The 229190-nt window shown below is 50.2% G+C and overlaps 17 protein-coding genes, 1 non-coding gene and 1 pseudogene across 36 annotated transcripts; 12 read left to right on the top strand and 7 right to left on the bottom strand.

Annotated features, from left to right (window-relative positions):
- Positions 1-3821: 3821 nt before the first annotated feature.
- PHAF1 (phagosome assembly factor 1) lies at positions 3822-25954 on the top strand. Of its 3 annotated transcripts, none has more exons than XM_045818916.1 (17): positions 3822-3882; positions 4010-4130; positions 8096-8178; positions 10159-10242; positions 14309-14352; positions 15733-15812; positions 16090-16184; positions 16831-16928; positions 17010-17122; positions 20901-21034; positions 21392-21475; positions 23002-23084; positions 23429-23472; positions 23964-24007; positions 24158-24216; positions 24782-24854; positions 25855-25954. In XM_045818916.1, exons 2-17 carry the CDS (start codon positions 4067-4069, stop codon positions 25945-25947), a joined length of 1275 nt encoding a protein of 424 aa, XP_045674872.1. In that variant the 5' UTR covers positions 3822-3882; positions 4010-4066; the 3' UTR covers positions 25948-25954. The 3 variants fall into 3 exon arrangements, with proteins under 3 accessions (XP_045674872.1, XP_045674874.1, XP_045674873.1); XM_045818918.1 differs by lacking the exon at positions 25855-25954 and adding an exon at positions 25572-25708; XM_045818917.1 differs by having other exon boundaries at positions 3869-3902.
- Positions 17715-18285, top strand: LOC123806097 (annotated as a pseudogene).
- A 1937-nt stretch (positions 25955-27891) lies between the features above and the next one.
- Positions 27892-29614, bottom strand: B3GNT9 (UDP-GlcNAc:betaGal beta-1,3-N-acetylglucosaminyltransferase 9). The gene is made up of 2 exons (XM_045818919.1): positions 29486-29614; positions 27892-29132 (listed from the first exon to the last, which is right to left on the bottom strand). The coding sequence occupies exon 2, from the start codon at positions 29104-29106 to the stop codon at positions 27892-27894; it is 1215 nt and encodes a 404-aa protein (XP_045674875.1). The 5' UTR covers positions 29107-29132; positions 29486-29614.
- A 2441-nt stretch (positions 29615-32055) lies between these two features.
- Positions 32056-37572, bottom strand: TRADD (TNFRSF1A associated via death domain). Of its 2 annotated transcripts, none has more exons than XM_045819092.1 (5): positions 37493-37572; positions 34351-34509; positions 33238-33512; positions 32960-33155; positions 32056-32840 (listed from the first exon to the last, which is right to left on the bottom strand). In XM_045819092.1, the coding sequence occupies exons 2-5, from the start codon at positions 34499-34501 to the stop codon at positions 32530-32532; spliced, it is 933 nt and encodes a 310-aa protein (XP_045675048.1). In that variant the 5' UTR covers positions 34502-34509; positions 37493-37572; the 3' UTR covers positions 32056-32529. The 2 variants fall into 2 exon arrangements, with proteins under 2 accessions (XP_045675048.1, XP_045675047.1); XM_045819091.1 differs by having other exon boundaries at positions 37314-37512.
- On the top strand, positions 37573-41401 carry FBXL8 (F-box and leucine rich repeat protein 8). 3 transcript variants are annotated; one of them, XM_045819088.1, is made up of 3 exons: positions 37573-37711; positions 39315-39510; positions 40087-41401. In XM_045819088.1, the coding sequence occupies exons 2-3, from the start codon at positions 39359-39361 to the stop codon at positions 41057-41059; spliced, it is 1125 nt and encodes a 374-aa protein (XP_045675044.1). In that variant the 5' UTR covers positions 37573-37711; positions 39315-39358; the 3' UTR covers positions 41060-41401. The 3 variants fall into 3 exon arrangements, with proteins under 3 accessions (XP_045675044.1, XP_045675045.1, XP_045675046.1); XM_045819089.1 differs by having other exon boundaries at positions 37625-37711; positions 39319-39510; XM_045819090.1 differs by lacking the exon at positions 37573-37711 and adding an exon at positions 37718-37946.
- Positions 41402-41948: 547 nt separating this feature from the next.
- HSF4 (heat shock transcription factor 4) lies at positions 41949-46895 on the top strand. 3 transcript variants are annotated; one of them, XM_045818869.1, is made up of 13 exons: positions 41949-42131; positions 42736-42844; positions 42923-43050; positions 43149-43273; positions 43527-43602; positions 43740-43804; positions 44295-44397; positions 44869-44996; positions 45122-45349; positions 45859-45964; positions 46056-46121; positions 46253-46322; positions 46611-46895. In XM_045818869.1, exons 1-13 carry the CDS (start codon positions 42009-42011, stop codon positions 46760-46762), a joined length of 1479 nt encoding a protein of 492 aa, XP_045674825.1. In that variant the 5' UTR covers positions 41949-42008; the 3' UTR covers positions 46763-46895. The 3 variants fall into 3 exon arrangements, with proteins under 3 accessions (XP_045674825.1, XP_045674824.1, XP_045674826.1); XM_045818868.1 differs by having other exon boundaries at positions 46199-46322; XM_045818870.1 differs by lacking the exon at positions 45122-45349.
- Positions 46896-47518: 623 nt separating this feature from the next.
- On the top strand, positions 47519-51296 carry NOL3 (nucleolar protein 3). Of its 3 annotated transcripts, XM_045819122.1 has the most exons (5): positions 47519-47562; positions 47798-47929; positions 50192-50498; positions 50640-50981; positions 51085-51296. In XM_045819122.1, exons 3-5 carry the CDS (start codon positions 50204-50206, stop codon positions 51090-51092), a joined length of 645 nt encoding a protein of 214 aa, XP_045675078.1. In that variant the 5' UTR covers positions 47519-47562; positions 47798-47929; positions 50192-50203; the 3' UTR covers positions 51093-51296. The 3 variants fall into 3 exon arrangements, with proteins under 3 accessions (XP_045675078.1, XP_045675079.1, XP_045675076.1); XM_045819123.1 differs by lacking the exon at positions 47798-47929 and having other exon boundaries at positions 47523-47562; XM_045819120.1 differs by lacking the exon at positions 47519-47562 and having other exon boundaries at positions 47569-47929.
- A 143-nt stretch (positions 51297-51439) lies between these two features.
- On the bottom strand, positions 51440-59532 carry KIAA0895L (KIAA0895 like). 3 transcript variants are annotated; one of them, XM_045819117.1, is made up of 7 exons: positions 59396-59532; positions 56113-56738; positions 55887-56030; positions 55474-55606; positions 54321-54626; positions 54134-54231; positions 51440-52950 (listed from the first exon to the last, which is right to left on the bottom strand). In XM_045819117.1, the coding sequence occupies exons 2-7, from the start codon at positions 56680-56682 to the stop codon at positions 52786-52788; spliced, it is 1416 nt and encodes a 471-aa protein (XP_045675073.1). In that variant the 5' UTR covers positions 56683-56738; positions 59396-59532; the 3' UTR covers positions 51440-52785. The 3 variants fall into 3 exon arrangements, with proteins under 3 accessions (XP_045675073.1, XP_045675075.1, XP_045675074.1); XM_045819119.1 differs by having other exon boundaries at positions 55513-55606; XM_045819118.1 differs by lacking the exon at positions 59396-59532 and adding an exon at positions 58950-59039.
- A 696-nt stretch (positions 59533-60228) lies between these two features.
- EXOC3L1 (exocyst complex component 3 like 1) lies at positions 60229-65498 on the bottom strand. Of its 3 annotated transcripts, none has more exons than XM_045818814.1 (14): positions 65336-65498; positions 64982-65246; positions 64599-64774; positions 64300-64519; positions 63103-63715; positions 62906-63023; positions 62636-62761; positions 62424-62524; positions 62105-62215; positions 61236-61365; positions 60997-61119; positions 60762-60929; positions 60546-60670; positions 60229-60464 (listed from the first exon to the last, which is right to left on the bottom strand). In XM_045818814.1, the coding sequence occupies exons 2-14, from the start codon at positions 65001-65003 to the stop codon at positions 60275-60277; spliced, it is 2223 nt and encodes a 740-aa protein (XP_045674770.1). In that variant the 5' UTR covers positions 65004-65246; positions 65336-65498; the 3' UTR covers positions 60229-60274. The 3 variants fall into 3 exon arrangements, with proteins under 3 accessions (XP_045674770.1, XP_045674772.1, XP_045674771.1); XM_045818816.1 differs by having other exon boundaries at positions 60762-60917; XM_045818815.1 differs by having other exon boundaries at positions 64982-65168.
- Positions 65499-67167: 1669 nt separating this feature from the next.
- E2F4 (E2F transcription factor 4) lies at positions 67168-73691 on the top strand. The gene is made up of 10 exons (XM_045818589.1): positions 67168-67372; positions 67801-67910; positions 68051-68212; positions 68523-68566; positions 69273-69334; positions 69552-69849; positions 70349-70564; positions 72373-72420; positions 72626-72670; positions 72769-73691. Exons 1-10 carry the CDS (start codon positions 67238-67240, stop codon positions 72882-72884), a joined length of 1236 nt encoding a protein of 411 aa, XP_045674545.1. The 5' UTR covers positions 67168-67237; the 3' UTR covers positions 72885-73691.
- A 223-nt stretch (positions 73692-73914) lies between these two features.
- On the top strand, positions 73915-79304 carry ELMO3 (engulfment and cell motility 3). 2 transcript variants are annotated; one of them, XM_045818587.1, is made up of 20 exons: positions 73915-74187; positions 74330-74370; positions 74463-74535; positions 74720-74770; positions 74982-75151; positions 75238-75337; positions 75440-75591; positions 75673-75751; positions 75879-75929; positions 76020-76142; positions 76235-76366; positions 76474-76575; positions 76679-76787; positions 76894-77030; positions 77129-77292; positions 77395-77507; positions 77596-77700; positions 77801-77883; positions 77968-78054; positions 78142-79304. In XM_045818587.1, exons 1-20 carry the CDS (start codon positions 74110-74112, stop codon positions 78352-78354), a joined length of 2163 nt encoding a protein of 720 aa, XP_045674543.1. In that variant the 5' UTR covers positions 73915-74109; the 3' UTR covers positions 78355-79304. The 2 variants fall into 2 exon arrangements, with proteins under 2 accessions (XP_045674543.1, XP_045674544.1); XM_045818588.1 differs by having other exon boundaries at positions 78158-78299.
- A 1331-nt stretch (positions 79305-80635) lies between these two features.
- Positions 80636-95324, bottom strand: LOC123805823 (F-box/LRR-repeat protein 20-like). The gene is made up of 7 exons (XM_045818590.1): positions 95268-95324; positions 91896-91997; positions 83387-83674; positions 82028-82243; positions 81739-81885; positions 81321-81538; positions 80636-81234 (listed from the first exon to the last, which is right to left on the bottom strand). Exons 1-7 carry the CDS (start codon positions 95289-95291, stop codon positions 81066-81068), a joined length of 1164 nt encoding a protein of 387 aa, XP_045674546.1. The 5' UTR covers positions 95292-95324; the 3' UTR covers positions 80636-81065.
- An 82-nt stretch (positions 95325-95406) lies between these two features.
- TMEM208 (transmembrane protein 208) lies at positions 95407-97571 on the top strand. Its single transcript, XM_045819034.1, has 6 exons — positions 95407-95516; positions 96130-96225; positions 96654-96713; positions 96795-96931; positions 97094-97178; positions 97278-97571. Exons 1-6 carry the CDS (start codon positions 95511-95513, stop codon positions 97413-97415), a joined length of 522 nt encoding a protein of 173 aa, XP_045674990.1. The 5' UTR covers positions 95407-95510; the 3' UTR covers positions 97416-97571.
- A 107-nt stretch (positions 97572-97678) lies between these two features.
- On the bottom strand, positions 97679-112460 carry FHOD1 (formin homology 2 domain containing 1). Of its 2 annotated transcripts, XM_045819032.1 has the most exons (24): positions 112201-112460; positions 105510-105616; positions 105094-105158; positions 104694-104761; positions 104518-104623; positions 104342-104436; positions 103962-104073; positions 103781-103875; positions 103524-103667; positions 103268-103410; positions 103022-103186; positions 102870-102893; positions 102431-102484; positions 101468-101583; positions 100776-101380; positions 100306-100461; positions 99899-100081; positions 99699-99818; positions 99461-99622; positions 98862-99052; positions 98581-98773; positions 98337-98499; positions 98056-98256; positions 97679-97983 (listed from the first exon to the last, which is right to left on the bottom strand). In XM_045819032.1, exons 1-24 carry the CDS (start codon positions 112399-112401, stop codon positions 97901-97903), a joined length of 3552 nt encoding a protein of 1183 aa, XP_045674988.1. In that variant the 5' UTR covers positions 112402-112460; the 3' UTR covers positions 97679-97900. The 2 variants fall into 2 exon arrangements, with proteins under 2 accessions (XP_045674988.1, XP_045674989.1); XM_045819033.1 differs by lacking the exons at positions 102431-102484; positions 102870-102893.
- Positions 112461-114340: 1880 nt separating this feature from the next.
- Positions 114341-134089, top strand: SLC9A5 (solute carrier family 9 member A5). Of its 3 annotated transcripts, none has more exons than XM_045818823.1 (16): positions 114341-114768; positions 117551-117853; positions 119330-119493; positions 119685-119763; positions 120064-120241; positions 120806-121026; positions 121242-121378; positions 121668-121757; positions 121851-121921; positions 122628-122757; positions 123281-123369; positions 123531-123657; positions 127650-127820; positions 128338-128407; positions 129055-129186; positions 132676-134089. In XM_045818823.1, the coding sequence occupies exons 1-16, from the start codon at positions 114576-114578 to the stop codon at positions 133146-133148; spliced, it is 2628 nt and encodes an 875-aa protein (XP_045674779.1). In that variant the 5' UTR covers positions 114341-114575; the 3' UTR covers positions 133149-134089. The 3 variants fall into 3 exon arrangements, with proteins under 3 accessions (XP_045674779.1, XP_045674778.1, XP_045674780.1); XM_045818822.1 differs by having other exon boundaries at positions 121242-121444; XM_045818824.1 differs by lacking the exons at positions 114341-114768; positions 117551-117853; positions 119330-119493 and having other exon boundaries at positions 119721-119763; positions 120150-120241; positions 121242-121444.
- Positions 134090-139277: 5188 nt separating this feature from the next.
- On the top strand, positions 139278-147696 carry PLEKHG4 (pleckstrin homology and RhoGEF domain containing G4). The gene is made up of 21 exons (XM_045819004.1): positions 139278-139788; positions 139954-140049; positions 140124-140247; positions 140333-140426; positions 140500-140574; positions 140655-140771; positions 140941-141039; positions 141128-141276; positions 141429-141567; positions 141663-141779; positions 143487-143669; positions 143920-144422; positions 144498-144744; positions 145420-145509; positions 145593-145814; positions 145908-146078; positions 146157-146334; positions 146721-146837; positions 146973-147209; positions 147297-147412; positions 147578-147696. Exons 1-21 carry the CDS (start codon positions 139278-139280, stop codon positions 147581-147583), a joined length of 3591 nt encoding a protein of 1196 aa, XP_045674960.1. The 3' UTR covers positions 147584-147696.
- Positions 147697-148223: 527 nt separating this feature from the next.
- On the bottom strand, positions 148224-166255 carry KCTD19 (potassium channel tetramerization domain containing 19). Of its 2 annotated transcripts, none has more exons than XM_045818851.1 (15): positions 166166-166255; positions 160933-161083; positions 159983-160174; positions 158617-158748; positions 156525-156735; positions 155342-155502; positions 154000-154103; positions 153158-153300; positions 152882-152965; positions 152493-152607; positions 151481-152078; positions 150076-150267; positions 149762-149916; positions 149322-149423; positions 148224-148477 (listed from the first exon to the last, which is right to left on the bottom strand). In XM_045818851.1, the coding sequence occupies exons 1-15, from the start codon at positions 166178-166180 to the stop codon at positions 148364-148366; spliced, it is 2469 nt and encodes an 822-aa protein (XP_045674807.1). In that variant the 5' UTR covers positions 166181-166255; the 3' UTR covers positions 148224-148363. The 2 variants fall into 2 exon arrangements, with proteins under 2 accessions (XP_045674807.1, XP_045674808.1); XM_045818852.1 differs by having other exon boundaries at positions 149789-149916.
- Positions 166256-169433: 3178 nt separating this feature from the next.
- LOC123806211 lies at positions 169434-169540 on the top strand. The gene has a single exon (XR_006783446.1). It is a non-coding gene; the product is annotated as a U6 spliceosomal RNA (small nuclear RNA).
- A 1943-nt stretch (positions 169541-171483) lies between these two features.
- On the top strand, positions 171484-228823 carry LRRC36 (leucine rich repeat containing 36). The gene is made up of 14 exons (XM_045818874.1): positions 171484-171577; positions 188702-188829; positions 191512-191704; positions 192478-192574; positions 200040-200128; positions 209769-209896; positions 211474-211525; positions 215089-215517; positions 218212-218501; positions 221915-222080; positions 223000-223145; positions 223963-224086; positions 226230-226344; positions 228493-228823. The coding sequence occupies exons 1-14, from the start codon at positions 171508-171510 to the stop codon at positions 228716-228718; spliced, it is 2253 nt and encodes a 750-aa protein (XP_045674830.1). The 5' UTR covers positions 171484-171507; the 3' UTR covers positions 228719-228823.
- Positions 228824-229190: the final 367 nt, after the last annotated feature.

Raw genomic sequence — 229190 nt, 5'->3', positions numbered from 1 at the left:
GGGTGGCAGACACTATGCCAGCAAAGAGAAGGTGACAAGTATTATAAGTAGGCAGGCCAAGAGCATGGCCATGTTTGAGAAACTAAGCAGTTGAATGTGCCTGGAACATGGAATGGAGTGGGCTGCAGCGGTTAGATGAATCTTAAAGGGTGTACAGAGGTCAGGGTGAGGGTTGCAAGCAGAGCTGTGTGGGCTCTTCCAGTCATGTTAAAATGTTTGGACTATTTTCCAAGGGCAAACTTGAAGCCATTGATAGGTTGTGAGTTTGAGGGAATGGGATCTTGATAAAGCTCCTTTGAGTTGATAGGAAAGAACAAAACTAGCAGAATGTCAGTCCCGCTAATCATACGGTTACAAAGATTAAGGATGGTTTAGTGAGCATTGGAGACATTTCTGACCGGAGAAGCAAGTACAGGAGGCATAACTGATAATTTTCCCAGTTTTTCTTACCATGATTGGCTGGTGGCATTGCCTTAAAACCCCCAAATTTTTATTGGCTTAAAGACATCTCTTATTTGCTAAATACTCATCAGTGGTTGACCTAAGCTGACAGCAGTCACTGGAACATTGCCAGCCATGTGACAAAGCCAAGAAGACAGTTTAATGAAAAGGGCATGGATTTTAAAACCCACCTGCAATTGACACACATGACTTCTGTTTACATTTTATTGGAAGTACAAAATGACAGGCCCACATCCAACTTCACCTGGGTAGGGAACTGCAGTCCTACCTTTTGCCCAGGAAAGAGTCAAAATATTTATGAATAGCTCTAACCGATTAGAGCTACAGCCACCCTCCTTTTTTCCTCTGTGTCTGGGGGTGGGGTCAAAGATTCTGTGTTTTAATGTGTATCCTATCCATGGATGCAGTTAACCTTTTACTTTCAAAGTGTTTTGTTGTTTTTGTTTTTTTACCCTGACAAATGCAACCAATAGTAACCATAGTACTAAGACTCTGTTTTCTAAGCTTTTTACCTGGGGCTTCTCACCTAGGACTTCTAACTTAGTACATTCCTGCCTTCTAAGTTATCACGTGACACTTTTGTTTTAAATCCTCAGCCAAGGACAAGCTTATTGAGGGAAAGAGAGGGAGGATGGGAGGGAGGGAGAAAGAAATACCAGATTTGTTGCCTCTTGCACATGCCCCAACCAGGAACCAAACCTGCAACCCAGGCAGGTATGTTCTTGGGAATTGAACCTGAGACCTTTTGGTTTATGGGATGATGCTCTGAGTCACACAGGCTAGGGCACATGTGAGCTTTCACAGAAGTATTAGCATCCTCCCGGTCTCTAATGTTAGTTCCCCCAGGCTCTTTCCTGTCTGAGTGACATCACCATCCATCAGCTACCCAAGCTGGAAACTTGTGTTTTGATTCTTGACTCCTTTTCTCCCTCATATCCTACATCCAACCTGTAGATTCTGCCAGTGAACTCCATCATTTCTGTCACTGTTAGAATTTTTAAAAATTTGTTACAAAGCATTTACCTGTAAGTCAGACACTCCTGTAAGTGAAGTCCTCCTAACACATTTTTGAGGTATGATCATTTTGTTTCTGTTTTTTTAAAGATTTTATTTATCTTTTTTTTAAGATTTAATTTATTTATTTTTAGAGAGGGAAGGGAAGGAGAAAGAGAGAGAGAGAGAAACATCAATGTGTGGTTGCTGGGGGTCATGGCCTGCAACCCAGGCATGTACCCTGACTGGGAATCGAACCTGCAACACTGGTTCGCAGCCCATGCTCAATCCACTGAGCTACGCCAGCCAGGGCAATTTTATTTATCTTTAGAGAGAAGTGAAGGGAGAGAAACACTGGTGTGCGAGAGAAACATAAATTGGCTGCCTCTTGCACTACCCCCTACTGGGGACATGGCCTAAAACCCAGGCATGTGCCCTGACTGGGAATCGAACCAGTGACTTTTCAGTGTGCAGGCTGGTTGGTACTCAATCCATGAGCCACACCAGCCAGGGCTGAGGTATGATCATTTTACAGATGAGGAAGCAAAAGCATGGAGAAGTGAAGCATTTTGCTCAAGGCACAAAACTATTAAATGGCAGGACTGGGATTCAAATTCCTAATCCATGTGCTTCACCACTATCTGGCCTGAGTCTGTCCATCCAATTTTTTTGGCTTAGACCGCCTTGATGACTGCCTGTGCTCTCTAAATACACTCTTTTATCAGTCCACCAGCGAGTTCAATATTTCTGAACGTCCCCACCCTCCATCTGGAGGAGGGGCTCTGACATTCTCCCAAATTGGCCTTCTTCCCTGAGGCACTTCCTGCTTCTACTCTGTACACCAAACTTTGGCCTCTGGCCTCCTCTCAGACCACCATCCCAAAGCTGTCACGTGACTCCTGACAAAAACCCCGGGTGGATCACAATCAAGCCAAAGGTTTGGGGATAGCACATCGAGCAAAGACAACCGTTTGTTGACTGACATTGTTCACAGAAACCTACCTGCCTATTAACCCAACAGAGGCCTCTCCAACCTTGTTCTTCCTGTTTCTTGAGTTTTCCAAACTAAAAATCTATCTAACATAGTTATTTAGAGTGTATGGCTTTCTTTCTTTGTCTTTCCTCTGCCATACCCCACCTGACCTGTCCCACCTGACTTTGTTTTCCAGAAATAAGTTTCTCCAAATGTTTTTTGAATAGAACAATTCCTTGTCCAATTGGATTTGAGTTCAATTCAGACATTTTGACTAAAATTACTCCTAAACAACCTTTTTCTCCCGCCACCGCCCCCCCCCAAGGTCTTCTTACCACACCATGTAGGCCAGCTGCCCAACTAACTTTTCCTAAACGCAAAAACCCTACTAAAAACCTTCAAGGGGCAATGCAAAAGAAAGAACTTGGGTTCTACCACCTAGGACCACAAGACCTCTTTAACCTGTCTGCCCCGCATTTTTTCGCCTGTAAATGAGGTACAGACTTACGTCTCTGGGAGGTTGTAAAGGCTGAAGTCCAGAAGAGACCTGGTTGCCTTTTATGTTTGGCCTGGGCCAAAAGCTCAGGCTGAACAGGTTAAATGAGTCCCCTCTCCGACTTGTAGATGGAGAAACTGAGGCACAAAGAGCACTAGAAGTTTGGTCTAGACCACACAGTGTTGGCGGCAAAGCTAGTTCTGGCTTGAGTCTGAGCTACAGCCGGCGACCTCGGGTCCCAGCCCCTAGGGTAGGGGAGTTGGAGAGGAATTGCGCACATCTATTTGTGGTCAGCCGGGGGGCCCAGACTAGCTCACCCCCCTTTTATCTATTCCTCTCCCCCAACTCCCGCCCCCCGAAATTGAACACATAGAATAGAACACTCCGCACTCGCTTCGAGTTCTAACCGAGCCCCAGGAGAGGCCGGGTAGAGAAGGAGCCATTCCTGGACAAAATAGAGGCAGCTGCAGCTGGCGTCAGTCTCGGCCCAAACCCGGGATGGGTGTGCGCCCGCGGGCCCTGGTGCTCCGCGTCCTCCCTCCTTACTGGGCCTCAGACGGTGCGCCTCCGAAACTCGCTCTTTCTCCCATTGAACGTGTGGGACGTGCGTGTAGACGGCAGAGGGGGGTTGTATAACCATATCACATGTTGTGTTGCGCGGTGGACACATCCCTGTTTAGATGTGTGAAGCGCGTGCGGCGGTGTGCAGATGTGGGGATTCACGGAGTACAGGATTCCTCATCCCGGCTCTCCCGGAGGAGACTGCCGGGCCTCGGACTGTCAGAGCAGCCCGATCCGCAGTGTGCGCGTGCGCCACTCCGCCTTAGGCTCCTCCCCTGCGACTGAAATCCCGCCTTCGCCCCCGCCCTCGCCATACTTTACGGCCCGGCACGCCACTTTTGCCGCAGACGCTGCCGCTGCTGCCCCTACCCTTAGTACCGCGGCTGCTGCCGGTGAGGTGAGCTGAAGGGAGCTGAGGTGTGGTATGGTGTCGGGCCGGCTTCTGGCGATCGGGGAGGAGTTGGGGAGCAGGACCCCCGAGGGACGGCGGGGGCCACGGGTCAGCTGCCGCTTTGTCTCCTCAGCTCCGGTCCCGTCTGCGCTGCCGCAGGGAGGCCGCCCCGGCCCGGCGAGCCGAACCAATGCTGGATCTGGAGGTGGTCCCCGAACGCTCTCTGGGGAACGAGCAATGGGAGTTCACGCTGGGTGAGTGTGGGGTCTCCCCTCAGGACCCTACTCGCGGGTCCCTACTTCCCTCCGGGCCCTTCCCACCTTTGGCCTCTGACCCCTCACTCTCCTGCGCTTGCGGCTCTTCGCCTCTTCCGTCGTTCTGGCTTTTGGGGCTCCGGGCACTCGGTACCCGCGCGCACTGGCCGGACCCGCCGGTCTCTCTCCGCTCTCGCCTCGGGTCTCGACAGGGCCTCTCCCCGGGCGGCGGCACCGTAGTAATAATAATAATGACTGGCACTCCCCAAACACTTCGGCCGAGCGCGGCTCTCCGGTGCGTAATTCTCTCTAGTCGGCCTTCTTGGGTTTTAAGGGTGGGTACTGTTGTTATTTGTATTCTCGTTTCACAGAAAATAGAGCGAGAAGTGACGCTCTCAAACGCCACAGCAGTCTGTCTGTCTGTCTGTCTCGGTTGTCCCGTCGGAATGGGAAACCTAGGTTCCCGTCCCTTAGTGAGATGTTGGGGATCTGGTCAGAGGAGTTGAGGAAAGTCTTGTGTGTTCAAGGAACTTCTGACTTGTTTCCTTCTCTTTTTTAATGTGGTTGGTGCGTGGCGTAATCCTAAACCCAGACCTTAGCTGAGAATGAAATAGGAGTTCAGGGAAAGTAACATCTAGTTTGTAGAAAGCACAGTTTGGTAATTTTTTGTCTGGGGGGGCCCAGTTTTCCTCATCCCCAATGTCACTACCTTTCTGTGGACAAATGTTTGCGTTCAGTAACCCTGGTGTGTGTTTACTTCGATGTTCCAGCACTAGGGAAGGGGGTTGGGGAGCCAGTGTTAGTGTTGTTTGTGCAGGCCTGCACTTTTGTCACACTAAATGGGGCTACTGGACTGAGTCAGCTGCTCAATTGGGCTATAATTTATCTTTGAATCAGGAAGACTAATATCCACGGAGAAAGGGTAGGTGAGAAACTGGGTGGGACAGATGGTTGGTTGGGCCCTGCAGGTGCTCAGTTGAGCTAGAAACTTCCTCTGGGTTGTAGGAGCAACTTTCATCATTTACACCACTCCCGTGGAGTTTTTCCTAAACTTTTAGCTGGTGTGAAACACCCCAGCCTCTTGGGAAGCAACAAGAGCTTGATTTGGGAGGCTAGTGATATCTTTGCCTCCAGACCCATTCATCATGCTGGTGCTGTTTGACTTCTAGTTAGGAAAGAACTTCCCCATCCACAGCTTCTGCTCATACCAGGACTTAACAGAGCAGAATGAGAACCACAACCATAGCTTCAAAGTGTGCTCCATGCTGCGACTAAGTTGTGGTACAGTCTTCTTGGCCAAAAGGAGTGATTAGGATGTCAGTTGAGACCAAGATTTCCAAAAAACTAGGTGGGAGAGCAAGGCTGCTTCTGTTCTTTTGATAATTTCACTCCCACTACTGACTTTTGCCAGTTTCTAGGAGTCAAGGGTTTGGGTAGTTCTTTCAAACTGTCTAAATAGCAACCAAAAACAGTGAAAAGGGCATTTCTGTACAGTGGGTCCAGAATTGAACTTCGGTGAAAAGCTCATAAGGGGGGCCTGAGCCTTGATGTTTCCTTTGTGGGTCTTAAAAAAACACATTTTAGCCCTGGCTAGTGTGACTCAGTGGATTGAGTGCTGCCCTGTGAACCAAAGGGTTGCTGGTTCAATTCCCAATCAGGGCACATGCCTGGGTTGTGGGTCAGGGCCGCAGTAGGGGGTGTGCGAGAGGCAACCACGCATTGATGTTTCTCTCCCTCTCTTTCTCCCTCCCTTCCCCGCTGTCTAAAAATAAATAAATTCAATATATTTTTTAAAAATCCTGTCTGCCTAAGAGATGGTGGTTGTTTAACTTCCCCAGGCTTAATTTTTCCCCCTCTTAATCTTCTCCCCAATCCTCATATATCTAAACTACAATTGGGGCTGATAGGTAGGGCTAGGTCTAAGAAGTGGATCTGTGCTTTAGAATTATATTCCTAGGCTAGAAAACCAGGTTAAGTCACCACAACCAGTGTAACATAATCTCCGTTTGCCAGATGTGGCTCAGAATGGCAGAAATGATAAAAAGTAATGGAGAAGGATTTCTTGCTTCCCACTATTCTACCCCTCAGAGGATGGGCTCAGCTTTATCTCCAGGTTTCTTTTTGGAATCTGTGCTAATGCAAATGTATCTAGATCTTGCCTGGCATCATAATGGGAAGCTGCATCCAACTTCTTGGCTGCTTTCCTGGCCTTTGTTTGATGATGGGAGATTAGAGAAATGCCAGCAACACAGGGACAGAAAAACATAGGCCAAGAGGAATCTCTGAGAATACCACCAATGGCTTGATCAGTGGTGGAGTAAAGGCAGTGCAAATTTAAAATGTTTTCAATGAGATTTGCAAAATGCATTGGTGTGGAGGCATGTCTTGGAATTTTTTTTCCCCTTAAATTAGTGTTAAATGCCCAAAGAGGATAGATTTAAAGGGTCATTGGAAAATAGTACTCTTCTGAGATTACCTTGTTTCAGAGAGACCGAAAGCTCACTTTACTGAAGGCAGCACGTACCTCTGTGAACTCTGCTTACCAACAATGATAAGTGAATAGTCAGTCATTTCCTGAAGAGCTTAGTCTAGTGGGAAGGAAGGATTACAGTAATGAGGTAGAGGTAGTATAGGGTGCTATGGAAGGGGAGAAGAGACTTGACCTAGAGGGTTCAGGGAAGGCTTCTTATCAGCCTACAGGGGCCAGTACCATTCCTGGAACTAGTAAACACCAGGAAGGCCCTATCGGAAGGCTACTGCCAGATTTCTCATCCAAACTGTTTTTATCTAGTAAAAACCAAAACAATGGGACAGAAAGATGATATGTAGGAAACTGTAAACAATTGGGTATTATAATTAGAGCATGATGTACTAATGGAACAAGAAAATAGGTTCCCTAGATTTCCAGTTCTCTTCTGTAGTGGCTGCCAAGGACACTATCAAGGATTCTCTGGGTTCACTGGAAAAGAGGATATCTGTAGTCAAGTGTGTTATAGACATAGGTTTAGGAAGAAAGTTTGGAGACTATTAGATTTGGAGAGATGGGGACGGAGGAGGAATCTAGCTAGAGGTTTCTGGCTTGAGTGACTGGGTAGATGTTAGAGGTCAGAATACAGAGAAGCTAGATTGAAGAGAGTAGTGAATAAATAACACATACACTGTTTTTGGATTGCCTGGGACTTTATTTTAAATTGTGTCTTTGTATGTGTCTTCTTCTTTGAAATATAATGGACTCTGAAAACATACTTTTTGGTGTTATCTGTGAGCTCCTGGAAATTTTGAGAGGCTGTTGAGATTCGGATTTTTTAAACAGGGCATACATAAATCTATTTATAATGGGCCATGGGTTTAAAAGTCAAGTGTTAAGATTTAGAAGATATTTGTGAGTAGAAAAATAAGGATAAGTAGATAAGTTGGTGGAAATCCTTGGTAAAATAAGCTGATTCTGGTAGATGTGTGATTTTTAACTCTTTTAATGAGCCCTTATAAGTCATGTGTTTCTACAGACTCTCATTTGAGCGATGAGGAGACAGATGCCACAAGGGAAGAGAGGAAGGAACTATCCTAGGATATATGTAGTTCATGGCAGAGTGTGAGCCAGAACCTTGGTCTCAAGAGTCATGCAGTCAGTGTTTTCTCATTCTGTTTTTTGGTTCATGCTGACTTTGCCATTTCAAAGTTCTTTGCCTACTTAGGAACAATATGAAAGTCCCCATTTTCAGAAACCTTTTTTTTGTGTATTAACTCCCTTCCTTTACACAATTTAGCTGTAAAGTGATTGCTGCTAACGTTGTTCTGGCTCTTACTGCTTATTGAACTTTGATTTACTCTTATGTCTGTAGACCTTACTGTACCCCCTATCTCCATCCCAGGTTTTACTGCAAGGACTGGTGCCTAGCACAGTGATAGATATTAGTAAATGGACAGCCCAGGTAACCCATACCGATGCCCTTGCTTTATTTCAGGAATGCCTCTGGCTCAAGCGGTAGCCATTCTTCAGAAGCACTGTCGCATCATCAAAAATGTCCAGGTTCTCTACAGTGAACAGGTGAGTGGTAGCTGATTTGTTTACTGAAATAGCATCCCTAATCAGTGAGTCACTTCCAGAGGTTGGTGATCTGGGAGAGGCTGACTGGCAGGGATTGTTGGATCAATGTGTTTGAATGGGAGAATTTTCAGGACTAGTCAGTTACCAAGCACTTTTAAATGTTTGACTTACATACTGGCCCTTTGACAAAGACTTTTAAGTGGGAGGTCATCTCAGGGACTATTGGGTCTTCTAGGGTGCTTACTTTCCATTTTTGAGTTTAAAATACTCTTCTCTGCTTTGTTGGTTGTTTTGGTTTGTGTTCAGGATTGTTGTGGTGCAGATCTAGCTAGGAAAGCATCCCATGCTTGAAGTGGGTATACCTTACCCCTTTAGTGAGGATTATCTGATACAGAGAAATTGGAAAATATTGGCTCCCAATTAATGGACATACTTTATTATTTTTATTTTTGTCTAACTTATAGCAGTCTCTATTAGATGTTGGTCAGTTGTGCCAGGAATTAACCACTATAGTATAATATTACATATACCTGCAAAGACCTTTTCAGTTTCCAGAAGACCTTCCTGAACATCAGAATTTTTAAAATAATATTTGTTTTTTTTAAGTACATAAAGTTAGAAACTATTTTTTATAGGCCTTTAGAAATATGATTCTTCTATCTCTCTAAAATTGCAATCTCCTTTCCACTGAACTTTCTGAAACCTGTGCTTCTTCTATGACACAGACCACATGCAGCCATGAGACCTAGTGGTTTAGACATTCATATGACTTTTAGTGTTTGCCAGGTGTGATGGTGCCACCATGGCCTGTTACCTTGTGGAGATCAATGGGGTAGAGGGAAGCACATAGTCTAAACTAATCCCAGAAGGTTCTTTGGAGAGGATTTTTCCAGTGAGGCTGACACTGGCAGTGGTGCAGTCTTTGTCTCTGACATCCACACCTTCGTCATTCACTCCCTACTTTAAGAAGCTCTATGAAGAAACTTCTCTAAGTCCTTTTGAGAGCTATGTGCCAATTTCAAGAAAGGGCAACCTGGTTAGAGCTATGAAGAGTCTTCAGGTGTTGAGTCCTTGAATTGATTGCATTGAACCAGAAGCAGGCAGGTGCAGCCAACACAAGGAATGAGTGCAGTGTGCTGTGACTGGTGCTTTCTGACCTACTACCTATCCTTACGACAACCCTGGAGGGAAGGGATGATGGCATTCCCATGAAGAAACTAGAGCTCAGAGAATTGAGAGTCACTTAAGGTCACTAGCTCACCTGGACTCAAGGCCGCTCTGTCCACTACTCTGTGCTGCTTCTCCCCTCCTCCTAGGACTCAGAAGGGGCAAATGTAGAAATATGAGTCCTTAGATCTTAGACTTCGGCCCTTCAGAAAGAAGCACATGTGATATGGGATCGTTGGGGGAGGGAAGGAAAGAAGTAAGAGTGTCATCTCATATATAACCCTGGGATATGGCCTAAAAAAGTCAAAGAAGAAAATGTGTTCTCTGTGGATGTACAACCTGGGAGTCAACAAGCATAGGTGGTTCAGCCCACATGTACTGAGTATTATCTGCTAAGTTTGGATCCTCTTGAGGCTTTTTCGCCTGGCCTGCATTCCTCATCAAATGCTCTGAGGTTTGACAACTATAAACCTGTGCTACAGATGTGGACCCTGGACCCTCAAAAGAAGGTGGCCTATATACTCACATAATTTTGGCCCTTTTTCCCCAGATATTACTCAAAGCCTGGACAAGAGAAGTTCTTTTCAGCCAGTATTTTAAAGTAGCAGCTGTAGGCTGGAAATAGAGCACACTGTGCATTTATGCAATAGTTTGTTTCTGGCTTCCAAACCTTGTTAGTTGGGGGAGGGAGTGACTGTCTGCACTTAGATATTCCCTGTGTATTGCCTTTATATTGTAAGGCTTTTAGTTGGTGCTAGAAAGTAAATTAATTGCTCAAGAGTGTTTGTTTTGTTTTGTTTTGTTTTTTCATAGTCTCCTCTAAGCCATGACCTCATCCTTAATCTGACTCAGGACGGGATCAAACTACTGTTTGATGCTTTCAATCAGAGACTTAAGGTAACTAAAGTTTCATGTCAGGCTAATTAATATGTGCTATTGTGAGATATTTTTTGAAATTCCTAAATGGCAGTAAATATTTGTGGTTCAGAGACCACCAAGATGTAGAGGACTGAAGCCATGCCTATTTCTCTAAAAAAAGAGAAACTAGGTCTGGTAGTTGGAAAGATTCTGGGAATCTTTCTAGGACACTCTTAGTGTCCTAGGCTCAAGAGATGAAGGGGAAAGAATATTGAGGATCAGGGGAACATGTTAGGGGGAGGGGGCTTTTATGTTGAATTGAAAATGGGAGGAGGTAAGTATATAGCATAGATTACCCTGAGTCTTTAAAAGCGGGTCCTGACTGCAGAAAAGGGCCAAAAGATTTTAGTTAGGTTTTTGTGTCTTGTTTTACTTCATTCTTGGGTCAAACAGTGTGACTTAGAAGGTGAAAATTGGAAATGATCTTTCTAAAATGCTGTGGTTTAACACCACCAGCAATGAGTTTATTCTTTAACTCCATTGAGGAAATGTAAACAAACAACTTGCTGTCATGTAGGGTTGTCTCAATTGGTGTTCAAGTGCTATTTACTAACACCTGTTTCAGTCCAGGATGTTTATAATAAACGATTTACAAATGCCTGGGTTTCACAGGTTAGTCATGTGACAAGACTCATGCCTCAGAGTCACAAGGTTGAATGTGGCTCTGGGCAGTGGCATGCCAGGGCCGTCATTCCTGTTAGGTTATGGAATTACCTTTCCAAAAGACTTGGATAGTTCCTTGTTCTCAACATGCCATCACAGGCAGGCGGCTGAGGAGACAAGATAGAACATGGGAAAAGAATCTGTATATGAAATAAGAATTTCTCATTTATGATGGTTTTCAAAAGCAGGGTTTTTGAAACCCTGTGAGGGTTTTCCTCACTGACCCGAAGTTTCACGTTAGGAAAAAGTAGAGGGTGGCCTTCAATCTGGCTTCATCACAAATTGGGGGAAATAAATCTTGAAACACCTTTAGAAAGAGCCATTTGCCATTGACTTGGTAAATCTACTTTAGGAAACATAACTTTACAAGGTTATGGGGAAGTTAATGTTGCCAGATGTTTATAGCAGGGCTTTTCATAGTAATGAAAAGCTTAGTAACCTGAGTGGACCACAAAAGGGGGATGGCTAGGCAACCCAACATAGAATCACAGCATGGTGAGGACAAAGTCATTTACTTAGTGAGCACCTGGTACATGGCTGAGAGCTTCCCGTGCATTTCCTAATTTAATGCTTAAAGGGCTTGTGAGTGGTGCTATTTATTAGTGAGACAGTTGAGGGAAAGAGGATAAGTGATCTGCCTGATCATGCTTTTTTTTTTTTTTGCTTTTGCTTTTTTAAAAAAGATTTTATTTATTTTTATCTTTAGAGAGTGGGGAGGGGAAGGAGAAAGAGGGAGAGATACATAAATGTGTGGTTGCCTCTCACATGCTCCCAACTGGGGACCTGGTCTGCAACCCAGTCATGTGCCCTGACTGGGAATCAAACCAGCAACTCTTTGGTTCACAGGCCAGCACTCAATCCACGGAGCCACACCAGCCAGGGCTAATCAAGGTTTTAACTGTATATTACCAGTGTATGGTGACTAGCCACTGAGAATTGGAATGGCTTAAGTTCTGTTGTTGTTTGTGGGAAATAAATGTGATAAAAGCTAAAGAAAATAGTGTGCATACATTATGCACAAATGTGAGGAATGGGAAGTACATCAGAATGGGAAAGGAGGTCAGAAAGTCTCTACTTTCCCTCCCTGACTGATGTGGCTGGGTGGGTTGGACATCATCCCACAAACTGAAAAGTCTTGGATTTAATTCCCCATTAGGGAGAGGCAACCAGTGATGTGTTTTGTTTTTGTTTTTTTTTTCCCCATCTCTTTCTCCCTTCCTACCCCTCTCTCTAAAAATAAATAAATAAAATCTTTTTTTAAAAGTCTGTACCTCTGTGTGGACCTTAGTGAAAAAGGAGGGGCTAGAGCCCTGCCTGAGCCTCTGGAAACTAAGGAAGTGATCCATCAGTCCTTTGCTTGGTACCAGGTCTGATCTGACCCATCTGCCTGCTCCTCCATCCAAGGGCTTCAGAATCTACCTCTCCCCATGCTGTCTCCTGCAGTTTTCCCATCCCTTCACTCACTGCCTGTGAGTGAACTCTGTGGAATGAGACTTCACAAGTCACCTTTACAGCCACCTGTCTTCTCCTTTCTGCTCTCAGTTGGTGCCATGTCTTCTCCTCTCTGGCAAAATCAAGGCCTTTTTTAGCCCAGAGAATAGAAAATCATGGACTCTAGACTTCCCCAGCCTCTTGTTCTTGGATCCAGCAAACTCCATGGACTAAAATCTGTTCATAGATTCTCCTAGTAACACAAAGGACTCCCAGATGGTAAGCACTGTGGGTCCCTTGCCACAAGTGCCACCCTGTCATTAACTCTGGTCCACTGGGAAGACAGGGCCAAAGCACCTATAAATGTTGGCCTGAGCTGCAGCAGGTTGGGCAACAATGACATAGGAGGAACATGTCACTGGGTGAGTGGTAGGAAGCCCTTGAAGGTGCAGTTGGCCATCTCTAATGGTAGTAATCAGAGAGGCAGAGTGCCTGCCTCTGCTGTATGAGCAGGGTTCTGGCCAAAGGTTGAGGTCCTCTTCTAACATGGGGTCCTGCCTCAGTGAAATGGCATACCAGTTTGGCATGATAGACTGCCATGCTCAGGCTTTCTGAAGGGGACACTAGGTGTCTTGTGAATCACAGCTATTTCCCTGCCCTTTTCTTGCATGGCTGTTCTTGGCATCTCTTGCTTTCGAGCTCATGTTGCCCTCAGCTAGCTTCATACCAGGCCAACTCACCTGACATGTTGCGTACCTCCTCTTTGTAAACTAATAAGCCAGACCTCAGGGGCCTTAACTCACTGGAACCAGTGGACAGCATACACAAGCAGTGTAGGAAAAGGTTGATTCAAGTGCTGTGATGGCCCAGCAGAGGGAGTGATTTTTAGTAGCAGGTAGGATCAGAATAGCTACATTATAGTTAATAGATGTCTGCCCAACTTGTAAATTCAGTGTTGTGATCTGTAGAAGAAGTTAGAGACAAGGACTGACCACGAGTGAATTAACTATTATGTCTCAGTCTCTATTACAAAGCCAGATGTTCCTATACCCAATTTCCCACCGCCCCTTCCAGGGTCAGACCCAGATTTTCATGGCAAACAGACATTGAACCAACCCTGCCTGGCCTCTAAAATGAGGCCTGAGACCTCCCAGCTGGAGGATGGTGGATGGTACGCCAGGCCCCAGCCATCCATCCTGCTAGCTGCCAAGCCCTTGATACCACTGGCATAGAGGACTTCACAGTGCTTATTACTTGGTACTGTGGTTGAGTATTCAGTGACTTTTCCTTTTGCCTCTGTTCTGAGTTCTGGGCATTTCATTTGAGGCCAAACCCATTGAAACTTCACCAGGGCCCTGAGGTTCTCCAGGTTTAACCAGATGCCCTTCATTAAAGCTATATCTGAATATTGTCACAGTTGTTCTAAGATAATGTGTTATGGCTTGTTTTCTAGCAGGATAGACCTCTCCCTCCATCCTTGTGCTTTGTAAACCACAGTATTTTAAAGCTGTTTTTTGAAATTGACTTGATCTAGGTCTTTATAACGCAGCAAAGTATTGAATCCAAAGTAAAGAAGGGGGCTCGGTGTCCAAGGTTACAGGTTTAACAGACTGCATGAATTTGTTTTTGTGAAGGGTTCCACTGTCCTGTAGGGATGGTATATGCAGTTTTCTCTGTGACCCAACAGTGGATTAGGTACGAGAACTTTGACCCTGAGTGTCCACGGGCATCTATTGAACAATCAATCCACTGGAAGCAGGGGGATGAAGAGGTTATGCTGTGTGTGTGTGGTATGGGTTTTTCTTTCAGATTTAAAGAATTAAAGGTAATGTGCAGTGATTCAGAAAAATTTCAGCTATTGATAGATTTTTTCTTTACTATTCTATAAATGTTGTCTTAATTAATTTTCTTCAACTACAGAGCAGTAACAACCCTTATAATTTTCTTTTAGGTGATTGAAGTATATGACTTGACTAAAGTAAAGTTAAAATATTGGTGAGTTTTCTCCGTTGCTGATTTATGTCACAGGCTTGATACAAGTGGGCTTTATCTATAGTCATTACATCAGTAGAGGAATGCCATCCATAGCAATCCTGAGATTAGAGCCTGGTGCCATGACTTCCTCAGGCAGCCTTCAAGCTTACTCAGTTTCCAGAAAAAGAAAAGCAAACCTTATTTAGAACATGCTGTGTGTACAGTACTTTACATATATGTCAACTTATTTAATCCTCACAACAAAGCAGGACCTCAGCTCAGAGGTGATATGACTGCGTCCTGAGTCACAGCTGTCCTCCCCTAAACAGTGTCTTTTGGCACCTTTTTATGCTTTTATTAGCAGCAGAATTGGGACAGTCCAGACAGATCTGACTCCGAAACCTTTGCTAAAGAAAATGCCAAAAAGGTTGCTGTTTGGAGTCCAAAATCTGCTTTTTAGGATGATGCCTGTATGGTGCACAAATGATTGTCCTTTGTGATGGCAGGCACTGTTTTAGCATCTAGAGTGCTCTGTCCAGTGTTTCCAAGGTCTGGCTGCCCTAGGCTTGAGTTACGCATTCATAGGTTTATTAACCTTTGTAACCTTGGGCAAGTCACTTAACCTCTTTGAGCTTATTTTCTAACCTCTTTGAGCATGTTTTCTCATCAAAGAAATGAAACCAATAATGTGGCACTGGGTTAGGAAGATTGCATGAGATAATGGTGGTAAATAAAGCACACAGCACAGTGCCTGGTTAAAAAAGAGGTGTTGCATAAAGGATTTTAATTTTTTGAAAAAAGTATTCTTAACCCTGAAGCATTCTCCTTAGAGTCATAAATGCCTTATCTTCATGTTTATCATCTGAAATCACATGCCCCTCTTTACGCCCAAGCCCCAGGTGCTTTTCATTTGCATGAGACCCATCCCTCCCCATTTATCTACCCAGTCACCCATTTCATCTGCCTGTTAACAAGCTGCTTTGCTTGTCTACACCCTTCTTTTAAGATGTTCACTTCCTTTTAAGGAAGTTCCTTTTTCAAGCCAACTACTAGTGGGCACCCTGGGAAAAACATTAACACTATTCCTGAGGCCACTGTTTATCTAAGTTTGAATGCCATGGGGCTGAGAGTGAATATATCTCCTTCTGAACTGTACCTGGTGATCACAAATGTCTTGGGAGGCCCTAGAGGACCAATATTGTATATAAGCCTCAGGAGAATTGACTTGTTCTAACCTCATAATTGTCTCTTATTTAAAACTTCTTTAATTAAACTTTTATTTTGATATAATTGTAGACTCACCCACCTGTGTTTTAAGAATAACTCTTCCAGCCACCATCTCCAATGATCTGGGAGCCCATCCTGGGAAGCGTGGTATTAAAAAGTATCTTTGTTTTTCAGTGGAGTACATTTTAACTCTCAGGCCATAGCTCCCACCATTGAGCAGATTGACCAGTCTTTTGGTGCAACCCATCCTGGAGGTAAGCCAAGCCCATCTGATTCCTCTGGTCATCTGTGACAGCCCATAATGATAGACTTGGCACATGGTACCATCCCAGGTTCAAGCCCATAAAGCCCAGTTCCTATAGTATGTGGGGGTTGGTACTTGGGTATGAAAGAAAGCTCTTCCCCTGGCAGCTCTGTTCAAAATGAGACACAAGGAAGGTGTTGCCAGTCAGTACTCCCTGCCAGGCGGGTTTGTGTTTACAACTTCCGATGCCATTCAGCCATGCCATTTTCTTCTCCCCACTCTCACAGTGTACAACTCCGCTGAGCAGCTCTTCCACCTCAACTTCAGAGGACTGTCTTTCTCTTTTCAGTTAGACTCGTGGACTGAGGCTCCCAAGTACGAGGTTAGTCCTTCTCTTTCCCTGGTATTTGTTGCCCAGTGCCCAGATTATATGGGTCAGCAGACAGTGCTATTAAGGGAGAGTAGATAGGTACCCTTCCTTTGGTTTCCTTGTCTCTGAGGTCTTCCGGGGCCAAGAAGGTAGAGTGGGTAGGGTTGACAGGAAGAACAAAGCCCAAGCTGGCATTCCCAGGAAGTGGACACTTCCAATGCAGAGTGAGGTTAAGCTCACTTTTCAAAGTTTAATCCAGTCACGCCTTGCTTTAAAATGCATAATGACTAGGCCACTTTTCTCAGTGACCTGAAGTTTGAAAGTTTATCCTAGATTTTTAGTTACCTGTTGTTTTTAGAAAAAATGTTTCATCCTTAGGCAACAGCATCCTTAGGGTTATGAAATGATAGCTTTTCATAAGACTTACATTTTATTAAAGATGGCATTCTTGCATTTTCTCCCTGATGAAAGAAAGAAAAGAAAAAATAAAATTATAGATGAACTTGCATGGTTGGGGTGAGTTTATTGAGCCAAAGCCAGATTTAACTATGTGTGTTGACCTGGCCAGTTCATGAAGACTAAGCGCTGGGGAGATGCCAGAGCCTGAGTCACATGGCCTGCAGTATGCCTTTAATAAAACTTTGTTCTGCATTTGCAGCCCAATTTTGCCCATGGTCTAGCTTCTCTCCAGATACCCCACGGAGCAACTGTGAAACGAATGTACATCTACAGTGGAAACAGCCTACAGGATACTAAGTATGTGTCAGGAGCCACAAGCTTCATGCTAAGGTTTGGGAGGTAAGGCAAAGCCTGTGCTCATTCTTTGCCTGTCTCCAGGGCTCCTGTGATGCCCCTGAGCTGTTTCCTGGGCAATGTGTATGCTGAGAGTGTAGATGTTCTTCGAGATGGAACAGGACCCTCAGGTTTACGACTTCGCCTACTTGCTGCAGGTCAGTTACTGGCTTCGGGGTCGTGGATTCCCTCTTGTGTCCATATCAAAACAGTCTAAAATCCCATGTGCTTAGGGATAGTTGGTAGAAGACAAATGATGCAGATGTTTGTGGTTAACACTTCCATTTAAATTTGTGAAGGGACAAAACATAGTCCTATCATTAGCATGTTTTAATAAACAACAGTAGCACTATTTCCCTCAGCATGTACATAAGCTTATTGTCAGCTTATGTAGCTTTGCCTTGGTTCCCAAGCTATTTCCTGGAGATGTATGTTGTTGTCTCTTCTCCACCCATTAAGGCCAGTTCTCAGAGTAGGCTGGCAGGAAGGACTTGTTAATTGTGGTTTGGTCACACCCTGCTGAGATTTTGCTGTCCTTGAACAAATAAAAATCATTGCTGCCTTTAGTAGCTTGTCTCTCCAGGATCCATGTCTCATCTTGTGGTTTCTTATGCCTGGCCAATCTCAGGTACTTTGGACCTTGGATTGGGTTTAGTAAGGTAGGGATCTCCACTGTAGAGCTTGCTTCTGTAAACACAGCCTGGGAGCCAACATAAAGGCTGTACCTTCACAGAACTCATAGTCCAACCAATGTTTGTTCACATAAATTGGGGTCTTGGCATCAGTCTCTGGGCATTGGTTCTCAGCTGTTTAGAACCTAGTATATACCCGGCTGCCAGAGCCATAAAGGTGGAGCTGTGCAGTTTCAGTGGGTACAAAATCTATCCCGGACATGAGAGGCACTACGCCAGGACCGAAAGGAAGGTTTTCCAATTTCTTAATGCAAAATGCGAGTTGGCGTTCCTTTCCAAGAGGAATCCTCGATGGATAAACTGGACTGTCCTCTACAGAAGAAAACACAGAAAGGGACAGTCAGAAGAAATTCAAAAGAAGAAAACCCGCGCTGTGCAGTCAAATTCCAGAGGGCCATCACTGGTGCATCTCGTGCTGATATAATGGCGAAGAGGAATCAGAAACCTGAAGTTAGGAAAGCTCAGTGAGAACAAGCTATCAGGGATGCCAAGAAAGCAAAAAGGCTAAGCAAGCATCTAAAAAGACAGTGATGTGATGGCTGCTGCTAAGGTTCCCACAAAGACAGCACCTAAGCAAAAGATTATGAAGCTTGTGAAAGTTTGTTTCTCGTGTTGGTGGAAAACGCTAAGTTGGCCAATCAGATTTTTAAATAAAGACTTACAAAGTTAAAAAAAAATCTGGTGTATAGCCCTGGCTGATGTAGCTCAGTGGATTGAGCGTGGGCTGCAAACAAAAGGGTCACCAGTTCGATTCCCAGTTGGGGCATATGCCGGCGTTGCAGGCCAGGTCCCTAGTATAGGTCACGTGAGAGGCAACCACACACTGATGTTTCTCTCCCTCTCTTTCTCCCTCCCTTCCCCTCTCTCTAAAAATAAATAAATAACAAAGAAAATATTTATTTTAAAAAAATCGGATATATAACCCTGGCTGGTGTGGCTCAGTGGGTTGAGCACAGGCCTGCAAGCTGAAGGGTCACCAGTTTGATTCCCAGTCAGGGCACATGCCCAGGTTGCGGGCCAGGTACCCGGCCAGGGACATTCAGGAGGTGGCCTATCGACCTGTCTCTCACACACTGATATTTCCCTCTGTTTCTCTTTCCCTTCCCCTCTCTCCAAAAGAATAAATAAATCAAATCTTTAAAAAAAAGAATCTGATATATAAACTGAATTTACTGCCCTGAATAATTAAATAGTTCACAACCTCCAGGTTAGAAATTTCTTAAAATGTGATTTTTTAAGCTAAAGCAGAACACCAGCTACCTAAAGGAATGTTGCAATAGTTTTTGAGAGAATTGAGATGTGACAGCATAGTCAAATGACTTAGGGCCAGTCTTCTCCAGAGGATTGCTGCTTGAAACAGCAGCATAGTCAAGGGTGGTGCAGTTATCCCAGATGACAGCAAGAGGAGCCTGTTGGGAGTTGGAGAGGGGAGTGTTGTCTCAGCTAATTCTGACTGCCACTCTTTACAGCACACTCTTAGCAGTTACATCTCACTGCTTACAGGGTCAGTGAGGAAAACACTTTGTTAAGTTCAATCCAGCGCTCGTTGAGAGGGTTTGTTTTGTTTTGGTTTTTTGGTTTTTTGGCAAGTGTAAGAGTAGCTTGTCTCAATGGACCCGTTTCTCCCATCTTTGTCCTTATGGCTACAGTGATTTTTCTTTCTTTAGAGAGAGAGAAATATCAGTTTGTTGTACTTATTTATGCATTCATTGGTTGATTCTTGTATGTGCCCTGACCTGGGATGAAACCTGCAACCTTGGCATATCTAGGACACTGCTCTAACTGACTGAATGACCTAATCAGGGCCTACGGTGATGCTTTTAACAGGGAAAGTCAGTTCAACTGTTTTGATCCCTGCAATAATTTATAGGAAGACTCACTCTGAAGAAACAGAAACTAAAATACTCTCCTAAACTCAGGGTAATTTTATCTGGCTAGGCTTCAGGCAGAAAAGAGAGAAAGCTCACCTGTGAAGAGTGTCTTCCCAATAACTCCATTCAACATCACAGGTATTTGGTACCTGGAGACTTGGGACATACAGTGCAGCTTGACGGGACTTTTGGTGGGTTCCAGATTTGCCTAAGATATAAGATTTGTAAACAGAGGTTATTATAGACTGTTCTTTGCTCAGGACCTAGTTAATTTAAACACGGCTTTATTTGCCATTCAGTGTATATGTGCTATGAATAAAGACTTGGGTTAATTGGAGAGCTCAGCACCTAATTATTTTATATTCTGGATCCCTGAAATTTTCTGTATTTAACAAATGGATTATTATCCATGAAAGAGCTTTGTCAACTCTAAAGCCCTGTGCAGAGTAAGGTGATGTGGGTGGTTATTACAGTGCCAGGAATTGCAGTCCTCAAATTCTTGGCTTTCCCCCCTTTTTTGAAGGGGTGGAGGGTATAAAACGCTTTGTCTTTCCAGCCACTGAATGAGGGAAATTTTACTATTGGTGTGCTTGTTGCTATTTCACAACTACTTCTCTGTGTGTGTTTAATTGGAGCCATTTCTGAAATGTATTAGACAAAGTCCGGGTTTAAACGTTCTTCCCAGAGAAGAAACTTTTGACAAATCAGAAGATTTTTTTCATTTTCCCACTTTTTTGGCTTGTCTCTTGAAGTATTAGGGTGTCTGTGAGATGTTTGTGGAATTAGGGAGTGAGTTAATGGGTGTTTTACTCTTGGCTCTTTAATAGAGTGATATTTAGGTCCAAGCTCTTGTTGGGTATTACCACTGAGAAGTACCTCCTAACATTAAGTACCCTTTACCTCGTCAGGACCTGCAAAGTAGCAAGAAATAGTAGTACGTTATTATATACTTCTGTAGCACTTATGCTGCTGTTCATTCACCTCAGTTGTATGGTGATTTGAGGGAGGTCTTCATCATACCACAAACTCCCATGAGGGCAGAGACTGCACCTGTTTTGCTCACCATTGTTTCCTTGACATCTAGTGAAGTGTTCTAGCTCACGACGATCAATAGTAAATATTTGTTGAGTGAGTGATGTTTCCAGAACTTTGTGTCTTTTTGGTGGAATTGAGTGAATCTGGCAATATTTTGAGGAGATAGTGATCTAATCAGCATCTCAGGCACTGGTGACCTGGTATTTTCTGCTGGCATGCAGTCTTGCCCCTCATGTGGCGTGCAGCCAGTGTCTTCTCTGGGGCCCTCAAGGCCCAGGGATGCAGGGTCTCAGGGCTCTGGCCAGGAAGCTGACTACCTCTCCCTTATTTTCTGGCAGGTTGTGGACCTGGCCTATTAGCAGATGCCAAGATGCGGGTATTTGAACGTTCAGTGTATTTTGGCGATTCTTGTCAAGATGTTCTTAGCATGCTTGGTTCTCCACACAAGATCTTCTATAAGTCAGAAGACAAGGTGAGGGAAATGTGTTTATCAAGTGATGGGAAGTCTCTTAAATTTTTAAAATCATTGACTTAATATTGAGTAAATGTAAACTGTTTGCTATTTTCTCATAGAACCAATTCTGTTGAGGCAGATGGAGAAGTAAATTTAAAGTTCATTTCTGACCCTTGTTGGTCGGATCGTCCTGCTTTTCCTTGGAGACCAGCCTGTAGTCACCCACAGCTGGCTGGGTTGGTTGGCACCAACAGCTGGGACTCCAGTCTTGCCTACCCAACAGCTTAATGTCATAGAAAAAATATAGTTTGTACACTTTCATTTAATCCAAGAGTTGTGTTAATGCATTTTGATTCATTATTTTTTCCCCAACAGATGAAAATTCATTCTCCTTCCCCTCATAAGCAAGTTCCTTCCAAGTGCAATGACTACTTTTTTAACTACTTCACTCTTGGAGTGGTAAGTTATGATTCCTTAGAGCAGCATTTAATTTCTGTGGGGGTGGGCAGTGCACCTGGGCACACCTGTGTGTGCATATGCAGCTGTAACTGTGCCTGGCAACTGGGAACCTAGTCTCAGCTGGCTTTGCCCAGTGTTGTCTTGTATGGCAGGCCTTTCCTGCCACCAAGATTGCTGAGACACCAGGTCCCCTAGTATGTCTTTTCTGACAGCAGTTCCACATCACTGCTCCACAGGTGGAGGTTGTGGGAATCTTTCAGGTTAAGATGTTTTGGGAACTGCCCTTTTGTAGAGCATAAGACCCTCTTCTGGAGACACAAAACTGAGAATTAAAAAGGCTCAATCAAAAACTTCCTTGCTGGTATGGCTCAGCAGATTGAATGCTGGCCTGCAAACCAAAGGGTTGCCTGTTTGATTCCTGGTCAGGGCACAGGCCTGGGTTGCGGGTCAGGTCCCCGGTATGGAGTGTGTAAGAGGCAACTACACATTGATGTTTCACTCTTTCTCCATCCCTTCTTCTCTCTCTAAAAACAAACAAAAATAAATAAATAAATAAATAAATTTGTTAAAGGCTCAAAAACAGTGAGGGTGTGCTTATGTATGTAGGGGATCACTCCAGAGGCATTAGTGTAGCCCTGTACTCTGGACCGAAGGTGCTGAATGGCACTGATGCCACCATCAGTGCTGACAGTCCACCTGATAGATGGATTTTGTGTGTCAGAAAAGATGGTGGAATCTCTGCATCAGCAGGATACATCTCAGAGAGCAGGGCTAACCTGGACCTGGGTCTTCTAACCTCTGAGGTTTGTAGGGCCTGAGTTCCTGAGGCAGCAAAAAAAAGGGTAGATTCCAGAGAGGAAGAAGGGAGACTGGATCTGCCTATTTGGGAGAAATCAAACAGTAGTAATGGAGAAGTAGTTGGTGGGATCATAAACTCTTGGGGGTAGGATGGCACCAGGAGGGAATGATCCTGTTATAAGCTGAACCTCATTTGAGTTCTAGAGCCAGTGATGATAGGTGGTAGGGAAGATGGAGTGAATGGGTTGGCCCTAATAGGACTTAGTTTAGCGATTGATGGAGGGGTAGAGTCAGGGGTAATCTTGGGGGTCGCAGGTCTGCGCAGCTGGGAAGGGTGTGAGGGATAGCAGGAAGTGTTCAATGGGCAGCATCAGATCTAGGTGTGAATCCTGGCGGGAGGCTGGAACTTTGGTTCCAGGGGTTGCTGATTCCCATGGAGTGGAAGCTAGAGGGTCTGACAGGTCGTGGCATTCAGAATAACCAGGTGCCTTGCCTGCTAGCACAGGTTTGAAATGGGAAGGCCTATAGTCAGTTGGGTGCCCCCCATCACTGCAGATGTCCAGTTTACTTGACCTCCATTGTCCCCTTGGTTGTTGCTTGGAGAAAGCTCTTGCCTACAGGCATCCCTATTGTGGAATGGGTGTCTCTGAGTTGGACATGCCCTTGGAAAGACCCCTGTCCTGTCTCAGTAACTTTCCCTACTTGGGCATTCTTGTTTTCTCTCTTAGGACATCCTCTTTGATGCAAATACTCACAAAGTAAAGAAGTTTGTCCTTCACACCAATTACCCTGGGCATTATAATTTTAACATGTGAGTATACTTGTACCTGCCCCTCTGAGAAATGAACTTTTGACTAACAATCCCCAGGAAAGAGAGCTTATAGCTGTAGAGTTCACCAATTTATTTACACCCGAATCCTTGCTGTTTCATGGGAAGTGAACATTTACTTAAGTATTTGCTCTCTTCCTAACGTATGTCTAATACCTTCCATCTCTCAATCTGTACTCATTCTACAAATATGGAAATGGATTCAGAGAGCTTGGTGAACTGGTGTGCTTGATTCTGTTTCTCCTGGGATGCAAGGTTGAGATGTGGGGGTGGCTAGGCTTCCCTGGGGGGCCCAGCCTTTACTAAACCTGCCTTCTCTTTCTTAGTTATCATCGTTGTGAGTTCAAGATCCCACTAGCCATAAAGAAAGGTGAGTAGTGAGTGTCCTTAGAGTAAGAACAGGCTTTTGGGGTCAGTCACTCGTGATGAGAAGAGACAAGTGATCCAAGTAGAGAGGATGGCAGTCAGTGGGTTTGTGGAGTCTTGCCCACTTGCTTCTGTATAGTCTCAGCTTCTCTGGGCTGAGCTTCTTGTTCTAGGAGGCTGCATTGTTCTTTGTCTGTAGTCTCGTCGAAGCCTTCCAGGTCTTTTCCTGTGACCATAGATTGCTTGTCTCTTAAAGGGAGAGTTTCAGGTAATGGTCCAGGTACTTCCAGCCCAGCCTTGTGACTGTTGTCCACTGATGGTGGTTGTAGTTCATACCTGACTGACCTCCCTTTACCCTCCACTCTCATCCATTTTAGGAACTCTAAAACAGTCTGTCTATCCTCCCTCCGCACTCCAGCCCCAGTACAAAGGGTGGCCAGGTCTGGATTCTTCCTAGCGCTGGGCCAGGTACCAACCACTCTGTTTTCTTTTCAGAAAATGCAGATGGTCAGACAGAAACATGCACAACCTATAGCAAGGTGAGCTCCTATTTTCCTACCTGACATAGCCTGAAAATGAGGTGGGCATGAGCCTGCCAGCAGTCTGGGGCCCATGTCCTCTGGACCAGCCATTGGTCACAGGTGTGGTCAGGCCCTGCTGACCCCCTGCCACCTCCATCCCTCTTGCAGTGGGACAACATCCAGGAGCTCCTGGGTCACCCTGTGGAGAAGCCTGTTGTCCTACACAGGTGAGTGTGGGAGGTTGCTGGCTCAGACCACCCTGTCAGAAGTCTCAGGGAAGCTTAGCGGTGGATATTGCTTAGAAATGATAGATACACACATACTTTCTGCCCCCACCCTGTGCATTAGTACTAGGCCTGTGATTCTCCGTGTTTACCTGTACTAGAGAGATTGCCTGCTGGAGATAGCTTTCTACCTACCACCAGGTCTGAGGGCCTTTTCACCCCTAGTTATTCAGAAAGGGAGGCTGACTATTCTGGGGTTTTTTTTTTCCCATGAGAGCTGCTACCTGCTCATAGCCCAGTATCCAACACTTGGTTGCCACGTTGCCCGCAGCTCTCTCCCTCCTGATTTGTCACAACCCCAGTCCAATTTCATAGTAACTTTCTGTGCCCTATTGGGCTGTGTAGGATTCAGAGCTGAGTGAGGTCTGTTGCTGTCTCTAGGACCTCAAGGGCCTGTGTAGAACTTAAGTATCACTTCCCCAATAGCCCCCATCCCATAGAGCCCGGTTTCCTGGCCTGGCCTTGACCTCTTGTCTGCCCCCTCTAATTCTGGCTTCCCTGGCCTCAGGTCCTCCTCCCCAAACAACACCAACCCTTTTGGCTCCACATTCTGCTTTGGTCTTCAGCGGATGATCTTTGAGGTAAGCCCTGGGGATTGGGGCTGGTGTTCATGGCAGGGACAGACAAGTCATTGAGAGAGATCAGGGAGGACGTAATGGCCCTGCTGGGCAGAGTAATCCTCCAATAACTATCTGCTGAGAACCTAGCCTACCCAATTTAACAGTGAAGGTTCAGAATTACGTTGGGGAAAATACAGACTAAAGCAGTAGTCTGTATTCATTAAGATGAGAGGTAATGGGGATCCCACGCTTATATCTAAAAATAGTAGAGCAAGGAAGGGAACCACAGGGCAGTGGGGCTCATCCCAGGGGGTTGGGGGACCTTGGAATGCCACGTAAATGAATGTGCTCTGGATGAGTTGCTGTAGAGGCCCTGTTGGCGTGGGGAAAATATGGGCCGCCCCTGTTTTCCCTTCTGGATGCAATAACCTTCATCAGGCCCCTAAAGAGTTCCAGAGGAACTGGACAAATGGGTGTGGTGAAGTGTATGTATCCCATGAGGCACAGGCAGACACTGGGGCAGAGATGACCCCTCGAGTGAGATAAGGGATGTTGAGCGGCTGGCCTAGTCCTGTGTGCAGTTGTGTTGTACACGCAACCTACATGCCCATGTTCAGGATCTTCTTTGGGTCCTTCTCTGCAGTCACAGCCCCAGTGCTGATCCCACTGGTGGTTTTTGTGGGTCTGATTGCTTGCTCTGCTCTGCCCCTTTGACCTGCTGTCCTCTTCTCACACCAGGTTATGCAGAATAACCACATTGCCTCGGTGACCCTGTATGGCCCCCCCAGGCCTGGTGCCCATCTGAAAACAGCAGAGCTCCCCTAGGGACATCACCACCCATGCCCCTCTCCCCCGTGGAACTGTGCATCGCATCTCCTCAGCGGGCCTTCATGTGCCACCTGTGGGTTTTCTTGGACACCTTGCCAGTGTTGAAGGGCTGTTGTGATGTTCTGAGATGGGGCTCAGGCTGGGTGCTCTGCCATGGGGTGAGAGACCCAGGTATTCTTCTGTCCGTCCTCAGCCTGCTGGTGCCAACAGGGGACACAGACTGCAAAGAGAAGCACAAACTCTGAGCCTTGATACCTGGAGCCAGGAGCTTTCGAGTAACACGTAAGGAGGCAGGGATCTGTCTCTCCTGTCCCACACACGTTGGAAAACTTGGGACTCTGTGGCTGAGAACACAGGCACCCAGGATGAGGACAAGGTCCTGCCTTTGGCCCAACATTGCCACATGATCCTTAAGGCAAGCAGGTAGCATGTTCATAGTACTTGGTTGCGACTTTTGCACTACATCCACTTTAGTTACTTGATGAGCTGGCTGTGGCCAAGGTGGCCCACCTGCCCTTCCTCGTTCCTTTCTTGCACGCGCTCCCTGCCAGGCCCAGCAGGCACACCCAGCTGGTTGAAACATAGCTTTCTACCATCCAGGTACATGCCCAGGCCTGGTTCCCACCCTTCTTGAAGCCAGTTTTCAAGGTTGCCTGTGCCCTGCTCTGCCCCAGTCTGGCTGGCAGGGCTGCATGTTTCCATCCTATTTGCCTCTTTTATTTAATGCCAAAGTTTTAGCCAAAGACATCTTTTTGTTGTGTTTCAGCATTCTGTTCTGCACTGTGGGCTGGCTCCCCTGTCCCAACCATGGGCAGTGTCCCTTGGCTGGGCCCGTTCATGGCTCAACGCCTCTGGGGACTCAAGGAGGGCTGGGCTACTCAGTCTCTTCATGGGTCTTGCTAAGGAAAGTAGCATATGTGCTTTAAAAATATTAACCTTTTGAAAAGAATTGAGAAAAGAAATGTATAATTTTATCCCATTTTTAATATTTTGGTCTAGCAACTTGTGATACATAGATGACAATTTTGTGAGTTTTTCAAATGTGTGTACAGATTTTTGTAAATATGACTCTTTTGTAATTAACTCATGTACAGCCTCATCCTGTATAGTTTAACGATGAATGTGCAGGGGACCTGCCCCAGGCTTCTATGTGATTCCTGGGCCTACAGCCAGGCTTGTGTGGCGCTTTCATTGATTTGTGACTGACTGGTGTCTTCCCATTTGGACTGTGGCCTGGCCAGAGACACCCCCGACCCTACCCCCGCATATCCCACTATTGGGGCAGCCAGGACTGATCTCATCCTCCTGAAACGGGGGAATCTTCCTCATGTCCTGCCCACACCTCTCCTCCAATAAAGACCTATGCCCTCAGCAGCAGCTCACCGTGTGCTGTTGCTGGGACGTTTGTACTAAAATAAGCGTATGGACATTGATTGTTTTAAAAAATACAGGAAAATGTATAGTGGAGTCATCTCAGGAGAAGAGGTGCCTTGGCTCCTCCGAAGGGGCAATAGAGCCTCCAGTAGGAGATTGTCATAGTTGTGTGGGCATACGTCCTCGTGCCCAGGGTAGCTGGAAGTGGAGAAAGACGTTAGGTAGGACCATGCACTTGGTCATCCCTGTATGCCTGGGTCCCTGGTGTTGCAGCCAAACCAGGGCCCAGGAAGGGGTGGCCCCTCAAAAGGAGATCTGAAGATCTTGACAAGACTGAAAATCCAATTTGGAGGGATAGGTGGGAAGCAAAATGCCTACTTTCAGACTGAGTTTTAACAGCATGTCTACTAGTCCCATGAACACTGAAGGTCTCCATACGTCCCCGTGGGGTCTAGCCATGAGAAAGACCTCCATGCCTGCATCAACCGTGGGACAGCAAACCTAGGAATGCAGTCAGATTCCATGAGCCCCTGCCAATCCTTCCCCCCATCTACTTGGTACTAAGAGGACTGGACTTGTCCCCCTGTGTGACAAAGAGCTTGGTGTTCACCTCAGCCCTGGCTATTTCAGAGGGTTATCATTAGATCAGCTCCCAGTAGGGAGACAGTAGCCAAACTCAATCTTCATTCCCTGGGACCCTGAGGAAGCACATACCTGACACTCGGGGCTGGTTCCTGAACTCTTCTGCCCCTTTTGGGGGAAGAGCCACAAACAACGCAATCTGCCTGGGAAACCCTCTCAAACTCACACTACACCTTGGAACTGAATGAAGGGAGCTTGGGGCTTTGACAGGTTACTAGCGACTCCACTGGAAGGAGCTAGCAGCAGCAGGCCATGGGTGCGCACAGGCTGGCCCACGTGGGCCGTGCAACAAGTGCCACATTAACCAGATGTCGGTGGCCGATAGTCCGTGCACTACAACCAGCTCACGGTAAAAGCAGGGATCGAAGGTGCGCAGGTGTGGTGCTGCGGAAGGCTGGGGTATGCCAAAGGTGCGGAAAGCAGGGTGAGGCTCAGGTGTGAGCCGCAGGCGCTGCAGACACATGCCCAGAAAGACGTCGTCTATGGGGAAGAGCTCAACCTGTGCGCAGGCGCCAGCCAAGCGGCGCAGCGTGGCCCCAGAAAACACGAAGCCGCCGCCACCAGCGTAGGCCGGGTAGGCGGGCAGGCCATACACAGCTTCGGGAATGTAGTACTTGCTGGCTCGTAACCGTATGGGCCGAGCCTGTACAATCACGTCACCCGCAAGCAGGTCCTGTGCCGGATCTCGCGCTGCCAGAAAGTCCAGCAGGTTTTCCACGTGCACGAACACATCGGCGTCACCCTTAAAAACGAAGCGCGCGTCTGGGCAGTAGGCTGAGGCCCAGGCCAGAAAGTGGATCTCCTTGAGCGTTAGGTTGAAGAAAGTGTCTTCGAAGGCCCAGAGCAGAATGTCTGCGTAGGCGCGACTCTCAGCACGCAGTAGGGCGTGCCAGTGAGTTTGCGTGCCTGCCCCCTCCGCTTCTGCTTGGTCTGAGCCTGCGCCCCTGGGCAAGCCCAGCAAGAACACGCGGCGCACGAGCGCCCCCTGCACGCGCCCTTCAGCCCCCCATGTCTGGCGCACAGCTTGGCGTCGCTCAAAGTCCGCCGCCACTGATTTGACTGCAATGAGCAGGTCGGGTCCCGCGCCAAATACGCCATCGCGTCGGCACTTGTGTGGCTGGTTAATGAGCAGGGGGAAGTGTCGCTGGTCCTTAGCACGTAGGTATCGACCAAAGTCAAAGGGTCCCGGGGGCGTGGGCTTGGGCGGCTCCGGTGTATCCTCTTCATAGGCCTGCAGGGCTGGGCCCGCGTCAGGTCCCTGGAATACACGGAGCCGGGGGCTGGGCCCCGGCGCTGCCCGGTCTTGAGCTCGTGGTGCACTAGTTGTAGGGGCTGTGCTATCACGCTGTGCATAGAGCAAGAGGCCAAGGGCGGCGCCCAGGAGCAGCGTGATCCACGCGTCCCCTCTTAGGCGCAATCTCCGCCTCATGTTTGCGTGTCCGGCGCCTGCGCCCCCTGCGGAGAGATTCTGTCAGGCCTCTGGGCTCCGCCCTCCATGAAGGTAGGGGGCAGGAGACCACCCGCTGGGGGTCTCCAACTATCGGTGGTACTTTCCCCTCCGGTGTCCTACTCAGGGGTCTCTGTCACCCCTCCCCCCATCGGGATGAGTACAATGAAAGGGCAAGAAGTCTTCTAAGCTGCCAACGCCCACCCCCTCAGCTTTGGCCCAGGACTGTGTTCCAAGGCCGGGGCAGGGAGATGCCAAGCCTCAACCCCACTCCCCGCCCGCCTTCCCAGCGCTGATCAGGGCTGAAAACCTTCTACTCCTCTCTACCCACCACCTCGATCCTAGGGATCCCAACACTCACACGATCAGCCCTTGGGAGCGGCGCGGCCCCGGACGCCAGGACCTCCGGGGCTTAGCGCAGGGTCCCAAGGGCGGCCATGGACCGGCCTGGGCCAAATGCAGCGTTGGCAGGAAGGGGGACTGGGGCCGCTGCCACGTGACCCTCCAGCTGTGCGCGCCCGGACAGCTGGAGCTCAGCTCCACCCCTGCGCCGTGTGCTGTCTCCGAATGGGAACTAACCTCTGAGAGGGATCCTAACGGGCAACTCTTTCTAGGAATGCCTGGAGAGGTGGGTTCTGGTCTCAAACTCTCCAAATCCCCTTTTCTAGGAGCAGGAAAAAGTAGCCTCTCTGTTAATTGCACCAACACCCCCTCCTCCCGCCCCAACCCCTACCGGATTCTCTGGGAGGGGGCAGGGCCTGAGCTGGCAGGAGAGGGATGGGGGCAAAGGGCAGTCTGGTCCCAAATCACTGGGCCCAGTTCCTAGTCATCAACCTGGCCATTATCCTAGTGCATTTTTGGAAGTGTCTTTCATCAGCTCAGGAGGAACCCTGGGTCCAGTAGTCAGGGCCCATGTACTGCCCCTGGGACACATGGCGGCATCCATACTCCTGGTTCTGCCACGACCCCTAGCAGACACACACGTGCCAACAAGCAGCTCATTTTATTCCCGTGACAACCCTAACAGTAGTTCTTATTGTTCATGCCCAGATGGGGACACTGCCGCTCAGGGAGCTAAATGACTTGCCCAGGATCATACAAGCACAAGCTGAGAGCACTGCCCCAGATCTTTTGGAGTTCAATCCAGGATTCTTTCCTCTGTTGTCTCTTGCTGCTCTCCCCATCCATCCACTGGAACACAGGATGGGGCCAGCCCTGTGTTTTCTCACCTGCTAATTTCATAGGTGAGCACTTCAGTCTGTCTCTCCAGAGGCAGTTCTGAGTCCCCTGGTCCCCAGCACCCCAGGCCAGCATAGCCTCCTGTAGGTAGAAATAACCAAGCCTGGGTGACTACGGGCCAGACTGGGGAACTCCTGAAGTAGACCAGTGAGCAAAGGGTTTGTTCTGGGACCCAGGTGGGCAGAGAGGAACTGTGGAGACCGAGGGCCCAGTCTTTGCCTCGCTCTGCTGCCAACTCCCTCTTCCTGGAACTCAGAGCCTCCTGGTTTCAACCCATGCAGTGGAGCCTGGAGTAGACACCACCCCCACCCATCCTGCCCCAGAGTTTGAGGACAGGCTGTGGGAACTGGCACTGCTACCCAATGCCATCCTCTTTCCAATGGCTGTGCCTGCGCCTCCTGACAACTTCCCACCAATGTTAGCCCTCCTGCCTCCTGAGCCTCACTCTCCTGTTCACAGACCCCTCCGGAGTCTGCTATTCTGGTTTTCTTTACTGCCTTACCTCCCACTCCTCCTTTGGTCTGGCTTCCGGCTGTACCCACTATGTCCCAGAAATACCCTCCACCTAGTAGCCTTCTACCTGAGTCCAGCAAACACTCCTTGGCCTTGACCAATCTGCAGTCTCTGTCACTGCAGGTGGGTATTCCCCGGGCTTCCAAATCTCCTGGTGGTCCTCCTTCCTCTTTGGTCTGCTCCTTTTCCAATTAGTGTCCTTCAGGACTTCCCCCTGGGCCACCCGACCCACTCCACCTACCCATTTGTGAATCTTTAGCTTCAACCCTCTGCTGAACTCAAAACTATAGACCCAGCTGTCTTCAGACTCTCCCTGGATGTTCTACGGGAACATCATGCCCAACTTGTTCTGGACAGAGGGAGCACTTTACCTCCTCCAGGCCAGCATCTCAGCAGGAAGTCTCGCCTTTCATCCAACTGGCAAAAGGCAGAAACTCTGGGGCTCTCTCTCACCTAACTCCTTATCCAGTGTCACCAGGCCTGTTATCCTTGGTCTGAAAGAGCCCTTGGTGTCCAGCCCTTTCCTTCATCTCTTCTGCACCTGCCCCAGCCTGGGCCTCAGTCCTCTCTCTCTCTCTCCCCCCCTCTCTCTGCATCCTCACCAGCCGCCCCTGACTGCCCCCCCCCCGCCACAGCCTCCATTCCTGAAACCCTTTAAAGGCTTCTCACTGGTCTCAGGATAAAATTCAAACTCTGTAAAGTGGCTGACCAGACCCCATGCTGTCTCCCTCCCCTACTCACCAACTGGTCTCTGCAAATCCACCCACCCCCACACCCAGCCACTCAAACTTTCTATTCTTCTAATATCCCTTCCTCTCACCTCCCTCAAGACTTCACCTGAGACTGGCTATGCCCAGGACACTGCTCTTTTCTCAGCCCTACCACCACCACCCTCCCCTGTTCACACTCATACCTCTCCCAGGAAGCCTAACCCCTAACCTGGGCTAGGCCCCTCCTTAGTGCTCCCATAATTCCTTGTATTTTTCATATCAAGAAACAGGTAACATGCTCTGGCAGGTAGTTCAGTTGATCAGAGCATCATCCCCATACAACAAAGTTGCAGATTCAAACCCTAGACAGGGTACATGCAAGAATCAATTAATGCATCAATAAATGGAACAACAAATTGACGTTTCTCTTTCTTCCTCCCCCTCTCTCTCTAAAATCAATAAATAAAAATAAAGAGGTAATGTTTTATTGCTGTTGCTTAATATTCAGAGTCCCACATTGAGTGTGAACTGGGGGCAGGCAGGATTTGTTTATCTTGCTCATCACAGTATTTGCAGTACCCAGGATGAAGCCTAAAATACAGGAGGTGCCTGCTGAGTGTTCAATGGGAGAAGAGGTAAGGGCTGGCTGGAAGCCCCTCTTCTGGGGTGGGTGAGGTGAGGCCGACCTCTGCAGGTCACCCGTGTTCTGTCTCTATGGTAGTTTCTGGGGCAGGACCCCCAGTGGCACTTCAGCAGGCATGGTGGGTGCTTGTCTGACTCCTTGAGAAAACAGTCAACTCTGCCCAGCAGCTCGACTAAGTAGGGTTGTAAGTCCTGTGGATGGACAGGTCAGCAATAGCAGCAGAAGGGATCTTAGGGTCATCGAGGTGCTCCAAACTCTGGCTGGGCAACCAGCTGACCACCCTTTTGTCTGGTACCCAGCCTAGGCCAGGCTGCCATCTGGATTGGTCAGGCCAAGCAAGTCCTCTGCCAGGCTGGTGAGCTCGTTCTCCTCCAGCGCCTCCACCAGGCGCTGCAGTGTGGCTCGGCGGCCCTCGGCCTGAATGAAACGTCGGAGCAGCTGGAAGGCCTGCTCATACAGCCCCTCGCGCTCATATTCATAGGCCAGGGAGTCGAGGACAGGGTCCCGTAGTGCGCGACAGCTTCGCTGCAGGGAGCGCCCAACCTTGCGCCATTTGAGGCCCACTGAACGTGCAAAAGTCTGTTGGTCCTGCAGGCTTAATGGTCGGTTCACTGCAATGGAGTGGGAAGCAGAGTGAGCTTGGGGGCGGGGGTGGGGTGCAGACCAATACCCTTGCATTCCCGCCAATTTCCCAGAACACACTGCCTTTGCATCTCCAAGCACGCCTCACCTATGGGCTGACCCTGGAACAGAAAAGTCTGGCCAGATGGCGGTGGTGACGGCTTCTCCACCGATGGAGAGGAAGCCAGGGACTGCAAAGGGACTGGAGCTACCTCCACGTTGCTACTTTGGCCTCCAGAGCCGCATGTCAGATTCTGGAGCGCATCCTCCAACTCAGCAAGTTCCTCATCCCGGAGCCTGTCAGGCTAGGGAGGAGGGTGCAATGTCAGTGGGGGGCTTAGCCTCGGAACCCTGCCCCATCCGTCACTGTCCCCAGCCCTACCGCACCTTCTGGGCAAAGATGCAACTCAAACAACGCTCCTCATCTGTCATCAAGGCGTCCAGCAGCTCTCCGCCGGCACGTAGCTCCAGTTGCAAAGGCAAGGAGCGCAGGGTCAGCGCCCCAGCCAAGCAGCCCTCCAGCGTGGTGCGCAGCGCCCCCTCGCGGTAGGCTTGGAGGAAGCGGGCGCAGGGCTGGCGTCCGCAGAATCGCAGCTGCACTATCAGCTGCTGGTCGCTGCGGTGGATCTTGAGCATCTGCAACACCTCTGGGCTCCCGCTCTCTGCGGGGGCAGGCAATCAGGCGCCTGGCGGTCGCCATGCCAGGCCGTCCTCCAAGCCGTTAGAGGAGGGGTGAAGCCTGCAGTCAGTCTCCCTCCCTACTCCCAGACCTAGGGGGCGCGCGTGGTAACCCCAGAGCTCCCAACCGGAAAATGAAACTGGGATACCAGAATGAAGACCAGGGCTTATCACGGGGAGTGGGTGACATCCTAGCCCCATCCCTGGGGCCCCAAATTAAGGTAGGCAAAAGGGACATGGAAAGAAGATTTGCAGCGAATACCCTGGGCAGCCAAGCTATTTGGGTAGGCGGCCAACCGGGCAGGAAAGGGTCAGGAGGTCTCAGATCTTCAGCCTCCACCAAGTGGGGCTCCAGATGCCCCTGAAGCAGAGGGGCTCACTGGTCTGGGGCCAGAGTGGGATCCCCCAAATGGCTTCAATCCCCTGTCACCTTTGCCCTGACATGGGAAAGGGGCACCCGGGAGGTAGTTTCTGGGAGGGGGTCTTGGACAAAGAATGCTGCAGTGAGAGAGGAAAAGAGAAGAGAGATGTGTGATTAGTAGAAGAAAGCAGTGAGCTGGCTGGACTGGGGGGTAGCAGACATCAAGCAGGGGGATATTAGTGCACACATAGGTAGATCGTACACAGGCAGGAGGGCACATGAGTAATAAGGAAGACAGCCTAAGCAACCCGTCCACCTCCTCTCCTTCCCATCAAATCCTTTCCCTAACACAGTGGTTAAGCACATGTCCACAGAGCTGAAGAGGGGGTGGTCTCAGCCCTTGGTCCCACCCACAAAAGGCCCAGGCCACCCCTTTCTCTCCAAGTGACCCAACCACACACCTGCCAATCCAGTCCGCAGAGCCCTGTACACTGCCACCTTCTGCTGGGGGTGACTGTAGACATCTGATAGGACCACCTTGTCCAGCGAGGACTCCACAAACAGGTATGCACTGCCCACCCACTCCTGGAGCCCATTTGTCCCAGCTGCCATCTTGTGTCCTGGAGGTGCAGACAAGCATCCAGATCAACCCCAACCCAGCCCCGGAGACAACTGTCCAGTGTCACGTGGCCTAGCTGTCCTCACCCAGTTGGCACACTTGTGAGGGGAAGTTCATCATCCCACAGGCAGCCCCATGTGTGTCTGGCTCTGCACAGCGCAGCCCAGCTCAGCCCAAACTTACAGTGAGGGCTCTCCCTCCACTGTTGTCTCAGAGAAAGAGCCCAGGGTCACAGTGGCAAGAGAGGAGAGGCACTATCCTGCGGTGAAGGCAGAGAAGTCATGTCCCCCTCCTCAGGCCAAGTCGTCTGTCTTACCAAAGCTGACAGAAGACATCATCTTCCTGGACGATGCACATACCCCACAGCCAAACGAACACACCTGCCACATACCCACATCCTGGTATGCCCTTAGCTTACACTTGAACCCTCAGGATCCCTTAGGACCACAGTTCCCCTGTCCCACCACAACAGTTTTCTCATTTGCATTCCTACTAGACATTCTGACTTCACTTCAAAGGATACCTGTAGTTGGTGCCTGCCCAGATTCTTTTCCCTGATCTTGACTGACCTGGGGGGCCTTCTTCTCTCTTCCCTCTTCTCAGTCCATGTGCCTGTTGGGAGGGTTAGCCCCACTCCCTAGCTCCAGGTGTGGGCATGTGAAACAGGTCTGGCCAATCTGCATATTCCATTCACCTTTCTAAAATGATTAGTTTTAGAGTTGGGTAGATTCAAGTTGGAACAAGCAACCTACAACTTTGGCTGAACCAGCAGGGAAGAAGCACTGGTTTCCCTTCCCTTGGGGCGGAGCTGGAAGGAAGGGGAGGTCTCCCTCCTTTGCCACAGCTTGGGAAGAGAGCCTGACTGACACGGAAACTGACACAGAAGGAAACAGAGCCCAGACACAGGGAGGTGCACTCCTAACCAGCTATGTCCCTTGCTCTAGCTGCACGCTGGACTTTTCAGTTATGTGAGCTAAATCATGCCTTTTTGATTCAGCTCTAAATTTAAATTCCTTTTTGATGTATTTCTAAAGTATAAATACTTGGAGCTGGGCTCTTGTCTTCTGTAACTCAAATTGTTCTAGTACAGATTCCTTCCCAGTTCAGAGACAGCCAGGGCCCCTTGGTTCTAGTATCTCCTCCATCCACTAAGAAAATCCTAGCTCTAGACCTGGGGGCGGGGTGGGGGCAGGTGGAATTCCCAGCCAGGGAGCCTCTGTGCTGATCTTCATTTCAGTGGCTTACCAGTTACTGCTCCAGGAGGCCTGCCTCTGCCTCCCCACCTCACCTCAGGCAACGTCCCACACTTACCCTACAAACATGGTCTCAAGACCCCGCCTCCCACCCCATCAGCCATACTTCTTTATTCTCTCTTCTCTGGCACTTATATATGGTGGGCTAGGAGCACTGCTGAGCCCCAGTGGTGAGCACCCTGGATGGACTCATTGCTCTGGGCAGACAGATGGGGTGGCCCCCAGTTGGCATCCATTTATTTACATGAGGGACAAGGAACCTCAGAAGAGGGATACTGGGAGGAGCCAGGACGAGCCAGGACCACAGCGTTGGACACTGTTGGGGAGGCTGCATTTCAGATCTGCCCCAGACCTTAACCAAAGAGTCAAGGCAGGGACAGTAACTGGGCAGGGGCCATGCAGCGTCGCCCAGACCTGGCAAGAAAAAAAATGCTGGGTGATGGTCCTACCCTGGGTCTGAGGACAGAGGACAAGCCCTTTGAGCCTCCCTCCCCTGCGCCAATATCCTGTTGGTAGAAAACATATTAATACTTGTGTATTTACCCAAAACAATGGTCTGTGGGGGTGGGAGATTTGGAGGATTTTAATTTTCATTGTATTTAGCAATATTCTACTTCATGTAAAATAGATACATTTCCTTTGTGTTAAAAAGGCGAAATATTTTTTTTAGAAAGCAAAAAAATGAAATAAAGAAACAAAAACGGGGTGAGACCCTGTAGACGACAAAGGAGGCCAGGTAGGAAGACAAGTGGGGAGCCCTGGGGAGCGGTGGGAGGGGGGCGGATAGGGGAGTGTAAAACCCTGCCCTGGAAACACTCGTTTTTTCATGTATTCTTAGTCCCCTGACTTGGGGGTGCTGACCCGATGGATGGATGTGGTTTCCCCCCAAAGAGTGGATGCGGGTGGTGGGGCAGGACAGAGCCACAGTCTGCCCAGCAGGCCTTCCAGGAGGGCACTGGAAACCTGGAGTGGGGGGCGGGGGGCGCTCCATAACAGTAACTAGGACTGGACAAATGGGGGAAGTCAAACAGGCCTGCCAGGGGCCTTGGCTCCCATGTTCGCTTGGGAACTCCTTCCTACGCTCCCCGCACAGAAGCCCCTCCTCGGGAAGCCCCGCGCCTCACCCTCTTGGAGTCCGCCTCTCTTTGGGCCAGGCCAGGCTGGGCCCTGGAAACGTTTAGCTGGGCTAAGACTGAGGACACGTGGGTACCAACTCAAGAAAATACGCCCCTGCCACCAGGGGCCAGCGCCCCGTTAACACACCCTAACAGTCCCGAGGCAGCCCCACCTCCCGCAAGGTGGGCGGCGGCGGCCCGCGGACGCGCCCCCCTTGAGGGCTGAAACCCTGGGACTCCCAGAGCCCAGGCAGGGGCGCCCGGTACTCAGCTGCGCCGCTTCAGAGCTCTGGAGGGGAGCTCCCAAGCCTCTGGCTGGCCCACCCCCACGCAGGGATTTCGCTCGCGCCACTGCCAAAGGCGGGCAAGAGGTCTCTGCTTACCAGCCCCGCCCCCTACCTGCGGCCTCTCGAAAGTCCCCAGCTGGGGCAACATACCTGCGGGGACCAAGGTCCGCACCCTCTTTCCCGCCTCGCACGGAAACAGCCCCTTAGGCCGCGGCTACCACCTGGCCTGGGCAGCCGCAGATGACAACGGCGCCGCGCCCACGCTCCTGAACCAGCATCCGCCTCTGTTCCTGCCAGTGCCGGGACGCTCACCCACCCTCTGCACTAACCTGGCCGCCTCGGCCCGGCCCGGATTCCCGAGCCCGCCCGGCTCCGCTGGATTCGCGCCGCTTCCGGGTGTGCGCGGAGCCCCGGGGCGGCTCCCCAGCCCGCGCCGCCCCGTCCGCCCGGCGTCCCGCCCCCCGGGCCTCCCGCGGCTCCATCCAGACCACTGTCCCCCACAGCGAGCCCTCAGCCTCTGGGCAAAGCCCACCTGGTCCGCTGAGCAGGTAAGACACTGAGGTTAGACGACAGGGAAAACTGCCCGCGGCAAGGGGCTGCGGGGACTTGCGCTCATAAGGCCGCAGGGCTTCGGGTGAGGGCTGCCCCGCTTTCTCCAGCGGGAAACGGACGGATCACCATGGGGACGTTTCCTGGGGACCAGAATTTTCCGATGTCTTCGGGGGGATTGAGCTCGATGACGTCTAATCTCTGCTACTCCCTGACACTCGGGACGCAGGGCGGGTGAGTCCCAGGTTCAAGCCTGACCGAGAGGGTACGGGATCTTCCAGGATACACAACCGGCAGAGACCATCAGCCTGGAAAAATGTGGGAAAGTAGAAAACTGGCAAGTGGTGTGAAACGTGTACGAACCCCCTCAAACACTTTAAAGTAAAATTGGCAACTTAAAAGAGGGCGCACACTTTCCAACAAAGCCTGCAGAGGAAAGTCCGCTCTCCCGCGGGGATCTGCGGAATCCCGGCTGACTCTAAACCAGCCAATGGGAGCCCGGGTAGCAGGGGTCAAGCTCGGAACTTGAACCCAGAGACTCTCGGGCCTCAGAACCTCAAGCTTTTCTCGCACCGGTGTTTCATTGGAAGTACTCAGGGCGGCTTCCCTTGAGAGGTGGAGGAAAGGAAGGAACCACGGCTCTCAGAAGGATTCAGCGGTGCCCCACCCGCTCCCCCGCTTCCTGATTGGCTTATGGTCCCTGCCAATGAGAAGTCTGTTCTAATGCTCCGCCGTATTAACCCTATTGTCACTCCAGTGACAGGCCGGGCTAGTTGAGTTTCTCAACTTGGGGCCTGTGGAGTCGACGAGCGCTTGCTGAAATTCATATTCCTGGGGCCTTCCTCTTTCCTCAGAGCTTGATTTAGTAGGTGGGGCCGCGGGTTCTGTACTGCGGATAAGTGTCCGTGTGATTCTAAGGTCCCTTGCGGTCTGAGAAGCCCTCACTTCAGTGGCCCTCCAGGGGGGACTGGGGCCCATCCTTCCCTAGGACTCAAGGTGGACGCAGGGAGGGAAGCAGTTCAGCTGGAAGACTAATCTGGGTGTCTCTGAGTGTGTGTACACCCGGGCAAGGGGAAGTGAGGTGGGCTCTCTGAGTGGAAGGGAGGACCTGGTCGTTCAAGTCAGGGCCTGTGGGCCAGCCATGCTCTGACTTCCCTAAGGAAGACTTTAGTAACTAGGGGGAAAAGCCGATAGTGCTGCCCAAAATCAGGGTATTGGGCTTTACCAACTTCTGGCATAGGTCGTGGTTGCGTTCCTTCTAATACTGCATAAAATGGTGATTTTTATGCAACAAATGATAACAGACTGTTAAAGCAGAATCAGAAATCCCTGCGGCACCCAGAGCCCGACTTCATGGATCTCAGACCTGTGTAGTAGCACAGGGTCCCACACTTGGTTTAATAACTTGGTTAAATGCTCTGCTGCCACTGACTTGAAATTCCTAACAACGTTTTGAACAAAGGGTTCAGCGTTTTCATTTTTCACTGGGCCCCATAAATTATGTAGCAGCTCCTGGGCCACAGGCATTTCCATACATAGGCTCTGGTGTTCCCCTAAACACTCTGGCCTTCCTGAACCCAGGGATGTCCCTTTCTCTCCAAGCCAGAGCTTCTGGTAACAGTGGAGCCCCCACCCCATGCCAGCCAATGGCTGAGCCTGGAGAGCGACTGCCGGAGGAGGTGCTGGCGCTCATCTTCCGCCACCTGCCCCTGAGGGACCGCGCTGCTGCTGCCAGGGTATGCAGAGCCTGGGCTTCTGCTGCCACCTGCAGTGCTGTGTGGCATGACACGATCGTCAGGTAAGCCCCTTCCCCATCTCCTTCCTCCTGCTGCCTTCCAGTGGAGTCGGAGGTTGGGGAGATTCAAGTGAGTCTCCCCACATTAAAAATCATAATCATTACTAACATTTTTGATTGCCTACTATGTATGTACCAACCATTGTTCTAAGTGCCTTGCATATATTAATAGACAGTATTACTGTCTCCACTGCACAGATAGGAAATTGAGGCAGAGAGAGTTCATCGCTCTTCAAATCACCCGGCTAGGGAGTGGCAAAGGCAGAATGTTAACCTGGCCATGCCCGTTTCCTTAGAGACCTCTGAGAAAGCCCAGCTCCTAAAACCCTGGCCCCTCCTTGCCAGGGTTTCAACTTGGAGCAGGCACACCTGAAGTCCTCTGAAGGGATAGGGTGGGAGTTCCCACCTAGCTTAGAGGCTAGCTTGGGGTTACCAGACCTGGTTGGAACTGGGAGGTGTGTGGGCAGGGAGCAGAAAGTGTGGGTGGCTGCTGGAACCCCAGCTGAGGGCTAGGTAGAGGCTTCTCTTCTGCTAAAGAGGACACAGCCGATGCCTTTTCTCCACCTCTCTGACCCCAAGTTGCGACTGTGAGGGAGAAGGCATGCTGCCACCATATCTGTCCTCTTGCCTGGACTACGTTCACAACCTGTGGCTAGAATTTGAGCCGTCGAGGGAGCGGAGCCGCCGGGTGGCCACGGAGCTGCTGACCGCACTGGCGGGCCGTACCCCGGGGCTTCGAGGCCTGCATTTGGAGTGCCGCGGAGAGAAGCCACTCTTCGACGCAGGGCGAGATGTTCTGGACGCTGTGCACGCCATCTGCCGGGCCGCTCCAGCGCTGCGCCATCTTGACCTGCGGCGCTTGCCCTTCACTCTTGATGATGCACTGGTGTTGCAGGTGGCACGCGGCTGCCCCGAGCTCCGCAGCCTTTTCCTGAACAACAGTACTCTGGTGGGCAGCGTGGGGCCGGGCTCCGTGCTCGAGCTACTGGAGGCCTGCCCGCGCCTGTGCACCCTCGGCCTGCACCTAGCCAGCTTGTCACACCCCGCCCTCGAGGTGCTGGCGGCACCACACCGTGCACCTTTGGAGCTCCTGGCTTTGCGGTGCGCCTGCCCAGAGGACGCACGCGCCCCGCCTCTGCCCAATGAAGCATGGGCCGCGTTGCGCCACCGCCACCCTGGACTGATTGTGGAAGTGGAATTAGAGCCAGCACTCTCTGATGAGAGCGTGACTCGTGTCTTGCAGCCTGCAATGCCAGTGGCTGCGCTGTCTCTCTGCCTCTCTGGAGACACCGTAGGTCCCGTGCGCTTTGCAGCGCTACACTACGCGGCAACCTTGTGTGTGCTCGAGGTGCGCGCCGCCACCTCTGCGGAGCTAGACGCTGCTCTGGAGTTGCTCGCGGCCCGCTGCCCTGGCCTTCGGGAAGTGCACTGCTTCTGCGTGGTGCGACCCTCCGTCTTGCACGCCTTCCGTGCGCACTGCCCGCGCCTGCGCAGCTACACGCTCAAACTAAAGCGGGAGCCACATCCCTGGAGGCCCACGCTTGTGGAGTGAAGGGGCAAGCCCTCTCCCGCCCCTGCCTGCCCCCAGCAGGTGTGTGGCCTCTGAGATGCTACGTGCGTTTGGCCCAGCATGCCCCAACTGCTAACCTGGTCCTTCAGGACTCTGGCTTCTTGTGCTTCTTGGAGATAGCGAGAGGGTGGGGGGCGTTGCCCTGAGTCCACTTGATGCTCTCAACTTCTGCAGACTCCGGATGTCTCTTGATACCCTCCTCCAACCTCCCTCCTCTGTGAACGCTGTGCTAGCTCCCGAGGCCCCAGCGTGGGGTGGGATAAGAGGGCACGGGCGCAGGCCGGGGGTGAGTGTGAAATAAATCCTGCAGTATCTCAGCGTCCAGTGAAAGACCAGGTCGGCTCTGAAGGGGGGTGGCAGGGATCCTAGAAGTCCGGAAGAGCCATCCAGACAGGAGTGGGAGAGATCCAGACTGGAAGGTCCCTTGCGCTGATGCAGCTGCGGGAGTCAGGGGCGGGACACTCCACTTCCTAGGAATGACCACGCCCCAGGGTTCGGTGGGAGCGTGGGCGCTTCTCCTCCTCCCTCCCTCCACCGCTCCTCTCTGGCCGTTCTGCCCCAGGCTTCACTGTGTCCGTGGCCACAGCCTCCTAGGACTTTTCCCAGCCCACCCCAGGCTGCGCACAGGCTATTTCTCCCGAAGAACAATGGGAGAAACAGCGGGTCTGAGAAGGGTGAAACTCGAACTGTGGTATCCCGCTACCCCGCACCCCTGTACACATGTCCTATCCAAGCCTGCCCTTTCTGTTTGCTGCGGCTGTGGCCGGGGCTGAGCCCCGCCCCCCACCCCCCGTGGGTTTGCACATGGCCCCCACCTGACCTAGTGCCGAGAGGCGGAGTAGGGTGAGGCGGGCGGCAAACACAGCGCTTTCTGTGGCTTTGACAAGCCCCCCGCGGCCCGGGCCAAGCGGTCAGCCTCTGAGACTGCACTATGCAGGAAGCGCCAGCCACACTGCCCGCAGAGCCGGGCCCCAGCCCCGTGCCCGCCTTCCTCGGCAAGCTATGGGCGCTGGTGGGCGACCCGAGCACCGACCACCTGATCCGCTGGAGCCCGGTGAGGGCTGGGGCCCCTCGACTTCCCCAGTGGTACCCAGCATCCCTCCACGTCACTGAACACCCACTTCCGCCCAACCCCCTCCTGGGACGGGCCGTGGGTCCCTCAGTTCAGCGGTCCGGGGTGGTTCATCTCGGAGGGGGTGTGCGCAATGGAGATGAGGCGACTTCGTTGGGGCCAAGGGAAGAGCAGGAGCCTTCTGGAGAACTAAACCTGAAGGATTTTTTGTGGTGATGTAGTTCCCACGCCACCCCCATCAGGCCGTTCAGAAAACAGAGGCCAGAAAAGAAGGGCTGGGTCTGGTCTTAGCTCCGGGTCACATCGCGGGTCTGGAGCCTGTCCCAGGCTCCAGGCCTGGCCTTTGCATCTCTTTTCTGAGGACAGAGAGCGAGTCTGGGTCGGGCTGGAGGAGGGATTCATTGCGATCCCCCAGGCTAGACCTCAGAATTGCTTCTAGCCTGGCTTCCTCCCGTGTCCCCGTGAGCGACAGGCTGGGTCCCTAGGGCGTGTGAGTGTGCGTGCCAGAGCACGGACCAGGCCGTGGGCTGACGGTGTCGTCCGGTCTCCGCCCGCACGGTGGGTGGGAGGGCTGTGTTCTCGGCAGAGCGGGACCAGTTTCCTCGTAAGTGACCAGAGCCGCTTCGCCAAGGAAGTGCTGCCGCAATACTTCAAGCACAGCAACATGGCGAGCTTTGTTCGGCAACTCAACATGTGTGAGTCCCTAAGGCCGGGGGTGGGTGACTCGGTGCTTGGGGATGGGGAGATTCACGGCTGCACGCCCCACTCCCTAGATGGTTTTCGGAAGGTGGTGAGCATCGAACAGGGCGGCTTACTCAGGCCCGAGCGCGACCACGTCGAGTTCCAGCACCCGAGCTTCTTGCGTGGCCGCGAGCAACTACTGGAGCGCGTGCGGCGCAAGGTGGGGCGGATTGCAGGAACCAGCAAACTCAGGTGCGGGTTTGGGGACGGCTGACCATGTTTTATGTGACTCAGGCCAGACGGTGCCTCCCACGGCAGGTGCCTGCGCTGCGCTGCGACGACGGCCGCTGGCGCCCGGAGGACCTGGGCCGGCTGCTGGGCGAGGTGCAGGCTTTGCGGGGAGCGCAAGAGAGCACGGAGGAGCGGCTGCGCGAGCTCAGGCAGTGCGGGAGTGGCGGGGGCGGGGCGGGGAGGCGGAGGAGGGTAGAGAAGGGGCGAGAGGACACTGTGGTTCTGGGCAGCTCCTTCCTCTCTCGTGCCTTGGCGCCCTGGTCCAGACAAAACGCACCAAGGCGTGGGACTTTGTGGATAGATGATCATGGGGGGGGGGGTCGCAGGTTGGGGCCTGCCATTCAGTGGAGAGTGGCGACTGGGCAACTCGCAGATGCCTCAGCACCCTCCCACACCTTCCCGCAGGCAAAATGAGATACTGTGGAGAGAGGTGGTGACGCTGCGGCAGAGCCACGGGCAGCAGCACCGCGTCATTGGCAAGGTGTTCCTCTCCCCGACCCCACGTCCCTCTCCCACTGCTGAACACCCCCCTCTCCCAGTCCTCTAGCCCATCTGGAACTGCCTGCGAAGGATGCGGGAAGGTCCAAAGGATGACTTAACCCTTCGCTTCCTCTTCAGCTGATCCAGTGTCTCTTTGGGCCGCATCAGACTGGGTCCAGCAGTGCGGGACCTAAGAGAAAGCTGTGAGTGAGAAAGCTAGGACACTCACCTGCCCCTCCCCCACCCAGCACCATCCCTGCCTGAGGCCTGGTACAGGCACCCATTCATCAGGGATCCTCATCACCCCATGGCCATCTCCCCAGAAGCCCCCTTCCAGGACTTTCCCTCTCTCCCCCCAACTTCACCACCAAAATCTCCACTCTTCAATCCCTCAGTCCCAGGGCCTTATCCCCAAATTCCTACCCCAGCAGCCTCTCCCCCCTCACCCCAAAGCATCCCAACATCAGAGGGCCTGGGGCTCAAGCCATACTCCCTTGCCCTCCTCTCCACCCCCAAAGGGCCCCCATCTCCGGGGGGAGCCCTTTCTGCCTTCAGCATGTGACTGATGCCCCGGCAACAGGCCTCAGCTCTGCTGACTCTGCGGCTGGGGCCTGGGAGGGAGGTGGTGCAGCCTGAGGGCCACGGGAGATGAGTCTGCCTGGCCCCCGTCTGTGACCCCGCCCCTCTGCACAGGTCCCTGATGCTGGACGAGGGGCGCTCCTGCCCATCCCCGGCCACACTGGGTGCCTGCCCCCTCTCTGGCGCCCTCTTGCAGGACCCCTACTTTATCCAGTCGGTAAGTTTTGCTTCTCCTCCCTTCCCTAGGGCACGGCTGGGCTTATGGAAAGCCTATTCCTTTTCCCCATTCCCCTCCCCGCAAAAAAAGAGGAGATGGGCCCTGGCTGGTGTGGCTTAGTGGTTGAGCACTGGCCTGTGAATCAAAGGGTCACTGGTTTGATTCCCAGTCAGGGCACATGCCTGGGTTGCAGGCAGGGTCCCTGGTGGGGGGCATGTGAGAGGCAACCACACATTGATGTTTCTCTCTTTATCCCTCCTTTTCCCTCTCTCTAAAAATAAATAATTTATTTTTTTTAAAGAGAGATGGAAGGCAGCCTTACCCCCACTCCCCTCCCCCCACACATCAGACCAGGCTGCCCCACATGGGCTACAAAACTTCCCCCCTAGACTTGGTCCATGTGGGCACTGGTTGGGTTCTGGCTCACTCTGCGGCTGAGGTGAAGGGTTGGGCTTAATCTTCTACTTCTAGCCCCTCCCAGAGACCACCTTGGGCGTCAGCAGTCCTCCCAGGGCCAGGGGCCCCATCATCTCTGACATCCCGGAAGACTCGCCATCCCCTGAAGGGCCCAGGCTTTCTCCCTGCACTGGTGACAGGAGGTAAGAGGGGCAGGCAGGCGCTGTCCTCTGGGGAGTCTGTCAGGGATAGCCTGGCGTCCCAGAGGGCTGTGGGGGTACGGGACAGGTCAGTGTCGGGGTCTGGTTGAAGCTTTTCTCTGGCACAGGGAGAAGGGCCTGGCATTGCTCAAGGAAGAGCCAGCCAGCTCCGGGGGGGAAGGCCAGGCCAGGCTGGCCCTGGCCCCAAACGAGTGTGACTTCTGCATGACAGCCCCCCCACTGCTGCCTGTGGCTGTGGTGCAGGCCATCCTGGAAGGGAAAGGGAGCTTCAGCCCCGAGGGGCCCAGGAATGCCCAACAGCCTGAACCAAGGGGTCCCAGGGAGGTACCTGACAGGTGAGCAGAGAGCCCATTCTTGGCTGTGGTCCACTTTGGCAGTTAGACCAGCACCAACTAGACCCCAAAACTTGCCTGCCCCATGGTGGGGAGGGGGATGTTGGATACTATGATATGACCTGATTTCTCAGCGTTGCTCTAAGGAGGGCCAGCATCAGAGGCCCTGGAGAGTGGAAACGTCTCTGTGGCCGGGCTCAGAAATCTGCATTTTAAACAAGTCCAGTGGGGTGGTTGTAAAGATGGTAAACTACACAACAGTTTAAGAGCCACTGGCATTGACAACTGCAGAGGGAGGGGGCCCAGCTCTACAACTCCAACCTCAGGCCAGAGGCAGGAGGCAGAGGCACTCTCATTAGCCCCTCTGTGTGTGTGTGTGTTGGCGGGGGTCCTGTCCTAGCATTTTCTAGATATTGTCAGATTCATTCGGGTCCTGATGCATCCGGGCTCCTTGGGAACCTGACTGGGGCGGGGAGAGTTGCTGCAGGCCAACAGCAGCCCTCTGTGCACAGGGGGCCTCTGGGCCCGGAGAAGGAGGGGCAGTGCCCAGGGAGTCTCCAGCCTCCGATGCTACTTCGGGCCCCACCTGAAAGTGTGGAGCCTGCAGGACCCCTGGATGTGAGTAAACCTTCCGCAGGGCATGGGGCTTGATGGGGTCCGGCTGTCTGTGCAGCCTGGGAAAGGCACCATTGACCCGGAGTTCCCCCAGGTGCTGGGCCCCAGCCTCCAAGGGCAGGAATGGACCCTGATGGACTTGGACATGGAGCTGTCCCTGGTAAAATGGGGGTGGGGAAGGCAGGGGGTTAGGGGGTGCTGGGACAAGCCCTTTGATCCATGGTTGTTCTCTTTCAGTCAAAGCCCCAGCAGCTCCCTTCCCCAGCTTCTCCATGGGGTTCTCCCATGCAGATGCAGCCCTTGGTTCCACAGAAGAGTGACACTGAGCTGGCAGTCAAGGGGTTAAATTCTCCAGGCCCAGGTAAATGGTCAGGTCACAGTGACTCAGGACCTGGGGGAAGGCCCTGTTTGGCCAGAGCTACCCTGATTAGGGGGCCTGGGCAGCTTGTGTGTTGGGGGACATCTCTTGAATTCAGGCTGCCCTGCAATGAGCTGCTGAAGCCACCCTTCCCTTCACAACTGGGTCAGAGTGGGAAGGTTGAGAATGGATGTTTCATCCTAGCTGATTAGAAGGCAAGGAGGGTGGGCTCTTTTTCCCTGAAGAAAGTGGGATGTTTCTCCCTGCTGAGCACAGCTCCACTCCTCCTAGGGAAGGCCTCGACTCTTGGGGCACCACTCCTGCTGGACGTCCAAGCTGCTTTGGGAGGCTCAGCTCTCAGCCTGCCTGGAGCTTTAACCATTTACAGCACTCCTGAGAGCCGGGCCTCCTCGCTGGGCCCGGGGGCTGACTCCGCCCCCTGACCCCTCTCCGTTCCGAAGCCGGCCTGGCTGAAGGCTGGCCTGCAGCCCTCGCCCTTCTCTGTCTCCTAGCGCCCCCTGGCGGGGGCTGAGCGAAGACCCTGCTACCCCTTTCCACTACCAAGTTATGCACATAAACCGCATTTTTTCCTGTGTCTGGTCTCTTTTCTCTACCGGCCGAAGAGCACAGAAGTCACGGGGGAGAAGGGGCGATTTTGCATTCGTAGAAGCGTTCAGGTCCTAGGGCTTTAATGGGGAACCCCCTGGAGAGTGGAATGCTTGAGGAGCCTGATCCTAGTTCTCCTGCTTAGGCCCGGATCCTCCCGCGGGATCCAGGGCTGGTGCCTGGCCACGGCACCCTCCCGGAAGTGGGGGCTTTGGGGGTCACCCAGCTCCGCAATGAATCTTCTCTGTGGTCCTGGGTAAGCTGGTCCCCTTCTCTGAGCCTTATCAATGGCAGATAAAGAGGGGTCGACGAGAAGATAGGAGTAAAGCGCCTGGAAATTGCCAGGCCCAGAGTGGGCATCGGTACGCGAGCCCGCGGACCACACTGCCTCCTCGCTGACTTACAGTCCTCGCTGGAGTTGGGAGGGATAGCGGACTACGTGGACGAGCCCAGGCAATGCGCGGCCTCGGCTGTCGGCCTTCCCGGGTGAGGAACAGAACTCCCTCTCTCCCCTACCTCCTCCCGGTTCCCGGCAGCCCTGGCTGCCCCGCCCCCTCCCCCGCGGCAGCTGCCGCTCCCATCCACCCCGCCCAGCCCTTTCTGCCTTGTCATCTCCTACCCCGCCACGGCTCGACCGGTGAGTGGGGCCCTCCGAGCGCACCAGACCCGGAGCCCCACCCCGCCTGGCTGGGGGAGGGGGAAAAACTGAGATTGGGCGGAATCTGCGCCCCCACCAGCAGCGCTCCAAGTCCTGCGAGCCCCACCCCTCCGCAGGACTCTAACTCTGGGACGGGCTGAAGGGGCGATCAGGGGAGGCTGCGGTCGCACCTGGGCAAAGGTTCCCGCAGTTTCTCATACCTCTCGCTCCCTAGCAAAAGACTTCGCAGAAGCCAGGTAGGGAGGGGGGCCGAGACCCCCCTCCACGCCTCGAACTGGGAGCTGCCTGGTGCCCCGGGAAGGATCTGGCCCGTGACCCTTGAAGGACTGGCTGGGACATAACTTGGGTACAGTATTGACCTCTGAGTATTGGGTCTTGGAGGGCCCAGACTCGCTGGCGTTTCCGTGCTCACGAGGCCAGCATAAAAATAGCCCGGTTAGGGGTGAGGGAGAACCAGGGGGCCGACCCGTTCTGCCCCCTCACTCTCTGCACCTGTACACAAGTCGGTTCTGTCCCCTCTCCTTGCACCTGTGATTGGAGGACAGCCTTCGGGAGCCTCAGCTGAAGAGGGCACAGGGTCCGCGTGTACACGGTCAGCAGCGCCAGTCCGTGCAGTGCTGGGGCGTGTACCACTCACCGGGGCACGCAGGAGATGAGACAGAGCCAGTCTGCCTAGGGCACCCTCAGGCACTGGCGTGGACAGGGGACATTTATTTGAGTCTTGGAGAATGGGTCCACATCTTGAGAGAAGGGGAAGGGTATTTTCAGGCTTAAGGAACAGCATCTGCTGAGGTTCGGAAATGCCAGGGGCTTGTGAGTTCTCCTGGCACCGAGGGTTGGGGAAAGTACGGGAAGCCCTGGATGCCCAGGAGGTGTGGGAGAGCAGCCAGGCAAGGCAGGATGAATTCTCTCCGATGCGCAGGGAGGAGAGGCGGACGGGCACTTGGGTCTGACATTCTGCTTGGCAGGGGGCCTCTTCATAGCTCGGGTTGGAGCAAGTCAGGTCCTGGGTCCAGCACTTGGTCTTGCCAAGACTGTCTTCTCATGTGCAAGATGGGGACAATCAGTCCTGCCCCAGAGTTGTCAAAAAACGACCGTGCCGTGGGGGTGATGAGAAGGGAGGGAGAGGTATTCAGAGGGACTGCCAGAGGAGATGAGGTGAGGATGGTGTGGTTGGGGGGCTGCTGACGGAGCCTCGAAAGCTGGAGGAGCAGCATGTGCCACAGGTGGGACATGAACGGAGGAGGAGGAGGGGCAAGGGGCGATCCTGGTCTCGATCAGCAACCTGCCTGGGGGGAGAGTCGATGCTTCACTGTGGCCAGGAGGGTGAAATGACCAGGGAGGCATAGCATGATACCAGGCGGCAATAAAGGACCTGGAAGGCAGGAGGGTGTTAGGACCAAAGCTGCTGTCCCAAACCCAGAGCCGGGTAAGGAGGTAGAGGAGAGATCCCAAAGGCAGGACAGGACCAGAAGGGTGCCATGTGGACAAAGCTAAGGCCTGAGGAAAGGGACTCAGAGAGGGTGTGGTCCAGGGCCTGGCCTCTTTGCTGCTTGATGCAGGGGCCTGGCTGCCTGGGTCAGGACATCCAAGAGGGGATGAGCCATTGTCCTTAGAGGTCAATAAATGGGCAGAGCAGGTTAATTCCTGTCTAACACCTGCTGATTGGTTCAGGCAGTCTCTCAAAATGGAAGTCACCATGGAGGAAACAGTAGCAATTCAGCGAGCATTTGAAAATACGTTGTTGGGAGCTGTTTTGAGTCAGGCCCTGGGTACTGCAAGTGGAAGCAAGAGACGGCTGTGAGTCATTCTCAGGGCAGCAGGGAGATGGTTGGTTCTCAGGTCATGCCGGGAGCACTTGGTCAGGGCTAGGACTAAGGAGAATTCAGGTAACCCTGGTCAGGCATTAGGGGACCAGGACGGCCTCAAGACCACTCAGGGGTTGCAACATGGAGGTGGCACTGGTGAGGGATGCAGCAGTGGGTCCTGTCCTGGAAAGATGTATCTCGGGTCAGGATAAGGGGTGTGGTCACTCCCCGTGGGTGTGAGCAGCAGGGAAGCGTCTCCGAGCTTCGTGCTCTGGCTTTGGAGGGGATTCAGGGCTCTGCAGGGTCTAAGCGGGAGGCGAAAGCCTGGACCCCGAAAGTAGTGAGGGTGACAGAGAAGTATTCAGCAGACAGACTGGAAAGGACCGGACTGCAAGCCGGGCGTGGGGTCTTTGCCTGTTAAGGCAGGAAGCAGGTTTGGGAAAGAAAAGTTAGTTTGGATAAACTGGGTCTGAACAATCGCAGAATCTGCAGGCAGCTAGGATTCAGGATGGGGCCTAGCTGGGGAAAGGGGTCAGGGAGTAGATAAGGGCCCTGAGAGAGCAGAGGAGAGGAGAGGGGAGGAGAGGGGAGAAGGGCCGCAGCTGGTGTTTAGGGCACCAAGCAGAAGCCTGAGGAGGAGGAGACAGGACAGAACCGATGGGAGAGGCGGGAGTAGAGTCCGGTGCTGCGGAGCTGTCCTGCCCCCGGGGTTGAGGTGAACTTAGACCCCAGCCACGGGTGTTCACTGGAGCCCTGGGAGAGAGGCCCCAGCCCCCAGTACCTGTGTCCCCCTCCCCCAGGCACCCCCCACAATGGGAAACGCGCAGGAGAGACCGTCGGAAACTATCGACCGGGAGCGGAAACGCCTGGTAGAGACGCTGCAGGCAGACTCTGGGCTGCTGCTGGATGCGCTACTGGCACGGGGCGTGCTCACCGGGCCCGAGTACGAGGCGTTGGATGCGCTGCCGGATGCCGAGCGCAGGGTGCGCCGCTTGCTGCTGGTGGTGCAGAGCAAGGGCGAGGCCGCCTGCCAGGAGCTGCTGCTCTGCGCCCAGCGCACTGCGCGCGCACCCGACCCTGCCTGGGACTGGCAGCACGTGGGCACTGGTGAGCGCGGACCGGACGGAGCCTAGGTCAGAGTAGGGGGCGTGATGGGGGCGGAGTTCTAGCCTCCCCTGGAGGTTGGAGTGTGCAGAGGAAACGGCAAAAGGGTTATTTGAGCTTGAGACACTCCCACCCCCTCCCCAGGATACCGGGAACGCAGCTACGATCCTCCGTGCCCAGGTCACTGGACACCTGAGGCAGCAGGCTCAGGGACCCTATGCCCTGGGCTGCCCAGAGCTTCACACTGCGATGAGGCCGGGGGTCCAGAGAGCTCTGAGGCAGTGCAATCCGGAACCCCCGAGGAGCCCCAGACAGACCTAGAAGCTGAGGCTTCTGAAGGGGCAGAGCCGGAGTTGGAACTGCAAGTGGATCCGGAACCAGAGGCGGAACCAGAGACTGAACCAGAGCCCGAGCCCGAACCGGAGGTGGACCCGGATCCAGAGCCGGAGCCCGAGCCGGACTACGAGGGAGGAGATGAGTCTGAAGGTGGCCGGCTGCCCAAACCTGGTGACAGGTTGGTGGGAGGTTGTGGCCCAGAAGGCAGAGGGCAAGCCCCAGCTGACCACCCACTTTCCCCCTCCATCTCTAGATTCCTGAAGGCCAGAGCGCTGACAGGCCACGTGCCATGAAGGCTGAACAGGACCTGGGACCCTGCCAGGGCGGAGCTGGATCACCACCAAGGCTCCACCTGGCCGGTATTCACTGGAAGTGAATGAACTTTGGAGGGTCGGCCTGGGTTCTCTGTGACTCTGGCTCTTGGCCCAGAAATAAAGGTGACCTGGGCAGCCCTGTGCCCCATCACCCAGCCCCGTTTTGTCAACAGCTCCAGCTGCAGCCCTGGAGATCCAAGACCCAGGCACCCAGTGCCATAGGGTCTGACTCAGGCCCTTTTATCTTCCTAAACCATTTGAGGGCATGTGTTGTCACCAGCGCTATTCCCCGGGAGCCCCTGGGCTGGCGCAGAAAGCCAGGGAAGGGGAATCTCTTTCCGCTTAGGGGAGGCCAGAGCTGACAGCCTTGGGGAATGAAGCCAGGAGAGAGGAAGAAGAAAGGATCTCGGATAGATAAAGACCACACACCTTATTGTAATGGTTTTAATCGTCTGGCTTCTCGTGGGACCAGGAGCCCAGTGAGGGCTTGCCCAGTAACGGGCACACAGACGGCGATCTGTGCGTATTCACTAACTAGATGAATAAGGACTTTCCGGCTGCATTTCCGAATTTTATAGATGGGAAAACTAAGGCCAAGGGTGGGAGTGGGACTGGGTCAACCTCGCACAGCTGAGTCGGAGGTGGAGCTGGAAGCGACAACCATCTCTGTACCTCTCCCAGTCCAGAAGAGCTCAGGACTTGGGACAACCAGGGCCCCGCCCCTCAGGCTGGATCGTGGCTGCTGCCAGGCTGTGGCAGCCTCTGTCAGACCTGCTGTGAGGGTGTGGGCAAACACGGGGACAGCAGAGGTCCCCGGAGGGGGTCGGGGGAGGCAGGGTCAGAGGAGCTCCACTCAGGGCTCAACTCACAAGGCCAAGGAGTGTGTGTGAGAGTGTGTGTGAGTGTGTGTGTGTGTGTGTGAGAGAGAGAGAGAGAGAGAGAGAGGGAGATGCAGCCGGAGCTAGGAGCATGGGCGCCTTCCAAAGGACCCCTGTTCCCTCCCCTGAAACTTCGGACACTACTGCCTCCCGGCCTCAGGAAGTACAGCATTTAAACAGGGAATAAATACTTGAGCAGCGGGACAGGCAAAATCCTGGAAAGCACATCCCAGCCCAGCTGGGTTTCTAACTAACTGTCAGGACCCTCGCCCCTTGAGCATGGGTGAAAGCAAGGACCCCAGGCTCAGGTGATGGCCTGAGGAGAAGGGAGACGCCCACCAGGACCCAGTGAGAGGTAGACAGCATAGAAGCTGAAGGAGCACCGAGGGGCCAGGTGGGGGGAGGGAGGCTGGAGTGTGCAGACGCCCAGAGCCATCTCATGCAAGAACAAGTTTCTGCTCCCGAGCCACCCCACCCGCCAATCCCATCTGCCAATCCCATCCGTGCTCAACTTCTCTGCTGCCCCCAGGCTTCCCCTCCGCTCCACAGACAGAGGCTCCTAGGAGGGCAGACGGAGTTCGTCCAACGTGCTGGTCTCCAGGTCCCAGGGAGGCCAGCAAGGGACATAAACCCACTGGTGTTGCCGCTCCTCCCTCCTGAGATGCTCTGCCCTCCCAGCTTCCCCAAGAAACACCCAGGCCGTGGAAGCACAGAGCAGCCATCTTTGTGTTCGGGGGGATGACTCGGAACCCTCACCCGAGGTCAGTCAGGCAGCAGGCGGCCCAGCTCTGCCTCGTCCAGCCGGTTGGTGGCCATAATGTGCTCCAGCTGCTGCCGGTAGCGCGCCAGGTCCTGCATGAAGTGCGGCACCCGCGTATTGTCCAGTACCCCATGGGGACGCAGGTGGTCTACATCTTCATAGGACACCTGCAGGGGGGAAGCTGGGCCTGAGGGGCAGGCAGGGGCCCTGGCTTTCACACGGCTGACCCCAGCTCTCTACCGGTCACCACTCAGCGCCCTGTGCTCCTGGCACTTCCCCCTCCCCCTCCTGACCCACTCCCACTGTTGTGAGCCCTGAGGCTCAGTCCTGGCTGTTTGCTCTTTCTCTCAACGCCTTCTTTTATCAGTTGTGCCCTACCTGTCTCCAGCCCGGCTCCCCCACATCCAAACCTGGGTATCCAATCGCCTTCTGAACACCTGCTCCCGGATAGCTCGCAGGCACCTCGGACTCCCCGTGTCCGGCACCGAGCTCCTGGGTGTCAGACTGTGCCAGCCACTCTCCCAACTGTTCTCCAGGCCAGATTCCAGGGAGAGCACCGGAATCTGTCACCCTCCTGCCCAAGGCGGCCACTGAACTCGAGGGATTCCACTCTCCGACGAGCGCTCCAGCCTACCCCTCCTTCTCAAACCCCATGGCCACTGCTCAGATAGGCCGCACTACCACCAGCTCTGCGGGAGTGGTTAGACAGACCTCCTCCTGCCCTGGCCGGTGCGGCTCAGTGGACTGAGCACCGGCCAGCAAACAAAAGGTGGCGGGCTCAAGTCTCATCCAGGGCACATGCCTGGGTTGTGGGCCAGGGCCGCAGTTGGCGGTGTGGGAGAGGCAGTGGATCGATGTGTCTCTCCTTCTCTTTCTCCCTCCCTTTCCCTCTCTCTAAACATAAATAAATAAATATTTGTTTAAAAGGCCTCCTCCTCTTCTCCCTGCACTCCCTTCCCTAGGCCTCTCTCCCCCGATCCAGAGGGCGCCTCCTAAAGGAAACCTCTGTGCCACTCCTCTGCTTCAGGCTCCTCTGATTCCCCATTGCTTCGGACGTTTACCTCTCCCAGCCTGGCACAGGTACCCGGTGCCAAGGACTTGGCCCCTGGCCATCTTCCAGCCTCCGTCTCTAAGCCGCCCTGACCGCTCCTTTGGTCTGGAACGATCAGCTCCTTTGAGATGCAGTACCTTGCACACGCGCATGCGCAGGCTGGGTCCAGCACCTGCCCGCCTTCCACTTCACCTGTGCTCACCTCCCCCCGCCAGAGGCGCCTGGCACCCTGCAGCCTCAGGGAATACTGCAAGGAAGAGAAGAGCTGGCTGGGACCTCTGAAGGCCGTGGCCACTCACCTTGCCCAGCGAGGTAAGCAGCGGGAAATCAATGGTCTGGCGGTGCCGCAGAATGCGCACGATGCCATCCAGATACACCTGGTCCTTGCTGAAGCAGCCTGTGGGCACAGGAGGGCCGTGAGCCCCTACACCCGAAGCCACCCTTGCCCCTGCCCCAGTTCAGGGTACTTCTCACGCAGGTACCCACCCGGCAGCGAGGTGTCAGTCTGACCCCGCTTGGCGCGCACGCAGTACTCCCAGCGCACGTCGGCGTCCTGCACGTAGCGCGCCAGGTCCTGGAAGAGCTGGCGGAAAGACATTTGCGCCGCTCGGTAGATGGTGTAGTAGAGCAGTGCTGCGCGCCACAGGAAGGGCTGCTTGCGGAACAGCACGCTGTGCAGGCTGGCCAGGCCCTCCTCGGTGGGATTCGCCGGCCGCAGCCCATACTGCAGCCGGCCCTCGGCGCTGTGCCAGGGCTGCCGCGCATTGTTCACGCCTCGCAGGTAGTGGGTGCCTGTGGGAGGACCAGGGAGGCAGTGATGGGTGGGTCATCCGGGGGCCAGACCTGTAACCCATACTCACGCATGTATCCTCGTGCCCCTAAACTCCGGCTCTCACATAAGCTTTCCCCGCCACCCCTACCCCAACCTCAAGTGAGCCTGCACTCAAGGACCCAAAGAGCCTCACACACAAGAATCCCCCCCCTCACCCATCCAGGGCTAAACACACACACACACACACACACACACACCCCTCCCAGACTCACACTGCTCCCCAGCCCCCTGGAGAAGAGCAGAAACTCACACCACCCCACCTCCATACCTTGCAGGCCCACATCATTTTGACAGTCACGCCTATGACCCTAGCAACAAACCACCTTTGCCCAGAGCAACAGGATCCTTGATGAGGAGGGCCAGACAGAAAAGAATAGTAACAACGTGCTCTCCTTTCCGGCCTGACCTATCCCCTCCTATCCCCAGCTCCGGGTGTCCTCAGCCAATTCCATTCCTGCCCTGGAGGACCTGCATGTTGGCTGGGCTAGTGGGACCCTCAGGGTTCTCCCTCCGGCCTGTCCAGGCCTCAGCACCCTGTCCCAACCGTCAAGGGAAATCAGAGAGGAAGTGGAGGGAGGAAAAGACCCCGAAGAGGAGTGAGAGATGAGGGTGAGCCCAGAGAGCGGGCGGGCATGTTGGGGCTACCTCTGTGAGCCAGAGGGAGCGGGGGACTGGTCATGAAGGGAAAGGGCCGGTCCTCGGAGGGAAGTGGGAGAGAGGGGTGGGGTTACTGGGGCCCCTCACTGTCCCCTCACATCCCAGCCCCCTCGCACCCCTACCCACCCGCCCACCTCCCTACACCCTGACCTATCTCGTGCCGCAGCATGCCCTCCAGCCAATACTGACGGGCTCCGGTCAGGTTGATGGCCAGCGTCGGTCGGCTGTTCTCCACCATCATCACTGCCTGGGACAGCAGGTCTTCACTCAGCTGCACCACCACCTGCGGCAGGAGCAGTGCCCTGAGCCGTGGCCACCAGCCCTGGGGCCTGTGTGCAGGTGTACCCTCTAATGATGCCGCAGGGCACCCAGGCCGAACCCTTGGCCAGGATTCCCACCCTTCACCATCTCGGCTCAGAGCCAGCTCCCACCTTACTAGGGCAGGGACAGGGCTGGCCAGGGGTCACTAGCTGGCCAGGTGTGGGGCTGGGCCTGGCACCACCCACTGGGCAGCCCAGTCTGGGTCATGGAGAACAGAGTCCTCGCAGGCAGGGCCAGCTCACCTCCCCAACGCAGCCCTCCTTCTGCATGTATTTGCGCACGACGGACCAGATCTGGCACTTGGTCAGCAGCTGGCCCCCAGTCACAGCCTCAAAGTGTTCATAGGTACCGAACTTCTCCAGGACAGCCTCAATGATGCCGACTGCCTGCACACAGGGCCGCGGCGGTTGGTCAGGCCGGGCTTCTCGGGTGGCCGGGGCCAGGGAGAGATGGGTGGGCTGGACTGACCTGATGGATGAACTGGCCTGAGGCCTCACAGTACTTCTCCAGCACAGCCGTGGGCATGGGCTCCTGGTATTCGAACTGCGGGTTGTAGGTGTAATGGGACTGGAAGAACTTGTCCCGCTCACGGTCCATGTTGGTTGGCCGCAGGGCCACCAACATGCAGGGGCTCCTGCCGGCACCGTTGCCTCCATCCTTTCGAGTCTTAGCAATGTGAGGCAGGGAGGCCGCAGACTTCAGGGTGCCCCCACCTGGATCCCGTCCTCGTCCAGGTGGGGCCCGACCCTGGGTGCCACCCCTGCACCGGCCGGTGCTGTTTACGGTGTAGGTGCTCTCACTGCGGCGCATGTGGCCACGGTGACCCAAGTGCAGCTCTGAGAAGGACTGCAGCTCAGGCCGGGGCTGCAGGGCTGAGACGGACAGCGCCAGGGGCAAGGCCAGGGACTGAGGCCAGGGGTACAGTGGTGATGTCCCATCTCGGTCTGAGGGCTTCAGTCTATGGCCCAAGGGTGAGCGACTGGCTGGTGGGCTGGGGGGTGGCTGCTCATACACCTGAGCCCCTGAGTCCAGCACCATTCTGTTCTGGGGGTCACATCCAGCAGGGCCACTGCAACTCCCCACACTGTCGACTTCTGGGGATACAGAAGGGTACAGGGAGGCCAGCATGAGTGGTGTGGCCCGAGGACCAGCAGGGTCCCCAGGGGTCTGGGTAGTTGCCCCTTCAACCCACCCACCCCAGTGTCCATTCCCTCAGCAAGCTGGGCTGGGAGAAATCAGGAGGAAGAGTCTTATACCCTCTCCTAGATGGTGGTTCCTGGAACACCCTTAGCCTGTGAGCTCCAGGCATCAGGCCTGGGCCCTACTCATTATTTTAATCCCTGTGCTCAGCACCCACCTAGGCCAGAAGCTGGTATAATGTAGCCTCAGCTGCCAGATGGATGGGTGAGGGGGCCTCACTACCTTCTCCCTGCCTTCCACCTCTGGTATTTTTTCAGCTCCACCCCTCCCCTCCCCCAGCCCCACCCACCTCTCTAGCCCATGTGGCCCCAGTAAGTTGGAGTGCCTGCATACTCCTTGCTTATGCTAGTCCCTCCACTGGGAATGCTCTCTGTCCACTGGGCCATCTGTTCAAACCCAATTTAGAATCAGATTTTGGGGATCAGAGGGAAACTTTAGCAAATCCGAGCCAACCTCTGGTCTGTCCCCTATCAGAGGCATCTTCCTAGTTGTCATCCAAGGCTGGTGCTGGGGCACTCACCCCTCACTCTGAGCCAGGGCTCAGTCCAATGCCGTCTTTCTCCAGACAGTGACTGAAAGCTCCAGCCTCCAAACTCCCTCGCCTGCTCAGGGACACAATTTCAGTGTTTCTCCCCTCTTCTCCATCTCCTACATCACCAATATCTCCCTCTCTGCTGGATCCATGCCATCAGAATACACACATTCTGCTATTTCTCCATCTTCAAACCAAACCAAACCCAACCCTCACTTGACCCCAACCCCTCCGGCACCAGCACGGCTCCCGCTAGCTGCCCCTCACCGCAGTGCAACACGTTAAGAGTCATCTACACTCAGCCTCCATTTCTGTCTTTCCTGTTCCCTCTTAAATTTCACTCCAATTAGGCTCCCCCGCCTCCCGCAATTTCTATTGAAACCAATCTGACCAAGGTCATTGATGATCTTCACATTGATTAGCAGCACTTGACATAGTTCTCCACTTGGCTCCCCCAGTCCACCTCACTGGCTGTTTGTTCTCGATCTTCCTTGCTGGTCATCCCTGTCTTCCTAACCTCTTACCACTGTAATGCATTTGGAAACTTCTTTCTATTTGTGCTCACTCCCTAGGGAATCTCATCCACTCTCCTGGGTTTAAAATCATCAGCCCAGACTTCCATAAACTTCCGACCAGTGTTGCCAGTTCTCGATTCAACATCTTTACTGGAATGTATAAAAGGCATCTCCAACTGAACACACCCCCTGTCTGAAATGGCTGCCCTCTGACCACATGTAACTGCAGGGGTCACTCTCTCACATGCTTTGGATTTCTGCACAAATACGTTATTAGAAAAGCCTCCCCGCCCCGCCCCCCCCACCCCCAGCCATGACTGGGTAGCTCAGTTGGCTTGAGCGTAGTCCTGTCACAGCAAGGTTGCGCGCGCATTAGAGCTCCGGTCAGGACACATAGTGGAACAACAAACAGATGTTTTGTTTCATTTTGTTTCTTTCTCTCTCAGAACCAATTGAAACGGAAAAGAAAAGCTTCCCTAAAACACACCCCATCAAAGAGTAGACATCCTCTCCCTACTCCACCACAATTCCTCATCCCCTTCTTCACTTTATTGTTCTCTGTAGCAGATATCAGTATTTGAATTAAGCATATTTAATTGTTATCCATTTTCTCCTTTCGAGTGCTCATAGCGTGTCCCCTGGGCCCAGAACAGTACCCAGAACAGCTGCTCAGTAAATAACTGAACCCAAAGGACCTTCTTTTCATAACTGGACTCATTCCTTTCTTGTACTTTATTTCCCCATCTGGATCCGGTCCCCTCCCCCCACCCCACACACACACATTCCTTTCACCCTGCCTAGAGTCCAGCTGCTTGAAAAGATTTCAGGCCTCAGGCTACACTCCCCTCAAGTAACTGAACACTCTCCTGGATGCCTCACTGGTCTCCTCCCCTCTACCTGGACCAGTTCCCCTTCATCTTTCCTTCCACCTACCTCTTTGCAATTATCAAAATACGTCTGTTTCTTTTATGTCTCAGGTCCTTCTGCCAAGAATGCTTGCCCAATATCTCCCTTAAGCAAACTTCTACCCATTTTTCAGGGCTCAGTTTAGGCCTCACCTCCTCCGGGAAGCCTTCCAGGCGTCTTAGAGGCTCCTAGTGCCTAGGCGGCCTCTTTACCGCCCCAGGCTGTCACTGTCGTTGCGTAGGTCCGTGTGCCCTTACCATCTCTTGAACTCCCAAAAAGGTGGGACGGGTCTGATTTACCCCCATGCCCCAAGCACCCAGCACTAGATGCAGAATGAATGAAAGATGGCTGGGGGAGGAACCCAGGCTGAAGGCGGAGTCTGGTGACAAATAAGAGGGTGTGGCCTGCGCCAATAGGAAACTCTGGGAGAGGATAACGTGGAAGAACAACCAATAGGGATGGAGATTCGAGGAGGGGCGTAACATGCAGCCAATAAACGGTGGGGGACGGGGCAAATAGCGTGCTCAATGGAGGGCGGGGCCAGAGGACAATAGAGAGGGGATTCCTGGATAAGTGAGGTGGGGTTCGCATCGCGCACCTTCTCAGCCCCTCCGGGTAAAAGGGTTCCATCCTGGTGCCTCACCCCGACCTGTTCGCAGTTCTTTTCGTCTCCGCCATTCCGCTCCGAAACAACAATCGCCGGCAGACCCGCCCTCGGGAGTTGACGCCGGGGACGCCACACTCGCGTGCGCGCACGCTCACGGGAAAGCGCGCGACCTCGCGTCAAGCTCCGCGTTGGAGGGTGCAGGAGAACACAGCTGAGGGGTGGGGCCTGTCAGGTCAGAGGGGGAGGAGCCCTCCAACTGGTCAGGTCTCTGGGCATTCCCTGGACAGGGCATTGTCTTTTAAAAAAATATATATATTTTATGTATTTATTTATTTTTAGAGAGAGGGGAAGGGAGGAAGAAAGGGAGAGAACATCAATGTGTGGTTGCCTCTCCCGCGCCCCCTACTGGAGACCTGGCTCGTAACCCAGACACGTGACCTGACTGGGAATTGAACCAACGATCCTTTGGTTCGCAGGCGGGCCCTCAATCCACTGATCTGGGCGGCCGGCATTGCCTTGAGTCCGCTCCCTCCACCAGGGCCGGGCAGGTTTCAAGGTTTCAGGTAGTAAGTACCTGGCCCTGCGAGGCAGGGCCAGGGAGACACGAGATCACTGCCTCAGCGCCCATACGTGGGGATGTAGTCCGTGCGGAACTACACGGTGGTGGAAGCCCAGATACTTGGGAACTGATGCCGGGATAGGTGGTGTGCAGCCAGTATTTCAGGACTACAGACCGGACGCCTTAGGCGTCTCCCTATCTGTACACCCTCTAACGTTCGCAGACACTTTTATTTCATCCCCTCCCCCTTCCCCAACACACACAATTCGGGGGTAAGGAGGGCGTAGCTTTATTCTGCGGGTAGTTGGGAGTCAGACGCAGATCCCCGAGAAGATGCAGTTGGATGGAGCTGGCGTAGGTGCTGGCACAAGGCTGAAAAGTGCGCGGCGACCCGCGGGGGGCGAGGGCTGCGAGCCGTCCTGCAGGGAGCTGAGTGCAGCGAGGCGTTGCTCTTGGGAAACGTCCCCACGCAGGTCCAGGAGGGCGGAGACGTGATCCTCGCTATGGGGGGAGCCAGGGAGATGCGTCAGCCCCGCTCCGTCCCTCTCAAGTCCCTTCTCTCTTTCCGCCCCATTTGCGTACCTCACGTCGGGAAATTGTTGCCGGAGGCTTGCCACCTCGAGGCCAAGCATCGTGGGGTCTCGGAGGTTCAGCAGCTTCCGCAGGGTGAGCAGCACCGGAGCGCACTGAACGCTCTCTTCCAGGCCCTGAACATGTTGGGGTAGCTCTTGAGCTGGCCCTTGGCTCCCACCTAACCACCGCGATCCCCGCCTGTCTACTCGCCCAACAAACTCTCACCAAATGTAAGAAAAGATCCCGAAGCTGGGCGGCATCATGTTGTAGGCGTTCGGCTGCCAGGTTGCGCTCGTCAGCACCGCGGCAGACCAGGCGGCCTTGCATCAGCGCACACAGGTACTGTAGCACCACCGTGCGCTCTGCCTCGGCCAGGAGCACCTGCGAAGAGGGCTATCAGGTGGGTCCAGGACGCCTTTCCCATCGGTGCTCCACCCTCACCTGCCTTGCCCCAACACACCTGGAACGCGGGGTTCCGAACACGGCAGAAGTTCCGGCAGAAGCGCTTTGTTCGCTCGCACACGTCCTCCAGCATCTCGGGGCTCGACAGCCAACGGCGCGAGGGCAGAGTCGCGAACGGGGGCTGGGGGCGCGGGGACAGAGACCGGGCTGGAAGGGCGATCCAGACCCGGCATTTCCCGCAGACTTGCATCCGTGCGCCTGATCTCCTCCTACCCCCATCCCCACTTGAAGCCTTACCTGGAGCTCCACCAGCAGCGCCTCCAACACCAGTCGGCAGATCCTCCTCTGCAGCTCGTCCAGCGCCGCCTGCACCGCTGTCAAGGCCCCTGAAGCCACCCCGTCGGGCTGCAAGACGGACACGGAGGAGCTGGACCAACCAAAAGTACGGTTTCAGGACCAAGGCCAAGGCCCTCACAGTCCTTCCTTCGTCCGGCCGCTTTTGGGGCGCCGCCTAGTGGCGGGTGTGTGCGTGGCGGGAGGAGACAAGAAATGCAATTCCCCGCACTTCTGAAGGTCTGGGGTTGTGGAGTGGTGGGCTCAGGAAGTTAGAAGGGACACAGCCCAGCCGGACCTCCCTCTAATTCGCGATGCGACCTTGAGCAAGTCATGTTTTTCGGTTTCTGTTCCCTCATTGGTAAGGGGAGTGAGTTCATCCCAGTCAGGAGGGAGTAAAGATCAACTTATTTGGGAGGGAGTAAAGCAACTTATTTGTTTGTCCTCTCTGCCCTCACCCCAAAGAATATAAGACCCAAGGGGATGGGAATATTTTTCCACAGCTGTAACCCCAGACATTACCTGGCCTAGAGTAGGACTCTGTAAGTGTATGTTGAACGAATAAATACATGAGACTATGTGTTAGGCACTGTGGTAGGTACCTCACATCTAACGCGATTTTCATAATGTATCATTATTACCCATATAACACCAATGAGAAAAGAGAGATTAGGCAACTTTCCCAGGGTCACACAGCTAGTAATTTGTAGATTGGAACCATGGAGCTATGTGAGTTCAGAGTTCCTAATAGTCTAGTGAAGGCTGGGTCCATACTTGATTGGTGTCCAGTCAGGGGTCAGTGAAGGTGGGGTTCTGTGGGGGCTTTCTGTTACCTGAGTGCTGATTGGTGGTTGAGGGCTGCCAGTAGGTAGGACACATAATGAGGGACCATTGCTTCCCTTCTCAGATGGTCCCGGGAGAATCGGATCAGAGCATCAATGAAGCTGCAAAGGGCAGAGGTGGCTCCTGCACTTGCTGTCACTTTGGTCCCCCAACAATCCCTGTCCCCCGAGTACTCTGGCCCCACCTCCAAGATACCCAAGACACTGTTTGGAGGAGCCTTTCCCACTGATATGCCTTATTCACTCAGAGCCCGCCTGGGCTGTCCCAGGAGCAGGGCGAGGTGGGGGGTGGGCCAGTGCCTTGGCAGACCTCCTCAAGAATGTTTCCAGTTCTGACAGTGCCATGCCATGCACCCGCCGCTGCAGTGACTCACTGACCAGGCTGGCCACTCGAATGTTCTCTTCCAGGATCTGCAGGCAGGGATGGGCAGCCATCAGTAGAGTCCTAGTCCTGCCCTCCACTCCACGCCCACCCCCCATTTTTTAAAAGGGCAGCCCACCTGGCTGCCACCTCCCACTCACCTGCAGCACGATGGCTGGCATTGGTGAGTAGTAGAAGCCAGACAGGTCTGTGTCAGGCTCCTGCTCCCGCCCCCACTCAGCTATCTCCCCCTCCAGGGCCTTCTGCAGCCACTGCACCACATTTGCCTGGGGGAAGAGATGAGGGGTGGCAAAGTGTAGCAGGGCATAGCAGGTCACCGGCCCTGTTAGAGGCAGGTAAACATATGACTGTACAGATGCAGTCACACAGCGGTGGCAGAGCTCCTCTGGACCTGGACCCCAACTACTCACCCGGACTTTGGATACAAATGTTGCCTCTAGCTGCTCAATATTCTCCAGGGTCAGTAGGGGTTCCAGCTGAGACACATCAGCCTCAGGCCCCAGTTCCAGACTCCCCATCATTTCTGGCCTGGCGATGAGTAGTCCAATGTCACACTGAGCCCCCAGCTTCTGATCCACCCACTTCCCATTGCCCCAAAGGCACTGACCCCGGGTACACATGCAGTGCCCAGTGCAGCAAGGTGAAGGCATCATTGGCTCCCAGCTCAGGCCCTTCCAGGAACTGCTGCAGGCAGCGACGCAGGCCACTGTGCAGCGTATGGGCCCACAGCTGTACCACCTTGTAGTGTGGTGGGCAGCAGGGTGCTATCAGTGCCTCGGCTGTGGCCAGTTCAGCTGGTAGAGCCACCTGCAGAGCCTCCAGCCACCCTGCTAGGGCCCCTGGTTCAGGCAGCAGAGGTGTCCCAAAGTGGACCTGCTCTAGGCCCTTTTCTAGTGCCCGCAGACAGCGCTGTCGCCAGTCCCGGGGGGCCTGCTCAAGGGAGGTTGTACGGCTGGCCTCCACCTCCGCCACACGCACAGCAGCCACCAACAGGGTTGGATCCTCCCGTGCCAGCTGCCCTGCGGCCCCTACAGCCATCTCCACAGCCTGGCCCAGTGCCTCAGCCAGGGGGCCCAGTCCCTCGAAGACCGGCAACTCCAGGCCCCCCAGAGATGCCCACGTCTCCTCTTGCAGCTGCTCCAGCTCCCGAAGGCTCACGTATGCCTCCAAGAGCTGATGGGCATCAATCAGGGTCTGTGTGTGGACCACTGCAGCCGGCACTAAGGAGGGAGCAGAGATGACAGCCCTGGATCTCAGCCTTCCCACCTGTCCAATAGGTACAGGATCAGATCTGAGCCCTGGGGCTGCGGTGATGTAAAGTATTTAATAGCCAGCACAGTAGACTTCCAGTAGGTTATTTAGTCTTAGATTAAAAAGAATTAAAAAATAACCAATACAGTAGAGCGGTGGCTGATCTGAAAGCAGCAGGAAAGGTCCTAGTGTAAACCCTTGAGTGGATGGAGCATAAGGAAGTCAGGGATCCTGGAGGGAAGGCAGGGAGGAACTTGAGGGCCATCCTAGTGGCTATTCACGCTCCCTGTTAGGAAAATATTTCAATTTAACAACCAGGGTAGCAGCCAGAGGCACTTGATTGGGTGTCAGTCCTGGCCCAGACATTCCTTGCTCAGGAACCCCAGAGTGAGCTAATCTGCACCCTGCTTTTTATGCCATCGGAAGCCTGAGTTACTCTCTGGGAGGTCCTGGTGTGTCCCTCCGTGTAATCTCTCCTAGTGCCGCAGCCCCTTGACGAGCGTTTATTGACTAACCGCCGAAGGGCCGAAGCCCAGGGCCCCTGCACACTCACCTGCTCGCAGCCGGGGCAGCAGCTGAGACAGAGCCTGCAGTTGCCTGTGCTGGGCAAACTGCTCCCGCAAGGGCTCTAGAGTCTGTGCAGCCTCGGCCATAACCTGGAACAGCCCATGAGTCTGACCCAGGGCCTCACGTGCTCCTTGCAGGGCCTCAAGGGCCTGGGCCAGTTGACACACACCAGTCTTCACACCTTCCAGGTATGACTGCACCACTGACTACGGAAGGGAGGGAGATAGTGAGCTCTGGCCTGTTCTGCCACCCACCCCAGTACTCCTGCCCCAGCCTGAGGCCCACCTTGATGCGCGTTTCCAGGGAGCAGGTACGCTGAACCTCACGTCTGCGGTACTGGCCCAGCCTGGCCAGCTGCTCTGGCCGGTAGAAGATTCCTGAGGCCCATTTGAGTGCTGCACCTCGGGCCAGCCTCTCTGCCCTCTCCTGCTCTGGCCACTCGGGCCCTGGGCAGGAAGAGCCTGGGCAGCCATGTCAGTTGGGCAGGGCCTGAGGGAAGCGGCTGCTGACCCCGCTCCCCTTCCTGCTCCTCAGTCTGGCCCCCAGGGCAGTCTACCTCTCTTGCTGACTGATAGAACTCCAGCCAGACCTGGCAGGGAGGACCCAACCCCACCGTCCCCATCTTTCTGGTCACATCCCTCCCCTAACCCACCCAGAAGGGCTCATACCAGGAGGAAGGGCCGGCTGCATTTTGTCCTTAGCTGTGGAGTCCACTTTAGGCCCTGGAGGAGCCAGAGCCAAGATGAGGGTCTGGGCAAGGGTCTGGGTTACAGCAGGTAGAGTGGATCCTCCTTTGAGCTGCAGGCTCTGTCTAGGCCTCTGTGAGAAGGAGGTGGGAGGCTCCTGCCCAGGATCCTCAGGAAATGAGAGGGACGTGGGTGTGATGGGGAGGCACCTGGGAAGCCTCCCTTGCTGGGTTTCTCAGTTTCGCCCCTGAAGTCAAGTGAGGAAGGTAGGCACAGGTCTCCACTGGACCCCTCTTTTGCTCTTAGTTGCAGAAGACAGTTTGGTATGGAACTCACCAGGCTTGACCAGGCATCCAGTTCTCCCTCCTCCGCAAACAGCGCTGGCCTTGAGGATGGCACTCTCCCCCGGAGCTCACAGCAGAGCTGGGCACTCCCTCCGCTGGCTCACAGGGCTTGGGTGGCTCTGGCCCACACCTCAGCATGCAGCAGAATTCCTCTTCCCAAGGAAGCTTCTGTCCCACCTCCCTGCCCAGGGGCCCCCTCCTCCCTCCAAGGTCCCTCCCCGCCCAAGGCCACGTGCAGGAAGGAAGGAAGCTGAGTCTCCTGCATTTTATTCCCAACAGGAAAGAGCATCTGCACTGTGGGAAGGGGCAGGGAGGGCTGGGCCCCACTTCCTTGGGGGAAGGAGGATCTGTACTCCCTGTGATTGTTAAGTCTTGGCCATTCTACCCAGGACGTCTTAGCGCTCAGAACAGACATGAACTAGATGGTCCCAACCTGCTGTGGGGAGTGGGGTGTGCAAATATGGATGCAGACAACGTCACAGCATGAAAACTGACAGGCCCCTCAGAGAAGGGTGTGTGCCTTGCAGAGCAGTGAGGGATCACAGGCTGCTGCAAAGACTCTTGTGTGTGGTGGGTGATGGCAGGAGAGGTTCAAGGGCTATGAAAGAAGTTTATCTTGAGAGTTAAAGGGGGCCATGGAAGGCAATACCAGGTAGTTACCACCCAAATCATGTCAAAGACACTTGCTCCCCTAGCTACCACGTGTGTGGGCTGCTGAGGTCTCACAACTGTCTCTCAGTCAGTATTGAGTTGCAAAGGCCCAGCACCCTTTCCTGGATGTGGAATATCTCAGAAGGGCCACCCTAGTTTCACAACTCCTAGTAGGATGGGCTGGGTTCTGGCTTCTCTGGGCCCTAAAGTAGACTCCACAGTCAAGGACAAAGCGCAGCCAGCACTTCCTCCTGGTATGAGCCTTCTGGGTGGGATGAGGGAGGGATGTGGCCAGAAGGATGGGGATGGTGGGGTTGGGTCCTCCCTGGCAAGTCTGGCTGGAGTTCCACTGGCCAGCGAGAGGCCTCTATTATAACTGCATTGCAGTTTAAACCCTTCTCTGTCCAATTCTGCTTGTCTTACAAGTGTGGATTTTTCAATAAACTTCCTGCAGGCAGATCCCTGTGTCAAAGTCTGTTTCCCAGAGAACTTGACCAAAAATCAACAATGATAACAAAAATGTTAAAAATAACAAAATGATACCAGCAAAGACATATTATTTCCTACACACTAAGAACTGCTCTAAGTGCTTTACATATATTTGTGCATCGGTGAACATGTTTGCATTGGCTGAAAAGTGGTTCTAATTCCATGGCCCCTGAGCACTGCAGTGTGGAGACAAGAGAAAGACTAGGCTGGGGAAAGACTAGGCCGAGGTTGCAGACCAGAGGACAAGCTAGATGTAGTTAGTGCTTACTGTTTGGCTGAAAGTGAAGTGCGATAATAGGGTAGGTGACCTCAAGACAGCGGGGTAGCTTATAGGAGCAGGATTGGGGAAACACAAGGGCTTCATCTGGCAGTGTGGTCCCCTCTCCCGACAGGGGGGCTAGGGCAGAGTTAGTGGTGTTGGGGCAGGCTGGCCATCCAGGAAGGTTTCAGTGACTCCCGTTTCTCTACTGCCGGGCTGGCATCGACTTCCTCCACAATATTTGCATCATGTTCCGTCTCTCGGGATCCCTGAGTTGTTTTCGTCCTTTTTGGCGGTTGAACATTTGCTGATAGTCCCCGAAGTTTTGCGGCCATGTCCGCAGAGAGGAATTGTTCCGGGTTCCCTAGGAGAGAGCGGGGAGGAAGCGGAAGCAGCGACGCTGGCGCCGGCGGCTGGCGGTGAGGAACGGAAGCGGAAGTGGCGGCGGCGCCGGCCTGGCCTGGCCTGGCAGAGGGGAGGCGGCGGGCGGGCGCGATGGCGGAGGCCGGGCCACAGGCGCCGCCGCCCCCGGGCACCCCAAGCCGGCACGAGAAGAGTTTGGGACTTCTCACAACCAAGTTCGTGTCGCTTCTGCAGGAGGCCAAGGACGGCGTGCTTGACCTCAAGCTGGTGCGCCCCGGGCTAAGGGGCAATAGGGGGGATGGTGGAACAGGCCTGGGCAGGTAGCGGGAACCCCCGGGGCGGCCCAGCGAAGCCCTCAGAGAATAGGCCGCCATCCGTGTGCTTTCTCACAAATGGGAGGCCGGGAGCAGTTTAATCCATTCAGCTGAGGAAATTGGGTGTCAGCTGTGTGCCAGTGTCGGAGCTGCAGGTGCAGATCCTCGTGGCCCTCCCTGCCCGGGGAAAAGAGCAACAGAACATCAGTTCAGCCTGAGCCAGACCTTTTTCCGCCCTGGGGTCCTGCGCTATTGTAATGGCTGGGAGGAGCGTTGGGACTGTCCATCGCCTTTTCAGACTCCTGCAGACCAAGTCTCAGGGTATCTGAGGGTACACCTGAGAGTGGGACTGAGCAACCTGTTCTCTGTTCTCTCTGCCAGGCAGCTGACACCCTAGCTGTGCGCCAGAAACGGCGGATTTACGACATTACCAACGTGCTGGAAGGTATTGGGCTGATCGAGAAAAAATCCAAGAATAGCATCCAGTGGAAGTGAGTGAGGGCACCTGGGAGGGTAATGGGATCCCTTCCCCAGAAGTGTGGGGTGGGGGGGTGGGGGGTGCAGGAGAGAGCAGGGACCATGAGACGCAGAGTTTCTGGCAGCCCCTCTCAGCCCCACTCCCTGGGTTCAGGGGCGTGGGGCCTGGCTGCAATACCCGGGAGATTGCGGACAAGCTGATTGAGCTCAAGGCAGAGATCGAGGAGCTGCAGCAGCGAGAGCAAGAACTGGACCAGCACAAGGTGTGGGTGCAGCAGAGCATCCGGAATGTCACTGAGGACGTGCAGAACAGCTGATATCCTCCTGGCAGTCCCTGCTCCTGGGGTGTGGGCGAGGGGCCCTCTGGTCCATCTGGGTTTGCTGTGTGGTGCTCTGGGCCCTGTCCCTCTTGAGAGGCTGGTCCTGCAGCTCTTGGCCAGGTCCCAGCTTCCTGCTTCTCTTTAGAGCCCCTCCCCTACCTGTGATCCCTCTCCATCTGGACCCCCATCCCAGGACCTTCTCTGAGCGTTTGTGTGTTAGATATCTGTTAAAGAGCTTGGTCTTCTCTGTGATCTACCGTCTGTCGCTGTAGGCAGGGCATCAGTCGTTCTCCTTAACCCCCACACCTTGGCCTACGTGACTCATGAGGACATCTGCAGATGCTTTGCTGGTGAGCAGAGCCTGAGTGGGGGGAGATGGGGAGGGGCTGGGCTGAGCCACAGTCCTGAGCAGTGGGTTCGGTATCCAAAGAGAGTTCCATCTCTTAAGAGAGTTCCTGAGGCCTTTGTAAAGAGGAATCAGGCAGGGTAAGTTCTGGATCTGAGGGTCCCCGGGACCCTGTGGAGACTAAACATACTGAGAGGATATAAGAATCTTGGACTGAGTTCCTGGGTCGGTCCCTTCCCTGCCTACCCTTGGGTTTGGCCTCTGCATCCTCGTTCATGCGTTCGTGCGTGCTTGTATCCAGGGGGCAACGATGCCCACTTCCAACCTGTAGTTAGTTTAGTTGCATTATGGATACAGGAACAGTCCGTTTTCCATCTTTCATCCCTCAGACCCGTCCTGGGGAAGGGATGTTGGCCTTGGCCAGAACACCTACACCTAGGGAGCAGCCCTCAGCTGAGGATGTGTGATGCCCATGGCCAGCAACTTTTTGTTCCACATGTTTGAATCCGGATTTTCTGGTTACAGACCCTTGGGTCCTTGGAAGGAGAAAGGCTCTAGTTCTCTGTTCAAGCCATTGTGGGGGATGGGTGAGGCCTACTGTCTGGGCCCTCAAAGACCGTAATGTCCTTCCTTGCTCCAAGGGACAGGAACCCCCATTCTCAGCTCAGATTGAGCCCCTGGGCCCTGACCCATCCTCCTTGATATTCTAGGAGACACCCTCCTGGCCATCCGGGCTCCGTCTGGCACCAGCCTGGAGGTGCCCATCCCAGAGGTGGGTGCTCATCTCAGGCAGGCAGAGTTGGTTGAGGGTGGATGCTGGCTGTGGAGCCTGATAAGTCCAGGGTGGGGCGGGTAGGGGGAGGCCTGAGCTTTTGGGTTATCTAGGAGGATGGGCAGCCTGGAGTGGGAGAGGACACTGGCTCATGTGAGGCAGGAGGCAAACCTGCTTCCAGTTCCACCTGCCCTCCGTCCTCTGTCCCACACCCCAGGGCCTCAATGGGCAGAAGAAGTACCAGATTCATTTGAAGAGTGTGAGTGGGCCCATCGAGGTGCTGCTGGTGAACAAGGAGGCATGGAGCTCACCGCCTGTGGCGGTGCCTGTGCCGCCGCCTGAAGATCTGCTCCAGAGCCCACCTGCTGTCTCTACTCCTCCGCCTCTGCCCAAACCTGCGGTGGCCCTGCCCCAGGATGCCTCACACCCAAGCAGTCCCCAGGTGACCACCAGCACCTGTGTCCCTGGCAGCACTGAAGCCCAGGAGATGGCCAGTCCGGCAGCTGAGATCACAGGTGAGACATGATGAGCATCTGGTGACAGAGTGATCTCTGGGACCCAAGGGGCAATATCCCTGGGTTGTGGGATGCTATGTACTCGGAGCTGGCAGAGACCCTGTGGGGATTGTCCTTTTTCTGGCCCCCAGCTGACCTCCCCTCGCTGTGACAAGGGAGCCCTCTTTAACAGGGAATCTCTGACTGAGTGGAGGGGCATTAGTGGTGGCAGTTTTCCCCCCAGACCCACCTATGTCTCACTTGCCCCAACAGCCCTTCTGGAAGGGTGGTCACAGCTTCCATGTTGTCCGTGAGTGCCCCGCTCTTACAGGCCTGGTGCCCCTGTCTCCTTCGGTGCCTCATTTCCAGGCCACCTCTTCAGGGGGAACTGGCAGTGCCTAACTGTCCTAGGGCCTGGGAGCCAGGGCTGTAGGCATCCTGGCCATGTGTCCTGTCACAGCCAGCTATGATATCCCACTTCCTGCCCCCAAGTGACTGGGTTTGGGGCATGTGGTTGCAGTGAGTGGCGGCCCTGAAACCGATAGCAAGGACAGTGGTGAGCTCAGCTCACTCCCACTGGGCCCGACAGCACTGGACACCCGGCCACTGCAGTCGTCTGCCCTGCTGGACAGCAGCAGTAGCAGCAGCAGCAGCAGCAGTAGCAGCAGCAATAGCAGTTCATCTGGACCCAACCCTTCTACCTCCTTTGAGCCCATCAAGGCAGACCCCACAGGCGGTGAGTACTTGTCCCACTGGGAAAACCCAGCCTTAGCCAGTCTGAGGTCAGAAACAGAACTGGGTCTGGGAACTCAGCTGTCCTAAGTCCTCAGCCAGAGCTGGCCAGCATGAGGGCCAGCCCTTGCTGTCCACCTTGCCTAGACCAGAGCTCGGCCAGCCGGAACGGGGAGCTCAGCCTCCAGATTCAGTGCTGGCGCCTGTTTGTCCCCCTTACTGGTCTGTCACAAGATTCCCTGGCCCTGCCTCAGACCCTGCCTGCCACCCTTCGACTCGGGTCTCAGGAAGGTGAAAGCACTCTCTCGGGGAAGGGGCTGTGGTGTAGCCCTCAGGCCCCAAAGACAGCAGCCCTTCCCGGGAGAGGCGGCATTTTCTCGCTGGAGTCCCGTCTCTATCTGGCAACTCGAGTGTTCCTTTCCCAGGACTCCTCCTCCCCAGCCTATAGGCACTGCTCTCTCGCTAAACGATGCTTTGTCCCCTCTGTCTCCCTCTCTTACTTTCCCTGTCTCCTCTCTTTCTGGACTCTGAGAAAGTCATCTCCACTCCACTTCATATCTTGATCTCCTAGTCACCCCCTGCTTGCAGCAGTCAGGACCCCTGCACCCCTCCCCACCCCCCCATGCTCTTGGGAAGTTGCCCAACCCTGACTGTCAGCCCCAGCGGGTTTCGAGGCTGCTGTGCTCTGACGGCCTCTTGCTCCGTACTGATGCTTTTTTCTCTTTTGGCTCTAACAATGCCAGCTCTTGGCCCTTCTCTCACTGGCTTCCCTTTTGACCTCTTCCTGGCGCTTCCTTAAACATAGACACTTCCCAGGTCTCTGTCCCATGCCACACCTGCAGAGGGCTAGATGAACCCCTAGGCTCCATCTTGCTCAGGTATTTCTCCTGGACCCCACACTTAATGTCCACGTGCCTTCTTCCGCACATCCAGTGGGCTCTCCATTCCCACGTGTTCTCAACCGCACTTGCTTTTCCAGTCCCAGCTCCTCCCTCCTTCTTCTCCTCCCACATCACATCTGCTGAGTGAGTTCTGTTCCAGACATCTGTCATATCCTCACACTCGGGATCTGCCGGCCACCTCTGGCATAAATTCTTCAGCATCCTCGTTACCTCAGTCGATAATGTCCGAAGCACAGCCTGCCTGGCATTTCTGTTTACAAAAGTACCTTTCCTGGCTTCCTAAGGCCTGCTGGGTAAAACCAGAGCCTTGTAGCCCAGCATAGGACATCCCTTGTGATCCAGCCCCAGCACAGCACTCCTCTCCAGCTTCCTTTTGTCCTGCTTTACATGTACATCCTCCCAGTCAGACCTTTGTGGCAGGGCTGTCACTCTGTAGCACTAGCCCCTGTTGAAGTGTCTGCCTCCTCCCCTGCTAGGTAACCCTGCTCAGATGTGGTGTCTGAGCCTGCCACCGAGGAAGTGCCCAGTAAGGGTGGGGGTGGACGGGGTATTCTTCAGGCAGGGCATCCTGCATCACTCAGGGCATCCTGCATCAGGCAGGGCATCCTCCATCACTCAGGGTATGCATGCTGAGCTCATAAAGGAAGGGTTCTGCTTGCCCTTCTGCAGCACTTCTGAGTTAGAAAGGCTGTACCATCTGCAATGAGCCTTTGGTACCTTGGGCTCGACACAGGCATTTGGGTCAGCAAGGGTGATTGACAGACAGTGCCAATTTGGCTTGGGGCAGGGCCTCCATCTCTTCAGCCTGTGAAACCCCCGAGTGGGTATTATAGGATCTGAAGAGGCTGGGGACTCCAGTGGGGCCGAGCTGAACCTCTGTGCCCTTGAGCATGATTTTCTTGTCTTTCAGTTTTGGAACTCCCCAAAGAGCTGTCCGAAATCTTTGATCCCACACGAGGTAGGGCTATGTTTCTCCTTAGGGCTAGGGTATGGGCACAGTTTGCTGGGTCTTACAGCAGTTTTCTTGCCCTTCTGGGACCTATGGTTGTGGTCGGTACCTGGACAAAGTGTAAAGGTTCCTGATTGGGGGGTTCCCTTCATGGGCCCTAGTGGGTGGAGAAGCAGGAGCCAGAAATGTAACCGAGCTCTTTCTCCTTCTGCAGAGTGCATGAGCTCAGAGCTGCTGGAGGAGCTGATGACCTCGGAAGGTGGGTGGCCGAGGGAGGTGGGGCGTGGGTGTGGACAGGGGGTTGGGCAGCTGTTGGGTAGGGCCTTGGCCCCAGCCTCAGTCTGGTACTCTCCGCAGTGTTTGCCCCCCTTCTCCGCCTTTCTCCACCCCCCGGAGACCATGATTACATCTACAACCTGGATGAGAGTGAAGGTGTCTGTGACCTCTTTGACGTGCCTGTTCTCAACCTCTGACTGATGGGGACGCCCTGTGTGGCTGGGACACAGACTGTCTAACCTGAGGGCTGCTTGGGGACCTCCACACCTCACCCCTCCACAGCTTGAGAGCCACAGACTCCTGGCCCCCCCAGCCTTCCCTCACTGCAGTTCCGGCCACGGCTCCCACTCCTGCACCGGCACCTGTGTTGTGCTGGGAGAGCGGGAGAAAGGGCCTCAGCTCCCTCCATGGTGGCGCCAAAATATTTGCCTGTCCTTTTCTGGAGCCTTCCCCCACCTTGTGTCCTCCCTGTCCCCTCCCTGAGCCCAGGCTCTGCTGCCACCCAGTGTCACAGAATGAGGACCCAGTAAACTCCATAGAGCAGCTTGTCCAACCCCCACTGCCCTGTTCCTGCTAGCTCCTCCCCCTCCCAGGAGGGAAGCTGGGGTGGAGTCTGCCACTTGCCAGCACCACTTCTAGGCTCCTTCACTTCTCCCCACCCCTTTCTTGACCCTAAAGCTCCTGGTCTTCTGTCCCCCTTCTGCCTGACCCTTAGCCCTGACAACCTGTAGGTGGTGGTAGGGGGTGCAAACAGGAAGAAACAGAGGTCTCTAGCTAGGAGTCTGGGCAGGTGAGTCCCCGAGGATTGGCCCAACCTCCTGCTGCCCCATAGTCCTTCTCTTGTTTATTCATTTACCCTCATTTAGAGCCATTTGCGGAGATTTAGAAAGATTTGCCGTAATGAATGGATTCCTATATAAAGATTATTTTTATACTTTTTGCAGCAAAAGGAAGTTGTAATATTTGTACAGTGTCCAAGTGAATAAAGATCATGCCTAAGGCTATCTCTGGTCTGGTTCTTTGCGGGAGGGGTGCCTCCCTGGGACTGCTGGATTGGTGGTGGGATTGGGTGGGTCATCTTTGCTGGAGTCAGAGGTGTGGCAGCGCGGCAGCCCTCCCTTCCCTTCCCGCCCCCACCTGCCTCACCTTTGGGTGGGGCGGGGCCTCTGCGGGGCGGGGCGGGGCGGGGCGGGGGAGGTGCCATTCTCCTATCTCCGGGACGCCAACCCGGAACTGGCCTCGGCTCCCTCGGGAAGGACGGAGCGCCTCGCCAGGTGTGGGAGCCTGGGCAGTGAGTGCGGGCCACCGGCGTCAGGTTACGGACAGAGGGACACCCTCATTGTCCCCAGGGGCCCAGAGCAGGTGCCCCTCCCCAGGAGGTTGCTCGGTTTAGAAGGCAAAGGCGCCCGCCCCAGCTTGACCATGGCGCCCCCAAGGGACGTGGTGAAGATCGCCGTTCAGAAGCGTGATGCCATCCCTCAGCTCATCCAGCTGGACCAGGTCACCCGGCCAGTCCGGCCAACATCCACCCTAGCCCACCTCTGGGTCGCCCCCTTCCCCTTACAACAGCCCACCCTACCCCTTCCCAGGTTCTTCCCCAACTCTTTCCTCCTGGCCTCGTGAGTGACCTCTTCACTTGCAGGCAAAGCCCCTGGCCGCTGTGCTGAAGGAGGTGTGCGACGCGTGAGTGCCGGCCTGTCAGGCCAGGGGGTGGGGGAAAGGCGGGCGGGAGGGGGCGCGCCCTACCTGCCTCACCGAGCCTCCTCTGCCTACAGGTGGAGCCTGGCTCACTCTGAACGCTACGCCCTGCAGTTTGCCGATGGCAGCAGGAGATACATCACTGAGAATGTGAGTGCCCACTGCTCTTTAGACCCTTCCAATTTCTGATTCCGGCCGCGATTCCTCCCACTCCTCACCCTACTGGAATGTGATCTTTCACCGTGTTCCCAATCCTCCCTCGTTTACAACCCCAGTTCACCAACCCTCAGGGCCCTTCCTGATTTCTCTCTCCCTCTTCTGCTGTCTTCTCCAGAACCGCTCAGAGATCAAGAATGGCAGCATCCTGTGCCTCAGCACTGCCCCAGTAAAGCCTCTCCTGGCCCACCCTCATTCCCTGCCCCACTGCCCTTGCCTCCTTTCTGTCCCCCTAAGCCTGTGCCCCAGGTCTGGAGGCTCCAGTCACATCCCTGCAGTGCTCCACCTGGTGGACACCATGGTCCCCACACCTCAGTCCTCACTCCTTGCCTCCGCCCATCCTCCTCACTCACCTTTGCTTCTGCTCCTGCCCCTGCCAGGACCTTGAGGCTGAGCAGCTCTTGGGTAGGCTGCAGAGCGGGAGTCATGAAGGGCGCCGGGAAGCCCTGCAGCACCTCGCCCTACTGGCCTCCGACATGACCTTTGCCCAGGAGGTCATCAGCCGTGATGGGCTAAAGAGGCTAGGCACCATCATTGAGGAAGGGGACGAGTGAGCATTGGGCTGTGGTTGGTGGTGGATGTGGTGGGGCTGGGGGTCCTGATCCGGGCCCTGCTCAGCCCCAGATGTCCCCCCAGCCTAGGGGAGGTGCTGGCCCTCGCACTGCAGGCCTTCTTGGAGCTCATGGAGCACGGCGTGGTGTCCTGGGAGACGCTCACTATCCCCTTTGTTAGGAAGGTGGGTGGGCTTTCCTAGGGACAGCAGGTCGGGGCAGTGGGGTGGTGTTAGGATCTGGCCACCCATGCCGGTCAGGTGGTGACGACCCTTGCCCCCCTACAGGTGGTGTGCTATGTGAACATGAACCTGATGGATGCATCTGTGCAGCCGCTGGCCCTCAGGTTGCTGGAGAGTGTGACCTTGAGCAGCCCTGTCCTGGGCCAGCTGGTCAAAAATGAGGTTACACTGGACAGGCTGCTGGTGCACCTACAGGTGTAAGTCTCCCGGGGTGGGGTGCAGACGAAGGGAGCACAGCCAGATCCTGGATGGCCCGTTGAGCCCTCTTCTCATCCCAGGATGAACCAGCAGCTGCAAACCAAGGCCATGGCACTGCTGACGGCCTTGCTGCAGGGGGCCAGCCCCACTGACCGTAAGGTGGGTGTCCATCTGGGAGGTGGACGAGGGGCAGGAGCCGGTGAGCACTATGTTCCGCCCTGGGCCTACAGGGTTGGTGCTCGTGGTAGGGTCACATTATCTAAGCCCCCTTCCCACCCACCCTCAGCAAATGCTTGACAAACTGTGGCAGAGAAACCTTCGCCCGTTCATCTACAAGGTACGAGGCACTGGGCCAGGTGGACCCCACCCCCCATTTCTCCTCTCCTGGTGAGCCCGAGCTCACACTCGTGGGCTGGCTGTCCTCCAGAACATCATCCACAGCGCAGTGCCAATGGGCGACGAGATGGCTCACCACTTGTACGTGCTGCAGTCCCTTACACTGGGGCTGCTGGAGCCGCGCATGCGGACACCACTGGACCCCTACAGCCAGGTGGGTGCCTTTGGGGTACACAGGCTGGGGGCAGCTGGACCTTGGCCTTGAATCTGATGTGACTCCTCCCCTCCCCCAAATGGTGACCCCAGGATCAGCGGGACCAGCTGCAGGCCCTGCGCCAGGCTGCCTTTGAACTGGAAGGGGAGTCCCCCAGTGCTGGGCTGAGTGCCGACCGTCGCCGTTCCCTCTGTGCCCGCGAGTTCCGCAAACTGGGCTTCTCCGTGAGTGACCCTCCCCGAGCTCCCCACCCATCCCTACCTCAACCCAGGACTGCTGTTGTTCCGGAGGGCGGGGCCCCCGCCTCAGCTGCCTGTCCCCCTTCCTCTAGAATAGCAACCCCGCGCAAGACCTAGAGCGCGTGCCCCCCGGCCTGCTGGCCCTGGACAACATGCTCTACTTCTCCAGACACGCACCCAATGCCTACAGCCGGGTCAGTGTTGGGGAGGGGTGGGCAGAGCAGGACGCCTGCCTGTGAGGGTTCCCATGGGCCGAGCTGTGACGCCCCACTCTGCTCTCCGCTGCCGCCACCCCAGTTTGTGTTGGAGAACAGCAGCCGCGAGGACAAGCACGAGTGCCCCTTTGCCCGGAGCAGTATCCAGCTGACCGTGCTGCTGTGTGAGCTGCTCCACGTTGGGGAGCCCTGTGAGTGGGACTGGGCAGTGTGTCTGGGAACAGGGGACGGAAGGGCAGAGAGGGCCAGGGGCTTTACATACTTTCTCCCTGAGCCCCTCCTGCCCCCCTGCTCCAGGCTCCGAAACGGCCCAGGACTTTTCACCCATGTTCTTCGGCCAAGACCAGAGCTTCCATGAGCTCTTCTGTGTGAGCATCCAGCTGCTGAATAAGACCTGGAAGGAGATGCGGGCCACACAGGAGGACTTTGACAAGGTGGGTGGGTGGGAGCCGGGAGCCCTCGGCCACGGCAGGGGGCTGTGCCAGGAGGGGCCCAGAGCTCAGACCCTGAACTGAGCCCGGGGTGGCCCCAGGTCATGCAAGTGGTCCGGGAGCAGCTGGCCCGCACGCTGGCCCTGAAGCCCAGCTCCCTGGAGCTCTTCCGAACCAAGGTGAACGCGCTCAACTACGGGGAGGTGCTGCGACTGAGGCAGACGGAGCGCCTGCATCAGGAGGGCACGCTGGCCCCTCCCATACTGTGAGTGGCGGCGATGGGTCCAGCCCCAGACCCTGCTTTCCCTGGTGACCCATGGGCCTTGCCCCAGGTCAGTCCTGTCAGCAACCCTCCCCTGCCAACCAGGGAGCTTCGGGAGAAGCTGAAGCCGGAGCTCCTGGGCCTGATCCGCCAGCAGCGTCTGCTCCGCCTCTGCGAGGGGACACTCTTCCGCAAGATCAGCAGCCGGAGGCGCCAGGGTTGTTCAGTGGGCAGGGGGACAGAGGGCGGCTGGCTTGGGGTCAGGGCCCCTCTCATCTTTCCTTCCCTCTTCCCCTTGCTGCCCAGACAAGCTGTGGTTCTGCTGCCTGTCCCCCAACCACAAGGTGCTGCAGTACGGGGACGTGGAGGACGGTGCCAGTCCGCCTGCCCCGGAGAGCCTCTCAGAGCAGCGTAAGGAGGGCAGGGGCAGGGGTCGGACACCTGCTTTCCCAGACCACCCATGCCCTGGGATACCCGGGGCCCCCGTGGTCAGCCCAGCTTCTTCCTGCAGTCCCTGTGGCTGACATCAGGGCACTACTGACCGGCAGGGACTGCCCGCACATCCGGGACAAGGGCTCCATGAAGCAGAACAAGGTGAGGCCAGTAGGGACCTGGGCTCCTTCCCCCCTGCCCTGCCCGGCCTCCTGCTCAGTGCTCCTGGTTCCCTTGCCTCCCCAGGACCTCTACGAGTTAGCTTTCTCAGTCTGCTACGACCATGGGGAGGAGGAGGCGTACCTCAACTTCATTGCCCCCTCCAAACGGGAGGTGAGTGTCTGGGCAGACAGAGCTGATGTGGGCAGACGGGCAGGGGAAGGGACCGGCAGCCTCTCATGGTGCTGGCTGCATCCCCAGTTCCACCTGTGGACAGATGGGCTGAGCACCCTGCTGGGCAGTCCCATGGGCAGTGAGCAGACACGGCTAGACCTGGAGCAGCTGCTGACCATGGAGACCAAGCTGCGCTTGCTGGAGCTGGAGAACGTGCCCATCCCTGAGCAGCCACCCCCTATCCCCCCGCCCCCCACCAACTTCAACTTCTGCTATGACTGCAGCATCGCTGAACCTTGACAGGTTGGCTAAGGGCCACAGCTGCTGCCACTGTGGTGGCTGTGAAGGGTGAAGGGTGGAGAAGTGCAGATACCCTGATCAGCAGAGGCTGCGGCAGAAATAAATCTGCTTGGCTCTTGGGTACGTGTCCAGCCAGCTGTGCACACAGTAGGCCACGCCGCCTTCACACTTAGCTGGCAAATGAGATGTGGGGCGTCAGGCCAGGGCCACAGCTCAGGGCCACAAACCTGAGCAGCTACAGCTGAGGGGCTGGTGTTCTGGAGGGGGGCCCCGTTGTCCTTCCTCAGGGTGAGTCCTCAGCTCCCCTCAGTGCTGGGTCTGCAGAGAGGGGTGGCCTGTGTTTGGGGGGCACCAACCAAGGGAGGGAGGGCTGGTGCTACCAGCCAGGTGAGGGAGAAGCCGCAGGGCAGGAGGCATTGCCCCGAGTGGATGCCCTCCTGGGCAGTGTTGACAGGGGTCTAGTTGGGGGGCTGTGTTTCCAGAGGCTCCTGACAGCCTGAGCTCAGTCTCGAACGCTGCTTGGCCCACCCTGTGTCCTTTGCGAGACTTGGAGGCCCTCCGGTGAGAGGCCGGGTGGGAGAGGTATGGAGCTGGGCCTGCTTTGTGCTGAAGGGCAGACTTAAAATTCCAGAAGACATCCTTAGGTGGTGGGAGGGTATTCTGAGAAGAGGGAATTTGGTGAAGGAAACCTGAATTCTAATTAAAACCCACTGCAGGAGGGTGGGATGGGGGCCACAGGCAGGCCAGGGCCCCTGGGGTCAGAACTGGCTAGGGGTATCGGGCCGGGCTGGAGGTCACACTCACAGGTCATGGACCCTAAGCCTCTGGGGCAAAGAGGAGCAGACCCACCCACAGGACCCACAGGACAGGCTGAGCGCTGCCACCACTCTCTGACCCCCTTTTCCATGTCTCTCGCTACCTCCTTCCCATCGCCTCCTCAAATATCTTTTATAACAAATTCAATCGTCAACATGTTACCTTGAAAAGTGATGCAATGACATTTCCTTTGGAGAAACGCTGAGCTTGCCCTCCCCCAGCTGTGCTTCTGACTCAGGTACCCAGAGACTCCCCCCACACTTGGAATAGTCTGCAGTTGAGTTCAAGGTGAAAATGGGGGTGGGGATCCCAGATGCAGTTAAGCCCCCCAATATTCCTTCTCAGTGGTCCAGGCTCTTGTGCAGGCCACCGTCCTCTCGACAGGAACCTCCGGACCTCCTGCCTCCAGTCCTTTCAACAACCAGCTACCGCAGCAGCTTTCTCAAACGTGGAGCTGATCTGGTCACACATACCACCCCCGCCCTGCATTTTTCAGCGTTTCCCTATTGTCCAGGGGGCAATGGTCACGGTGCCATGATGGACAGAGTTGAGATGGACTGCAGATGTAGTTTACGTCTTCCAACAGAGTGCCTGTGGCTTGCAGGATTCCCGGCGCCTGGTCCATGCTGGCACCCTCCCTCACTGTGCTGGGGCCTGGACCCTCCCACCTGCAGCACCAGCTCTGGCCTGCCACATGCACCTTCCAGTCCCTTCTGCCTGACTGCCCTCTTCTCTCTCTTCTGCCCATTTTTTCCCGGCTTCCAGTCCCTCCTTGACCTCCCAGGCTAAGTTCATTGCTCCCCTGGGCCCCCAGTCCCAGGTGCCTGTTACTCATTTGTGCACACCTGCACACTGGGCTGGCCCTGCCTGCTGGCCGATCTGCCTCCCCAGCTGGCCCGGAGGTTGGGCAGGCTTCGTCCCCTCTGAATCCCCACATGAAGCAGGCAATCAGGCAGCCCGGCTGGCTGCTCCTAGAACTGATGGACAGATGGACAAAGTGTAGGTGGACGTACGGAGGGCCAGAGACATTCTCAGAGCTGCTATTGAAAATGCACTGGTACTGTGTAAGAGGTTGGACTAGATGACCTCTAATGCCCCTTCCTACCCAGAGATGCCATTCGCTGTCCTCTTTTTTCTGAAGACAGCCTTGCGGACCCTGGCATCATCAATCAGTACGTTCCTGGGGTCTGGCTGGGCAAGTGCACACAGATGTCCCTTTGCTACGGGACCTGCCCGGGAGCTCATGCTGGGGGAGACTTTTGGAGTCTCCCACTCTGGGAGGGTTTCGGCCATGCCTGAGGAAGAAGTTGTCTCGGTGTTTCTCCCATCGTCCCAGGGTTGGTCTGGGCTGCTTCAACTGAGGTGGGGGGAGGGGAAGGGAGGGGCTCTTCAGTCTGAGAACTTCAGATAAGGAGGTAAAATCTGGAATTTTTAATCTCGTTTGGGTTTACAACAAAGGCTGGCTTGGCTGCTAAAGTTCAGTGCTGGTGGGGGACTAGAGGAGCTCCTATAGGGAGCAAGGTGGGGCACAGGCTTCAGGTGGGAGAAGTGGGCGGGGCAAAGGGCAGGTGGTCTGCTCCTCCCCAGCACCGGGCCCTGCCACCTACAGGCCTGGTGCTTCCGGACCCGGGCTTGGCCAGCAGAGCGGGAACGGGCACTTGCAGGTGCCTGTGGCAGCCACACAGAGCTGGAAAGAAGCCCTCGCCAGGCTGTGGGGTAGACCAGGGTAGGAAGCACCCTGGGCTTCCTTGGACTAGTCCCACCTCCGGGTCTAGCAAAGGTATTTACAGCTGGGGGAAGGGGCTCTTGCACATAGCAGAGGGAAACCCCAGGTCCAAAAGCCAGGGCTAGGGACTGTGGAGGCTGAGCAACAGGGGCTGCTTACCCACCTGGTCTCAGAGTGTAAGGGTCAGGTCAGCCCCTCCCACGAAGCGTGACTGGATGCAGGTCACCTGGGGCAGTTGGGCTTGGAATCGCCTGACAGCAGCCATGCTAATACCAGGGCACATGGCGACATCTAACATCTGGATCTGCTTGCATGCCTGCCCAATGGAATCCAGTGTCCTGCAGGGAGGTCACCGTGTGGGTGCCTGGCCCAGCGTGGGGCCCCCGCCCGGCCCTTGCGCTGTGGCATCATCGGCCACACTCACTGCTCTGTGAGCTGACTGCAGCTGGACAGGTTGAGGTGCTGCAGCCTCGGCCAGGAGCTGGCCGCCTGGGCCCAGCCCTCATCGCTGAGGAGGCCGCAGTGACTCAGCGCCAAGCGCTCCAGGCTAGGGCAGCCTCTGGCCACCGCCACCAAGCCCTCGTCTGTGAGTGCTGGCAACAGGCTCAGTGACAAGTGCCTCAGCCTGGGGAACCGGAGCACCTGCAAGGATGGGGGTGTCGGGATGGGGTGTTGTATGGTACTGGAGCCCAGGGCTCTTCTAGGTTCCCCCACCCACAGCTAAAGGAGAGGCCACAGGCGGCAGAAGCCAGTGAGAAACTTTTCCAAGCAAGTAGTGGGTCAGCCCAGGCCCCGGCTCCAGCCCCAGGCCCCTCAGCCTCCCCACACCCCCAGCCCCACACCTTTGCCAAGCTGGCGTCTGTCAGCTTGCTGCAGGCTGTGAGGTCCAACTCCTGCAGGGCCCGCAGCATGAGCAAGGAGGGGCCCTGAGGCTGGGGAGAAGGGGCTGCTGCGGGGCCTGAGGCCTGATGTTCCAGCTCTGGGTGTGGCTGTGGGGAGAGGCCCCTGCTTCTCAGGTTCCTCCCTCCTGAGTTTGGCCCTCAAGTGTTCCGAGAAAGAGACTCAGGAGGGGCAGGAGGTCAGGTGAACCCAGGGACCGCCCCACCCTCCATGACCTCGAGGGTCCCACACCTGGGATCCCTGTGCTGGCTCCTCACTTGGTTCCCCCAGTCCCAGAAGCCCCCAGTCACGGAGCTCCTTGCACCAGGCCAGGCGCAGGACCGAGAGGGGAGTGAGGTAGGTGCAGATGGCCTGCAGGCTCCGGTTGGTGAGGGCCACGCAAGAGGATAAGTCTAGCACCCTGAGACTTGGGCCCAGCGCTCGGATCAGGGAGAACACTGAGGTGTCCTAGGAGGAAAGTGGAGAAGGGAGATCAGAGGGCAGTGGAGAGGTGGCTTGTCACCAGGCTTGGCAAGGGTCACTAGGAAGGTTCTGCCCAAGGTTCTGGCCCCACAGGCAACAGGGAGGTCCCAGAGGGTCCCCAGAGGGAAGCAACGATGTCTTGTGCTGTGAACGGGCAGAGTGGACAGAGTGGGCCGTGGCGGGTAGGATACTAGAAAGAGTCTGCTGGAGGATAAAGGCCTAGGCTGGCCAGGGTAGGAAAGATGCAGGTGGAAATTTCTATGGTGTCTGCCCAGATCGTGCGCCCAGTCCCCACTGAAAGGCTGGGCTGAAGTTGCCCTCTGCCCACAGCTTGCTGGACTGGTGGTAGCCATCTGGCCCAACTGACACAATCAGAACGCTCCCTGTGGCTTTGATGCGCAACTGTGGGGTCATGGCGGGCGGAGGGCTGCCACCCAGCAGGAGCAGTCGTGGCGCGGGGAGCAGAGCTCAGGGCCGAGGACAGGAGACTGGTGTGCAGAGAGATGGAGACCAGAGTATGAGGCTCCAGAGGGGTCAGCTGAGAGACACACAGAGGGGCAAGTAGGAGTGGGTAGGGCCTAGGGAGGGAGGAGCTTGTGGGGGAAAAGTTAGAGACGGTCTTCAGGTTGGGAACCCCCTGGTCTCACTGGTAGACTAGAGGAAAACCCACTAAAGAAGACCCACACTGCCAAGGCGGGGGTGCCACCCAGAGAGACCGGCTTCAGCCAAAAAGTGACCCTGCAGCTCCCACATCACATTAGTTCCTTCAGGCCCTGCCGGAGAGACCTCTTTTGGGTAACCTCGGTGTCCCTTCCCCACAGGGCTCCGTCCTGTCACCTCCTTCCACCCAGCTTCCTTGCCCACAGCACCCTCTGCAGCCTGCAGTAAGCTGGGCCACCCTGGTCTCTCGGACCTCCCCTCGCCTGAGCCCACAGTGGGGGGCTGCCAGGAGTGCTGGGGGCCGTGCTGTCTTGGTCTAGGCTCCTTCCCCGTCCCAGACTGGGTCCCAAGTTCAGTTCTAACTACTATTCCTTGGACACAAACACCGGGCAGCTCCCTGCTGGTGCTGCACACCCAGCCCCCCCAGCTTCCGGCCCTGGTGAGGAAGGAAGGGGATGGTAGGCTCACCTTGAGTGAGGAGCAGTAGGCCAGGCTGAGGGAGGCCAGGGGGGGTGGAGCTCCGCGCACCGAGCCCAGGGCCTGGGCCAGTTCCCGCCCGCTCACCAGACAGCACTCGGCCATGTCGAGGCTCTGTAGCTCGTGCAGGCCCCCCAGGGCTGTACACCCTGCATCTGTCAGCCGCTGCAGCTTCCTCAGCCTCAGGCGCTGCAGGTGCCGCAGACCCCGGCTCACAGCCAAAAGCGCCCCGTCGGCCAGTTCTGAGCAGCCGCTGAGGTCCAGGGAGGTAAGGCCCGGCTGCAAGAGGCAAAGGGCGGCCACAGCCTCTGTGGAGAGGTCCCGGCAGCTCTGCAGGCTCAGCTCCTGAAGCCGTAGCCCGGCCACCTGGCCCAGGGCCTGCAGGGCCTCAGGCGGCAAGCCGGTGCCACTCAGGTCCAGGGCGTACAGCCTACCAGCCCGCTCCTTCAAGAATCGAAGCAGGTTGCAGAAGGAGAGTTGGGAGGGGGAGGAGTCCCGGGGGCCAATGGAGCCCCGGGCTGGGCCTACCTCGAAGGCGAGGTGACAATAGGCCAAGGAGAGGCGCTCCAGGCTGGGGGCACAACTGCTGAGCCGATTGAAGCTGAGATCTGCCAGGTCTCGCAGGCCAGCCAGGTTGAGCTCACGGAGATTGCTCAGTGCCTGGTGGACCCGCTGTGCCATTTCAGGCTGAGCTAGCAGCATGCCTGATGCAAAGAGGCTGTTGCAGCCACTGAGGTCAAGGCTACGCAGAGCTGGGCAGCTCAGGATCAGGGTCACAAAGGAGGCCTCTGTGGGGCTGCCCCCACTGAGGCACAAGCTCTGCAGGTGCGGGCCCAGGTGGTAGGCAACAGACTGCAGCACCTGTTGTGAGGCTGGCGAGCCATCCAGGTTGGTCAGGCCGATGCAGGAGATGCCCCTGAGGCCCAGGCTCTCGATGGCTGGGAGGGAGGCCGAGGACACGGGGATGTTGTACCGCACGTTTGTCTAAAGGGCAGCAGCAGGCCTGGGTTAGCTCTCTGGTCTCAGAGGGTGATGGGCATCAGGTCTGGGGGCAAGTTGCTGATTAGAGGTTGAGGGCAGGTCAGGGAAGGGCCCTTCTACAAGGGGACCCCTGTAGTATGTGACGTCATGTGTGGTTGAGAGGCACTGGTGGAAATTGGGAGCTGGGAGGACAAGTCACACTGGGGCTCAAGGGGATGGATGACTTAGGAGGGCAGGGCAATTAGTGCTGGATGGGTCTGGATGCCTATGGAGTCCTGTGGTGAGCTGGCGTGCTGGGTACAGGAGGGTTGGGGGGCCCAGAGGAGACCCAGCAAAACCTCTAGGAAGCAGGACAAATTATGTTAGACCCCAACCTTTGGGACTTTGAGAAGGTGGCCCTGAGACCCATGGACTCAGCCCTTGGCCTGAGCTAAGCAACCAGCCTCCCTTACTTTCTCGAAAGCATATAAATAGCCCTCAGAACAGGAAGAAGTGAGGCAGGTGTCATTGACTACAACCTTCTGTGGCCCAGATGCCAGAGGTCCAGGGCAGGCAGAGGCCCAGGTCCCCTGGTGGCTTTGGTGTCTCGGCCACACAAACACTTGCAAAAATGGGTTTTGTAAGTGAAAATATGTGCATGCATGCAAATGTGTGTGCACATGCTAACACGGGTGAGCTCCACGGGCTCCAGAGTTCAGGGTGTGCTTGTGACCCCTGAGGCTCATTTCTGGAGGGTCCGTCTTATCCCAGTAAGGAAAGAGAAGCCTCCATTTCTGGGGGCAGGAACTAAGAGAATGAGTATCAGAGAAGCCGAGCTGGCCTTGCTGTAGAGGAACAGGGGCGAGAGAGGAGACGACACGGCTGTGGCAGGGGTGGAGGGTGGGGGGTAGCTCAGGGCTAAGTCATTGCAGGAGTACACTGGCTTGTGCAGGAGTTTAGGGCTGCCCCAGCTAAGGGGATTTTTCACAAAACTTTCCCTGACCTCGTGCCAGAGGGAGCCAAAGGGCAGTTGGTACAGGTCTTGGCTGAACAGGTCTGTGGCAGAGGGGAGAGGAGGGCTTGGCTTCTAAGATCCTAGCGCTGTTTCTCTACCTGAGGGTGCCCAGGTTGCAGGCAGTGGGACCAAGCCAGGCTCTCGTTTCGGCCTATCGACACGGTCCTGATGCAGGAGAGTGAGCTCCCTGAAAAACCCGCCTTGTTGGCAGCAGTAAGAACAGGCTCTGGTTCCCTGCTGTACCCCACAGCACAGCTTCAAAGGGACGCAGAAAGCTAGAGATGACACATAATAGGCATCCCTGCAAGATGCTTAACAACAGGATCCTCCCAGAGACACACGGAGCTCATCGCCAGGTGTGGGGAAACCAGCCCGGCCTCCGCCAGAAGGAAGCAGCCACCTAGGGCCCCATTGCTGTCAGCACGGGAGGGAGCACATGGTAAGTGATGGGGACCAGCTCCTGGCCGCTTCCACAGGAACCAGGAGTCAAACCAAGCTCCCTTCCCGCACCCTACTCCCCGAACATGGTCATTAGGGTGAGAGCAGCACCGCTCCCCGCCCCCGAAATCCCCTCATGGACACAGGGACACAGTGGGGTAGGGGTACTCCCAAGGACCTGGGCCCCCCTTTCAGAGTTAGGAGAGCTGGGGAAGATCCCAGTGTGAGGGTGGGGAGGGCGATGAAAAGGTCAGGGAGAAGAGGTTTTAGAAAGGAAAGGTAAAGCCGGCCTCCAACCGTGTCAGAGCCCTGCGTGCCAGATGCTGCATGGAGTGAACCGTGCTGGGGGAGTGCAGAGCCTGCTGGTTGCCAGGGCAGCACCCCCACCCCCTCAGTCACGTGCTACACTATAGGCCCCAGCTCCCTGTGCCTTCAGTCTTTCTTCTTCCCTTCCTCCCCAGGCCTAGAGGGTCAGGGATGTTCCCCCTCTCCCGCTGCCTCCCTGGGAACAAGGTAGACAAACAGCTGCGGGAGGGCACTGGCAGTCAGCCCAGGGTCCAAGTCCAGGGCTGGCTGGGAGCAGCAGCAAGAGCCACTGGACAAAGGGACGGGGCCTGGCCTAAAGGCCTTCCAGCTCGCCCACCTCCCTGCTCCCCACCATTTTTCTTGGTGGGAAGGGGGCAGCCTATGAGTCACCACCCCGGTGGCCTGGACTCCAAGTGCAGGAGCCCAGGAACAGCCTTTTGGGGACGTGTGTCATCTGTTGGGAGCAGAGCAGCAGGCGGAAGGAACAGGCTCCTGGGCCCTTGTCTTTGGCCCTGGTATAGCAAAGCCCCTCCCCCAGCCCTTGGAAGATGCTTCCGGAGGAGGCTCGAGGAAGGGTACCTATTCCAGTCTTAGCAGCCCTGTCCACTGAGGGGCCAATTGCCTCTGGTCTCCTCTTTTCCCAATGCCGGTATCTTAAGAGGAAATGCAGTCATTTGGGAAATGCCCTGCACCTGCCCAAAGTGACACATCCTTTGTCACAGGGGCCAGCAGCATTTCATTGCACCTACTGAAGCCGGAGCTGAGGCCGCAGGCCTGGGTGCAGGCTTGGAGGGCCATCTGCTAGAGAAATGGCCCTCTGTCTGCTGGTACAGGGATCCAAAGCTAGCATACCTGTCTTCAAGAAGGCCTCTGAGAAAACACAGGCCCTGGGGCTTTGGTCTCTAGAGAGGAGCCAGACCTCCAGGTCTTCATAAACACCTCAGGCAACAGGAGGCAGAGGAGGGCAGAAGCTGAGGTGTCATGATTCTCCCCAGTGACTAACCCAGCAGCCGGCAACCAGCCCCCACCACCCCACCCCTGGGAGACACCCCTGGGTGTATGTGGGGGTGCTGCCTTTGTCTACCTTCTTACTTGGGAAAATTGGGATTAAGTAGGGCAGGTCAGGGAGAATAAGAAGTCACCAAGTCCAGTATCCCAGCCTGGCCTGGCGAGCCAGAATCTTCCATAGCTCCTGCTGGCTGGGGCACTACCTGCTTATCACCCTGCGCACGCCGGGCCCTGGAAGATGGTTCCTGCCTGCAGGTTCTGCAGATTGCTCTCTGGGACGTGGTGGTGGTGTCAGCAGGGCCCTAGATACCCTGGTACCTGGGGCCTGGCCTCCCAGTGCTGCCAGCCCAGGGGGGCTGGGTTTTGCAGAAGCACCAAACTGTTCTCTGTCGATGTTCTATCTGGAGCAGCCCCAGCTCTAAGATCCCCAACTCTGACCCCGCCTCTTCTTCACCTCACTCCCTTAACTCCTATTCCAATCTCACCTACAGCCCAGGGCCTGACTGCCCACTTTGCTTCTTCTGCCCTCTTCTTTGCTGGGCTCCAAGAGGTCTCTCCCCTGATTACATCTCCTCAGGGTCCTCGTGGCCCCAGCCAGCACGCTGTTGTACCCATCCTCTTTGCCCGCTGCCTCCCCTGGGTGTGTGCTGCGGATACAGAATTCTGCAGGAGTTCTGGGGGATTCTATGTGGAGAAAGCCATGGTCTCCCCTCGGGCTTGCACCGTCAGCAATGGCCACTCCTGGCCCCCATCCCCAGCTCTTCTCATCCCCCTTGAGAATTCTCTCCAGGCCCCCTGTCCTCCAGCCACCGAGGCTAATCTGAGGCACCCTCCCTCGCTCCAGCCTTCTCAGAGGTGACCTACTCTGTTTCTAGAAGAAGCCAAAGCCATCAGTGGAAAGGCCTTCTCCTCACCACACCCACCAGCCCACTCCTGGCAGAGCCCACCCCCCCCCTCCTCCCCTCTCTTGCTGTCTAGTTCAACACAACGCCCTTCCTGGTCTGCTGAGCCCCCCCCCCCCCCCCGCCTTCCCCAGAGTCCACAGATGCCCCAGGGTCTTAAACAACAAAAAACCTCCCTTGACCCTGCACCCCCTTCTCACCTCTCCTCTCCCCTTCCCTCCACAGCCACGCTTCTTGGAAGCACGTGGGCACACCCTCCGCCCACTGCCACCACAGAGCCGCTTGTTCCTGGCAACAGCCCCCCTCCGGGAGGGCCATCAACCTCTGCCGTGCCCCCTGTGTGGGTGGCCGGTCTCCCCCTGGAGCTGTCTCCCACTGTGGGTTCTCAGACTCTGCCCTCTTGGCTTCCCTCCGACCTTCTGGTTTCCTCCCCGTAGGCCTCTTTTGGGGTCACCAAAAAAGAGAAAGACCGAGTCTGTAGGCAAGAGGGTTCCCCGAGGTTTCTTCCACTTTCTCCCTCTCACCTTTCCTTCCCCTGCCACTCACTCCCCACTGGGGCAGGCTGCACTTCATCCCATTAGGGCTACTTTGTGGTCGGCGTCATTTTCCAGGACAGCAGACCCTGCAAGCCGGTTACCCGATGGACCTCTCTCCGGATACACTGGAGCCGCAGATCTGAATTCACTGTCTTACCCCCAACTCTGCCCTTCTTCTAGACCCTCAGCGCCCTCCAGCAGGTTACCCCAGCTGGAAGTCTGGGCGTCATCCTGACTCCTCCCTCACCTCCAATGGCCAAAGTCCCTCCCATGCCCTCTCCTTGATATACTGCCATACGCCCCTCTGCTCGCACCTCACTGCTTCTGCCTCAGTGTCTGTCAAACATATATTACAGCAGCTTCCTGCTGGAGACCGGGGTCCTGGCCTCCAGTCTCTCTGGCTCTACTTATCCTCGCTGTTGTCACCAGTGATCCTCGAAAAAGGCAAATGGACCCTGATTGACCCTCTGATGGTTCTTCACTTCCCAGGACAGAGGCTGAGCTTCCTGGCCGACACTGGAGCCCTTCTATGTCAGACCCCCATCTACTCCCCGGCCTCAGCCTCCCCACGCCAGCACCCCCTTCCTCCCCACCCCCAGCTCTGGGGATGCCAACCTCTGACTGTTGTCTCCTGCTGCCAGCCTCTGCTCAGCTGCTTGTTCTGTCTTGGGGGGGGGGGGTGTGTGTGGGGGGCCGTGTCCTACCCCTCACCTATTCCTGTTTGTCTACTCAGCACATTTTAATTCTTTCAGGACTCAGCCCAAGCATTCCCCACTCCATGGAATCTTCTCTGAATCTCTCCTCTGCGCCCCTGCTGTGCTTCACAAGACTCCGAGGGCAGCACCCCAGCCCCTCAATTGGACTCTGCTGTCTCCCTCTCCCTCCCAACTCCCGAGCTCTGCGCCCTCCGCAGCCCCCAGGCCCCCGCACAGGGCTAGGCCCGGTGGGCAGCACGGACTCCGAGTGACCGAGGCCCTCCGGTGTGCCTCTGGGGACTCTCCATCGTCCCCCTGCCCTGTGAGACTCCCAACCCTCTCTGCTGCGGCCCCCGGCTCCTCCTTCCCTTCTCGCTCCCCTCACACCATTTGGCTGCCACATGCATTAAGCGAGGAGGCCACCAGCCTCCGAGGAACTTCCACAGCAAATGGCCCCATATTGCTACCCCCACGCCTCTAGCTCCTGAGCAGCAGCGGGGGCAATCTCTCTGGCTCATCAGAGACCCAGCCTGGCTCGCTGAAGCCGCCTCTCCCGCCACCCCAGGGGCGCCCACCATTCCCGGCCCCTGTCCGCCCGGCACGCCCCCTCCTCTAGTGCTTCCCTTCGGCAGGCAGGGAAGCACACCGAGGTTCCTCCCAACGGAGCTCCTTTTGCTAAGCCCCCCTCAGCCTCTCATCACTGCCCGAGTTACTCCTTTCCTTTTGTGGGGAAATTTCTCGCAAGCGAGGTCACTCTCTGCACTTCCTTTCTTCCCTCACGCACCCCTCAATCCATCTGTTTATTTTTCCCCAGCCGCCAAAAGTTGCTGAAGCTGTGGGTGACCTTCCCGGGTGGCAAGAGTTACGGATATGATCTGTTCTTGATTTCCAGGCTCCTCCTGGGATTTGCCAGTTCGTCCTCCACGTTGCGTCCTCTCTGCCTTTGACCTCGGGGCCCTCCTCCTGCTGGGGTCTCCTGCCCCCGCCCCCAGGGCTCCTGCTCCCTTCCACGCCCGTGGACTCTCGCTCTCTGTGGTCTGCTGTTTCTGGGGCTCCCCATGCTCCCCCTGAGGGAATTTACTGACGTCCACGGCTTCAACTGCCACGCATTTTTAAACGACACCCAAATGGATATTTCTTATCCAGACCCTTCTCTTGGGTTCCTCACCCAGAAATCCAACTACCAACTAGATTTTACCATTTAGATGTCTCACACTTCAAGTTTTAAAGAAGTCCAAATCAAATTCCTTCAGAGAGTAAGCTCAGTGACAGAGGAGGACAACTCGACAAACAGACCCTCCACGTTTCATGTGTGGCAGAGGAGGGTTCTAATCCAGCAGGGAAGGGGAAGGGAAGATTAAACATAAATGGTGTTTGGGCTAATTGAAAACTAATCAGCTTAGCTTCTTTCTATCTCATAGCATAAATCAAAATAATTTCACCAGTACAACAATTAATATAAAGATTCACACTGTAAAACAGAAGAAACATTTTTTTTTTTTTTGCTGTGAGCCTAAAACTGCTCTACAAAAGTAAAGCTGAATAATAAAAAAACCCAGAAGACAAACATGAGGGTGTATTTATCAAACCTCTGAAGCGGCAAGGGATCTCTAACTTTAAAACTCAATGGAAGAAACAAGAAAGAAAAGGATGGACAAAATCAACACCATAGAAATTTAGCCTCTATCTCACAAGTAAACACATCTATAAACCAAATGAAAAGGCAAACATACTAGGACTATATTTCAATAAATATGTAAAAGATGAATCTCTTTAATGTATAAAAATTTCATACAAACAGATAAGAAAAACACCAAGACCCCAACAGTTAAATGGATAAAGAGCATGAACAAACAAAAGAGGGAAATATAAACGGCCAGCTAATGAGAGACCTGTTTGCACTCAGTAATCATCAGATAAGTGAAAAATAAAACAAAGAGTTACCGCTGCCTGCCCTTCCGGCTGGGACAGATGTCTGCATCCGCCTCCTAGCTGGGCGGTCTCCCTCACCGCCTCGCCCTCTCCGGCCCACTCTGCACTGCAGATTTCTAGGACACCAATCACCCCGTGTCACTCCCCAGCCTGAACGTTCCTTTAAAGGCTTCTGGATGGGAACCAGGGAAAGCCCCGGCAATGCCGCCTGGCACATGCGCCCGCTTGTCGTCTGACCTTTCCAGACTGACCTCCTGCCACTTCTCCCACATACACCTAGGTCCCAGCCCTAGGGAACATGTGTGGTCGTTTCCAGAACTATCTCACACCTTGGTGCCTTCACCTGTGCTGCTACCAGTCCTGGAAGGCCGACCTTCCTCCTCCTCCTGTTCTTCCAGGAAGCCCTCCCTGATGCTGCTGGTCTCCTCTGGCTGTCCTTCCTCATGTTCCCAGCTGCACCCTTCATCCCAGTGCCACGGCCCCAAGCACACGATATTACGATCACTTGTCTTTCTCCTCCACAGGACTCTGGGCTCTTCAGGGGGACTGTACCTCAGTATCCTCAGCATGGTACCCAGAGCCATGTATGAAAGTGATGTATGTACGGATACATATGATGGTTGGATGGGTGGATGATGTATGAGCGCAGCCATGAGCAAGCTGACATGAGACAACTGAGAACGGGCCGGGTGAGGGTGGGCACCTTACCTCCCGAAGGGCATTCTGGGCTGCATAGTACCAAGCCCGACTCACGAGAGAGGCCTCTTTCTGATCTGACAGAGGCAGGAAGCTCAGAATATATGTGAGTATCTGAGGGAAAAAGACAGGCGTTGGGGGCTGTTAGAGCCGGGGGCCTTCGGAACTTTCTCTGGCTGATAGCGCGCTAGGCCGGAGGGGACTCCAGCACTGGTTTCTAGTGCATTTGGCTCTTCGCGTCCCCTCTTCACCTCCCAAGTACCTTCACTGTGAGCAAACCCTGCCTAAGCACTGTCTGGACGCAGGCTTGTACAGACGGATACAAACCAAGCTTCCTGCCCCGTTTGGTAAAAAGATCCTGGGCATTGAGACCAGATAAACCTAATTTAAATCATTACCTATCAACTGACCTCTCTGAGCCTGTTTTCCTTGTCTGTAAAATGGCAACTGTAGTGAGATTGAAGTGGGTTATTCTGAGAGTTAATTAACAGTAACATGTCTTGTGTAGGATCTAGAACCCAGCAAGTTAGGGGCTCCTTCCTGATTTTCAGGAAGCTACATTCCTTTCTCCTGCCCTCACAGGCCAAGATCTCGGAAACCACTCTTTTCCCATCTTCCCCACTGCCTCTGACCTCATCATACCCTCATCATACCCTCCAACCTCATCATACCCTCCAGCCTGCCTTCTCAGCTGGAGGGTATGATCCTAGCAAGGCCCAGGTTGGGAGGCTCAGGCCTTCGCTCCACTGATGTTCTATGAGGCTGGGGGGATGAGGCTGGAGGCCCTACTACAGGGAACTGGGAAGGGAGTCATTTGTGAGGCCAGGAATGACCTAATATCAACTCTTCTTTTCTTCTGAAATCTTCCTTCCTTGACTCTTGTGACACTGTGTTTTCTAGGGCTCCACTCATCACTCCAACTGCCGTTTCTGGATTCTTCTGTGGTTCCCAGGGCTTGGACCTGGGTCTTTCAGCCTGTTTCCTTTCTAGGATAATAAATGCACTTGCATGGCTTCAACAGTTACTGCTATAGGAATAACAATCAATATCCACATGATGTCCTATTCATGTGCTAGTCCAGTGCTGCCAGCTGCCCACAGGAGCTTTCATCCAAACATTTTACCATCACCTTTGTCCCATCCAGAATTCATATTCTGCCCTCAGTCCAAAGCACCCCACCTCCCACCTTTCTAGCACCTGAGCTTCAATGCTGGCAGTGCACCTCCTCTGAAGAGTCTGACAATACTTTGTACCCGTCTGCTGGTCTGTCCCTTGCTCTCAGACACAGGTGTAACACATAGGCTCTAGGCCAGGCTAACATAGCCTCACTCAAATCCCAGCTTCACTGCTTTCTCACTGTGTAACTTATGTGACCTCAGGCAAGGTACTTGACCTCTCTGAGCCTCAGTTTCCACACCTACAAAACGGGGATATTAGAAAATCTAGGTCATAGTCTTATGGGGATTAAATTATATATAATCCACTCTGGTTGGTGTGGCTCAGTGGACTGAGTGCCAGGCTGAGAACCGAAAGGTCACTGGTTCGAGTCCTGTTTTCACACAAAAAAGTTATATATATGTCTATACTTTATATATATAAACTGGATATGATGTGCTTGACACCTACTAGGCAGTCCATAAGTGGTCACTGGATTGCTGTTACTAACACTTCTACTCTTGAAACTTTACTTCGTAGCCAGATTTTCATCATTCAAACCTGGATTCCCTCCACTATTTTCCAGCTGACCTTCCCGCCTCCAGGCTCACCCTTGCTAATCATCCTGCGCACTGCAGCAAGGTTAACGCTTCTAAGACGCACCTTTCAGTCTCAACACACCCCTGATGAAAACCTCCGGGGCATCCCAGTACCAGAGGGGCAGAATCTCCACTCTTGGGCCCGCACTGCCATGCCTCCCTGCCCACCCGGACCCCTGATCCCAGAGCTTCCCCAACCCAGTCTCTCCTCTGTCCTACAAACACAGCATGTCTATCTGTGTTCTTTGCCCATGTGGGTCTCTCTCCTGGAATGCCCTTCTTTAAGCTTCATCTCATCAGCCCATTCTGATCTCCTCTTCTCTCATCCCCAGCTCACAGAGGGTGCTCAGCCCATACTTATTGGATTGAGGTAAGGATGGATAGTCCTCTACCTCTACTTTCATTGGAGGTTCGTTGGGATGGGGAGATAAAGCAGATCAATTACTGAGGGAATGACTAGGGAGAAGAGCCTTCTGGGTGAGGAATGCTAGACATGAGGAAGAGAACACTGATGGGGACTGGGAATGAACAAGTCCCCAACCCCAGGGGGAGGCAGGGAAGCCTGTCTAAGCTGAGATAAGACAGTGCCCATCCTATCTTCTGGGGCTCAGCAGCCAACCCAAGGATCAAAGGTGGAGGGCAGAAAACCCATCCTCACTCAGGGGATTCTTTGAGCTAAGAAAGGGAATAGCCTTTCTAGAGGGACCAGAGGAGACAGTGATAAAGATGGAGTGCCATCCCATGAACCCCATCCCAAGGGGTTACTAGAGGTATGATTGGCCGTTCCTGGGATCTTTAAGGATGAAGTAGATAACCTCTGGGACCAAAGGGGTAAAGGATGTCATGATGGGGGGTTCAACAGGGTGGGAGCAGTCCTATTTTTGCTAAGGGGAAGGAGAGCCTTTCCCGGGTTGATGGGGAAAGGATGCCCTGTCCCCTGTGGGCAGCGGGAAGGGGCGGCCAACTCTCAGAAAAGTATGGAGAGGACATCCCAAGAGTCCAGTGGGGACCAAACCTGTCATCCTCTCTGAACAACGGCAGCAGAGAAGTCTTGCTTCAGGCTAAGAAAGAGCAAACATCCCTAGGGGCCAAGGAGGTAGGACGGCCATCACTGGGGGCGGAAGGAATGGGGAGCAGGCCTGTCCTCGGTGACAGAACTCTGTGACCATCCCCGGGGTTGATGGGAGGGGCAGTTTGTCTCCCACCGCCAGAGGTAGGAGATAGCCATCTCTCAGGGTGGAGGGAATGGAACGATCATCCCAAGGGGCCAATGGCGGTAAGATCGGTTACCCTTCGGGGACGACGGGATGGAGCAGACATCTTCTAGAAATGAGGGGGAGGGGAGGCCCTCTCAAGAGAAGATGGGCAGGCAGAGGCCCTATCTTCTCTGAGGTAACAGAACAGCCATCCTGGGCCCGATGGGGAAGAAAAGGATGCCCCTCTACTAAGGAGACGGAGTGGCCCAAGGCGGAGCCGTTACCCATAGCTTGCATGTCCTATGATCTCCCGGACCGGTCGTTTCCGCCGGGCAGGCGGGACCCGGCGAGCAGCCTGACAGCCCCTCCCCACAGCCCGGGACCCCGAGGGCGGGGCCTGTCCCGAGCTAGGCCTGAGGGAGGCCTCCTCTCACCTCCAGGGGCAGCGACTCCGCCATAGCATCCCTGCCGCCTCCGCCCCCGCGCAAGGCATCTGGGGAGTGTAGTCTCGCAGGCTCTGGGGGCGGGACTATGGAAGGAAGTGGACCACTCACTTCCGTCCCAGCTGTGACGATTTGGGTCTGCACCGGAAGTGCCTGTGCTGCCGATGTGGTACCTAGTGACTGCGGTTTCTTTCGCTCTCCCTTGTCTCCCCGGCTGGGTATTTGCGTCGCACCATGGCGGTAAGGAGGGCGAGTAGGGCGGGGTCCGCACCGGCAAAGCTCTCCCAGGGCTGGGAGACTGAAAACAGAGGAAGGATATCAAGAGAAGTGGGTCGGCCAGAGGGAGGTGTTATTCAGTGACCTGACTGTACTGGAGCGAAGTGGGTGGAAGGGAGCGGCGCAGGACCGAACCGGAACTGGTGCGGGAGTAGGGGTGGGCGTCGGTGTAACAGTACCAGAGTAGGCCAAAGATCTGAGGGGCCTGAAGGGTGTGGGCGTCAGCCGAGATCTGGTCTGCTCCAGCGGAGGCCATAGAGGGGCACTGTTCAACGCTACTCAGGAGTTCCCCTTGATCGTAAGCCCAAAGCTGGACCTTACCAGGGAAACCCGCCGATATCAGCCTGGTGTTGGATTCGAGGGTGTGCAGGAGGCGATCATCTCTAGGGCTGTTGGAAAGATGCTCTCAGCCTTAACCAGGATTGACTGGAGGAGGGGTGGGCATCCCAAGGATTTTGCGAGGTTTGAGCACTGGCCGAAGTGCAACCGGAACTCGGTAGCTAACCAGGCTCGTGGGGAGGATGAGGAGGACCTTGCTGAGGAGGGCTCTGACAAGCATCTCATTATCCTTCTGCAGCCCAAGGGCAAAGTGGGGACAAGAGGGAAGAAGCAGATATTTGAAGAGAACAAAGAGACCCTGAAGTTCTACCTGCGGATCATACTGGGGGCCAATGTAAGTGCCTGGCTCCTTGTTGCTGTGCCTACCCAAGGTCCCACAATCCTCTGCTCTGCTGGGGCTGTGGCGGCGGTGATGTATGTGAGAGTCAAGCCTCCAGAAGAAAACTAATTGAGAGAGAGAGAGAGAGAGAGAGAGAGAATAGATCCTGTACGGGGAAAATATTGAGTATTCAAAACAAAACAACAAAACGAGGATGGACTGGAGAGCCCTTAGGACCCCAAATATGGAGGCTGCTTTCCTAGGCTGATGTGTCAGAGCAGTCTGTGCACTCAGGGGAGTACTGGGGGAGTAGACCCCTGCTTCCCCAACCCTATAAGAAATAACCTGCCTCCTTACACAGCCTGGTCTCATGGTCAGAGTCAAGGGAGGTCCATGGTTAAGGGTAGCTTTGGATCCTAGCCTGATTCTATGTCTACTTACAGGCCATTTACTGTTCTGTGACCTTGTTCTTCTTCTACTCATCTGCCTCATTTTGGGCCTGGGTAAGTGTTCCCCATTCTGGGAAGTGGGTGAGCACATAGGGTTGGGGGCTGGCCTTTGATACCCCCGTTCTTGTTCTGTAGATGGCCCTGGGCTTTAGTCTGGCAGTATATGGGGCCAGCTACCACTCTATGAGGTCAATGGCACAGGCGGCCTTCTCTGAGGATGGGGCCCTGATGGATGGTGGAATGGACCTCAACATGGAACAGGGCATGGCAGAGTGAGTGTCCCCCGCTGCCAGCCCAGGTGAGCGGCCCCAGGGCTGTGGTGCTGGGGCCCAGATAGCCCAAGACCCACAGCTGCCTGCAACTTAAAGAGGGTGGGAGCTGAATGGGGGCCCATCTACTATTTTTGGCTCTTGAAGTCTCCCTTCTATCCGCAGGCACCTTAAGGATGTGATCCTGTTGACGGCCATTGTGCAGGTGCTCAGCTGCTTTTCCCTCTACATCTGGTCCTTCTGGCTTCTGGTACGTGGCTTGTTAGGCTCCCAAGGAGGGGCTGGGGCACCTAACCCTACCCTTCCTTCATTTCCTGACCCTGGCTTCAAGTGACCTTTTCTCTCCTAGGCTCCAGGCCGGGCCCTTTACCTGCTGTGGGTGAATGTACTGGGCCCTTGGTTCACGGCAGATAATGGTGCCCCAGCGCCAGAGCACAACGAGAAAAGGCAGCGCCGACAGGAACGGCGGCAGATGAAACGATTATAGCCATTGAACAGTTATAACATTGTGACCACAGGCTGTTGGGCTCTAGGGGGGCTCTATCAGGCTGCATGGCCCCATGCCAGGAATAATGAGGGCCTAGTCCAGGAGCCAAAAGCAGTCTAAGGCATAGGATTGTTGAATAAAATGCTCAGAATGTGACTAATGGCTGTGTGGGTGATGATGAGGCAAGAGCTTATGCTTTTGGTATTTCCCTTTTGCTATAGAATTAACGTGGTCTGTTCCTTAAAAGAAGATGAAGGCTTTTGGATTGGCTAAGAAAACTTTATTATGCTCCACATGTTCAGGGAGCTCGCTCGCACACACACGCACACACACACAGCTAATACTGTTCAAGGCATTGGCCATAGGCACAGAGTCACCCCGGGGTTGAGGAGATGCCCAGAATTCTGCTCTGAACCCTCCTTTCTCTATAGTCTTTTGCATGCAGGCTGTGGCCCAGACAGATATCCATCCTGGAGGCAGCGCCTTCACACCTCCAGGCCAGGTCCCTTGCCAAGTCCCAGTGCCTGCACTAGGTCGTCTCCGAGTCCACTCTTCAATGTCCGTCTCACTGCAGGGACAGAGCAGGGTTGGAGGGGATTGATGGGGATAAAGCGGGCGTGGGCGTGTGGGGAGTACTCACAAGATTTGCGGTTGCCACGGGAACGCTTGCGTTCCCTAGCAGCTAAGGCACGAGGACTGCTCTTGGTCACTGATTGCACCAGCAGGTCCATGATCTCATCCGAAGTGTCACTGGGTAAACTGGAGCCTGGGGGTTCTTCTGGCGGTGCAGTGGAGGGCCCCACTGCTGTGGGCATGACTGGGGAGCTGCTCGGGACCAGGCCTGAGGGAGGCCAGAGACGGAGGTCAGGCTAAGGTGGCCCCAAAGCAAAACCCTTTCCCTCTAGTGGCCACAGGTCCCACCTCTGCTACGGCGGCTGTGTGTGGTGTCCTCAGGCTTGATGGTCAGCAGACTTTTCATGCTGGCGTGAGTGTCTGCATCACCCCGGCCTGGCCCACTACCCACAGCCACTGGTACAGATGGGTTGTTGGGGACTTCTCCAGCCACACCTGAGAACTTCTCTGTCTGGAGAAGGGAGAAGAATGAGCCGGGACCCGGGGAGGGAAACCATGGGGGTGGTGGTCAAAACCTGGAAGGGGCTCCCACCTCGGTGATCATGCGTCCCCGGGTCTTGTTGCGCTCACGGTAGGTGGCCCGCTTCTGCTGCTGCTGCAGCACCCGCTCTCGGCAAGTCCGGTACTCCAGCGCAAACTCCCGCAGCGTGTGGCAGAACTGCATGATGCGCACGTCACGGGCTGTCTGTGCCGTGTACCCCAGGTACAGCAGGAAGGCATGGAACCTGGGCAGGACAGGATAGGAAGGGATGGTGAGCCTTGCTTGGGTGTGAGGGACAGCGGTGGCAGTCCTGCCTCTCGGGCTGATGTCACCTGTTGCAGACACGGCGGTGTACTACTCGCAGCATAGCAACACGTCGGGCACAGTGGGCCAGAAAGTGGGTGAGGCGGGCACGCAGGGCTGGGGCCAGCTCGTGCTTGGTCAGGCTCCGCAGACTCTCCTCGGCTGCCCGGCTTCGGTGCTCCAGCTGCCCCAGGTTCTCGGTCAGCTGCTCAAAGTCCACCTGGAAAAGCAGGAGTCCACAGGCTGTCCCCCAATAAGAAGGCACTGCCTGAGGCTGCCTCTGCCAGGCTGGTCAGCCTGGGCCATAGGAACACAGACAAGATCCAGCCCCTGCCCTCCGAAGGTTCGCAGTCTGCTGCGGGAGACAGACAAGTCCACTTGACCCAGTGGGGAATAGAGATTCCTGGGGGAAATGGCAGCTAAACTGAGACCCGAAGACTGAGTAGGTGTAGCCAGGCCAATAGAGGAAAGCATTTCTGAAAGAGGACACAGCCCTGACGAACACCTGCAGCCGAGCAAGCCCTGGCACAACAGCTGAAGTTGGTGGGGGGGGGGGGGGGAAGCCAGCCCCAGCAGCAGCATTCCCTCGCCGTGCCCAGTCTTATTTGAGCCTCTGGCTGGTGCTAACCTTGGCACAGCGGGTCAGGGCGGGGATTTCTGAGTAGAGGTCGGAGGAATCTGGCCGCGTCTGGAGCACCAAGGAGCAGAGATGGTACAGCAGTGACTGCCTGCGCACTGTGTCCTTCACCTCTGACACCTTCTCCAGGTAGCTCAGCTCAAAGCCACTGCTCTGAAAGGACCTTGTTTGAGCTTGGGCCTGGGTGGTTCCAGAGCCTGGCCCCCAGCCCCCATGTGCCATCACTCACCTGGGAGCCATTGAGGAAGTTGCCCACAGCCAGCAGGGTGGCTAGGATGCAGCGGAAGGTGGCATTTTGCACCAGCTGTCCCATGCCCACTTTCAGGTCATACAGTGGCTCCGCAATTTCCTGGTGTGGGAAGCCAGGGACTCTTAGACTACATGGTTTTCATGTTCACCACTGCCTGTCCCATCCCATGACCCAGGTACCCGTTCCATGCTGTCATAGTCCAGCTTGAAGGCCCAGAGTTGTAGGCGGGCAGCCAGGCCCCCGATGGAAGCAAGAGTCATCAGGAAAGTCTCAGCTGGGCCCAGAGGAATGTCAGGATTGGCCAACTGGGCCTCCTCGATCTTCTGCCGCTCCTCCTCTGTGGGCATCATGGTCAGTAGTTTCTGAGGACACAGCCACCACCCCAACAGGCCACTCAGTGCTGGCCTGAGTCCTCAAGCGTTGGTCTTGACTCCTCCCCTAGACTTTCTGGGGTGGGGGCCGCAGGGTCCGGGGACTGCTCTGCCGAGCCCGTGCCCACCACTGGAGGGACAGGAAATACCCACTGACCAAAGAAGAGGGCTAGACCCCCCGTCTCCCTGTGACACCCCCAGCTGGGTATCCCTACCTCAATGCCATCCTTGCTGACGGCAAACTCATCGAAGTTGAGCAGGGCGGCCTTAATGACGTGCACAGGTGGCAGAGTGGTTAGGCCGATGTTGATAGCGTTGCTGCGCTTGGGGTCCAGCACCGTGGTCATTGTCCGGCGGCCCTCGCCGGCTTTCTTTGAGGTTGGGGAAAGGGCAGTGTGAGACTGGGAAAGGGACTGGCTGGGGCAACAAGCTAAGAGGGCACTCTAAGACCCCCATCTAAATGGCCAAAGGGAGGGGTCACCCTACAACCAGGGACCTGGGATGAACTCAGATGTTGGTTAGAACTCTGCTGATCCCTTGCTGAGACCTCAGACAAATCCCCACTCCTTCTTTGCCTCAGTTTCCCCATGTGGGAAATGAGTGGCCGCCCCAGCCGTTAGGACCCTCGAGCTCTGATTCCCTCCCCTCTCCACTGGGGTTACCTTGCAGATGGGGGTGCGTTTACCTTGGAAGGCAGCACGTCCTTGGCACGGGACTCAAACAGGTGCTCCAGCCGGGTGGTGTCCACGGAGACAGGCTCCAGGGAGGCCCACAGGGTGGAGCAGGGCCCGAAGCGGCTCCCGGAGCCTCCGTGGCCCCCAGCCAGCTTAAGTTCCCGCCAGAAGAGTTTTACTGTCTTCCTCTTGGTGGGGAGGGCCAGGCTGTCGGGCGCTGACGGGGGCAGAGGGGCAGCTGGGGGTGGAGGTGGCGGGCAGGGGCCTTTGATGGGTGGGGGAGGTGGGGGTGGAGGAGGTGGGGGAGCTCCTGACAACAGGGGCGGTGGGGGTGGTGGGGGTGGGACCCCTTTTCCGGTGTCTGTAGACTCCATGTTCAGCATGTCCTGGTCTTCATCCTCCCCCAGATCTGAGAAGTCCAGGTCCCCAATGCAGAGCTTGGGGACATGGGTAGGGAGCTCCTGGGTGGGCTCGGCTTTGGGACTTGGTGGGGCCAGTGGCTTCTTGGGCTCTGGCTCAAAGCTCTGTTGGGCCCGGAGCAGGACTCGGGGGGCAGGGCTCTGGAGTGTTCTGGGTACAGGGACTGGTTCGGGGGAACCCCAGAGTTCCCGGGTATCTAAAAAAAGAGAAGCCGCTACCAGTGTCATGCCCTCTGTGGAGCAACAGGGAGACATGGGTCAATTCTGCCCACACACCGACTCACCTGGGCGCCCATCGGCCTCGTCGGGCACTGCCCCAGCCAGTGCCTCTGCCCGGCCCTGAGCCAGTGCAGCCTGCTTCTCTGATTCTGCCGCTGCCACATTCTCCAGGAACCGGGCTCTGGGGGGAGGCACCCGTCAGTGAGCTTGTCCGACACACCCCAGCCCAGGGTGGTACACATGCTGGGCCCCTGGGCGTTGCCTCCAGTTGCAGGCGCACACAGACGCACACCAACAGACCATGCACGCTGAGCAGACCCAGGACCCGAACGCCCGAGGCCAGCCCACGATCAGTCCTCCACATCGGGGGAGGGTCATTGCCAGCCCAGCATTCCCAGGTCGGCATCCAGAGAGAAAGAAGTTCTACTTAGTGTCCAACTAGCAACTCTGCTGCTCATGTTCATTGTTCTGATTCTAGGCAAGGATCCTGGGAGCGTAGGAAGGGGACAGCTGTCCCAGTGGACCATCCCTCCCTGGGCCAGTCTGCCGTTTCCGAGAGCTCTGACCTGTGCCCAGAACGGGGCCTGGTAGATGACCTGCACTCAGTTTATGTTGAAATAATGAATGTGATCCAGTCTCTTTTTGGCCCCTCCAGCTTCCGGTGGCCCTGAGTCCCTGCTCCTACCTTAGCCCTAAGCTGCCCCTCCATCGCCACAACACACAGCACCCCAGATCCCCCCCTGCTCTATTCCCGGCCCGAGGGCCCGGGAGAATAGGTTGCAGGTTGGGAGTCCACGTCCTCATCTCTGGTCAAAGCTGCGAGGTTGTCACTATTGAAGCACAGGGACCACTGCGACACCAGGGAGCTAACCCCAGTGTTTAGTCCTTAGGTCGGGATAAGTATGGGGGGGAAGGGGCCTGAGACTCCCCCAGCTCTGGCTGCACAGGCAGGCGGAACCCCCGCTGCGGGAAGCAATGCTGAAGCCATGAGCGCCTGGCAGGCCTGGGAGGCTAGCTTCTGTACTTACTCCAGCCTGGCCTGCCCAGCCGGGGGCTGGGGGGCAGGGGGGCTCTCAGGGGCCCTGGGCAGGGGGGATGAGAGAAGAGATAGTAACTGTGGTGCCAGCTCCACCCCGAAGCCCAGCTGCTCACACCCACACAGAGCTGGGCAGTGCTATCAGGGATCCTTTCCCGGCCACGGTGGGAAGAGGAGGGGGTTGGGGAAGGCATGACAAGAGGAAACTATAAATGGAGGGCAGAGACTGACATGAAGCCCGACAGGGTGCAGTAAGAGACAAAGACAGAGCAGCACAGGAGTCCGAGGCAGTGACGGAAAGACAGTAGGGGGGAGGGAGACAGATGACATTGGCCAAGGCAGGTGGAATGCCAGAAAGAAATGAAGAGGAGCCTCAGGAGGAGGAGGTCCAGTTAGAGCCGAACCTCCCCCACCGCCCAGCAGTCACTTACCAAACAGGAGCAGTTTGGTGAAGTCTGGAAAGAGAGAGAGAGAAAGCACGCGTTTGGGAAGAGGAGGCGGAAGGGCCATGGAAGGGAGCAGAGCAGAGGGACAGGTCAGGGAGAGGATTCCAGGCGGGGGCAGCCTCTATCCCCCTGCTTACTTGTAGACGCTCCTCTCACAGGAACTGTCAGCTGCTGCGGGCACCACGGAGAGGGCAGGGAAGAGGTTCACGGAGGTACAAAGGCCAGAGGCAGGGCCCACCTGGCTGGGTGCGGGGCTTGTAGGTGTAACAGGGCTGCTGGTGGAGGAGGAGGGGCCTGTGGGGCTGGAGGCGGGGTCTGTCAGGAGACAGGGCTACCCCTGGCCCATCCATCCTATCTCCCCAGCTGCTGAGGCCGGCTCTTACCCAGGCTCCGTGGTGCGCACAGGGCAGCCCCCGCCTTCTAGAGATCGGCGGCTCCTCTTGCCTTCCTCAGAAGAGGGCTTTCTCCGCTCCCGCCGTCCACCTATGGCTTCCTCGATGTCTCCATCCTCCAAACGCAGGGCGCTCTAGCAGATGTGGGCCCAGATATGAGCCGCTGAGGTAGAGCAGGGCGCTGGGGAACTGCGCCCCCTCCCTCCCCTCCTCTTGCTTCCAGTTGGGCCCTGGTGGCCCTGCCCACCTCGTAGAGCACAAGTTGAGCTCGCAGGTCGATGTCAGTGCCCGCATTGCCCAGGTGGTACTGGACCAGTGACTCCATGCCCTGCTGCTCCAGTGCATCCGTCACATCGTAGAAGGAGTCCTGATCCGGGAGGGCTGCCAGAGTCTAGAGGGTGGAGGGAGGAGGGCAAGGCTAAGGCTGGTGGGGGCCCCCGGAGTCAGGAGTCTGAGGAGCTCAGAACTGGCATCTGGTTGCCATGTGTTTGGTTCAACACGCACCTTGTTAATGAGGGTGACTGTGTACACCAGCAACTCAGGGTCTGCACCGTTCTTCTCCTCTAGGATGGACACCAGGTTGGCCCACGGAAGAGCACCTGCCACACAGAAGGGGGAGCAGTCATGGGGAGAAAGGTAGGACAGAGGGCTCTGAGTGGCAGGGGAGGGAGGGGCAGTCTCTGACCCGTGGTGCTGGCCACAGAGTTGACAGCATAGATGAAGAGCGGCGCGTTGCTCTCCGAGTATTCCACAAACACCAGCAGCAGCTTCAGAGCGGTCTTCACCACCAAGCGGGACTAGGGGGAGGGGTCACCACGTATGAGTGGGGCTTGGGCCAGACCTGTGCCAATGCCTGGTGTGGAGGGGGCGGGGCTCCTGGGGCTAGTCCCAGAGAGGAAAGTCTTGGCAAAAAGACCCTGGCTGTAGGCCCAGGCATTGAAGTGCTTTCTAGGGTTAGAGGGGCCACAGACTAACTCCATTCTAGCCCATCTTGCAGAAGAGGAAACTGAGGCCCAGGCAGAGGCAGTGGGAAGAGGGTTCGTGACTGGGGGGAGGCCCACTCACCTGGCTGGCACATAGTGTGTACAGCCACTGCACGGTCTCATTGTGGGCCACCACCCCCAGCATCCCATCCACAAAAAGCATCAGCTGGCCTATTGCTGGGGACACAGAAACAAGAAGAGGTCAGTAAGGGGTCACTGAGGGCCAGGATCACGGGGGTGGGTCGGTGCAGGGCTAACCTCGGAGGATGTAGCTCTGGTAGTTGTGGTCAGCGGCAGCACCCACTCGGGTCAAGCAGCTCAGTCCCTCTGAGTGCACGAATTCAGGCACCAGGTCCTTGTCCTCCTGGGGGTGCCACGGGGAGTTTACGGGGGCTCAGGCTGGATGCCCACCCCCGCCCACCTCTGGGCCTCACCTGGAAGATCTGCTTTAGTGAGAAGAGGGAGCGGCGGAGCTCAGGGCCACTGCAGCCATACAATTTTTCTGCAAGGGGTAGGTGGGCATAGTAACCTTGAGTGGACACTGACACCCTCTTCTGTTGAGACACAACCACCGCCCCCAGCAAAGAATATTCTAGTTCTCTTGAACCCCCTGCCTCCTCCTCTACTCACTCCCTGACTCTGGGCAGCCCCCACCCCAGTAGAGCTGTGGCATCAGCCCTGGCCCCGGAAGGAGAGGTCAGGATAGGAAGGGGAGGGGCCACATATCCCGTCTCTGATCCCTCCTGCTCACTGTCCAGCCCAGGCCTGAAAGAAACTGGGCCGGCTGGCCTGGGTGGGGGTGGTTCCTGGACACCGATACTCTCACACACTCACCTAAGATGGCATTGACCCTCACGGAGAGCTGGGTCCGAAGGATCAGCGTAGGCTTCCGCCCTTTGCTGGAATCAAGCAGCCTAGTCAGCAGCTCCCAGCCTATTCCCTGGGGTCCCTTCCCCCACACCAGGGCTGCCAAAGACCTCCCCAAATGTTCCCCCAAGCCCAAGGGTTGGCCAGACAAAAGTGTTTATGCAAACACAGGTATCTCAGGTATGTGGGACAGTCCCCCACTCCCATCCTGGGCAGCAGGTAATACTGGCCAGGGATTCCCCTGGCATAGTTCCCTGGGGCAACAGGATGTGACCCAGAGCCCAGGGCAGAGACCAGGTGTCTCGGCTGTGGACACCTGAGCCAGCCCCTGGTGGGAGCGAGGCTGGGGCCAGCCTAGTCTTCCTGGCTTCATCAGCTCTGACCTGATCTCTTCATAGAAGCCCTCCAGCATCTCCCGCTGCTCTTCCAGGGACAGCTCAGGGTCCAGGTAGAATCCAGAGGGAGACACTTGCAGGGCACAGTCCTCTAGCTAGGGGGAAAGAGAATAGCCATCAGGGCTGGGGTGTGTATGGAGACCCCCATGACCTCCCACCTCCTCCTCAGGGTGCTGGCAGGGGTCCAGCACGGGCTCTGCACTGTGGCCACACGTTTCTTCAGCAGTGCTCATGCACCATCCCTCTCAGGTGCCAGACTCCCTTGCCCTTTGTATGTGCTGTCTTCTTGGCTAACAGCTACTCATTCTTTAGGTTTCAGATTAGATAAGGCTCTTTAAAAAAAGACTTTCTGGACTCCTCTAGCCAATGCTATGCAGCCCACTCCACGCCCCGTGTGCACCCCGCTCTGAGGCCTTCCCCAGAGCAGGGTGATATCCTGGGCGTCAGTGTCCTTCCCTGTCACCATGTGTTCGCTGGGTGCAGGAGCCTCTTGCAGCACCTGACACACAGTAACTGCTCGCCAAGCACGTGCTGAGCTGAGGAACATGAATGAGGAAGGAGAATGGAGAGAAGATGGGAGGAAGTTCCTGCCTTCGAGGAAGTTCACAGCCCTGTGGGGTGATAAGCTGCAGCCACAAAGCATTCAAGCCCAGGGGGGAAAGTGTTAAGAATGCTGGGAGGCAGAGCATTCTCTGTCTCAGGAGCACAGGCCTTTCCCATTACCTCTGCCGTTCTCTCTCCGGGGGCTCCGAGGGCCCTTCTTTTGCTTCTGTGACTTGTTTCCTGAGTCTACGCAGCCCAGCTGGCTCATTTATAGTACTTCTGTAACTTTCCAAATAAACTTTCTCTTATAATTTGGAAAAAAAATGCTGGGAGGTGAAAACCCAGCTAGGAGAGATGTGTGTGACTCTCCCTGAGATAAGACAGTGAGGAGCAGGGCCCAACCCACAGGCTCCCAGTCCCTCCAGGTCTCCCAGTGGCCTATTGAAAACCAGATTTTAGGGTCTGACTCAGTCAGTCTCCAGTGAGTTCCCGAAACCTGTACTGTAACAAGAAGGCACATGCTCCATCCACGTATCTGCTTCTCATGCCTTTCTCCCCGCTGAGCCTGGCTCCCCTCCACCACTGGGCAGGACACTTGGCCCCTTGAGAATACCTGTAGAAGAGCCTAGTAAGGTGACTGTGGAGAGTCTGCTGTGATGGCAGCACCGTGCCTCTCCCGCACACCTCCTCCATAGCAAAGTCCCCTTGACTTGAGTGGCCCCACTCCTTGAGGTGCCGTGACCCAGGGAGAGCCTCCCTCTGCAGAGTCAGGGGGCCTCTGGCCTCCATCTTACTGGGAAAGTCAACCCCACATTTGCCCTGGTGTTCTGTCAGCCCTGCCTAGTTTGGGACCGAGCCCGGGGGCTTCCAGCTGCCCTAGGTTCCCTGGGTGGAAAGGAAGTCCGCTCCTGCCCCCGGCCCTGCCTCTGTTTGGCACCCCTGCTATGCCTGAGAGGCTGACCCAGCTCCTTCCTGGCAGTTCAGGCCCTTCCTATGAGGCCCCTGGGTAACCACCTCCCCCCACTGCATGGGACATGGGACACAGGACAAATACTTCAGCCTGTTTTCTGTCCCACTTCCTGTCTGGCTGCCTGCCCTCCTCTTGGGCTAGCTTGGCCTCTCTCCCGTCCCTAGGAGCAGAGTAATCTTCTCCAGGGCCTTCTGGGGACAGAACTGAGATGGGGGCAAGGCCCCAGGGCTGGGGTACTTTATCCAGAGCCAGCTCAGTCAAGGGCAGCCCCACAGTCCCCCTGAGCCCTCTTCCCACAGCATGACTCAGCAGCCTACCCTCCCCACCCCCACCCAGGAGCAGCTGCAACTCCTTCTGGGACCTTAGAGAAACATATCTCCCCCAGGGCCACAGCCTCCCTCAGGGATCCCCCAAATCACACACGTATAGAACAGCTCATTCACTGAAACATTCATGAACTGGGCTGGTTTTAGGTGCTGAGGATGTAGCAGGGAATGAGACACTGCCTCTGCCTTCCCTGCTTTCCAGTTGGGTTGGGCAGGCAGGCAGGCTTGACTCAGAGAAAGGCCGCAAATGAATGCAGAAGCACAAGGGTGCCAAGGGTGCCAAGCCAGGGGAGCAGTGGAGTGGTGTAAAGATAAACACTGGAGGGGTGATCAGATTATACCCGGTAACTGCTTACATACCCAGGTGTACGGTCAGGTATACATACGCTCACTGGCCAGCCACAGGCCCAAGAAGCACACCCACAGAAAGCTCAGGCCCAGCCTGCTCCCCTCCCCTCCTGCACGCTCTCATCCCGGGTGGGCAGGATACCTGGATGCCTGCCTCCAGGTGGGGGCAGGATCCTGAAGACTTAAGCGCTCATCACCCCCAGCCTCCTCAGATGAGCAGGTCTAAACCCTCGTGGTAGCAGCTGCTCCCCTAAGCATGTCACCTGTTCAGTCCTGTCAGGGCCCCATTTCTGGAGAGGAGGTCCAGGGGTCACAGGCAGCCCGGGGCCTGCAGGACAACGTTCCCCTCCTCCAGCCATTTGTCTTGGGGAGAGCTTTGTCCCGGCAAGCGGCAAAGAGCAGAGACTTCCTGCCAGCTGAGTGGTGCTTGTCCCTCGCAGCCCTGGCCCCTTCCTGGGGTCACCCTTCTGAGAGCCAAACCTCTGGGCCTTGTTTCTCACACCCTGGGGTTGCGCCAGGCTTGAGTAAGCCCGAACCCTGGTCCCTGCTGACAGCGCTTAGGGTCAGCACAGGGTCAGAGTGGGTCTGCATCCTTGACTCCCTCCTGGCTCTCGTCTTCCACACTTCCCTTCTGGGGTGGTGTCCCTCCCCCATTCTTCCCAGGCCCAGCCCCTCACTTCAGTCTCCAGAACCCTATCCTTTTGATTCTCTGGGCTCAGGTTTTTCTGGCAGCCCCAAGCAACTCGTTACATATGATTTGATGTGCAGGGCTAAGCTTAGGGGGCCCTGATGTCTACTCCCCCATGTTTCCATAGCAGTGTAATTGGATGAGCATGAACAGGCCAGGGGCAGAGTACAAGGAGGACGGCGGAGAGGACACAAGGATATGCTGAAGGACCCTTGTTTAAGGAAATAATTTGCAAACTGCCTTTATCTTCTCCTCCAAACACAAGACCCTGTGCTCTGATGCCCCTCCTTTCCTGTTACCTTGGGTCTCCAACTAGACCTTGACTTCCTGGATGAGACATGGATGGCCCCTGAGGAGGGACACCCACTTTTGTCATGCCTCCTCTGTGTCATGCACCGGGCTGCCTAGTTTCCAGTTCCTTTGATCCCGATAACCATTTTGTAGGTGAGGAGACCAAGGTACAGAATTTGCACCAGGTTGCACAACCAGGAATGGTGCCAGGGCTAACTGACCTACATCTTAAGTAGATGTTCTCTGGAACCGCTCCAGGGAACCCTGCAAGGGAGGTGGGGTGAAGGCTGGAGCCTGTAGGGTTGCCAAGAGCTGAAGGTGGCCCCTCAGCTTTCCGGAATCTGCAAATACCCCAAACTGGTCCTCCCAGTTGCAGCGAGGGAGGGCTAACGAACACACACACACACCATACATGCTGGGGTAATAGTGCCTGCCTCTGCCGGGACTTAGGTCCTGGGGTCCCTCACCAGGCTGCAGCCCCAGCTCCCCAGTCCACAGTGACCGGCAAATCGGATGTGCCAGAGCACTCCATCTTGCCCTTAAGAATCCTCTGGGACCCTTCCAGTTGTCCCCTTCCAGTTGACCCTGTCCTAGCAGGTCAAGTTCACACATAAGCGCCCTTGCCATAATTGTTTCTGAAGGCTAAACTGAGGCTGGAGCAAGGAGGGGGCAAAGTTAGGAAACATTCCAAGACAGTGCAACTCCTGTCCTACCGTGATCTTTAACCATACTGGGGAAACAAAGTTTGCTGGTAATGGACAGATTTCTAGGGCTATCTCCGCTGCTAGGGGTAGGGGGCTCCTCTGGCCTTTGCTTCAGGGTCAGAGCAGCACCCAGGTCCCTCTGCCCTGAGCCCAGGGAGAGGTCAGCGCTATCCCAGACATGGCAGGGCCATTGCGTGTAAGGGAAGAGCTCTTGAGGTAGCACCCAGGAGGGCAAATTGTAGCAGGCATTGTGGGACAGGCAGGCTCTGGGTAAGGAGAAGAGCCACAGAGTGGGAGAGGCAGGTTCTCCCCTGGGGCAAGAGCAAGACCCTGAGCTGACTGAGGTTCTGGCAATAGAGGGAAGATAGATATTTCTGAGTTCCCCTGGGGACATCAGGCATGGTCCAAGGCACTGCCAGAGCCCTGCCTACCCCCCACCCAGGGCCAGGAGATGAGTCAGAGGCTGTGGCCAGGAGCTTCCTCCTAGACTGGGAGGAAATGAGCAAGGCCCTCACAGATCTGAAAGTTCCATGTCCTTTATAAAGGAAACCCCAGGGGAACTCAAGAGGCAGGCCTAGCCCAATGGGCTGTGTGGGGTGGAGCCCCAGAGAGAAAGAAGGCTGGGCCTCTGCACATCCCCAGGGAGGAGGCAGGGTCTGCAGGGATGATGGGGGTCAGTGCCCAGAGCAGGAGGGCAGAGATGGCTGTATCCTGTTCCTCTGCTGGACAACTCTGCAGAGGATGAAGCCGGGAGTACAAAACCCCTTCCTCGTATTCCTGCTCTACAGCCCTGCACAGGGGCTCTCAAGGCAGGCCTGAGTCATGTCTGTGCCCCTGGGGCACCCACTTATAGGACGAGGGGAGGAACCAGCTGTTGACATTTCCTGCAAGGAGGGGCCCTGCTCCCCCTCTCTCAGCTCTCTGATGTCTCTGCCCCTACCCTATTCTCAGCCTTCTTCCTCCAGCCTTCTATTCTGGGGCTGTGGTCACAGTTTATATTTGGGATGAGCACATCACAGTGCATCTGACCATTGCTGGCAGAGCTGCCAGCCCCAGGGAGTCCTGGCCCGGAGCACTATGGTAACCCAGTGTGTCCACCCCCATACCCTGCCTGTGGGGCATAGGGCAGTCTTTAGGTATACCAGGTGGGAGATCCCGAAAGGGAGGAAAGCAGAAGGACTGAGTTGGCAGGGTTCAGTAGTGTCCTTCGCTAGAAGCAGAGAAGAGGGCAGGGCACTTGGTAGGGTAAGGAGATGGGTCCTTAAGTGGGGGGTGGGGGTGTTCTGAGCCTCCTTCCTGTAGCTGACCTCTCAAACCTGCCCCTAATCAGAAAGAGGGATGCCAGGGTTAAGTCCCATCCTAGAGTGGGGGTGGGGTGAAAGGAATACTGTGTTCTCTTTAGTGCTCCAGGCTTATTTCAGCACCAGGAGTTCCAGGACCCTGGCCTCACTTCAGCACCCTTCTCTCTCCAGCACCCAACCTGCATAGGAGGTGGCCTCAGGCTGGACGTGCTTCTTTCAGGCCCACCTCAGTTTACCCCTTCCACCAGGGCAGGGCAGGGCAGGGAGCGGGGTGGGTTGTTGCATCAAAACTGGAGTGAGCAGGGTACCGCCACTTTCAAGTCGTGGTCTTGAATCCCGGGCTTTGCCGGAACGTGCACCACTCCCCACGCCAATAGTCACCACTTCTCCCTCCCGAGCTCGGAGGCGGGGCTGGCCCTTAGCGTGAGGAATGTAGGCTGGGGGCCGGCGCCCGGGGCACATTCCAAGGGAGACCCCGGGCCTTGTGGCGGGGGGAGGCAAGTTTGCGCAACCCGGCGACCCAGCTAAGGCTGGGAGCAGGGGAGGGCACCCTCACCGAATCCCTCTCCTTTCCCGCACCACTTAGTGCAGACTGGCTGACTGGGAAGCCTAGGAAGTGGTAGTGCACTTCCCCGAGTCCTAGCCCGGAAACCCGGCGCGCCGGAAAGGGCTGCCTGCGGGGGGTCGAGTGCAGCGAGCCGGAGGAGAGTTAGGGCCCGCCATCTGGAAAAGGGCCTTTCCTGGTACTGTGCACGAGTCGGTTCCGGGGTGCAGGCAAACTAGGGCAGGACAGCGGTTTAAAATTAGCCTGGCCCGCCTCCTCCCTTCCAGCTGCCCGCCCGCGGTGGCGCGAGTAAGAGATGGTGGGGGCGGTGACTCAAAGGGCTTTTCCACCAGTGGAACCTCCCGCGCCTGGCGTGTCCCAGGCCGGGACGCTTCTCGAGGACTCCCCTCACTCTGTAAAGTCTGTTCGCCTCCGGCACTCCCAAGCCAGACCCCCAACCTGCAGTGGCAACATTCTACACAGCAGGATTCAACTCAACCTCTAGACGTCCCTCCAAACCTTCGCCACCTTTAGTGGCCCGCCCCGGGTCCGCCCCTCCTCGTAGTTCCGCCCCTGCTTCAGGTGAGGTGGAAGCTGGTCCACACGCTCCCAGCTCCGCCTCCTGGGTCCCCTACCACCCAAATATCTACCGTCATCCAATCCAGAGCAGTTACCCAGGCAGACAGGCATCGAGTGGACCCTAAGCACCTCCTCAGGTGGGCCTCACTTCAAGGGGCAGCCAGGGTGGTGCAGACCACAAGATCCCATCTCCCTTTTTCAGGTTCCTTTAAACTTGAGAGGCGTTGCCGCAAGCAGGGCCATGTGGACCTTGAGTCCCCAGCCCAAGACTTTCCCGTCGGAGCGTACCCACTCCAGATTCTCCCTGGGGGGCACCTCTCAAAGGCTTTCACGGCGCAAACCCTGAACCCTCGATAGCCTCCAACCTTTCTCTGGCTGCCCTCACCTTGAGCGGCGCCCCCAGCAGGCGATGCAGCGCGGGTATTTGTGTACCCAGGGGCAGCGCCCCGTCCAGGCTGCAGGTGGGGGCCCGGCGCGGCTCCGGGAAGTTGGCACAAGCGAAGGGATCAGTGTCCTCCAGGTACTGCACACGCACGGTCACCACTGATACCGGCTCCCCGTCTCCGCGGTCTTCCCCGCCAGCCATGGCTCTGCCACTGGCTCGCGTCGCGAACCTCGGGACAAGTCTCGGCTCCACAGCAGAGACTACTCAACTAGATCTGGGCGGAGACGAACAGGACACTGTTGAAGAGGGGCGGAGCAAGACGGAGGCGGGGCCGAGGGCGGTGGTGGAGCCCAGAGTCGTCCCGGAAAGCGCAGAGGGTGGGTAACCACTGCCGGAGGCGGGGCTTGCGGCTAGCCACTTAGAAGGCGTGATCCTGATCCCGTTAGTTCACTGCCTAGGCGGGCGGGAAAACCCGAGCTCGCTCCCGGCCCTGAGAGCGCGCAGAGAGCGGGAGGCTTTCTCTGCGCTTGGGGAGGTGAGGCTGCGCTCTCTTCGGGGGCTGGTGGGGCGGAAATTTCTTCAGATAGAGGCCGACCTTGTCTCCCTCAATTTAGGGGCGAGATGGTCCTGAGTCGTTCAGTTTGAAGGGTGAAGTGGATGGGATCCTCTCATTTGGGGAAAGCAGGGAGATGGATCCTTTTCAACTTGGAGCAAGAAGTGTGGGGATTGACTGTGGGAGCAGGGGTCGGGGGTGGGCAGTGGAGAGCAAAGGGGGAAAAAGTGGAACAACTGTAACTGAAAACAATGAAAAAATTAAAAACTTCCAAATGAAAGAAAAGTTGTACAAGTTTAGGCAATTTATTGCCATTTTAAAAATTGTGAGCTATCAAGTACAGAGAAGAGTAAATGAAACACTTATGCACGCTTTAAAAAATAACGACAAACATCTGTGTAACTATGGGTGTGGTCATTTCCTTACTTTTGTTTATAGTTTTATCACCTATAAGTGCATTGCTAAACTATTAATATTTAGTTTTGTCTGTCTTTGAACTTTTTATAAATGAAATCATCCTCTAAAAGTTAAAAAAGAAAAGAAAATTGCCTTGGCTGGTGTGGCTCAGTGGATTGAGTGCCTCCCTGAGAACCAAAGGGTTGTTGGTTTGATTCCCAGTCAGGGCACTTGCCTGGGTTGTGGGCCAGGTCCCAGTAGGGGGCACTCCAGAGGCAACTACGCATTAATGTTTCTCTCCCTTTGTTTCTCCTTCCCTGCCCCTCTCTCTAAAAAATAAAAATAGAACTCTTTAAAAAATAAAAAAGAAAATAAAATAGATTCTATTCAGTTTGAAGGAAGAGATGGGATCATTTTCTTTTAGCTGGGGAAATTGAGGAGGGAGGTAGAACACGTTTCCCTCAGTTTTGGGGGAAAAGTGTGATGGGTACCCCCAACTTGAATGGGAAGTGCAGACAGTTCTCCTCAGTTTGGGGCGAGATAAGCCTAATGTCCCACTCCTGCCCAAAAGTTGGGTGGATCTCTCTTAGTTTGACGGGAGTCGATAGGCTGTTTTCTATAGTTTAGGGGAAGAAGATGTGTTTTCTTCAGTTTTATGGAAAAGGTGGAAGAGTTCCCTATAGTTTGAGGGAAATGAAGAGGAATGGTGACTCTCCGTTTGGGACAAGAGAGGAATGGCTTCCTCAGCCTGAAATGAGCTGGGCTCAGTCTGGGCCTTTGGGGTTTCAGGGGACGCTGGAGACAGCGCTGTCCATCACGGCTTCCTGGGAGCGCCCAGTGCGCGTGCGCAGCTGTGGTGTGGGTTGGGGCCAGAAGGGGGTCCCAGGCTCACAGCGGAGCTACGCGAACGGCAGCCGCGCGCAGCCCGCTGCGGTCTGCTCGCGGCAGCGCGGGGGCTGCAGCCCGGGTACCGGAGACCAGAGCTGCTCCCCCCCTGGTAGCACTCACCTTGGAGACGCGCCCCTTTCGTCTCCTATCCCTCGGGTGGCAGGCTGCCACCTCCCGCGGGTGGGACGCGTCGGTGACTCGGGAGGACTGTCGTCGCTCCCAGCTGGAATCCGGGCCGGGGGAGGTTTGGGGCAGGTTTGGGGATGGGCACCAGAAGGAATAGGTTGCGGGAGTTGGGGGAGGGCTGCACTGGGGAATTTCCAAAGCTGAGACCGTTTTAGACGGGAGGAGCCGGGGGCCAGAGTACGGATGCCCAGGGCAGGGTCTTGGAGTCCGGACCTGGTTTAGGAGCATCGGAGCTGGGATTGGGGGGAGCGCGCCCCACGTGCCTGTGACGCGGGGGCGGCCGGTAGGCGGCGACGGCGACACGGGGCCGGCGGCTGTGCTTTGCCGGGAGGGCGACTAGGCTGGCGGCAGTATGATGCACGCCGCGTTGCCGCTGCTAGGGCTGCCCCTGGCGGGGGCGGCAGAGATCGAAGAACCCACCCAGGAGCCGGGATCTCCGAGCGAGCCTCCCCCAGGATTGGCGCTCTTCCGCTGGCAATGGCACGAGGTGGAGGCCCCCTACCTGGTAGCCCTGTGGATCCTGGTGGCCAGCCTGGCCAAAATCGGTGAGTGCGTGTGTGTGTGTGCGAGCGCCAGGCCGGCGGCCGGCAGCGAACCTGCCCACAACCGCTAGTTCTTGCATAGCGCCGGGACTTAGGTTGCGATTCCACAATCCGGGCTCCCACACAGCTTCTGCATTGCCTCTTGTGGATTTCCCTCCTCCCCTTCTCCTCGCTTGGGAGCTCTGAGGATTTGCCTTCTCAAGGGTTGCTCGTGCTCTCTACATCCCCACCCCTACACTCCTTTGCCCTCTCTGCTCCCCTCTTCCCCTTGCAGTAAGCCCTTCTGCCTCGCTTCTCCACCAATCATCAGCCTCCAAAAAACCTGTGTCAGGGGTGAGGCTGCGTGGGGACATGAAGCAGATGATATTCTCTGGCAAACTCAGGCATCCTAGTCCTCAGGAACAGTCTTCCCTGGAGACCAGATCTCAGTATTCACTCTTTTGGGGTACTAAACTGTCACTTTTTCTCTAGTCCCCTAAAGATGCCCCCTTCTTGTGCCTAGCTTGTGGAACTCCACCCCAGCCCTTCAAGTTCAAATCCACAGTCTTCCCACTTCAGGATATAAGAAACTTTCACTTATTGGGGGCCTCACTGTGTGCTCCCAGCCTTAGGTGCTTTCATGCATCTGACCTCCTTTAGTCTGCACAACACTGAAGGTTGTGCTTCAGAATCCTTTCCTTGAATAGTGCTGCTTTTCCTGGCCTCTACTACCTCCTCCCTACTTCAGAGCAACCAGTGGTCCTTCCTCCCACTAGAGACCCTCCTCCTTCCCCCTATTGTGCAGGCTCTGCTGTGGGGGTGACTAATTATAGCTGAGCGTTGCTACTCACTCTCCATCTATGCTGGCACAGTCTGTACTCCAATCTCACTAAAGCAGTCTTTATGTAGGAATCACACAGCCTAGAATTTTCCCCCGCCCCCCCTCATCTCCCCCAGGGACACTGCTGGGAGGTAGGGGGCTGAGCAGGAACTGAAGAATGTTCCACTCCACTGTGGCAGCCTATTGCTAATGAAAAATGAGGTTTTAAATGCCTTTAGGGAGCTTAGTTCTGTCGGAGGACAAGCTTTGGTGATGGGTTTTTGGTCGCTGGGGTTGATGCATGCTCTGGAGATGAGGATGGAATAGGGTTCCTGAAGGAGAGGAGAGGGGGGCCCGAGGGAGTGTGTGGGAGACCTGTGACTGAACATCGCTTAGGACCTGGCAGCAATGAGAGCAACATGAGAGGAGCCTCGGATATGGGAGCCAAGAATTGGGTTTGCTGAGAAGTTTGTGTGTTGCAGGAGAGTCCCTGTGTCATCTAGGCTTATAGCAATGACTGTCGTTTCCTCCATAACTCATAGCGCCTTCCCTAGCTTGGATGCCACCTCCTCTGGAGGCAGGAGAAGAGGACCTCCTTCACATCTGTCTAAAAAGGAGAGGAGGGGAGAGATAGGTAGAATATTCTGGGATACCTTTTTCCAGCTCTATTGCCAGGAGAATCCCCGCCCCCGCTTTTATTAGACAAATCTTTATGTAGATCCCACCATGTGCCAAGCGTTGTCCTGGGCTCTTTGGGTACAGCTTCCAAAGGGCACTGTCTTGGCATTGAGTCTTACACAGGCTAACGTGGAAGTCTGCCCTACTACCCACCACCCCAGGGACTGTGTGGCCCCAGGGACCAAAGGAAAGCCACAAGAGCTTATTTTAGGGGGCAAAGGTTGAAATGGCAATAATGCTAGAAACCCATTTAATACCACCTCCTCTTTTCCTAGGGACAGATTTTGCCCAGAGTCATATTTAATTAACATTTGTTGAGAACCAGCTATTTGATATCCTACTTGGCACATTCACGCCATGTCATTTTATCCTTACCCTGTGTAGTTGGTATTTTTTCCCATAATACAGGAAAAGAAATTGAAGTTCAGGTAAATTAAATAATATACCTAAGATCACACAATTAGGAAGTGATAGAGATAAAAAATTGGAGATCTGACTGCTGAACCCACCACTTTTTAAACTACTGAGTCTTTGGGAAGCCTATATAATGAAGAGCACAATGGGCTAGCATAGTGCTCCTAGGATGTATAGTATGCATTATGGTTTGGTTAGGGCGACAGGACACAGTCATATAATAATAGGTAACATTTAGTGAGCGTTTAATATAAAGCACTGGGCTAAGTGCTTTTGACTAGATTGTTATTATTTAAACCTCACAACAGTCCTGTGAGATTATTACTGTTTTTATTCCCACTTTACTCTCGAGAAAACTGAAAATCAGAGAGGTGAAGTTATTTGCTCCAAAGTCACAGAACTACTTAAGTAGAAGAGGCAGGGTTTGAACCCAGGCAGCCTGGCTCCAGAGGCCCTGAATTTTACAGCTGTGTTATACTTAACAGTATAATCAGTAGCATTTGCTGTGGTTCAAATGATGGCTATGGATAAGGGAAATCAGAGAAAGGGGAGGTCCCCTGAATACGAAATAGAGAGGATGGGGCATTTCTGGAAATGAAGAAAGCAAGCCATGGCCTGGGCTATCATGAGAGGAGCACCAAGAAATAGACAATTTTGTAGTTGGAGAAGGTTAGAGATTCTAGGAGTCCTGCCTTTCGTTTCTCCTTCCTTGGTCCGAGGGTCTGGGGTTCTGAGCTCGGATAACCTTCTAAGACTGGGAGGCTATAGGCCACTGTGCATGTGTGTGTGTGTGTGTGTGTGCGCGCGCGCGCGTGTGTGCGTGTGTGTGTGTGTGTGTGTGCGTGCACGCGTGTCCCATAAGCTGAAACCTCTGGCCCTCTTCTTGCATTGCAGTGTTTCACTTGTCTCGGAAGGTGACATCTCTAGTCCCTGAGAGCTGCCTGCTGATTTTACTGGGACTGGTGCTTGGAGGCATTGTCTTGGCTGTGGCCAAGAAAGCTGAGTACCAGCTGGAGCCAGGCACCTTCTTCCTCTTCCTGCTGCCCCCTATCGTGCTAGACTCGGGCTACTTCATGCCTAGCCGGCTGTTCTTCGACAACTTGGGTGCCATCCTCACCTACGCCGTGGTGGGCACACTCTGGAATACCTTCACAACAGGTGCTGCCCTCTGGGGCCTGCAGCAGGCTGGACTCGTGGGTGAGTGACGCTGAGACCTGGGCTGACGGAGGGAGGCTTTGCCGGACTTATCACCCACCTCTCTCCTCCTCCAGCTTTGGAGATCTCACGTCAGCGAGAGCCAGGCCCTGAGAGCCCCATCTTGGGTCCCTCCCCGCTGGAGTGCAAGACAGTGCTCCAGATGGGCCTTCAGCCTGCATTTACGTCTTTGGCTGTTGAGTCTGGCTTCTACAGCATGACAGATGACTGGGCCCTGACTCCCAGCTGTGTGTGGGCTGCTGAGGCTGGGGAGCCTGTGTTACCACTCTGCTGCTCCTGCCTTTGTTACCACGCCGCCACTTGCCAGCCCTGTCCCCTGAGGCATAGCTCAGCATTCCTGCGAGGGCCTACCATCCTGGGTCACATTATTATTTTTAGTGAATGCATATTATACATCTGCAAAATGCATGATGCTACGCTGGGTGTTCTCTCTACTTATCCCATTGACTCATCATGGCAACCCTGGTTAGGTATTAATTTGTTTCATTTAATGGATGAAGTTATAGAGGCCCTTAAACTTAATTGATATCAGGCCCATGGTTAGCAGGAGAAGTCCACTTTACTGAGGCTCCTGGCATTCAGGCTGCCGTGGCCCGCTCCCTTCTTCCTCGTTTCCTGCCTGCCACTTCACTCAGCCCTGCGTGTTGGGAATTGGGATTTCTTCCAAGATGCAAGGGGACGTTTGCAGTTTTCCCTTGAGGACTCCAACCTGGTTTCCCTAATAGATCAGTGAACTCCCAGAGCAGGCAGGGAAGGGAAGACATGAGACCATGGTATTAATAGGAGTCCGAATAATAGGGCACTTTCTATGTATCAGGTACTGGCTAAATGAAGAATTTCATGAGGAAGATACTGTTATTATTCCCAATATATACCTGAGGAAACTGAGGCTCACGGCCATGTGACCCGTTCAAGTCCCACCCGTGGTGCTTTTTATACTATATTCAGCCCTCATAGGTGGAGAGCCTCTCCCCCTCCCGCTGAGAATTGTGAGTGTCACATCCCTTCGGCTGAGCCACAGGCGTGGGAGAAACACGCTCTTTTGTCCTTCTCCCTAATCGAGCCAGTCAGCAGCCAGTTTCCACCTGCTGGTGGCTTCTATTACTGCTGCGACGGCGGCTATTGTCAGTGCCGCTTTAGCTTTTCAGGTTACGTAGAGCTTTCTTAGCCATCTCCTGGGTTGGTTTTTGCAGCCACCTTATGAGGTAGACACACGAGGAGGCATGGCTAAGAGAAGTCATGTGACAATGACAGTGCCACATCACAGAGCTGGTAAGTGGCAAAGCCAGGCCTTAGGCTCAAGTCTCTTGACTGGCTGGCTGATGGTCTCTTCACCATCCCAGATCCTCCCGGGGCGTCCTTGTTTTAACAGTGGGGTGGAGCCTGGGCTTGTCATAGGGGACATGGTAGGAGACTCAGCACCTCACCAGGTACTGTCCCCCATCTGTCTCTCGAAAGCCCCTAGAGTACAGGCTGGCTTGCTGGACTTCCTGCTGTTCGGAAGCCTCATCTCGGCAGTGGACCCCGTGGCTGTACTGGCTGTCTTTGAGGAGGTGCATGTCAACGAGACTCTCTTCATCATCGTCTTCGGCGAGTCCCTGCTTAACGATGCAGTCACCGTGGTAAGACGGCCCAGATGGCTGCCACTCCTGATCCCAGGCCTTCTGGGCTCCGAGTAGCTGGGTGTGTGAACAGGCTCAGACCCTGTCCCCGCCCCCCCCCGGGCCCCCTGGGGAGGAAATGCAGCCTCTGTGTTCACCTTCTCCCAGCGGTCGGCCTTCCCCTCGTCCCTGACTCTCCTCCCCTCCCCCAGGTGCTGTACAAGGTCTGCAACTCCTTTGTGGAGATGGGCTCGGCCAACGTGCGGGCCACTGACTACCTGAAGGGAGTCGGTCAGTATCTCCCCGCTTTCAGCTGCGCTGCCGGTGTACCTCCCCTGGGTTGCTGGTCCCTGTCCCCACCACATCAGGACAGCAGAGGCTGTTCAGGTTGCCTCCTTCCCTCCCCTCCTCTATGGAGAAATGGGCCCTGAGAATACGAGAAGGAGGGGCTTCCCTGGGATCCTGGCTCAGGGATCCTGATCCCCGGGGAGTGCAGCGGGCATCGTCCTCCACTGCCTGCCAGGCAGAAGTCTAGTCAGCCTGGGTAGGGTGCAGGCCAGGGGTCATGCTGACAACCCACTCCTCCCCCAGCCTCCCTGTTTGTGGTCAGTCTGGGCGGGGCAGCCGTGGGCTTAGTCTTTGCCTTCCTCCTGGCCCTGACCACACGCTTCACCAAGCGGGTCCGCATCATCGAGCCGCTGCTGGTCTTCCTCCTCGCCTACGCAGCCTACCTCACTGCTGAAATGGCCTCGCTATCTGCCATTCTTGCGTGAGTCCTGGGGAACTGGCAGGCAGGCCGCTGGGAGGGGTCCCTGGAGATGGTTGCCCCTCCTATGAACAGAACCAGGTCCCTGGGAGTCCATGGGGTTTCCCTGAGCCCCTGTGGCAGTGGGAGCCTCAGACTCCCCTTAGGAGACTATAAACCTCAGATAATGTTCTTGGATTTGCCTCCAGAACTTTCTAGAACCCAGTCTTCCTCTGCCTGAAGTACTCTATGGGGTGTGAGCTGAGCTGAAATTGGCTTCAAAGCCTGGTGCCACTGGCTGTGGGGGCCATGGCACTTCAAAAGGTGCCTCAGAGAATGTGCCATTTAGAGCATGTTTCGCCCACCCTCCCCTCCAGGGGGCACGGAGTGGGAGGCCTGGAAATATGGACCCTTATCCCAGGACCGCCACTAGCTGTTCTTGGACAGTCCCCATGCCTCCTGGGCTTCAGCTCTGAGACTCTGACATCCTGGGGTGGGCAGCACCCTCTCCTGCAGCATGCTCTAACCCCAAGGTGGTGCCTCCTGAGACCCCTTCTCACTTGCCCCGTCTCTCCATTCCTTTCCCAGGGTGACTATGTGTGGCCTGGGCTGTAAGAAGTACGTGGAGGCCAACATCTCCCATAAGTCACGCACAACGGTCAAATACACCATGAAGACTCTAGCCAGCTGCGCCGAGACCGTCATCTTCATGCTGCTTGGCATCTCAGCTGTGGACTCTTCTAAGTGGGCCTGGGACTCTGGGCTGGTGCTGGGCACCCTGTTCTTCATCCTGTTCTTCCGAGCCCTCGGTATTGCTGGCACCGTCTGCTTCCCCACTCTCCTTCCTGCCCCTGCCCCAGCTCATCTTCCAGTCTGAGTCCGCATCCTCGTCAATTCCTAAGCCTCCCCTCGTTGCTCTGCCCTCCCAGCCTCCGTCAGACCTTAGCCCAGATACTCGGTGCGGCCTGCTCCCAGTGCCGTCCACTCCCAACCCCCGCTCCCACTGGCCTCCCTCCTGCCCTAGGTGTAGTCCTGCAGACGTGGGTGCTGAATCAGTTCCGGCTGGTCCCTCTGGACAAAATTGACCAGGTGGTGATGTCCTATGGGGGCCTGCGGGGAGCTGTGGCCTTCGCTCTCGTCATCCTCCTGGACAAGAACAAGGTCCCTGCCAAGGACTACTTTGTGGCCACTACTATTGTGGTGGTCTTCTTTACAGTCATTGTGCAGGTGGGAGAGACCACAGACTGGGCGGGAAGAGGGTCTGACAGGTCCCGGGGGAGGCTTGGAGCCTTTGGGATAGGGGTTCCTCTTCCTGCTGGGGGTACAGGGGCCTGGCTTCCCAGACCTTGAATGTACTGAGGTCAGGATACAGAAGCTGAAGCCTAATTACGGGCAGAGCAATGCAACGGGGAATTGGAAAGGGCGGGGCTCACCCGCTGCCTGTCTGCAGGGCCTGACCATCAAGCCGCTGGTTAAGTGGCTGAAGGTGAAGAGGAGCGAGCATCACAAACCCACCCTGAACCAGGAGCTGCACGAGCACGTGGGTACCAGACCCCCATCCCGCCACCCGCCCCTCTCTCCCTTATTTTGAGCAGAGTCCTGATCCAGTCCCCCTACCCACCCCCCCTTCTAGACTTTTGACCACATTCTGGCCGCAGTGGAGGACGTTGTGGGGCACCATGGCTACCACTACTGGAGGGACAGGTGAGGGAGCTGTCCGGAGGCTCCTTCAGCAGCAGCAGCCCCACCAGCCAGGGCAGCATGGGGGATGTGTCATACTCCTGAGAAGGGACACAGCCAGGCTCAGGCTTGGTGACCTCTGCCTGAAGCCCTTCGGTGGCATCCCAGTACTCTCAGGATAAGACAAGGCTTCCTGCCTGTTGAGGCCTGCCTGGCCCTGCATGGTCTGCTCTGTCTTTGGCCATCTGCCTGTTAATGACATGGACCCTGGCTTAGAACCTCAGGACCCACCATGCTCCTCCCACCCTGGCCACTGGGACGTTTGCTCATTTCTCGCTACTAGAACACTCCCCCACCTCTTTACCTGCTCAACCTCTGTACCTCCTTCACATCTCCCCATAGCCATCAAGTCCGTAGGGGGGCTGTCCCTGTCCTACCCGACTAGGACAAATCCCTGTCACATTCCATAATTATACTCTGTAGCTCTGGTCATGGTTGTAATGTTAGTTATTTGTGATAAATTAATGGCAGGCTTTCCCATAACACTATAAATTCCACAAGGGCAGGGACTAGCTTTGAGATTTTTCCCTGGCTGAGGCCCTTAATAACCCGTTGCAGCCCCACAAGAGGGCCAGGCCGGTGCTGGTGGTGTCCCTGCCCCATCTGAGGAAGGGCCAGCCGGCCGGGCCATGGGGATGGCACTCAGCGCTGGGCCTGGCACCCTCTGTAGGTGGGAGCAGTTTGACAAGAAGTACCTGAGTCAGCTGCTGATGCGGCGGTCAGCCTACCGCATCCGGGACCAGATCTGGGACGTGTACTACAGACTCAACATCCGGGACGCCATCAGCTTCGTGGACCAGGTGGGTCCTCGGCTGGTGGGGGGTGAGCAGGTGGCCAGCGGGGCAGGGCAGGGCAGGAAGGGGTGATTGATAGCAGACAGGCCCTGAGGAGGAAGTCAGGAATTCCTAGGAGACTCAGTGGTCTTGTGAAGGGGCAGCTGCAGGAACCAGCCTGGTCTGAGGCTGACATTCGGAGGCTGGCAGGCAGCAGAGAAAGCTGGCAACAGATGTGGCTCAGTTCTTATCACTTACAGGCTTGTGACCTTGGGTGAGTCACTTAGACTCTCTGAGCCTCAGTTTCCTCAACTGTAAGAAAGTGGAAATGAGAGTGCCTACATCACAGAGTTTTGTGGATTCAGTAGGTAAAGTTATACCTCGAACATCAAAGGAACAGAATGTGTTAACTATTATTTTTTTAACACAATACTTCAAGCATCAAAAGAGCAGAATAAGTGTTAACTATTGTTATTTTTTTTATTGTCCTCTGACTGCCTGGGCCACCCTCAATCTGATGGCCATCTGACCTTTGTCTTGGCCTCTCCAGGGAGGCCATGTCTTGTCTTCCGCAGGGCTCACTCTGCCCTCTATGCCCAGCCGAAATTCCGTGGCAGAGACCTCTGTCACCAACCTGCTGTAAGTCCTGGAGCCCACCTCCCCTTCCTCAAGCTCCTCTCCATGGAGCCCTCCATCTGAAGCACTTCCGGGAAAGTTTGTGAGCGCCTTTGCTTCTGCCTTTCCCCCTTGCTGGTGCCTCCTGGCCCTTCCCCAGCACATGCGTTCCCTGCATCTTGCAGGAGGGAGAGTGGCAGTGGAGCGTGTCTGGATCTGCAGGTGATTGACACAGTCCGTAGCGGTCGGGACCGTGAGGATGCTGTGATGCACCACCTGCTCTGTGGAGGCCTCTACAAGCCGCGTCGCAGGGTGAGAGCAGCCGGGGCTCGAGAGTTCGGGGGTGGGGGTGGGGGGGGGAGGGTCTGGGGAGGCCATGATCGCAGGCTCAAGAGGCAGTTGGCACCAGCTTGTGAAGAGCTATAGACGCCCAGTTGAAGAGTCGGGGCTTCACCTTGTCCATAATAAGTTTCAGCTTTTCTTTTTTGAGTAAGGGTTGGTCTGACACAAGCACTGTTTAAAGATGTTTTCTTTAGTAGCAGAATGCAGATCAAATTGGAAGCGGGGAGTTGAAAGGCTGCATGAGCCAGTTGAGGCTGGGCAAGCCAGGTGGGAAGCTGGAGGGCAACCCTGAGTTAGAGCAGGGTGGTGGGAAGAGAGAGGCGCATCCGCTGGAGGAGAGAAAACGGCGGGGCGGCGTAGAGCACAGAGGGCTTGCCAGGGTCACAGCAGGAGAGCTGAAAAAGCCTGAGGGGCCAGCTTAGCATGGGGAAGGCTGACATCCATTTTAGGTAACGTGAGAGGCCAGTGCAGGTTGTTTGTGAAGTCTTGGGGCTGGAAAGGCCCACCCCATCCAGGAGGGAACCTGTTGCAACCCCACAAGGGGGCAGCAAGCCATTACCTTGAACCTTCCTGAAATGGAAAGCCAGCTGTTAACCACTCCTGGTAGTTTTAACAGTGAGGGCTGTTTCTATCATTGAGACAGACTTGCTTCCTTTAGCTTGCTCCCACTGGTCCTGCTTTAACTCTCTGCAGCTCTGCAGAATATATTTGCAAAGGTTTCAAGGCAGTCCCCTTCCATACAGGCCAGCACATCTTCTCCCAGATGTGCGGAAGGGGACATTCTAGCCGTCATTAGGGCAGGGCATGGGGGCTCTCTTGCCTTCCTAGCTCTAGAGCTTGGCCTTCTCTTCTCACAGCCCAGAATCCCTCCAGCTTTGCCTCCCCACCCCGAGGCCCCATACTGTCCTTACATGGAGGCAAACCCCCAGTGTCTTCTTCTGTTCGTGGTTGTTAAACCCTATCGCATCCAACCTGTGGGGTTTGGTTTTTGTTTACTTTTTTCTAATGGAAAATTTCACTCATTCACACAACTAGAGAGAATAAAATAACTCATCTATCCATCACCCAGCTCCAATAATTATCAATTAATAATTTAATGTTATTATATTCTGGACTCCCCCGCCTTCCATCCACACTTTATTATCTTTTTTTCTTTTTTTTTATTGTAATTGTTGTTCAAGTACAGTTTTCTGCCTTTTACTCCCATCCCAACCCACCACACTTCATTATCCTAAAACAAACTCCAGACATCATATATCATCTCTAAATATTTCAGTCTATATCTCTAGGTGGCAAGAACTCTTAACAAAAACAACACAGTACCATTATCAATAAGTTAGCAATTCCTTCTCATATCAAATGTCCAGTGTTTATAAATCTTTTTCCAGATGGTTCTGTTTAAATCAAGATTCAAATAAAGTCCACACTTTGTGTTTGGTAAATATGTCTCTTTATTTTTTAAAAAAATTCTATGATATTTCCTTCTCTTTCTTTTTATCCCCTCGTTATTTATTTATTAAGAAAAAAACCTAGCCCCGGCTGGCATAGCTCAGTGGATTGAGCTCGGGCTGCGAACCAAAGTGTTGCAGGTTCGATTCCCAGTCAGGGTACATGCCTGGGTTGCAGGCCATGACCCCCAGCAACCGCACATTGATGTTTCTCTCTCTCTCTCTCCTTCCCTTCCCTCTCTAAAAATAAATAAATAAAATCTTTAAAAAATTAGTTAAAAAAAAAGAAAAAAACCTAGATACTTTGTCTCAGAATTTTCCATTTTATAGATTTTGCTGATCACACCCCAGTGGCAGTATTTAACATGTTCCCCCTCCCCTACATTTCCTGGTCATTAAATCTAAAGGCCTCGTCAGATTCAGGACTGTTGAATGAGTATGCCGCGTGTTTCTCACCGTGCCACATCAGGATGTCCACAGCAATTGGCTGTCCACGGATATGTGTGTATGTGTGATTGGCTAGTGGGGCCAGTCCAACCCGTTCTTGCATTCTCAATGAAAAAAAAAAAACCTGGAGTGAGATTGTGCTTATCCCTATTCAATGTCATCTCATTTGAGTTAGCCCATCATTCCATCATTCGGATCCCATGTCTGCCGCCAAATATCTGCTCAGGTTCACCTCATGTGACAATTTGCTAAGCCTGTTAACTCTGCATTCATCCAAATCAACATGAACATGTTGACCAGGACAGAGCTGAGGACAGAGCCCCATGGCGTGCTGCCAAAGACTCTAGATCCCATCCTCCAGACTGACACGGATCGAGCGTTTTTGGGGTCCGATGACTCACCCAGTTCTGAATGCACTTAGTTATACCATAACACAATACGTAATTCCTCACGTTCTTCACAGAAATGTCATCAAAGAGACAGAAGTGTCTAGTGTGCAGTTAGAAATATAAGTTTGTAGTTTAAGAGGGAGATGAGGTCTGGGGATAGATTTTTAACCATCTTTATTTTTGTTACAGTTTTTATTTTTTTCAACTTTACCAATTTTTTTCTTATTTTATTGTTGCTGTAATTATTATTGGAAGCATGTTTATCAAAGGTGTCTTCATCTGGCTCCCACAGAAGCCCTTGTGGAGGGAGCTTGCTAGAATACATACTTCTGGCTTCACTCCTGGAGATTTTGATTCTGCAGGATGAAATCGAACAAAGAGCCTGTGCATTTATTAAACCCCTCAGGTGACCCGGATGCAGCTGGCCTGATGGCTGGTGTTTGGGAACCACAGTTCTCTCTCACTGGCCCCGCCGAGGCTGAGAGATGGAGGTGTTTGCCAGGGAGAACATTTACAGGGGAGACAGGAGGGCCAAGGACAGCACTGCGGGGAATGCACCTGGGAGACACGAGGGCGGCCAGGGAGAGAGAAGAGAGAAGGAGCCCGTGCAGGAGCAGGAGCAGCCCGTGTCTCAGGCGCCTGTGTGAGTGCGCCGTGGCTTTGGTCTTGATGAGAAAGAGCTGGAAGGAGCAGACGACGGGGTTGGGCCTGAACTGGGCGCAGGTGGTTGTCGGACTGAGCGGGTTCGGGGTGTCTGGATAGAGGGTTATGGGAGTTTAAAGTGCAGCCTGAGGTGTCGCAGCGGTGGCTGAAAGGACGGCTAGCTGGACAGTTCCACCTGGAGAGAGAATCCCGTGTTGCTAGAAGGGGGCGTGTGGGCCAGGCAAGTGAACCAGGGTCATCATAGCTGGAGGTGCGAAGAAAGAAATGTCCCAGTGGTGTCATAGTAATGCCCTGTCTCTTGTCACTTCTAATCAGAGAGAACCGGGAAAGGGCAGCAGTGAATGGGGGAATAGGTTCTGGGATAAGGGAAAGTTACTGAATTTTTCAGACTGTAAAATGCATAAGACCATAACCTGCACCTAGGTTTTAGAGGAGGAAAATAGAAAAAAAAAACTTTGAAGCAAAAAATGTGGTAAAATATTTAATAACATAAATAACATAGGTCGCCACCTCCCCCCACGCACAGCAAGCTATGAAAGCTATATTAGGACTATGAGATGCACCCCCTTTTCCTCCCAAATTTGGGGGTGCATCTTATAGTCTGAAAAATATGGTAGTCTCCAGTGAACTGAGACTACAGAGTGTTTGGCTGGATTCCTATTGTATTTTTGCTTTGTTTTGTTTTGTTTTGTTTTGTTTTTAATCCACAGCTAGTTCTTGAAAAACTGGGCCGGCAGGGCCTATGGCAGGGGTGTCAAACTTATTTTCACCAGAGGCCACATCAGCCTTCAAAGGGCCAAAATAATTTTAGGACTGTATACATGTACCTACTCCTTAACTATTAAGGTGCTGAAATTACATTCGGCCCTTTGAAAGCAACTGTGAGGCTGATGTGGCCCCCAGTGAAAAGGAGTTTGACACCCCTGGTCTACGGTGACTGTGGGGCTGTGGCCTGGGATTCCTGTGGGAGGCCAAGGCACCCAGCCTCATGGCAGGGCGGGGCTGTCATTGCCAGTACAAAGCCAGCTGCAGCCGCCACTTCATCTTGGAGGACGCGCAGGAGCGGCAGGACAAGGAGGTCTTCCAGCAGAACATGAAGCGGCGGCTGGAGTCCTTCAAGTCCACCAAGCACAACATCTGCCTCACCAAGAGCAAGCCTCGGCCCCGCAAGGCTGGCTGCAAGAAGGCACGTGCTGTCTTTGGGACTTCTGTTTGGGGCCGGAGACTGATGGCATGCAGTTTTGAGCCCCCAGGTGTTGGAATCCAGCCCAGGGGGACCCCTAGTTGGATAATCCTCAGGAGTTTGGTGGCTGTAGCAGTCTGGGTTCCCTTTGCATCTTCCTGGAGCCCCCGGCAGGGGAAGGTGAGGCTTTCATAAGATCAGCCTCTTGGCCATGAGGTCACCTGCTGGGAGGCAGCAGGACTTCCCACCAGAGGCAAAATGAGCAGGAGAAAGGCAGATTCCTTGGAGGGGGCAACTCCCTAAGGCCCTAATTCTGCCCAGGCTGATGCATGGAGAGCCATTGCTGGGGCATGTGTTACTCAGACTCTGTAACACTTCCTTGCGGGGGCGGGGTGTGGGGGGACAGGGATGGTGGAACCACTGGGACCAACACAGTCCCCTCCCCCTGCTGTGTCAGGAAGACAACAGGGCTGGGGTTGGAGCCAGACCCCGAAGCTTAGGGTTTTTTCTTGCTCCTCAGAAGAATGGCGTGGCTAACACTGCAGCTTCAAATGGGAAGCCTCCTCGAGACCTGGGCTTGCAGGACCCAGGCAAGCAGGGAGCGGGGCAGGGGGAGGGGAAGGGCAGGGGCCCATCCACCGGAATCCTGGAGGACCTGCTCTGTCCTATATTCAGAGCCGTGAGCTGGGGCTCCTTGTCTTGGGGCCCCTTGGGCACATGACTTCTAAGCTGGAGTGTTCAAAGCAGTTATTGGACTGTTTGTGACAGGAGGTGTCTGTTAGCCAGCTACAGGTTACAGGCCCTGAGGACTTGGAAAAGGTGTCATGGAGGAGAGGAGAGCCTGGTCTGAGCCTTGAAGGATGGGTGGACCCTGGGGCCCAGCGTCCCATCTGCAAAATCAGGATGAGCTGAACACTGATGGGCTCTCCAAATGCTCATGTTCTCAGCTGATGGGACCTGGGGCTGAGAGGAGAGGCTGGTGCAGCTGGAAAGTGTGACTTCCCTCGTGGCGTCCTCTGAGGACTCTGCTTGCCCTGCTTGCCTCCTTGGGTTCTGTAGTCCCACTTCCCTTCCTCTCAAACCCCCACCCCTAGGCCAGGGCCGAAGCAGCCAGAGGAGAAGGCGGGGGCCTCTGCCAACCGTGGGCTCTGCCTGGGTGGGCAGGGAGCCACCTTGCACAGTACTAAGAGGCTGCTGCTGGACTGGCCACCGAGACTCAGCTCTTGTCCCTCTCCAGCTGCTGTGATCTTAACTGTGGAATCTGAGGAGGAGGAGAGTGACAGTTCTGAGACAGAGAAGGAAGATGATGAGGGGATCATCTTTGTGGCTCGGGCCACCAGCGAGGTTCTCCAGGAGGGCAAAGTCTCAGGTAATGGCTTCCCCTCTGCCTCCCTGCCCTCGGGAGCAAGCTGGAGTGGTGCAGTTGGCTTCTCCCTTTTCACTCATGGCCTCCACTCCAGGCAGCTCCCTCTCCCCATTCACTCATTTATTCACCACCCAGCACTTACGGAGTGTCGCCTAACATACACGATTGCATTCACCCTTCACAACAACCGCGATGGGAAACAGCTCAGAGAAACAAAGGAGCTTGGGAATTGTCCAGAGTCCCACAGCAGAGCCAGAAATTGAGCCTGACCCCTCTGACTCCAAAACCCAAAGCCTTTTCACTGCCATGCTGCCTCCCTTTGTAGCTGGGGAACAAGGTGAGGTGACAAGCTAATACCTGGCTTTGTTGTGACCCAGGCTCGGAGCACCTGCCCTGAGGTAGAAGCCCAGTGGCCAGTTGCAGCCTGTTCTGGGGAAGGAGCGGGATAAAAAACACTATTTACACATTCCCGTATGCGGAGAACCGAATGTCTCATAAATATCACTGTTAGTTGGCTTGAGCACTGTCAGGTGTCTTTTAGTGTTTTTTTTTTATTACAGAATATTTCAAAATATGCCTTAGAATGGTAAAATGAACTCCCACTGAGCTGTTACCCAGCTTCGATAATTACCTACTTCAAACCAATCTTGCCTCATCTGTACCACCACCACGCCCCTCTCCTCACTGGGTTCTTTTGAAGCAAATCTCCGATATTATCTCACTTTATCAGTAAACACTTCAGGGTGTATCTCTAAAAGATAAGGATTCTTCCTTAAAAACCCAACCACAATATCATTATCATATTTAAAATCTTGGTCATCAAATATCCAGTCAGTGTTCAAACTTCCCTGATTGTCTTAATATTTTTTATAATAGATTTCTTCCGATAAAAATCCAGATAAGGTCCACACATTGCATTTAGTCCATAAGCCTCTTTTAACCTTTAGAAGTAGTTCTCAAAGGGGTGGTGGTGGAGAGATTTTTGCCCCTGAGGTGACACCTGACACTGGGGACACTTTGGGCTGTGACAACTTGAGGGGTGCACTTGCACTGGGTGGGCAGAGGCCAGGCATGCTGCTAAACATCCTACAATGCACAGGACCGCCCCCACATCAAAGAAGTATCTGTTCCAACATGCCAGTGGTGCCCAGTTTAAAAAATTTTTTTTTATTATATTGATTTTTTAGAGAGGGGAAGGGATAAAGAGAGAAGCATCAATTTGTTGTTCCACTTATTCATGCATTCATTGTTGATTTTTTAAAAATTTATTTATTTTGCCCTGGCTGGCATAGCTCAGTGGATTGAGCACGGGCTGGGAACCAAAGTGTCCCAGGTTCGATTCCCAGCCAGGGTACATTCCTGGGTTGCAGGCCATAACCCCCAGCAACCTTACATTGATGTTTCTCTTTCTCTCTCTATCTCCCTCTCTTCCCTCTCTAAAAAATAAATAAATATTTAAAAAAAATTTATTTATTTTTAGAGAGGGGAAGGGAGGGAGAAAGAGAAGGAAAGAAACATCAATGTATGGTTGCCTCTCACAGTGCCCCCTACTGGGGATCTGGCCAGCACCCAGGTATGTGCCCTGACTGGGAATCAAACCAGCGACCTTTTGGTTCACAAGCCATCACTCCATCCACTGAGCCACATCAGCCAGGGCTCACTGGTTGGTTCTTGTATGTGTCCTGACCAGGAACAGAACCCGACTGAGCTACCTGGCCAGGGCATGATGTCAAGTTTTTATAGGTCGGCCCCCTCCCCCAAAAAATATCTCCACTACATACTCCCCCCCTCCTTGTATTTATTGAAACAATCAAATCTAGCTCCGACCAGTGTGGCTCAGTTGGTTGGGTGTTGTCCCACAAAGCAAAAGGTTGCTGGTTCATTCCCTGGTCAGGGCACATGGCTAGGTTGTGGGTTTGGTCCTGGACGGGGGCATGTGTGAGAGGCAACTGATTGGTGTTTATCTCTCACATCGATGTTTCTCTTCCTTTCTTTCACCCTCCCTTCCCTTCTCTCTAAAACTAAATAAATAAAATCTTTTTAAAAAGACCAAAAAAAAATCTAAAAAAAACAAAACCTGAATTGTTCCATTCAATGAGTGGTTCCTGGCCACTCTTTGACCCCTTCTTCCTGTATGTTCTCAAATTTTGTGTATCTAGACTGTCTCATTTTCTTAGCTAATCTTGTATTTCCTTTAAACTATAAACTTTCCAGGTAATTATATCTAGATCAGATTTCGGTTTTAATTTCTTCAGTGAAAGTAGTTTATAGGTGGTGATGGCGTACTTCCCATCGCACCACACCAGGAAGTACACATCACCTGGTTATCTGCCATTGACCATGGGGCTCAGACGCTGTTGCCCAGACCCCTCTATTGTCAAGTTCCTTGTCAGCTTTTCATCACATGGTCTCCGCAGCCACTGATGATCATGGCCAGATCCCACATTTCATTTGGGGTTGCACAGTGGTGATACTCTACATCTATTTTTTGTTTACATTATGACCAACTTCCCCTGCCCCCATCATTACTTAGTTACTCTGAAACATTGCTCATACAGGAAAGAATGGAGAAATGCTTGATTTTTTTCCTTTTATTGATCAGTTTTCAGACCATGAGTTAATTCACCAGCATCCTCCAAAGATAAACACGGAAGAGTTTTCATTGTTTTAATTTCGTTGCGATTAAAAGCTAACATTTCAGGTCTTTCCAGAGAGGCGCTTTGACTTTCAGTCACAGCACTGATGCATTTTACGATGCACTCAGTCTACTTTATTGGACTGCTCTGGACTTTATCAATGAGTAGAGGCGTACTGAGCGCCTATTACACGTACGGCATTGTGCTTGACTTTGGCCAGAGGGCTTATCTTTCTCAGGTTTCCTCTTTCAGAACCTCAGACTTCCTGTCACACAGAGGCTGAGCCTTCCAACCTGGCCCCCTGCATTCTGGGATTCTCAGCTTATGTCTACTTTTTGGCATCTTATTTTTGGCACGGCCCTCGCCTGCTATTAGGTTTGCATGAGCTCACCCTCCTGGGCTCTGTCCCACCGAAGGGCTGTGGTAAGCGCTCAGGCAGAATTCCCAGCAGCAAAGCCTTTGGCTGGAGCCCTGAGATCTTCCTCATCCTCGCTGCCATCTCACCCTGGGATGGGGCTTGGCAGGATGTGGTTTCTGAGACTGCAAGTCGGGTGAGAGCTGATTGAGAATGGAACTTTTTTCCCTGTCTGGCTCCTGCTTTTTCTCGCCTTAGTTATTTTCATGTTTCGACAGGTGCTTGTTGAGCAACTACTATGTGCCCAGCCCTGTGCTAGGTGCTGGGGATACAATGAAGAGCAAAACCAGCTGTGGAACTTCCCTGCAGCAAGGCATTCATCAAATAATCACACAAGTGGATATAATATGGCAACTGTGGAGTGAATTTATTTACAAAAATGTGCTTATACTTGAGAATTCCATTGTGTTGGTAATGGGTGTGTGTGTACTCTGTTTCCAGGGAGCCTTGAGGTGTGTCCGAGCCCACGTATCATTCCCCCCTCTCCAACCTGCGCAGAGAAGGAGCTACCTTGGAAGAGCGGGCAGGGGGAGCTGGCAGTCTACGTGTCCTCGGAAACCACCAAGATTGTGCCGGTGGACATGCAGACAGGCTGGAACCAGAGCATCTCATCCTTGGAGAGCCTGGCATCCCCGCCCTGCACCCAGGCCCCAACTGTGACTCACCTGCCTTCCTGCCGACCCGCTGCTAAAGAGCCCCAGGCCCCTCTTGACCTGCCTTCGGATCTGCGCCCTAGCTTCGCCTTTCCTCCAAGCCTGGCCAAGGCTGGCCGCTCCCGCAGTGAGAGCAGTGCTGACATCCCCCGGCAGCAGGAGCTGCAGCCGCTCATGGAACACGAGGACCGCTCGCATCTTAGCCCAGGCACTGCCAGTTCCCACTGGTGCATCCAGTTCAACAGAAGTGGCCGGCTGTAGCCCAGAGACTTGGGGAGGGGCCAAAGGCCAGAGTCCCTGTAGGGAGTGTTCCTGGAACAAAGGGCAGAGGAGCCCACTCAGCCTGACACGGGGTCGGAAGTAGCAACTGGGCTCCCTTAGGACAGGTCAGAAGGGTCTCCTGGGCTGGTCCTCACAGAGGCCCTTTTCACCACAACCCCAGCTCCTAACTCCTGCCACCACCCCATTTAGTAAGGCCCTAACCCTAGCTCAAGACCCAGTCCAGAGCTAGGGGCTAGGCCCAGAGACTGGATAGCTGATGCCCCTTCCCCAGCTGGCCTTCCTGGGCTCACTTTAGGCAGCTGATTCCTGCCCCCAAAGCAAGGACATCATTCCTCAGCTGGCACTGGCCTTTCCTGCCCTCTATCCCCTCCTTAGCGCCAGCTCAAGGACAGTGGCAATGAGGTTCCTCAAGGGGCTGGTCCTCAGAGGGTTTGGGGTGGGGTGGGAGGTGGAGCAGGTCTCAACCTCGGGCTTTGCTGCCCTCTTGCATCAGCGACCCATAACCAACTTTTTTAGGGCACTGGGAATGTCTTCACTTCTTGCTTTATTTCCTTCCGTCTGCTGCCAGTTATTGGGGTGATAGTTTCTCCTTTTCCAGCACCAAGGCCACAGGGCCGGGCCAGGCTTCAGGTCAAGGCTGGCTGCTTTTTAGCCAGGGTCACTCTGAGGACCTACTGCTCTGCATCCAAGTCTGGACCTTTCGGATCCTTGGGTCTGGGTTTTCTGAGGAAGGGGGACAGTCGCCTCGGGGTTCCCACATCATCACCTTGACATTTCCCAAGCAGGAAGCGGGGCAGGGCCACTGCTCCACTGCTCTGGGGTTTGGACGCCTGGCTGCAGTGGCAAGGGGGCTGATGGGGTGGCAGTTGACTTTCCTGGGGTTAGCGCCTGCCCGCCTGCCCTGTGTTTTATACCTTGAACTGAAGACACATTAAACACCCCTCGGATGGATGGGTGTCCTGTGTCCATGTGTGTGGGGGTTCTAGGGGCAGGGGTGTGGCAACAAGAGTATCAGTGAGGGAAATGGAAACCCCCACAACCACCCCAGGGCTTCTGGGATAGAAACTGGAGGGGGATCCTGGGGAGGACTGTTAGGCCCTCTGGCCCTCCCTCCCTCCCTCCCTCCTCTCTCATACCTTCTCTATATTGTCGCCTTTCAGGAGCCTGCAGTAGCATTCCGGATGATCACTATGGGCACAGGGTCACAGAAGCAGGAGTCCACAAAATGGGGAAGGCCAGCAGAGAAAGACCCTAATGGTCAGATGCCACGTGCCCAAATATGCAGCCACCACACACTGGGACTGACAAGCTTTCCTTAAAAACCCGAAGGCAGGCACTGGGCAAATGAACAGAAGTGTCCTGCACACGGCCGGTGGGAGGGCAATCTCAAGGGCACTGGGTACCCTGAGTGTTTATGACACAAATCTGGTATTGTGGAGGCCAGAAACACCCAGGGATAGAAGTCCCTGGTAACCGCAGTGCCAGATTTAACTCCCACTGTGTCTGAAGGACTTTGAAAAAATAGATCTCTCTTTACTGAGATATAACACACATACCATAAAAGTCACCCATACAAGACGTACAGCTCAGAAATTTTCAATATATTGACGTGTGCAACCCTCACCACAATGTAAGCTGGGAACACTTTCATTATTCCCCAAAGAAACCCTGTACCCATCAGCACTCACTCCTTATCCTGGCCCAGCCCTAGGTAATCACCAATCCACTTTCTGTCTCAATACAGCTGAAGGACTCGGCACATTGCAAAGGTTACAAATGTACTCACTTTTTCTGCTATGCAGTTGGCAGTGATTAAAGCCTCGTAATTAACAGTCCCAGCTGTCAATCCCCAGGTATGTCATCTTAGGCATGTTACACAGTCTCTCTGAGCCTCCGTGGCTTCATTTCTAAAATGGGGTAACAACCATACTTATTTCAGAAGGTTGCGATCAGGATTCAATGACAAAATGAGGAGAATCTAGTACAGAGCCTGGCCCATGGGATGGGATCGCAAATGCTTGTTGTTACTTTATCTTGTCCTAGAAAGCAAAGAGCAGTGAAAGTGCAGTCGGGCCCCAAGGAGATCTGGGCAGGCTTTGGGAGGAGTTAGTGTGCGCGCGCAGAGGCTCGGACAGCGCAGGCGCAGTTGGGTGGGTCTACTTTAGGTTCGAGCGGCATTGAAAAACGATGCCTAGAGCACACGTGGCAAAAAGCAAGAAGCAGCGAGAGATGTGGTTAGGGGCAGCCAGCCAGGGACACATGGCTTGGGTAGGGAGGCCCTTCTGAGTTTTGAGGGTGGCAGAGAGCTGGCCTGAAAGAATTGGGATCTGGGCGTGATGTGGGCACTGATGTGCTTTAGGGAGCTCAAATATAGCTGGGGCCAGGTGGGCGATGTGTGAAACTCCGGGCGGAGGACGGATTGGTAGAAGGAAAGGCGAGAGAAGACCTGTTGGGAGGCGACCCCGGGACATGAAGAGGACAGGCAGCCATTCTCAGACTTCGGTGTCAGAATCATTGGGGAGCTTACCAGACCTGCAGATTCCTGGGCCTACCCCAAAGGTTCTACGTGGGTAGACTCAGCAGATATTTGGGAGTCCCAAAATGTGTCATTTTGACCAGCGCTCCAGAGGGAGGTGGGCCACAGAACACGCCCTTCGAGAATGACTAGATTAGAAAGGTTGTAGAAATCAAATTCACACAATCAGGCAACTGATGGTGTCCGGGAGAGAGTGCAAAGGGGCTCCTGGGCCCAATGCTGGGCAACTAAGAATGGTGGGGCTGCCAGGCAGATAGGGTGGGTCAGCTGCAAGGGGACTGGGGGACGAGAGCGAGTGAGCACAGTGCCTGGGAGACAGGCATCTGGGATGCAGGAGAGCAAGTCAAGGGCTCATCTGTGGGTCACCACCGGACTGGGCCAGATGGCAGAAATGGCCTTCAGTGCCACCTGAGCTGCATCCAGCCCTTGAAGGAGGAAGGATTTTCATCAGGGGGAGATGGGTGTGGGCATTCCAGGTAGCGGTGGGCTAACTGAGGTTTGTAATCAGTTGAGTCTTCCAGGCCAGTATGGGAATTGGACAGGAAGGATCTGATGCCTCTCTGGATGGCCTTAGATTCTACACTAAGGAGTTTGGAGTTTATTTGGGCCAAAGGTGAGAGAGCTCAGAAGGTTTGGGTATATGTCACCCTCACTGTCTGGGGTAGTACTAAAGAGCGTATGCAAGATTTGGGATGGAGTAAGGGCAGTAACTGTAGGTCCCGTATTACTAGGCCCACTGAGGCAGAGAGCTCCCATTTGACTTTGATTTATTTGTATTGGCAAGGAATGGGAGGCTGAGGGAAGGTGAGGGAAGGTTGGAAAAGGGGCAGGGGAGGGAAGACCATCCACATTTTATGATCTCAGTGGAAAAGGCTGCTATGAGTGGATTCTGCTGCCAGGAGAACCACGGAGATGGGCCCCATGAGTCACTGCTCAGTCCTGCAATCTCAGCCCACAGAGCCTGCTGTGGTCAGCAGCCCGGCTGACTCCAGGCCCAGCCCCCAGTATTCCCCACTAGGCCGCGGTCTGTTCCCATTTCTATCTGTATCTTTGCCATCCTGGGGCTGTGCATCCTGTGGCTCTCTGCCTCTTCTGTGTCCCTTTCAGACAGAGCCTCTGAGTCCATTTGTGACTCTGACTGACATCTGGCTCATGGATGGAGAGCCTCAGGAGGGCAGGGACAATGTGACCAGTCTCAGGCCTCCCCTATGCATTTATTATCGCTGAAAGTCCAGAAGTGGACAACACGTAGTCTCTGTGTGCATGCAGCTTACAAGGCACATTCTGTGTGGAATGAATTAACCAGGGCCTGGCCCTAATCTGTTTGCCTGTGCCTAGGGGTGTTGGGGTTAGCTCTGGGTTGTGGCTTGAGGTCTCTTTATTTGCCTCCGGCATCGCAGGGCTGTGTGTGCCTGCCAGCAGGTCCCCCCAGCTCTTAGCCCTCCTTGGGGGCCTGGCTGGTGGGTGGAGGTGGGCAGACAGTGGGCAGCAGAAGGGGTGGGAGGGAGCAGGAGGCAGTGACTCAGTGGGCGGCCCTGGGATAGCTGGGGAGGGAGCTAAGGTTGGTCCTGATGCTCACTGACGCTGGAGGAGGGTGGGATGAGCGGCCCACTGAGGTGCTGGGGATGGAGCAGGACAACTCCAAGGCTCCTCTCTTGCAGCCAGATCAGCTCATGAAGAAGTCTCCTCGGTGGCTGAGAGCCTGGACTCTGGGTGCTGGGAGGAGGGAGGAATGCTGTTGTTCCTGCCGTGCCTGCTTCTGATGCTCAGGTTCCCTCCTCTGGCAGCCTCCTCGGGCTCCCGAAGGAGGTCGCTGCTTTGCTTTAGAGTTGGGGAGGGCATTACACCCAGGAATCAAGGGCCTGAGCATGCTGTGGGGCATATAGCCGACCTTCTAACAACCTTCCCACAAATTTTGGGGAGTGTTAGGGAGTTGCCTCAAAGGGATCTCCCAGGTCAACTATCCAAGCGACTTTCATCAGTTGAGGACCCTCTGACTGGGAGTGAAGTGAGGGGCAGTGCTGGCAGCAAGTGGACATTTGACACACAGGGTCTTCCCTAGTCCTCATGACAATCCCAAGAGAAAGAAATGGCTTTTTTTTTTTTTAAACAGGCGAGTAAGGTGAAGCTCAAAGAGAACTGAGTTGCCAGAGCTCACCCAGCAGGTAAGTGGAGGTGCAGGCCTGGGCTAGCATCTCTCTGGCTCCAGGACCAGACCTCATTCCTAGCCTCCTTGGCCAGACTTTGCGGGGAAGGGGGTGTTGGCTGGGGAAGGGGTGTTTGTGGAAGAAATGCCAGGAACATAAGGGAGTGGAGGATCTGGGCCTGGTGAATTGGTGGATTCTGACAGGTTTGGGTTGCTCCCACCCCAGAGGCCTCCCTACCCCCTCCCTCTCTCCAGCCCCACTGCAGCCCCTCTCCCCATCATGGGACCAAACAACTTATTTCTTGGTGACTGGGCCTGGGGCCTGGAAGGAAGATGGGGCTGCAATGGAGGACCCCCTCCCTCGCACCCTCCATGAAGATACCTCTACTGGCACCCAGCAGCCCCAAGCAGCTGGTCTGGGCTTAGATAGTGTGGACTTAGGGACTCTGGACCCACACTTTTCTTCTCCTGGCTGAGAGAAATGAATGCTCCTTGTTTTGCTTAGGGAGGCTGAGGCGGGACCACACCCTGCCTGCATTCCCCCTCCCTGCCCCCCGCCAAGCCCCGCCCTCCCTTCACCCCCAGAAAGACCCACTTTCTCACTCACTTGCGCACTACACCGCTTTTTGGGAAGTGGGAACGGTGTAACGGCCGTTGGGCGTTGCTCCTACCAGACTGAGAAGCTGAGTCAAAGTCAGCGGGGCCCTGGGGTGCGGGTGGAACCGAGCCGTCCTGACCCGCGGGGTAAGAGTTGGCCGGCAGCGGGCATCCGCCGTCGGGTCTAGCGCGGTGGGTTGTGGCTCCGTCCTCCGGCCCCCAGGGGGCGGCGCGGCGCCCGTGACCTCGGACGCTCTGCGTTCCCTCCCCCGCGGCCAGGAGGCGGCGCCCGCGGAAGCCGGGGGCGCGTTATTACGCGCCGTCGAGGCTCCGCTGCGGTACGTTGGAGGGCTCCGGTTGCGCGGGCTCCTCACCTTCGCTGATCCCTGTGTCGTGTTTTGGGGGTGTGAGTGCGGCGGGCAGACGGGTGGGGGGGAGGCGCGCGAGTCCCCCGGAGAGGCTAGGGTCCCATTGGGCCTGCGAGTGCGAGCACGAGGCAGCGTCCGCCCTCATAGAACAGCAAAGCCGCGAGGGCGCGCTTCAGAGCGTGGGAGCCACGTGAGCGTGGACGGGCAGGGCCAGGACGGAAGGAAGATTTCTGCCCTTCTCCGCTTTCCTCAGGCCTGAGCTGCGGCAACGTCTGCGTCCCCGGTGCCCCGGCACCAAAACTGGCATCTCCGGCAGCCTAGTGCCTTCTGCTTTATCCGCCGAGTGTTTCCCGACCGTTTTCAACCCTTTTCCTGGGGGAGCTGAGACGTCAGCTCACACCGAGGCCTCAGCCGCTTTCCCACTTGCCTTGAGAAGGCCCCCCACCATTAAGGAGTGGGTGATGGAAGGGCCCCTGGAGGAGGGGGATGAGTCTCCAGACTCCCACAGCCACGCCACCGACTGGAGGTTTGCCGTGTGCAGTTTCAAAGATGCCTGGGATGAGGAGGAACCTGTTCCCCAGATGCAGGTTAAGGACCCCAATCCTCCCAGACCGCCTGCAGGGGAAGCCCAGGGTGAAGGGCTACAGGGCAGCCCTGTGCCTGGGGAGCTGCAGTCAACCCCAGGACGGATGTCTGTGGATGGGTCAGGGGATGGCCCGAGGATCACCTTAGGAGGCTCCTCAGGCAAGTCAGAGGCAGCCGTTCCCTCTGAGGTGGAGAGCCTCCTATGTCCAATGTCTTCCCACCTCGGCCTGGCACAGGGCAAGAGTGCCAGCCAAGGGGGAGGTTTGGCAGGAGACCCAGATCCAGGCAGAGTAATGCCAGCTAGCTTGGAAACTGGGGGGTTGGACCTCGACTCTGTGGACCTTGGAGGCCCTTTATCTGAGACACCATCACAGCTGCTGGAGGCAGGTAAGGGAGACTGGACAGAGATGGCTTGGAAGGGAGTGGGAGTGCCTGGAGGGGGTGCCAGGATTTGGGGAGGGCTCCCACCCTACTTAGGCTCACGTCCAGGTGCAGGGAAGGGATCTCTGAGCAGGTGGGCCAATGCAGACCCGAGCCATTTCCCTTTCTAAGATCCCAGCAGATCCACACCCCCTAAGCCTGCTGACTACCTCCTGGCCCAAGACCTCGCCTGGGAGCTGCTGGCCAGTGGCATGGCTGCCCTGCCAGGTAGCAGGAGGGACTAGAGGTGGTGGAGGTAGGGTTACCTGATTGGGCAGATGTTCACTGCCCTCTCCCTTCAGGGACTCGGGATGTAGAAGGCCGAGCCGTGCTGCTTCTGTGTGCCCATAGCCACACCTGGCTTCATCCCAAGTGCTGCAGCCACGAACTCATCCGCCTCCTGCTCTACTTGCAAAGCATCCCCAGGTTAGGGTGAGGTTGGGGGACAGAGCCTGCGCCATGAGATGGCGGGGCCTGGGAACTAGGTACTGAACAAAAGTTGCCTTTTTAGCCTTGAAGTACAAGCTCTGGGACTGACAGTGCTAGTGGATGCCCGAATTTGTCCTCCAAGCTCTTCCCTCTTCTGGGGGCTCAGCCAACTGCAAGTGAGTACAGGATTGTAGCTCCCCACCTCCAACTATCGGGTTGGGGGCAGGGCTGAGCTCAGATTCCTTTCAGGAAGCAGCCCCAGGGTCTGTGCACCAGGTGCTGCTGGTGGGAAAAATGCCAGAGGAGGTGCCTTCAGGGCTGCAGGTACTGAGCCATGCTGGCTAGGGGTGGTGGTGGGGTACTGCCTCTCCAGGCCTGGGTCGCAACGCCTTTTCTTCCTGCAGCTGGAGCAGTTGTCCTCCCATCAGAGCCTGCTGACCCACATCTCCACTTCATCGCTACCCGCTTCACTGGGAGGAGGCCTGCCTTACTGCCATCAGGCCTGGCTGGACTTCCGCATGGTCAGTGCACCGGGTAGGGCGTGGGGTGGGGTATGCCGGCAACCCAGCCATCCGAGGAGCTTCTCCTGGGCTGGCTGGAGCAGCATGGAGCTGGCTGCCACAGCCTGGAACCCAGAATGCCTGGGACCTGCACTGTGCACCGCCCTGTCTTGCCTGCTCCTACTCACAGCGTCTGGAAGCCCTACTGCAGAGCTGCCAGGTGGTGCGCACCCTGCTTCAGGGGGCCATTGAGAGCATGAAGGCTGCGCCCCAGCCCATGGAGCCTGAGGTGAGTGTCCCTTCCTGACTCCTCCCCAGATGCTCCCTGTCTCCTTCTCCTCCCATGCTCACCTCTACTGCGTGTTGCCTTTAATCAGGAAGTTGGTCAGCTGCTACAGCAGGCACGGGTCCTGATGCAGCACGTGCTAGACTCACCACGGCTAGCATGGCTACAGTGCCAGGGGAGCTTGGAGCTGGCATGGCTGAAGCAGGAGGTCCCAGAGGTGACCCAGAGCCCAGACTACAGGTAGGTACAAGCCCAGCTTCCGCCAGTGCACCATATCCCATGCCAGTGGCTCAGTTGGCTGGCTCAGAACCAGCCAGGATTGTGGTCCCAGGATAGGGTGGAGTGAAGCAAGGCAACTGGATTACACCCTAAGATCACGTACCCTACCATAGGCCAGCAGTGGACAAGGTGGATGAGCTGTACAGCTGTGTGGATGGGCTGCTGCACCAATTGACCCTGCAGAGTAACCGCCGAGTACAGGCACTGGAGTTGGTCCAGACACTGAAGGCCCAGGAGGGTGGTCTGTACCAGGTGGGAACTGCCCACCCAGATGTGCCCCACCCCTGATCTCAAGCATGACCACCCAACCCACAGCAGCTGTCCTTTCCCTGTTTGTGCCCCTCCAGATTGAAGTGTGGCTGCAGCAGGTGGGCTGGCCAGCACTGGAGGAGCCAAGGGAGCCCTCGCTGGACACACTGCTCCAGGCCCAAGGCCCTTTTCGGGAGCTGGACCAGGTTGCCCAGGTGAGCTTGGCCACTTCTTCATTCTGTAGGTATTGGGGCACTTTGCTAGGGATTAGGGATGCTGGATAGGTACAAGCAAACCTATCCTTTGCTCTCTTGGGATCTACAATCCAGCAGAGAAGTAATTAAAGGTTCAGAGTCATATACTTGTGTTTGCAAACTGAGGCAAAAAAGTTCTGGAGAGAAGCAATGCAGGTGGTTCTACCTCAGTGTATAATAAACACCTGACCCAGAAGGGGCGTTGGGCAGGCTTTCTTGAGGTAGTGACTTTTGAGTTGATTGGGCAGGCTTTCCTGAGGTGGTGACTTTTGAGTTGAGATCTGAAGGATGGGTCGGGATCAACCAGGCAGAAGAGGCCTGGAGGTATGAGACATTGCAGGCTGAGTGAACAGTGAGCATGTGCAAAGATCCTGTGGCAGAAGGGAGCATGACTTGCCCGTGGAACCATAGGAAGGTCAGTGAGGTTGAAATGCAGAGCAGAACAGGGAGGGAGAGAAGGGTGAGATGAGGTTAAACAAGGCTAGAAAAGTGGTCTGTGGCCAGATCCTTTGGCCCTGTAATGCTGCACAGTTTAAGCAGGAAAGTCACATTCAGATCTGTGTTCTAGGAACATGACCACCCTGGTTTCTGGGTAGATGGTGATTTGGAGAATGGATGTGGAGAGTCCACTGAAGAGGCAATTGCTGCCCTGGCCAGTGTGGCTCAGTTGGTTGGGTATCGTCCCATAAACTGAAAGGTTGTGGGTTTGATTTCTGGTGAGGGCACATGCCTGGGCAGTGGATTTGATTCCCTGTCAGGGCATGTACGAAAGGCAGCTGATCCAAGTTTCTCTCGTGTCCATGTTTCTTTCCCTCTCTTCCTCCTTTCTGCATGTTGGGTGAGGATGAAAGAGAGAGAGAGAGCGAGCGAGAGCGCGTGCAATTGTAGTGTTTCAGGTGGGAACTGGTTGCTCTGGCCAGGATGGAAGCAGAGGGGTTGGATCTGAGAAACTAATGGGGTTTGATGTTGGGCACATGTGAGAGGGAGGTTGTAGGAATGAATGGGTTCTGCTCCCTGTGAGAGGTAGCGGGAGACAAGAACTTTCTGGGGAAAGGACATTCATGAATCCAGTCTCGGGTGTGGTTCGGAGCTGACAGGGGCACTGAGAGAAAGACCCGTCGGGACTGGGACCGTCACTCAGAGGAGAGATCTGGCTGTAGACGGTCACTTGGTGGATGTGGATGTGTGGGTGCCATTGGAAGTGTGGCCGCACGAGATCACCTGGGGAGATAGGGTGGGCAGCCTTCAGGAGCCTCCATGATCAGTGGCTTGGGTGAGGGTCCGGGAGTAGGAGGAGGAACCACCAGACAAAGACAAGGGGGATCAGGAAAGCGGGGCGGGCTGGGAGCCAAGAGAGAGAGGGTTGGATGTTGCCAAGCAGTGGACTCAGACGAGGCCGGAACCTTGCAGGGAGGCGGGCAGGAGTGGGACTGGAGTGGACTAAGGAGGTGAAGTGATGGTGGTAGTGAGGACAGACAATTTCTCCAGGAAGATTTGGCTGTGGGGAGGAGCTGAGAGAGAGAGAGAGAGAGGGAAATGTGTGTGTGTGGGGGAGGGTCTTTAATTATAGGAGAAACCTGGTGATAATGTGTAGATGTCAGTGGTGGAAACCTGGGCTTGGGGGCTGGGCCCCCAGACCCGGCCACTGAGCCCAGTCCCTGTTTCTAGGAGCAGGTCAGGCGAGGGGAGAAGTTTCTGCAGCCACTGGCTGGCTGGGAGGCAGCTGAACTGGGCCCCCTTGGGGCCCGATTTCTGGCCCTGCAAGACCAGCTGACTGAATTCTCTAGGGCTTTGGCCCAGCGGCGGCAATGGCTGGCAGATGCTGAGAGGCTGTCGTGTTACTTCAAGCAGGTGTGTGACGGGTCCTGTCCCTGCCTCCAGGTGGTCAGTAGGGCCAGAGGGCTAGCTGCCCAGCTCCTCCACAGCCTGAGCTCTTCCTGGTTGCTTTGCTTATTCTCACTTCTTATCTTCGTCTAACCCCAAATCCAACCACTGGGGATGTGGCCTGGGGCCAGCACCCTGTGGGGATGGAGAGTGGGGAGAAGGCTTGGCAGTCCTGGTGGGCTCCCCCGTCAGTGCCCGTGTGGTCTTGATGTTGCAGGCCTCGACGTGGGCTGAGGAGGGGCAGCGAGTGCTGGCGGAGTTGGAGCAGGAGCGCCCGGGGACTGTGCTGCAGCGGCTGCAGCTGCATTGGACCAAGTACCCCGAACTGCCTCCTGCCCACTTCCGAAAGATGTGGGCTCTGGCCACAGGGCTGGGCTCCGAAAGCATCCGCCAGGAGTGCCGCTGGGCCTGGGCACAGTGCCAGGACACCTGGCTGGCCCTGGACCAGAAGCTAGAAGCTGCACTGAAGCCGCCACCGACGGGCAGCACAGCTAGCCTCTGTGTCAGCCGGGTCCCAGCTGCGCCTGCCACCCCTCCTCTGAGGAAGGCATACAGCCTGGATCGGAATCTGGGGCAGAGTCTCAGAGAGTCTGTCCACCACTGCCACCACGCGGCCATTGTGGCTGCCTGCCACAGACCAGAGATGGGATGTGGTGCCCAGCCAGGGTCACCCCCCATCATGCCTCTGCCAGGCAGCTCTGACCCCAGGAGTCCCAACAGGTACAGTCATTGGGCAGGGCAGGGAGGGCAGCGGCAGAGCAGATGTCTAGGGTGCTGACTCCACCTACCTGGTAGGCTCCAGCTGGTGCTGGCAGAGATGGTGGCTACAGAGCGGGAGTATGTCCGTGCCCTTGACTATACCATAGAGAACTACTTTCCTGAGCTGGATCGCCCTGATGTGCCCCAGGGCCTCCGTGGCCAGCGTGCCCACCTCTTTGGCAACTTGGAGAAGCTGCGTGACTTCCACTGCCATTTCTTCTTGCGTGAGCTGGAAGCCTGCACGCGGCACCCACCCCGGGTGGCCTATGCCTTCCTGCGCCACGTAAGCCCCCTGGGCCACATGGCCCCGCTGATTCTGCCACATTCAGCAAAGCTGCTGGGCACATGCTCGGTGCTAGGCCTTGTGCTGAGTGCAGCTATGAATGGGACCAATGGGGCCCTGCCCCTGGGGATGCTTATAGTTAGGGAGAGGAGACACAAAAGTGAAAAGGTAGTTCTAAATTATACAATAGTTGGGGCTGGGAAGAAAATAATCAGGATAGGTAGATGACCATGAGTTACCAGTGGGGCAGGGGTTCCCCCTTTACAGAGAGCAGTTAGGTCTTTGAGAAGCAGAGGATTGAGCTGCGGTCAGAGAGAGGGGCTGGCGTCGGAGGTCCCATCGGGGGGGAAAGAGCAAGTGCAAAGCCTGCGGTGGGAAAGAGGCCCAGTGTCAAGGAAGAGACAGGTGAAGGTGTAGTGAGAAAAGGAGTCGTCCAAGGTGAGGCGAGACCAGAGAGTGCTCTCAGAGCCGTGGGAGGAACGGAGCTGGACACAGGACTTCTTCCCCAGAGGGCCTGTGGGTGAGCCCCCCCGCACAGATCTCCCTCATTCAAAGCCGGAAGATTGGATCTGCAGGGGGAGGCCTTCCCGGGAGCTGCCTGTTGGCATGTGGGTCCTCTCAAGCTGAGAGCGGTTTGGCCCCGTGCACCCGGGGCTGAGCTGTGTGTCCTTGCAGAGGGTGCAGTTTGGGATGTATGCGCTGTACAGCAAAAATAAACCTCGGTCCGACGCCCTGATGACCAGCTATGGTCACTCCTTCTTCAAGGTAGGCAAGCCCGAGTCTGCAGGGGGAAGGGGAACGGCGGGAGTATCCTTGGCTGCCTGATAGTCTCTTGCCCCCCCCGGCAGGACAAGCAGCGAGTGCTGGGAGATCACCTGGACTTGGCTTCCTACCTCCTGAAGCCCATCCAGCGCATGAGCAAGTACGCACTGCTGCTCCAGGAGCTGGCACGGGCGTGTGGGGGGCCCCTGCAGGAGCTCAGTGCCCTGAAGGCCGCCCAGAGCCTGGTGCACTTCCAGCTGCGACATGGCAATGACCTGCTTGCCATGGATGCCATCCGGGGCTGTGATGTGAGTCATACCAGGTCGTGGTGGGCACATTCGGCGGGCGGCAAGGGAGGGGGGCAGAAAGGGCTGGGCACCCACTGGGCCCCAACTCGGCAGGTTAACCTCAAGGAACAGGGGCAGCTGGTGCGACAAGATGAGTTCACGGTGCGCACAGGGCGCCACAAGTCCCTGCGCCGCGTGTTCCTCTTTGAGGAGCTGCTGCTCTTCAGCAAGCCTCGCCGAGGACCCACGGGCATCGACACATTTGCCTACAAGCGCTCCTTCAAGGTAGCCCCTCCTCCCCCATTCTGCCTTGCTCGGCCCTGCTTCCCGGTGCCTCACCCCATGCCTCTGCTGCTCACACAGATGGCCGACCTCGGCCTCACTGAGTGCTGTGGGGATAGCAACCTGCGCTTCGAGATCTGGTTCCGCCGTCGCAAGGCCAGGGACACCTTTGTGCTGCAGGCTGCCAGCTTGGCCACCAAGCAAGCTTGGACAGCTGACATCTCCCACCTGCTCTGGAAGCAGGCTGTCCACAACAAGGGTAGGTCCCTGCCGCTCCTTCACCCTGGAGATTTCCGTTGTCCCACAGGGGCTCAGGGAGGGCCAAGGACTTGGAAATGCTCAGGAAGTGGGAAGGAGGTCCAGCAGCAGCAGCAGCAAGTGCAGCAGAAAGAACCTCTAAGTCAGCAGTCCTGCTGTCACTGTCTCTGACCGTGGACACAGTATTAATCTCTGAGTTTCAGAGGCCTTGTCTCTACGGGAGGGGTGGGGGTTACACCTGCCCACAGGGTTTTTGGGAAGAGAGTCTGGCCCCACAAAAGCTCAGCGCGCAGGGTGGTTTGTCTGCTGGGCATGTGCATCGAGGAAAGACTGAAGGGGAAGAAACCAATGGAAGCTGAGGGCCAGGCTGATGTCTTCTTCACCCAGAGGTGCGCATGGCTGAGATGGTGTCCATGGGTGTGGGGAACAAAGCCTTCCGGGACATCGCCCCTAACGAGGAAGCTATCAACGACCGCACCATCAACTACGTTTTGAAGTGCCGAGGTAGCCTTATGGGGTGGGGGTGAGGAGAGCTGTGTACAAGGCAACGTGGACTCTGTCAGCCCCGGTCCTCGCTTTCCGCAGGACCTGGGCCCAGGTGGGCTCTCACTGGCCCCACTCTGACCCTCTCTTTTGCAGAAGTTCGTTCTCGGGCCTCCATTGCTGTGGCTCCTTTAGACTATGACAACCCCTACCTGGGGACCTCGCGCTCCCTGCCTGCAGACCCTGCCTCCTGCTCTGTGCTGGGGTCCCTGAATTTGCACCTGTACAGAGACCCAGCTCTTCAGGGCCTCCGCTGGTCCCTGTATTCCACCAGCTTCCCAGAGGAACCAGCGCTGGAGGCTGAAGTGGAGCTGGGCAGCCAGCCATCCTTGAGTAGGTCTGGGCTAAGCCAGGGGCGGGAGGGCATGACCTGGGGTCTGGGCCGCCCCTGCTGACAGCTCACCCATTGTCCCTCCCTAGCTCCTGAGGACTCAGAGGTCTCGTCCCAGTGCCCGTCAGCTAGTGGCTCCAGTGGCTCTGACAGCAGCTGTGTGTCAGGGCAGGTCCTGGGCAAGGTCCTTGAGGACTTGTCCTACGTGAGTTCCATTTCACTTCATATCCTCCAGCGCCTCCCCAGCCCAGTCTGGGCCTAAGGCCCAGAGGTGGAAGTGGGGGTGGGTGAACCAGAGCCATTCCTCAGAGACCCTACCTGGACCCTGAGCTGAGGAAATAAGGTGTTCATGTCTAGCTTGGTACCACAGGTCTGACCCCAGGCGTGAAGGTGAACAGTGGATCCAGCAGCCTGTAGCTCCAAGGAACATAACCTCTCTGGATCTGCTATGACCAGGGCTTAGTGGCACCAGCGCCACTTCCAGCACACACGCACTGCCCTGTTGAGTACCCTCTTGGATGTCTATGCCCATTGGACAGACAGGCAGGGGCCTCTCCAGTGGAGTCTGCTGCAGAACCTGAATGACCACCCTGATTCTGGGCTCCTGGACCCATGTCTCCTTCATCTGTCACCTCTCCAGCTCCCACCCCAGTTGTGGGTTAGGGTTAGGCTAGAGCAGAGGCGGGGTGTTTCCATGCTCTAGGCTGCTGGAGCACCAGGTAGCTCTAGGCAGTGACTGGGCTGCCCCACTCCTCAGGAGGAGCATAGGTGAGTTCCCAGCAGCTGCTTCCCAAGCCCTGGTCTCTGAGCCAAGCTCCTCAGGTGGAGGGGCAAGCCCATCCTGTTGGGCCCCTCCTCTTGCCTGGGCTCCCCAGGCCCAGACCCTTGTTACCTGGGTCAGGTTGGTTACATGACTCAGTGTCTTTTGAATAGCTTTTAGTTAGATTTGTTTTCTAAAATTATTCCACTGGTTGTTCGGTTTTCTGCATCTCAGAGAGGGAGTCTAGGCCTTTGACTTGTGGTTTACGCTTTTATTTGTTTACAATAAAAAATAGACTGATGCGCACCATCGGATGGGCACATGCATTCCGGGGACATTCTTGGTTCAAATGAGTCTTGGAAACTCAGGATATGTGGGACAGCGTCTCTGGGCACCCTAGCCCCCTTGTAAGTACTTGCTGAGGACAGAGTAAGAGACAGACTTAGACAGGCCCCTCTGGATGAGCAGGTCCACGCAGGAGCCATATTTCTTGGCGAAAGGCAGTGTCAGCTGGAAGGAAAAGCCAGTCTTATCCCTGGTTTCCAGGCCAGCTGCCTACTCTGGCTCTGCGGGCAGGGCTCTCCCGGCTGGGCAGGAGCAGGGACAGGGCAAGGCCAGTTGTTGGGGAACGTGGATGCTCCTGGGCGCAGTTCTGCCCAAGAGCCTCCCACAGGGCTGTGGCTAAGAGGGGCTGCCAGGGAACTGAGCACAATGCCCTGAGGGCCAAGCATGCATGTGTCCTGCCACTGCTTTTCCACTTCCTAGCTGTAGATGTTGATTTCACCTTTCTAGTCAGGCCAGAGGCCTGATAATTTATCACTAGTATGTTTATGGTAAAGATGTTATAGTAATGTACTTGATTATAGAGCTACCAGATTAATGAGAAATTAGCTAATTCTTTTTCACCTATAATGTTTAATATAAACTTTGAACCCAAAAATTATGCTAAGGAATCAAAAAGCAAAACCCTGGGTCATGGTCATTCCTTTTCCCTTACTGAACATTTTTTCTTTATAAAAATGCTTTAAAGCAGCTTACATATGAAAGGAATGTACAAAAGTGGTAATATCATGGTTACTTAAGTAGGTGAAGCTGGTGTCACCTGTTGAAAAGGTCTGACTCCCAGTGGTTTCTCTGATTCAGCATCCCCAAACCCTGGGCTGTGTGACGTGCATCCCTGAGTGCTTTTGGGCCAGTCTGGGCTGGTCCGTTTCAGCCGTCCTTTCCCCTGCCCCGTCTGGACCCAGGGACCTGAGGTTTAGCTGCCTGCCTTGCCTTCTGGGCAGCCAGACACAGTGTCCATCTGAGATATCTGCAGGGTCACCATTCCCAGTGAGGTGCGGGTGGCTCTCACCTCCACCCAGCTGTGCAGGCGTTCCTGGGTGTGCCGGTCGTCCCTGAAGCCGGTGATGGCCAGCAAATCCACCACAAACTGCTTGGGGCTGATGTGCAGGGTCTGCCAGAAGAGCCCACTGTCAGGCAGGGCTGGGGGCAGGTGCCTGACACACATTTGCTCTTGGCCTCTCAGAGTGGGATGCAGAGCAGGGGCTTCCATGGGCCCTCAGTAGCTGCAGGGAGGAGTGGTCGCTGCTACCCCGTACTGCCTCAGCCAAGGTTTGGTCCAGATGATACTGCTCTGCCTTCCTGTCCCTGTTCTTGCCACCCTTCTGCCCCTAACCAATCCTCCTCCCCCACCCCCCATCCTGGCTTTCTGCTGATTGCCCTGTACCACTTATTGTAGGGCAAGGGAACAGACAGGTAGAGGAGGAAGAGGGCCTGGGGCCTATCACGTACCCACAGCCGGTTGGCCAGGGAGACCACCTTGGCTGTGATGGCTTTGGGGTCCTTTTGTCTGATGGAATCCAGGATGATGTCAGTTAGGAAGCGGTGACATTTCTGTGCGTAAAACATCTCTTCCCAGGACAGAGAGAAACCCAGGAAGGTCACTTCTGTGGAGGAGAGAGTGGATGTGGCCCCATCGACCCCCAGCTAGGGCCTCAGAGGCAGCCTGCAGTAAGGGCTCATGAGGGAGAGAGTCTCCCCAAGGGACCCTGGGTGGGGCCTGGGCATCCCCACCAGGAAGAGCAGGCCTGGCTCCAGACCCTTACCTTGGGGCAGGGGGCTGGCTGTGGGCAGCGTGCGCCTCAGGATGTTTTTCTGTGTGGTGTAGATGATGCTGTCCTCAAAGAACATGCAGGAGCCGTCACTGCCCACCACGGGGGGGTGGCTCACTTTGAGGATGACCCCTGCGCTCTCTAGGTCACTGGCCTCAGGCAGAGGCTGCTCAGGAGCAGGGTTTTCTGTAAAAGCAACACGGGAAAGGGTTCTTAGGCCGTCTCAGAGCTCAAGCAGGGAGTGGACCTGTGGTGACAGACCAGTGGGCAGTCACCCCAGCCTTCCCGCAGCTGCTGTGTCCAGCTTTCAGAAGTGGCACCGTGGATTGGCAGGGGCCTGTCTTCGCCCTCCTCTCTTCATTGCCCTGGAATCATTGTAAGCCATATTCTAAACTTCAGCACTCCAAGAAATTCTCCAAATTTCTCTGTTGAACAAAGGCTGATATCGAATAAGGCCAATAGTAATCCAGCTGGGGACTGGAAATCTTTGTAAAATTATTAAATGAGGAGCTTATGGGGCAAGACTTTGATGTATGTCCACTCTGAAAAGTATGCTTGACAGACCAACTTGTGGCTTACAGTCAGGGCTCAGGAAGGCCCCTTCAAGCCACTAAAAGGGAAGGTGACAGAATACGCCGGGAAGGACTCTGACAGAGCAAACAGTCCATCACGGCAGTTCCCGGCACACCTGCCCGGGCTGCTCTGCACCTGTCCACTGGACACAGCACACCTCTCTTCAGCTCCTTGTCCTCCATCCCACCTTGGTAACCATCCACCTCCTTGCAGTCACCCAAGCCAGAAACCTGGCCCCTGTGGCCAATCCTTACTCCCATCCTCCCTCACCCTGTCCAGCCTGATTCATCCAGAATGACCTCACTACTTCCAACACTTCCCCTCCGGCTGCTGCGTTTCCTCTGCTCCTGGAGCAAGCTTTCTGAATGCACACCTGAGTGCTTGTTCCCTCGTTTAAAGTGTTGCAGCAGCTGCCCAACCCCCTTGGGATCAGGACAAAGAGCCAGGTCCTGAACTTGGGCCACAAGACCTGCTCTGACGACTGTCTCCCTTCTCCACTGAAGCCTGGCCTCCAGCCAGATGGATGACTTGGTTCCACAAGCACCAGTGCTTCCCCTTCCTTCCTTGGCCAACTCCCCAGCACCCCCTCCTGCTTTGTGCTCCATTATTTCATGGGCACCCACTTCCCATATGCTTTCTGTGGTTTCTCAGCTCCTCAAGCCACGCCATTGTGTTGGTTAGATATGTGTATCTGCTCCTTGGCACAGAGCTGGCATGGGTGAGTGCAGGGTTCTAGGCCCCCTTTGTCACTAATGCACTCTGGTCTTGGTCAAGGTTTGCTTTCCTGTTCAAATGAGGCTAGGGTCAAGGATGGCACAGGACTCACCTCTCTCCTTTGACCTCTGCTTGCCCCAGTCCTTCAGGGTGACAGCTCTTTTCATGGGGAAGTATGGCTTAAACACTGGCTCTGGCCCTTTGTCTTTGGCTCCAGCTCCAGCCCCTGCCTGCAGACCTGGGTCCTTCTCTGAGGCTGTGGAATGGCCTTTCCAGGAAGCTGTGGTGTTGGGCTGGGAAGCAGCCTCACTTCCCGATGGCAGCTGCAGGGTGGCCTCCTCCAAGGAGCTGCTGCGGGGAGCTGGCAGTGGCTGGAGTTCCCACTGTTTGCAGTTGACCATGTCCCATTCCCTCACCAGGGAGATGAGCTTTTGCATTGGTGTGACAGGAGGGTCTTTGGTTTCACATTTCTGTGTAAGGTTGACTGTGGCAGACTTCTTCTTGGGGGGACTTTCAGGGCAGGTGCCCCAGTGTCTGGGGTTGGCACACAGGCTGGAACAGTGGGAGTGTGTGCTGGGATTGCCCGCTCGCTTGGCACCTCGGCACAGGGACATCTGGATGGACCGGGAGTACTGCTCAGCCTCCTCCATTTGGCTGGACCTGGCCAGGGCCCCCTTGGCCTTGCTCCATGGAGTCCTGTCATTGCCGTCCTAGAAGTCCACAGGTGCGCAGGCTGTAGACTGGGGAGGGAAGGCACAGCAGCTCCGGGCATGTTGTGCTTCCACATTGGAGCCTCCCAGGTCTGATCGGCTGGCCTCTGAGACTTCCCTTGCTCACCCAGAATGATCCCATCCCCCATTCGGTCATCTGTCTGAGCTTTGCTCAGACTGAGTGGGGGTGGTGTCAGCGCAGGGGCCTCATACTCCAAAGGGATATATCAGCGTCCTAGGCCACCGCAGCCAACACTTCCCTGTGCCTCCTCCTAGGTTCCGAGGCCAGTTTCTGTGCTGGGGCCCAGGTAGGCCCTGCCGCACTCGGCTCTGCCCCCCAGTAGCAAGGCCCGCCCTGACTTGGTGCGAGTGCCCTTTGAGGACACCACCAAACCAAAGAAGGCTGAGCCTCACCTCTTTGGCATCTCTACTGAACTCCACCAGGGACTCTGGCCCTTCTGTCACCACGTGCAGCTTTCTGATGGGAAAAGCTTGTTCATTTTCAGATTCCTTCTCCTGAGTCCATGACCTGCAGACTCCGAAAAGGATTGGTTAATGAGCAGAAGCTTCTATTAGCCCATCGATCGCCCAGTCAGTCTGGCTGAGAGTGAACTCTAGACAGTGGAGGAGAATGGCCTTTTACAGGGTTTTACTTAGGTCACTGCCCAATCCTGGGCGTGCGTCTCCCCCTTAACCCCAAGGAGCATAGGTCCTTCTGGGAGGTGGGACTTAAAACAGGGTTCTCAAGAGGAAGGTAAAGGAACAAACTGCAGAATGGGGTGCCTGGAGCAAAGTCCCCTTACTTGTACGCCTCACTCTGGACAAGGGCTTCTGAGAGGGACGGGATGTGGTATTCCTCCACCTCCTGACAGAAGAGGGGCCATTCCCTGTAAACGACAAGAGGTTGGGCTAGGCGGCTGGGCGAGAGGGTGGGGGAGGCATAAGCCTGCAGAGCTGCTGTCTTCAACGGCAGTTCACGTGTTGGAAACACTGCAACCTCCGCCCTGAAGGCTGTGAACTCAAGTTCCCTTTGTTACAAACGGTGGGGTTTTGTCATGTACTTTCCTTCCTCCACTTACTTAAATTCAGAGGGCAAAAAGAGTTTTCCAAGTCGCAGGAAGTTGAGAACATGTCGGAACATTTGGCCGTCTCCGTGGATCAGCAGGGTCTGTCCATATGTGATCCAGTATGCTCTTTGAGGGTTGGACAGCAGTTCTGGGTACTGCAAGGGGTTGAACACCAGACTCAGTCTGTTAGTTGACAGGCTAGGTCTTCAGTGAGGGGCAGATTAGTCTTTTATTTTTTTTAAACATATATCATGGCTTTTCTTTAAGATTTTTTAATTTAATTTAATTTATTTTTAGAGAGGGAAGGAAGGGAGAAAGAGAAAGAGAGAGAGAAACATCAATGTGCAGTTGCTGGGGGCCATGGCCTGCAACCTAGGCATGTACCCTGGCTGGGAATTGAACCTGGGACACTTTAGTTCCCAGCCCGCGCTCAATCCACTGAGCTACGCCAGCCAGAGCTAGATTAGTCTTTTTTTACTTCAATTTCCTGACCATTCTAGAGCAGAGGCTTTGGGATTTGCTGGCCACAGGGAGCCATACTGGGAAGTAGAGCATCCAGGGAGAAGCACATCATCTCTGCTTCAAGTTTTGCTGGTCCCTAGACCACCCTCTTGAGGCATTTAGAACTCCCCGCCCCCCGCCACCTCCTGCTCAATCCAGGCCTGTCTGATGGGTCTCCTCCCTACCCAGACTCCTGCCAGCCTTCCCAGCCTGCTGTTTCCATGGTAAGAACAGGGAGAAGTTCCTTGTTCTAAGCAGGTGCTAGAGGCTGTGTGAGGGTCAGGTGACAGGTTCCAAAGCAGTTCAGCTACAGAAGCCAAAGGGAGAGTGGGACAGCCTGGGGCTGGCAGTACCTTCAGCAGGGTCTGCAGTGTGGTTGCATACCAGTGGCTTCCAACATAAACCTTGATGATCTGTTGGGGGGAATACACAGTAATTTCTGCCGTCCACTCCTCATCTAAGGAAACCAATGAGAAGGCACACGTCACATGGGCCGGAAGGGAAATTTTGCAGCGTATTGCACGTTGACTCTGTCTTCATCAGTCATACTGTGTTGTCTACCCTGAGAGGGAGCAGAACTCTGACACCAAACTTCTCCACTGCTCAGGCCACTCCTGGGTGGTGAAGTAGGTTTGGAATGGTAGCTTGGAGGGTCAGCCGGTGACTCTGGCAGTGGGGAGGGTAAGCCCTTTGAAATCCCAGCCCCAAGGGCACTGCTGCTCTTCTCCCGACCCACCTCTCAAGAAAGCTGGACTGATGTTCCTGGCTACCTGCATTGCCAACTGCCTCTGGTTTCTGGCTGGTGTGTTCTGGGTGTGTAACTTTTCACGCAGCTACTTAGACTGGCACTAGGAGCCCCTCATTATGTTTGTGTTCATGGTGTGGTGGATATCCCAGAGCCAGCTCTCATCAGTTCACCGTCACTTCTATGGAGAACAAGCCTCTACACGTGGCTGAAAATGGGACTTTCTTCTGGGAATAACAAGACTTAGGCTTTGTTGTGATGAGCTTTGTAATGAGTGAAGGGTATATAATTAGATTATAATTAGGTATGAGCTATGAGTTATATAATTAGAGTGTGAGCTCTGTGAAGATAAGGACTGGGTTTGTTTCACTCACTTCTGTACACTTAGAGTCTGCTTTTATCCTGGTACATAGTAGATGCTCAATAAATGTTGAATGTTGCAGAATGACAGTAATACAGCATAAACTTGACCTGAAAACCTTTTTCTTAATAGGAGGTGATAGGCAGATGGTGAAAACAATAACTGTCCTTGGACTCATATTTCAACTCCAGCTCAATCATGATCTAACTGTGTGATCTGAGCAAGTTACCTCCCAGAGCCTCCCCTCATCTGTTAAACAGACTCAGGAACTGTTTCTCCCTGGACAGCAGTGAGGACCAAGTGAGCACAGCATGTCAGCACCCAGAGCTGGAGCCGGCGTGCTCTGGGGACGGTGCGGCCCCACAGTGGGTCAGTCTGCAGTGGTCGAGGCTATGCGTGGGCTTGGGATAAGGAGGGGTCACTTAACATGAAAGTTTCCCGTTAGGCAAAACCCACAGATGTCAGTCTGTCTGGCTTTCCTTTCCTCTTCCATCTAGAGTTACTGGCCCTGGCCAGCCCCATCTTTCCCCTCTGACCCTCCAGACCCACCCCTGATACTAAATTCAGAACAAGAAGCTTCTTGATTTACTGAGCACATCCATGGGTGCCAGGGTCTTCGGCTCCAGATAAGTCTTCAGAGCCACTTTCATTGGCTCATAGGTGATGTCCCTCTTGTCCAGGAAGGCACACAGCTCATATACCTCAGAAATGGTTTCGGTCAGGGGCAGCCGGCAAGTCCCCAGCCAGTTCCTGCCCGGAGGAAAGGCCTGTCACAGAGAGCCTCAGCACCGTGCCCCGAGGGAGTCCAGCCTGTCAGCTCGGGTCTAGAATGCCTCGTCCTAGCACTGGCTCAGCTTCTGTCACCAACACCATTTCCCTGATTTAACTGGAAATCTGGTGGGATCTTGTAGGACTGTAAGCTTGAACACACAGGCTCGCCCGTCTGGAGCTGAGCTTGACCTGTTTCAGCAAAGTCCTCTAAACAGACTAATTGCAAGCCTCCAGGCCCTGTCTCAGGTTGAAAAGCCAGGCCAGGGCCCAGCCATATATTTCCTGCCCCCGTATCTGCCCAAGGCATCTAGTCACTATGTGGCAGCCTGCCATGGTCTTCATAGGTTATTAATATCTGTGTGCCCAAGAAAGTTTGAACACCAACCCCCTGCCTCCAAAGGCACTTGGCTTTGCCCTTGGTGACATTAGGGGTGGGCCACAAAGGCCCAAAACAACACTATTAGGGTTCCACTCTGAACCTCAGTTTCCCCTTCTATAATCAGGATTGGAATCCATGCCCCTGCACTAATGGGGACATTCTGAGTTCGTCCCTTTTTCGTCCCTCAAGGCGAGGGCCAGGCATCACCTCCTCTGTGAAGCTTGCCTTGTGGGGACTTACCCCTAGCTCTGGCCTCTCTCTGCATCCAGTGAGCCTGCATGGTTGGGTGTGGGGGGGTGGTTAATACTTAGCATCCTAAGGAGTGTGACTGTGGCTTGGTCACCTCAGATCTAGCACAGGACTAGAACCAGAGCAATGGTTTGCAGAGGACAGGGATATGGAATGGTTCGGAAGCTTTAAACTTTGGGAACCCTTGCACCTTGGCGCCAGCCCTCTCCTCTGAGGCCAGGGTTCAGTGGTGGTGGTGGGAGTGGCTAAAATGATGGGTTTGCCAGAAGATACTACTTCCCCCTGGCTGGTGGGCAGGGCCCCAGTTCAGCTCCTAGAGAAAGGCAAAGCCCACTCTGAATGGGACCAAACTGTTCTCCTAGGAGGGCCTTACTTGACATGCTGGAAGAGAACTCCATTCCCCGTGATGTACAGTCTACTGCCATCCAGCGTGCTCTCGATGCGGAGCTGTCCCAGCGCGGAGTCTGGGTACTTGACCAGCACACCCAGGGCCATCACGTACAGTGGCTTCACAGCCTCCAGGCTCGCTGCATGGCCCCCGTGCCCTGGGCTTGGGGGAGGACAGGAGGTCCGGGAACAGCCACCTGTGCCGGGAGAGAGGGATGGCTCCTAGACCCCTCTCAGTCACACCTGTACTGGCATCTTTGGGTCTCCTTCATACTACTGCTTTGAATTAGCACTGACGAGACTTAGGGGGAGCCTATCTCCTTGCACAGCCCAAATCTGGATCTTCTCAGAGTCAGTATCATTTTTCGTATTCTGAGTCAGGTTTAGAGGTCAAAACTATTTGTTGGGAGGTAGGGTAGGGAGAAGAGAAAAATCTGCTGCATCACTAACATTTGGAGTTCGTAATTTTCAGTGCAGCAGCCATCTGGCCCAGCCCCTGAAGGAATCGCTCTTAGTTCCAGGCTCTGCTCTGACTATGTATATAGTTAGCACTGTAGCTTCCCGGATTCACAATGTGTGTCACGGCTGGGCAGAATTTTCCCCAAAGACACACTGTGTGGTGTTTCCGCCAGGTTGGGCGTTTGGGTTGCTGGCTCAGGGGCAGCACCTCGTTCTCCTGAAGTGGGCACAATGCACAGTGTACCGTGGCAGCAGCGGGCTGAAGAGCAAGCTGCTGGGTGATTTTCATGGATCATCTCCGATCCCAAGAGCAACCCTACAAGAGGGGCAGTGCTGTCCTCACATCACAGATGAGAAACTGTCCTGAGAGACTAATTAAGCACCTGCCCCAAACTACATAGCAAGGCAGGGGCAGAACCGGGATTTGAGGGCAGCTCTGTCCATCTCCGGGGCTCCTGAAGCTGTTTCCCTTCGGTATGGTGCTTTATGAAAGGCAAAGCCCACACTCAGTGCTGGGGGACTGCCGCCCAGCTTACAGAGCCAGCCCCTCTGCAGAGCTGCTGCCTTCTGTCTTCACACAGCCCTTGTGCAGTAGGCTCCCCTCCACCCAGCTCTCGGTGACCCATGTTCTCTGAAGAGCAAAAGCCCTGGGGGGAGGGATTTGAAGTCACATCCCCGTAAGTGGATGGTTAGAGCCTAGGATAGACTCCTGAGACCTGCTGCAGGATGCCATTGCCCCCAAATAGGATAGGACTCTACTTGTGGGGGAGGAGGTTGGGAGAGCAATGCCTGAAGACAGGGAGAGGCCCCTCCCCATGGGAAAAAGTCTGGTGGTGTGCAGAACACACTGCACACATGCTGTACATGCTCGGTTCTAGACATCCTCAGAATGCCAGCCGAGGCCACACTGAAGTAGCTAGCTCCTTTAATACGCACAGTAGCTTCCATGGATGTGCAGGAATTGCAAAATGGGATGATGAAAAGCAAATAGAAAACGTGAGGGGAAAAGCAAGCTGGAATGAGGTAGGGCCAGGAACATGAAGGCCTGGACTGGATGAGGGTCAGGAAGTGTCAGGAGCAGGCAGAAACACACACAGCAACCAGCAGTTTCGAAATAGGGGATATGGGAATTTGCAGGTGGGTGGGAACATGGAAACACCAGTGAGGAATTTGCTCAAGCATTTCCCACATCCCCCAGCTGTGCCTGGAAGATGCAGGATGGGAATGGCAGGTGGGTGCTACAAGTTCCCAGTGGTTCACTCTTTCCCCAAGCAGAGCAGACCTGCCCTGCCCTTGGGAAGTCTGCCATCAGGCCCAGCCTCCCTCCCTGGGACATTCTGGCCTGGTTTCCTCAGTTGGGCTGACCTGGTGTACCTACAGCCACTGCTGGCTACAAGCCACCACCCTCAGTGGGGAGGCTGAACAGACAGGCCACACAGGGCTCGAGGCTGAAATTCCTCTTCTTGGCTTTTAAAACAGCCCAAACACCTGCTTTTTTTCACAAGCACCCAAAGCCCAAAGTAGTTGTGGGAGGGGAAATGTCTGTTCTTGGCTTCTCCAGCTCAAGCTTGACTACCCCAGAACATCAAGGGGAGGGCAAGTTTCCCCTGGTGACATACCCATGTTCATCCGGTAGAGCCTTACAGCTTCCGTGAGCTCAGGGATTTCTAGAATTTCCACTTCTGCTTCTAACACATCTATGTTGGAGAAATTATCTGGTAGCAAAATCTTCTGTGAGCGAAGGAAATTCACTTGAAGAGCAAAGGAAAACAAAATGAGTGAATAAGGTTATTTCTAATTTAACTAAAAGTCCAAGTTTTGACAGGTTTTTGGTGCTGCAACTTATCCTAGGCTCTCCTTGTTCTGAAACAATTTCTAAACATACCTGGTCAGATTAGATTTAAGTCTGTGGTTTTCAAGGTGAAAGACCCCAAATTACTTTGTTTTCCTGTATTTGAGTCCATGGGTGTGGTCTCCTGTGGCCTGGCCTGGGGATCCCCAGAGAGGACCTCCTGGTGAGCCCACTGGCCCTGAGACTTACCCTGTGAGTCTTAACCCAAGAGCAGGTCAGTCCAAAAGAGGAAGCTGTCTTGCTGCTTAGAGGAAGGGCCCAGCTGAGGCTGAGTTGGCAGGTGGCACTTGCAGTTTGTCCCTGCCTGGGCTGCAGTGTGGGAGGCAGAGTTGGAGCCAACACCACTGGCCTGTGTGAATCAACTTGGAGGTTCAGAAGCACATCACGACAACTTTCCAGGTGACTATGAATATGAAAGGCTGGGGGTTCCAGGCATTTGGGAGCCTAGTACAACTAGGGTGTTTCCGGCCCTCCCTATTCGTCTAGGCAGCATCTTACAATCAAAGAGGTCATTCAGTTCACACCCCAACCAGAGCTTGTCCTGAGGCAGTGCGGGGAGGGAGGCTCCCTTCTGGCCCGGGTTGAAGCTCTCATCCCTCCTTAGGCCACTAACTCAAGTGGACGATTCTACAGTGATTCTGGGGAACCTCATCTCCTTTTATTCTGAGCTTTGTGGAAGTGAGAGCAGGAAGGAACCACCCTTTGAAACATCCCTATTTTCTCATTTTACAGTGAGAGAAACCGAGGCCCAGAGCCCACGTGGATACGTAAGGGTAGAACAAGAAGAGTAGTTGACCTTGGAGTCCAGCTCAGGGCCTTGCCCTTCACACCAACTCTTGTAGTCCCCGACACTGCTTCAGGTAGTTTCCAGTGCCCCCTCACACCCAGGTCATCCCCAAATGAACAAGGAATAAAGTAGCCCCGAGGCTAGTAGGAGTTGAGAGCTGGGATTCTGCTTGCCTCCAGGAAGGCTCTGTCATGCTCCCACTACCACTGTCCAGGGAAGCTCCTGAGGTTCTAAGCAACAAGCTGGGCCTCTGCGGAGTGTGGGTGGGGAGGGATGGATGGGTCCTATCAGCCCACTCCCCTTCTCCACCCCCATTCCTACAGTACCCCCTGGACAGAGCAATCACCAATGAACCGGAACTCGCTGCACTCGCACTCGATCAGGGCCACGGTCTCAGCCAGCCACAGCAGGTTGTCTTCTGTCACCAGGCTTGGGTACTTGGCCACTAGGTCTAGGGGCAGGAAGCAGTAGTGTACTTCCTCTTCCGTGTCCAACAGTGGTGTGTCCATGAGTCCCAAAGGTGCCTTGTCATGTAGGCCTGGAGGAGAATGTGCAGAGGAGTGTCACCGCCTCCCAGAGGCCAGTGCTCTCCGAGGCCACCAGGGCTTGCACTGATTCAGGGGCCCCAGAAGAAGCTGAAAAGATCCACCCTGAAGATGGTCCCTGCCAGGTGCCTCCATTCTTTCTAGAAGCAACACTAAGGATTGGTGGGAGTATGGTGGGGAGCAGGGCATGGAAATCTAATTTTTCTAGAGTGAAAGACAGTGGGACATGTTATGAAATTTTGGCTTATGTACCAAAGCCATTAAATTCACATTCGTTATCTATTTGATTCTTTCTAATTGATCAAACCAACCATTGTGTCCTACAGGTAAAATAGATCCTTTTGACTCTCCGGGAAGCCCAAAACTTGTCCACAATCCTGAAAGTTGCTTGGTGTTTCAGGCCAATCTATAGTGCAAGGCACCCATCAGTGGTCATTTGGGGATATCCCTTGTGTGGTAGAGTGGTTTGAAAGGATGGTGGAGCTCCCTGGCTTCTAGGAAGCATGGAATGCAGCCCAGCCCTGCCCAAGTGAAGCCAATATGCGGAAGAATGAATGAATGTGGAGGGGCATGTTTGATGCCAGTGTGTAAGTAGCCATGGAGAGGGCACGTGGCAGGGTACAAGATCAAAGGAGATGGTAGAGAGGGAGAGAAGCCACCCAGAACTAGTACAGAAATAGGGTTCTCTCGGGATGGAAGCCACTTCTAGGGAAGCTAGTGGGGGCGTTACGAAGACAGTCTGTGCTCATACCTGTGAAGGCTGGGCTTTTTATAGGAAATTCTGAGGGTTTGCTGATGCACTTCCACGTTCGCCAGTAGTTCAGAGATGCTCTCTCCGCAACAGGTATGTCTGCAGGCCGCACACGGAGATGGTGCTTCCCTTCCTTCAGATTATCTAGAGTCTGTAGGGTAAAGATTACTGCTTTGAAAATTCTAAGCCAAGTAACTATCTACCAATCTAGAGAACACCTGGAAAAATAAGATTATGACTTGCTTTAGTAAAGTGTTTTGAAATAGAGTCAATCACACAAAAACGTAGATTTAGGTCTATAAGATGATATTAAAAATTCCAATGATAATTTCTCTTCTGATTTTTGAAACAGTATTTTTGGGTTATGGTTTATGTGGATTAATAGAAATTTATCTTACACAATCATAGGGGTAATTTATAGTTAATCACTAAAAACAAGATTTTCAGTTATCATTGCCCCTTAAGAGTTCAAAAACCTTTTTTAAAAAAGATTTTATTTATTTATTTTTAGACAGAGGGAAAGAGTGGGAGAAAAAGAAAGAGAGAACATGAATGTGTGGTTGCCTCTTTCGAGCCCCCCACTGGGGACCTGGCTTCCAATCTAGGCATGTGCCCTGACTGGGAACCAAACTGGTGACCCTTTGGTTCACAGGCCAGTGCTCAGTCCACTGAGCCACACCAGCCAGGGCTCAAAAATCCTTTTTGACCTGTTATAAGTGTTTTGCTCTGCTTGTTGTCTGTGCTTGTCCTAACCATGGAATGTGGTCTAAGTAGGGAAGTGGGGGTGGCATGGGGTACATTTTCCAAAGCACTTTCAGTCACTTGCTTGTTTACCCTAACACCTCTGGGACATAGATGTGGTGTTTGCATTCTTATTTTGCGGATGAGGCTTTTGTGGTCAAAGGATCTGTGACTTGCCCAACCAGTCTTCCAAGTCCAGAGCTTCTCCACTTCAAGGAGCAGGTGACCAGGGACTGGGCTGAGGCTGGAGTGGAGCACACCATCCAGGCAGGGCTGAAGCCCAGGGCCGAAGGTGGGCTGGGTGTCTTTGTATCGCCTGCACTCAGGGACCGATTCTCCCTCAAAAGTCCTGCCCAAGGGGCAGGTTATCATAACATCAAGCCCATTTTTTCTGTCTCTAGCTTAGAAGGAAATAGAACTCTCCTAAGAAATTTTTGGTTATAGCTGGAAAAGGCACCCTGTAAATGTACCACATGACCAAAATTTTTATCTAAGAGCCTCATAATGGACAGAACAACTCAGATTCGGTACGAAACTAATAAAAGAACCTGCTTCTAATTCCTAGTTACTCAGGTAAAGCGCTTGTAAAGCTGCTCATGGGAATCTCGAGATTTGAGAAGAGCTCTCTGGTGGCTGTGGCTATAAACTGTACCCACATAACTGCTTGAAGTCTGCAAAAGGAGGGGACCAGAGTGAGTCTTCCCCACTTTGGGTGGGTGGTGGACTTGTGCAAGGACTGGGGTATGAGTCTGGACAATGTCCCTTAAAAGCTAACATTTATTGCCCAGATTTCAAACGGAATCCTCCTGCTTTGGCTGGGTAGTTCAGCTGTTTAGAGCATCGTCACAATACACCAAGGTTGTGAGTTTGATCTCTGGTCAGGACACATACAAGAATCAGCCAATGAATGCAAAAATAAGCAGGACAACAAGTCCCCCCACCCCCGCTCCCACCCCCCCGCTTTCCTTTCTGTCTCTAAAATCACTCAATCAATAAAAAAATAAAATAAACTGAATCCTCCTAAAGTTCCCTCAACCCATAAAGTAAGCTCTGGTATTAGTAATCCCATTTAGCAAGTGGGAAGCGTGGCCCAGAAAGAGAAAGAGTACTTGGTGCCCCAAGTCAGTGGAGATGCTGAGAATGGAACCCAGGACTCGAGGGCCCATGCTCTTAACCACTGCTCTTAACAGCTGCCTCCCACTTCCCACCGAACCTCTCCAAGCCTCTGCCTCCTCACATGTGAAATGGACATAGTAAAATCTGGGAGGTGGTGTTGTAGGAATTCAAGGAAATGATGTAAATGTTAATTTCCTTTATCTTAGTGGTAAGAACCCAAACTACCTTTCCACCTTTGTCTCCCACCATTATTTTGACCCCATCCCATCATCAGTGACACTAAACTCCACAAAACTCCAGACACCCCTTGTTCCATGATGCTTCCTCAACGTTATCTATGCTGTTCCCTCTACCAGAATACTTATCTTCTCCCTTTTCTGCCTAAAGACCGGGCGGCCTGCTCCAGCCAGAGTGGGTCACCCCCCTCCTTTGTTCCCACAGCCCTGCAAATGTCTATCTGGGCCTCTGGCTTGGAGAGAGAGAGAGGCTGACAAGAAGAAAGGGCTCAGCTTGGGTCTGATTGGTGTTGGACTGAAAAATGCTGGATAAAGTTGCAAGAAAAGAGAGTGAAACTAGGGAGAGCCTTCAAGAGACAACATACATTCCAAGCTCCTGCTAAGCTGACTGTATCACAGGAACTTGAACCTGCCATTTACTCCACCTGCAGATTCAAATCCTGAGATTCTAACTCAGTGGACAGAACAATGGTGCCCTCCTTGAACAACTCTAAATTGGCCTTTGGGGAGGGGACAAATCGGGGGAGGAAAATCCCTGCTTGGGAGAGCAACCTGTTTGAGGATGGGCCTGGATGCCTCATCTGGAGGTTCTGCTTGGTCCCCAGGTATAGCCTTTGGGGTGGGTCAGTAATGACAGTTCAATTAGCTTGAGAGATCTGTTTTGTAGAAATGAAATTTCTCTCTCTTTCTTTTCTTTTCTTTTCTTTTAAAAAGATTTTACTTATTTATTTTTAGACAGGGAGGAAGAAAGAGAGGGAGGAAAAACATCTATGTGTGGTTGCCCCTCACATACCCCTAACTGTAGACCTGGCCTGCAGCCCAGGCATGTGCCCTGACTGGGAATCAAACCAGTGACCCTTTGGTTCACAGGCCAGCGCTCAATCCACGGAGTCATACCAGCCAGGGTGAAATCTCCCTTTCTTGACACTACCACTATGTAAAGTGTGAGCAGCACCATTTCCCCTAAGAAATCTTTGTAGTATTTTGATTACATGTTGAAGTGATAGTACTTTAAATATACTGAGTTAAATAAAATATACTAAAATTAATGTCACCTTTTTTATTTTTTTAAATGTGGCTACTAGAAAATGTAAAATGACATATGTCATTCACTTTATATTTGCATTGTATCATCCCCTTCTGCCCTTAAAGCATATAGGAATAATGGCTGTTACCCAGAATGCTTTCAGTTAATGCTGGCTGAATGCATTAAGTTGGACTGCCTCCGAAGGGTCTTCAGACTAAGAATCGGCAAACTCCATTTTCTCCAAGTAAAGTGTTTGTACGTTTAGGCAAGAACCTGTGTATCTGAACAGGCCTTAGCAGCGAGTAAAGTGATAGAAATATGTGAGGTTGTTGATTTGCTTGAGATGGCTGTTCATTCTCCAGCTGTATTTACACTCTGTTTCAGTGAATAAATATTACCTAAGTTGTGCCAACCTAAATGCTTATTTCTTTGAAAACACCATTTCCAAAAACATAAGCACCTGTTTTATGGTCTGTTTGAGAAAAGCCAATCCTCGTGATTCAGTGAATACTCTACCACTCTGCTCACAACTTGGAACTCTGAAATTGAACCAACTCATCGGCCTTTGAGCTGTTACCTCCCATTTAGAAGTTACTTTTCAGTTATGTTTTGTCTCAGTTTGGGAAGTAAAGACAGCAGAGATGTTAAAGGTTTGATAAATGTTTGTATTATAGGTTTATGTTCTTTAAAAGGGTTCTTCAAAAAATTGTCTTTATCTTTTGGGTGAAGGCAATGAACAAGTGACTCCTTCTTCCCCACAAAATGATTGCTTTGGTGTAGAGTCACCAGCAATCTTGACTTGCCAGGCCATTTAAGTGATTTCGAAGCCACTGGTAAGCAATTCTATTATTCCATTCTTGGGGTAGTTGAAAAAAACTTAATTCAGCTGGGTAGCTTGAAAAAAAGAGAAAAGAATACTACAACTACTGCACTGCAGTATGTAAGCATTTTTTTCCTTTTTTCTTTTCTTTTTTTTAAAGATTTTATTTATTTATTTTTTAGAGAGAGAAGGGTGGAGGGGGAGAGAGAGAGAGAGAGAGAGAGAGAGGGAGGGAGAGAAACATCAATGTGCGGTTGCTGGGGGCCATGGCCTGCAACCAAGGCATGTGCCCTGACTGGGAATCGAACCTGCGATGCTTTGGTTTGCAGCCCGAGTTCAATCCACTGAGCTATGCCAGCCAGGGCGTATGTAAGCATTTTGATTTCCAAATGCACAATAACTTTTAAGAGAAAACACTGAATTATTTAGTAAACATATGTTATAACTGCTCTCAATCCTACATGACCCAGATATGCATGGTCTACCTCACTTTTATTCTGAGAGGTGCTGGGGAGGCACAGTTGGTTGCACACTGACCTGCAGTGTGGCTCGTTGGGTCAGTGACTGCAGAGGTAAAGTAAGTAACACCTTGTCCAAACAGTGGGGTTAATATGGGGTATGGCCAAGGTCCTTCCCAGTTATAATATTTAGTTCTTCCAGGATGAAAAAAAAAGTCATTAAAAAAATGAAGAGTAAACCACTTATGATAAGCCACAGGGATGATTTCTGGAGTTTTGAGAAAATTTAAGAAAGAAGGCAAATGTTCTTTGGTGATACCTTAATGGATATAAGTAAAGGCATTTAAAGCTCTTACAATGAGAAAACAAGAAGTCTTGGAAAACAGAGAAGAAAAGGCAAAGAGAAAATTCTGCAGTTTGGAGGGCATTTTCCTTTGTTGTAAGTGAATTTTGTGGTCCTAACAGGCACAATGAGAAGTAATATTCTTGATGAATCTTATAGATTTTCAATCTCAGACACAGTGTATATAGCAAGCCCTACAATTTATAAAGTTTTCACATTTTAAAATTCAACGACAAAAACAAAAAAAGCTTAAAATAGGATTTTCGAGCCAAAGGGGGTGGTAAGTTCCATTCTGGGTTAATGGTGGCAGGCTGCTCATATAGATTAGGCAGGGTCAGGATGAAATCCTTTATTCAGAACATGCATTCCCAGCATATTTTTAAAATTATTTTAGCTTACTTATCACACTTCCCCATTAAAAGATACAACACAGCTAATGATGTAAGGCCTATGTTTACTGATCACCACTCCTAGAAGATAAGAGTATCTTACCTGCAGCAAAGGCATCAACTGCAAACCTAGTGCTTGCTCATAGAGCAAGTTCAGTTCTGCACAACTGGAGAAGGAAAGTTTGGAGGTGTACAGGTAATAGTGCACGTGCCTAAACGTGGACCCATCTCTGTCAATGAATAACCTCTGGCTTTCCAAAGAGGTCAAAGTTGAAGCCTCTTTCCATAATAGGGAGTCTGGGAACTGCGCGAGTTTGCTTCTGGGAACTGAGAAATGCCAGCCCCCAACATTGAAATGAAACAAATCTTCTGCTGAATCATGGGGCATGCCAGGCTCCTCCTAAAGGGGAATAAAAAGAGAGCTATGCAAAAAATAGAAATAAAAAGCATCCACATTGGAAAGGGAGAAGTAAAACTATTTCAATTTGCAGATGACGTGACTTTTCATATAGAAAAGTCTAAGGAATGCACTAAGAAATTGTTAGAATAACAAGGTTGATCAATATAAAAAAAATCAATTGTATGTTCATATACTGGCAATGAACAATCTAAAAGTGAAATTAAGAAAACAATTCCATTCACAATAGTATCAAAAAGAACAAAATATTTAGGAATAACTTTAACAAAAGAAGTTATACTACTTGTACTCTGAAAACTTCAAAATATTGTTTAAAGAAATTTAACAAGACTCACCCTGGCTGGCAGATTGGGCACCAGCCTGAGAACCAAAGGGTTGCTGGTTTGATTCCCAATCAGGGCACATGCTTGGGTTGTGTGCCAGGTCCCCAGTAGGGGGCTCGAGAGAGGCAACCTCACATTGATATTTCTCCTTTCTCCCTCCCTCCCCCTCTATCTAAAAAAATAAAATCTTAAAAAAATAAAAATAAAAAAGAACCAAATAAATGTTTAAAAAATCCCACATTTATGGACTGGAAGACTTAATATTGTTAAGATGGCAATACTTCCAAATTGATCTACAGATTGAATACAACCCCTAAGAAAATTCCAACTGTCTTTATTTGAAAAAAATTGACAAGCTGATATTAAAATTCATAGGGAAATACAAGGGACCCAGAATAGTCAAAACAATCTTGAAAAGGAGAACAAAATTTGAGGATTCACATTTTCCGCTTTCAAAACTTACTACAAAGCTACAGTAATGAAGATGGTGTGTTACCGGTATAAGAAGAGACATATGAATAAGTGGAATAGAATTGAGAGACCAGAAATAAACCTTCACATTTATGGTTAATTGAATTTTGACAAGGGAGCCAAGACAACTCAATTCAAAGAACAGCCTTTTCAAAAAAAAAAAAATGGTGCTGGTACAACTGAACACTGACATGCGAAAAAAAAAAGTATTTTGGACCCTTACCTCACACCATACACAAAAATTAACACCAAATGGATCATAATCTTAAATATAAGAACTAAAAAGATAAAATGCTTAGAAGAAAAAAATCTTCATGAACTTGGATTATGCAATGCCTTTTAGATAAAGTATCAAAAGCAGAATTGAAACAAACAAGTTAAATAAAACTTCATCACAATTAAAAACTTTTTGCCCTCGCTGGTGTGGCTCAGTTGGTTGGAGCATCATCCTGTAACCGAAGGGTTGCAGGCTAGATTCCCAGTCAGGGCACAAGCCTAGGTTGCAGGTTCGATCCTTGGTCCAGGTGCATACAATCCCCAGTCCGGGTGCATGGGGGAGGCAACCAACTGCTGTTCCTCTCACATCGATGTTTCTCTCTCCCTTCCTCTCTCTCTAAAAGCAATGAAAAAATGTCCTCGGGTGAGGATAAATAAAATAAAATAAAATAAAATAAAATAAAGTTAAAAAATTAAAAACTCTGATGTTTCAAAGGACACCATCAAGAAAGTAAAAACACAACCCACAGAATAAAATAAAATATTTGTAAATCTGATGACGAACTTGTGTTTAAGCTATATAAAGAACTCTTACAACTCAATAATTAAAAAGACAAATAACCAAATTTAAAAGTGGGTAAAGAATTTAAATAGACACTTCTCCAAAAAAAGATACATAAATGGCCAATATTACACACAAAGACACTTATCATTAGCCATCAGGGAAATGCACAGAACTCACAGTGAGAAAACCCTTCACACCCACTAGGATGGCCTGAATCAGAGAGAGAGATAATAACCAGTGTTAACAAAGACTGGAGAAATTGGAACTCTTATACACTCCTGGTGGGAGTGTAAAATGGTGCAGCTGCTCTGGAAAACAGTTCGGAGGTTTCTCAAAATGTTAAACATGGAGTTAGTATATGGCCCAACAATTCTACTTTTAGTTATAAACTCAAGAGAAATGAAAATGTGTGTCTATACAAAAACTTGCCAACAAGTGTTCACAGAAATATTATTCATAACAGCTAAAAAGTAGAAACAGCCCTGGCTGGGTGGCTCCCTTGGTTGGAGTGTCATCCCATTCACCAAAAGGTCTTGGTTCAATTCCTGGTCAGGGCACATACCTAAGTTGTGGGTTTGATACCCAGCCAGGGCACATGTGGGAGACAACCGATTGATGTTTCTCTCTTACATCAATGTTACTCTAGCTCTTTTTCCTTTCCTCTGTCTCTAAAATCAGTAAACATATCCTTGGGTTAGGATTAAAAAAAAAAAGTAGAAACAACCAAAATGTTCATCAGCTGATGAATGACTAAACAAAATGTAATCAATAAAAAAGAGTAAAGTACTGATACATGCTGCAACATGGATGAAACCTTGACTCATGTTAAGAAGCCAGGCACAAAAGACCACAAATTAAATGATTCCATCTATAGGTAATATGCATGATAGGCAAATTTATAAAGATAGGTTGTAGATTAGTGGTTGCCTAGGGTGAGAGAGGTGGGGGAAGAATAAGGGGTGACCAGTGATAGGTATGGAACTTCTTTTGGGGATCATGCAAATGTTCTAAAATTGATTGTGGTGGTAGTTGCACAACTCTGTAAACCTACTAAAAACCATTGAATTGTACACTTTAAAATGGTAAATTGTATGGTATGTGAATTATTTCATAATAAAGCTGTTTTAAAAGGAGATAATTATGATGAGGCATTCCCTACCCCACTGAGCACGTGCAGGGCTCTCTTGGGATTATACTTGCAGAGACATCACCTTATCAGGGGTATGGCAGGACAGCTGAATTCTATGGGTTAAAGGAAGCAAAGATCCCTAAACTTCCAGCTCATTGTTTAAAGTTCAAGGTTATCTGTTCATAAATGAATTGTCTATTTTGTTTCAAGATGACTTAGTTTATCAACACTATAAAAAAGTAGAAAGCCATGCTCACTTCAGCAGCATATATACTAACAATGGAATGATACAGAGAAGATTAGCAATGCCCATGCACAAGGATGACATGCAAATTCATGCAGTGTTCCATATTTTAATAGAATAATCAGTAAAATATATATTAAAAAGTAGAAATCCATAAAATATACACACCATCTATATCAGATTTTAAAATAAGCACTACTCTTACAAAAAACCTAAAGACTGATACATAATGTATAAAATTTTACCTAAGAAAGAATCATAAAACAATATTAAATTCTAGGTAAAATTATGCATGCTGAAGTGATTGGTGTACAATGTACTGATATTGTAACTCATTCTGAAATGCATCAAAAGGAAGATGGATCGATAGAGGGATAGATAGATGAACATGTGATAAATATAGCAACATGTTCACTGTAGAATCTAGGTGATGGATGTATAATGCTGACTATACAACTCATGCAACCTTTCTGAATGTTTAAAAATTTGCATTAAAGTGTTGGTGGGGAGAAAAGTGTTAAAGTAAGAAGTGGTTGACAAAGAGAGGAAAAGCCTATTTCTCCAATAAAATCCCACATCTTTTTCGACAGCTGAGGAAGGAAAATAAATGCATGCAACAAAAAGGGGACGGGGTTCTTTTATAATAAACCTGGTCTCAATATTCAGATATAAAAAAGAGCAATTATATATGCCACATTTGCAGCTAGAAGAGTTAAAGGGGGCATGAAGAGAAATATTATACATTGAAAAATAGTGTCACGACTCACAGAAGCAGAGCTGGAAAAGCTAATCTTAATGGGCTAACCCAGGCTTTGGAGTCCTAGCCTTTGTAAATATGGGTAAGACTGAACATGACAAGTTGAGAGTAACTAAGGGCCCTACCTAGACGGGAAACCATAAATACGCAAGGACTCTGGATTTTTGCTTTCTGTTCTTAAAGGTGACTAGCTGACAGAGAGCTCAGTGAAATGAGCTTTGACTGTGATTTTGGATGCTGAAGAAAACCTGCTTCTTGAAGGTGAGCCACAGTTTTGGTTGTGGTTCTTCTTTTCTCTTTAAGGATAACGTATGACAATAAGTTCTTGGCTTAAGAGTTTGCCTCCTTCTTACACATACATGTCCCATCCACAGGAGGGGTCTCAAGAGGTACCTACTGTAGTGAGGGTAGGGGTTAAGTATGTGGCTGTTCTTTCCAGCGTTTTCGTCCCCAAGACTGCTCAGGGGCTGGTTGGTGCAGAACTATCCTTAGTCGGGGGAGAGCCCTTAATCAATGGCAAACTTGGGGACTTGTAGTACTTGGTGGACTGACTGGAGGGAATGCACTAGCTCTAGTATAGACATCCCCATCCCAACCCAAAGAGCACCATCTCTTTTCCACAGATCCTTCTCCCCAAAATCAATTTCTAAAGTTAGAGCGACCTTATGCTCTTAAAAATAGGACAACTTCTCAGAGCCAAGTCCCCCAAGGTTTCCCATCATGCTTCAGAGGGCTGCCTCCCAATCCTTCAGGTCTGGATCCCCTCCTCCCTCCTTTGCCCGCCCATGCACCGCCTTGCCTCAGAGTCAATAGACACAAGAGCTGAGATAAAAAGACCTTCGCTCTGTCAAGAGGCACACGCCCACTCATCAGACCTGGAATCCCCCAAATCTTCAAAGATAGAACACTTCATCCCTCAAAGCAGGAGCAGTCCTACAATTCCTCGGACCCAGCACCCAGGCCCTTCAAAACTGGGGCCATATCCCCTCCTGTCCCAGAGCCAGTAACCTAATCCTAGAGCCATAATCCTCTATCACATCACCCCCATTCCGCCCCAATTCGCCGTTTTAGTGGTTTTTGGCGCCCCCAGCAGGACGGGCTCCATACCATGGTTCGGACTCCTGCGGCGGGCAGGCGGGCGGGCGGGCGGGCAGGCGGGTGACCGTGGCAATAACGGCCCACCGGCGCGCGGGGGGGGCGGGGCCGGGGGCAGGGCCTGATGGCGCGGGGCGGGGCCTGGCGCGCGCAGGGCGGCCTCGCGGATCGCTACAGGTGAGCGCAGTGGAGTGGAGCGGCGCTGCGGGGCGGCCGGGCGGGCAGGGATGGCGGAGCAGTGGGAACTGGACGAGGAGGGCATTCGCCGCCTGGGGGCGCTGAGTCTGGAGCAGCCCGGTAGGGCCAGGCCTGGAGCCTAGGGTCTGAGGCTGAGGGGGGGAAACTGAGGCGGAGGCCGGGGCACCTGAGGTAGACGTGGGGGAAGGCGGTGGAGGAGCGGTCCCGGAGGCGGAAGAGAGGTTGCTGAGGCCTAATGGTTACACCCAGGTGCAGGTGAAGGAGCCGAAGGGACCGGGGAGTCTGGGGCGGAGGATGAGAAATTGAGCAGAGAAACAAGATTAATGGGACCCTGCGGCCGGACCACAGATCTAGACAGTGTCTGAACTGGTGGAAGGAAACTGAGCCCCAAGAGGGCTGTTGGCGGGAGGAGGAAGACGCTGAGGAGGGTGTTTGAGGTCGGGGTGCTACTGAGGAGGCACGAAGGCAGTTCATTTTGGCCGTTTCTGAAACTTCCGACCCGATGGGACTGGTTTGGGTGAAATGTTCTCCGTCCAGTCTCCGCCTCAAGAATTTGGCCATTTCTTTGGTCACTCCGGATGTGTAGCCTCCTTTTAAGAGAGACTCAGAAAGGGGCCGGATGTGAGGGCAAAAGCATCTGATTTGTCAGACTAGTGCCTAGGTCAAGGCCTCAGCCCTGACTTGGTCCTGGAGATAAAACTGGCTGAGTGACGCCTGACCCGATCTTTGACCTGGGGTCTGACTCCCACAGCTTGCTCTCTGAGTTTCTAAGGAGTAGAAATGTTGGGTCAGTTACTAGCGTTCCTAATTCAACTTTTACCCTCCCTGAATTCACTGTATCGTTAATGCCAGGCCCTGTGTTGAGTGCTTTTCTTGCATTATTTAATCCCTCCCCCCCGAAAGGCGCATGAGGCAGACGCTGTCATTGGTCCCATTTCACAGATGAGTAAAATTAGGTTTAAACTCTTGCCCAAAGTCACGGAGCCCAAAGTGATGCAGCCAGAGCTTATTAACCCGGGACTGTGATTCCACAACTTGTGCTCTAATCATAACAAAAAGTTGCCTTTCTTGCTTCTAGTACTTTTGACCTGTGGGATATGAAATACCTTGGTTTTATTTTGTTTAAACATTGTTATTTAAAGTTTATCAAAATTAGTGCATGTTAGTAACAGTCAAACATTATATGAGTGAATAAGGATATTGATCTTCCTTTCTCTTGAAATCTTCCCCTACCCCCGACCAAAGATAATGGTTTGTTGTGCAGATAGATCGATGTCTATATCTCAGGTTTATTATTTTTTCTTTTCCAAATTACTTTGAACTTCCCTATTTTACAAGTTAGTTAAGAAAATCTTTACTGGCTTATACAGTTTTGCATGTTTCTTGCCTTTTAAAAAATGTATGTTGACTCCGTTTGATTTGGTAAGGGGTTGGGGTAGGTGTGTGGGGCAGGGGGTGGCACATACCCCTCCCATTCTCCAGCCAGAACAATATGTGGCAGATTTATTTTTGCTTGTTTTCATTTGCTTGCTTGTTTTCATAACAGGCTTTTGAGTAACAAAATTGTGCTCATTCTGACAATTCCAACAATACTGATGTGATAGGATCCCATATTTTTTTCTAAAAATTACGCAGCTTTGTTTTTCACATTAAGTCTAATCTATGTGGAGTTTATTTTTATATGTAATGTATAATATCATATAATTGTATCATTTTATGTTGATAGCCAGTTTCCCTAGAATTTGTATATTTGTTAGTGGTAACCAACAGTAAGTTTTGATAGCTGGTAAAGTCATCAGTGTTCCTCCCCTTACCTTTCTCCATTTACCTCCTCTTCATCCTTCAAAATTGTCTGAGCTATTCTTGGACCTTTATTTTCTTCTGACAATTTTAGAATCAGCTCATCAATTTCCATGACAGCATTTTTAGGCAGGGATGTGACCTGATCTAGTACTCATTTAAAAGACTATTACTCTTATTCATGAGAAGCCTGTTACAGTAGTCCAGATAAGAGATAATGAACGGCTTACTGTATTAGGAGGGTGACTGGAGATAGAAAGAAGTGCCTGGAGGAGTCAAGGTGTGTTTTGTGCACAGACAGGATGGGAATTACAAAGAAATTGAATGTGGGAGATTAGGAAAAGGAAAATTCAAAGATAACATTTAGTCTTGAGATATTGCTGGGTGGATAGTTGTATTTATTGAAGGCAAGAGAGTGAAGACTATGAGAAAGATAGGTTTGGTAAAAGGGAATTGAGAGCGCTGTTGTGAGCATTTTAAAATATCTGTTAGACATTCAACTGTGAGATTTTATTTCAGCAGTTAGATATATGAGTTTGGGTCTCAGAGGAGAGGTCAGGGTTAGAGATATACATTTTGGCGACATTAGCAAACAGGTGATATTTAAAACCTCAGGGACGGGATAAACTTGCCTAACTAGAGAATGTGGATGGAGAATATAAGAGGCTTAAGAGTCAGCCTTGGAGTGTTTCAATGTTTACAAGTTAAATAGAGGAGGAGGAGTGTGGCGTCTTGGAATTTAAGAGTGGGTAGTGTATCAGGGAAGTGATGGTCACTTGTGCCAAATGCTACTAACAAGCTGAGCAAGTTAAATGTAGAGAAGTGTCTGTTAGATTTGTAACGTGGAGCTCTCTGGGGACTTTGACTAGGGTGTTTGGGGAGAGAGGGGAGGAGAGAAGCCAAACTGGAGTAGTACAAAAAGGGAATGGTATGTGAGGAAGAAGAGATAGTGAAGGTAAGAAACTTTGTTGAGAAATTTGGTTATAAGGAGACTACAGAAGTGGATTGTCAGCTGGAGGATATGATGTGAGATCAAGAACAAGGTTTGTTTTTGTTTTTGTTTGTTTTAAAGATTTTATTTATTTTTAAAGAGGGAAGGGAGAGAGAGAGAGAGAGAGAGAGAGAGAGAGAGAGAGAGAGAGAAACATCAATGTGCGGTTACTGGGGGTCATGGCCTGCAACCCAGGCATATGCCCTGGCTGGGAATTGAACCTGCGACACTTTGGTTCGCCGCCCATGCTTAATCCACTGAGCTACGCCAGCCAGGGCAAGAACAAGGTTTTAAAGAGTCTATGTACCTGAGCATATTCATAGGCTGATAATAATTATTTGGCAGGAAAAATATGTAATTATATATTTTTTGCTTTTTAAAATAATTTAATTAAATTACGATATATTTACTATAATAATTGCACAGTAAAAGTAAGTCTTTTTTTTAAATGAAATTAAATTTTTATTAGAGAGTTTTTTTATCCCTGTCATTGACATTTTATTTATTTTTTTAAATCAACAAAATATTTTTTTTTATTAATCATTGTTCATATACAGTTTTTTCCTTTTTACTCCCAATCCAGTCCCCCCTCCCACCCTCCCCACTTCCCTCTCATTACCACCCTCCCCTTTAGTCTATGACCATGTGTCCTTTAAGTTTGTTCCTGTGAACCCTTCCCACTGTCCCCTTAAATTCCCTCTTCTCTCCCCTCCGGTCACCATCAGCCTGTCCTCTATTTCAGTGTCTTTGGTTACATTTTGCTTGTTTCTTTGTTTTGTTATTTAGGTTCCTGTTAAAGGTGAGATCATATGGTATTTGTCTTTCACTGCCTGGCTTGTTTTGCTTAGCATAATGTTTTCCAGCTCCATCCACGCTGTTGCAAAGGGTAGGAGCTCCTTCTTTCTTTCTGCTGCATAGAATTTCCATCGTGTAAATGTACCATAGTTTTTTTGATCCATTCATTTACTGATGGGCATCTTGGTTGCTTCCAGCATCTAGCTATTGTAAATTGTGCTGCTATGAACATTGGGATGCATAGGTTCTTTTGAATTGGTGTTTTAGTATTCTTAGGATAGAGTCCCAGCAGTGGAATTGCAGGGTCAAAAGGCAGATCCATTTTTAGTTTTCTGAGGAAGTTCCATATTGCTTTCCATAGTGGTTGTACCAGTCTGCAGTCCCACCAACAGTGCACTAGGGTCCCCTTTTCTCCACAACCTCTCCAACACTTGTTGTTTGTTGCTTTGTTTATGATGGCCATTCTGTCTGGTGTGAAGTGGTATCTCATTGTGGTTTTAATTTGCATCTCTCTGATAGCTAGCGATATTGAACATCGTTTCATGTGTCTTTGGATATTCTGTATGTCCTCCTTGGAGAAGTGTCTGTTCAAGTCCTTTGCCCACTTTTTAATTGGATTCCTTGTCTTCTTAGAGTACAGTCGTGTAAGTTCTCTATATATTTTGGAGATTAGACCCTTGTCTGAGGTGTCATTGGCAAATATGTTTTCCCATACAGTTGGTTCTCTAGTAAAAGTAAGTCTTGACCCCCTCCCCCCGGCCCTGACCCAGTTCTCCTTCCTAAAGACAATCACCGTTACCAATGACTTGGATTGCTTTGAGAAATATTCTTTACATATGTAATATATAGCACTTATTTTATTATGGCAATTCACAAATACATGCAAGAGTAGAGACAAAAGAATAATGAGCTCCCATCACCCTACCTAAACAGTTATCATTAATTCACAGCCAGTCTTTCATTAGACCTCACCTATCCTCTACCCACCCTCAACCCTCTGCACTATTTGTTTTGAAGCAAATCCCAAATATAGTATTTAACCCATAAATATTTAGTATGTATCTTCAAAAGATAAAAACTTTTTAAAAAATCACATAAAACTTAAAAGCACTTAACAGTAATTTCTTAGTATCATCACATATCAACCAGTATTCTCAAATTTCTTCAATTCCTACAAATTTTTTTTTGAAATCAGAATTTGTATAAGGTCTATTGGAATTGATTGACTTTTGTCTTACATAATATTTGATCTATAGGTTCCCCTTCTTTTTCCCTTGCATTTTCTATTGTGTTTGAAGAAATTAGGTGATTTGTTTTGAATCATTTCTTATAATCCTGATTTTTCTTATGATATTTCTAAGATATTTAACATTTTCCCATTTTTTTATTTTTTATTGAATGTATCGGGGCAACATTGGCTAATAAAATGTTATTATGTAAGTTTCAGGTGTGCAGTTCTATAATAATATGTCATCTGTATATTGTATTGTGTGTTCACCACTCTAGGTCAAGCCTCCTTCCATCACCACTTATCCCCCCTATATCCTCTTCTACCTCCCCCTACCCCCTTTGCCTCTGGTAATCACCACACTGTTGTCTGTGTCTATGAGTTATTTGGTTATTTATTCATTCATTCATTATTTATTTAGCTTAGTCCCTTCACTCTTTTCACTCAGCCCTGCAACACACCTCCTTTCTGAGAGCTGTCAGTCTGTTCTCTTATCTGTGAGTCTATTTCTATTTTGTTCATTTATTTTGTTTATTAGATTCCACATGTAAGTGAGATTATATGGTACTTGTCTTTCTCTGACTAGTTTATTTCACTTAGCATGATGCTTTCCAGGTCCATCCATGCTGTTGCAAAGGGTAAGATTACCTTCTTTTTTTGTGACCAAGTAGTATTCCATTGCATAAATGTACCACAGCTTTGTCTTTCCACTCATCTACTGATGGATACTTGAGCTGCTTCCAAATCTTGGCTATTGTGAGTAATGCTTGGGTGGGTATATTCTTTTGAATTAGTGTTCTGGGTTTCTTTGGATATATTCCCAGAAGTGGAATCACTTGGTCATAAGGCAGTTCTATTTTTAATCTTTGATGTAACTCCATACTGCTTTCCACAGTAGCTGCACCAGTGTGCATTCCCACCAACAGTGCACAACGGTTCCCTTTTTGCACATCCTCATCAACACTGTTGCTTGTTGATTTATTGAGAACCATTCTGACAAGTGTGAGGTGATATCTCATTGTGGTTTTATTTTGCATTTCTCTGATGATTAGTAACATTGAGCATTTTTTCATATACCTGTTGGCCATAATTTGTATGTCTCTTTGGGGAAGTGTCTATTCAGGTGCTTTGCCCATTAAAAAAATTTTTTTTGGTATTGAGTTTTATAAGTTCTTTATGAATTTTGGATATTAACCCCTTGTCAGATGTATCATTGGTGAATATATTCTTTCATTCAGTGGGCTGTCTTTTGATTTTGTTGATGGTTCCCTTTGCTGTGCAAAATTTTTTTATTTTTTAAATTTTCAGTTATTGATTTGAGAGAGAGGAAGGGATGAGAGAGAGACAGAGAGAGGGGAAACGTTGATTTTGTTGTTTCACTTATGTATACATTCATTGGTTGATTCTTGTATGTGCTCTGACGGGGGATCTAACCCACAACCTTGGCCTATCAGTACAATGCTCTAACCAACTAAGCTACTCAGCCAGGACCATAGACACTTTTTAGTTTGATGTACTTCCATTTGTTTATTCTTCCTTTTGTTTCCTTTGCCCAAGGCAAGATATCAGAAAAAATATTGCTATGAGAAATGTCTGATATTTTACTGCCTACATATTCATCTAGGATTTTTATGGTTTTGAGTCTAACATTGTCTTTAATCCATTTTGAGTTTATTCTTGTATATGGTGTCTTCCTTGTTTTTTGTATTCCCTATTAATCAGTAGCTGGATTAATCAGTAGCTTGATCAGATTTAGGTTTGATTTTTTTTTTTGCAAGACTACTTCATAGATGATGGTGTGTATTTTTGTCAGGACCTATATAATATCTGGTGCTTTTTTTGTGACATTATCAGCCATTGAATATGATTGCCTAGGGTCCATTAATATATTAGGAATTGCAAAATGATAATTTTCTAATTTGATCTTTATTAGCTGTAATACTTATATAAAAAGAAACTTCATCACACCAACTATTTGGTTACACTGAGGTACAGTTTATACAGGAAAGGCAGAATAAATACTTGATTTATTTCAACTTATTTACCAGTTTTTGAAAAAATGAGTTGAGTGAGTTGTTTTCTTAGGATCCTCCAAAGATGATCAATGAGAGTTATTATAAACTCATGGATTTAAATGTTTTTGGTGTGTTTCAATCCACTGCAGTTATTATCATAATTGGTGCTGAACTTGACTTCTAAGACATTTTTTGTTTTATTTATTTGAAACTCTTTCATCATCACATTAAAATATTTATTAGATTATGAATTCAGTTTCTCAGTGAGCTATAAATGGTTTCTATAGAAAGATTACTTGATTTGTTGTTTTCATGAATAAAACATGATTTTGTCTATTTAATATATGTAGCCCATATGTTAAAATTGGAAGATGATTCTGTGTTCTTGGCACATGTGATGTGCAATGTTTGATTTGGTCCCTGATCTATTTATCTTCACTCTCTTTATAAATATTGAAACCAAATAATGCATAACCTCTTAAGACCTGTACATATGAATTATAAAAGAATGTCTGTCTCTGTGACACTTTACCATTTGAAAGATAATTATGGTTCTCTATTTTTTATTTTTTAATTATATTTTATTGATTATGCTATTATAGTTGTCCCAGTTTTTCCACCTTTGCCCCCTCCACCTACTCCCTCAGGCAATCCCCACACCTTTGTTCATGCCCATTGGTTCTTTGGCTACTCCATTTCCTATACTGTACTTTACATCCCATGGCTATTCTGTAACTACCTATTTGTATTTCTTAATCCCCTCATGTCTTCACCTATTCCCCCCAAAACTGCCTCCCATCTGGCAACTATCAAAATGCTCTCCATATTCATGATTCCGTCTCTGTTCTTCTTGTTTGTTTAGTTTGTTTTTTAGATTCAATTATTGATAGATATGTATTTACTGCCACTTTATTGTTCATAATTTTTATCTTATTTTTCTCAGTAAGTCCCTTTAGCATTTCATATAATAACGGCTTGGTGATGATGAACTCCTTTAATTTTTCTTGTCTGGGAAGCTCTTTATCTGCCCTTTAGTTCTAAATGATAGCTTTGCTGGGTACAGCAATCTTGGCTGTAGGTTCTCACTTTTCATGACTTTGAATATTTCTTACCAATACCTTCTAGCCTGCAAAGTTTCTTTTGAGAAATCAGCTGACAGTCTCATGGGAACTCCCCTGTAGGTAACAAACTGCGTTTCTCTTGCTGTTTTTAAGATTCTCTCTTTATCTTCAACCTATGGCATTTTAATTGTAATGTGTCTGGAGTGGGCCTCTTTGCATCCATTTTGTTTGGGACTCTCTGTGCTTCCTGGACTTGCATGTCTATTTTCTTCACCAAATTAGGGAAGTTTTCTTTCATTATTTTTTCAAATAGATTTCCAATTTCTTGCTCTTTCTGTTCTCCTTCTGGCACCCCAATGAGGTGAATTTTGGAATGCTTGAGGTTGTCCCAGAGGCTCCTTACTCTTTCCTTATTTTTTAAATTCTTTTTCTTTCTTGTTGTTCTGATTGGTTGTTTTCTGTTACCTTTTGTTCCAAATCATTGATTTGATTCTTGGCTTCATCCACTCTACTGCTGTTTCCCTGTAAATTGTTCTTTATTTCAATTAGTATATGCTTCATTTCTGACTGGATCTTTTTTATGCTGTTGAGGTCCTCACTATGTTCTTAAGCATCCTTATAACCAGTGTTTTGAACTCTGCATCTGATGGATTGCTTATCTCCATTTCATTTAGCTCTTTTTCTGGAGTTTTGATCTGTTCTTTCATCTGGGTCATGTTTCTTTGTCTCCTCATTATGGCAACCTGTGTTTGTTTCTGTGTTTTTGGTAGAGCTGCTTTGACTCCATGTCTTGGTAGCGTGGCCTAATGTAATAGGTGTCTTGTAGGATCCAGTGGCACAGCCTCCCCTATCACCCAAACTGGGTACTTGTGATGCACCCTCTGTGTAGACTGGGTACACCTATCTCTTATAGTTGAGCCTTGATTGCTGTTGGAAGATCAATGGGAGGGATTTGCCTAGGTCAGTCAGCTGCAAAGACTGGCTGTGACCACTGACCACCAACCTCTGCACTCTGTGGAGGATCAGCTGTGCAGGGGTGGGGTGGTGGTGCTCCAAAGTGTCTGTAGCTGTCCAGTGGGTGCACAGGCTCTGGGGTTTCTTGGGTAGTAGAAGCCAAGGTCACCCCACCTGTGTTTTGCCTGGGGCCATGCTGCCTGAGCTATAAAGCAATCTGAAGATGGCTGTTACTTGTGCTGGGCTTGGAGATTCCCATGTGAAGCCAAGCTGTGAATCTAGGCTGGCTGCTGCTAGTGCTGGGCCTGGGGCCACTTGGAAAGAGGTACGGGGACTGAGGTCTCACTGAGGTTGGCTGTTGCTTGTTTGAGAGAACTTAGGAAGTTGTGAAGCATGAGCCATGTCCAGCCATTCATATAGAAAAGCCACTCTTAACAGCTTGTTTGGGCTGTAAGTTGAGTGAGGCAGAGCCTCAGAAGATCTCCAGGGTGGGGCAAACACTGTTTGCCAGGTTGATGGAGTCTCAGGTGTGGCACCTGCCTCCTGGCTCTGTGGCTCTTTGGGTGGAGGGCTCAGAAAAGGAACAATGCTCTGCTGCCCATGTTCCTGTCTGGGAGAAAGCTGTTCCCCAGCTCTCATCTGATGTCAGGCACTTCAGTTTCTCTCTGTATATCACTGGTACCCTTCATGCTGCCACCCTGGTGCTAGAGCTCAGAGGGAGTGAGTATGAGTCATTCTGTATGTGGTTCTTTAAGAGGAACTGCTTGAGACTCAGAAGTTTCTTCCACCAACTCAATCCCCACTGGTTTTTGTAGCCTGAAGTTATGGGGACTTATCTTCCTGGCACCGGAACTCTGGGCTGGGGGCCCTCGATCCTAAGATATCTCTCCTAAATTTTTATTTACTACACATGAATGTGGGACCAGCGTGTTCAGTGTCTTTGCATCTCTGCCCCTCCTACCAGTCTGGGTGGATGTGATTTCTTTAATTCCATAGATGTCGGACTTCCACTCAACTCAATTTCTGATGATTCTGAGTGATGGTTGTTCTTTAGTTGTAATTTTGATGAGGTATGGTTGTGTGAGGAGCCCAGCCGTGTTTACCTATGCCTCCATCTTGACTGAACTATGGTTCCCTTAAAAATGTTAAATGTCTGTTTTTCAAAATGGATTTCAGTGAAAGGCATGAGAAGTGCTGTGAGGCACTGATGGAGATCATGATTGAACTTAGCTTTTGTTCCATAGTAGTAGACTTTCAGGGTATTAGATTATTGCATACTATAGAAAGAACTACCAATATACTGCCCTCTGAGTCAGGATTTTTTTAAATATAATTTACACACTATAACATTTAAAGTATGCAGTTCAGTGTCATTTAGTACACTGTGTATCCATCACCACTATCTAGTTCCAGAACATTTTTATCAGCCCAAAAGAAATTCCATACCCCTTAGGCAGTCATTCCTCATTTCCAGCTCCTCTCAGCCCCTAGCAACCACTAATCTGCTTTCTGTCTCTATGGATTTGCCTTTTTGGTTATTTCATATATATGGAATTGTACCATATATAGCCTTTTGTGTCTGATTTCTTTCACATAGCATGATATTTTTGAGATTCATCCATATTTTAGCATGTATGGGTACTTTATTTCTCTTTTTAAAGTAACAGACTATATTTTTAAATGCAGTGTTAAGTTTACAGAAAAATTGAGCAGAAAGTATGGAGAGTTTCATATATTCTTCCTCCCTCACACCTCCCCTCTCGTGTTCCCTCCCACACAGTTTTCCCTGTTATTTATATCTTGCATTAGTGTGGTAATATATATTTGTTATGATTGATGAACCAATATTAATGTGTTATTATTAACTCCACTCTGTAGTTCACATTCAGGTTCACTCTTTGTGTTGTACAGTTCTGTGGGTTTTGATAAATATATAGTGTCACACACAATAGTTGCACTGCCCCCAAAATCCCCTGCGCTCCACCTATTTATTCCTCCCTCCCACTGAACCCCTGGCAACCACTGATCCTTTAACTGTTCCCCTTTCTAGAATGTCATATAATTGGAATCACAGAGTATATACCCTTTTCAGATTGTCTTCTTTCACTTAGAAATATGTATTTAAGATTCTTCTGTGTCTTTCCATTGCTTGATAGCTCATTTCTTTTTAATAATACACTGTGTGGATTCATAGTTTGTTAATCCAGTTTATTATCAAAGGACATCTTAGTTGTACCTAAGTTTTGACAATTATGAATAAAACATTGTAGTACAGGTTTCTGTGTGGCCATAGTTTCAGTTTATTTGATTGAAAATACCAAGGAGTGTGATTACCAAATCATATAGCAAGCTGTGATTTACTTTGTGAGAAACTGCCAAGCTATCTTCTAAAGAGGCTACATCTTTGTATTCCCACTGCAACAAATGAGAGTTTCTGTTGCCCCACCCTATGGTCTGAGTATTTGTGTCCCCCACCCCCAATTCATATGTTAAAACCCTAATCCCAGTGTGCTGGTATTAAGAAGTGGGGCCTTTGGAAGGTGTTTAAATCATGAGGGCAGAATCCTCATAAAAGAGATTAAAGGCCCTGAGTGGAGTGGCTCAGTTGGTTGGAGGTCATCCTGCAAAGTGAAAGGCTGCCGGTTTGATTCTTGGTCAGGGCTCATGCCTGAGTTGTAGGTTTGGTCCCGTTCAAGGCACATATGAGAGGTGTTTTTCTCCTCTTTCTCTTTCCTATCCCCTCTCTCTAAAAAGAAATAAACAAAATCTTTAAAAAAAGAAAAGAGATTAATGACTTTGAAAAAGAGGCCAGAAAGAAAGCTGCCTTGCCCTCTTCTGTCAGGGAAGGGAGGACACATTGATAAGCAGGCAGTATGCACCTGGAAGAGGGCTTTCACCAGAACCTGACCATGCTAGTACCCTGATCTTGGACTTCCAGCCTCCAGAACTGGGAGAAATAAATGTTTGCTGTTTATAAGCCACTCAGTCTGCGGTATTGTTTACAGAAGCTCAATCAGACTAAAATACCCTTGTCCTCACCAACATCTGGCGTTGTTAGTGTTTTGGATTTTGGCCATTTAAATAAATATGTAGTGATTTCTCATTGTTTTAATTTGCAATTTCCTAATGACTTGTGTTGAGCATCTTTTTTTTTTTTTTGCCATGTATATCTTCTTCAGTGAGTTGTCTGTTTGGGCCTTTTGTCCATTTTTAAGTAGGGTTGTTATCTTACTGTTGAATCTTAAGAGTTCTTTGTATATTTTGGATACCACATCTGAAATCCAGATATGTTCATCATCCCAGAAAGTTCCCTCCTTTTTTTTCCAGTCAATCCATCATCCCTACAGTCAATTAATGTCCTGATTTTTACCACCATAGATTGTTTGCCTATTCTTGAATTTCATATAACAAGAATCATATGGTATATAGTCTTTTGTGTCTGGCTTTTTTCAGTATAAGGTTTGGATATTCTTTCAGAGTCCTGAGTAGTATTCCATTGCATGACTATACTCCATTTCTTTTTCATCTTAAATATATACTTAGTGTTTTATTAAAAACTTATTGCCAAAACCAAGGTCACCTAGATTTCCTCCTGTCTTATATTTTTAAAGTTTTATAGTTTTACCTATAACATATATCTACAGAGACACTCTCCATTTTTAAAAATTATAGTAAAATATATATAACATAAAATCATTTTAAGCATTTTAAGTGCTCAGTTAAGTGGTATTAAATACATTTGCAATTTGTACAACCATCACCACCATTCATATCCAGAACTTCTTCATCTTCCCAAATCAAAACTTTGTACCCTTTAAAAAATAACTCACTAATCCCACCTACCCGCAGACCCTGACAACCACCTTTCTCTCTGTCTCTATGAATTTGACTATTCTAGGTACCTGATGTAAGTGGAATCAGACAATGTTTTTACTATTTTTAAAAAGTTTTTTATTTATATATTTTTAGACAGAGGGGAAGGGATGGAGAAAAAGGGAGAGAAGCGTCAATGTGTGGTTGCCTCTCACACACCCCCTACTGGGGACCTCCTGCAACCCAGGCATGTGCCCTGATTGGGAATCAAACCAGTGACCCTTTACTTTCACAGGCTGGCACTCAATCCACTGAGCCACACCAGCCAGTAATATTTTTACTTTTGTTGTGCCTCACTTATTCCACTTAGCATAATGTTTTCAAGGTTCATCCACGTTGTAGCATGTATCATTTTTTTCCTTTTGAAGGCTGAATGAAATTCCACTGTGCAACCACATTTTGTTTATCCATTCATTCATTATAGACATTTGGGTTGTGTCTACCCTTTGGCTGTTGTTATGTTCCTCTGAAGATGAGTGGGCAAATATCTGTTAGATTCCTTGTTTTCAATTCTTTTGGATATATACCGGAAGTAGAATTGTTCTCTCTGTTTTTTGTTTGTTTGTTTTTTGTTTTGGTACTCACTTCTGAAATTACCTTTTAATTTTATTTTTATTATTTCTTGAGTTCTGTCTTTGCTATTTTTAAATCTTCCTTTTTTCAATAGTTCTTCTGAATTTTTCTAATTTACATTTTTCAGCACTGAACTTTTTGTCTTGGGATTCCTTTCTATTTTTAAAAATTATTGAGGAGTATAAAATCTTTTTATTTTAGATTTTATTTATTTATTTTCAGAGAGGGAAGGGAGGGAGAAAGAGAGAGAGAGAGAAACATCAATGTGTGGTTGCTGGGGGCCACGGCCTGCAACCCAGGCATGTGCCCTGACTGGGAATTGAACCTGTGACGCTTTGGTTCGCAGCCCACACTCAATCCACTGAGCTACGCCAGCCAGGGCTAAAATCTTAAAAAAAAAAAAAGCCCTGGCTGGCGTAGCTCAGTGGATTGAGCGCAGGCTGCGAACCAAAGCGTCACAGGTTCGATTCCCAGTCAGGGCACATGCCTGGGTTGCAGGCCACGTCCCCAGTGGGGGCCACATGAGAGGCAACCACACATTGATGTTTCTCTCTCTTTCTCCCTCCCTTCCCCTCTCTAAAAATAAATAAATAAAATCTTTAAAAAAAGAGTTAGGATTTAAAAAAGAATTATTGAGGAGTTCAAAGAGCTTTTATTAATGTAGTCTACATTACTAATTTTTACCCTATTAAAAAACTGAGAAAAATTTAAAATATTTATTAACTCATTAAAAGATAACCCTAACATACCCATTATATGTTAATATAAATAATATTTTTGAAAAATAACTATTTTCCAAAATGAAAAACAGTGAGAGGAGGGGCACTGTTTTATATTCTTACAAATTTTTTAATGTCTTAATTGAAGACAGCCAGATTCTCATATCCACTTCTGTATTAAATCTGTTATATGTTGTTTTGGTTGAAATATATTTTTTAAAATCTCACCTTACACAGATATGTTGTTGGAAAAGGAAGGAATGTTTTAATATCTTTTTCAGAGAATTGTGGATATTCTTATTTGATATGATATTAAAAATGGACAAATGGTAATTTCCCAAAGTTTAGTTGTATGTGGAATCTAAAACCATGTCAGTGTATTTTTTTGCACTCTGTTACATTAAAACCCATTGGTATATCTTGCATTTAAATGGATCTTTTACCCATACATGATTTTGTAACATCATGCCTTAGTCATTTGAAAAATAGCAACTGGCTGAGATATGTAGATCTTCTAAATATTGGTAAGTTTCACTATATAACATTTAAAATCCTGTTTGTTAATATAATCACCAATCTCATTCAAAAAGTCTTTAGCCCTGACTGGTGTAGTTCAGTGGGTTGCACGTTAACCCAAAAACCTGAAGGTCGCTGGTTTGATTTCCAGTCAGGACACATGCCTGGGTTGCCGGCCAGGTCCCCTGTTGGGGGCAAGCAAGAGGCACCCCGCTGATGTTCCTCTAACACCTCAATGTTTCTGTCTCTCTTTTTCTTCCTCTCTTCCTCTCTCTCTAAAAAATAAATGAGTAAAATCTTTTTTAAAAGTCTTTAAATATTCGGAAACTGTCAAGTTTGTGGTGGCAAATACAAGTTTTCCAAAATTCTAACGTCTGCTCAGAAGCTCAAATGTTATGATTGACAGTAATTATTGTGAGTTGTTTTCCTGAAGCGACAGGCTCACTTTGTTTATTTCCAAGAAAATTTCTGCCACATATCAGGTCTGAATAACCATAATGTGTCAGGTTTTTTTCCAAGTTAAAATGGTATTCCATTAAAAAGTGGCCTGACAGCTCAAAAATCATACAAGCATTTTCCCTCAGGACATCCACCATACATCGATATGAGGCAGAAGTACTTCATATATACTTCCCATTTAGTCATACAATGTAAAAAAGACATGCAATCAAGCATCAAGATTTAATAAAATTATCCACTTTTACTGCTTTTCCAAGGACATTCTTAAGTGAAGCTGGCTTCTTAAAAACACTGCAAGCATACAGTGATGGAGAATACAATGACTATAAATGAGGTTTGATGCTGCCTTGATTCATCCTAAGGCCCCTGTAGTTTTTGCTTTTTCTCCATAATTGCAAATGTCAACACAGTGAAAAAGCTAATCAGGGTTTTGCTATAATTACAAAAATACTTATCTAAAGTAGTTTTGATTTTGTGGTCCTTGTACATCGTCTCAGGGACCTGCAGAAGTCTAGGGACCCACACTTTGAGAACTGCTACATTTTGCTACAGTATCTTTTAGCTTGCTTTGAAATACTGTTACAATTTTCATTTGTTTTGTGGATATTACTTTCTGGAGTGCTGTCATTGTTTAACAATGTTGTTATGCTCTTTTTTTCTTTTAATAACTTCATATAAAATTTGACCATAATCCTTTTCTCTGGTCTTTGCTTAAGTACAGTAATTTTCCCTATACTTTTAGATGAGAAGGGTGGGCCAGAATAGCTTTTCTAGTTTCAAAGTTTTGGAGATTTCTTTTCTGTTGTGTTCACAAAATACTAAAAAATAGGGCTTTATGCTCCCCCAATATCTGCCATCTTTGCTTCCCTCCCACAGTTATATTTGGTCTTTCTCTTTTCTTTGAACCTGTTTCTCTGTCCCATTCCACATTGATTCTGCTCCCACTACGTCCTCCCTGGTGTGGGTAGTGTCTTGAAATGGATCTTCAGTTTATTACTTTCTAGAATCTATAGGTCCTAGACTGCTCCAGCAGCCTTAGACCTTATTTCAGTGCAGTCCCCCGGCACTCACCTGCAAATTGGAACCTCCTTTCAGTTTTTATTTTAAATATTTTATTTATTTATTTTTAAAGAGACAGGAAGGGAGGGAGAAAGAGAGAAACACTGATGTGTGAGAGAAACGCAGATGGTTGCCTCTCGCATGCCCCAACACAACCCAGGCATGTAACCTGACCAGAATTGATCTGGCAGCCTTTTGGTTTGCAGACCTGCCTCCTTTCGGTTTTGATTGTTATTCTCAGTTTGGTCCATCACACACACTCACCAGTGAGTTTCTATTGACAGGTTTGAGGTTCTCCTCTTTTCAGTGCTCTTAGAAGTCTAGTTGACACATCTCTCTCCCTCCTTCTCTCTCTCTGTCTCTCTCCCTCTCTCCATATATATACACACTTTATATATATTTTAAAGTTATTTAAAGTCATATTTTATACATATGGTTATACACACACAATCACACTTTCCTCACTTAATGTATGTCTTGGAGATCTTTCCATATGAGCATCTATAAATATATCACTCTTTTTAATGGCTGTATAACAATAATTAACACACATACATAGCACTCACCATATGTCTGGTAGTAAGTTTAGTATACATATTCATTTAATCCTACAACGCCTTATGAATTAGGTACTGTTATTTTTATGTTACAGGTGAGTAAACTAATGCACAGAAAAGTTCAGTGACTTATACAAGGTCACAGATCTAGTGCATTTCCCATTGTATCAACATACTGCTATTTAGGACATCTAGTTCTACTCTTCTGCTGATGGACCCTTTCTTTTCTTTCTTTTTTTTCCCAACTCTCCTAAAACCTTTCTGCAGTTGACATCCTTGTGGTATATATTATACATCTTGGCAAAAATTTGTGAGTATTATCTACAAGGCTAAAATCCTAACAGTGAGAGTTTTGGATTTTTAAAAAATTATGTTTTGAGAACTTTTGGAGACTTTAAGTACATCCTTCAGGGTAATTAGGGAAACCCAAGGGTTCTGTAAAACCAAGGTTTTTATGACTGTACTAGATTGTATTGTTGCTTTTAAAAGAAAGATCTGATCTTATTAGCCTTGGATGTAGGGCCTCTCACAGGTGAGATATGGGAGAAAGGAAGGCCTATTTTCACTTACTGCTCTTCACCCAAGCAGAGGTCATAATATGTCTACTGATGATCTCTTTTCAGAATTGGTGGAGTCTCTTTCATTGCAGGGATCTTATGCTGGAAAAATCCATTCCATTGGTGATGCCTTCAGAAATTTTAAAAACCTCCGATCCTTAGATTTATCAAGAAATTTGATCACTAGCCTGAAGGTAAGTTCTACATTCACTGATCAGCCAGTTCAGCCTATTTAATTATTTACTTATCCCTCATCCAAGGACATGCTTATTGATTTTAGAGAGGAGGAAGGAAGGGAGAGAGAGGAAGAGAAACATCAGTTGGTTGCCTCTCAGTGTATGGGACGATGCTCCAACCAGCAGAGCCACACCGGCCAGGGTTTGTTTATTTTTTGATGGGAAGAAATAAGAGATAGATAATGTCAGCTAGGGAAATATTGCATCTTCGTTTTACATGTTTCTAAACTAAATTTTATTATTCATTGTAAAATTCTCTCAACTTTGTTCTATGTTTGAAATTTTTTATGTTTTTATAAAACATTGGGAAAATTCCTTTTGTACTAGGGAAAACTGCATTAAACTATCACAACCTAGAACAATAGTACACATTTTAATTTGTGGAAAAAATTATGAGGAGCACTTATAAAAGTATAGATTCTTAGTCCCTACTCCAAGAGAGATTCTGAGTTAGTGGGTCTGACATGGGCTCAGGAAATATCCCAGGGATGGCATTCGTATGTGGAACACACTTGAAGAAACACTGGACTAAGTTGTTACTGTGAGTTTTTTCAAGGAAGAGGAGGAAATGGTGGCCTTGAAAATAAAAATTTCCAGGTTAGGGAACGGTGGAGCAAAGGGCAGTGCAGGAAATTGAGCAGTGTGTGAAGATTAGTAAACACACTAAACACACGAAAAGAGCTCTATGGACCTAAGCATGTGCACACAGAGATGCAAATTTTGTTTCCTTTGTGGCAGATCCCCAAATGGTGTTTCTGCCATGTGTTCCCATTTTGCCCAGCTAGGTACCTGTCTTGATAAAGCCCTTCTTTGCAAGGCTAAAGAAGGTGAAAAACTCTGAGATGCTATGTAGGATTAGTTCATGATCTCCTGGATTATTCTGCCAATTTTGTACTTCCTAGGGGATACTTGTCTGACAACACAAGCCAGACCCAATGTCAATGTCTAAAATTAAGAGCCCCGAAAGAGGAAGTGCAAATTTCCAGCTAGGACTCTAAAAGCAGAAACTCCAAGTTGGCCTAGGGCTTTAGACTATTTGGTAACAGCCGTGTGTATTGGGCCCACCAGAGCCAGAAAGTATTAGTTCAGAGTTGCTTAAGTCTTCTCTTTTCACATGTATTTTTGTTCTTATTCAGGCTAAAATAATTGAGTAAACAATGCTATAATTTGTTTTTATACTCCCTTTCTTTCCACTTCTGTAAAATGGATATAAAACTGTTGTGAAGATTGATCAGATTAGCATATGTGGTCACATGTAACATTTATAAGACTCCTGGTACAGTGCTTCATATAGGAAGCACTTAGTCAATGTTAGTTTTCTACATTTTTTGCATCTATGATTTATCTGCATATATTAATCTCTATTAATTCTGAATCATTTTGCTTAGTTTTCCCAGGGGAGATATGTTTTATATTATTTCTAGTGTAACTTTGGGGAATATATGAATTCATGCCAACTAGGAAAAGTAAAAGGAGAAGTCATTTCCTTGATTTTTACACTGAGAAACATTAAAAGATTTCTTGAGCTGGGACATTAGACACATTTAAAGACAGTCCTAATGGTGTATTACCCTGAGAGTGTGGCCAAAGGCACTGATAAGTATTCTAACCACTATCTCTTTCACAATATAGAAGTTAATGGAATTGAAAAAGCTGTAAAGAAATGCATCAGAGTATAGACAGCGTTCTATCTGTAAATGTTTTGTGTATATCTTTGAGTTTTCCAAATTACCTACAATGAGAAAAAGGCTATTTTAAGTGGGAGAAGAATAAAAACATTATTTTATAAGTACATGGTAGAAAATAATTCTAACTTTCTGAAATAACTCTTAATGACAGAGTTCCTTTTATGGTAAGCATTTTTATTACTGAAAGTATGTGATTATATATATTATATACATGTTTTGAGGTATTGTCCTGAAATTTAGTGTTGGACAAAAGTGGCAAACTAGTCAAATACATGAACATTAAACAATTATTTTCAGTAATAGGTTTCAGCAAAGGAGGAATATTGTAGCTTTTCCTCTGAGTTTCCTAGTCCTGATTCTGTTGTTGCCAAATAAATGGAGGGGTGGGATTTCCAAACCCACAGAAGAACTAAAGAAGGAAGAATTTGCTTATATGGTGGCAGTAACTCTGAAACAGGGACGAGAGGGGTTCTAGACCTGTCCAGGAGGAAAGACCTGGAGATAGCATTGTTTTATTTTCCCATGTAGTCCATTGACCTTCTCCCCCAGAACCATATCTTGTGCCCACCTCCCTTCCTGTTGTAAATTATGGTGTTTCTGGGCTCAGGAGTGTGACTGTGGCAAGAGTGAGAGAAGGGCAAAAGGGACTTGGCCTGGCTGCCACAGGGAAGGACTGGATTGGGAGAGTGATCAGGAAGCAACAGAAGAAGAGAATTCACCACAGCTATTTGAATGCCAGGTTTTGTAAAGGAGAAGATGTATGAGATCTGTGAATTATTAACCCTGTAGTATTCTTATTCTCAGAATAAGAGAGTTTCAACCCTGCTTTTCTCATTGGTGACTTGGGTTACATGCTTATGCATGGAAAGTAATAGATATATTTCCACCTTTATTTGTGAGATTCCTAGTCCTTATCAACATGCAGCTTCATAATGTGGTCTTTTCCTTGCAGGGCATCCAGTGTTTATGTTCACTCCAAGACCTGAATTTGTATTATAACAACATTCCTTCGTTAGTGGAGGTGTCCCGCCTACAGCCTTTATCCTTCCTCAAAGAACTAGATTTGAGACTCAATCCTGTTGTCAGGAAAGATACAGATTATAGGCTTTTTGCTGTGTACACGCTACAAACTCTGGAGAAACTGGGTGAGACCTTCGTTCCCTGTTACTTGCCCCAGAATCTTATTTTAAACCAGCTGCCTCTTAATTTTTTGATGTTGGCTCAAAGTGTGCACTGGCAGGATATATTTGTTTATTAGTCAATATTTATGTAACTCTTCTGTTGGCAGGATGTATGACAAGTCCTTTTATTGTTTATTGAATGACAATCTATGATTTTATCAGTTACTTCCAGCTTTAGTTTTCTTCAGCTGATGGTTTCACCACCATTTCCTCCCCAACAAAAAGTTTCCAGGTTGAAATTTATTTTTCCAGATGCCTCAACTTTGTAACTGTATTAGCAGTAGAAAACAAATATAACTCTTTGGGACTGCATTGGCAAGGAACAATAAATATTCCTTCAAATTAGCTAGTCTATTTCTTTATAATGTTATTGTTGAGTATACCTTGATTGATATAAAATTTGATTTCACATGTTCCTGGGAAGGTTATTATAGGGAAACTAAGAGAAGTCTCTCAGAAATGGTGTAACTTTCAGCTTTAAGATTGGGCCATTTAGATTGTTTGTTGCCCAAGCTCTACTGCAGGGCTAGTTACACCTATGTGGCAGTTGTTGCTATGGTACCCGTGCAGTCTCCCGGAGTTACTGCTTGCTCCAGTGACAACATAATAGCATTATTTTATGACCTGTCTCTAACAAAAGACTGGTCTTTAGTCTTTACGCAGTGATTATGATTTTTTGACTCACCACTGTCTACTTTGAAAAAGAAACATGCTCAGATCACGGTTTTTGCCTCCAGATGACCGAGCCGTACGAGAGAGTGAGAGAAAAGCTGCCAAGCTGCATTTTAGTCAGTTGGGCAACAGTGAAAATTTTCTTTTAGAGGTGGAAAAAAGGTAAGAAGATTCTGTACAAAAAGTTTTTTATTTTGGATCTGCACATACAGAGCAGTGAATTCCTGCTTAACTTTCTTCATTTTCCAGCAGAAATCTCCACAAAACAGATCCAAGATAAAAGTATCTATCCAACATATTGAGATTTATCTGGGATGAGAATCTGGCCCTCAGTGGGAACATTTCTGCTTTCTTAAGCTATTGGATCTGTTTTGAATATATTTGTAAATTCTCTAAAATTGTGTTGAAAGCTTATAGATAGAGATACTGTGAGATAACTCATTATCTGCACAAATGCTTACAAACGTTTCTTGGTAGAGTTATAAATCAGTACATGGTCTTTTCCTGTTGAATTAGGAGTATTATGTTACCATAGGCAGGGTTGTTAGAAATACATTTGTTAAAGAATAATGACGGAAGCATTTCTGTACAAAACCAAAAGTAGTCAGACCTTGAAGCTCTAAAGTATCTGAGTGGTAGAATTTCTATTCTTTGTTACTAAAACCCTATCAAAATAAGGTACTATATCTTCTACTCCAAAACACATGCTTTTTTAAAAAAGTGGTTTTATAAGACTTCTGGTTGAGATGGCAGTATAGGCAGACATGGCTCACCTTTTTGCACAACCGCATCAAAATTACAACTAAATATAGAACAACCATCACTCAGAACCATCGGAAATAAAGTTCAATGGAAGTCTGGCAAGTATGGAATCAAAGTAACCACATCCATCCAGACTGGTAGGAGGAATGCAGACAAGGAACGGGCTGGTCCCTCACCCACATATGGTAGTTAAAACTCGGGAGGGATATCTTGGGAGCAAGGAGTCTCAGCCCGACACCAAGCCATGCAGTCTAGGGTTCCAGAGCCAAGAACAAAAGTCCCTACAACTTCTGGCTGCAAAAACCAGAGGGGATTGAGTTAGTGGATAAAGTTGCTGGAGCCCCAACCAGTTCTTCTTAAAGAACCCACACATGGACTCACCTACTCAGACTCACTCCCTCTGAGCTCCAGCACCACAGTAGGAGTTTGAAAGGCACCACTGGCATAGAGGGAGAAACTGAGGTATCAGGAAACAAGGCGAACAGAGGCCATTGTCCCTTTTCTGAACCCTCCCCACACACACCCAGCAGGCTAGTGGCGTATCTGAGACTCAATCAACCTAGCTGACACTGTTTGACCTGCCTTGGAGATCCCCAGAGACTCTGTCCCAGCCAACTTATAGGCCCACCCAAGCTTCTTTTCCTTATGAATGGCTGGTCTTGGCTTAAGCTTCACAACTTCCTAAATCCTCTTAAACAAGCAACAGCTGGCCTCAGTGAGCCCCAGGCCTGGCACTAGCAGCAACTAGCCTAGATTCACAGCTTGGCTTCACCTGGGAATCTCCAAGCCCAGCACAAGTAGCAGCCATCTCAGATTGCTTTATATCTCAGGCAGCATGGCCCCAGGAAAAATACAGGTGGGGCTGACCTTGGCCAACCCACCCACTGGACAGCTACAGACGACTTTGTAGCACTACCACCCTTGCACAGCTGATCTTCCACAGAGGGCAGAGGTTGGTGGTCAGTGGTCACAGCCAGTCTTTGCAGCTGACTGACCTGGGTAATTCCCTCGCATTTACTTGCCAGTAGCAATCAAGTCTCAACTATAAGAGACAGGTGTACTTAGCTCACATAAAGGGTGCACTTGGAGTATCCAGCTTGGGTGATAGGGGAGGCTGTGCTACTGGACTACACAGGACACCTACTACATTAGGCCACACTATGAAGACACAAAAGTCAAGGCAGCTCTAATACATAGAAACAAACACAGGGAGACTGTCAAAATGAGGAGACAAAGAAACATGGCCCAGATGAAAGAACAGATCAAAACTCCAGAAAAAGAGCTAAACAAAATGGAGATAAGCAATCTATCAGATGCAGAGTTCAAAACACTGGTCATAATGATGCTCAAGAACTTAGTAAGGACCTCAACAGCATAAAAAAATCCAGTCAGTTACAAAAGGGATACACGAATTGAAATAAAGAACAATTTATAGGGAAACAACAGTAGAGTGGATGAAGCCAAGAATCAAAGCAATGATTTGGAACATAAGGAAGCAAAAAACAACCAATCCAAACAAGAAGGAAAAAGAATCCAAAGAAGGATAGTATAAGTGACTTCTAGGACAACTTCAAGAGGTTCGACATTTGCTTCATAGGGGTGCCAGAAGAACAACAGAAAATGCAAGAAATTGGAAATCTATTTGAAAAAGATGATGAAAGAAAACTTCCCTAATTTGGCGAAGAAAATAGACATGCAAGTACAGGAAGCACAGAGAGTCCCAAACAAAATGGATGCAAAGAGGCCCACTCCAAAACACATTACAATTAAAATGCCATAGATTGAAGATAGAGAATCTTAAAAACAGCAAGAGAAAAGCAGTTAGCTCTTACGGGAGTTCCCATAAGACTGTCAGCTGATTTCTCAAAAGAAACTTTGCAGGCTAGAATGTATTGTAAGAAATATTCAAAGTCGAGGACTTCCAGCCAAGATGGAGGCATAGGTAGACGCACCGTACCTCCACACACAACCAAAATAGGGACAACAACAATTTAGAAACAGAATAACATCCAGAAATGATAGAAAATTGATCTGAATGGAAGTCAAGACAACCAAGAAGTTGAATTAGACCCATGCATCCAGACTGGTAGGAGGGGTGGAGATGAGCAGCCAGGCGCGGGTCACAGCTCAGAGACCAGAGAGCAGTGGGACCGGCACGTAAGGCATCTGGGGCACTCAAGACCACAGCAGGTGGACCCTGAGTATGCAGGCGGCAGCTGGCAGACCCCGGCCCAGGGGTGGCAACCGGTAACCGGCAGGCCCAGTGAGGCAGTGATTGTAAAGCAAGGCAGTGCGCACAACCCAGGATCACAGCGCTGGGAAATAGAGCCTCAGGACACTGATTGAGGTCACCTGTGGGAGTTGAGGCACATGGAGAGACACCCAGCCTCACAGGGGAAGTCCTTGGAGAGTCCCACGGCGTGCACAAGCCCACCCACACGGGAATTGGCACCAGAGGGGCCCAGTTTGCTTGGGGGAAGCAGCAGAGGGGACTGAGGTCCCACGGAGAATGGAGCAACCACCATTGTTCCCTCTCGACCCCACCCCCACATACAATGTCACAACCCAGCGACTAGGGTGCCCTATTGTGGTGAACACCTAAGGTTCTGCCCCTTACTGTAACAGGTGTGACCAGACCAAAAAAGAGAGACAGAGAGAGAGAGAGAGAGAGAGAGAGATGGTTCAAACAGAAGAACAAATCAAAGCCCCAGAATCCATCATTTTAAGTGACCAAGAGATAGCCAACCTATCCGATGCACAGTTCAAAACACTGGTGATCAGGATGCTCACAGAATTGGTTGATTTTGGTCGCAAATTAGATGAACAAATGCAGGCTACGATAAGAGAAATGAAGGAAAATGCACAGGGAACCAATAGTGATGGGAAGGAAACTGGGACTGAAAACAATAGCATGGATCAGAAGGAAGAAAGAAACAACCAAACAGGAAAGAATGGAGAAATAAGAATTTTAAAAAAAGAGGAGAAGCTTAGAAACTTCCAGGACATCTTTAAACGTTCCAACATCCGAATTATAGGGGTACCAGAAGGAGAAGAGGGAGAGTCAAAAATTGAAAACTTATTTGAACAAATAATAAAGGAGAACTTCCCCATTCTGGCAAAGGAAATAGACTTCCAGGAAGTCCAGGAAGCTCAGAGAATCCCAAAGAAGTTGGACCCAAGAAAGAACACACCAAAGCACATCATAATTACATTAGCCAAGGTAAAAATGAAGGAGAGAATCCTAGAAGCAGCAAGAGATAAAGAGACAGTAACCTACAAAGGAGTTCCCACCAGACTGTCAGCTGATTTCTCAAAAGAGACCTTACAGGCAAGAAGGGGCTGGAAAGAAGTATTCTAAGTCATGAAAGGCAAGGACATACATCCAAGATTGCTCTATCCAGCAAAGCTTTCATTTAGAATGGAAGGGCAGATAAAGTGCTTCTCAGATAAGGTCAAGTTAAAGGAGTTCATCATCACCAAGCCCTTATTTTATGAAATGTTAAAGGGACTTATCTAAGAAAAGAAAAGATTTAAAAAAACATGTATGGTAAAAGGACAGCAAACTCACAATTATTAACAACCACACCTAAAACAAAACCAAAAGAAACTAAGCAAACAACTAGAACAGGAACAGAACCACAGAAAGGGAGATCACATGGAGGGTTAGCAATAAGAGAGTGGGAGGAGGAGAGAATAGGAAAAGGTATAGAGAATAAGTAGCATAGATGGTAGGTAGAAAATAGACAGGAGGAGGGCAAGAATAGTATGGGAAATGTAGAAGCTAAAGAACTTATGACACATGGACATGAACTAAAGGGGGGGAATGTGGGTGGGAGAGGGTGTACAGGGTGGAGGGGAGTGAAGGGGGGAAATGGGACAACTGTAATAGCATAATCAATAAAATATATTAAAAAATAAATATTCAAAGTCATGAAAAGTGAGAACCTACAGCCAAGATTGCTGTACCCAGCAAAACTATCATTTAGAATCAAAGGGCAGATAAAGAGCTTCCCAGACAAGAAAAAATTAAAGGAGTTCATCATCACCAAACCATTATTATATGAAATGTTAAAGGGACTTACTTGAGAAAAATAAGATCAAAACTACGAACAATAAAATGGCAAAAAATATCTATCTGTCAACAATTGAACCTGAAAAGCAAAAGATGAGAGGGGGTGTGGGGGGATGGGTGAAGAGATGAGAGGATTAAGAAGTACAAATAGGCAGTTACAGAGTAGCCATGGGGATGTAAAGTATAGTATAGGAAATGGAGTTGCCAAAGAACTTATATGCCTGACCCATGGACATGAACATCGGTGTGGGGATTGCCTGAGGGATTGGGGGTGTGCTGGGTGGAAGGGGCCAAGGGGGGAAAATCAGGCCAACTATAATAACATAATAAATATATATATTTAAAAAGTGGGTATAATTTTTGAAAATTAGAAGTCATTTACAACAATTTAAATAATACAGAAAAGTACAGTGAAAAAAGTCAAAATCATTCCATATTCTGTTACCAAGAGTTATCTACTAGCAATGTTTAGTATACATTCTTCCAAACTTTTGTGTACCTATGGATAACATGCAGATTTATCTTTAGTATTTTTTTCTGAAGATAAAAGTAATGCATGCATAATGTAAATTTCAAAATGTACAGAAAGAATACAAGAATAAAATAGTAACTCATAATTCCACTACTCAGAAATAAACACCAATTATATTATGGTAAATATCCTTTTAGTCTTAGGTATGTTATGTGTGTATGTCTGTATATAATATATATAATATATGCTATATAATATAGTGACAAAATTATTTTAAAATACATTTATTTTATAGTAATTTGCTTCCTCTACATACTATTTTAAATACAATATCGTGAACATATCCCCACACCATTAAATAGTCTTTCCTAGAATGAGTTTTTTATTTATTTGCTTTTTTATTGCCTTTTTCTCCACTATAACATAAGCTCCATGAGAACAATGACCTTGCTTTTCTTGTTTATGCAGTATCCCTAGCGCCTAGAACAGTGTCCAACACATATAAGGTGCTAAGAAATAATCTGTTGAATGATGAATGAATGAAGTCAGTACCTGTTGGCTTGAGATCCTTCTCTTTTCTAGTGACTTTGCCTATCTGTGCTCTGAGTTTGTTATATGTTTAATAATGTAACCCTCAGAGAACATCCTTAGTTCCTTGTTTTTTTTTAGTCACCTATTTTCAAAGTCAGGTTTATTGAGGTTAATTTATATAGAGTAAAATTCATCCTTCAGTAGAAAGAAATAGAATGTCTCTTAAAAATTGTTTGTATAGCCCTGAGCAACTGGGTGTAGCTCAGTTGGGTGGGTGTTGTCCTGCAGAGCTTAAGGTCACTAGTTTGACTCCTGGTCAGGGCACATGCCTAGGTTGCAGGCTGGGTCCCCACTTGGTGGCCTGTGGGAGGCAACTTATCAGTGTTTCTCTCCCTCTCTTCCCCCTCCCTTCCCCTCTCTCTAAAAATAAATAAGTGAGAAGATTGTTGTAAAAATCATTTGTATACATATATTTTATAAAGTGATTTTTATTTTTTAAAGATTTTAAATTAATTTATGTATTTATTTATTTTAGAGAGAGTGGTAAGGAGGGAGAAGGAAAGGGGGAGAAACATTGAATTTACCAATAGGTAGCCTCTCATATGCCTCCAGCTGGGAACCCAGTCTGCAATCAGTTGCCTCTCATAAGCTCCCAAGTGGGGACCTGGCCTGTAATCCAGGCATTTGCCCTGACCAGGAATCAAACCAGTGACCTTTCAGTTCGCAGGCTGATGTTCATCCAGTGAACCACACCAGCCAGGGTGTAATTTCAATTTTAAATGCATTGGGGTACACTGCTTACTATAGAGATACAGAGATGAATTAATATATAAATGAATAAACTTTCTAGTAAGGCAAATAATTAGTGCCATGATATTTCTGTTTAGTTACCATATAATGACTGCAAAACCAGAGGTAAAATGTTACTCAGATGCCCAGTATTATCTTACAAGCTCTCTAACCTTGGGTGAAAAAAAAAAATTAAGCCTTTCTGAGTCCCAGTTCTCCCAACCCATAAAATGGGGATACTAGATCATAGGAGAGCTTTTATGATCAAATGGTGGGTGTGAAGTGCCTGCCTCATTGTCAAGGTTGCCTACTTACTGTACTTCTCAATTTAATTGTAGTACATTAGTGAAGCGCAAACACTTACTTGCCTTTCTTGTGTGTTTTTCTAATTAATGGCTATAGTTTTCTCCACTATAATTCTTGGCAATGGAACCTTCCTTTCTGTGTTTTGAGCTTTTTAATTCAAAAGTAAATATTTTATTCCCTCAAAATCATTCAGACCTAAGTTTGCATTAAGAAAACAGTGTGTGTAAATTCTGAATTTTCTGGCTTTCATACTTGAAAGGCTGAACTATAAATGTTGTTTTCTATCATGTTCCCAGTAAAATATGACTTTAAAAATGGCTTTAGCCCTAGCTAATGTGGCTCAGTGGATTGAGTGCTAGCCTGGGAACCAAAGGATCATTGGTTTGATTCCCAGTCAGGGCACATGCCTGGGTTGCAGGCCAGGTCCCCAGTAGGGGGCGTGCAAGAGGCAACCACACATTGATGTTTCTCTCCCTCTCTCCTTCCCTTCCCTTCTCTCTAAAAATAAATTTAAAATCTTAAAAATAAATAAAATTTAAAAATTAAAATGGCTTTAACTGAAATTTTTATGAAATCAATATGTTCTAGAGCATTTTAAAATGTGGACCATCATGAATTAGTGTTTTCTAAATAGCATTTATTGGTGATCTCAGAAACCTTCTTTTGAGTTTTAAACCAATTATTCTATGTGGCAGCTCCAGGGAGAAGACAATGAAAAACTGTGTGACAGATGAAAGCTGTGTATCAAAAGTCAGTACAAATGTTGATAACAGGATTGAAACTGGTAAGTTTTCTCTCTAATCATAAATGATTAAAACATTAGTTGTTTCAGCTTTTGTGGTGAATCTTGGGTAGAATGAAGACAAAATAGTTGAGAAATAACATAGATTTAAAGCCAACACAAGATTTACTGGCTGTGTTTTTCTTTTCTCTCACTGCCAGGAGAGCCCTACTTATTGAGCGAGCCCAAGCCAGGACCAATCAAAGCACAAGCTGTACTCAGAGTTCAATTTCATTTATATCACTTTACATCATCAGTACACCCTGAAAGTTGCATTGCTAGTCCCCCAAGGACCCCTTTACATTGTTAAGGTGATTGATACATTAGCCAGAGATTCATGGCTCATCTGCCATCAGTGCACCTCACACACTGGGCCTTCTGGGCTTCTCCATCTGGAACCTTTGCAGCTGTAGAATCTGTGTTTGTGCTGTGTTCCTAGGGAGTGTTACCTGTAAGCATTGTTGACAATCTAATATTACAATGGTTATGCCACATTGATGCTAGTGCCACAGGCTAGGAGAAAGCTTTCCATTGGAGAAATTGCATGCTGTGGACCCTTATGGGTTAACCTGGTACTTGTCAGATGTCCTTTTTTACTTGAGAAAACTTTCTTCCGTGTGGAGGCCTCTGTCTCTCTGATGGATCTATTGGATTATATACAAACGTTAAAAGTCAATCCTAAAATCCCACCAATAAATTTAGTAGATTGACTGTGTAGTTTAGACCTTAAGGATTTTCAGTTTATAACATATAGTCGTTTATTTTCCTGACTTATCTATCTATGTGGACATTTATTGACAAGTCATTTTTATAGTATTACATGGTAAAATAAGCCATAGTGAGGTATGATTTTTATTTTCCTTTTTTGGAAGACTCAATGCACATAGGTCATGGACCATGCATTTCTTTATTGCATTTTAATTTTTTTCAACCCTCACCTGAGGATATGTTTATTGATCTTAGAGAAAGAGGAAGGGGGAGAGAGAGAGAGATCCATCGATTGATTATCTCCTGTATGTGCCCTGACTGGGGACCGAATCTGCAACCTAGGTATGTGCCCCAACCAGGAATCAAACCTGCAACCTTTCGGTGTATGAAACAACACTCCAACCAACTGAGCCACCTGGCCAGGGCATCTTTATTTTATTTTAAATAGCATTTTTAGTATTTGAGAATTGATGAAATCATAATAATTTTGGAAAATATTGAAAAGCATGAAGAACAATATTTTAATCACTCATAAACATTTTCCCTAAAAAGGATACCAGTTAATTTGGCATACAACCTTCCTCTCTTTTCTAGGTACAAGCATTTATATATCCACTTCCAGAAAGACAAAGATACAGTGAAGCATAATTTGCCTTTTTGTGGGAGCTGAATTAAATTTCACTTACATCATATTACATCATTACCACACACAAGGATTCACTCCATGAATTAAGATGCTTTAAAGTACATAATCTCTACTTGGGAACAAACAGCTTTACAAGACACAGGGCCCATTTCTCAAGGTTCTAAGAAGTTCCAGCTGTTGCCTGGGATTTTTTAAAATATAAAATTTATTTTGCTATTTTAAAACGTTGAAGAGCTTTGCTTTCCACTGAGAGTTATGTTTGAGCTAGATCCCTGGGGAGTTTTGCCTGTAAGTACTGTTGGTAATTCAATATGACTAACGTGTTTATCATGTTAATGGTCCTGCCACAAGCTAGGAGAAAACATTTTGGAGAACAGTTCTCACTAGCTCCTTTCAAAACAGTGCTTTCCCACCAATCGTTTAGAATAGGCAGGGAATCTCCACTGTCTTGGATCCTCATCTTACTTTCCTAACCATGTAATCTTTGTCTCTTTCAGAGGTTCCTCTCTTTCCCCACACCCCTGAAATAAGCATTTCTAGACTATGTCTTTAGACTCTCTTCTTTCTCTACTCCTTGTCCTTATTGAGTTCCTCTATTTCCACAGCTTGCTTTATTTCCTCCCTATGACTCTTAAATATACTGGTCTAGCCTTAACAAACTATATCAATCTCTCTGCACCAGTCCCCCATTTCTATTGACCAACTAGTAATATATACTTGAAATCACCACTGGATAACTTTCCAGCCCCTGAAGCTAAACATGTTAAAAAACCAAGTGAACCCCATTCCTCTAGCTCTAAACATCATCTAGGGCAGGGGTGTCAAACTCATTTTCCCTGGGGGCTACATCAGTCTTTCAGTTGTCTTCAAAGGGCTGAAGGTAATTTTAGGACTGTGTAAATGTAACTACTCCTTAACTAGGGGCAAGGAGCTCGGCACTGCCGCTGGGCAGAAACAAGGTGCTAGGCCTGGTAAAACAAGGTGGAGGGCTGGATTCAGCCCACAGGCCTTGTGTTTGCTACCTGTGATCTAGGGTCTCATCAGTTAGGGTCTCGCTCAGAATCTTAGGGATTGATGTTGCTTTCTCCCCTAAAGTATAGCTGAATGTTCATACTCTGTAGTACGATCCACAGTTGACAGTCCTTTCTTTCCCTTTCCTAATAGTCTCTTAACAGCTGTGCTTAGTAGCTGTCATTTACTGAGTGTAAATGCTGGGCCAGGCCCTGTGCATTATCTCATTTAATCCTCACAACAGCCTCAAAGGTGATTATAATTATCCTTGATTTAAAAGATGAGGAAACTGAGACACAAGGAGGTGAAATAACTTGCTCTAGTTATACAGTAAGTGGCAGAGCTAAGATGCAAACTCTGGTCCATCCATCATCAAAGTCCACTTAACCATGAATTACATCATGCTACTGCCCAGTCTCTTCTTCCTTCAGGGTATTTTGTACTTTCCTGTCAGATTAATTTTTCTTAAAACTCAGCTGTGATACTCATACTTACTTGCCTGCTCCAAAACTTCCATGGCTCCCACCATTTACTAAATTAAGACTCGTTAATCTGACATACAAGCCTCCCCTAAACTCTGGCTGCAGTTTCTCTCTTCGGCCTACCCTGTAACCTTATCTTCTTCTGTTTCTTAACTACAGTGTCCAATGCTTCAATCAAACCAAACCACTCCCTCGTCCTCATTTAGTTCTCCCTTTCTCCCTCCGCTGCCCCTGAACTAATGCTGTCCTTTCTGCTTGGAATGCTTTAATCAAAATCCTACCCTTTCTTTATGACCCAACTCAAATCCATCCTTTTTAGTGAAACTTTAAATTGCTTCAACCAAAAAAAAATTTTTTTTCATAAACCCACATAACTTCTGGTTCATATACTCTGGAAATAGAAAATGACTTTTTACTCTGTGGATATTGTTTTTAGATGCATAACAATTTTAATGAAATCCAATTTTTTCAGTCATTTGCCTTTTGCTGTCACATCCAAGACATTGCCAAATCCAGTGTCATGAAGCATTTGCTCTCTTCTCTTATGAGTTTTATAGTTTTGGGTCATACATTTAGGACTTTGATCCATTCGAAGTTAATTTTTGGGTATGGTGTTAGGTAAGGGTCCAGTTTTATTCTTTTGTGAGGGCTGGGGCATGCGTGGTTGCCACTGTGCTAAGAGCTAAAATTGACCAGAGTTAACATAATTTACTTTCTAAGCCTTTCTTTGGAAGATGCAAACCTTCAGTAGGCTTCAGAATCCCCAAATAATTATATTAGACAGATTCTGCCAGCAAAATGATTGCCTAGATGGGAGACAGATGCAGAGTGCTTCCTTCTCCACCATATTTTCTTGTCTCCATTGTTGTGCCTTTTCCAGAATGTCATATAGTTGGAATCACACAGTGTGAAGCCTTTTTAGATAGCTTCTTTTACTTAGCAATGTGCATTTACGGTTTCTCCATGTCTTTTCATGGCTTGACAAGTCCTTTCTTTTTTAGTGATGAATAATGTTTCATTGTCTGGTTATACCACATTTATTCATTCGCCTCCTGAAGGACATCTTGGTTGCTTTCAAGTCTTGGCAGTTATGAAAAAAGCTGTTATAAACATCCGTGTGCAAGTGCTTGTGTGTACACAAGTTTTCAACTCCTTTTATCCAAGTGTTTAGTTTTGTAAGAAACTGCAAACTGTCACCCAATATAACCTGCTTTTTAAAATACATTTTATATGCTGAGTTCCTTAAATTGAAGGTTCTAAAGCTGTATTCATGTTCTCAGGGGTTATGAGAATATTGAATTTAAGAAACACTGATATAGATGGGCTCATAGTATAGAACCTCAGAGTGTGCTAAGTTAGAAGCAGAGGGAAGAAAGATTTTGTGACAGATGTGGAAACAAAGTCATCAGCCCTTCAGGGCTGTAGAGCACTGGGATGGCCTGAAGGGAGAGGGGCACGGGCTGTGGGATTAGTGTGAACGGTGTGGGAAGTGCTAATGAACATAGCAGGTCATGGAGACAACTGGGTGATGAGGTGGTTTGGGTAGAAGGTGTGTGTTGTATAGAAAAGGTCAGATTATTGGAGAGCAGTGAATACCTTATTGAAAATAATTTACATTTATCCTGTAGGTCTATGTACACAGTACACATATACTTTGCAAGTTGAAAGGGGTCCTGCTTACTCTTTTAGCCAATTTCTTTTGTCTTTAAATGGAATCACATCTAAAAGATCCTGATCTAATGAATATCTTATATAAAAATAACAAAGAAAAATTTACCACAATCACCCTCAGTGGCTCATTCCTCAGTCTAGCAGATGTGTCATTGTCTTTTTTATAATTCATTGAAATCCATCCCATGTCAACATGTTGATTCTTGTCTTCTGGTTTAGCCATGGTGGTGTTTTAATTGAATAAAAATCAGGCTTGGAATAGTGGAGAACTCCCAAAAATAGTGGCTTAAACAAGATAGAAGAAATCCAACACCTGGATTTCTCTCATATAGAAGTCCAAATGTTGGCAGTCTAGAACTCTTATATGAGGGTTGGAGGGCATTCTTTAGAGGTGGATAAAGGCAATCTCTGCCACAATAGAAATGAAAGCAATTCAGGAAACAAGTGTATGTCTACTGGACAAATCCTGTGTTAGAGGCTAGGCATATAAGGAAATGAAACAAAAGTGTCAGGTCTTCAGATACTCTCAATTCAGAGATTTATCACAGCTGATTAGGTACAAGTGAGGCTGAGATTGTTGCAGAGATTAAAAAACAAACAACAACAAAAAACAAAGAATGTGGGGGAGAGGCAATAGCAGTTTGTACCTAGAAAAGGGTTTCACGAAAGAGGAGACATTTAAATTGGGCATTCAAATAGAATTCAGTGGGCAGAGTTGATCATTCAATGCAGTGAGAACAGCAGCAGCAAATACAGGCATTGACAGATTAGGAAATTGACTCAGTTTGTGGCTGGAGTGAAAGTGCTTAACTCAAGTTGCAAAACCTCTTTTAGTAACCATTTTTATTTTATTCTCTTGAAAATGGGTAACAAAGATGTCTTAGGAGATGAAAGGCATGGTTAACTATATGATTTACAGAGATAAATCAAGCTAGGTGTACTTACATGGGCAGCAACTGCAGGCAGTAGTCCGAGCGGGAGACCACAAAGACCTGACATAGGGAGATAATAGCAGTGTGAATGCAAATGAGGAAGCACAGATTGATGAAGTCCTTAAGGAATGAGAAGAAAACCTGGAGATGAAACCTTAAGTATTTTTACCTGCAGTGTTTTGCTAGGGAGTCCAAACTTCAGAAGAGTTGAATTTCTGAATAAAAAAACATATCAGGTATTTAAGAGGGAAAAATACAAGGTTGCTAAGGTTACAGCCTATCTGTTTATGGTAGGAGAAAAACCACTGATTTCCTTTCATGATTATCATATCTGCAATGGTTATCATATATTAATTTCAAAAGTCAGAGATTCAGTTGCTTTCATTGGGATTAACAAATGAAAGGAAATGGCTCAAGGCTTCATTTATTTTGGAGACTAGTGCTAGACTAGTTCTGCTCTTAAAATTTTGTCTCAGTAGAATCTAGGGTACAAGATGTTTATTAGAGATCAGCACCAAAAGGAAACAGAGGAAGGAAGGTTGAGCAGAGAGAGAGCAGAGTGAGGACTGCCTGTCAGAATGTCCCACACCAGGCAAAGGAGGGGCCTCATCCAGCCACCGGACGCGGACCACCTGTGGAAGGGTGTGACACCAGGAGGCAGGTTCCAGAGCTGAGGCAGACTCTGCAGAGCAACAGGTCCTTCCGTGGAAGGGATCTGGGCAGGGCACCTCTGTTTCAGCCTCACATAGATTACAAGGTTTTTGGCCAAAAGTGTGAAGTGGGGCTTCATCCAACTATGACTACTCGTAGCTGAGGTAGCCAGCTGTGGGTTATTTGCTCCTGTAGCAGCATTATAAAGCCATTTCTCTGTCATTACAAATATCAAATAATTTTCAGTGGTAAAAATATATTGAATTATGGTTCTATCACATTGGTTATGTGAGTGTAAAACCTGGAACAGACAACAATGTCATAATTACATTTGCTTTTGGAATTAAGTTCTGGATATCTTTTACAACTGAAGAAAAAGAAGAAAGTAAATTGAAGTATAAGCCAAGAAAAAAAGCCAGTCTCAGAATGCAAATTGCTTCTTTTTCCTGATTTTTCCCAATTGTGGTAAATGACACACTTAGCTATAATGGCAGAAGAGGCAGTTTTTCTTTTTAGGAGTGAGCCTATATCTTGGCTATGACACCAAAAGCCTAAAAACCAAAGGAAAAATAGATGAATTAGACTTCTTAAATTTAAAAACTTTTGTGCTTCAAAGGACATTATCAAGAGAGTAAAAAAACAATTTACAGAATGAGAGAAAATATTTGCAAATCTCATATCTGACAAGGGTCTAGTATCCACTCTATACAAAGAATTTATACAACGCAATAACAAAAAGACAAATAACCCAATTAGAAAATGGGCAAAGGATTAAATAGCCATTTCTCAAAAGAACATATGCAACTAGCCAACAAGCACAAGAAAGATGCTCAACATCACTAGCCACCAGGAAATTGCACAGTAAAACCACAGGAGGAGACAATTTATAGCCACTAGGATGGCTAGAACCAAAAGGACAGATAACGAGTGATGGCAAAGATGTAGATGGGAAAGGTGTGGAGAAATTGGAACCCTCACATATTTTTGGTGGGGAAATAAAATGGTAGAGTATAGCTTCTTTGGAAAACAGTTTTTCAAAAGGTTAAACATAGAGTTGCCACTTGACCCAGCAACTCCACTCTTAGATATATACCCAAGAGAAATGAAAATATATGTCCACACCAAGATATGTGCAGGAATGAAAGCAGCATTATGGCCCAAAATCCCATCAACTAATGAATCAACAAACAAAATAGAGTTTATCCATATAAGCCATATTATTCAGCCTAAACAGGTGTGAAGTACTGATACATGGTAGAGTACAATGTGTATCTCGAAAGCATCATGTTAAGTGACAGAAGCTGGGCATGAAAGGTCAAATACTGTATTACTCCATTTACATGAGATGTCCAGAATATCAAATCCACTGGATCAGAAAATACATTGTTTGTTGACAGGAGCTGATGGGGAGAAGAGAATTGAGAGTGACAGCTAACTGGGTTTCTTGTGGGGTGATGAGATGAGATAGTAGTGATGGTTGTATAACTTTGTGAATACACTAAAAATCACTGAATTGTGTACTGTAAAAGGGTAAATTGTATGATATATGAATTACATCTCAATTAAAGTAAATATTCCCCCTCCACACACACACACACAAAAAGTGGTTCTGTAGAACTTGGTACTTGAGATTTGAGATGAGTCCAAGAATAACTTTCTATCTTAGAGGATTGGGTGGGCAATAATGGCAATTCTAAAATGCAGGTAAGGGGTAGAGGTGAGGGCTGTCAGCAGAAGTGGGTCTGGAAGGGAAGATAAAGAGTTTGGTTTAGAAAATACTAACTGTTTAGTTGTCTATGGGGCACCCTTTGGTGGGGGCAGTTCAAGAAACTTAGGCTTAGACATAAAAGGAGAGATCATAGTTAATAGATTTGGATTTAGAGTCATTCAACTTTTGGTGACAGCTAAAACCAAAGAGAAGGTATGATAACATTCAGCAAAGAGTTTGAACATTGGGGGATTTGCCTAAACCAAGAGGAAGGTTGCAAAACAAAGAACCTGTGAATCTAGAGAAGAGTGTGGTAGGAGGAAAACCAAGATGGAGCAATGCCTTGGACACCTGGGATATAAGTGTAATTCTGTGGAAAAGGGTAAGAGGAACCCTGGGCCCAAAGTCATAGCTTAGTAACCATTCTCATTTTTTTCACTAAGAATCAGGTTAAAACCAGCAATTTCTGCTTCACCTTGTTTTTTTCCCTGTGTTATTACTACTATAGAAACGAGAGAACATGAACTTTGATAGCTTATGTCACTTTGAGAAAAGTAGTTAGGTCAAGTACAATAGTGGAATAGTGCCCCATAGACGGCTAAACAGTTAGTGTTGTAGTCACAAGACATTTCAGTCCCAGGAGGCAACGCAGGAATAGGAAGCATTTTAGAGCCCCAAATAGACTGAGGGGATGGATTGTCAAAAGACTGGCTTTATTCACTCTGTTTTCTCAGTTGTCCTGGTTTCTAGTAGCTTTCTGTTGCCAGGGCCTGCAGATGAGAACTAGCAGAAGAACACATGTTTGTGTAAGGCCCAAGTCTTTGAAGCTATCACAATTCTTACACAGTCCTGCTATGGACAAAACCTCCCTAAACCATATATTTCTGTTTTCACCCACATTCTCCCAGAAGACCCCAAATCCCAGAATTCTACAATAAATAAGCATTTATCAAGACTGTGCATAGAGTTTTGTACAAGTGTTATAACTGAATAGAAATCCTAACTAGCTTTTTTTTTTTTAAATCCTCACTGAAGGACATGCTGACTGACTTTAGAGAAAGGGGAAGGGAGAGAGAAAGAGGAAGGGAGGGAGAAAGGGGAGGAGAGAAACATCGATTGGTTGCCTCTCATACGCTCCTTGACAAGGACTGAGCCTGAGCCACATCAGGGCCTAACTAGCTCTTTTTAAATAAGTTTCCAGAGTGGCCAGGAGTAAAATAAAATTTTTGTTTGTTTTTTCTTTTTTGATTTTAAAGTTGTTTCTCTAATCATAGGTTAAAAAAAAATACTGGGAGACCTAAGCGTTTAACATTCTTCTCTATGTAAAGGTCCTGATTAGTCTTTTTCTTCTCCAAATGAGGAAATCAAGGCAGAAAGAGGCTGGTTTGAAATGACGAATCAGCAGACTGCTGATGAGAGTCCTGGACGTATGTGATGTCAGGAGTCTGTTCCAGCCATCTCCCTCTGTAGCTGGGGATTGTTGAATTGGTCTCAAAGTTCCTTGTTTTATTCACTTAGGAAATGTGTGTAACATTTGCCTTCTTAATTTCTATTGAGCACTTCATAACTTTTGAAGCCATTTCAGACCCATTGTCTTGTTTTAACCTCACCTCAACCCTAAGAGATAGGCAGGTTAGGTTTTATCAGCACTGTTTTACAAGCGAGGTAAGAGATTGAGAGAGGTTAAGCAAATTGCCCGAGTATACATAGTTTCCAAGTAGTGTCACCAGAACTAGCTCTCAATCTTGTGACTTCCTTTTTAGTATCTTTCCATTAGACATGTTGCCTTTGACATCTGTGAGTGCTCCATTGTATGCCTTTTCTTTCAACACAGACTCAAACAAAGGATTGTTTATTCCCTTCCCCAGCCGGGAAATAAAGGATTCCCTAATGAGCACTTCTGCAACCCAATGCAACGGTATACCAGATCAGAAATTAGACCCTTTTTCTCTGGGGACACAGGTAATGTATTCACTTTCCTGCTGATCTGTCGACTAGTCAGTAATTAATACTAGTAATTCAGTGAACTCTCAATTATTTCTGAAGATCTAATAGGACTTTTTTGATAAGGCATTTTAGACCTTTTAAAAGAAAAAGGCAGGAGAGGATACAGAGGACCTTCTGCATTAATTTCAGTCTCCCCTTTCCCTTTTCCCCAGTAACCCATTATCAATGTAGTATATTTATATGTATAGCTTCAGCACATTTTATGCCAAGCATTTTGGCTCTCAAACAGGGATGCAACTGTTAGAATTTTTGGCTGGTTTTTAAATGTCTCCTCTCTACCCAATGTTTCCATCTCCTATTACCTTGCTTTTTACATTTTCTACCTCTGTCTTTTAATTACCAAATCTTCTATCTCAGGGATGACTTTCCCAAAGCTACCTCTTCACTGGAACAAAAAAAAAAAAATCAGGTAAAAATGGCATAGTAGTTTTGGACAATGGGGAGGTAGAAATCATACAAGTTGGGGGAAATTTTTAAAATAAGATTTTAATGAAAAAAATTAAATGAGGATACAACCATTATATAAGACTTATTTGTAAGAGTGAATATAGTGCAGAATTTACTTCTTTATATTCAACTTCTTTTGTCTACATTTTAAAATATATTAGGGGCAATGCAATTGCTGAAAATAACCAGAAAAAGAAAAAAAAGGAAGCAAAAACCTGATTAATCCACAATTTGAGTAATGAACAGTGATGGGTAAAAAGTTAGTATTTTTTTCAGATTGAGTATATGCTTTTATCTTATAAAAACACAGAGTGGTATTTACTTGGTTTCTTTGTTTTTAGAATTCTACTTGGGTGACTTGGGAACTATCTCAGTTACCATTTTTAATGTCTTTGTATTGATTTAAAGGAAAATGTGATAAAAAATATTCCAATATACATTTAAAGTTAAATAGCTCTTTTTAGATGAACATACCCAACTTTTTTGAAATTACTTCTTGAATGAAAGGAAAAAAGAAATTAAATAGCTTTCTGTGTATACTTCTCATTTAAGAAATAATAAGAGGGATTTCTTTCTCTGCATAGCTACCAAAAATATACTAAATATTTTAAGATGAGTTTTGAAAAGTCAAACCCTAGGTGGTTGGCTTCCTATTTTGTATCAGTTGTGCCTCAAATTACTTTTCAGCCAATTAAAACTCCCAGCAGCTCCTAGCATTGATACTCGGCTTTACCAGAAGGTAAAACAGTATGGGAGTTCTTAAAAAGAAAAACAAAGGTGGAAAGGGTAGTCCCATCTAACTTCTATTCTCAGTTATCTAAGCAGGAAAAATATAGTATTTCACTGGTATGTCCTTTACCATCTAAGGATATTTTTTGTATTTTCAAGGAGTCTCCTTACCTACTCCAAGGCAACTCTGGAAACTGTTTGTATTGTGACAGTTTTAAAATAGGCTTAAAACTGGACCTTTGCTTGAAAGTCTGTTCCCCTAGTCTTCAAGGATTGACTTGCTCACTAATAGGAAAGTATTCTGAATTGCAGTTGTGGTGAGCTCACCTTCTCCTAAACTTTCAAACTTTTTTTAGATGCAGGAAGTGGCAAGAAGGGAGGTGCCATGTGATAATCACCAGCAAGATGGTAAATATTTTGTTCACTGGGTATTTTTTGCCACATTAATCAAAGAAATCTAGATGTGATGGGATTTGGGACATGTCTCAGCCCTGGAGCCCTACGTGGTCAACTAAGTCTTTTCTGCTTTTGTGAGGGGCTGCCCTCAATGTTTAGCAACCCATAAAGCATTTCTGGCTGAGGAATGGATATCCCGACTTCCTTTGTCCTTGACTTTTTGTTTTGGTTGACTATTCCTTGTTTCTTTTTCCTATCTTTCCTGCCATCTTTTGGATTTATTGTTTTTATTCATCCATTTTTCCCTCTACTAATTTGTAAATTATGCAGTTACTACACTTTTAGTATTACTTCCAAAACTACAATATGTGTTCTTATATAATTTAAAAATTATTCAGTACCTTGACTTTTGGATAATTCAAACACCTTAAAGTACCTGACTCATTTTAATCCGTCCTGATTTATGTATACTGTTATGGATTTTAATTCTCTATATTTTTTAAAACCCACAAGATATTTTATACAGCCAATGTTCATTTCAATTTATCTACTTCGTTTGCTCTTCATTTCTTTCTTTCATCTCAGATTTCCCTTCTGAGACCATTTTCTTCTAGCTTATAGTACATTTTGTAGAATTTCCTTTAGTATGGGTCTACTGATGATGAACTGCTCCATTTTTTGTTGTCTGAAAATGCCTCTATTTCATCATCATTGTTAAAGGGTATTTTTGCTGGCTAGGTTGGCAGAATATTGAAGGTGTTTCACCGTGTTCTGCCTTTTGTAGCTGCTTTTGAGAAGTCAGCTGGAAGTCTGTCACTCCGGCAAGGATAATCTGTCTTTTTTTTTCTCTGCTTTTTAAGATTTTTCCATTTGTCTTTGATTTTCTGTAGTTTCACTATGCCATGTGGATTTCTTTTTAGATTTTTATTTATTTATTCTTAGAGAGAGGAAAGGGAGGGAGAAAGAAAGGGAGAGAAGCATCAATTGGTTGCCTCTCGCATGTGCCCCGACCGCGGACTGGCTGCAACCGAGGCCTGTGCCCTGACCAGGAATCTGACTGGCAACCTTTCACTTTGTGGGACGATGCCCAACCAGCTGAGCTATACCAGTCAGGGCAGTTCTGGAAAGTATTTCAAAATTGTTTGTGTCCAGTTTTTCTTGTCTTTCTGGGATTCTTGATAAAATAAATATATGTAAGTGATTTTCACTTTGTCCGCTTTGGTTTTTATTCATTTATATTCTTTCATCTTTTTTTGGTGTGGTCTGTATTCTGGATAATTCCTCTGACCCATCTTTAGGTTCACTAACATTCTCTCCAGTTGTGTATAACTGCTGTCTGCTGCATTCTTAATTTCAATTACTTTATTTTTCAGTTCTATAAATTTGATTTGGTTCTCTTAAATCTGCTGTGTCACTTTTTTATAAACAGAATATTTCCAGCTTATTTTATACTTCTTTTTTTAATGTATATTTCTTTAAACATAGTAAACATAGCTGTTGTAAAGGCTACATCTGCTAATTCCAATATCTGAAGTTTTTGTGAGTTGGTGTTTGTTGTCTATTTTTTCTACTCATTCTCATTTGTGTTGTCTTATTTTCTTTTTTGTTTGTTTGTTTGGGCTATTTGTTGGCTATTATATTTGAAAAATTATATATAGGAATGATTTAAAGTTTTGCATGAAGGTATCTTTTCCAGATAGATTTTCATTTCTTTCTACCAGGGGCCTAGGACACTATTATTTTGGGATCACCTTAATCCAAACTCAAGGCTTGAGGTTTCTTAGACCACCCAGATGCTGTAAACTTGGATTATTAGCCAGTACAAGGGCTGGTTTAGTTCCAGTTCACCTTTACTCTGAAGGTTATATTCTGCTCACAGTTCCATCTTAATGTGTTTGTGGGGCGGGTGTATGGGATGGTTTGTCTACTCTTCACCATGAATGGATCCTGGACTTGGACTTCTAATCCTGTTACCCTAAAACTCCTTAGGGTAAAAGTGACTTTAAGTGCGAGACTTACCTCTATGAGGGGGGACCCCCCCAAAAACCAGAATTATCTTCTGAAGGGTGAACCTGTTGTAGTATAAGCTTTCCCTGCTAGGTGAGTGTTCTAGGAACCCATCTGTATCAGTGTACCAGCTGGCATTGTTGTGAGAGGCTGCATTTGGATTCAGTGAATTTTTTTGAAGATTCTTTCAATGCATTTGCACATTTCATGATAGGTGATTTACTCTGATAAGTGAATATTCAGCAGTTTTTGACCAAAAACAGCATGACCCCTGTGTCCCATCCTCCCAATTCACTAATCTCATCCTGAGTGACTGTTTTGGTTTCCTGGATGAAAAAAGTCCTCAAAGGGAAATGTTTTGCCAATGTGGAAGAGGTGAGCAAAATCCAGCAGAAGCACTAAAAGACATCAAAGTTGACAAGTTCAAAAACTGTTTTGAGCAGTGGAAAAAACATCTCGATAGGTGTATTGCATCAGATGGAGAGTACATTGAAGGTGACTGAAGTTTGAACATCTAAGAGTAAATAAACAATTTTTTATAAATAAATTCCATTTTGGGAGGTCCCCCTTCATATGAGTTCTTGCTGTTTCCTAGAATTTGGCCTATAAATTCCTCACCAGCTCTTTTTTGCTTTTAAGAACATATCATCCTACTATTTAAATATCTTCAACAGGAGGAATAGTCTGAATTATCTAATTTCATTCCTGTTCTTAGATTTTTTTTGTTATATAAAGATATTGTTCTACAACCTTTCCCTCACTGTATAGGCTGGCCCTGGGTCTTTCAGGTCCTATAGACCTATACTTGGCTCCACTTCTCTGAAATTAATGTGATCAACTCAGATACAGTATTTTTTTCCCCCTAAGGAAGCCCTGTAAGCATATGCAGCTCTGAAAGCTGCCCCGGAGAACACTAAGACTTCTCTGTCTGTCTGCTGCTCTACCTGCCCCACTCTGAGGCTTTTTGGGGATGACAGACACAGCTGTCTGAGACAAATGCTTTACAGCTAGATTAGACATTTTCACAGGTTCATTCTCTGCAATCAAATTGGCTTAGGATAGTGGTTCCCAATGTGTCAACCTAGAACCTCTGGGGGTGGGAGTGAGCTTAGCTTTATTTTGGAGAGTCTGTGAAATCATAGACCTGCCAACTATCGTCTATAGACTGAATAAATAAAATCACAACTATTGTCACATGGGGGTGCATCGGATTTTTTTATATGAAAATAATGTCCAGAAAACTGACACTATAGTTTCAGGAGGAAATTCTTAGGGGATTAGGTTGACATGAAATTTATCTCCAGAATGTTACAGATTCTTTACTGTTTGGATAATATCCAACATGGGGTTGTGTGTGTGTGTGTGTGTGTGTGTGTGTGTGTGTGGTTGTTCCATGTAGAAGTCCTTTCATCATTTTATACTATCATTTATCAAAATTATAAACCATCTTCCTGAGAATTTTTTTTGGTAGACAGAGGCATGTCCAATGTAGAGAGGTACCCTAACTATGCCAAGAAGAGTTCTCATTGTATTTTGTTCTCTTTTTTTTTTCCCTTGATGGTGGTTAGAATTCAGACACTACTCGCCTCGCCAGTCCACAGTCCGATCCCCAGAGAAGATGGCTAGAGAAGGGTACCGAATGTCTTTTGTGGACAATAAGTCTTCTGGTTCTTCTCCAGAAAAGAACGTGATACCAAAACCTGATACTTATCAGCTTACCCATGATGCCTTATTGGGTAAACGCCTGGATGTGGGTGATTCTAGCCAGATTCATCCCTATCAGTTACCTTCGGATGTTGGTCTGGAAAATTATTCTCAAACTCTATCCCTGCATGGAAGTCTTGGTAAAAGGCCTCAGAGAAGCAAGAACTACCACGAATACAGCATAAAGCCTTCAAATGACGTGAAGGCTACTACATCCCATTCCTGTGGAGATTTACTGACCTCTCTGTCAAATCCTGACTCCAGCACAGAAAGGCTTTTGAAACTTAGTTCAGGTAATAGCTTCCTGTCAATTTTTAGGCCTTATTCATAGGTATTAAAATAGAAGGTATAACTGGAAATTTTGGAATTAACATTTCTTAAATTGCATTAGCATTACTTAATTTGTATTTCAGAGTTGCCAACGGTACATGGAACATCCAGAAATCTGCAGGGTATGAGTTTAACATGATAGATATATTGGAAAAATGTGAGATATATTATAGAAATATACTGAAGACCTATGAGCTACATATATGTTATTTTAGTGAAATAGCAACCCAGGACGTATTTCCAGTAGCATCTAGTCTTCTCTGGCCACAGTCACTTCCATTCTGAGTTACTTTTTCAGAAAAAGCTAGTTTCGGGGTAAGTGTTGGAGACACCCTCTTTAGTTATTCATAAATATACTAAACAAAATTTATTGAATATCTATTATATGCCAGATAATGTTCTAGCTCTGTACATGAAGTAGCAAATAAAAATAAATTTCCACATATATTTTACCATTATAAAAAAATGTCTTTACTTTCATGGAGCTTCCATTCTAAAGAAGGTAAGACGATGAAGATGATGAACAAGTTAGCATATAAATGTATGTTAGGTTATTATAAGTGCTGTGAAGAAAAATAAGGGTATAGAGTGAATAAGGGGAAGGTGATGTTTTGGACAGAATAGTCAGGGAAAGTTTCTCTGATAAGATATAATAAAGGTAGAGACTTCAATGAAGTAAGAGTACAAGCCATATGGATAACTGAAGAAGAGCTTTCTAGACAGTGGAAATAGTAAGTGCAAAGTTTCTGGGGCTGGAACATGTTTAGCATGTTCAAGGAACAACAAGGAGGCCAGTAATGGCCGCAGCAGAGGATGCGAGGAGGGGTGTATAGAGGTAGTCAGACTTTTACTCCGGGTGAGAAAGAAGCCAATGGAGGGTTTGTAGCAGCAGAGTGACTTGATCTGATTTAAGAATTACTGTAGCTTATGGGTTGAGAATATAAAATTGGGAGCAATGGCAGAAATGTAGAAAACCATTTAAGAGGATATCCAGTACTAGAAGTGGTAAGTATTGCTTCTAAATATGTTGTGAAGATAACATCTCATGATTTTCTGGACTGAGTATGAAGTGTGAGAGAAAGAAGGTCAAGATTTTGGGTCTGAATAACTGGAAGAATGGAGCTATCACTTCCTACAATGGAAAAGAGTGGGACAGATTTTAGGGCAGATATCAAGAATTTTGTCTTAGACATCTTAAATTTGAGGTGCCTGTTAAAACTTCCCAGAGATGCCAATTGGATAATTAGGCATATTAGTCTTGAGTTCAGGGAATTAAAAGTATGGATGGCATTAAAACTAGGCCGGATAAGATTTCGCCTAAGGAGTAAGATAGAGAAGAGATCTGAGACCAATCCTGAGCCCTTCAACAATTAGAAATCCAGTAGATGAAGAGAAACCAGCATGGAGAAAAAGAAAGAAGCAGCCAGTAAGGTTGGAGAAGAAAAATCAAGAGGGAGTGGTGTCCTGGAAGCCAAATGAAAAACCTGTTTCAAGGAAGAGAGAGTGATCAATATCGTGTCAGGTGTCTTTAATAGAGTGAGCCTGGGATCGGGAAGTGATTGTGGTATTTGGCAACGCGTTAGTGAGAAGCTTCGGGAGAATGGTGGTTAAGAAAAGCCTTACTTGAAGTGAATTCGAGAAAGAATGCAGAGAGACAATGTTACTGAATATATGCAACCCCTTCAAGGAGTTTTTCAGTGAAAGAGAGCAGAGAAATGGAACTGTAGCTGGAGGGGGGAGGATGAGAGTAAGGAAATCGTGGTGGAGATGATCCAGTAGAGGGAAAATTGATGATGTAGGAGAGAAAAGGGAAAATTATGAGAAAAATCCTTAGACAAGAGGAGATGGAATCCAGTGCACCAGTGGAGAGGCTGGCCTTAGATGAAACACAGACAGTTCAATTATTGTAACAGAAAGGAATTCAGATAATTTATGCATACAAATACATGAATACATAGATTCAGTGGTGGAATCACATAGATGTCTCCTCCTTTTTTTTTTAAGGTTTTATTTATTTTTAGACACAGGTGAAGGGAAAGAGAAAGAGAAGGAGAGAAACATCAGTGTGTGGTTGCCTCTTGCACACCCCCATCTGGGGACCTGACCTGCCACCCAGGCGTGTGTCCTGACTGGGAATCAAACTGGCGACCCTTTGGTTCGCAGGCTAGTGCTCAATCCACTGAGCCACACCAGCCAAGGCTAGATGTTTCCTCTTATTGCCTGTTTTTCTCAGGGAAATAAAGAGATCAGCACCTGACAGTGGAGAGAGGAGATGGTGTTGGAAGTTTAAGGAGAAGAGAGATGTGAAATAGTCATCTCAAAAAGAGAACAGTAAATTGACTAGAGGAATATATTAGGATAGCTGGGCAGTACAAGGGTCCAGTTAAGATAATGTCATAAATTCAAAGTGAAGATGGTGTGAAGAGATGCATGTTGTTCTCCAGCCACTTCCCACTGCTCTGGTGTAAGCCTGGAGTATGTGGACAGTTGAGTTAACCAGAGTTGGGGTTTTGTCAGGTGGAAGAAAAAAGGATCCAGAGAGTTGAGGGTACGTATCAGAGAGAGTATGACCCTTGGACTCCAGGCGGGGTAAGGATGGAAGTGAGATAAGGGAGAGTTGAAGGGCAGGTTCATCTCCTAGCCTGTTTCCTTCACAGATCTGTATGCCACAACCCATTTCAACAGTGACCCTGCTATGCTGGTCAATGTAGAGCAACAGTTACCCACAAGCCTCGGGGATTTAAGGCCAGCACATGGTTCTTTCCCAAACAACTCCGTCCTGGGAGACTCTCTACGCACACTGCTGTTGCCTACTGCGACTTCAGAAAACAGAGAGAGTTTGACCAAGAGGTCATTAAGCCCAACGAGGAGAGGATTCAAACGAAAAGACAATATCCTTGCCACACTGAATCCAAAGCACGGTTTCAGAGATGCTACCTGCAGCGAGGCAAGTGTTGGCTTGTTTGTGCTTGTGAATGAAACACCTCAGATGCAAAACCAGAACGGGGGTTCTTTTGGGGGTGGTGGTGGTTCTGACCAAGAGCGCTAGAAATTCATGGGGATTTTCAGAGGCCAATGGTTAATACTGCCAGCTAAAGCCTGTAATTCTTCTGCCCTTGGGAAAGTCATTCTCCTTCTGCCACATTTCTTCATTTTTGTCACAGGGAGAATCTACTTCCAGAGCATAGACATTGTGAGGAAGTACTTTGATAATAACAAGTGGAGGACAGTGTTTACCACAGGAAGGAATTGCTTTGGCCACAAGTAACTAACTGGTTTGAGACCTTTCTTCAAAAAGCGTCACTTTTCTGTCTAGAAGTTAAAGTCATTACATTTTTCCCCAAAATATCAGCAAGCAGAAAATGAATTAGATTATCCAAGGTATTTTTAGCTGAGAGTGGCTCAGAGAATGAACAACAAATCAAGAATTGTTTCCACATATACAATATAATTCATTTTACAAAATTATAGTATGACAGTGGCGTACAATAGAACGTTATTTTTCAGTTTGTACTCAGTAGCTAAGTTTCGCCACTGCTTTTGCACACATCGTCGGGAAAGAATGTCTGTACTCTCCTCTCATCTGCTGGAGTATTCATTTTTCTCTGGGTTCCACTTCCTTCATGGAGCCTTTTCTCTTTTTTTAAAGGAACCTCAGCTCTCAGGGCCATTTCTTTCCTGGAACTCATGATCCTTTGTCAAATGAATCATTTGTTATTTAAAAAATTTACTCTCAGGAAACAGGGGATTTGGTCAAGAACAGCTATTCCTAGTCACTTATTTCTCAGTTTTGAGAAATCTTTTTGCACACTGTCATGTGTTTACGAGTTTGATTTTTTTTTTTTACTCTAAATACTTTCTATTCAGTTTTCAAAACTTCAAAGGTGGCTATAATTTTTGTTCACCAAAGGGGGCAGTCTTGTAATACTTTCTTGGCTTTTTGGTCCTTTTTTTCCCCATTTTCAGCCCCTGGATACCTATTTTTCCAGACAAGAGCACTGTGTGTGACTGTATTTAGAGTACAGGTACAGGAACAGTTAGGATATTTGGGATGCTATATTAATAAGACATGTCCTAGGAAATTTTTTTACCTCTACTTCATATACATTGTTAAGATAGGAATTAAAATCTCAATGCTCTCTTTTGGACAATCTTAAAAACTCCAATTTCTTTTTTTGTTAGACACTATTTTTCTTTATATAAAAAGCTATAAAAGAGCTACTTGGATATAAATATAAAAGAAATAAACTGTTCAGTTTCTTAAAAGGCATATATCAGAAAATTGCTAAAAAGAGCATTTAAAAGTTATAAAAAATAATCCCATGATACATAACATTAAACTGAACATGAATTTGTGATTAGAAAATTTATTTTTGACCAACTGATTTCAGAATCATAGGCAAGTTATTAAAATTTATTTTAAAAAGCCATAAGCCATGCCCTGGCTGTTGTGGCTTAGTTGGTTAGAGCATCATCCCATAAACTGAAGGGTCGTGGGTTCAATTCCCAGTCAGGGCACATATGCCCAGGTTGCAGTTTCGGTCCCCAGTTGGGGTTTGTGCAAGAGGCAACCCATCAATGTTATCTCTCTCTCACATTGATGTTTCTCTCACTCTTTCTCCCTCCCTTCCCCTGTCTCTAAAATTAATAAAACAATTTAAATAAAATAAAATAAGCATGTCCCTGGGTAAGGATAAAAAAATAACTTTTTAAAAGCCATGAGCCGTAATTTGCTAAAAATTAAAAAAACATAATAATTAACAAAATTATTCCAAAGCTTATAAACATTATTCCCAACTCTCACCACATTGTGATAAATGAGAGAAACTCTGTAAAGGCAAATATGTTTCCAAGTTGTTTCTTGATACACACACACACACACACACACACACACAAAATTACCAATATGTGAAAAACCAAGGACAATAAATACTCATTTTTGACAAATTCTTCTGAGGTGGCTTTGTGATATAACCAGACTTGCTATGACTTTTCTCCCCAACCAGGTCATTAACTTCTTAAAGGACCTTGTTTTTTAGCTCTTCATTTGTTCACAGTCCTTATACAGAACTTGCAGTGCATATGATCAATGCTCAGTACAGGTCTGTTGAATAAATGTTGATCCCATTTACAATGCCTTTCCCTATTAATCATAGGCCACATGTGTGACTCAAGTCACACAAACATCACTGTCTTTAGTATTCTGCTTCACAATGGTCAGATATAACAGCATTAGCTAGTTAATCATCTATAACTTTTTGTATCAAAAGAGCCAAAGATTAAAAACTAATTTGGCTATTTTTAATATATATCAGCTTTCCTGAAGTCCATGAGACCCTATAGAAAAGATTGGCAGATAGATCTGTCCAGTAAAATTTACAATTTTTAAACTCATTAAGATATACATCTATATATTTGTTTACTTATATCTGAATGAATAAAAACTGTGAATTGTACTGGACAGATCTACCTTTATACATATATATGGGTCCAACAATAACATTTAACATTTAACATTTAAAAAAACTGCCCTGGCTGGTGTGGCTCAGTGGACTGGGTGCTGGCCTGCAAAGCAAAGGGTTGCTGGTTCAATTCCCAGTCAGGGCACATGCCTGGGTTGCAGGCCAGGTCCCCAGTAGGGGGTGCACGAGAGGGAACCACACATTGATGTTTCTATCCCTCTCTTTATCCCTCTCTCCCCTTCTAAAAATAAATAAATAAAATATTTAAAAATATAAATAAAATGTTATTAGATATTTATATTTATGATATATTAATATACTAAATATAAGCTTATTATGACTTAAAATTTTAATTAATTACTCCCCACTTTATTTTATGATATATAATAACTTTTAAAAAATGTTCTGCAGTTTCATCATTCTTATTACATAGCATAATATATTGAGCCAATAATGTAGGTATCAGAACAATTTTTGTTTTCTTCTGAAAATCTCTACAGAAAATTATGATAGAAGATACTGTTACTTTTAAAATTATCCTTGACTATATTATTGTATTTGTCCTGGACATAAATAATATTCTATTCAAATCTAAACTGAAAGATGACATCATCTTTTTGTTTACTTTTCCTTAAATGTTAACACAGTAGGGCCTTGGCGGAGTAGCTCAGTTGATTAGAACATTGTCCTGATACGCCAAGGTTGCTGGTTTGACCCCCAGTCAGGGCACATACAAAAATTAACCAAGGAATGCATACAGTGGAATGTAGTCCCTTTCCTCAGTCTCTCTAACACCAATAAATAAATTTTTTTAAAAAAGTTAACACTTTAAATGTCTGGATTCTTATTTCTCTTGTTGTGTAAGAATGACAAATGGTTGGGTGTTTTTTTTCTTGAGCCTCTCTCTAGTGACCTGGGCAGTTTGCATGGTTTGCCAGGAAACCACAGTCCCCAGATCTCTGCCAGAACCTCCCATGTGGCCACTGTCCTCAGACAGCTCCTGGAGCTTGTGGATAAGCACTGGACCGGCTCTGGCTCCCTCCTCCTTAACAAGAAGTTTCTGGGTAAGTGTTTTCTCAGTTTTGGGACAAGGACTCCAACCTTGCTTCTACTCTACAAGGATTGTTTTCTTGATCACTTACCAAAATTTTTCAATAACACAGCAATTAAAAACTGCATTTTTCTCGTAATCTTCTTCCCTTCTGTTTTATTTATCAGCATTTTTTCTGTACCAATTATTTTGTTCCTCCTGTAATTGTTTTTGGTAGTCTTCCAGTAACATGTAGACTGATGAGACATGTAAAATATAGCATGGTCAAGTTCATAGTTACAGAAGGACTTTATATCCTTGGGAAAGTGCCAGTAATAAATACAGTAGAAACTGGGCTTGATCATCAGAGTTCTGAGATGCCTGTTGAAATGTTATTATTTGAAAAACTCTAATGACTAAATGACCTGGACTCTTTTTGTGTGTTTTTTTTTAAGGAAGTTGGGGAAAACCAGTTTTGCAAATGTTGTCCCCATATGTTTATTTATTGTTCAATGTGAGAAGAATTCAGGAGCTTTTGGTAGTGGAAAATGTTTAAGTAAAAACTAGAAACTTTAGTTATTTGGGCTTAACTTTTTTTTAATTTCTAAAGGGACATACAGGAGAAGAAATCTTAGCCCAAAGGGTCACTTTCCTTCCCCCAGTGACTCTTTGCTCTCGTTTTGTAAGAAATTATCCTCAGGAGCCACTCCTCAGTGACCGGAAAATAGCGCAGAGCCTGCCTTCCGGAGGGTCTGCTGCAGTTCCTCCACAGAGCATATGGGACGTAATTTCTTATCCATCATGAAACACCTTTTACAGCCACTTACTACATTCTTGTAAAAAGACATGTTCGATTACTTTGTTTGTCCTACAGAGCTGGTAAATTAATGGCTAGGAATTCTGTGCTTTAGCTTTTAAGATTGGCCTGTGTGCCCAACCTGAATTTTTGGCAGGTCCTGCCCGAGATTTGCTTCTGACTTTGGTAGTCCCTGCTCCCTCTCAGCAGTGGTGTCGCCCACATCCTGAAGACGCATCAAAAGCCTTGCGCAGGAGGGAGATGGAACTGAAGGAGGCTGGGCAGGTGGTCCCTAATGACATGGTATGCCTCTCTCATCTCCCTTTCCGACTTTTCCTTTACCAGAAACGGATGGAGCAGCAAGACTAGAATAGCCCTGTACCATAGAGAGCATCAACACCATGAACACCTAGATGTTCCTGAACCAAAATACAGAAAAGTCATTCTGGGCAAATCAGGAAAACAGAGCTGGCCAGGGCAGGGATAACTCAGAGGTTCTGAAAGAATGACTCTTTAATTCCAGCCCTCATCCAAAAATTCTAAAGAAGGGCATGAAATAGAAGGGGGGAAAAAGACCCTAGAGTGACAATGTCTAGGACCTTCAATGTCTAGGACCTTCAATGTCTTGAAGGTCATGGTTTAATTCTGGTGAGAGAGAGTAAATATCTCTGGGATTGTCTTTCCTCCCCTTCTGATGGAGCAGAGAGCCCTGAGCCAGGGGCCAGTCCGACAGCAGCAGGCTGCTAGCTCTAGGAAGCAAGAAGGGACTCACATCCTTAAGTCTTTTTTCCCCTTTTCTTAACATTAGAGGGTTTTCAGACATCAGGTTCAGTTTCTGCAATCTTTAGATAGGTGACTCAGAATGCTGGCCACTTGTCAAAATGACTGCTTCTTCTGCCAAAACAGTGGATAACTCACAGGAAAAATTGCAACTCCATGTGATAAATTTGCTTGTTGCACTTGGACTATGTTTATTAATGAATTAAAATTCTAGTGAGAAGAGATGCTGACCTCCATTCAGTTTATCACTAAACAGAGGAAGGATTCTTTCAGTCTTCTAAAAGCACTCCTTAGAATTTTAGATTCTTAACGTGTTTGTATTTTGTTCACTGATCCAAAGGAAAGTTTGAAGCAAAAACTGGTCAGAGTGCTGGAGGAAAACCTCATTTTATCAGAAAAAATTCAGCAGTTGGAGGAAGGTGCTGCCACCTCAGTTGTGAGTGGGCACCAGCCCCACACTTATGGTAAGTTCAGGAGAGCAGACTGTGGTGTGTCCCAAGACAATTTTTGTTGTAGATGATGCATTTAATCAGCTTCATTATGTAGAGTCACATGTCTCCCTGAATGGAAACCATCTTCTGGCCTCAGAGAGTTCTAATGCAGGTGGCTTGAGTCACCAGATGAAGCTTTTTGTCATTGTACAGCAAGTACAAACATTGTTATTATTTTTGAGAACGACACTTGTTTTTTCTCCTAACTATAGCAGAAGATGATATTCTTTATAGAAAGTTTGAAAAATATAAGGAAAATAAAACTCTACTATCCAGCAATAACTACCATTAGTGTTTTTGGTATATTTTCTTTCACCATACTCCTATATATTTATTTTTAACTCAAAATTAAAACTTGTGTCTTGATTTTTACAAAACAATTTACATACAACAAAGTGCACACATTTTAAGTTTGATGAGTTTTGACAAATATATACTCATTTAATTCTATCCTAATCAAAATACAGAACATTTCTGCTATTCCAGAAAGTTCCCTCAGACCCTGGCACAGTTTCCCCCACTCTCTACCCTAGACAATCACCTATTGGGTAATGTGACTAATTTAACAGTATAGGCACTTCCTATAATGTTACACAAATATATCTTATTTATCTAGTCCTCTACATAGTTGTTTTTAATATTAGCTATTATAAACAAAGCTGCCATTGTTAATAATGTAAATAATTTTGAAGAATTTCCAAACATTCAAAGACCTGAAAGGAGAGAAAAGACCTGAGAATGAAAATGCTTCTCTGAGATTGTCTTTCTTCCCTTCTAGTGGAACTGAGAGTCCTAATATTTATACTACAATAAATAATGCCGCTATTAATATCTATGTATATAAATCTTTGTGTACATTTCAGATTATTTTCCTAGGAGACATTCCTACTAGTGGAATTAGTGGGTCAAAAGATATGGACATTTTTAAAGCTTTTGTTACACATTGCCAAATCACTCGCCCCAAAAGTTTTTCAATTCACACATCAACAATGAGTGTATTTGAATCACTCTATTCTTGCCCACACTGTTTTTTTTAATTATTGCCATAGTTATAAGTGAAAAATAATACCTTTTTAAAGTTTTGACTTGTACTATATATTATTAGCATAGTTTAGGTGAGTATTTTAGATAGAGTTTACCCTTGACTTTAACTATCTCAGCACCCCGAAACAAAGATTATTGGCATTTCAGTTTACACAGGAACTTGATTTGGAAGTCAGCACTGAATTTCCAGAGTTCAGTCTCATGACTATCTGATTTACAAGCCTGAGTAATCAAAGCATCTCCACTTACCTACTCTGATAACAGGTCATTGTTTGTTCCCTTAGATACCTACTTTCAGTCAGCCATGAGGCCCAGTGCTGGATTTTGGCTTCTGGTGATAAATGTCCTGGTTGCAGCCTTGTTTTCTACCTTCTAGAATCTTGGTACTCAAAGTGTGATTCACAGATCAGCATCATTAGCATCACCGGGGAGCTTGTTCGACATGTAGGTTATTGGGCCTCATCTCAGACCTACTGAATCAGAGTCTGTTTTTTAACAAGCCCCCTAGGTGATCTGTAAACGTACTAAAGTTTAAGAAGTACAGTTCTAGGAGACTTTCTTAGGAGCAGAGTTCCTGTGCTTTTACCTACGTCATTATTGCAGGTAGTGGTAATATATTTGGGGAACTGCTTGTGTGTCTTGGTTATAAATTCAGTTCCTGTAAGCAGTCATTGAGTTAGTACCATGTGCGTCACACAGTTCCAGATATTTGCACACACTCCATAGAGAGTGAAGGACATATATTCATAAACTAAAATGGAGAATACAGAGACCTAATATTTGTTGATTTGCTGTGCTAAATGAGGACAGGTGTCTCATAACAATGCTATGGGGCCAGGGTTATTAGCTCTAGTGAATCCCAGAAAAATGAACTAACATGCAATATTAAGTGATTGCATTTTAATTCAGATGTCTGTTGCCAGTATATCTGCTGTCTCCAAGGGAAGGAATGAATAGAGTATGGAGATGGGTGCAGTGAGGGGGCCCCCAATTCTTCAAGATGTCCTTAGGCTTTGGTCAAAGACCAGCTGCTTGGAATCCTGCTCACCTCTGGCTACTATGTTTTTTGTAGATGATCTTCTGCGCAAAAACCAACAGCTGAACATGCAGGTGGCTTGCCTGAACCAGGAGCTTGCCCAGCTGAAAAAGCTGGAGGAGACAGTATCCCTTCTCCATGAAAGTCAGAGGTAGGAGTGGGTCTATCTAGCTGGCTTCTGGAAGCAGATCTTACTTTCCTTTATGTCCTCCTTTGTTTTACTGGCAAGTTAAAATCTATATACTTTTCAAATTAATTCTGTTTTATGTGTAAACTACTTATATCTAGACCAGCTAGCTTCAGGCCTCAAAATACAGTTTTCCAGGAGACAGCAGGGATTAAATGTCTTTAATGGAACTGGTGAATTGCACCACCTCAATAATAAGTAGTTTCCCTCTAGATCCACCAGGACCCTTGTTTGGGTCAGCTAGCTTTTCTTGGTCACTATGTGCCCCTAAAATCAGTCATCTGGTTCCTCTGGAAAATGCCTGCCTGCCACTGGTCACAGAGAAATATGTTGAGCACTCAGAGAGAATCCAATGTATGTGTTTTCTTCAGAAGAGCTCAGATAGCATCAGCCTCTTCAAAGAACTGTACCCTCAGGATGCAGGCTAGACAAATCAGAAGAGGCCTCAAGACTATTGGTACATTGAGAGACGCCCTGGACATTTTGATTTGGCGAGCACCTTTATTAGGACTTTCAATGAAATTTAAATGTAAGAACCACATCCCCAAATCTTCAGCCTTAAACTTTACTTCCTTTTTTTTACTTGGAGTAACTTCATATTCATAGGATTAGATCCAGACCCATTCTTATGGCTTTTTAATTTTTTTAACATTTCAATATAATTATTTCAAACATATACAGAAGTGGAGCAAGTAGCATAAAGTTATGGTTCTGAAACTCAGATGTGCGTCAGAATCACCTGAAAAACTTGTTGAAATGCAGATTGCTGGACCCCACCCCCCAAGGTTTCTGATTCAGCAGGTCTGGGCTGGGAACTGATCATTTGAATTTCTAATCAGTTACCAGGTGATGCTGCTTTAGCTGGTCTGCGACCACGCTTTGAGAACATTAGAGTATACCTCTTTAGTGATGAACAGTCAAATGGCTATATTTTCTTTTTTATTTTTTTTAAAGATTTTATTTCTTTTTAAAGAAGGGAAGGGAGGGAGAAAGAAAGGGAGAGAAACATCAGTGTGTGGTTGCCTCTTATGTGCCCCCTACTGGGGACCTGGCCTACAGCCCAGGTGTGTGCCCTGACTGGGAATTGAACCAGTGACCCTTTGGTTCATAGTCTAGTGCTCAATCCACTGAGCCACACCACCCAGGGCCAAATGGCTATATTTTAAACTAATTTGAAATAATTTTTCTCTGTGTAGTTAAACCATCAATTCAATATACAGATTCAATTTGTGTCTATTTGCTTTTGATTTATAGAGATTTTTTAAAATTTTGATTTAATCTTGTTTTATAATTATGTAAAACATTTACATGGTTCTAAAGTCAAGCCTACAAAATTAGATAAATGCGGACAAATCTAGATTCCTTGCCTGTCTCCTCCATCCTTTCCTTCCCTCTCACCAGCCTTCCACTGTACGTGTGGGTGTGTATTTGTGGAGCGAGACTCTATTATATAGAAAAAGGCATAGTGATACTTTACTATTTTATCTTAGCAACCAATTCACAGTGGTGTATAGAGTTGGCTCTCACTTCTTTTTATAGTTATAGGAGTCTATTGTATGTTTATTTAATTATTCCTCTATTGATAGACATTTAGGTTGACAGTATTTTGCTGTTACAAATAATATTGCAAAAAATAGCATTGTGCATTCATCTTTCTTTTTTTTTGCCAGTCTCTGATGGCTTTTAACACTCCATGGTAGTACAGAGTCCAAGAGTCCAGCCATGACTAGCATCACTAGTTAAATGCAGAGGCAGACTAGATTAGAAGAAGCAGAAGTTAAGATTTGGAGAAAGAAATTGGAGGCCTGGTCAGGCGTCAGTCTCCCAGCGCTTCTACTTACCTTATCATGAAAGTACTCCAAAAGGACAGAACAATCACTGTATAAAATGTGAATTGTGTTACTGTTATTGTCAGTCTGGAACATAAAGGGAACTGTAATGAAGAAAGAAACTGTCAGCCTGCTTTTAAAATAACCCACTCGTAAACTGCACAGTTCTTTCTATTTACAGATGTTACTTCATTTTATATTGGCCTTTAGCAAACATTTCAGGTCTGAATGGCATCTACTCTGCTCTCATGATTGCGTGACTGCCTTTTCCCCCATGCCTCAGATCCCTGGTGGTAACTAATGAGTATCTGCTGCAGCAGCTGAATAAAGAGCAAAAAGGTTATTCTGGGAAAGCACTCCTGCCTCCTGAGAAGAGCCATCATCTGGGAAGATCATCACCCTTTGGGAAAAGCACGCTGTCATCCTCCTCACCAGGGGCACATGACACGGGTCAGTATCTAATACAGAGTGTCTCAGACTCTGTCCCAGAGCCTAGTTTATGGAGCTAGCACTGAACACCTTCTCCGCAGCTTCCCTCCCAGCCACGGGGGGCTCTCAGTGTCATTGCCACCAGTACGGTGGTATTTACCTGCAATATGAAGAAAAAAACCTATTCTGACTACATTGCATTGGTCTTTCTCTTTATTTCTCTTCTTATCTCCTCCCATGAAGTCATTCTTTCCTTCTGCCCACAGACATAGTTGGCACTTTGTCCTAGCTTTGTGTCACATAGAGACATTTGACAGAAAATGTTGGAAAGTAAAAAACACTAGACATTTTTCTCAATCGTCATTTCAAACTGTATGGTAGGATGTTTAAAAAGAACATCCATGACCAGGTGTGTTTTGTGTTAGAGGAAATTTCAGAGAATCCATACTGATTGATTCATCAAACATATTTAGAGTTTCTTCCACCATAGTGTACATGTGACAAGATCTGGTGTCTGCCCTGGAGATTCAGTAGAGAGGAAAGCAAAAACTC

Source organism: Phyllostomus hastatus, unplaced genomic scaffold (genome assembly GCF_019186645.2).
Source record: "Phyllostomus hastatus isolate PE091 unplaced genomic scaffold, TTU_PhHast_1.1 phas_scaffold_345, whole genome shotgun sequence".
In the NCBI taxonomy this organism is placed as follows: Eukaryota; Metazoa; Chordata; class Mammalia; order Chiroptera; family Phyllostomidae; genus Phyllostomus; species Phyllostomus hastatus.
This window is presented reverse-complemented; position numbering and strand designations above follow the sequence as displayed.

What these genes read in the sequence shown, in the direction of transcription:
- E2F4 (XM_045818589.1), top strand. Translation starts at nt 67,238, where the DNA reads ATGGCGGAGGCCGGGCCACAGGCGCCGCCGCCCCCGGGCACCCCAAGC. An exon ending in GCGTGCTTGACCTCAAGCTG is followed by an intron (nt 67,373 to 67,800) that starts GTGCGCCCCGGG and finishes TCTCTCTGCCAG; the next exon opens with GCAGCTGACACCCTAGCTGT. An exon ending in TCCGGCAGCTGAGATCACAG is followed by an intron (nt 69,850 to 70,348) that starts GTGAGACATGAT and finishes ATGTGGTTGCAG; the next exon opens with TGAGTGGCGGCCCTGAAACC.
- LRRC36 (XM_045818874.1), top strand. Translation starts at nt 171,508, where the DNA reads ATGGCGGAGCAGTGGGAACTGGACGAGGAGGGCATTCGCCGCCTGGGG. An exon ending in GCTGAGTCTGGAGCAGCCCG is followed by an intron (nt 171,578 to 188,701) that starts GTAGGGCCAGGC and finishes ATCTCTTTTCAG; the next exon opens with AATTGGTGGAGTCTCTTTCA. An exon ending in CTTTTTCTCTGGGGACACAG is followed by an intron (nt 209,897 to 211,473) that starts GTAATGTATTCA and finishes AACTTTTTTTAG; the next exon opens with ATGCAGGAAGTGGCAAGAAG.
- TMEM208 (XM_045819034.1), top strand. An exon ending in GGATCATACTGGGGGCCAAT is followed by an intron (nt 96,226 to 96,653) that starts GTAAGTGCCTGG and finishes GTCTACTTACAG; the next exon opens with GCCATTTACTGTTCTGTGAC. An exon ending in CTGCCTCATTTTGGGCCTGG is followed by an intron (nt 96,714 to 96,794) that starts GTAAGTGTTCCC and finishes CTTGTTCTGTAG; the next exon opens with ATGGCCCTGGGCTTTAGTCT.
- PHAF1 (XM_045818916.1), top strand. Translation starts at nt 4,067, where the DNA reads ATGCTGGATCTGGAGGTGGTCCCCGAACGCTCTCTGGGGAACGAGCAA. An exon ending in AACAGCCTACAGGATACTAA is followed by an intron (nt 16,929 to 17,009) that starts GTATGTGTCAGG and finishes GCCTGTCTCCAG; the next exon opens with GGCTCCTGTGATGCCCCTGA. An exon ending in ACTACTTCACTCTTGGAGTG is followed by an intron (nt 21,476 to 23,001) that starts GTAAGTTATGAT and finishes TTTCTCTCTTAG; the next exon opens with GACATCCTCTTTGATGCAAA.
- EXOC3L1 (XM_045818814.1), bottom strand. Translation starts at nt 65,003, where the DNA reads ATGCAGCCGGCCCTTCCTCCTG. An exon ending in CCCTGGAAACGCGCATCAAG is followed by an intron (nt 64,520 to 64,598) that starts GTGGGCCTCAGG and finishes TCCCTTCCGTAG; the next exon opens with TCAGTGGTGCAGTCATACCT. An exon ending in CAACAATTTCCCGACGTGAG is followed by an intron (nt 60,465 to 60,545) that starts GTACGCAAATGG and finishes CTCCCCCCATAG; the next exon opens with CGAGGATCACGTCTCCGCCC.
- HSF4 (XM_045818868.1), top strand. Translation starts at nt 42,009, where the DNA reads ATGCAGGAAGCGCCAGCCACACTGCCCGCAGAGCCGGGCCCCAGCCCC. An exon ending in CCCAGGGAGGTACCTGACAG is followed by an intron (nt 45,350 to 45,858) that starts GTGAGCAGAGAG and finishes CTCTGTGCACAG; the next exon opens with GGGGCCTCTGGGCCCGGAGA. An exon ending in GTTAAATTCTCCAGGCCCAG is followed by an intron (nt 46,323 to 46,610) that starts GTAAATGGTCAG and finishes CACTCCTCCTAG; the next exon opens with GGAAGGCCTCGACTCTTGGG.
- KCTD19 (XM_045818851.1), bottom strand. An exon ending in CCCTGGCCAACCGGCTGTGG is followed by an intron (nt 149,424 to 149,761) that starts GTACGTGATAGG and finishes CTCTTCTGGCAG; the next exon opens with ACCCTGCACATCAGCCCCAA. An exon ending in GCCTGCACAGCTGGGTGGAG is followed by an intron (nt 148,478 to 149,321) that starts GTGAGAGCCACC and finishes TTTTCCTTCCAG; the next exon opens with CTGACACTGCCTTTCGCCAA.
- TRADD (XM_045819092.1), bottom strand. Translation starts at nt 34,501, where the DNA reads ATGGCAGCTGGGACAAATGGGCTCCAGGAGTGGGTGGGCAGTGCATAC. An exon ending in TCTGCGGACTGGATTGGCAG is followed by an intron (nt 33,513 to 34,350) that starts GTGTGTGGTTGG and finishes CTGCCCCCGCAG; the next exon opens with AGAGCGGGAGCCCAGAGGTG. An exon ending in GTTCCAGGGTCAGCCCATAG is followed by an intron (nt 32,841 to 32,959) that starts GTGAGGCGTGCT and finishes ACTCCATTGCAG; the next exon opens with TGAACCGACCATTAAGCCTG.
- FBXL8 (XM_045819088.1), top strand. Translation starts at nt 39,359, where the DNA reads ATGGCTGAGCCTGGAGAGCGACTGCCGGAGGAGGTGCTGGCGCTCATC. An exon ending in TGGCATGACACGATCGTCAG is followed by an intron (nt 39,511 to 40,086) that starts GTAAGCCCCTTC and finishes TCTGACCCCAAG; the next exon opens with TTGCGACTGTGAGGGAGAAG.
- FHOD1 (XM_045819032.1), bottom strand. Translation starts at nt 112,401, where the DNA reads ATGGCTGGCGGGGAAGACCGCGGAGACGGGGAGCCGGTATCAGTGGTG. An exon ending in CAGTCACCCTCATTAACAAG is followed by an intron (nt 103,668 to 103,780) that starts GTGCGTGTTGAA and finishes TCCACCCTCTAG; the next exon opens with ACTCTGGCAGCCCTCCCGGA. An exon ending in TCAGCAAGGATGGCATTGAG is followed by an intron (nt 100,082 to 100,305) that starts GTAGGGATACCC and finishes CTGTGTCCTCAG; the next exon opens with AAACTACTGACCATGATGCC.
- SLC9A5 (XM_045818822.1), top strand. Translation starts at nt 114,576, where the DNA reads ATGATGCACGCCGCGTTGCCGCTGCTAGGGCTGCCCCTGGCGGGGGCG. An exon ending in TGACTACCTGAAGGGAGTCG is followed by an intron (nt 119,764 to 120,063) that starts GTCAGTATCTCC and finishes CTCCTCCCCCAG; the next exon opens with CCTCCCTGTTTGTGGTCAGT. An exon ending in CCTGTTCTTCCGAGCCCTCG is followed by an intron (nt 121,027 to 121,241) that starts GTATTGCTGGCA and finishes CTCCTGCCCTAG; the next exon opens with GTGTAGTCCTGCAGACGTGG.
- NOL3 (XM_045819122.1), top strand. Translation starts at nt 50,204, where the DNA reads ATGGGAAACGCGCAGGAGAGACCGTCGGAAACTATCGACCGGGAGCGG. An exon ending in CTGGCAGCACGTGGGCACTG is followed by an intron (nt 50,499 to 50,639) that starts GTGAGCGCGGAC and finishes CCCCCTCCCCAG; the next exon opens with GATACCGGGAACGCAGCTAC.
- LOC123805823 (XM_045818590.1), bottom strand. Translation starts at nt 95,291, where the DNA reads ATGGCGGAGTCGCTGCCCCTGGAG. An exon ending in CCCAGAATGCCCTTCGGGAG is followed by an intron (nt 83,675 to 91,895) that starts GTAAGGTGCCCA and finishes TGCCTCTTGCAG; the next exon opens with CCGGGCCTTACCTCCCTGGA. An exon ending in CAGACGCCAGCTTGGCAAAG is followed by an intron (nt 81,539 to 81,738) that starts GTGTGGGGCTGG and finishes CCATCCTTGCAG; the next exon opens with GTGCTCCGGTTCCCCAGGCT.
- B3GNT9 (XM_045818919.1), bottom strand. Translation starts at nt 29,106, where the DNA reads ATGAGGCGGAGATTGCGCCTAAGAGGGGACGCGTGGATCACGCTGCTC.
- KIAA0895L (XM_045819117.1), bottom strand. Translation starts at nt 56,682, where the DNA reads ATGGTGCTGGACTCAGGGGCTCAGGTGTATGAGCAGCCACCCCCCAGC. An exon ending in AGGAGGGCTGCGTTGGGGAG is followed by an intron (nt 55,607 to 55,886) that starts GTGAGCTGGCCC and finishes CTCCTGCCGCAG; the next exon opens with GTGGTGGTGCAGCTGAGTGA. An exon ending in CATGCTGCGGCACGAGATAG is followed by an intron (nt 54,627 to 55,473) that starts GTCAGGGTGTAG and finishes GTCCTCCCACAG; the next exon opens with GCACCCACTACCTGCGAGGC.
- PLEKHG4 (XM_045819004.1), top strand. Translation starts at nt 139,278, where the DNA reads ATGGAAGGGCCCCTGGAGGAGGGGGATGAGTCTCCAGACTCCCACAGC. An exon ending in AGCTGGACCAGGTTGCCCAG is followed by an intron (nt 141,780 to 143,486) that starts GTGAGCTTGGCC and finishes CCCTGTTTCTAG; the next exon opens with GAGCAGGTCAGGCGAGGGGA. An exon ending in CCTACAAGCGCTCCTTCAAG is followed by an intron (nt 146,079 to 146,156) that starts GTAGCCCCTCCT and finishes CTGCTCACACAG; the next exon opens with ATGGCCGACCTCGGCCTCAC.
- ELMO3 (XM_045818587.1), top strand. Translation starts at nt 74,110, where the DNA reads ATGGCGCCCCCAAGGGACGTGGTGAAGATCGCCGTTCAGAAGCGTGAT. An exon ending in CCAGCCCCACTGACCGTAAG is followed by an intron (nt 75,752 to 75,878) that starts GTGGGTGTCCAT and finishes ACCCACCCTCAG; the next exon opens with CAAATGCTTGACAAACTGTG. An exon ending in CACTGGACCCCTACAGCCAG is followed by an intron (nt 76,143 to 76,234) that starts GTGGGTGCCTTT and finishes TGGTGACCCCAG; the next exon opens with GATCAGCGGGACCAGCTGCA.